Below are 242,927 nucleotides of genomic sequence, written 5' to 3' on the forward strand. Positions count from 1 at the left end.
CAGTTATGCCTAGGGTGGGTCAAGAGGGGCTTTGTCCAGTGGCATAGACAGTTCCAACCCTCCATACTTCCTCTGGTAAAGACCACATCCCAGGTGAGCTGCCCCTGGTATATATGCAATCATATGCCTATTATAAAAACCCATATTCATGTAATCATTTCCTAGTCTGTTTTCCCCAGGCTGGGTAACAAATGGCTCAAGTTAAGTCAAAAGAGAAAGAGTCGCTCCCTATTTCCGAGTCTGGTCCAAAGGCTTTCACCAGGGATTTAGTCTTGACTGGTTTACAGAGATGCTTTTCCTCCATTATCTGTGCATTTCCTTTCATCTTGGAGACCATAAGGAAAGATGAAAGATGGAGGGGGGAAGGGAGAGAAGCAGGAAGAGAGAAAGGGGAAGGAGGAGAGTGGGAAAGGGGAGGAGGAAGGGGAGGAGAGAAGAGGGAGGAAGGATGAGAAGAAAAGGGAGAGGAATGGGGGGAGTGGGAAAGGGGGGAAGAGGGGAAATGGGAGAATGGGAAGAATGAGAAAAAGGAGATGGAAAAAGGGAAGTAGAACGAAGGGAATAGGAAGAGAAAGGGAAGGAAGAGAGGGAAGAAGGAAGAGGAAAGGGAGAAGGAAAAACAGAAAGAAGGAAGAGAGAAGGGGGGAAAAGAGAGGAAATAAGTGAATGATAAGGAGTGAAGTGAAGGGGGAGAAGGGAAAGGAAAAAATGGGGAGGAGGGGAATGAGGAGAAGGAAGAAAAATGGAAAGGGGAAAAGAAGAGGTGGAGGAAGACAGAAGAAAAAGGAAGGGAAGGAGGGAAATGGGAAGAAGAGAAAGGAGACAGCCAGTGAGTAGGGGAAGAGAAAGGTAGGGGGAGGAAGAAAGGAAGAAAGAGGAGGGGATGAAGAGGGAAGTGAAAAGGGGGAGAGGGAAGAGGGTAATAGGAAGAAGGGAGAAGGGAAGTGGGAAAATGGGGAGAAGAGGAAGGAGAGGAAAGGATGGGAAGAGAGAAGAGGGGAGTGGAAATAAAGGGGGAAGAAGGGAATGGGTAGAAGGAGAAAAGGGAGGAAGATGGAAAGAAAGAGGAGAGTGCAAAGAGGAAGAGGAGGAAGAGAAAGGGAAGTAGGGAGAAAAGGAGGAGGAAGGAATGAAAGGAAAGGGGGAAGAGAAGGGAAATGGGGAAGAGGGGAGAAGAGGAGGAGGAAAGAAATGAAAAGAAAAGCGGAGTGCTTTCCCTCTTTAAATTATTTCTCATTTATCTTTGCGTATAGCTTGCTTTGTATATATTTGCTTGCATTGTCTCTTTCCTTAAATTGTAAGCTCCCTGAGGGCAGGAATTATCTTTTGCCTCTTTTTGTATCCCCAGGGGTTAGCACAGAGACTGGCACATAGTAGGCACTTAACAAACGTTGATCTATTGATTGATTGGGGGACGGGGAAGAAGAGGACAAGAATGGGAAGGAAAAAAGGGGAGTGGAAAGAGGGGAAGCAGAAGGGAATGGGGTAGGAGGAAAAGAGGAGGAAGTGGATGGAAAGGAGGGAAGAGGAGAGAGTAAAGGAGAGAAAGGTTATGAAAAGAAGAGGGGAAGAGAGAAGTGGGGGAAGAGGAGAAAAGGAAGGAGAGAAAGAGAATGGGAAGGAAGAAAAGGGGAGTGGAAATGAAGGGGAGAAAGAAGAAGAGGAACAAAGTAATGAGTAGAAGAAAGAAAGGAGGAAGTGGATGGAAAGGAGGGAAGAGGAGAGAGTAAAAGAGAGGAGGAGGGAGAGGAAGGGAATGGAAAGAAGAGAGAAGAGGAGGAAGGGAATGAAAAGAAGAGGGGAAGAGAAAGGGAAGGAGGGAAGTGGGGAAAGGAGAGAAGAAGAAGGAGAGAAAGAGAATGGGAAAGTGGAGTGGAAATGGAGGGAAGGAAGAAAGGAATGGGTAGGAGGAAAGGAGAGTGGAAAGGACTGAAGAGGAGCTGGAGGAAGGGAACGAAAAGAAGAGGGGGAGAGAAAAGGGGGGAGGAGAAAAAGGGAGCTGAACGAGGGTGGATGGAAGGAAGGGGAGGAGGAGGAGGAACACTAAAAATAGTCGGTGATTCATCCCTGGCCCATCGCCCTGCAGCGCAGTTACATAAAGCCGGGGCCGGGCCCCGCCGGGCCGCTCGGCCTCTCCGGCCGTAGGAACTGAAAGTATCTAGGTCAGGGTTGTCACACCTAACAGCGTCCCCCCAGAGCGGGCCGGCGGGCGGGCTTAGCTCGGCCCCTGAGCAGCGGCGGCGGGGTGGGGGCGGTGGCTGCTGCGAGGGGAGCCCCGGGGGGCGGCGGCAGGCACGCACCCTACCCCCTGGCTCCAGCTCTCGCTCTCGCTCACTCCGGGCCCATGGCCGTGGGGAGGCCGCGGCGGGGGCGCGGGCTGGGGCGCGGGCGGGCGCGGCGCTGACGGGCAGGCAGGCCCTGGGGCAGGCGGGCGGGCGGAGGCCGCGGTAGCTGCTGCGGGCTCCTGCTGAAGGGCTGCGGGGAGGAAGTGGAGGCCCCCGGGGGAAAGATGAGCGCCCAGCTGGAGGAGAAGGAGCAGCAGGAGAGGCTGAGGGAGGCCGCGGCCCTAGGGGACATCCACGAGGTGCAGAAACTGGTGGAGAGCGGGGTGGATGTGAACTCCCAGAATGAGGTCAACGGCTGGTAAGTGGCCGGGCCAGCAGTTTGGCCTCTCCGGCGCTGCCCCGACGCCAGCCCGGGGCCTTGCATGTGGGAGCCACGGCCCCCAAACCAGAACCGACCCCGCCGTACCCGAGATTGATGGAGTTTGGGATCGGGGGCCAACTCCAACATCCCTCCCCACATCTAAATCCTATAGCCCCTTCTTGTGGGGCAGCTTGGGGGATGTGGTCATGGCCCACCCCTCCTCCAATGAGGACACCTTTCGGCCGGACCTTTCCCACTATCTGTACAGCACTTAGCCCCGTCCGTGGCACGTAGTAGGAGCTTAACTAAATGCTCCTCCCCCATCCTCTCCCTCCCCGGCATATAGCTCCTCGTTCAGGGAGACTGCCTCATTTTTCCCTTTGTATCCCCAACCCCTAGCATATTGTCTTGAATTTGTTAAGTGCTTAATAAATATTTGTTGAATTTTGTAGCAGCCAATCCTACAGGCTCGTGGTGGAAGGAAAGAAGGGAGGAGGTGAGCAGCAGCCCTGGACCTGAAGAGTAGGCAGAGGTTTTCATTCTGAGTTAACTCTTCTCTTTCTCTTACTCTTCCTCTTCCTCTTCTCTTTCTCTTCCCCCTCTCCCCCCTCAATCCAGGTTTAAAGGGTCTAGGAAGTGATCTTACTTGTATGGTGGATCTCATCGCCACTTGGGGCTTGAATTCTTTTTCTGAAGTCACTCCAACAGCTACTAGACTCCCTGAAGATATGGGGCTACAATGAATTTGAAAGGAGTATGATTTCTCCTCCCCGCAAAGACAAGAGTAGTGGGTTTTATAATGAAGTTCTTTTATTAAATTATCCCATTGCAGCAGTATAATTTCCTCTTGCTAGCTGAGTGGTGGATTCTTCTCTTTCCTATCAAAATAGAGTTTTTAATAGTAAAATTGAAATTACAAATTATTATCCAGGAAGTTCATTAAGATCAGATTTAAAGCTGGAAGGGACTTTACCAAGTATCTAATCCAACTTTCTTCTTTTATGATGAGACCTAGAAAGATTAAATGATTCATCCAGTGTCACAAAAGTCTATTGGCAGAGCCAGATTGAACCCATGTCTTCTGGCTCCAAAATCTACTACACTCCCCTCTCTCTACTTCTTGACTCCCTTTGACCCAAATATATGGCATTTTTCTCATGTTAGATCAAAGATTGAGTTGAAAGGGGTCATCGAGTCATAAGCATACATCTAGAGCTAGAAGGTTTATTTCAGCCTTATTTTGCAAAGGAAGAGACAAGTCCAGAGAGGTTAAGTGATTTGCTTGAGGTGAAGTATTGAGGTGGCAGAGCCAACATCCAGGTCTTCTTCTACCTCCAAATTTTTCTGTACTGTGCTACTTCCCTAAATTCTTTGGGATTCAATGAATATTTGTTGATTATCTGTGCCTCCAAGGAAGCTATCATAGTGAAGTCATAAGTTTTGATAGAATTTATTTAGTTCATATCAGAATTGGAATTTCTTTTGCTAGCTTTGAACTAAACCAAGCTTGCAGATATTTTGAAGTAGAGAGCCTTTCTTATCAATCTCTCCACCTTTTTGATTCAGTGTTAAAAAGCATTGGACCATGGGGTTAGGATACCTAGTTCTGGTATTGATTTATTAAATAAATTACCATATTTTTCTGAGCCTCAGTTTCTTTATCTATAAAGTGAAGTCTAGATGATCTCCAAGTACTACAGATCCAGTGTGGCACAGTAGAAAAAATGCTGGATTTAGAGGCAGCCACTAACTAGGCATCTGATCTTGGGAAAGTCACTGAAACTCTTTGGACATCAGTATCCTTAGATATAAAATGAGGTTCTCGGACAAGATCAATCTGTCAAACATTTTTTAAGCACTTATCACATTGCAGGCTCTGGGGATACAAAGACAAAAATGAAACAGTCCCTGCCTTCTAGAAGCACTCATTCTATTAGGAGAAACTATGAACGAATATCAATAAAGACAAAATTTTGTGTAAGGTAATTGGTTGGGGAAGGGACACTGGCACTTGGGGGTGGGATTGGGAAAGGCCTAATGTAAGAGGTGTTGCTTCAGCTGAGCTTTGATCAAAGGAAGTTAGGAATTCTAAGAGGAGAGTGTGAGGAAGGAGGGCATTGCAGGAATGGAAGACAGCCTGTATAAAAACAGGAAGATGGGAGATGGAATATCATTCATGAGAAACAGCAAATAGGCCAGAAGAGTTTGAAATGATCTCTAAGGTTCCTAAATCGATGCTTCCATTAGGTGGAGACAAAAGACAGAGACAAAAGTGAAACAGTTCCTGCCCTTGAGGAACTTACAGTTTGCTAGGGGGACAAATGAACTAGGACACATATACAATGAACTACTAAGTCATTCAAAAGTAGTTTAAAGAAGGAAGTGTTTTATGCTCTCTATATTAGAAATAAGTCAGTTATGTGGCATGGCAAAAGAATATCTTCTATATGTGATTTCCAAGCAACTCTCCTCACCGTATACCTTTTTCTAGTACTTTTAAAATTTTTTTTGAATTGTAAATGTGAATGGGATGAGTTTACCCATAAAATGGAAGCAGGTAGAAGAATGGATTAGAAACCAGAATCCAACAATATGTTGTGTACAAGAGACACACATGAAACAGAAAGACACAATTAAACGAGAGAGGAAGAAATAAAAACAAATGAGATGGGGGGAAATACACAGCCATTAGCTCCTGTAATATGGAAACTGCTAAATCTTTTGTGATCCTGGCTATGGCTCTGATATTTGTTCTTTAAAATTAATTAATTACTTAACTGGCTCCATGATATTTGAATTGTTTCTTTCTGGCTGCTTAAAGTATTTTCTCTTTGACCTGGTAAGCTCTGTAATTTCACTATAATATTCCTGGGAGTTTTCATTTTGGAATCTCTTTTGGAAGGTGATCACTGAATTCTTTCAATTTCTATTTTGCCCTCTGGATCTAAGATATCAGGGCAATTCTCCTTGACAATTTATTTTTTTTAAATATTTAATTTTACTTTTCAGCATTCACTTTTAAAATATTTTGAGTTTTAAATTTTCTCCCCCTCTTTTCTTCCCCCTCCCCAAGATAGCATGCAATCTGATGTAGGCTGTACATGTACAATCATATTAAACATATTTCCACATTAGTCATGTTGTGAAGAAGAATTAGAACCAAAGGGGAAAACCATGAGAAATTTTTTAAAAAGAGGAAATAGTATCTTCGACCTGCATTCAGACTACATAGTTCTTTCTGTGGGTGTGGGTAGCATTTTCCATTATGAATCATTAGGAATTGTCTTAATTCATTGCATTGCTGGCAAGAGCTGAGTCTTTCAGTGTTGATCATTGCACAGTGTTGCTGTTACTGTGTACATTGTTTGCCTGGTTCTGCCCACTTCACTCAGTCCATGCAAGTCTTTCCAGATTTTTCTGTAGTCCATCTGCCCATCATTTTTTTAAAATTGATTTATTTATTTTTAGTTTACAACATTCAGTTTCACAAGCTTTTGCGTTCCAAATTTTCTCCCTCTCCCTCCTCTTCCTCCTTTCCCCCCAAGACGGCGTGCAATCCAAAATAGGTTCTACAAATACTTTCACATTAAACATATTTTCATATTAGTCATGTTGTAAAGAACAAACCACAAGAAAGAAATAAAACAAAAAAAAGAGCAAATAGTTTGCTTCAATCTGCATTCAGACTCCATAATTCTTTCTCTAGATGTGGATAGCTTTTTCCATCATGAGTCTTTTGGAGTTGTCTTAGAACCTTGCATTGCTAAGAAGAGCTAAGTCTATCAAAGTTGGTCACTGCCTAATGTTGTGTCTGTAATTGTATACAATGTTCTTCTGGTTCTGCTTACTTCACTCAGCATCAGTCCATGCAAGTCTTTCCAGGTTTTTCTGAAGTCCACCTCCTCATCTATGGAACAATAGTATTCCATTACATTTATATATCACAACTTCTTCAGCGATTCCCCAATTAATGGGCAGCCCCTCAATTTCCAATTCTTGGCTACCATAAAAAGAGCTGCTGCGAATATTTTTGTACATGTGGGTCCTTTTCCCATTTTTATGATCCCTTTCGGATGCAGACCTAAAAGTGGTATTGCTGGGTCAAAGGGTATGCACAGTTTGATAGCTCTTTGGGCATAGTTTCCAAATTGCTCTTCAGAATGATTGGATCAATTCACAACTCTACCAACAATGCATCAGTATTACAATTTTCCCACATCCTGTCCAACATTTATCATTTTCTTGTTAATGAGGCCTTTAATAAAGACACTGGCTATAAAAATTATTTCCCAACTTTCTGCTTACCTCCTAATCTTGGTTGCATTGGCTTTGTGCAAAACCTTTTAAATTTAATGTAATCAGAATTATCTATTTTGCATTTCATAATGTTCTCTTATCTCTTGTTTGGTTGTAAATTCTTCCCTTCTCCGTAGATCTGACAGGCAAACTATTCCTTGCTCTCCTAATTTGTTTATAGTATCACCCCTTATGTCTAAATCATGTACCCATTTTTACTTTATCTTGGTGTATGGTGTAAGTTGTTGGTCTATGCCTAGTTTCTGCCATACTATTTTCCAGTTTTCCCAGCAGTTTTTTGTTAAATTATGAGTTCTTAACCCAAAAGCTGGAGTCTTTGGGTTTATTAAAGAGTAAATTACTATAGTCATTGAGTACTGTGTACTATGTACCTAACCTATTCCACTGATTCACCACTCTTATTTCTTAGCCAGTACCAAGTAGGTTTGATGATTGCTACTTTATAATATGGTTTAGATTTGGAGTGGCTAGGCCACCTTCTCTTGCATTTCTTGCATTTCTTTTCATTAATTCCCTTGATATTCTGGACCTTTTGTTCTTCCAGATGAATTTTGTTATTATTTTTTCTAGTTCTATAAAATAATTTTTGGTAGTTTAATTGGTGTGGCACTAAATAAGTAAATTAATTTAGGTAGAGTTGTCATTTTCATTACATCAGTTTGGCCTACCCATGAGCAACTGATGTTTTTTCAATTATTCAGATCTGACTTTATCTGTGTGAAAAGTGTTTTGTAATTGTGTTCATATAGTTCCTGGGTCTGTCTTGGCAGGTGTCCTTGACAATTTCTTAAAATATGTCTAAGCTCTTTCTTTGATCATGGTTTTCAAGTTGTTCAATAATTCTTAAATTATCTCTCCTTGATCTGTTTTTCAGGTCAGTTGTTTTTTCTCATGAGATATTTTACATTTTCTTCTATTTTTTCGTTCTTTTGATTTTGTTTTATTGTTTCTTAATGTCTCATGGAATCATTAGCTTCCACTTCCCCAATTCTAATTTTTAAGGAATTATTTTCTTCGGTGAGATTTTGTAATTTTTTTTCCATTTGACCAATTCTGCTTTTTAAGGAGTTCTTTTCTTCAGTGGATTTTTGTGCCTCTTTTATCATTTGGCCCTTTCTATTTTTTAAGGTGTTATTTTCTTCAGTATTGTTTTATGCCTCTTTTACCAAGCTGTTCTCTTTTCATAAGTTTCTTACATCACTCTTATTTCTTTTCCCATTTTCCTTTTCTTCTTTTATTTCCTTCTTTAAGTCTTCCAGGAATTCTTGTTGGGCTTGGGTCCAATTAGCATTTTTCTTTGAGGCTTTTTAAAATATCTGTTTTTACGTTGTTCTCTTCTAAGATTATGTCTTGGTATTCCCTGCCATTTAGTAGCTTTTTATGGTCAAATCCCTTTTTGTTTTTGTTCATTTTTCTAGCCTATTTCTTGACTTTGAACTTTATGTTAAAGTTAGGTTCTGCTTACCTGCTCTCCTCAACTTCAGGCTTTTTTGTGCATATGTTTTCAGAGCTAGTCCTTGGGGTCTGCAGATTTTTGGTTCTGCCAAGGTGGTGTGATCTTGGGAGAAGTATGGTCACTATTCTTCTGATCTGAACTCTGGTCTTTACCTAGTAAGAATCCCAGGTCCCCTATAACCACAAGAACTAGCATTCCTTTTTGCTTTGAAACTGTGACCCGGACCCCTGCTCCCTTGTGACCAACCCCCAGTGCTCCTCTTCATCCTAACACTGTGCCCCAGAACTGCGTATGGACAATAGAGTTGTCAATAAATGTCAATATGTACCCAGTGCCAGTAAAGGATTCTCTATAATCTCTGACCAAAATTTGTCCAACTCCCTTACCATCTCTGGGCTGAGAGATCCCAAAGCTGCAATTGCAGTTGCTGGTTGTAGGCTCTGGACAGGCTTCCATGCCAGTGTTACAGACTTCTCCAACTGACCTCTAAGTTTTCTTATGCTGGAAAAATGTCTCATTCCAACCTTTTGTTGGGTCTGCCACTCCAAAATTTGATTTGAGGCGTTATTTTAAAGTTGTTTGGAGGGGAACATTGGGAGAGTTCAGCTGGGTGGCTGCCCCTAATCTGCCATCTTAGCTCCCTCTGGTACTTTTTATAAGCTTTTGAAAATTCTTTTGATTTAATTTGGCAAAGGGAAGTAGAGCAGAGGACATAATGTCCTTTTTCTTTTTCCCTTATAGGGGATTTTTTTTTCTTCACTTTTTGCATTTAAAACACACTGACTTTTGCTCAGTGTGGCTCAGAAAATCTGTTAAAGATGAAACAATGGTGACTGTCCTAAATTCCTCATTTTTACAAATTCACTGAACATTTATTGAACATATAAGTACAAATCATTACGAAAGATGAGAAATGAAAAGATATACATCCTGTTCCCCTCCAAGGAGTTTACAGCCTAGTAAGAAGAGAGGACAAAATGTGAAAGCAAATAAGGTAACATAATACAGTGTGAAAGCTTGAGAGAGGCACACAGTATTATTCACAGTATTATTAAAAGGAAAATTAGAATTGTGAAATTAAAGAAGGCTATGTGGAAGATTAGCATTCGAGCAAAGCCTTGAAGGATGGTAAAATTTTAATTCTAAGAGATACGTAAAAGGGAGATAGGGAACATTGGTCAAAGACACTGTTAGGAAGACTGGATTCCTTAACACTGAAGGTCTGTGAAGGTAAAGGGCAGTTGTATGAAACAACCAAAAAGGTGCATTGAAGGCAGATTGGAGAAGGAAGGCCTTTTGTACCATGATAAGAACTTTCCACCTGCCTAGGTAGGCAGTGTGAAGCTGTTAAAAGTTTTCAAATAGAAGCATGATTTGATGATTAAACTGTCAGCATTGTGTAGGATGAGTTGGAAGTTTTTGAAGTTAATTAGAAGCTATTGGAACAGTCCCCCAACAAGAGGTCATGAAAGCCTTTACTAGGTGGTAGTAGTGGCAGTGGACAGGAACAGTGGTAGACCTGACAGGCATTGTTAACAGATTGCATGTAGGGAGGGGGGGACAGAAGCTTGACCCAGGATTTCCATCTCGGGTAACTGGAATAGTGATTAACGGTGAACAGGAATAGTGAAATCAGACAGAGGAATAGGTTTGACATAGCACTGGAACTTCCATTTAAAAGTCCTGATCTAGAACTGAGAGGTTAGAAGAGAATGGCAGAGATTTGTTCCCCAGTAAACAGCAATAGTAGCAATAGTGAGCATAGTTTAGTGACTCTCCAGAGGTGATATTCTGACTGCGAATCTAGAGATTTGAAGAGTTAAGGTTTCGTAATTGATTCCTACCTCAGTTGTGACTTAGGCACAATATCTGACCCTTGGCTCTTAAGGAATAAGTGTAACGGCCTATGTGAGAGTTAAAAATGTTGCCTAGGTACAAGGAGTATTGAATTAGAGCAGCTCTGGGTCCTGTAACTGAGCTTTCAATAACGATCCATAGGTCTTTCCGTAGCATTGCTGCGTATGATGTGCCCTGCTAAGTGTGGCCAGCCTAACCTCACTTTGCGTTCAGATATTCTTTTCTCCTTGTTTTAACAAGTTGTTTTGCCTGGTAGTTTTTGTTGTTGTTCATCCTTTGTTTTCTTTTTTCTTTTCTTTTTTCCTGAATAGTATTTTATTTTTTTCCAATTACATGTAAATAGTTTTCAACATTCATTTTTGTAAAATTTCAAGTTCCAAATTTTTCTCTCTCCCCTTCCCCCTCCCCAAGACAGCAGGCAATCTGATATAGGTTATACATGTACAGTCATGTTAAACATATTTCCACATTAGTCTCGTTGTGAAAGAAGAATCAAAACAAACCACAAGAAAAAAAATAAAAAAAAGTGAAAACAGCATGCTTCTATCTACATTCAGACAGTTCTTTCTCTGGGTGTTATCCTTTGTTTTCAAAGAAGATCAGCAATGGCTTGACTTGTGTGTGAATTGGATTTACGTGAGGCAGAGTTGCACAAAATTCCTGGGTCCAGTGGCAGGACAAAAGTCAGGATGACTGGCCATGACCCAAAACACAGTGGATGAACTTGGCCATCTTTGATGTCTGACCAAGCTCTAAATGCTCCACAGTGCCTGCTTCAGCTGCCTTCATGGCTGTTGAAACAAATTGTTCTCATCTGCCCATTCCCCTGAGTGAAGTCTTCACATCCCCCTAACTCACTAATGGGCTTGAGGCCTTCCAGTTACCTTCAGTCTGGTTTGTCCTCTCTGCCAAGAAGGTTTTACCCAAGTGTGGCTGCTGCCCATGCTACAGCTCCTTGGAGCCACAGGTGCGAATTATGTGACAGGTGGACTCCAAAGGTAGATTGGCAGCCCTTGAAAAGGGCTCAGCACATCCTCAACCAGAGGTGCTAGTCCTCCCTGAACCCCTCACACAGATCAGGTGTACTAGCAGTAAATTGTCAGCTTCACCTTCGAGCTTGTGCAAACAGATGATTTACCCCCGCTGAATGAATACTTCCACATGGACCATATTTTTCTCATCATACTCCATTCATTAGAAGTGCTCACTTATCATTATAATTGCTCACTTTTCAAACCAATACTACCTATGTGCATGCCATCTACAGTCAATTTAACTGACTAGAATCAAGGACACATCACACCATCCTACTCACGTCTCCCTTGGGAGATACTAGAATTACTTTCTACCTCTGGCCACCAAGGTCAATAGATGAAGATTCTTCCTTTATTTTCCAGACATAACATTCATTCTGCCATGACACCCAGTGGCTTGTAATCCAAAGGCATTTGGATAAGATAATAAATGATACTGATAAAGTATAACTCTGCAGTTTCTGCAATAGAATAAGTAAATAAACCAATCCATAGGCAGCCAGTCAGCTTTCCTCCTTGGGAATTGTTCAGACTTTAGGTTTAAATTAACCTCTTCCTAGGAGCCAAATGGATTTTTTTCTATAAAACTTTCCTCTTAAAGTAGTGCCCTAATATCGTCTAAGGAATGGGGTCACTATTAGTTAGCCTAGCTATATCCACTCTTAGCTTTGCAGTCACTTATTTCAGTTCATTGATATAGTTAAGAAAGTGGACATTTCCCAGCTGCTTAAATAATTGCCTTTTTTTACCTATAGAATGCATTTTGCACTAGCCACTGGGGATTACTGTAGTTGTTGAGTCGTTTGAATCATGTCCAACCTTTCATGACCCCATGGACCCCTGTCCATAGAGTTTTCTTGGCAAATATACTGGAGTATTTTGCCATTTCCTTCATCAGTGGCAAAGAGAGATTAAGTGATTTGCCTAAGGTCGCATACCTAGGAAGTTTCTGATTCTGGATTTGAACTCAAATCATTCTAATTTTTTTTTTGAGGGGGGAAGGCAGGGCAGTTTGGGTTAAGTGACTTGCCCAAGGTCACACAGCTAGTATGTGTGTCAAGTGTCTGAGGTTGGGTTTGAACTCAGGTCCGCTTGACTCCAGGGCCTGTGCTTTACTCACAGCCACCTAGCTGCCCCTGAACCCAAATCTTTCTGATTCCAAACATGGCACTCTTATCTACTGAGCCAACTCAGCTGACAGATTATTCAGTTGATGTTAGTTATTCTTTCATTTCTTTTAGGCATGCTAATTACATTTCTCTCCAGTACTAAAACAATAGCTCTTCAGAGCATTAATAACTCCTTGATCTAAATAAGTTATTCAGAAATTATTTTTGTAGAAATGGGCAGGGTACATTGAAAGAATATGTGAAGGTTAGGGAAATATTTTATTTTCATTTAACTACAAAATTTTCTTAGAAATTGTAATATAATCTAGACACTGGCTTGTTATTTAGTGGATGATACATTGTATGTCTTTGGGGGAAAAATAATAGGTAAATGTGCAAGAAGTTGAATCTTTATTTTCCTGGGAGTTATTACTTCAGAAGAGCTATAATCTAATTGATATGGACACTGCCTCCAGCAATGCAAATCACAACTCTCCTATGCCTTCTCAAGAATACCTTCTATACCTTTACCGCTCTTGTCAATGTCCTTTTATAAATCTTCCACCCATTCTACCTGGAGCCTTCCTCTTGACATCCTTTGCAACATTTTTCTCGTGCAATATTTGGTTGGTAATGTGCTGCCCCTTTCTTATCCACGGTGCCCTCCATTGCCTCTTGGGAAACCCTCAATTTTAATTCTCCTAAGACAGGGATTCCATAACTTAAAATCATACAGCATTATTGTAAGAAAATTGATGTTAAAAAAGGTGGCCTTTTGTTTCAGGGAGAAACTGGAGGCCACTAAAGGCAGTGCACAACTTCCTAAAAGTCAGTCCAATCTCCTTTTTTTCAATTCTGGGCCCACCTCATTGTCCAGGCTCAAAGTATGTTCAGGTACTAGACGAAGGTTATCCTTCCGGCCACATATCATAGGCTGTATATAAACACTCCGTATCTACTGATACTTAGGTTGGACACTTTTTAGTGTTTAGAGGTCTCGTTCAGGAGGCCCTGCAGTGTTGAGTTTTGATGCCATCATACAATGTCCCTTATAAACATATCTAACACATATCCTCTGACAGTGGCAACCACTTTTGGTAAGCACACTTCTCCCTCTTTTGTGCCTTGTTTTGAGCCTGTGGTTAAAGTTAACTCTTTTAAAGTTAAAGTTAATTGTTGCTACCTCTTTTAAAGAATCGTGTATGAGGCTGACACATTCATAGAAAAAACCTTGTTGGAGGAGAGCTTTTAGGGTGGCAGTTTGCTGTACCAAACCAAATACTTGTTTATTCTCAACACAATGAGCACAGTTGCATCTTATATCTCTGTACCTTTCAGCCAATTTTGTGACTGTAAAATTGTGGTCAGCTATAGGAAATCATCTGTGAAAACCTATCTGTTTACTTCTCACGCATGCATCAGTGTCACCCTTGATGCAAATACAGGTTATTCTTACAACATTTTTGGTAGAAATGGGAAAGTAGGTGTATGATTCATAGTTTTTAATATTCTCTTGTGCACCTTTTTCTTCCCCTTTGATAACAAGTTTAAATTTTTTTTCAAGGCTTTGGCATCCTTTGCCCTTTCATATATGTTAAGAATTGCACCTTCAGTGCCTTCAAAGTTATCTTGCCTCCACCGCAGAGCTTCTCTGTGTGTTCTTGGTTTAGTACAGTTGTTCTTCTCTTTTTTCTAGTACCATTACTATGTCCTCATGCATTCCTCTACATTCTTCATCAGGCACTGTCATTTTATTTTTTTAAAATTTTTTAAAAATTTTTGGAGGGGGGGAAGGCAGGGCAATTGGGATTAAGTGACTTGCCCAAGGTCACACAGCTAGCGAATGTGTCGAGTGTCTGAGGCTGCATTTGAACTCAGGTCCTCCTGATTCCAGGGCTGGTACTCTACTCACTATGCCACCTAGCTGCCCCTCAGGGACTGTCATTTTAAAGCCCAAATGTGGTGATTGTCATTGACTGAGAAAAGGCAGTAATAAAAATCTTTATAGATCTTTTCAATTTTTCTTACATCTATAGTCCTTTTGGTTTTATTCTTAAATTCCCTGGTCATGATTTTGAACCAAGCGTTTTGTACAATTGTTCCCCATTCCTTCCTGCCCCTTGCTTCTCACTATTTTTGGAGGCTGTGTATCTCCTAATCTTCCATCCTTCTCCATAAGATTGAACAAATGAGTATATCCTAAAACTGGTGTTGTCATTGGCTAGCTAGTCCTTGGTTGGCAAAGAGAGCAAGTGTTGCCTGATAAGGCAGTTTATAGGGTCTTTTCATCTCTTTATTGTGACAGTTGACTTAAGATGTTTAAAATTCTTTAGAAAATGGTAATGATCTGTGTCAGCAATGTCTAGTCTCTTAGCCATTCCCCATTTTTCAGCTTTAATAGCTTATTTACGTAAGTCAGGTTGGAGTTGCCTCATATGTGCCTTATTTTTGTTTTTCTAGTTTGGTATTGATTTTGATCTTGGCTTTAATGAGTATTGTGGTCTGACTATACAAGTAGCTGATAAAACATATTGGTGACAAGTCATTTCCTGTCACAATATAATCAGATTCATTTTTTACAGTATTACTTAATTCACTTTATTCAACACCTTTCAATCATCTTATCTAAAAAAAATCATTGAACATAGGCATGAGGCTTCTGTACTGTCTAAAAGCCTTTGACTCTCCTTTTTTGCACCAGAACTATTATCCAACGTATTTTCACCATCTTCCCCTGTACCCACTTTTGCATCAAAGGCACTAGTTTTAAATATTATGTTGGATTTAATCTACAGGGTCTTATTGAGTTTTTAATAGAATTTCTTTCCTTCTTAATCCTTTGCAATGGATGTTGGCACATAAGCTGCATTTATTTTCATGGTGGTCTTGCAAATGAGCCTTGCAATAGGAGGTATCCATGAAATGATGTTTCTTGTTGCCTATAGACAAAATAAAATCAACTTCTTCATTTGCCTAAGTAAAACGTGTGAACCACTTTGTTTCCCTGCAACTTCCTTTGCCTTATGTTTTCATTTTTAGCAATAATGTAAAATTTGTGTGATTCAGTTCCTCTAACATATATCCATCATTGGTTAGTGCACAAGGATTTCACATTTATAATACCAACAAGTAAGTTAAACTTTATAGATGGTCTTAAAAAAAATACGATTTTAAATATCCTCCATCCCCTTTCTCACCACTCTGCTACAGTTGCTGTAGAAGGGGAGGGGGCCACATAAGACCGAAGGTTATTTCATATTTTTCTTTGTTTCATGGGATACTATGGTTAACCTCTTTGCACCTAGCTAGATGGATCCTCAGAAAGCAGATAAGATTTATTGGGAAGAGAGTATGATTACCATAAATGAATAAAACAATTAAGAAAGTTCTCACTTAAAGGGAAAAGAAAGAAATAAAAAGGGAAAGAGCTCTTTCATCCCGGTGTACTTTAAAACAGTTCTTTCATTGTAAAACTAATTTGAGTGGCAGAGCAAAACTAAGACTGCTAGAAGTTGATCTGGTAAAAATCATTGAGTGGCATTGATGCATCTGAAGTACTTTTTAGGGGTTGCAAAGGTTTAACCTAGTAAACAAAATTCAATTTTAAAATATGTTAAGTGGTTTGGTTAAAATTTTTTAACTATTTAAATTTAGATTTTTAGGTTCTTGGTGTTAGCAATCGTTTTCCCATAGTTAAATTTATTATGTAAACAGTTTGTGAAAAATAATTTTAAAATCTCAAATTCTTCCATCCTCTTTTAAATCACTGTTATTTCCACTATTTAGGACCTGTTTGCACTGGGCATGCAAACGAAATCATGGCCAGGTGGTCTCTTACCTGTTAAACTCAGGAGCTGACAAAGAGATTCTCACCACAAAAGGCGAAATGCCAGTACAATTGACGTCAAGAAAAGATATCAGGAAGATTATGGGAGGTAAGTCTGGACCAATGAGCAACTTCTGATTGCATCCAACTAACATTTATATCTCATGACCATGTTTTCTGTGCTGTTGGTTATATTAAATAATCATTCACAAACATTTATTAGTTGCTTACTGCATGCAGAGTAGTTTACTACATATTGGGGAGGGTGTAAAGTATGGATAAGACACGTTTTCTGTCCGTTTATGCCCTAGTAGAGGGGTAAGATGCAAATACAGATATTATCATATGCGACATTACATAATAAGAACATTAATGCAGAGTGTTATATAAGATCCAGGATGGCCAATTGTTACTAATGGGAGACGAAGGCAAAGCCTTTTTCATAGAAGAGGTAGTATTTGAATTAGAATTTAAGGGATGATTAGGAATTTAGCAAGAAACTGCAATAGACAGGGCATCATAAGCAAGAGAAAAAGTATGAGCAGAGACATGGCGGTTGGATTATGCACAACATGTTCAGGAAGCAGAGAGTAGTCCAGCTTGGCTGCATAGAGAGAAAAACAAGAGCAAAAGAGATAGGCGGTTCCAGATTGAGGAGGGCAAAGGAATGCCAGGCAAAGGGGAGCTATGGAGATTTTGTTTTTAAAGCAGTGTATGGTGGAGGGGACATGACTAGATTTATCTATAAGAAAAATCATTCTGCCAGTGTATGAATTATTTTACCTCAGAAAGGAGGTAGGAAGCACTGTTAGAAGGTTGTGGCAATAGTCTGTGCAGGTGGTAATGAGGACCTGTCTTGAAATGATTGCAATTGGAAAAAGAGAGGAATATGAGCACTGTTGCAGAGGTTAAATTGGCAGGACTTGACTGGATTTGAAGAGAAGGAAAAAAGAAAATTAAAAAGTAACTCAAGATTCTGAGCATGAGAGACAGGATAAATGGTGATATCTGTAGGTAGAAATAATGAAGTCAGAAGTTTAAGGGGAAAGATAATAAGCTTGGTTTTGGACATAATGAATTGGTGGGATTGGTGGGAATGGGCCTGGTGAGACCTTCAGGTAGAAGTGACCTAGAAGGAGGGCAGAGACAAAATGGCAGAGTAGCATGAAGCAATACTCTGAGCTTCCCCCAACAAAAAATAACTCCAGACAGATCTAGAAAATGCAATAGACTGAACCGTGATGGTGAAATCCAGAAAAAGTCACAGTCATTTGTCCAGCCCAGGTTGACATTGAGAAATAGAAAGGTCTGTGGACACTGGGGAGAGGGTCAAGCTAGGAACACACTGAGCCCAAAGCATTCTTGCCCAGTGTGATGCTGGGTAAAATTAAGAGTAGGTCCCAGACTCATAGTGTGACACTACCATATCCACAGCAGGCAGTACGCACAGGCCAGCCTCATTCCAGGTCACACATAAAAGGCAGACTGAGAAGGGACCTAGACCTGGGTGGTCCCTGGTAGGGAGGCCTGGGAGGTCCTGGGTGGTATACCAAGAAAGGAGCAAAGTTCAGAAGCAAGAAGGAGCAGTGTGGCTCAGACCCTAGATGCTGAATGGGGTCTCAGTTCCAACATCTCACCTAACCTGAAGAGGAATAACCAGAGCAAGACTGATTCCCAGACCAAAGGAGAGCCTGCTGTTTTGTCACCCTGAACCGGCAGAGTTTTCCAGCCGGCTGATAGGGGCCAAGTCTGAGAGCATTCTCTTTTTGCTCAGACTCAAACATCGGATAGGACCTTGCGGAGCTCAGACCAGAGGGGCAGCAATCAGACTATCCCAAGAAAGCCGGCAACAGGACCAGCCCAGACCTCCTCTCCAGAAGCATGGTAGAACCCAACCTTAATATTGAGTCTGACATCAGGATGTAGGTTGAAAGAATGAGCAAACAAAAAATCTTAGCACAAAGAGCTGTTGTGGTAGCAGGAGAACTCGAGACAGAAACGCAGAAGAAGAGAATGATTACAAAATATCTACAAGCAAAGCTTCAGAGGAAAACACAGCTTGGGTATAGACTCAGCTAGAGGAGATGAAACAAGAATTTTTAACATAATTTTTTAAAAGTTTTTTTATAAATGAAATAAGGGGCTTGAGGAAAAAAGTGAGAAAGAATTGAGAACTATGGAAGAAAGAATTAAAAAAGTAATTAGCAGCTTAAAACAAGCCATACAAAACCTTCCCCAAACAACAAAATCCCTGAAAATCCAAATGGACCAAATAGAAGCCAATGACCTGATGAGACAGCATACACGCGCGTACACACAGATGCACACAGACGCAGACACACAGACACTGACACATGCACATACACCATTGGGTACAGAAATACATTTAGCTCAACAGAGAAATAGGAAGGAAGGGAAGAGGGGGGAACTAGAAGGATGATAGATCAAAGTAGGGATTAGTTCTAAGTAAAACATTTTAAGAATGTATAAAAATATAGTTCTTTATGAGGTGGCAAAGAATGGGAATCTAAGGGGGTGGCGTAAATTAGGGAATGGGTGAAAGAAGGTATGATATATGAATATGAAGGAATATTATTGTGCTGAACTCTTATAAAGTGTAATGACCATACAGGATCCAAGAGGATTAATGATGAAACATGCTATCTACCTTCAGAAAGAGAGGTGAACTTTTTTTTTTGGACGGGTGGAACTTGCTTTGATTGACTATACATATGTGTAACGGGTCTTGTTTTTTTTGCGATCTTAGTTGGGGGAGGGGGGCAGAAAGATAGAGCTGTAGAATAACTTAGGATTACAAACACACAGGAATGAAGAAAAACGTAAAAAAAGTAAACATTAATGAATAATAGTAAAGGACTAAATAAAGATAAACTACTTACATTCAGATATGGGGAGATAATACATGTGTTCCCTCTTATCCCTATCATCAAAGATCATAGAGGGTCTTATTAGACAAGTCCTGGAAGTGGTTCTGTCATGTCTTGATGGTCTTAAGAGAAGAATGGAAAGAGAGAAGAAAAGGAGTCCACTAGGGAGTAAGGAAAAAATTATCTCACATAATCCGGGTGCTGAAGTAGACATCTGAATATACTAGATGGTGCAGGATTGCAGCTGGTAGTCAAAACCTCACTCTCCATCTGAGCTGGCCAAAGGAGGGAACAGTACACACACACACACACACACACACACACACACACACACACACGGTATGGGATACAGAAGTACATTTCACTTAACAGGGAAATAGAGAAAGGCGGGGGGGGGGGCACCTTAGAGGATTAAGGGAGGGATTAATCTTAAGCAAAGCAGGCTTTAAGGATGTAAAAATATATAGCTCCTTTTGAGGTGGCAAAGAATGAGACTCTGATGGGGTGCTCATATATTTGGGAATGGCTGAACAAATTATGGTATATAAATGTGATAGAATACTGTTGTACTATGTTGCTCATCCTTCGTTTCTGAAGAGGACCAGTGACATCCTGGAATGTTATCTTGACTTGCATGTGAATTGGATTTAAGTGAGGCAGAGTTGTGCAAAGTCTCACTTTTTCTTCCTGAGTCATTGAAGTCCAGAGGCAAGACAAACATCAAGATGACTGGAGATGGCCCAGGACGCAGTGGATGACCTTGGCATCTTCGATGTTTGACCAAGCTATACATCAAGTTAATACTATAAATACTGTTATAAGAAATGATGAAAAGGATAGATTCTGAGAAACCCGAGAAGCTTTACATGAGCTAACCCAGAGTGAAATCAGCAGAATCAGAAGAACAATTTATGTAGTAACAGCAACATTATAAAGACAGCTTTGAAAGACTTAAGACCTCTGAGTGATGGAATGACATAAGACCAGTGATGAAGCATACCACTTATCACCTGACAGAGAGGTGATGGATTCAAGATGAGAATGAGACATATTTTTGGATATGGCCAATGTGAGCATTTGTTTTGCTTGACTATTCACATTTGTTGACAAGGGGTTTGGTTTGGGTTTTTTCAATGGAGGAGGCAGGTGAGAAGGAGAAAAAATAGATTGTTAATTGATAAAAAATAATATTTAAAAGAAAACCAAAACATCAGAAAGAGGTCAAGAAGGAAGAGGACAGGAAAAGGGACATTGAATGTAGCAGTAAAGAGATGATTGGTGATTTGGGAGAGCACAATTTCAGTCAAGGATGATTGTATCAATTTACGGTTCTTCAAGGATGGGGGAGAAATGGGCATGTTTATAGGAAGGAAGGAAGGAGCCAGTGATATATGGAGAGGTTAAAATTAAGGAGAAAGAAGAGAGAAGGAGGGAACAAGAGGAGAATAAGATCTGGGGCACAAGTGGAGGGGTAGACATTGGCAAGGAGAAGGACCACCTTATCTTCTGTGGCCAGAACAAAGAGGAGAGAATGAGGAATAATGCTGAGGAGATTCGAAGTATGAAATTTGAGTGGAAAGGAGGTTCATGGTGGGTGGTCTTAACAGACTGTGAGATGAAGCCCTTTACTGAGAGGGAATTGGGAGGACCTGAGGAAGGGAATATTTGGACTGTCTGCTAAGGAAGAGTGAAGGGATTATCATGCAGAGAGGAGGGGCCAGTTGAGACTGGAAAACAAAGTTCTAGTGACTCCAGTCACTATCTTTGTATAACTTCCTTTGGCATAATTCCCTAGCATTGGAGAAGGAGCAGAGAGAGTGTAGGGGTAAGGAGTAATCATGGTGGAAGTACAGAATGGGAAGAGCAGCAATCAGATGGTGGGACAAGAACTCAAAGCTGGAGGACAATATACATTTAAATTTAACTAAAGGGTCAAGATTTTAAAGAGAGGAGAGTGAGGCTAGGGCAAGCAGGTCAGTAGTAGAGTTTAGATGTGACTGTGAAGACAGAGAATAGTCTTCTGCCTAGATGCCTTAGCTAAAATCATGGAAGAGAATGAGATTATCACATGTGAAAGAAGAGAAAAGGGTTGAAGACAGACCCTTGAGATGTACCTATGTTACAGGTCTGAAAAGAAGATGAACAAGTGGTGAAGAGTATAGAGAAGGAACAGTTTGATAGGGATAAGTTGAAAGAAAACCAAGTGCAATTTAGTAGAGGGTGGGCAGAGCCAAGATGGCATCTTGAAAACAGGGACTGGCTTAAGCTGTCCCCCAAACCCCTGTAAAAAATTACTCTAAACAAATTCTAGAGCTACAGAATCCATGAAATAATAGAGGGAAACAAGTCTCCAGCCCAAGACGGCCTGGATGGTCGTTGGAAAGGGGCTATCACACTGTGCTGGGAGCAGAGCACAGCCCAGTGTGGGCTGCACCAGGACAGACCAGGCGGAGCAGGCCTCAGGGCCCTGAATCACTGAGCTGTGGCAGTTACCATACTTCTCAACGCACAAATGCCAAAGACAACAGAGCAGGTCAGTAGGAAAACTTCTGGATCTGGATGAGAGAAGTACACAGTTCAGCCCCAGCACGAGGCGGCAGAGGTGGCACAGTAGCAGCAACAGGAAGCTCCAGGGGCTGCTTCCAGAGCTCCAGAGGCAGCTGCTTCCGGAGCCCATGGCCCACATGGTAGGAGGAATCAAGTGGCGAATCAGAGCAGGAGTACAGGGAGCGCTTTGCTGGCACAGAGGCAGGGTTCTCTTGCTTTGCCCTACTTGGAACTGGGTCGCAGTCCTGGTTGGCTGTTCTTGGGGGAGGAGGAACGCTGGTGTGACAGAGCTTGTGGCGACTAGAAGTAGCTCTGAAAACAGCAGCCCAAAACTCTCAAAGCTTGGGACAAAGCACTTTCCACTCTGAAAGCAGTCATACCCCAACCAAAAGCTCAAAAGTCAAGTAATTGGCTGGGAAAATGAGCAAGCAGCATAAAAAGACTTGGACTCAGACTATAGAATTTTTTTTTTGTGACAAAGAAGATCAAAACATACAGCCAGGAGAAATCAACAAAGTCAAAGATCCTACATGAAAAACCTCCAATAAAAAAATATAAATTGATGTCAGGCCATGGAAGAGCTCAAAAAGGATTTGGAAAATCAAGCAAGAGAAGTAGAGGAAAAATTGTGAGGAGAAATGAGAGTGATGCAAGAAAATCATGAAAAGCAAGTCAACGACTTGCTAAAGGAGACCCCAAAAAAATCCTGAAGAGAATAACACCTTAAAAAATAGACTAACCTAAATGGCAAAAGAGCTCCAAAAAGCCAATGAGGAGAAGAATGCCTTAAAAGGCAGAATTAGTCAAATGAAAAAGGAGGTCCAAAAGACCGCTGAAGAAAAAACTACCTTAAAAATTAGAATGGAGCAAGTGGAAGCTAGTGACTTTATGAATAATCAAGAAATTATAAGACAGAACTAAAAGAATGAAAAAAAGGAAGACAATGTGAAATATCTCTTTGGAAAACCACTGACCTGGAGAATAGATCCAGGAGAGATAATTTAAAAATTATTGGACTACATGAAAGCCAAAAATAGAGCCTAGACATCATCTTTCAAGAAATTATCGAGGAAAACTGCCTTGATATTCTAGCATCAGAAGGTAAAAAAGAAATTGAAAGAATCCACGGATAGCCTCCTGAAAAAGATCCCAAAAAGAAACCTAAGAATATTGTAGCCAAATTCCAGAGTTCCCAGGTCAAGGAGAAAATATTGCAAGCAGCCAGAAAGAAACTATTTGAGTATTGTGGAAACACAATCAGGATAACACAGGATCTAGCAGCTTCTACATTAAGGAATTGAAGGGCTTGGAATATGGTATTCCAGAGGTCAAAGGAGGTAGGATTAAAACCAAGAATCACCAACCCAGCAAAACTGAGTATGATGCTCCAAGGCAAAATATGGACTTCCAATAAAATAGAGAACTTTCAAGCTTTCTCAATGAAAAGACCAGAGCTGAATAGAAAATTTGACTTTCAAATACAAGGATCAAGAAAAACATGAAAAAGTAAACAGGAAAGAGAAATCATAGGGGATTTACTAAAGTTGAACCGTTTTGTTTACATTCCTACATGGAAAGATGATGTGTGTAATTCCTGAGACCTTTCTCAGTATTGGGGGTAGTTGAAGGGAATTTACATGTATATATAGACAGAAGGCACAGGGTGAGTTGAATATGAAGGGATGTTATCTAAAAAAAAATTAAAATTAAGGAGTAAGAGAGGAATATATTGGGGGAAGGAGAAAGGGAGAGATAGAATGGGGTAAATTAATCTCACATAAAAGTGGCAAGAAAAAGCAGTTATAATGGAAGGGAAGACAGGGCAGGTGAAAGGGAATTAGTGAATCTTGGTCTTATTGGATTTGACTTAATGAGGGAATAACACACTCAGTTGGGTATCTTACCCTATAGGAAAGTAAGGGGGAAGGGGATAAGGTGGGAGATGATAGAAGGGAGGGCAGATTGGGGGAGGAGGTAATCAAAAGCAAACACTTTTGAAAAGGGACAGGGTCAAGGGAGAAAACTGAATAAAGGGGGATAGGATAGGATGGAGGGAAATATAGTTAGTCTTTCACAACATGACTATTATGGAAGTGTTTTGCATAACGATATATATGTGGCCTATGTTGAATTGCTTGCCTTCTCAAAGGAGGATGGGTGGGGAGGGGAAAAGGGAGAGAATTTGGAACTCAAAGTTCTAAAAACAAATGCTCCAAAAAAAGTTGTTTTTACATGCAACTGGGAAATAAGATATACAGGCAATGGGATATAGAAATCTGTCTTGCCCTACAAGAAAGTAAGGGGAAAGAGGCAATCAGAATATATGCCATCTTGGGGTAGGGGAGAGTAGAAATGGGGAGAAAATTTGTAACTCAAAATCTTGCGGAAATCAATGTTGAAAACTAAAAATATTAAATAATAATAAAAAAATACTTAGACAACCAAGTGCAATTTCTCTGAAACCAAAGGGGAAGGAGAAGTGTATACAGTAGGAGGTAATGGTCAGTTGCATCAAAAGCTGTGGAAGTAATGGAGGATGAAGACTGAAGAAGAGTCATTGGATTTGGTGATTACATGTAGGGGATCTTGGAGAAAGCATTTTTGATACAGTGTGGAGGTGAAAAGCCATGGAAAGCAGTTAAGGAAAGAGTGGGTAAGAAGATAAAGAGACATTCATTGCAGATTACTTTTAAAGAGGTTTGGCAGTAAAGGGGAACTGAGAGATAAGATGGTAATTGAATGAAGTCAAAGGAAGGATTTTTTAGAATTGGGAAGACCTCAGTAAGTGTAATCAAATGAGGAGTCAGTGAAAAGAGAGAGAAATTGAAGATACATGAGAGAGGATGTGACTGCAGGAGATGGGAGGGAATGAATGGAGGAATGGATGATTAAATGAACGAAAAAACATTTATTAAGTGATTACTATGTGCCAAGCATTGTGCGAAGAGCTGGAGATACAAATAGGAAAAAAACAAGACAGACTCTGTAAAGACATCAGATTTAAGATGAATAGAAAGGTACAGAGTCCATAAGGGTTCGGCAGTGGAACAGATGACAAGACGTAGAGGTCCTTAGTGTACACCATCAGGTCAGATGATGTGCCCAGGGTCTAGAGAGCATAGTGGCAGGGTAGATGGTAAGGCCTGGTGGTCTTTCATCTCACTGGAGGGCTCATTGGTGACTTACAGCTCATTCAAGAAACAGTCATGTCCCTCTTCCCCCTTCAGCTGCCACATGGGCTCTGGACAGCTGTGGTTGGGGAGGAGGTAAAGGGAAAGTAGTGGGGCAGGGCATTCTCCCCTCCCCCATTGTGATTCTTCTTGACAGGCTGGCTTCCATGGGGTCTTGTTGGATCAGGATTCATTGGGGTACTAAGGGCTCAGGGGGCTTAGTTCTGCTGATGAGTAGAGATAATTTTTCTGTGACTAGTGGGAAGGACAAAAGTGTGAAAGATGATGCTAAGAAGTTTTGAGGAATATGAAACTAAGGATCTTGTGCCAGATGGGCTCAGTCTTCTCAGTGAAGTAGGAGGTTAGGTCATCTGTTGCAACTGTTGAGGAATGGTTTGGGGTAAGATTTCGGGAAAGAAAAGATTTGGAACAGACACTGTGGGGAATGAGTTGATAAGGGTAGGAGTAGGATTGTTAAGCCCCACTAAAATTCCAAATTCATAGTTTGATTTCATGATTCACATGCAGCAAACTCAATATGGGAGGAAAATTCTTCTAACATTAGTAATTAATCATTGACCAAAGTATTTATCATGTACCTATCTGTACTAGTTTCCTAACAGTTTTTCTCCTTTTCAGTGGAAGATGATGATGATGACCTTCCAGAGCTGAAGAAAGATTCAGAACTTCCCTTTGTTCCCAATTATTTGGCTAATCCACCCTTCCCTTTCACATATACCGCCACACCAGATGGTTCAGCTCAACTGCAAAATGGGAGATCCTCCACACCTCCTGCATCACCTCCGTCTGATCACTTGCTTCCTGTGGTGCCACCCCGGGATGAAACACCCCGACTAGGGTCCTTTTCACATGACCATACTTCCTTGGCACTAGTCCAGAATGGGGATATGTCTGTCCCCTCTGCCATATTTAGAAAACCAGAAAGCACAAAACCTGGTCCTGTTTGTCAACCACCTGTGAGTCACAATCGCTCCCTATTCTCTCCCGTCACACCCAAGCCACCAGTGTCTCTGGATCAACAGAATGGGACTTTTACAGGACCAACACCAGCATTCCAGCCATTTTTCTTCACCGGAGCTTTTCCATTTAATATGCAAGGTAACATTTTAGCAGACCTGCCCTTGGGACCAGGTAGATAGTACAGGCCCTGTGTTTCATCTACTCCTTTGTGAAGTACCAAGGTTGCTGCCGATGATAGTACAGATGTACTGTGAGCGTACTGCATAGCTATGAGAAAAAAACAAGTGGACAAGTATGAATAGCTGTCTTGGGTTTTCATAAAATTATTCCCCAGTTTGATGGAATGCAGAGGGAAAAGACCACAGTCACTAAGAAGAGCTCTTAAAAACCAAGGATCTATATTTGTAGTTCTGTGCTATTATTCTGAGATGAGATTTTATGTAGCAAAATTACCTTTTTTTTTCAGTGACTTATCATTTTGAGGTTTGACACATTCTTGTTGATAGTTTCTGCAAACTTCTGGCTTCAGAATTGCTTAAGCTTATCTTTTAACCGGCTAGGCCAGTAGCCTTTTACCTACCTTCTCTCCTTACTCTTCCTCCCACCCTTTTGTAATCCAGTTCTTAAACCTGTTTCTGAGCTTTCATTGACCAATGAGACTCTCCAGCAGTGAAATCATCCTTGTCCTTTCTAATATCTAAAACAAGAGCTCAAATTTATACAGTGATAGTTGATACTTTTTGATACTTTTCATTCAGCGCGATATATAGATTTGGCCATAGGAAAGCATGGAAACTCACCCAGGGTCCCCTAGCAGATCAGCTATTCAGTTCAATGAACTACAACAAACATTTAAGTACCTATCATGTCCCCAGCAGAGAGGAGGAAAAAAAAAAATGAAATCAGGCCCTTCCCTCTACGAGATTATATTCTAATGGAATTCTTTTCCCCACTATTCTGGAATTCCTGAGCACTAGGGCTTTATAAAAAGAAAATTTCAGAAAAGCAATTCACATATGTGCTGTATATGTATATATATGTGCAGAGGATAATTGTTTTCTGCTACTTTAATGATGAGCTGGTCAAAATTACTTCTATTAGGATCCATATTTTAGGGCATAAGTCATGACAAGTTCAAGCTAAGATTGGAAATCAGAAATTTGTTTTCTGTGGTCTGAGTTGTGACACTAAACTGTATAGCCTCAGGAGCAGAACTTTGATCTGGGGAAGATCTGAAATTAAATGGGATAGACCAAAAAGAGAATACTTCAGTGAGTTGGATTTCTTAAAGAAAGCGATTTATTTGCCTTTTTTAAAAATACCTTTTTTAGAGCTGGTACTAAAGGTGAGAATTCAGAATCCATCTCTTCGAGAAAATGACTTCATTGAGATCGAACTTGATCGACAAGAACTCACCTACCAGGAACTGCTCAGAGTGAGTTGCTGTGAACTGGGGGTTAATCCAGAACAAGTGGAGAAGATCAGAAAGTTACCAAATACTCTGTTAAGAAAGGTAAGAGCATGGGGCCAGGTATGAGCACTTGTTTTATGCCTTATTTATGTGGAAGTCTGAATGCTGCATTATCATATCCCAGTTTCTGGTGGGCTTTGTTTGAAACCTAGATAGAGGGATACAGGGTAGAGAATGAGCATAGCTGCATCCTTCTTAATTCTCTTCCATCTATCAAGCCTGGAGATAGAGTCTGTCATTCCTGAAGACATGAAAGAGAATGTTCTAAATTAGCTATTCACCTGAACCTGTCCTAATAGTCATTTGTTTTTAGCTAGTCAGAATGCCTTCAGTGCCCTCTTCTAATGTATCAAAGTTGAAATGTGTAAAGTATATTATATTAAGATCTGCATATCACCACCAGGACTTTTGTTTCTCTAGATGGGAGCTCAGAGAGAGCTGATCCACTCACTGTGGTGCAGTGGCTGGAGTAAGACTTGGAATCAGGAAGACCTGAGTTTGAATCTCATGTCAGACACTTAGTAGCTGTGTGACCCTGGACAAATTAAATTACTTCACCTCTCTAAGCTTCAGTTCTCTCCTCTGTAAAATGAGGCTGACAGGACTCCCATGAGGAGCAAATGATAAAACATGCAAAGCAGTTTGCAAACCTTAAAGCGTTCTATAGATACTGTTATTAATATACATCTATGTAACCCTGACTGCTCCCTCAATGGGCTTGTGTGCTTCCTTTAACCTTGACCACTGCCAGTGTTTCTGGGATTTAGCAAGTGCCGAGGTGTGGGTATAATGTAGGACATTGTACATGCATATGGAAACAAGGATCCTCCATTATTCATTGCTGCTAATTTTTGTTTTAGGACAAAGATGTTGCCCGGCTTCAAGATTTCCAAGAGCTGGAACTGGTTCTAATGATAAATGAAAATAACTTTCTATTCAGAAATGCTGCATCGACACTGACTGAAAGGCCTTGTTATAATAGGAGAGCTTCAAAACTGACTTACTAACAGCATCAGGGATCCTTACCACTGAGTATTGGGGTGGCACATGTCAGTTCCTGTCCAAGGACAAACCATTGATCTAAAAATCAAGGCTAATGCCCTAAAATTCTGCAGTTACCTGAAAGGGCCATGGGTACCCAGCATAGTGCATACTAACTCAGTTCTGCCCTATAGCTGTCAATGACAATTGCAGAGCAGATTAATGAACTTATTCTGACCAAGTAGAAACCCCCAACCCATAAGCAGTGGTGCTGCTCTTCTTTGTCTCTTGGTGCACAAACTCCTTGCTTAAAGCTTCGAATCCCTGAAAAGTTGCCCAGAGAGACAAAAGCTAAAGGTTTCTTTATAGAGTATGTTTTATCTGCAAAACGAAAGAGACCCCCGGAGAAAGGACAGAGGGTGGAGCCTGTTCTTAAACCAGACTCTCAAACACTACCTTGGTGAGAGGAAATGCTCTTTTCCTGGTGGTGAATGCACACAGATCCCATTTAGAATAAGCTAAATGGAGTGGGCAATAGCCTGAAAAATATATCTAAGGACAGTTTCAAAGCTTCAGGATGTTGGGGGCAAATACAGGTACCAGACAGATGAATTTATGTGACTTGCAGCTATAAGGTAATGTATTCATAAATGTTACTCAGGTTAAAGGTATTTAAGGCTACAGTAACATACCCTAGTTGTAAATATGCTGTCAACCAAAATAGCTTGCCTCCTGTTTTCCTTTGTAAAAAACCCATTCATGACTGCTTATCTGTTCACAGTATGAAAATCATTGCCTAGAAAATAGGTATATCTGCATTAACTTAGTGGTCACTAGAGGTCTCTCTAATGCTTCCTAAAAGAGTAACCAGATATTTTTACTCTTTGAAGCAGTTACTGTCATCAACATGCTTAATTTCATCATGTAAAAAGAGCCCAAATGCTGCAGTCCCAGGGTCTCCACCTTCATTTTCCATTAGAATTGAAAAGCAATTTTAAGGTTGTTCTGTTGCTATTTTGAAGGCTATTGTGAAAAACATAGCAGAAGAGGGGTTAGCATCTTTATTTTTATATCAAAGATACAGGTTATTTTAAAATTATTAGGATTTCTATGCAACTTGAAACTCCGTTGCTTTTGTAAGCAAATTATGTTGGGTCTTTGAGTTTTGTGTTTTTCTACTTAAAGCCAATTGTAAGCCTCACATGACTTTCTGGAATAAGTTAATTGAGAAAAACTGATTAAACTCTTGTGCATGCATGGCATAAGAATTTTTTTAATGGATTAATTCAAGGTTCTTTTTTTCTTCCAGTGTCTTTAGTGCTAAAGAAAAGTTACTGTCTTGTTTAAACTAACAGCTTAACTTCAGAAATAAGAATTAGCACACTTAAACAAGATGGTGGGGGACAGGAAGCCAGCTGTTGAGTGGCATCCCTGCTGTCTTAGGAAGCTTTTTTCCCCATAGTGCCTATAGTTTCCAAAGAAACTTAACTTCCTAACTGTGTTAACTTAATTTTATTGGAACACTACAATTTAGTGAGAATGTACAAAAGATGTCAGTGGAATAGAATGTTGTCCTGAGGTAATGGCCTCCTGCTGCTGCCTAAATGCTGAAGCTGGGTTGAGGTGTTTTTCAAGGCCAGCTTAATCCTGTGTCAATCTGTTTTGCAACTTAATTCTTGTTCTACCAAATTACTGATTGTGACTTACCCTTATACTAGGTGTTTGTATAGTAGAATGAAGGTTATTTATTACTTACCTACTTTCTCCTAAGTGGTTTAAGGTAGAGGCCTCCCTTGTGCTTCAGCCAACTGGAAAGTGAATTTGCTCAAAAGTACCAAACATTTTTTGTTTGCTTTGGAAAAAGATTTAATATTGTACTGATATGATGAAGGCCATGCCTCTATCAGAGGAAATAGGCCTAGTATGACCTCACCTTGAACCTACTTGGAATAAAACTCTTCCAGCCACATGTGGCAGTAGTTGGTGGCTGGATATGTCTCTCCAATGTAGCAACAGTTAGATACAACCTAGGGTAGGTCTCAGGCTTATTCTGTCTACAGTCAGCTCTGAAAATAAAGTGAAAACAAAGGGACTTGGAGACCTAAAGGTGAATTATTGGCCTGGTGTAGACTTGCCCTAAACTGAATCTCCTTCCTAAAACTATGTCTGGTCAGTTGGTTGAAACTCACATTTAGCATCTGAATTATAATGGAAAGTTGCTGGTAGGTGAGTTTAATGTCTTAATCTATGCATTCAGAGAAATATTTTTATATGCTTTGTGTAATTTATAACAAGGATTTTTTTTAGCTTTGTTAACTGTGAATCTCCCCCAACTGCATAATTAAAGCATGTGTTCACACCATGTATAAACATCTGAAGGTTTTTCTCTTCATGCATTGCTGACTATTTAAACATAACAAGTATTATTAAAATTAAATATTAACTGCCTGAAGTCTGGATTACTTCATTCCTGGTTTTTACTAAAACAGATGCAATACCACAACATCTGTAAACTAGGGGAAAGTCTCAGGGGAAAGAATCTTTGGAATAATAGACATTTTCTACTCCAGGACCTCCTGCTGCAGCCGCATTGTCATTGTCACCCAGAGATGGACGTTTTGTTTAGTGTCCTTTCCCCAGTCCAGAGGAGAATCCTTTATTTCCCCAGAGCAGTCAAGCATTTGAGATATAGGGGTCATTTCTGATTAACCAAATTTTGTGATAATCCCATTTAAATTACAGAACAGAGACTGACTTGAGCTGTCAGCTTCTGTCATGGCACCAATAAGAGCAGAGGCCTGCAAGGACAGGAAAGGAGGAGCAAGCTTATATCTTCAGGTCTTTGACTAGGAAAGATGCAGAATTTATTTTGTTTTAAGGAAGCTAGAGCCTCAAGAAGCAGGCCTCATTCCAAATTGGCCTAATAAATCAGAGTGCATCGCTGAGACCTTTTCTTAGCACCAACTAGAAGCAGAATAATTTGGGCATGTGTGTTCTCATAGTTGTTTTATCATAAGAATGGAAGACTGGCCCATGCCCATAAAGATCTGAAAAGAAGCAGCCTGCCAAAAGAAAAGTGATTAACCTTTTAACAAATGGTCCTGCAGCAGAGACTGACCCAGAGTATGTGGGAAAACTAGATCAAAGAAGGTATCTATATACCAGCTACAAACCCACTTAAGGCAAATTAAAGCAAACCCAGAAGCAAAGAAGTCATAACATACCGAGGAGAAAAGACATATGATATAGGGAGATGACTCCCTCCACCCACCCAACACTCCCACCCCCCAGAAAAAAAGCAGCTAAGCCTTAAATAACAAGAGAGATTTGTTTCATTTCACAAGCTTGGCACTTGAAACGAACTTTGCCCCAAAGAAGATAAACCTGTTTTCATTCCCCTGCTTAAAGATTTGGGATTTAATTTGCAGCTCTGACACCTTGTTTACTAGCCTGGGATTGTTAAGTTGTATAGACAGAGGTACCAGCACATCTGTGCCACACTTGGCTTCTAGAAATGAGAAGGAAAGATGTAGGCCTCACACACAGCCAGACAGAATCAACCAAACCTACTCTATTCTCTGGCCTTGTGGCGGGAGCATATCGACAAAGCCCCCACAACTCCCAGCCTCACTGAAAAGAGGTACCAGCTGGTCTTAAGAGGATGATGAGTGTAGGAATCCTTATGGCACTTTGACCCCAGAGTCAGAAGTTTTCCCAAGTCCTTATAGTCTAGGTTCCAGCAAGATAAAAGGATCCTTGTTCATTACCTTTTCTCAGAGTCTACACAGTATAGCAAAAGCAAATGCTTTTCCTCTGGCTAGTCATGTAAGGCAAAAGCTTCAGTGTCTGAATTTACCATTTGCAGCCAGGTAGAGGTATTTGCGCCTCTCTTGACCCCTTTATAGACAGACACACACACACACACATCAAATAAATAGCACCTGTGTACAGTGGCTACCATGTATCTTTTATTTCATCAGTGGTCCAGCCTTAATGGCTTCATGTCATTATTCCAAAGTGTAGGACTAGGTACCTGAGCATGGTTTGGGGCTCAATGTTCTTCTAAAAAATATTTATTTTTAAATAGTTTTGTATAGAAAATATGAGAAAAAAAGATTTTTTAGGGGTAGGTTTTAGGACCTGCAAGGGTATCGTTCTAGATTTTATTTTTATATGCTTTTGTATGAGAATAAAAAGTATGAGAATAAAAATTTGGGGCTGGGTTTTGGGGTATGCAAGAGTGTCATTCCAATACATGTTTATTTTGAAGGAGTAGTACTGTGAAAAGAGCACAGGATTGGGAATGAGGAGACCCATATTCTAATTCTGGCATTGCCAGTAAGAAGCTCTGTCATCGTGGGCAGGTCTTCCCTGGGCTCTGTTTCCAAGTGAAGTAACTTGCCACAGGTTATCCAGCTAGTGTTAGAATCTGGATCTTCCAGCTCCCAGTCTGGCATTTTCTACTGTACCAAACTGCCTCCCTTTAAAACAAGGGGACTGGATTAAATGAACTATCAAGTTCTCTTTTTGGTTGGTCTGCGGTTCTTTGCACAGTATTTTTAAAAAAGAAAAAAAAAAGGCCACTCTGTGTTGTTTGCCCTTGCAAAGGGAAGCCAGTGATGACCAGGATAAAATGTGGAGAGTCCGCCTAGGCAAGTCCAGCATCTTTGGCCATCCCATAGAAGATGCCTCTGGCCGTGATGAGGTTTGTTGGAGAATCAAACTCTGCTATTGTCCCTTTGTCCAAAACCAGGACCCTGTGCCAGAGAAGGGAAAAGTCAGATGCTTAACAATAGTCAAATCCTGCATAAATCCCATCGGGTCGAAAATAAAGTAACCTCCCCCCTTGCCCGCCTGCCTTTGGGGAGCTGACACCAGGCCACACTGGGCTGGAGAAAAGATAACATTTCCCTCCATAGAAAGCAAGGTGGAGAATGTACATCCTGTGCGCATGTGCGCGTTATAGATCCTTTTTCTTTCCCTGTAAATGGGGTGATTTCGGGGATAAAACACAAGGCCTGATTCATCTCTGCCCGCCTAGCAGCTGCAATCTTCCCTAATGAGTCCTCTCCCTGCCCGGCTCCGCTCTGAACAGTCACATGGTACCACAGGGGATGGGGAGAGGCTGCCCCGGTCGGTAGCTGCAAACCCCAGCCCTTCTGTGCTTTTAGACCTCATTCTCTCTAAAAGCGCACACACAAAGGCGGAGGGATTGCTAACGAAGCCCAAACAGTTTCTTCTTCTTCACCACGGGGAGGGAGCCCGGCTGCAGCAGGAGGCCAAGCCGACAACGTGCGCAGGGGAGGCCGCAGGGGTCGTCTCTATAACTAGACGGGGAGTTGTGGCTGTGATCCCGCAGGCAGCGGCAAAGTTCACCAAAACACCCACCCGGGCGATCCCTCCGCCCCCCTGTCTCCTGCTATTCTTCCCTGCCTGGCTGCTGCATTCTCTTATTCTCCCAGCTACCAGCGGGCTTTGTTCTGCCTCAGCCAGATGAATGACATCCTTGCTCACAATGAAGCTGCCTGGGGACAAAGAGCCAGGCAGGATTCAGGATGATTGCCAGTGTCCACCTGTGCCCTGAGCCCAGGCCAGAGGAAAAGCCAACTGGGGTGGGGGTGGATCCTGCGGTGGGAGAGCAGGGAGGGAAAGAAGAGAGAGGATCTGGAGTGTCTGGTCCTCCTTTTTTCCCCGGGGGGGGGGCCCTGCTCTGCTGCTCCCCGTCTCCTTGGGACAGAAGAATCCTGAGCTGTGGCTTTTGCTCCTTTCTTGGGGTGGGGAGGGGAAGGAGAATCTGAATATGGTTCCCCATTTCATCAGATGCACATCCCTATTATTTTAACTCTCTGGAAGGATGTGCTTCTCTGTAAAGGTGATCCCTGGTGATTGTCCACCACCACCAACCCTCATCTTGACCCATGGAGATACAAGTTCACTGGGCCCAAGTTAGAGAAATTAAAATGCTTTCAAATGGTATCTGAGAGGTGCTAAGGTACAGTGGGGAAAAGACTGGATCCTGAGTCTGAGGACCTGGCTAAGACCCTGATTTCCTATGTGACTTTGGATAAGTCACTTAAATCTCTTGGGGGCCTCAGTTTTCTCATCTGTAAAATGAGGTCAAATTAGAGGTCCTTTCCAGCTTAAAAAACTATGATCCTATGAGCCTCAACTGCTCTGGAAGTTGCCTCAAGGCTCACCCCACCACTCAACTTCCTCTAATGGCCACCCTTTATGTGCAGCCCTGGCTGGTCAAGGGAGGCCACATCCTTTGGGGTTCCTCTGCTGGACCAAAGAAAGTCACTGCCTGTGGAGAGTGAAGGATCATTGCTTCCTGTTCTATAGACAGTCTTCCTACAAGAACCCGTAGCTGGAAACTGGTGACAGTGAACATTCTTGCCTTCAAACCTTTGCTCACACTCTTCTCTCCTTGCCATAATGTAATGGAAAAGCATTAATTAATGTTTGCCGAAAGTTCTGGGACTACATATAGAAAAGAGAGACAGACCGTGTTCCTCAGGGAGCTCACACTCTAATTGGGTCAGACCATATATATAAAGGAGGGCTCAGTTTCATGGCAGATGGAAAAGCCAGGAGGTACCTAGAGTCTTCAAGTAGGGGCCACAAATGACTAGACCTCAAGGACTTCAGAGAGCAATGGCTGAGCAGTGGGTCCCCCACCATGCTTTCCTTCACTCCTGATTTTCAGGCCATTTCTTCCTACCACCTTCTCTCTCTCTCCCTCTCTCTCTCTCTCTCATTCTCTCTCTCTCTCTCTCCCTCTCTCCCTCTCTCCCTTCCTTTTCCCCCCTTCCCCATTGGTAACCTTCCTGTACCCCAAGTCTGGAGCCAAGAACCATGATCACATACTCTGCTATTGTTCTGGGATGGGGTGTATCAATATCGTCTCCTATGTGCTCACCAATTTTGTGACTTTCTGGACCAAAATGCCCCTCACTGGCCACCACTCCCTTTTGTGTTTTGTAAGCTTTTTGAGAGCAGGGATTGTCTTCATTTTTGTATTTGCATTTCCAGTACTTAACTCAGAACTTGGGACATAGTAATCAATCACTTAAATGCTTATTTATTCTTTCATTCATTGTTGGGAAAGGGGCAGTGGATCCAAGGGTTGGAGTAAGAGAGGGGCTGTGAGATATCTTGTGCAGAGGTGGGGATGAGGGAGAAGGGCAATATCCAGCAAAAAAAAAAAGTGTGTATATATATATACATATACATACATACAGTATTCACACATCCATACACACATAATAAACATATTATGCATATATACATATTTGTGTATATGTATGTGTGGCTCTGGACAGGTCACTTAACCTCTAAGTTTCCTTATCTGTGTTTAGCACACACACACATATAAACACATATATGTGTATGTGTGTGTGCTTGTGAGTGGGAGCATATGTAGGCTTCCCTTTCCCCCACCCCCACCCCCATTAACCATCTTCTCAAGGTTCAGCTGAAGTCCCACCCAGCCTTCCCAAGCAGCCCACAATGACTGCTGCTTCCTCTGAATTCCTATATCCCTTACTGTCTGCATTACTCATTGGGCACTTAGCATAATAAGTACATTATGGTGTAATTTATCTTTCCATGTATATGCCCTGTCTTTCCAAAGAACAGGAAAACTATCTATCTAAGGGCAGAGACTGCATTTTTGTATAGATTCTTTTTTTAAAAAAATTTATAGAATGAAACAAGCATTTCCATAATGCAAAGATGTTGGCACGTGAAACTGCAAGTCTACTACGCACAACTTGCTATCGCTTTCAAACTGTATAAATTCTTTCTGTTCTTTGCAGGTCTGTTACATAGGTGGTGTTCAATAAATGTATATATGGATATGATGATACCAAAGGAGACTTCCATTAAGAATCTACATCCCCCACCCTTACCCAATGTAATAGTGTCTTGTTTTATTCATTTACCCATATAATCCTCAATGTTACTGTGCCAAAGATGAGCCAATCTGAATCACAGAATCTAAAATATTGCCATGTGCCTCTCACCTGGTGTAGTCCATGATGGTGTTGAGCCTGTGGGCGATAGTCAACACCGTACAGTCCTCAAACTGGGTCCGGATGGTGGCCTGGATGAGGTCGTCCGTCTCCAGATCGATGGCGGCTGTGGCCTCGTCCAACACCAGGATCCGACTCTTCCGGAGCAGGGCCCTGGCTAGGCACACAAGCTGCCTCTGCCCCACACTGGGGAAAGACAGGGGGCCTCAGGATATACCCCAGCCCACTCTGGTCAAGCCCCTTCTCTACTTCCAATATCAATGGCAATAATCCACAGTCCTGACTCTTTGACCTTACTTTTCCAAGCGACAATATGTCTCATATCCGTTCCTGCTTGTTTCACTATTATCTTATGACTCATTTGGCTGGGGCCTGGGAACACCCAGTCAGTCAACAAACAGTTATTATGCATTTGTACCAGGCACTGTACTAAGTACTACAGATACAAAGAAACAAAAGGGGGAAAAAAGACCACAGTCATTATTTTCAAGGAGCATATATTCAAAAGGGGGAGATATCACGAAAAGAGCAACATGAAAGCTTGAGTCCCTGTGGCCAATACTGACCCTCAGAAAGTTTGTTCTTGGGACAAGTCAATCCTTTTCCCATTAGAATGTAAACTGCTTGTTGTGAACTGATCCAGCCATTCTGGAGAGCAATTTGGAACTATGCCCAAAGGACTATAAAAATGTGCATACCCTTTGACCCAGCAATACCACTTCTAGGGTTGTATCCCAAAGAGATCACATAAGTGGGAAAAGACCCATATGTACAAAAATATTTATAGCAGCTCTTTTTGTAGTAGCTAAGAATTGGAAATCAAAGGGATGCCCATCAATTGGGAAATGGCTGAACAAGTTGTGGTATATGAAGGTAATGGAATACTACTGTGCTATAAGAAATGGGGAAGATACGGACTTCATAACAACCTGGAAAAACCTACATGATATAATGCTGAGTGAGCGGAGCAGAGCCAGGAGAACATTATACACAACCACAGATATATGGATTCTGTGACGACTAACCCTGATAGACTTTGCTCTTCTCAGCAACACAAGGTGCAAAGACAACTCCAAAGGATTCAGGATGGAGAATGCTATCTACATCCAGAGAAAGAACTATGGAGTCTCAATGCAGATTGAGGCACACTTTATGCTTGCCTTTTTTTCCCCTTTTTTTCTCTTTTTGTTTTTGGGTTTAGTTTTTGTTTTTTGGTTTTTTTTTGGTGTTGTTTCCTCTTTCTCATGATTCATTCCATTGGTCATGGTTCTTCTTCACAACTTGACTAGTGTGTTATACATAGAAGATATATTGGATTCCATGCCACCTTGGGGAGGGCAGGGGGGGGGAAGAAAACTTGGAACTCAAAATTATGTAGAACCGAGTGTTGTAAACTAAAAATAAAAACTCTCAAAAAAACCCCAATAAAACAATAATTAAAAAAAAAGAATGTAAACTCCTTGAAGGCAGAGACTATTTGGCTTGGGTTGCATCCCCAGTACAATACCTAGTACATAATAATTGCTTAATAAATGTTTATTGACTAATTGATCAATACTCTGATAGACTTTCTTTTCTCTGATCAAAACCTACTTTCTGGTAAAGACTGAATGCTAGCCATTTACACCTTAGTCTAAATAAGAGGAGGTCACCTGCCTCAAGTATTTTCTTTAAGCCTTATCTCTCACTATGGATGAAGACTGGGTTCCCTCTTAAAGAAATCGCATATGTCACCAGACCTACAGAGGAAGGTATTTGAAGACTCAAGGAAGACTTGATGCCCCTGAAATCATAATATACAGGGAAATACAAGTGAAGTTTATCAGAGCTGTGGCCCTCTGTGTGTGAGAGTGTGTGTGTGTGTCTATACACACACGTGTGTGCCATGTTTAACAGCAGTAGGGGTAAGATCATGGAATTCTGGATCTGCCATTGGACTCCAGGGAGAGATAAAGGTAGATCTGGGCCTATGTCTGAAAACTAGGCCATGCTAACCTTCAACCTTGGCCTCTGAAGCCTGAGGATGAAAGAAGAATCTCTTTGGTCTCGGAGGCAGCTCTTTCCCCACCTGCCTAAGAATACATTTCTCTTCTGTCTCTCAACTTGGATGAGTCACTAGTACTTGTAAGAGAGCCAGGTCTCCTCTCTCTGCTGGCTGACCTCACCCCCGACTAATGAAGATTTTGGCTAGGGAGTGACAGATTGTGTACAGAATGGGGCTGATTTACGGGGTGGAAAGGTGGGGAAGCATTGGCATAGGGCTTAAGCTGAATTTGCAGTATGTAGAAACTCAGGCAAAGGAAATCTCGAAAAGATAGCAACCATCTCCTCTAATCTCCCCAGGAAACCCAGAGTAGGAGGATTATCCCAGGGTACTATTCCAACCTGCGTATAACAAGATAATAATTATAACTGCTACCATTTATAGAGTGCCTACTATGTGCCAGACACTGTGCTAATCACTTTTCAAATATCTCATCTAATCCTTAAAACAACCTGGAGAGCTAGGTTAGCATTTTACAATTTAGCAGAGGTTGTGACTTGCCCAAGGTCATGAGAAATATCCAGGGCTGTATCTGAATTCAGATCTTCCTGAGACTCCAGGCCCAGTGCTCTAACCATCGCACCATCCAGCTATCTGAACATCCATCTCAAAAAAATCTTCTCTTTCCTTTAAGTCTCCAGAGAAGAAGGTTCCCTCCGGGTCTACGCCCAGGCCGTCAGGAAGTTTTTTTTCTCTCATCTGACCCTTGCTTCAAAGGCATTTGAGCTCACACTCATAGATAGGCTCAGATGAAGAGGTAGAAGAGACTGAGTCACCCCCCTGATTGCACAGATGAGGAAACTGGGGCTTGGAAAAGTTAAATGACTCCACTAAATAGGGCAATAGGGAGTGCCCAGGGTCGACTCGATGGGGAGTGCCCAGAGGGATGAATGATAAAGCAGCCAAAAAAGCCAGGGGAATCCTCACCATCAGAGACTGGAGCTGGAGTTATCCCTAGGGGCCTGGGGCGGGCCACAGGCATACTAGTTAACACACCCCACGAAGTGTTTGTACAGGAGAAGTCTGGTTAAACTAAGTCTAAAAGGGCAGCCTGAAGGAAGGCGGTGTAGAGGGCTTGAGGCAGGTATCTCACCCCTTGTTTGGGAGGGGGGGCAGTACGTGGCAGGGAAGGGACTTTGGGGGGAATGATTATATGTACATAATCCTGGGGTCTTTTTCAGTACTAACTGGCTGTGTGGAGAGTCACTGCCTATCTGCCAACAAGCAGACGTGAGAAGAAGCTGAGACCTGGGGCCATGATCTCAACTGGCTATTGTGGAGAAGGATACAAGCATTAATTAAGCTTATCATTACCTGCCTACTAATATAAGCTGGACACAGCACAGTGTTTACAAATATTATCTTATTTGATCCTCGAAGAGAAGTAGGTGCTATTATTAGCTCTGTTTTACAGACATGGAAACTTTGACAGAGGTTAAACGGACTTGTCCAAGGTCACACAGTTAGGAAGGGTCTGAGGCTGGATATGAACTCAGGTCTTCCTGATTCTAAGCCTGGCACTCTATGTGCTGTGCCACCTAGCTGCCCTGCCTAGCACATAGTAAGCACCATATTAATAATATAGCTAATGTTTCTTTGGTGATTTTTGGTTTACAAACATATATATGTGTACATATATGCATAGATATGTGTGTGCATGTATATGTGTCTATGTATATATAGACACATACACATACATACATACACATCTGCACATACATATACATTTATATGTGTGTATATGTATATGTATGTATGTATGCATGCGCCTCCTTGGGCCTCTTAACAGCCCAGTGAGTAGTTAGGTAATGCAGGTACCATTTTATCTATTTTGTAAGAGGTAGCATCGGCAGAATGGAGAGAGAGCTGGTCTTAAGAAGCCCTGGGTTCAAGTCCTGCCTCTGATGTATACTGGCCATGCAACCTCAGGTTGAGCATTTAACCTCTCTGTGTCCCAGATACCTCTTAAGCATAAGTTGCAGAAGAGGTGCTGACCTGTACTAGCAAAGGGAGTTCCTTCCCTGGGAGTTCCTTATTCCAAAAGTATCACGGGTCTAATTCAATATCAAAAATGTCATTTTTCAGGTTTAAAAAAGGGGCTCTGAGAGGTTGTGAGTTGTACATGAGTTACCCTGCTGATAAGTAAGGGAAGCTGGATTTGAACCTGGACCTCTAATGGCTCCAAGTCTGCAGCTTTTTGTACTATGACTTTGAGAAGTCCTAAGTGGTTTTCTAACCCAGCCACAAACTTCTGTGCCAGACTTTGTTGCATAAAATAATAATTAATAGGAATAACTGATATTATGGGGACAGCTAGGTGGCACAGTTGATAGAGCACCAGACCTGGAGTCAGGAAGACCTAAGTCCAAATCTGTCCTCAGACACTTATTAGCTGTGTGACCTTAGGCAAATCACTTAATCCTGTCTGCCTCAGTTTCCCCATATGTAAAATGAGCCGGAGAAGGAAATGGCAAGTCATGCCAGTATCTTTGCCAAGAAAACCCCAAATGGGGCCATGGAGAGTCAGACATGACTAAAACAAATGAACAACCAAAAAATAACTGATCTGACATGCCCATGTTAACAAAGATAATGAGTGCTCAGGTAGGTATTCCTAATGACCAATCTGTACACTGTTCCCTTAGTATGCTCAAATAGCCAGACATTCCTGAAAGCCTTCAGGCGAGACCAATCCCTTGGGGTCAGGCCCTGGCCAAGGGGAAGTGTTCCCTCTGCTCTGACCTTATCTCCTTCTTACCTCACTAAGGAATTTCAGCTCAGACCCCAGTGAAAGTCAAACATACCCCCAGGCATTGCTCAAAACCCAGAACCATCAAGTTAAAAGGTCAACACTCAAAACAGCCTCGGACAGGCATGGTCCCTTCCCAGCCACAGTGGAATAGTTGGGCACAGGGAGGAGGACTCAAGTCATCTATATCTTATAGGGGTGAACAACGATCCCAGATTCAGCAAGCACTGGGGGAGGGGGGAGGGGGGAGGGGGAGGGGGAGGTTCTATTCTGGACCCTTGGTTCTAGGGTCCCCAGCTTTCTTACCTAAGGTTCTCTCCTCCCTCAGAGCATTCAAAATCAAGGCCCTCTGGCTGTGACTTCACAAACTTGTGCAGGTTGGAGAGTTCCAAGGCTTGCCACATTTCCTCATCAGAATACTTGTCAAAAGGATCCAGGTTCATTCTAAGGGTCCCTGAGAACAGCACTGGGTCCTAGGGAGACACAGGAACACCCGTGAGGAACAATAAAAGTCACTTTCAGGCTTGCAAAGAATTTAAAATACATTATTGTCAACTGATCATCACAACCAGTTGTTAGGTAGATGCTCTTATTATCATCATCCCTATTTTACAGATGCAGAAACGTTAAATGAATTATTGGATTATTCAGCATATTTGATTTATTAAGCTTATTATATTTAATTAAGCTTGTCATTATTTTTGGTCATTGTTCAGTAACTTCAGTCTCATCTGACTCTTCATGACCCCATCTGGGGTTCTCCTGGCAAAGATAATGGTTTGCCATTTCTCCAGCTCATTTTACAGATGAGGAAACTGAGGCAAACAGGATTAAGTGACTTGCCCAGGGTCACACAGCTCGGAAGTGTCTGAGGCTGGATTTGAACTTGGGAAGATGAATCTTCCTGACTCTAGACCTGGTGCTCTAACCACTGTGCCACCTAGCTCCCTACTATTTGTTATGATTACCTGCATTTTACAAATACTTTCTCATTTGATTCTTACAACAATCCCAAAGCTATTATTATCTCTGTTTCACAGATGAGGAAACTGAGACAGACAGTGACTTACCCAGGAACACACAGCTGATAAGTGACCAAGGCAAGATTTGAACTCAGATCTTTCTGAGTTCAGGTTTAATACTTTATTCATTATGCTATGCCTCCTCTATGAATCAGGTGGAGGTCTGGGGAGCCACTGAGCCCAAAACAGGGGCTGAAGAGAGAGTAAATGAGGTCAGAGTAATTCCATCCTCTGAGAATTGAAAAAGCAGCTAGCCCAATAGAAAATCTGCCCATGAATCCTGGCCCCCCATGCCCTGCACAGCTGCGATAAACCCCAACTCGAACATCCCTTGCCAATCACAAAGTCTTCTTGTTAACCAGGAACCATGAGCAGCCTAATCTGACTCCAAAATGTCCAGTCGGCAGAAAACAAATCCCAGGAAAGCCGGAGGGGAGAAAAAATGTTATGCAGATGTCTGATCTGCGAGACTGAGAGAGGCAGAGCCACTGGCAGGGAGACAAAGGGGAAGTAGAGAGACCCACAGGCCTCTTCCTGGGGAATGTGCTCCCCAGTTTTCTGAGCAGGACCCAGGGCCCTGTCTACTATCCAAATGCACAGCCCCTGTTGTTCCCCAGGCTTCTCCTTCTGCAATTTTCTACTGCTTCACCCCCTTCATAAGGAGCCACATGGCCTGCTCAATACACAGTAAAGTCTGGGAGTCAGAGCTCCCAGGCTAGAGGTGATATGGTCAGTCCCCTAGACTGTGGTCAGTTCCCTAGGCTTATATGGTACATATGGAAAGGACCCGGATTTGAATCCCAATTCTGCCACTTAGTAGTTGTGAGACCTTGGCTAAGTCATATAACTTCTGTTTCTTCATCTATAAAAGAAGGGGGTTGTACCAGATGGCCTCTAAGATCCCTCCTGTCTCTAAATCTATGATCATGTGTCGGCATCAGTTCCCCATGGCTGCTGAGAGGATAGTTTATCCAGTCCTGTGGCAGGTAAAAGACCATGATCCCAGCTATGAAGAATGTCTTGTACCTGGGGGATGATGGTTAGCATGGAGCGTAGGTCATGGAGGCCAATGGATGCAATGTTGACTCCATCGATGTGGATCTCTCCCTCAGCTGCCTCCAGGATACGAAACAGGCAAAGGGTCATGGATGACTTGCCAGCTCCAGTTCGGCCCACAATTCCAACCTGGGGCATAGTGGGAAGGAGACATGGAATGGTGTGAAGTAATGCTGTGCTGGGAAAAGGGTAGGGGAAGTGCTGTTGAAGCCTTGGAGCTCTGAACCCCTTGAGCTTTAGAGCACCAGAAGGGGAGAGAAAGAAGCAGGAACAGGGCAATGAGTCTACAAGCATCCCCTCTTTCAGAGCTGCAGCCATGGGGGATGTGTTATGTAATCCTTGTATACTCCCTGCATGTAACTCTGAATGGCCCAGGGGCCTCACCTACCTTTTCTCCACCCTTCACTAGCAGACTCAAATTCTTCAGCACCAGCTCCAAGCCTTCCCGATATCGCACTGAATAGTTCACAAACTCCACCTCTCCTTGACGGGGCCAGCCAGGGGGTGGGCGGCTGTCCTCGATCACCCAGGGAGCCTGTGGGGAGAGATGGAGAGAAGGAGAGACAGCAATGGATGTGGCAGGCACCTTCATCTGATCCTGGGCTCCCTCTACTCCTTTCTCCTTCCCCAGGGCATCAGCTGCTTTCTAGTATACTTGACTTTCCTCTTTCTCCTCTCCCTGCCCAGCCTGGATGCCTTAAAGTGAACCATTTTAATACAACTCGAATATGCTAGAATTTCTCATTTCCTCACCCTAGCACTGGATTTAACATACCTAAACATTCCACAACCCCGCTGAACAACACAGAAGCATTGCTAGGGGAAATTACAAAAATGTGCTGACTGAGCCTGATACAAATTCATGCTCTCCAATCTGAACTGGACCCTTAGTACTTCTTGGGAATCCATTTCTGCATATTTTATTAAGTCGCTGTCCCCATTCCCACCACAGCTGCTTCAAACCCTCCCGCATCTCCCTCCCAGATGACCTTACTTTCTGGAAGATACAAAGAACATCCAGTGCAGGCTGTTTGATATTTTAGATAGCTAGGTGGCACAGTGGATAAAGGACCTGGCCTGGAGTCAGGAAAACCTGAGTTCAAATCTAGCCTTGGGTACTTACTAGCTGTGTGACCCTGTGTCAGTCACTTAACCACTACCTCAGTTTCCTCAACCTTAAATGAGGCTAATAATAGCACCTACTTCTCAGGTTTGTTGTATAGATCAAATGAGATAATATTTAGAAAGAGCTTAGCACAGTGCCTGGCCTATGATAGGCCCTAATAAACACTAATTCCTTGCCTCCCTTATCCTTCCACCTGTCACCACACCCTTCTCACTACTCTTCTCTCTCAACAATTCTCCTCATCCTTGTCTCAGAGAACAAAGTGATTTCCTCAACCCCCGCCCATGCCAAGTCTAAGATCTCAACTGGGCTCTCATCACTTCTTCTCTGCTCTGAGACCTTAATCTATCCACTACCCCTCTCTCTTTGGGCAGCTGGGTGGCACACTGGATACAGCACAGGGCCTGAAGTCAGGAAGACAAACCTTTCTGAGTTCAAATCCAGCCTCAGATATTTACTAACTATGTGACCCTGGGCAAGTCACTTAACCCTGTTTGCCTCAGTTTCCTCATTTGTAAAATGAGCTGGAGAAGGAAATGGCAAGCCATGCCAGTATCTTTGCCTAGAAAACCCCAAATGGGGTCACAGAGAGTTGGACACGATTGAAAATGATTCAAAAACAAGACCCTTCTTTCATTTCTTTTCTATTTTAAAAAAAAATTCTGAACTTAAACACCAAATAAATTAGTTATTTCCAAATACATAGTAAGAGAGGAAAAGGAAATTCTACATGAAATTACAGGTCTGTTTTGCATAGCTTTCTTTTCTTTTTATGTATATAAGTTCAACCTGTAGCTGATTTCAAAGCTATCCTGCTTGTCTATGCTTCTTTTTGGCCTTCCTTCTATCCTCTTCCCTGAATTGTTTTTAAAAAAAATGCTTTGATGGTCCTCTTTTCTTTACTTATTGGATTTTTTTGCTACCTTATTCCTATCCCCTCTTCGCCCCACCTTGACCTCCCAACCTGTCATTGGGAAAAGAAAAGGAAAAACAAAGCCTTTGTAACAAACATGCATAGTCAAGGAAAACAAATTCCCACACTGGCTATGTTCAAAAAGGGTATATGTCTCATTCTACATCATGAGTCCATCACCTCTGTCAGTCAAGAGGTGGGTACCATGTGTCATCATCAGGCCTCTAGGATCACAGCTGCACATTGGATTATTTAGAGTTCTCAAGTCTTTCAAAGTTTCATTTCAACATTTACGGACTGTCTTCTGGGTGCAAGGCCCTAGGGAAAGAGGATACGAAGGCAAGTTCTCACCTCTGAGAAGCTTATATTCTACTGGAAGGCCAATAATAACACCAGTAAGTATATTCATGGCAATTCCAGAAATGAGAAAGTACTAAATGACTGGCGGATAGGGCAGAACCAGGAAAGACTTCATGTAGCAGGTGTTGCCTGAGATGAGCTTTGAGGGAAATTAGGGATTCTGAGATTCTAGCCTAGGTAAAGACACAGTTACAGAATGCCTAGTTCAGGGAATCATAGGTTGACTGGACTATGAAGAATTCGAAGGTCAATATCAAATAAGTCTGTAAAGGTAGGTGGGAGCCAGATGGTAATATAGGACTTCAGGTCCCAACTCATGAGATTGTATTTTATTCAGGATGCCAAATGAAGCCACTGATTTTTTGAGTGAAGGAATGACACGATCAGAAATGTCTTAGAAATACTAATTTAGTAGCTGCATAGAGGATGGATTGCTTTCTTAAGGGTCACCGATGGCTTCTTAATCACCAAAATCCAACACCCTCTTCTCAGGCTTCATTTTTATGGAATTCTCTACAGTATTCGGCACTATTGAATAACTACTCTTTCCTTTCTGAAACTTTACATCTTCGGCTCCCATGGCATAGTACTCTCCTGGTTCTCACCCTCCCTCTCTGATCTTTTTCTCCTTCACTGACTCCTCTTCCTGCCTCTTCATCTCGGTTATCTCTTTTTCTCTTTCCACCTTCTCTCCTTCAGGGATCTCTTTCATAGAATATGATAGTTAGAAAGGATGTCAGAGGTCATTATGTCCAACCTCACCTTTTAAAGGCATTTCTTCTGCTTCATCCCTGACAGGGAGTCACCCAGCCCCTTCCTATTTGAGTTCCTCCAGTGAGAGGGAGCTCAGTCCCTTAAACTTCTTCCATCACTGAACAGTTTCAATTATTAGAGAGCTCTTAGGTTGAACTGAACTTTGCTTCCCTATAATCTCCATCTTTGTGCCCTCCTAGCCACAAAGAACAAAATGTACTCCCTCTTTCTTCCACAGAAGTCCTTCAAATATTTGAATACAGCTTTCATTTTTCCAGAAGAGGTCAAACCAGAGTGGAGTACGACATTATTTGCTTCCTGGTATTGGAATACCATACTTCTATGAAGGTGTCCCTTAAAGGCATGGATTTTTTTTTTTGAGGGGGAAAGGCAGGGCAATTGGGGTTAAGTGACTTGCCCAAGGTCACAAAGCTAGTGTGTCAAGTGTCTGAGGCTGGATTTGAACTCAGGTCCTCCTGACTCCAAGGCCAGGTGTTCTACTCACTGTGCCACCTAGCTGTCCCAGTGTGGATTTTTTTTTAAGCAGCTACATTCACTCAATCACTCGCTTAGCATTCATTCATTAGATGAAAAGATCAGTAAAACTAAGTTGTTGTCCTCGGTACAACACTGTTACTGTCTCACATTGTTGGCTCATTACGAAACTACAATTCAACAAATATTTATATCATGTTTGCATAATACAAATTCACAGAGTTTACAGAGGCCTTCACTAAGCACAGAAGACATAAAGTTTAGATAATACAATGTCTCAGCCCCAGAGGAATTCAGTCTTTAGCAAATTAAGCTTGTGGTTAACAGAAACGACCAGATCTTTATCTTGTGAACCACAGGGCAAGTTATCTCTCCTCCTCTACTTGTGAGATTAATTTTTTTTTTTAACACAAAGGAAAGTCTTGACACAAAACTCTACGTTTTGTCTTACCAACTTCAATAGCTCTGAGTTTCTGCTTCTATGACCGTCACTGCTACCACCTTAATCTCCCAGATGCAAAACCTCCAAATAACCTGATTTTTCTCCCTACCTCTTTTTCCCATCCAAGCCTTCCTTCCTTCACCATGTCTATCCTCTTCATCCTCTCCTCTTCTTTCCTACTGCCTTCGGGCGATTTTCCCACCTCCATATCTATTTCCTCTCCTTATAACACCTTCTTCCATATACTTCTGTCTACTGAAATTTCATCCTTCAAAGTCCATCTGAAATGCTCCCTACTCAAGGATGCCTCCACTGATCACCCAGTCAGAAGTGAGCCTTCTCTCCTCTTAACTCCTAAAGGACTGCATCACTTATTTGGCACTTATTAGCTCGTTTGACTTTGTAGTATAATGCCTTACACTTGTCATATTGAGTATCGTCACTCAAAGGAGACCGTAAACTCCTTGAAGGGCAGGGACCATGTCTTATACACTGTCGTTTAACCCCGTGACATACAGCACAGAGTCTTAGACATAGTGATCTGAGATAGAGAAGTAGAAGACAGTCCAGAACTTAAATATTGACCCAGCTGCCTCAGAGCCCCTCCCTGCAACCTGATCAAACCCACCCCCATCCCCTTTCCTGACCCCAGACCAGCAGCATGCCCCCACCTCGGTCTTAGTCTCTGAGTACTCTCTAACTCTCTCTACAGCCACGATGTTGTTTTCCAGGTCCGATGCCATCCGAACCATCCAGTTAAGAGCCAATGTGACCTAAGGGAAGGAGGAAGCAGGGTGGAAGAACAGACTTTAAAAACACCCCAATCCCCTTCCCAGGTTTCTTCAAGTTCCCAATAATAACAAAGGCACCTGGAAGTAAACGTATATGTCTTCCTGTGTAAATCTAGGGACCAATGCACAACTCTAAATACAGGTGTGCTCTGATTTAAGCAAATAAACTCCTTGATCATCTGGATTGGGCATAGATCAATTAACCTGAAAATTTTACTTTTACCAAAGAATTCACAATAAGACTCCTCAAAAGAGAAAGCACACATCACTCATTTAAAATATCCACTTCATAAAAATCTCTTTTGCCTTCAATTTTTCAATGGCACATCTGTTATATAAAGCAATCCCTACCTGTACAATTACAGGCAGGCGTGTCCATCCACATATGTGCATTTTGGGTTCAAGTGCATATGTGGCCAGCACGTTTTTCTGTTCATGTGGGCAGGTTGGGACCCACGGCATGTGTGGCAGTATGTATGCATGGAAGGTATATAGTGGTCCTAGCCCTCTGGCTGTTCATGGCCCGCCCCCTCCCACCCCGACAGCTCCTTAGGACTGGAGAGAGCTCCCACCTGTAGTGCATAGGAAACAGAGAGGCCAACTAATCCTGGATTCAGGCTCTTTCTGCCGATCACAGCAAAAAGTGCAGCAAAAAGCACGACACAGTTACCCACAAACTCCACACGGATCCCCAGCCACCTAGGGAGGGATTCGTAAATAGGAAGGTCAAAGATCAAGATGGAGCTAGATTGTCAGTGATGGTCCAGGGATTCAGAAGTGATGGGGTTTAGTGGTAAGGAGCTCAGAGGGGATAGAGTATCAGAGGTAATAGGTCAGATCGAGAGTAGGAGTAAGGCAGGCTGAGAGTGCTTCTGACCGGTTAGAAACGATGTTGGGATAGCAGCTCTTCTGATTGGCATCCACCTTAGCATCGCTGATGGCCACAAAGTCATGACTACGTCTGTAGGCGCGGATGACAGAGGCGCCTGTCACAGTCTCCGAGAAGTGAGAATAGATGGGTGATCGGCTGACTGATTCCAGGCGCTTCAGTTGCCTCGAAGTGGCTGCATAGAACCGCTGACCGGGGTGGAGAAAGACATTAGAAGCAGAGGCAAAAGAGTACCCTTCTGTCCCCTCTGAATCATCACACTTCATCTCTCCCAATGCCCCACTCGGCCCTCTGGATGTACCCCACCCTCCTGGGGACCCCAGATTCACAGTCATTCTGGTAGTCATTTTTGAAAGGTTGAATGTCAATGTTGATAGCATCAGAGGGTCACTCCTTCCCCATCCTCTGGACATACATACCTCATCAGGCTTCTAATAAAACCTCAAAGCCCTCCTCCCTCCAGCCCCTGAGACACAGTCTTCCTTCTTTCCCAGTCTTCTGTGCCCTTATTCCTCTCACCCCAGTACCTCTTCTCCTTCCCCCCATCAGCCCTAGATACCTGCACAAATATGTACAGCCCAGCAAGGGGTAAGATAACCACAGCAAAAAGCGGAGTGCTAGACATGATGACCACAAGTGTGGACGTTGAATTGAAAAAGGTCCCAAGCAGCATGAGGATGGTGGGGGGGATGACCTCATCAATAACATAAATGTCCTTGGAGAATCGATTAAGGATGCGCCCTGAGGGGGTTGTGTCATAGAAGGACTGGGGTGAGTGCATCTTGTTGGTTAGTAGCTTGTTATGGAGGATCCGGGCAGCCTGGATGCCTCCCATGGCCAGTGTGAAAGATGACATCATCACAAAGAGACCTGGCAAGGAGATAGAGAAGGGGGCATCTGTCAGAACTGGGGTACCAAGAAGAAGGTTTAGATGGTCTGTCCCCTCCCTCCCAAGCAGAAATGTATCATTTCCTATCTTTGTTTCTCTAGTACCCAGGACAGGTTCAAGGAGATAGAGAAGGGGGCATCTATCAGAACTGGGGTACCAAGAAGAAGGTTTAGATGGTCTGTCCCCTCTCTCCCAAGCAGAAATGTATCATTTCCTATCTTTGTTTCTCTAGTACCCAGGACAGGTTATGTAAGCTGCTAAGACTCAGGGGTTAATCTTTTTCTGTGGACCCTGTTGGCAGTCTGGTGAAACCTTTGCCCCGCTTCTAAGAACAGTGATTTTTAAGTGCACAAAATAAACTATATTGGGTTACAAAGGAAGTCAATTATATGGAGATAAGTTATCAAAATATAGACTTAAAAAAATCTATAGACTATAGGTTAAGAAGCCCTGTACCAAGAAGACATTCATTGAATTAAAATTGGCTTTGAGACAGGGACGGATAGGATGGCTCCTCTGTCCCCCCCTTTGATACCTCCACTCTATGGTCAACAGCCCCAGTGAGTGATTCCCTCCCCTTCTGAGAAAGTACTGAAGACCCCTTTCTTTACCCTGCAATAGTCCCAAGGCCGCATACACGCCCAGGCGTAGGCTTGTGTTGCTCTGTGTGCCATTAATTACAGGCTCATTAGTCCAGTCACTGAGCCATATATTGGCCCCAATGGCAGCAGCACTTTGGCATGAGTATAGAAAGCAGACGGTCATAGAAGTGCAGAGCCCCACGGCTTTGGCATAGGCCCAGAACACACTTAGCTTCACCTGTAGAGGGAGGAAGGCCAATATCTGTCAATGTCCAGGGCCATCTGATCCAAAAAGACGGGATGTGGGCAATGGATTTAAGGACCTCCCAGGAGTTTGAATTTCCCCTTCCCACCCCCACCCCCACATGACACTGAGACTGGGGTCTCTTTCCCACCATTCTCCAATATCCCAGGACAACCTCGCCCAAGGCTCTGTATTGTTGGGACAACCCTTCCCACCTACAGCTTCTCCTCACTTTCAAAAGCCTACCACAGTGGTCCTCTCCCTGATCCAAACACCCTTCTTCCATCCTTCCCTTCCTCCCTCAGTGCCCTCTCACCGTGCCCATCTCTGCTGTCTCTGCCTGGATCAGCTCTCCACGTGTGTGCTCCACGGCCTTCTTCTCCACAGGCCCCAGGCGTTTCCTAGTGGAAGGTCGACCAGGACCCTCCCCTTCTGAGGAGATCACACTCAGCTCCCTAGGGACAACAATCTCTGAGTTGGGGTAGGAAGAGGGGCAACGGAACAGCCCTTGTCGGTCCCTAGAGGAGATATTTTGCCTTTCCCCACCTCAGCCCTAACTAAGTAAGCTGGGACTCCCTGAGGAGCTCAGAGGGATATAGAACCAGAGATGAGGCTGCTCTGCAGCATGAATCCTAGGGGAGCAGATGTCAGAGAACTTCCCAACATCCACATTCTCCTTCCACCCCCAGCTGGGGCACAGGGAGTCCCTCTTTGTGCAGAAACTTGGCCACTTGGTTTTGCTGTGCCCGGGGAGAGGGGCATTGGAGGTCAGAATCTGCTTGCTTTGGGGAATCAGGAAAGGAGCTCCTTTTCACTCACCTCATGAACTGTTTTCGGACCTCATTAGTAATTGGCTCATTATCTGTCAGGTCGGTGTGATTACTGAGCGTGTCCTCCATTATCAGCATCTCCTCATCTGCCAAGACTGCAGTGGGGAGGGAGGGACAAAGAAAGAGGAGAATGCTCAAACACCATGACTAACCTGACCTCAAAACACTACCTCTCCCAGCAAGAAGGAGAATAAAAGCTGGCGAGAGGAGGCTGGGGGAGGTGGAAAGGACTAGGCCAATAAAGAGAAAACTAGAATCAGGGGGCTAAAACTGTAGCAAGAGAAATTTAGGTTAGACAACAGGAAGGATGTTCAGATCATAGCTTTAGAACTAGAAGGAACCTGAGAGGTTAGCTAGTTCAGTGCCATCATTCTCCTCATGAGGAAACCGAGGCCCAGAGAGGTTAAGTGACTTGTCCTGAGCTGCTGGTGCCTTCCCCTCCAAGCCTACCTTCCACCCCCTCTGTGTTTATCTTGTATTTACTGATCTATGTATATGTTGATTCCCTCACTAGAACTTAAGCTCTTTGAGGGCAGGGCTGTTTTTGCCTTTGTTTTTTTTTTGGCACCCCCAGCACTTAGCATTGAGTCTTACACATAGTGAACACTTAATACATGCTCGATTACTTAAGGTCACACAGCTACCTGTGAACTCTTCTGACTCCAAGCCATTACTCTTATCCATCGCCAGGCTATCTTTAGGATAAGGCTGAGATAAAGAAGGCTGACACACTGGAATAGACAGGTATGTTTCCTCATAAATAGAAGGTTTCCTCTGAATGAGTGACTTTTATAGCAGAGTTGGGGGAGGGTGGGTAAGCTAAATGAGCTTTCTGGCAAGCAAGGAAGATACCCTTTTTCTATCTAAAAACTAAAAAAGTCACCCCCTTCTAGAGCTATCACCTCTCATGTAAGGAAGTTGAGCCTGATAACCCCTATATATGGAGATGGGGTGGGGCATGATAGAAGCAAGATAGATAAAGAGAGAAAGCTGGGAAGAAAAAGATCCTGAGTTTTCTTCCTAAAACTAAACTAACACCCTCATCTTTCTCCTTTTCGTAGCTGTCAATCTTCTTAAAAAGATGGCTTAGTGCATCTACTGCCCCCACCTTCTTCACTCCACACTTAGAGTGTCTTCATCCCCTTGTAATTTGGCTTCTGATTCCCTCTCCCTACTGGTGCTAGTACTCTTCTTCCCTCCCAAATGAGCTTGTATTTAATTACTTTGTATTTATTATCTTTATATTTGTTCTTTTTAGACTTTAATATGAATTTCTTGTTTCCTCCATTAAAATGCAAACTCCTTAAATGTAGGAATTATTTCACTCATAGTAGTTACATCCTCAGGGAGTACAATGTCTGGCATAGAGTAGGTGCTTAGTAAATTACATGTTGATAGATTAATTCTGTCCCCACTGACTCACTCTGAAACTACTGTCACCAAAGTCCTCTGAGACCTACTACTCAATAAGTAGAAACACAGAAGGAAGAGATTTAGAGCTGGGACTTTAGGAGAGATAAGATCCCCAAAGAACAGGGCATAATGAAGAATATAGGGCCAATGATAGAGCTTTGGGGGATGCATATGTTTAGTGGGATACGAGAAAGAGTAGTCAGAGAGGCTAGTCTACAGATATTGGTCCGTGAGTGCTGCATCAGCCCCTGTACACACGCACTGAACCCTTTCCAAAGGAACTCCATCACTGGTCCAAACCCCATTGTTTAGCACAGTACTTGGCGCATAGTAAATTTTAATAAATGCTTGTTGACTTACTGATTGACTAGTGAGGAACCTAAGGCTTAGACAGGTTAAGTGACTTGAATAAGATCACACAGCCAATGGATGGAGGAAGTACATTTTCTTCAGTCCTCATCCTCCTTCAGTTCTCAAAAGAATCTAACACTGTTGCCCACCTTCTCCTTCCTGGCTACCCCTCCTTCTTTGGCCTCTGTGACACTGGATCCATCAGACACTGAATGTATGTGTATTGAAAGGGAGAGAGAGGGAGAGAGAGAGAGAGACAGAGAGACAGAGAGAGAGAGAGACAGAGAGGCAGAGACAGAGACCCTCAGAGAGAGACACAGAGACACAGAGAGCGACAGAGAGAGACAGAGAGAAAGAGAGAGACAGAGAGAAAGAGATTGAGGGGAGGGCGGTGTCCAGAAGGAGGTTCTGTGTGTTTAGGGGTTGATATTATACTCAGTGATTCTCCACCAAATTCTCTACATCTTTTCAGATTCTTTCTCTTCTCCTAAATGTAGACATTCCTCAAGTCATTGGCTCTTTTCTCTTTTTTCTCTACACCCTCTCTCTTGAGGATCTCATCTACTCCCAAGGCTTCAACTCTTGCTTCTATGTGGATGACTCCAAAACATGTTTCTCTAATCCAAACCTCTATTTGGAGATTCAGACCCAAATTCCCAATTATCTCCCAGATTTCTGCCCTAGATGTCCCATGGCCAGTTCAAACTCAGCATGCCCAAAATGACACTTAATAAAATTTGTTGAGTTGAAGTGTTGAGATACCTGAAAGGTTGGAGAGTCACGGAGGGATGGAGGAGGAAGAGATAGCAGTGAGGAGCAAATGAGATAGGAGGGGAATTTGAAGACAAAGAACAGTGGTATATAGGCTGATACCAGTGGCACTGTCCTCTTCACGAAAGTTGTCTTCATCAGGAATATAGTTACGAAGAAATTCAGCAAAAGCGCCCTCCTTCTGGAGCAAGGCAGAGAAGGAGCCAGCTTCGGAAACCCGCCCATCACCCAAAACGATGATGAGGTCTGCCTGGGACAGGAAGTTCACACCATGCGTCACCAGGACCCTTGTCTGGAAGGAAGATGAGGCACTATAGGCTTTCTGCCACATTCACGTTATCATCATCATCATCATCATCATCATCATCATCATCATCATCAGTGGCGGTAGCAATAAACATGTAACTGGATAGATGTTGCAGATAATTTTAATTTTAGAAAAAGTGTCCTAATAATTAGGGTTGCCCGTAAGTGGAATAAGGCAGCTAGGTGGCTCAGTGGATAGAATGCTGGGCCTTGAGTCAGCAAGACTCATTTTCTCGAGTTCCAGTCCAGTCTCAGCACTTACTAGCTGTGTGACCCTAGGTGAGTCACTTAACCCTGTTTGCCTCTGTTATCTCATCTGCAAAATGAGTTAGAGAAGGAAATGGCAAACCACTCCAGCATCTTTACCAAGAAAACCCTAAAATGGGGTCATGAAGAGCCAGACACAACTGAAAGTGACTGAACAACAACAACGTAAGTGGAGTGGTCTGCATTGAGAGGTAATGGGTTCTCTACCACTAGAGGTCTTCGAGTGGTGGTCAGGTTGGAGTAGAGGCCCTTGAGGTCCTTTCTGACTTTAAGAGTCTATGATCTATGATCACACACACAGAGCACCTTGATGAATCTCTATAGGTGCCATATTGGGGCAAATGTGTGAGAAGAGGTAGGGAAACAGACGTTTCACCTGTACGCATCTGGGTTGTCAGGGGCCTTTATAGACAGAGTACTTAAAGGGACCCTCTTCAACTCTTGCCGCTTCATCCTCCGCCCCCAGCTCTTACCTTGCCTCCTAGGACCCCATCTGGCCCGATGACATGATCAAAGATGTGCTTGGCCACGTGGGAGTCCACAGCAGAGAGTGGGTCATCCAGGAGGAAGATGTCAGCATCACTGTAGACAGCTCGGGCCAGGCTGACTCGCTGCCGCTGACCCCCAGACAAGTTAATACCCTAGAAGAAAGATAATAATAACAGGAGTGAGTGCTCATGTAGCACTTTATAAGGTTTTCAAAGTGCTTTACAAATATCTCATTTGATCCTCACAAAGGGGGGTAGGAAGGTGAGGAAGGAATAAGCATTTACATGGTACCTACTATATGCCAGGCAGTATGCCAAGTACTTTTTATAATTATTATTTCACTTGACCCTCGCAAAAACCCTGGCATGTAGATAACATCATTATCCCTATATTACAGCCAAAGAAACTGAGGCAAACGGAGGTTAAGTGACTTGCCCAGGGTCATACAGCTAGTAAGTGTCTGAAGGCTGGATCTGAACTCAGATCTTCCTGACTCCAAGCCCAGAGCTCTACACTGTGCCACCAGCTGCCCCAAGATGGATAAAGAGGAAGGAGTTACTATCTGAATTTAAGAGGTGCTTGTCAAAGTGCTTCAAGAGGAATGTTGGGTGGAAGGAACCAAGGTCTTGAGAGTCGGGTCATTGGCCCAAAGTCACCTGGTCAGGTGTTTTTTCTGGGTCCCAACAGGTGGTTTCCCTTTATCGTACCCATCAGCTTAAGTGACATCCCCTGCATGAGGCCCTTCCTGATCCCCTAGAGGTGGAGAGTAGCACAATAGACAAAGCGCTGAGCCTGGAATCAGGAAGACTTTAGTTTAAATCCAGCCTCAGACACTTACTAGCTACGTGATCCTGGGCTAACCTCCTCCCCACCCACCCCCACCCCTGTCTGTCTCAGTTGCCTCTTCTGTAAAATGGTGATAAAAATATCATCTACTTCCAAAGTTGTTAAGAAGCTCAGATGAGATAATAGTTGTGCTTAGCACAGTGCCTGGCACATGACAGCTTCTTAACAAATTCCTGTTTCTTTCCTTCCTTTCTTCCCTCCCTTCCTTCCTTCTCCTTCTTTTCTTCCCTTCCTTCCTTCTTCTTCCTTCCTTCTTTTCTTCCCTTCCTTCCTTTTCTCCCTCCTTCCTTCTTTCCTTTTTTCCTTCCTTTCCTCCTCCCTTCACCTCTAGCTGAAAATTATTCCCTGCAAATAACTTTGTAATTTAGCTTATACAAGGTGTCCCAGAAGTCTTAGTGCATTTTAAGCTATTAAAACTAAAACTGCACTAAGACTTTGGGGACATCCTGAATCTACATATATATATACACATATACATATATCTGTATATGTATATATATATATACATATATATGTGCTCTCTCCTTATAGAATGTTACATTCTTTGACGGCAGAAACTGTTTCCTTTTTTCCTTTGAAGATCCAGACCTAAAGCCTGGCAACACAGTAGATACTTAATAAATGCTTGTTGATTATTTATTATTATTGTTATGATGATAATTACACAGTTATGACATTATTATTATATTAAATTGCTATTATTTAATAAGATATTATGCTGTTATTATAATAATAAATTGGCATTATTTAATATGATAATAATATTGGTGATATAATATTATCGTACATATCCGGCCACTGTCACTCCGTGTGTCTTTGGGCAGGTCACTTATACTCTCATCACTCCAGGGAATTCTCCAAGACTAGAAGTTTCAGAAGAGGTACCGACCTGCGCTGGTGGAGAGAGTTTCTTCTTCTGGGAGTTCCTGATGTCAGTAAAAATCACAGGTCTAGGCCCTATCTCTAACGTACTCACAACTGACATTTATAAAGCACTTTTGGTTTTCCAGAGTAAGTAGTTTACTCACTTCGGCTCATTTAATCCTCACAACAAACCCTCAAGGAGATGGATAATCTGTTTTATCCCCATGGGGTTTATGATGGGGAGACTGAGTCACAGAGAGGCCAAGCGATCTGCCCAAGGTCTTTAAGAAAGTGAGCAGGGAGTGGTGTGCCGGAGCCAGGTCACACCTGAGAGGATTGTTAGATTTTCACCTGGAGCATTTACACCTTGGATACCCGCAGATGTTACAAATCAAGGCTTAATTGATTGTTTTGTTGATTGTCTAAACTTAAGAAAGTGATGGAGAAAATGTTAATGATGCAAATTACATTTAAAAGTATGTCCTGCATACATCGCCCCACCCCACCCCCTTCCCCAGAGCCAGTTATTAAACATTTAGCAGCACACCCCTGGCAATCAGGTGTTCCGAGGGACAGGAAGCCAGGTTTCTCCTAATTCCAAATACACAGTTCTTTCCCCTTGATCACATGACTTCTCATTGTATATTTTTTGATGATCATGTAGGCTTAAAAAAAAAAAAAGCCAGGGTGGGAAAGTGAAAAGGGTGATGGACTTGGAGCCAAGGATTCTGGGTTTGAATGATGCAGTTGATGCTTGGAGTACAGCTGAGTGACTGACCCAGGGCAAGTCAGTTGGTATCTCTGATCCTCAGTTTCCTCTTCTGTAAAAGGAGCAGAAGTGGACTCGCTATGACTACCTCACAGGACCGTGGTGAGGACTGCCCTTTACAAGCTCCAAGGTACTCCAGAATGGTGATTTCACCATTAATTATTACTATTATCACTGAGGGCTCAGCACACGTGTTGGGGGAGGTTTGGGTCAAGATTCCTATCTCCGTAAGAGGTTGGGGTTGAGGTAAACAGCCAGGGATCAGGGAGAGATGTGCATGATAATAACGGGAAACATTCATATATGGTTTTATACACCCTATCTCATTCGGTCCTCAAAATAGCCCTATGAGACAGGAACCATTATTATCCCCATTTTACAGATTTAGAAACTGAGGCACAGAGCAAGCATGCAATTTGCCCAGGGCTGCTTAGCTGGCCCTAGCAAGATTTCAACAGTGGGCTTTCTTGATGATCTTTCCACTACACCATACTTCTGGAAGTAGAGGGAGGGGGCTGAGCGCATGTGTTGAGGAGGTAACAGAGTGTATCTGGATGGGTGGCATCATCCCCAGCCTCTGGGGAAGGGTCAAGAAACACGTCCCACCTTTTCCCCAATCTCAGTCTGATCTCCTCCAGGCAGCACATCCAGGTCAGAGAGAAGAGCACAGGCTTCAAGGATGCCTCGGTATCGCTTCTGGTCCATCGGCTGGCCAAAGAGGATGTTGTCCTGGAGCGTAGCATTCTGAATCCACGCCAGTTGGGGCACATAGGCCACGGAGCCCTGGCCACGGCATTCAGGGTCACCACAGGAACATGGGGCTCAGGAGAGAGGACTTGGGACAAGATGGAGCCACAGCCTACTCACCATCCTGCCCACCCTGAAGGCGTCAATTTACCTCCAAGCCTCTTTCCCCATCAAACCACGAGAACCCTACCTTCACCCCGACCCATCCCTCCCTCATCTCAGCCTCCAGTCAACCTGGGTCCATCTCACTGACCTTTACAGCCACTTTGCCTTCCAACTTCTCCATCTCCCCCAGCAAGGCAGATACAAGGGAGGTCTTCCCGCAGCCCACGGGCCCCACTACAGCCACCAGTGATCCTTTTGGCACTTGGATGTTCAGGCTAGTTGGGAGGAGGGAGAACCAGAAGCCCAGAGTGAGCTGGGATGTGCGTGAAGAGAAAAAACCCACTTCTCATTTCCAGCCTGCTCACCCTGGAAATCCAACACTTCCCCCTACTCCAGACACCCCAATGCAAGTTAGAAATCAAACTGTAACCAGGTCAACCTACCCTGAAACTAAACACCAAAGTTTCTGGAGCTAGAAGAATTGAGGATGAAAATACTGCCTAAGATGATCTGCCCCTCTGCCCCTGTTTGTCAGGAGGGTGGAGAAGGAGGCATCGAGATGGCTGGGAGGGCAGCTTTTACCTGTGCAGACTTGCGGGAAGGTCCTGGGCCCAGGTAAAGCTACCATTTTCTATGGTGATGGCATGGCCTGTAGTGATAAGGGTGTTTGCCATAATGAGAGAGGGTATGGACTGAGGGGAGGGGGAGGTGTGAGACTGTGGGAAAGGCAGGGAGCCCTGCAGGGATGATTAAGAGAGGGAAGGAATAAGGACTCCCAGAGGAGGGATAACATGGGGAAAAATGACAAAGAAGGCAGGTAGTGGGAGAGAATTAAGTGTGGACAAGATTTAGAGTGAGCACAGAATTCTAGGAGGGGATGAGAGGGGCTCAGAGAATGGGAGGGAGCCATGGGGGTAAGTGGAGGAGGGGATCAGGGAACCCTGGGAGGTGTAAAGGGCAACGAGGTACTGTGGAATGCTCAAGGCATTTTGTTCCTGTATGTGGGGGAGCGTGTGAGGAGTCCTGAGAGGATTAAGGATGGGCAAGGAATTATGGGAGTAATAGAATGCTAGGAAGGATTAATGTAGAGTCAGGGAATGGTAGGAAATGATGGGGGTGGAGGTCCACGGGAGTCTTGGAGGGAGAAGATTAAGGAAAGCACAAGAATAATAGGCAGGGATGTGGGTGGCCAGGGGACCCGTGTATGTGGAATTAGGGGGAAAGGAATGCTGGGATGCCATGGATTTCTCTGGGCATGTGATGGGGTGGAGGTAGGGGGCATCGAGGGAAAGATAGGAAGTAATGGAGAAGACAGGGAGTCCTGGGGGCATTGAGAGTGGGCCAGGAGTTAGAGGGAGAACAGAATCTTAAAGAGAGGTTAAGGAGATTCAAGGAGTAATGTGGAAGCAGAAAGCCAGCAAATGTGATGGGGGTGGGGAGCAGGGGTGAAGGGGAGAAGTGGGGGTTTGGAGGATAGTAGGGTAAAGAGAACAGGGAGGGAAGGAAGATGAAGGCAGGGAACCGGGTGGGCAAGAAGCCTCGGGAGCCCCAAAGCAGAAGGGAAAAGAGGAAGAGGAGGAGCTAATGGAGAAAAACAAGAAAATGGTGGATTAAGGGATTTTTCTGGAGAAAGGGGAAGCCTGGGGAGGAAAATGTGCCAAATGGAGAAAGAGAGGAGGGAGGTGAGCATGGAAAAGAATCTACAGACCTGGAGAAATGGTCTTTGTTTCCACACACTGGGGGTCCAGCTCTTCATGGTTCAAGAAATGCTGGATCCGTTTCAGAGACACACTGGTCTGAGGAGACGGAGAGTACTTTAAGGCTTCTGTCCAAGTCACTGTCCCCTCTGCCCCCTGCTCCAGCCAGGAAGGAAGCACAGAGAGCCTACACCTCTCTGCCGTGCCCTTATTCTCCTGGGTTTGGTCCACTGTGATTCCAGCTAGAACACCTTCCTCCCTGCACTCTGGGCCAGCCCGAGTACTCGGGCACCACTCCAGGTAACCCACTACAAGCAACCTTGGGAACCCCAGAGACTATTCCCTGACCCCCAAATAAAATCCCCATCCACTGACCCCGACTGACCTCCCTAGAGCCCCAGAGTCTGTTGTTACCTGTGCCAAGCTGCTGATGACCTGAGGCAAAGCATTAAGAGGAAACCTTAGAATATTGAACAGGGACAAAGACACAAAAGCCTTCTCTGCATCCAGGATGTTCTTCTCATCCACTGACACGTAGACTGCAAAGGTGGTCAGTGACACCTGGGAGATAGATTAACTTTCAGGTCCAAGAAGGAGGGCACAGGAAATTCCTGAAGAATACTCAACAACTTTAGTGGTTAAGGGGTGTGTGTGTGTGTGTGTGTGTGTGTGTGTGTGTGTGTGTAAGTGGAGGGGGAGGAGGGTCTGGGAAAATGGTGCATCTGGTCCAAATGTCTCTCCTCCCACCAGGGAAAGGAAAGCCCAAAGAAGGACAGGGAGGTGGGTGGAAAGCTAGGGGAAACATAAGTTCTGACTAGAAAGCAGATTTAGGCTCCATTTCCTGGAGGAGGTGGCTTTGAGATCAAATTTGGAAGAAGGGGAAGTGAGAACAAGCGTCGAGGTGTCTGGGGCATCATGAACATGAGGCAAATCTCCCGAGATGGTTTCATGTTTTGGAACTGGCATTCTCCAAAATGATTACTGTATAAAATGTGGTCCTTGGTTCCAGACTTATGGAAATATGCAATGTGAATTCGAATATTTCAATCACTTGGGGGAATTTTTTTTTCACCCCAACAGGTACCTAGATGTAGTCGGTGCTTGATAAACGCTTGGTGATTTCAGAGCTATAACTAAGGCTTTGCTCCAGGAGCTAACATGGAGGGGGCACACTGCCTCCTGATGGTAGGATTTCTCTGCAGAGCAGTTTCTATACTTTGCAGTCATTGTTGGGAGGGTGGTAAGGGAGGGAGGAAGAGTTAAGTTCCAGGAGAGGTTGAAGAGGCTTGGGCAAGGGTCAGAGGAGGTCCTAGTAGGAGGCAGACCACATTTCTTCCTGGCATGACTAGTCAGGCAGTCAATCAATAAAATATAGTGCATGCTACGTGCCAGGTACAGTGCTAAAGATATCAAGAAAGGCAAAAGGCAGTCTCTTCTCTCAAGGAACTCACAAGTCTAGTAGGGGAGATAAGCAAACAAATATGTAATAACATAGCAGATAAATAGGAAATCATTAACAGCAAAGACAGTTAAGAGGAATGGAGAGCAGCATCCTGTAGAAGATAGGATTTTAGTTGGGACTTGAAGGAAGCCAGGGAATCCAGGGGGCATGAGGAGGGAGAGCATTCCAGGCATGGGGGACAAAGAAAATTCCCAGAGCCAAGACCTGGAACTGTAAAGAGACCAGTGTCATTGGATCAAAGAGTGTGTAGGGGTGGGGAATATGTAAGGTATAAGAAGACTGGAAAGGTGGGAGAGGGAGCTATCCTGTGGAGGGCTTTGCACACCAGAGGGTTTTGTATTTCATCCTGGAGGTGACACGGAGCCACTGGAGTTTATTGAGTAGGGGGGGTGACATGGTTGGACCTACACATAACAACATTGTCTCTTCCAAGCCCTACCTACAACACACCATCCACACCTCTGCTAAACTGAGTTGGTCAAGATTCCCAGTTACAGCTAGGATGGAAATCACAGGATCCTGGTCAGAAGGGATCTCTGAGGACATCTAGTCAAACCTCTCATTTTACAGATGAGGAAATTGCAGCCCAGTGAGACTAAGTGATTTGCTCATGGTCGTGTCCAGGTGACGGAAGGAGAATTTGAACTCTGATCCTCTGAATCCAAGGTCAGTACCTTTTAAAGTGTATCTTGAATTGGACTGTTGTGCAAATCTGCCTGAACATGCTACATCTGGGGACATGTACTCAGAGCTGAATATCACTCAAGAGACAAGGCCAGGGAGAAAGGATCAGATAAAGACAGACAGAGCCAGGAAGAGCCGAACAAACAGAAAGAATTGGTTATGAGGCAGCTAGATGGTGCAATGGATAGAGCCCTGGGCTAGGAGTCAGGAAGACCTGAGTTCAAATTCAGCTTCAGACACCTATTAGCTGTGTGACCTTAGCCAAGTCACTTAACCTGTTTGCCTCAATTTCCTTCCAAACTGTATCTATCTACCAGAGGCTCAACAAGATGCTTCTAACTTCTGAGAGACTCCCCATCATGATCTCAAGGTTTGGGACAGCCACTTCCACCCCACCCCCTTATCCCACCCTCTCCCCCATCGTACCAGGAAGGGGGCACTGAACCAGGTGAAGGTGGACACTGCATTGAGGAAGGCTGCCTTGCGTAGCACCTGAAGCTCTCCTTGGCGGATTTTCTCTATCATCTGGGAAAAGCTGGGCTCCCAAGCGTACAGTTTTAGAACCTTGATTCCACTCAGAATCTCACTCATTAGCTTGATTCGGGAGTCCTTGTACCCCATCTGTTCCACCTGGATGTATTTTAGAGGGAGAGTCATACTCATTCATTCAGTTAATTCATTCAGCAAGCATTTACATAAACACCTGGTATGTACCAGTCACTGAGAGACAAAGCAAACTGTGAAAACAGTGCCTGCCCTCATGGAGCCCACATTCTGCAGAATGTACACAGATAAATAAATAGAAAACACACACAGTATTCTTCGGGGTGGGGAGGAAGGGATGCTTCTTCTCCTTCCATGATTATGGCTAACAAGAAGGAGCCATCTCAACCCACCCTACCCCATACCTGACTATCCCTTATTTGACTCTGAGACCTGAGAACTTTTTCTTCTGAAAGCAGAATTTTGATGAAGCAAGGGAAGGACTCAGAGTAGTTTCAACTAAGACTGAATGATACCACATTCCAGCTCTATGAGCCTCTTTCCCAAGTCAGGGACCAGTCGAAGATACTCTCCTATTCCCCCCCCCCCCCACCACACTATCCTGGGTCTGGGGTTTGGCACCCACCTGGAATGCCCGGGTCTTCATGGCAATGGCCCCATTAACAGGGATCAATAAAATCATCAGAGCAACACCGGCCATCACGGAGGGACCCAGGTGCTGAGGCAGAGAAGAAGACCGGTGAGAGACAGAAGCAGCAGTCTAAGAGGCACAAGGGAAGTGTCTAATGGATTCAAGACCAGAGGACTTCGGTTTAAGTCTGGGAGATCTGTCATTCATTACCTGTGTTATTCTGGCCCCCAATTTCCTCATCTATTAAACGAAGCGGTTCCCTAGCTGGCCTCCCGGGTCTCTTCCAGAACTAAAGCTATGACCATCTATGAATAATAATGAAAGCTTTATATAGCACCTACCATGTGCCAGACACTGTGCCTAGTGCTTTACAATTATTATCTCATTTGATTCTTATAACAACCTGGAAGATAGGTGCTGTTCTCATACTTATTTTGTTTTATTGTTGTTTGAGTCATTTTAGTTGTGTCTGACTCTTCATGACCTCCTTTGGGGTTTTCTTGGCAAAGACGCTGAAGTGGTTTGCCATTTCCTTCTCCAACTCATTTTACAGATGAGGAAACTGAGGCAAACATGGTTAAGGTTAGGAGACTTGCCCAGGGTCACACAGCTAGTAAGTGTCTGAGGTCGGATTTGAACTCAAGTCTTCTTGTTTCCAGGTCCAGCAGCACTCTATCACCACCTAGTTGCCCCCATATACATCCTAGCTATTATTATTTAAAACAGACAAAAAGAACCAAATAGAAACAGAAAGTCAGATAAGGCCGGACAGAGAGGACCAGGCAGAGCTAGACAAAGGGGATCAGGAAGAGGCAGATGTACAGAGAGACCCAGATAAAGACAGACAGACCAGAGAGGACAAGATAAAGAAAGACAAACAAAACATAATCAGAGAAGGCCAAGCAGTCAGGGAGGACCAGCAGATCCAAATAGACAGTGCCAGAGTGAGTCAGACAGGCAGCTTGACAGTAAGAAAGCTAAAGTGAAAGAAGGGGGGAGAGAGAGAGAGAAAGAGAGAGAGGGAGAGAGAGAGAGAGGGAGAGAGAGAGAGAGAGAGGGAGAGAGAGAGAGAGAGGGAGAGAGAGAAAGAGAGAGAGGGAGAGAGAGAGAGAGGGAGAGAGAGAGAGAGATGGTAAGAGAGAGAGAAATGGTAAGAGAGAGAGAGAGAGAGAGGGAGAGAGAGACAGACAGACAGACAGGGAAGGAGAGAGGGAGGGAGAGAGAAAGAGACAGAGAGAAAGAGAGAGATGGAGAGAGATGGAAGACAGAGAGAGATGGAGAGACAGAGAGAGAGACAGAGAAAGAGAGACAGAGAGAGACAGAGAAAGAGAGAGACAGAGAGATGGAGAGAGAGAGGGAGAGAGAGAGAGAGAGGCAGAAGAGATGGAGACAGAGAGAGGGGAATGCAAAAATGCACTTCTACACTAATTCCAGGGCCTCCTTCTTCAAGTCATGGACCAGCTGCTGAAGGATTCCCATTCCCCCTTCATCCTGACCATAACAATTCTATGATAGTTTCCCGGAAGGAGGGAAGAGGTCATGTAGTGAGATTGGGATGGGGGTGCAGAACTCTAGAGGTTCAGTAAGTTCAGGCTCACCCTAATCCTTCTACTTGCCCCCAGTGTCAGAGATTATGTTGGTTTCCTTCCTGTTACTGTAGTGAGTCACACCAGTGAGAAGGTCATTAAGAGAGGGTAGAGATTATGATAGCAGGCAAGTCTAATGGTATTGGGGGATTAGGACCTGGTGAGTCACCTGCCACAAGAAGTATATGGCCAAGATGATCTGCATGGGTGCTGACCACAGCATGTTGAGGAAGGTGACCAAGTCTGTGAATCGCTGGGCATCTACAGACATCAGGTTGACAATCTCCCCCACAGTAGAAGAACGCTTGGCTGAGTTGGTGATAACCAGTGCCTAGAAGCAGACAGAGCAGAGCAGAGGGAGGGGTGGGATTTGGGACTGGTGCTTGGAGATGGGAACTGGCCCCTGAATACACTGTAACTTAAGGGCTCCCAGGTCTGCTTAGCATCTATATCCAGGGGTTTGGTCATAACGGAGGATGAGGAGCCCTTCATCCTACCCAGCCCCTCCTCCCCCTCTTCCAGCTGACCTTCCGATAGATGATGCCAGTGATCCCTGCACGAAGCCGAATGCCAGTCACAAAGACATACTGGAAATGCTGGTGCAGGATCAGAGTCTGTACAACTGAGCACCCAAACATCAGCCCAGCCACCAAGAAACCCCACCAGGATGGGGCTGCAGGGTTTGAAATGAACTGGATTAATATACTGCAAAGAGATTGGGGAAGAATAGCATTAGGTAAGTGAGGGTTAACACTAGTGGTTGAGCTAGGGGAAAGCTTTCTCTTGAGCACACACCTAGAACTCAGTTCTCAATGAGCATCCATTTGTGCCTACTACATTGGGGCAGCTATGTGGCTCGGTGGATAGAGGGCTGGGCCTGGAGTCAGGACCTAAGTTCAAATCTGGCCTTAGACATTTAATAGCTGTGTGACCCTGGGCAAGTCACTTAACCCTGTTTCCTCATCTATAAAATGAGCTGGAGAAGGAAATGGCAAACCACTCTAGTATCTTTGCCAAGAAAACCCCAAATGGGGTCACGACGAGTCAGGCACAACAGAATACAACACCAAAACCAACTCATTTTACAGAGGAGAAAATTATGTCAGAAGTGATTTTCCCAAAGTCACACAGCATGTTGGGAGAGTCAGCACCCTGACTCTTCTGATTCAATGCTTTTCCCACTCTGTACCACTGTGTTGTCCTCTGACCTGGACTCAGCTCTATGTGTTAGTAGTTAAAGAAAGTCCCAGTAGATGGTGTAAGTTTTAAGTTTCCTCATTTTCCAGATGGGGAAACCGAGGATGAGTGGTGAAAAGGATTGTCCACATTTCCATAACTGATATAATACATGTCAGAGACAGGATTTGATATAGGTCTTTTCACCAAAACATGAAATCATTCCATTCATCCCCATTCATTCCTTTCCCATAGTAAAGACACCCAAAGGAACCCACAGTCTGAAGGAATAGAGTCAGACCTGAGCAGTTGGGGGTTGACAAAGGATAGCAAGTCTTGGATCAACTTGTAGAAAGAGCCGATGAGGAAGTAGGGTCCAAAAGTCATCAGCAAGGCCCGAAGAAAGGATGGCTCCCGTTTCTGGGGCTGGTCAGACAGCAGAACCTCACCTTCCCCTGCCTCTTCATCGGAGACCCTTCCCTTTGTATTGGTGATCTTTGTAAATGCCACATCTTTGGGCCTGGATGAGAAAGGAGCAGAGGGTGCAAAGACAATCAGAAAGTACATATGGAAGGGTTGAATAGGGTGTGGGATTGGATTCTTTTGGGGGGGGGGGTTCTTCATTGAGGTTGGAGGAGGAAAGTACTTGCTCTTCTCTCAAACCCAGATTCGGGGCAGTCCTGTTCAGAGGTGACCTCTCCTCAAGCAGAATGTGACTGTTAATTCTCCAATGTACAAGAATGAATTGGATTTGGGACCCCAGCTATAGATTGATCTGTCAGGGATAGAGATTCCATCTCCATTATACCCTCTCATACTTTGGCCTTATCTCTCCTATCCCCAAACTGGAAGGCCAAAATTCCCAGCAATTCCTAAACCACTCTGGGTCTGAGATGGGATGAGATGGAGAAAGTGGGGGGGAAGAATTAGCTACAGTCCCTTCCTACATGCCCAGCTGGTTCTGGGGAGGTTGCTACACCAGCCAGTAGCACAAATTCTAAATGATTTCTTAATCACCAGGGAAGATAAGAGGACCTGCTTTCAGCTCATTTGCTGAGGCCCCAAAGAGGCAGATTTGCAGCTGGAATGGGGGAAGTTGAAATGGGAGGGGGGGAGGTGTGGGGGGAACCAAAGCAGGAAGGGTGACCATTTGTTGGAAGTGGGGGGAGGGGTGCAGGCAGGGTGTGACGTTCAGAAGATTCGGAAACACAGGAGCTGGGATTCTGCTGACAATCTTGTATCTCAAACTAGGCCGACAGCCAATCAACAGAAGGCAGTTTTGAGTTGAAAAGGCTTCCAGCCCCAGGCCTAGATGAGGTTGGAGGGATAGAGGAGGAGGCAGAGAAGAAGAGTGTGAAATCTACAGCTGGATGGGAGCAGGGAGACAGGGAGTGTATGCCATTCTGGGGCTGAAAGGGTCAGAGGAAGGGGAGGTCTATGAACTCTTATCTATTTTGCCTGATGAGTTGGCCAGGGCAAACATCTGGGGCAGACTCCTGAATTCCTTGTTGCCCTTCTGATGGCCACGTTGGCCTAAACCAGTAATTCTTAATATGGAATCCACAGATACCCCCAACATACCCACCATGGATTCCATGGATAGATTTCTGGGGATCCATGAACTTGAATGGGGGAAAAAAATTACATTTTCATTTTTCACTAAACTCTAACTGAAATGCACTATTTCCTTCAGCTATTTAAAAACATGATCTGAGAAGAGATCCCTAGGCTTCACCAGACTGCTAAAGGGGTCCAGGAAACAACCTTGTCCACTCTCCTGTCTCCAGATCAAAGATTTAAAGACTGGAGCCAGGGAACCTTAGAGATTAACTTCTTCATTTTACAAACAAGGAAATTGAGGCCCAGAGATAGGACATAAAATATAGATGAGTGAAGAGAAGAAGTGGGGAGCCTTCCTGTTCTTGGGACTCACCTTCCTCTCTGAGGGAATACTTAGAGTCTAGCCTCCCTCCCTGACCTGAGGTCAAAGGAAGTGGCCGGTGAGGTCACCAGGACTCCAGGCTCAGAGGACTCAGGGGCAGGGACTATTGTTAGAGGAGTGGGGGGACCTTTTACTCAGGAGAGCTAACCAATGAATTCTATTTGAAATGACTACCAAGGGCAGGCTTAGGAAGGAATAGGCGTTTCAGAAATGCAATATGCCTCCTAAGGGGAGGGGTACCTAAGGAAGGAAGGGAAGGAGACTCTAGGATCAAGGAGCCAACTGACTTTCCTGAGGGTTGGCCCCCTCCTTTTTCCTATACTTAGCACTGCTTCACACAAAGCACTTAATAAATGCTTGCAACAAATGCTTGTTGACTATTGACTTCAACCCTTTAAGACGAAAGGGTTTCCTTACTGTTTGGCCTGTATTCTCTGCTTTTCCCACTCCTTGATCAGCCGAGCCACCACAATTCTTGAAGAGTCTTCCTCATTCAGAGACCACAGATCCTTCTCCTCCAGAGGCCGTCGGTACCCAAGGATGGCCATGCTAGAGAGAAGGGGAAAAGGAAGAGGGGGACACAATCACTCACAGGGAGAAGGAAACTAATGGAATTCTGCCCTTGGTCAGTCATAGCTCCCTAATACAGTATTTTAGGTTCCACTGGGCACAGGACTCTGGAGAAAAGGGTTTCATGGTGGACCTATTATTCAGGAACTTGTCATAGGGCCATTGAGGGGGACAGTCTAGTCTTCTAGCCCTCAATCCTTTCCTTGGTCCCTTATCTTACCCCACCTCCGTCCAACACAAGGAAATCTGGCCAACTTTCAATATGATTCAAGCTTTGGCTGCACTTCCCGGGGCCCAATATCCAGGTTAGACGACTTAGGTCATGGAAGGTGTGTTGGGTCAGGAGCTCAGGCTTCTTTTCTATGAACTAGAGACAATGAGCTACCAGTGTGAGGGTCAAAGGCATAATTACCACCTGATGATCTGACTCTGAGGCTCAGCCAAGGAAGATGACAAACCAGCCAGCTTATTGAAGGCCAATGCACCTTGCCAGGCTAATTACCCCTATACACCTGGCCTGGGGGCATGTCCTACCTCTAGCCAGATTCAGGGCTGGCAGCTAGCCCTGCAGATTGGGGCTGAAGGTTGGTGGTTAGCCCCAATAACAGACATGGTTCCCTGAGCTGGACTCTATCTTATATTTGGGGTAGGAGAAGTTTGGGAACAAATGAAACATATGGCTCCCAAGCCAAACAGACCAAATCAGTTCTTTGGGTTTCCAAACCCACCCTCAAAAGATCAATGTCAGGAGAAGTCAACTCACCTAGTGAACCACCAGAAGGTCAGACGAGAGAGGAAACCAGCATTGGCCTCTGGGCAAGGGTTCTGCCAGGGTTTGATCAGGCATTTTAGGGTTAGAGATGGAAGTCATGAGGAAGCAATCAGAGCAGTCTGGATTGTTCTTGCTCCTTTGTTCTCACAGAAGGAGCAACCAACACCACCAACTCCCATAGTCTCCACCCTTTGGGCCACTCAATGCCTAATACCCTCTCCCTTCCTTTATCCCCTACAACCCTCCACATACGCTCTGACCCACTGTGGGAGGCCTTCACCTGAGCTGAGGGAAGGACCATACTTGGGAAAATGACTTTCCCCAAACTCCACCTTTCCTCCCAATACTATCTCTCCCAATCACTTACATGGTCCACATTGACAGAAGGTGAAAAAAAAGGTGGCTTGTCTTTGAAGCAGGACAGGATGAGTGAGAAAAGGATAAGAGCAAAGTATATATAGAATGTAGTAAAACGGAACGTGTCTTTGACTTCATTCTGTGGAGGACAAGGAGTTAGGGAGAGGCAAGGTTATGAAGAGGAAGGAGATTGTCTATGGGTATGCTTGTGGCTGTTCTCACTGGAGCCCAGATGCAGACCCTGCCCTAAGCTTGCTTTCCCTTTCTAAAGATGGTATCTCCTGCTCTCCTTTCTCACCACTCCCCGAATATATGATGATGTTCAGTCACTTCAAGTCATTTCTGCCTCTTTGTGACTCCATTTGGGGTTTTCTCAGTAAAGAGACTAGAGCGGTTTGCCAGTTCCTTCTCCTGCTCATTTTGCAGATGAAGAAACTGAGGTAAACAGGGCAAAGTGACTTGCCCAGGATCCCATAACTAGTAAGTGTCTGAGGCCAGATTTGAACTCAGTCTTCCTGATTCCAAGCCTAGTGCTCTATCCACTACATCACCCAGCTGCCCATGTATGATGACAGGAGTCCCCAACCAAAGAGTCACTGGCATGTCACCAAGGGGTCACTCCCCCAGGAAACTTGGACTTGACCTAGCCCCTTACACACACACACACACACACACTACCTCTTTCAAGGTAGTGAGGATCTTGGAGCGAAAAGGGATGATGGCACAGACACAAGACAAAAACCAAAAGATGATCAGGATACCAGAGGATCGCACACCCCGTAGCCGTTCATATTGGATCAGCAGGGTGGCCAGGAGCTAAGGGGAGGAGAACACAGAGCAGAAACATGGATCTGTTGCATGTGACACTATAGATTAATCTCTGGCTACCAAAGGGCATCCTTATTACCCCCCCAATCCCATGACCCCCCCAGCTCTCTATTTGAGTTGAAGGGAGGATGGGAGGGAAGAACCTCTGGACTAAACAACCAACAAGCATGGATTAGGAAGCAACTAAGTGTCAGTGTGAGGCACTGGACATATACATATATATATATACATATATTCATTATGTATGTATTGTATATATGTATTATGCACATATATATGTGTATATGTATGCATGTCTATGTGTATGTGTACATGTGTGTATACACACGCATAGACACACAAATGAAAAAGTCCTGCCCTCAAGGAGCTTGCATTCTATAAGGGAAAACAATATGTAGATGGCTGTTGGTGTCACTATTTCTCTCTCCCCAGAGGTCCCCAAGTATACCCAGTATGAATGTTTCAAAGTCATGAGCACCTTGCCCCAGGCTGCCACTAGCAATGCCATTACCACCCTTCCAGGGGCACTAGATTTCCTCCACCTCCAAAACCAAACTGTCTCCCCTCTCTCAAGCCTCCAGAGTCCCATACTAACCATGGTGACCCCCGAGATGAGAGGAGTCACAAAGTAGATGGGGGCTGGGACGGAGCCCCTCACCAGGCCAGAGAAGGAGTAGAAGAGATCGGCCCATGTCACACACCACAGCAGGACGCCAATTGCCTATCAAGAGAGGAAGGCACTGTGGAGGGGGGCAGGGGCAGGGGTAGGGACAGGGGCAGGGAGCTGGAGAGATGGAAGGCTTCCATTGGGATTAAAGAGGCTGAGGAAAGGAAAGCCACCACCACATGCTCGGAGTTGTTGCTGACCCAGAGGAGAGTCCACTGAGAATCCACTGGTAGCAAGCAATCAAGTCTATACACAGCCTGAGAATTACAGGGTTGAGAAGACCCAGGCCTGGGGTGAAGCAATGAGGAACTTGGTTCCACTTCCCCATATAGGGAGTTTCCCAATTGGCTTAAAAGGCATCTTGCCAATTAGCATGGGCCAGGACAGGGACAGAGAAAGAGGAGTGTGGACCTTAAGAAACTGGCTTAGCTCCTAAGGAAATTAAGTCCTAGAATAGAATTCCTCTTCCACTCCAAGACAAAGGCAGCCAGACAATGGCTTTCCCCTACCCAAGGGCACCCTTGTCTAAATCACTGACCGTTTTGAGTCTACAGAGGCCAGAAAGGATGATGTAGCCTTGGTTTCGTCGCCGGAGGTATAACAGGTAACAGGGCAGGGCAGCCCAGAGGTAGATGCATGGGACCCAAGCCAGCAGAGAGTTCTGGAAGCAGGGGGTGAGGTCTGGATTGTCTGTGTGCAATGTCAGGTTTGGGTCCTGGAGAAAGAAGAAGAGAAGAAGAAAGGTTAGTTAGTCCACAAGATAGAAAGGAAAGATAGTTACACTTCTAAAAAAAAAAGAGAGAGAGAATTTTCATTTATTCATTCATTCCAAGAAGACCTGACTTCAAATCCTGACATTTACTGGTTGTATGACCCTGGGCAAGTTATTTAACTTATTTGTCATTGACAAAATGAGGGGTTGGATTTGATAGCTTCCAGGGTTTCCTTCTAGCTCTGAATCTGTAATCTCTAAACTGTGGCAATTATTAAGGGCCCATTACATTTAAGGAACTGGGAGGTGGATTTTTTTTTTTATTGCTTAGTTGTTTCAGTCTTGTCTATGACTCTCCATGACCCCATTTGGGGTTTTCTTCTCAAAGATACTGCAGTGGTTTGCCATTTTCTTCTCCAGCTCATTTTACAGAGGAGGAAACTGAGGCAAACAGGGTGAAGTGACTTGCTCAGGGTCACATGGCTGTTAAGTGTCTGAGACTGGATTTGAACGAGGGAAGATGAGTCTTCCTGCCTCCAAGCCTGGCGCTCTATCCACTGAGCCACCTAGCTGCCCCCCAAATGAAGTTATCCTTACCTCCAAGGAGTTTATATTAATAATAATAATGATAATGATGCTTAGTGTTTATATAGCACTTTAAGGTTTGCATGGCTGAAAAACAACTGGAAAAAAAATTCTTGCCCCAAATGCCCATCTCTCCCTAACACCATCCCTTTGTTTCACAGATCTTAAGGACACAGTTTTTTTGTAACATGTAACAAACATTATTTCTTTTGATCTTCACAACAATTCTTGGAAGTGGGTGCTATCATTATCCTCATGTGACAGATGAGGAAACTGAGGCAACAGAGGTTAAGTGACTTGCCTAGAGTCTCACAGTTAGCAAGTGTCTGAGGCAGGATCTGAACTCCAGTCTTTCCAACTTGAAGTCCAACATACAAATGCCTTATAATATCCTGTCAGAAGGGAACTTGGAAATCCTCCAGTCCAAACCCATTGTGCCTCAGTTTACTCATATGTAAAATGAGAAGCTTAGACTTCATGGCCTGTAAGGTCCTTTCCAACTTTACATCCTCGATCCTGAGATCTTTAAGGAAGAAGGAAAAGGAAATAAGCATTCAAGAGAAGACGGAAATTAGGGGAAAATCTATCTGGTCTGAAAGAGAAGAGCTCCGACAAAGGAGCTCTCCAACTTAGTCTTCACTCTGCTGCCCAAGCCTTCCTCCTACTGAAACCTTCTAATATGATCATGTCTCTACTCAAAATCAATTAACTCATGCTTCCCATCACCTACAAAATCAAAATAAATGTCTGTCCCTGGCATTCCAGGCCCTTCACAGTAAGGTTTCAACTTACTTTTCCATTGCTTCTTTTCACAGTCCAGGAAAACTGGACTCCTCTCTATGTCCTGTTCTCAAGCTGTTCTTTGAGAGCAGGGTCTGTGTCCATTTATCTTTGTATGCCTAAACTTTAGCAGAGTGCCTTATTAGTAGCATGCCCTGAATAAATATTTGTACAATAAATGAGCAGCAACATTCAAGTGATGATAGGCACAAAAGTCCTTGGCACCATCAAATGGTTCAAAATCAGAAACAGATATGGTTTTATTAATGCAAATGACCATAAAATGCATTCCCATCTGTCTTGCCCCTGGATCCTAATGACCATTGGACTTTGCCATTCTCCCTGCAAACATATATTCCCTTCCTCTTTAGACTGAGCACAAGAGACTCTCTTCCCTTTTCTATTTATGTTCCCAGCCCTTAGCAGAGTACCTGGCATACAGTAAGAGCTCAATAAATACTTTTCCATTCTTCATTCATTCATTCATGCCTGCCACATCTCTGAATTCCCTCTGGTACCTCAATCAATGACATACATGATGCACCTCACCCTGACCCCCACCCCCCAAGAGGCTTGAGCTGCTGGAGGGTGGAAGGGAAGATTTTCCAATGGAACGTCTACGTTCGAGTGAGTTGTTTGTTAATGTTCAATGAATGTGTGAGAGAATTGGAATGTGGTGAGTATACAAATGAGCATGTGAGTGGGAGTGAAAGCGGCCCTACTTCCTCTTCATCTACTCACACCCTAACTCTTTCTTAGCCGGTTTCTGCCTCCATCCCCTAGTCCTCATTGAAACTGCTTTCTCCACCTTCACTGACGATTTCCTAGTGGTCAAATCCAATGGCCTTTTCTCAGACCTCTCTCTCTGAGAGCTTTCTTTAGCATTTGGTTCCATGGACTGTTCCCTGCCCTGCCCCTCCTCACCCCCTTTCTGACATTCTCTCCTTTATTTTCAGGGTCCTCCTTTCTCTCTGTTATTCCTTTTGTCATCTTCAATGGTTCTACTTTCCCCTTTTGCCTCCCCTGCCAGAGGAAGGTTGGACTATAGTAGCCTGGGAGGTCCTTTCCCGCCCCAGCTCTATCACCCTATGATGCTATGACTCCCACATCCCTAGTTCTGACCTCCTGTCCCATATCTCTAGCTGCATGATGAATATTTCTATGCATCCAGTGAAAAGCGAATTTGGGCTTGGAATCACAGAGCTGGGTTCAAAACTTGGCTTTGCCTTGGACCTCAGTTTCCTTATTTGTAAAATTAAAGGGTTGATCTAGAACAGGGGTGGGGAACCAAGGCCACATGTGGCCTTCTAGGTCCTTGGGTGTGACCTTTTGACTGAGTCCAAGTTTTACAGAACAAATCCTTTTATTAAGGGGATTTGTTCTGTGAGGTTTAGATTCAATCAAAGGGCTGTACTTGAGGACCTAAGGGGCCACATATGGTCTCCAGGCTGAAGTTTCCCCACCCCTGATCTAGAAGATAATCTTTGAATTCCCTTCTTGCTCCAAATCTATGCGTCTGGTCACAAACTCAACCTGTTTATAACTAAATACATCACAGACAACTATTAAAGTTCTCACCTAAGCTTCCCTATGTCTGCCAATGACAGCATCCTTCTCCTAGTCTTCCAGGCTAGATACTTCAAAGTTATATTATCTCCTTCCTCTCCCAGGCCTCCAATTTAATCAGTTACTAATTCCTATTGATTTTTCCCTCTAATCCATTCCACCCAGAATAGCTGTCTAACTAGTCTCCTTGCCTCTTAGTCCTCTCTCACCCTCCTAGGCAATCTTGCACAGCGCCACTAAATTAATCTTCCTGAAATACCCAATTTCCACCTTTTCCGGTTCAAAAACCTTGGGAGACATTTTGGAACAAATCCTTAACCTGGCATACAAAGCTTTGCATTAGCTCCTTTGACAGAAGAAATAGTTTGAGTCTTTGTTTTTGTAGGAGATGCTTATTAAATGTTTGTCAATTGACTGATGGAGTCCACTGCCTCTGGGCTAAAATACAAAGTCTTCATTTGGCATTTAAAAGCCTTTTACAGTCTGCTTTCAGCCTCTCAGCTGATTTCCTGTCTCTGCCGCTTATATACTCTTTCCGCCCCGCTGGCTTCCTTGCGGTCCACAGTAGAATATCCACTTCCTGTCCCTGTGCCTTCAGCCTACAATGCACTACCTCCTCACCTTTATACCTTGCAATCTTGAGCTCCCTTCAAGGTGTCAATCAAGAGTAAGACCCTACAAGAAACTTCTCCTGGTCCTCTCTAGCTGTTACCAGTTCTCTCCTTCAAAGAACTTTGCATTTATTTTATAGCTATTTGATATTTATTGAACCATTGCCTTGTTGTTTTCCCCCTCTTCCAGTAGAATGTAAGCTTCCTGGGGGCAGGTTTCTGTATTTTCAGTTTTTAACACACTGTCTGGCACAAAGTAAGGCATATAATAGGGGCAGGTAGGTGGTGCAGTGGATAGAGCACTGGGCCCGGAGTCATGAAGACTCAAATTCAAATTGGGCCTCGACATTGTGTTACCCTGGGCAAGTCACTTAACCCAGTTTGCCTCAGTTTCCTCATCTGTAAAATGAGCTGGCAGAGTAAGTAGCAAACCACTCCAGTATCTTTGCCAAGAAAACCCCAAAAGAGGTTGTGAAGATTTGGACACAAATGAATTGACTGAACTACAACAACAAAAAGGCACTTAACAGATGCTTGTTGTCTTGAATTGTGTCTATAAGCACAAGTTATAATGAAAGAGTGTTGGATTTGGAGTGAGAGGACCTGGATAAGTGAGTGAGCTCTTACTCACCTACGTGACTTTAAGCAAGTCACTTGGGCCGCAGTTTCTTCAAACTACCATCCCCCTTTCCTCCCTCCTTTCACCACCAAGCTTCTCAGATGAGTAGTCAAACAGAAAAGAAAAGAAAAGGAGGAAGGCCAGAATGAATCCTAAAAGTTACATGCTGAATTTATTACTATATTTAAAAGAAAAATAAGTTGTATATAATAGAGACCCGCAGTTTCATGTACAATCTTCTTCTTCTATTATACTATGCATATACAAATGCTCATCTTGTTGAATGCTTGTGAAGTTCAGAGGTTGTTGGGTTTGGGGTTTGTTTTTAATTAGTTTCTTCCACAGCCTTAGCAACCACTGATTCCTAAACAATTTATAAATTAAGTTCCTACCTCCACCCTCTACAACTCTCTCTCTTCCCCGATGCCTTCTACCCACCACTTTCAAATTTTATTTAAAGCCTCATTTACACATGTCACCTCCCTGCTCAAAGCACATCCATAGCTTCCCATTGCCTATGGAGACCATTCAACAGAAACGACCTTTCCTCCTCATTTTGAGTCACTCAGCCATCTCCTTCTACACTTTGGTCTCAGATGAAGGGGCCCTTTTCCTTGCTAAGACCAACCTTTTCATAGGCACCTTTGATGCCATCCCTCTCACAGTTTCTCCAGTAAATTGCCAAATTGCCCCCACACTCTCTTCTCTCTTCTCTCTCTCTCTCTCTCTCTCTCTCTCTCTCTCTCTCTCTCTTCTCTCTCTGTCTCTCCTCCCCCCCCCCTAAATTTAATCTCTTCCTATATACCAGCTCTTTCCCTGCTGCCTACAAATATGACTCCCACATTCTTATTAAAAAAATCTTTACTTGATCCAACCATCTTCACTAGCTATTATTGTGTATTTCCCTTCCTTTTTATGGCTAAACTCCTTGAGAAAGCAGTCTACAATGATGTTTCTACTTTCTCTCCTTTCACTCTCTTCTAAATCTTCTGCAATCTGGCTCCAAACTCTGTCATTCAACTGAAACTACTGTTTCCAAAGTTACCAGAAATCTCTTAACTGCCAAACCTAATGGCCTTGTCTCAATCCTTGTTCTCTCTATGGTATTTGACACTCTTGATCATTTTACCAATACCTCTCCTCTCTTGGTTTTCATATAAATGCTGTCTCCTGGTTTTCCTCCTAGCTGTCTGACTGCTCCTTGGTTTTCTTTGCTGGTTCTTTAACTGCTAACTGTGAGTGCCCCACAAGGAACTGTCCTGGTCCCACTTCTCTCTTCTCTCTACACTATCTTACTTGGTGATTTCATCAGCTCGCATGAGTTTAGCTATCATCTCTATACAGATGAATCCCACATCTATAGATCTGTCCCTAGTCGCTCAGCTAAAGACACGCATCTCCAACTGCCCCTTGGACATCTTGAATTGGATGCCCCATAGAGATCTAAACTCAGCACATCCAGACTCATTTTTTTTTCCCCAAAGAATTTCCTCCCTTCCAGATTTCCTTGTCACCATTTTGAATGCCACCATTCTCATAATACCTGTAAGCAATTGTTTTCTGTTCTGGCCAGAAACTTTGACTAATATTTTGTGATGGGTAAATTAGGCCATCTTTTGATTCAATTATTACCTAGCCCTTAGACACTGAAAAGGTGGTGCCTGATCTAACCATTCTGGAGAGTAATTTGGAGCTATATCCAAAGGGCTATAAAACCATGAATAACCTTTGACCCTCCAATACCACTACTAGGTCTGTATCCCAAAGAGATGAAAGAAAAGGAAAAACAACCTATTTGTACAAAAATATTTATAATAGCTCTTTTTTTGTGGTGGCTAAGATTTGGAAATTGAGGAGATGCCCATCAATTGGGGAATGTTTGAACAAGTTGTGATATATGGTTGTAATGGAATATTATTGTACTATAAGAAATGATAAGCAGGATGATTTCAGAAAAACCTGGAACTGCAACATTGTGTAATGAACAACTATGAATGACTTAGCTATTTTCAGCAATATGATGGTCCAAAACAATCCCAAAGGACTCATGATGAAAAATGCTATCTTCTTCCAGAGAAAGAACTGATGGCATCTGAATACAGACCAAAGCAAACTATCTTTTATTTTCTTCCTTCCTTCCTTCCTTGCTTCCTTCCTTCCTTCCTTCCTTGCTTCCTTCCTTCCTTCCTTCCTTGCTTCCTTCCTTCCTTCCTTCCTTCCTTCCTTCCTTCCTTCCTTCCTTCCTTCTTTCCTTCCTCCCTCCCTCCCTCCCTCTCTCTCTCCCTTCCTTCCTTCCTTCCTTTGTTCGTTTGTTTCTTTCTTTCTTTCCTTCCTTTTCTTTCTCGTTCAAGTTTTATTCCACAAATATGACTAATATGGAATTGTTTTACATGATTACACACGTATAATCTAAATCAGATTGCTTACCATCTCAGGGAGGGGACAGGGGAGAGAGGGATAGAATTTGGAACTTAAAACTTAAAAAAAAGAATGTTAAAATTGTTTTTATATGTAATTGGGGGGGGGGAATAAAATATTATTTAAAAAAAAAAGCAAGGGCATTTCCTCAGACAAATTGAGGCTTGGGAAAGATCTTAATTTAGAAAGGCTATGGTCACCTCCTGCATCCTCGGCCATCTCCAGTCATCTTGAATTATGTCTTGCCATTGGACTTCCATCACTCTGGAGGAAAGAGCAAGGCTGACAGCTTTGCTAGAAAACTCATCATTTTTGGTCCCTCTCTCTTACCATACATATCACAACTTGGTCTTCACTCATACAGCTACAACTCTAGTTCAGACCATTATCCCTCCTTGCCTGAGCTACTACAATAGCCTTCATTTCTCTCCCTACTATAAAACGCCCCCTGCTTACCTACCAAGGTGTTTTTAATAAAGTATAGGTCTCGTGATGCCACTTTCCTGCTCTGTGAGTCCAGGGATTAACACAAAGTTAGTGTTTAATAGAGGCTGATTGGCTGGATGAGTGGCTTATAGAAGGGTGGCCAAACTCCTGAATTTGGCATTCAAGGCCCTGTGCAATCTGGACTCTTAGTGATCTCTCCAGCCGTATCTCCCACTCCTTCTTAATAACCGCACTTCCTTAGTGTTTCTGAAGCATGCCTTGTACATTCCAACTCTATCTTTTTGCTTAACCTCTTTTCCTGGATGCATTCTGCATGGTACAAGGGAGTTCAAGTTGGATTTAGACTCCTAGGACCTGGGTTCAAATCATTCCTCTACTTAGTTACTAAGTTAATTACTAATTAATTTCCTCAGCTGCTAAATGAAGGCGTTGGATTAGATGACCTGTGAGGTCCCTTTTATAATCTATCTATAAAGTATATAGCTATCTATAATCTATCTAGGATCTATAATCCCATCATACCCTTCTTCTTCCTGTATTTCTATGTTCTCCGAAGCCCAGGTGAAGAACTCCAGGAAGCATTCCTACCCTCCCCCCCACCCCCCCACCCCCCCACCCCCCCAGCCTACAATGATTGCTTGATCCTCCATGCACTTACTATTTATAGACCTCATCTGGCACTAAGGACATGCCAAGTTGTACTGTTACCCTGTTTCTTCAATAGGAATGTAAGCCCTGTGGAGGTAGGGTAGAACATCTCAGTTCTAACAAAATGCCCTGAGCACAGCAGATGTTCATCGAAGCCTAGGTGCTTCTGCTAATAACCCAGCCCCAGTCTGCTGCTGATAACAACCTGGCTCCAATCTACCTTTCCAGCTGTCCCCTGAAGACTGACAGACCTCCATTGTTCCCCCAAGAAGCCATGCCTAATCCTTTGCCAGTAATTCACTTCATTCCATTCCCCTCACCTGGAATGACTTCTTTGTTAATAACTAAGCTCTTTAAGGTTTACAAAATGTTTTACAAAATGCATCACAACAAGCCTGTGAAGGAGCTAGTTCCAGTATGATTAATCTCAGTATTCTCATGATACAGGTAAGAAACCCGGATTCAGAGAGTTTTCTCAGTCTCTGAGCTACTAAGGGTAGAAGCAGGACTCACAGGGCCGCTGATTTAGATCTGGAAGGGACCTGATTGATCTAGTCCAACCTGCTCATTTTGCGGACGGGGAAACTGATGCTCAGAGTTAGAAGGTTATGGATTTGAATCTAAGGCTTTTGAATCCAAATATATATGTACTTTCTAGTCAAGCCCCCTGCCTGCACCCAGGTTTCCTAACATTAAGCCCAGTTAGGCCCACACTCTTTCCCCTACTCAATGTCTCCTCTCCTTGATCTTTTTTTTCTTTTTTAAAAAATTTATTTATTTTTAGTTTTCACCATTCACTTCCATAAGATTTTGAGTTCCAAATTTTCTCCCCCTCTCTCTCCACAGCCCCACCCCAAGACAGCCTGCATTCTGTCCTTGATCTTTTCTTATCAACTCTTTTCATCCTTCGAGGCCTAATTCAAATTACAACTCAGCAGCTCTCAACAATCTCTCTCTCCCAGTCCTCCACACCCCCTCTCATCTGTACAACTTTGCCTCTTTTTATTGCTAATAATTTTTTTCTATGCCCTTGTCTTATCTCCCTATTAGACTATAAGCTCCTTGAGCGCAGGCACATTAACTTATTTATCTTTATCCCACTCAGAGCTCAGCACAGGCCTTGGGAATAATAGGTATTAAACAAATGGGGGCTAAATGTTGACTAAGTGAACATGGGAAAATGTGAAGCAGTGGGCACTGGAACACGTGAGAACAGGCATGAGAATGAGAGTGTACTGAGAGGGAGCCAACCTATGAACGTGTAGGATAACTCTTTGGTGTGAGACCAGTTATTAGAGCTTAGCAAGGTGGGATCTGGGTTCTAATTTTAATTACCCTGGCAACTTGCTGTGGAACCTTGAGCCCTTAGGATACTAACTTCACAGTCAGGAAGTCTTGGTTTCACCATCTATAAAATGGGAAAATCCCTTCAGCCTCTAGAACAGAAGTTTGGGGGTTTTAAATAGTATTTTATTTATTTTTTCCAATTACATGTAGAGACAATTTTAACATTTATTTTTAATAAAATTTTGAGTTCCAAATTTTCTCCCTTCTTCCCTTCTCTCCCCCTTCCCTAACACAGTATGCAATTTGATATAGGTTTTATATATATGTATATATATGCAATGGTGTAAAACATATTTCCATTTTAGTCATGTTGTGAGAGAAGAAACAGTTTGCAAAAAGAAAAAAACCATGAAAAAATAAAGTGAAAATAGTATGCTTTGATCTACATTTAGAGTCCATCAATTCTTTCTCTGGATGTGGATAGCATTTTCCATCATGAATCTTTTGGAATTGTCTTGGATCATTGTATTGTTGAGAAGAGCTAAGTCAATCCCAGCTGATCATTGCACAATGTCTGTTACTGTGTATAATGTAGAATAGAAGTTTTTAACCTTTCTTTTAATATGGACCTGGTCGGAAGTCTGGTGAAGCCTATGGACTCCTTAGCATTCTTTTTTTTTTTTTATAAGATTTTGAGTTCCAAATTTTTCTCCCCCTCTCTTTCCCCTTCCCCCTCCTCAAGGGTAAGCAATATGATAAAGGTTATACATGTGCAATCATGTAAACATATTATGGACTCCTCAGAATATTGCTTTTAAATAATTGAAGGAAACACTAAATTTCAGAGATTAGTGAGAAAAAGGATGTACTTCGCCCCTCCTTCATTCTCAGATCCCTAGAAATCTATCGATGGATCCCTTCTGAGGACCCCAGGTTAAAGAAGCCCTATCCTAAAATATTACAATGTCAGAAAAAGAGCAATCCAAGGCTGATTTGTTACAGGAATAACAGTTTGATTTAATTCAATTCGACAAGAATAAATGCCTACTCTGTTCTAGGCACTGAGACAAAGTCAAAATCAGTCCATGCGCTCAATCAGCTTAGAGTCTAGAGGGAGGGAAATACAATGAACACCAACCCTCAAATCCAAACTACATACGAAGTTAATGATGGGGGAGTCACTAGTAACTAGGTGGAGTTGGAAAAGGCCTCTCATTGGAGATGGGACTTCAGCTGAGCCTTGAAGGGGATTAGGGGTTCAGAGAGTCAGAGATGACAAAGAAGAGCATTCAAAAGTGGAGACAGGTGGAATGTTGTGTAAGGCAAAGAGGTCAAGGGCCTGACCCTGGAAGTTTGGCTAGAACCTGGAGAGGGCACATTTATTAATGTGCACAGTGAGGGCCAGAATGGTTAGGAAATAGAGAGTTGGCCTCAGAGTCAGGAAGACCTAAATTCAAATCCTGCCTCTCAGGCCTACCTGTAAGTCATTTTATCTGTCAGTGCCTCAGGAAATTCTCCAAGAATAAAAGTCATGGGTCAAATGCTAGTCTGTAATGGTAGAGTTAGTTTCCTCACTAGACATGACAAAAATTGTGCAAAGCAGCAGGCAGATGAATATGAAAGGAAACATTCCTGGCTTGTATGTTTTCTCTCCCCCGCCTGCTTGCTGAGTCACCCCCTGAACCTTGGACCAGTAGCAGATGCCTCGCCTGCTGAGGTATTCATCTATTGTCCAGTTCTCCCCTTTCCCCCATAGTCTAATCCTCTTCCACTTGGTCTTCTCTCTCTCCCACCCCTCCATCCCTGACCTCTTCCCACCTAACCTTCCTGCCCCTTCTGATTCACCCCTAGAGAAAGCAGAGTGATCAGGAACCCAGGTAAGAGTGACCAAGGATCTAGGTTCAAATTCTGCCCTGTGACCTTGGGCAATCAATTTAAAAAACTTAATCCCTCTTGATGACCAAGATGACTGTGAGGGTAGCTCGTGGTCCCTTCTGGTACTAAATCTATGATCTTAAATGAACAGACCAGAAAGAACTCTGGCTTTTTTTTCCCTGTCTTCCCACTCCCACATCATCCCTCTTGCATAGGCCCAAGATGGCACCTAACTATAGCAAAGTTAAGTATGAAAATAACAGCTAATTTTTTTTGGTAAAGCATCAAGAGGTTTGCAAAGCACTTTACACACATTATCTTATTTGATCCTTACGATAACCCTGTGAAGTAGGTACTATTATAACCATTCCCATGTACAGTTGGGAAAAACAGGAGTGAAGTGATTTGCTCAGGGTCACACAGTTAGTTGTGTCTGAGGGAGGATTCAAACTAAAGTCTTCCTGACCCCAAGGCTAGTTGTTGTCTGACTCTTTGTGACAAAGATTTCTTGGCAAATATACTGGAGTGGTTTGCCATTTTCTTCTCCAGTGGCTAACAGAGGTTAAGTGACTTGCCCAAGGTCACACAGGTAGAAAGTTCCTAAGGCTAGATTTAAACTCAGGTCTTCCTGACTCTAAGCCCAGCACTCTATCCACTTCACCACCTAGATACTCCCACATCAATGCCTCGGTGAGCCAAAGGGGAAGGAGGACTAAAACTGTCTCCCAGTCATCTTCACACCAAACCACAGATTACCCTAACCTTGGGGCAACCGTGGGTCACATCCACCTAGAGCATGAACTAACTGAATGACTAAGGAGCCCAGGGTCACTTCTTTGCCTGCACCGTAAGAATTGTCAGATATTAGGGCCATGACTGCTGTCTTCCATCCCGTCTCTGACCACAATTCCACTGAGAACCAGCTGCACTACCCCTCTCACACACAGTTTCCACAGCAACGGACAGCTCCTTCATAATACAATTAAACAGCTGGACGCGGTTGATAAGGCCCAAAGGTCTGGTCATTTAGAGCCTGTTAGCCAGAAAGACCTTTCCTTTGCACCAAGACTGAAATTTCTCCCACCCAAGGGACACGTCCCATGCAGTTCTCTGGGGGTCTACCTGAGCATTGCCAGTGACTTTCTCTAGTACTAGCACAACCCTCCTTCCCCATCTTGTACCTCAATCTACATTTAACTGGGAGAGGTAATTATAGCTTTATCCTTACCTGAGATTGGGGACTGAGTGACTTCTAGATAATCAGAAATTCATAGGATCTTAGGATTTAGGACTAGGAGGGACCTTTAGAGAACCTTTATCTCTCACTTTCGTTTTACAGATGAGGAAACAGGCCCAGAAAGAGAAAGTAGGATCATAGATTTAGAGCTGGAAAGTTGGGACCTTAAAGGTCATCTAATCTAAACCAATCATTTTACAGATGGGAAAACTGAGGCCCAGAAAGAGAAAGTAGGATCATAGATTTAGAACTGCAAAGGACCTTTGGAGGTCATCTAGTCCAAAGCTCCCAGTTTGCAGATGCAGAAACTGAAAGCCTGAGAGGTTAAGTGACTTACCCCATGTCACAGGACTACAAGGTGAGAGCTAAAATCTGAGTCTTTTGTCTCCAGATCCAACATTCTCTTAACCAGTGTCACATAGCTAGAAAGTAGTACAGCTGCGAAAAGAAGCCAGGTCCCCTGTCCTTCTAATCACAGAATTTCCCTGTGCAGAATCACAGTCATGGGGAATGGGGTGTGAAGCAGGAGGCAGGAGGCCAGCTTCTGCTCTTTCTTGGATCAGGAAGGGATTTCTCCTCTGGGCAGCCTCCAGACAGGGCCTCCTCAGCCATATTCCCATCAGAGCTCCTCTGGGGACTTTTCTACTGCCACCATCCAGAGGATAGGGAGGGAGGAAACAAGAATAGGGTGGGGATGGAGGGCTGTCTACACCAAAGCTGGAATTCCCTAGGATTGAAAAGTCTTTCCTTGCTTCAATTCTCTTGTACCAATCCACCTCTCCCATCCTCTGCCCAAAGTGTTGGATGATTCTTAAAGTTAAAATGAATCTAATGGAATAGAAACTATATGGAGATCAGAGATAAAATATCGTGGCACCCAACTAGTCTGTCAGCCTTCTGTGGACAGGGACCATGCCTTGTATTCAAATCAATTAAATAAGCATTTACTACGTGCCAGGTGCTATATACTTGGGAATACAAGTCCCTACTATGTGCCAGGTGCTTTATACACTTGGGAATACAAATCCCTACTATGTGCCAGGAGCTATACACTTGGGAATACAAAAACAAAAAAAAAAAAAAACAGAACAATCCCTGAACTCGAAAAACTTGCATTTTCCTGAGGTGGTATGTGGGAGTGGGGATAGTATGTATATACACAAATAAATAATATTAAGAACTAATACTGACATAGCACTTTACAATTTGCAATGAGTTTTACATATGTTATCTCATCTGAGCTTCACAACAGACCTGTGAGGGAGATGCTATTATTATTCCCCATTTTACAAATGAGGAAACTGAGGCTGTGATTTAGCCAATGTCACACAGCTAGGAAAGTGTCCAAGGCAAGATTTGAACCTGGGTCTTTCAGATTCCAACTCCAGAGCTCTCACCACCATACCATCTAGCTGACTCTCTGTATTAAAAAAAAAATAAATGCAAAGAAGGGGGCGGGGAGGAGTGTTTAAAGTGTTAAGTACTTCGGGAATCAAGAAAGACTTCTCATAGGAGGTGGCACCTGAGCTGAACCATGGCTCGCAAGAGATGATGACAGAGAGCATTCCAGGCTTAGAGAGAGGAGAATGTTAGGTATAGGGAACATCAAACAGGCCCTTTGGCTGGGAGGCAGGGAGGTGGGATGACAGGGTACACAGCAATGCACAATCAGCCTAGAAAGCTAGGTTGTGAAGTCAGATGAGTTTGTGTTTTAGCCTAGAGACACCAGAATCATCGAGGCTCTCTCTGTACTACATAACCTGCCCCTTGACTTCCTAACCATGTTCCACAAGCTCCCTATGTAGTTTGGAGCCAGGAACTTCTAGCATGTTGAAATTTTTTCATTCACTCTGCCTTGGCTGAGCCCTTTGTGAGATTCCCCTTTAATCTACAGGGAGAAAGATTGCAAACAGGGCTTTTTTTTTTGGAGTTGTTGTTGTTGGGGCCATTAAATACATGACAAGAGAGATTCTATGTGACAAGGAACAAGTCAGTACGGTGGGGTTTTCCAATCTCATCCAACAGTCACTAGAAGAGGTGGGAACACAAAACCTGAATATCCAGTTAGGATTTGAAATGCAAGCTGAGTTTCAGCAGGTTCCCTCCAGTCCCCACCCGTTTTCCCTTCTCCCTTCTCACAGAGATGGGAAATACACATCGCCCACAGAAGGGGTGCCCCTTTATGCCGTCTCCATGTTCTCTACTGCCCCTTCTATCTATCTCTTGCAGTTTGTCTTCTCAGTCCTGCCCTTATCAGATCCCCAACCCCAACCACATTCAGTTACCCTTTCCCTCAAGCTCTTTCCCAAAGCACATCAGGCCATCCTTTCAGGACAAGTGACCTAGACTCCTCAGAAAGGTGGCCATCCATCCTCATACTAAAGGCAGATTTCCCTAACTGGAAGGCAGGGAGCTGACATTGATTCCATTCAAAAATTCATTTCAACAAGCATTTTTAAAGTGCCTACTACATGCAAGATACTGCACTAGTTAGGCATTGGGGATACAAGGTCCAAAAAGAAACTTCTTATTATAAAGGAGTTTACATTCCAATAGAGGGAAATAGTATGTATCTAACTAACTAAATTCTGGGCAGCTAGGTGGTGCAGCGGATAGAGCACTGGGCTGGGAATTATGAGTTCAAATGTGACCTCAGACACTTACTAGCTGTGTGACCCTAGGCAAGTCACTTCATCCTTTTGGCCTCAGTTTCTTCGTCCATAAAATGAGGTGGAGAAGGAAATGGCAAACCACGCTAGTGTCTTTACCAAGAAAACCCCAAATGGGGTCATGAAGAATAGGACAAAACTGAACAACAAAGTAAATTCAATATATTTATAAAGATAAAGGATTTTTTTTGGATGGGAAGAAAAGTAACAATGAGAAAGATAGGCGAAGGCCACTTGTCGGAGATTGTGCTGAAACTCAATGGTTAAGGGGAGGCAGGGATTCCAAGAGACAGAGGTAGGGAGGGAGAGCATTCCAAATATGAGCACAGCCAATGCAAACATATGGTGAAGGAAGACGGAATTTTGTGTATAGAAACAGACCAGTTTGGCTGGGCTATAGGAGAGAGGGTGAGGGGAAGTAATCAGAAGCACTTGAAACACCAGACAGGGGTTTACATTTTTTTTTCCTAGAAGTAAGAGGGAGCCACTGAAGATTCTTGAAAAGAAGACACATGGTTTGACCTATGCTTTAGGAAAGTCAGTTTGGCAGCTCTGTGGCAGAGGGATTAGGGAGGGGAAAGATTCAAGGACAAAAGACCAATTAGAAGGCTATTACAATGTATCTCTATAATGTACCAGTTCTCTGACTCACTTCCTCCCTTGTGCCATCAAAAAAAAAAAAGGTGGAGGGAGAAAGGACGTAGAGTAAAACATTGAACCAAACCTCCTTAGACAGAAACCAGGGACCATTTACCATTTCCTTTGAACCCAGGGCACAAACCAAGTCAACAATCAACCAACAAGAATGTGTGGCCTGCTCATCGTGTACCATACGCCATATTGGTGATGGATATACAACGAAAGTGAGAAAACCTTTGCCCTTAAGGAGCTTCTACCTACAGGAGTGGAAGGGAGAAACAAACAGTTAGCAGGTAATTAAATATAGGATAGAGACTGGACTTAGGGATTCATTAGTATAGGGAATTTCCAGGTTAGGAAACTCCCACTATGAATGCAGGTTGGCACCTTCTCAGTAATTGTAGCCTTTTTTGTTGTTCGGTCGTTTCTGTCATGTCTGACTCCTTCTGATCACCATGTAGGGTTTTCTTGGCACAGATACTGGAGTGATTTGTCATTTCCTTCTCCAGCTCATTTTACAGATGAGGAAACTGAAGCAAACAGGGTTAAGTGACTTGCCCAGGGTCACACAGTCTGTGGCAGAGTAAAAACTTGAATCCTGTTCTTCCTGGCTTTAAGTCAAGTTCAAGGCATTGCCACAACTCCTCTTGTAAACATAGGACACAAACATAAAATAAATATGCTGTGATGGGGAAGGGGAGAAGGAACAGGCGAATGTGGAACAACAACAGGAGGAATGGAGAAGGGCTTCTTGAAGGAGATGGTACTGGGGTGGTACTTGAGCTGATCCCTTAAGGGAGCAGAAGATTCCAAGAAGTAGAAGGGAGGAGGGAGAGTATCCCAGGCAGGGAGTCATTGAGTCAATATTTATCAGGCACTCATTATATGCCAAGCACCTCGAGACAGAAAGGGAAGGTATGGAGCAGCAAATGATCCTGTTTGGCTGCAGCATGGAGTGTGTTAAGGGAGAAACATGTCAGCCTGGAAAGCAAGGCTGGAACCAGATAGTAAAGGGCTTTAATGCCAAGAGGAGGAGTTGTTTATCATCATCATTCTTGTTATTATTATTAACAATAATAGCTAGGAGTGTGGAAGTATGTTTTACAGGACTTCATACATATAAGTATTGTCTTTCTTGCCTTTCCAGTGGGTGAAGAAGGGAGCAGAGTGAAGGAGAGAATTTGGAACTGAAAATAGAAGCAAAATTGAAATCAAAAACCAAAAAACATAACACTTATTAATTGTATAGCACCTTAAGGTTTGCAAAGTGCTTTGCAAATATAATGTCATTTGATTCTCACAACAACCCTGGGTCTTAGATACTAATGCTATCTTCATTTTACAGATGAGGAAACTGAGGCACAGGAAGGTCAAGTGACTTGTCCTGGGTCATACTAGCACATATCAGAGATCAGATTTGAACTCACTCTAGGTCCAGCTCTCTATTCCACTGCCCCAGCTACTTTATAAAACCATAGAAGCCTCTTAAGCCCAAGGAGTGACTTGGATAGACCTGCGTTTAATTTCACGATGGGTGAAGGGCAGGTTAGTGAGAGGAGAGACTGAAAGCAGGGCCATTTATAGAAGAGGCTAGGGATTGATGAAGTCCTGAGGTAGGGTGGTTGTGAGGTGAGTGAAGAGGAGGGTGGAGATGCAAGAGATGCTGAGACAGATCTGATAAGATTCCCCACTCCAGTCTAAGACCCCTACTCTAGTCCATCTTCCACTCAACTGCCTAGAAGTCTGACCATGTCATACCCATGCATTCCCTCCCTCAATAAACTCCAATGGCTCCCTATTACTTCCAGGATCTAATAGCTTTGAAAGCCCTTCACAATCTGTGCCTTTCCTACCCTCCAATCCTCTTATGTTTTATGCTCTTCTACATTCCCTACCATCTAGTTTCATTGGTCTTTTTGCTGGTGTTCATGGGGGACCCTGCATTTACTGACTGTCCCCCTGTACCTGGAATGTTCTCCCTCCTCACCTCTGCTTCTGGGCTTCTTTCCAGACTCAGTACAAATTCCACCTTCAGTAGGAGGCCTTTCCTGGATTTCCTCCCCTAACTTCTCCAAGCGCCTTTTCCCTGAGATTACTTCCCATTTACATCATATATATCGTGCGTACACAATTTTTTGCATGCTGTCTCTTCCATTAAAATGAGGGAAGGGATCATATTTTTGCATTTTTTTATCCCCAGTACTTGGCACAGTGTTTGATACATAGTAAGTGCTTAATAAATGCTTGTTGACTAAGGAGGGAGGGGGAGGAATTCAGGTGAACTCCTGGGTTGTGAGCCTTCAGTGACTGCAAGGACAGTGGTACCTTTGGCCAAAACAGGAAAGTTAGGAAGACAGTGGGTTTAGGAGGAAAGATGATGAGTTGTGTTTTGGCCATGTTGAGTTTGAGGTGCCCATGAAATATCCACGTGGAGATGTCTAGCAGGCATTTGGTGATACGGGGTTGGCACTTGGGAGAAAGAAGAAGGAAGGCCAAATAGGCACGTTGTTGGTTGGGGATTCATCTGCATAGAGGTAACAGCTGGACCCATGAGAATTGATGAGATAATTAAGAATGAAAGTATATATAGGGAAGAGAACAAAGCCCATGACAGAACCCCGGAATATAGGGCAAGGGGTATGGATGGTGATACTGCAGAGGACACCCGGAAGATCTCTAGGACAGGTAAGAAGTGAATGAATTCTGGGGTGTGGGGTAGGACAGCATCGTTTGAACCAGGTTCACAGGTTCAAATGTCTAAGAGCAAGATATGTTTTCCTCCTGGCAGACTGTGCTGGAAGGGACAAGGTAAGGCAGGGCACAGGGCAAGGATTGAGCCTCTTTCCCATTGGCCTACCATGTCCAAGACTAGGATTCCTAGGGACAAAGAAGGTTTTAAATATTACTTTGTATTCCACTGGTATGCAATTCATTTTAAAGCCAAAGTATACAGAAACCAGAGCCCCCCACCTTCCTTGTCCCCATCATCAATGCACTCATTCATCCACCCATTTACTATAGTATCATAGACCAAGAGGAAGTTGGAAGGGACCTCAGAGGCCATCTAGTCAAATTCTAGCATTTTACAGATGAGGAAACTGAATTAAGTATTCTAACACAGGTCCTCTGATTCCAGAGACAGTCTTCTTTCCACTGTATCAGGCTGCTTCTCATGGTTATGTATTAAATACTTATTATAGGTAGGAGACACAATAGATAGAATGCCAGGACTGACATCAGGAACACCTGAGCTCCAATCCAGCCTCAGACACTTACTAGCTCTGTGACCCTGGCCAAATCACTTAACCCTGTTTGCCTCAGTTTCTCATCTGTCAAATGAGCTGAAGAAGGAAATGGCAAACCACTCCAGTATTTTCTCCAAGAAAACCCCAAATGGGGTCACAAAGAGTCGGACATGACTGAAACAATTGAACAACAGCTTACATAGTATACAATAGAAGACAAGGAACAGTATCGCTTCATAAAATTACAAGAAGGGATTGGAAAACGAGTCTACAGATAACTTGGCATGGGACTCAATTAAGCCAGATCGTCAAAAGATCATTTATAGATGAAATTAGAAGGGCGACAAATAGATGCAAGATGGAACAGGTTTGCTGAGGTTTCTGGCATTCTGCTTGAATTGGTAATGAGAGTGGAGTCACTTCCCCAAACTCTCTGCTGACCTTCAATCTCTCATCTCCCCCTACCTTTCAGACATCTGGAAGTAGATGTCCAGTAGACATCTCAAACTCTATATATCCATAACAGAACTTATTCTCTTTCCTCCTAAACCAGGCCTACACAACCTGCAGCCCGCCAAAGGGCTGCCGGAAATCCTTTGGTGTGCACACACACCATTCATGGGGCCACAGATTGTGCAGGCCTGTCCTAACCACCCCCCTTCCAACCTTCCCTATTACTGTAGGGGGCCATACCATCCTCCTAGACCATCAGGCTACCAACCTAGGAGTCATCCTGGATTCCTCACTCTCTTTTACCCCTCCCCCATATCCAAACTTGCCAAGGCCTCTTGATTTTATCTCCACAACATCTCTGGAGTGCCACCCTTTCCTCTGTTGCCACCACCACCCTGGCACAGGCCCTCATCACCTCACACCTAGAATAGTGCAATAACCTGCTGGTGGCTCTGCCTGCCTCAATGCTCTCCCTACTCTAATCCATCCTCTATCCAGCCACTAATATGACTTTCCTGAAGTGCAGCTCTGCTCATGCCATCCCCCTACTTAATCAACTCCAGTGGATACATAATTCATATTGCCCAGATCAGGGATGAGCATTCCATTGAGTTACTTCATCAATACTTCTATATTGGGTAGAAACCACAGATAGATGGTGAGCTGAGCCCAAAATTGAATAGCTGTGTGGAAGCACTCCAAATTCTCCCCATGCCCTCTTTAGGCTCTGTATTACAAAACAGTATTAGGATAGTCCTTTAGTCTGAAGTCCTTGTTCCAAACTGAATGAGAAACTCTTAACAGTCTTTCTTTAACTATAAGTGACCAAACAATGTCTCACACTTAGACTCCTTACATCATTCTTATAGAAAGTCTAATCAATTTATAATTAGAATGAACTGGAAGGGCTTAGCCCTCTCTGAAGTAATTAATGTAAGAGAAAGAAGAAGGATTAATCCTACTCATAGAAGCATCTCTTGATTTCATCTTTGACCAGGTGGACAGTGGTTAAGTAGAGACGAATGGTTAGAGGGGTTGAATGGTTTTAGGAAAATAATTGTCCAAGAGGTGTCAAAAATTGACTATCGCTAAGTGACTTTTGCTCTGTCTTATAAACCAATCTTTTTTTTTTTAAAGACTAGGTCTCACTATTTCATTCAGGCTAGAGATACAGTGACCACTTACAAAGCCAATCCCACTACAGATTGGCACCGAAGCTCTGACCTACTTTGTATCCAACATGGACCTGTTCCCCTCCTTAGATGGCCTAGTGACACCCCCTATTCCACAGTGGTTCGCCATATTGATGTTGCTTCTAATGTGGACCTCCAATGCCTTGTTGAAGTTCAGAACCCTTGAGCTGAGATCAATCAGCCACAGCACCACCCCCCACTCCAGTAGCCAGAATTACTGGTGTGTGCCCCCTCATCTGGCTCTAAAACATACTATTAACTGAACTTTCACCTAACCTCTCCTAGTAAGTTTTATCTTATTGTGGAATTTTATCTTTCTGTGGGAATACTAGACTTTGTAATTCCAAAATGGCTTGGGGGCAGTGGTAAAGATTTTCAAAAGCAGGATGGATTTTTGCTCTTTTATTTTTTCTCTCCCTCTAGGCAGAGGTACTTAGAATTAGAATATTTTGATTAAAAAATATTGTCTCTGGCAAGCCTGTGCCCAAAACAGAGAATACAGAATTGTTTCTTTCATGTTAGCAAGAAAGGGTTCTGGATAACACTTGGAGGTTCTTATCACCCCTTGCCTAGACCATTATGATGATGTTGGCCTTGTCACTGGCCTCCCTGCACGCAGTCACTTTCTTCTCTGATACAGCTGCCACACTGTTGCCAAATTGGTATTAGTAAAGCATGTGTCTGACTGTGTCATTCCCCTGCTCAAGAAGCTTCCCTAGTATCCTTAGGCTAAAATACTGATGGGGTTTAAAGCTAGACTATAAATTTAGTGCCAGTCTATTTTCCCTGGTTGATTATACATCACAGCCCCTTAGGCACTTGGTTCTGTAGCCAAAATGGCCTACCTGCTGTTGCTGTTACAGAACATTCCACCTCCTCTCATCATGCCCTTGCCTAGGCTGTGCCCCTTGCATGGAATGTTCTCCTTCCTTATCTCTGCCTCTTGTAACCCACTAGGCTTAACCCATCACCTCCTTCAAGAGGACTTTCTTGATTTCCCTCAATTGTTGGTGTTTACTCACCCCTCAGTACAGTCACTACATATTAATTTTGTCTATATTTTAGGCAGCTAGGTAGTGCAGCGCATAGAACTCTGGGCCTGGAGCTCTGGGCCATGAAGTCCTGACATTAGGTCCAGCCTCAGATAATCACTGGCTGTGTGACCCTGGGCAAGTCATTTAACCTCTGTCTGCCTCAGTTCATTCCCTCAGATACTTACTGGCTGTGTGACCCTGGGTAAATCACTTAACCTCTCTCTCAGTTTACTCCTCTATAAAATGGGGATCATAATAGGACCTACTTTGCAGAGATGTTATAAGGATAAAATAAAGCCATATTTTAAAGTGATATATAAATGGTATTGTTATTTATCATTATCATTATTTACATATTTTATCTCCCTAGTAAAATGTAAGGTCCTTGAAGGCTGTTAATGTTTCACATTTTTACTTCCAGGACCTAGCACCTTATGGGGGCTTCATAAATAATTGCTGATTGATCTGGTAAACTTCAGAGGGCTCTCAAGTTGCTCCCTGACCAAAATAACAACAACACAACCCACCCCTTCAACCACAGGAAAAGGAGCTTTCTAAACACCGGCATTCCTCTAGTAATGCTAAATGGCTATGAGTCATGGAACAACCAAAATTATAGCTGACCCCAAAGACAAAGGAGAGACACATGGAGAGACACGGGACTAAGCTGATGCATGTCACTGATGATGACATAAGCAATGGATCTGAGAGCTACCTCTTACTACGGAAATGTATGGCAGAGAAAGAAATTGAGCTGGTGACAATGTGTAACAAGATTGGCTCTTACTCATGTGGTGAGGCTCCAAATATGGTAGCCAAGGTTCATGTATGACGCGAAGGCTGTCTCCACTCACACCGTCTGTTGTCAGATCAGCAATAACAGATGACTATGCCAAGAGTTGCCCATACCCATGAAACCAAGAGGAATGCCTTGAATACACTTGGTGTCCTTCGTGGAGGTCAAGGGCACGAATTACACAGGATGAGAAGGCCTGGATAGGTTGTGATTAATACTGGCAGAGAGAATGGCCTCAGCATAAGTCATGGCTCCATTGTTGTTCTTTGGAGCATTTTGAAGGATTGCCTCAGCCAGGGGAAGTCTGGACTCTTTTGGTATCCAATCCCTGGCAGGCCTTGTCAGTAGGCAGGGGTTGTTTGATCCACCTCATTACACTCAGGTGGGGCAGCTCCTAAACCATCCTACTCAGTGGGCTTTGGATCTCTCCAAAACGGGCTTACAATTAAAGCCACTTATAGTAATATAAAGAAGTGCTCTAAATCACTTTTGAATAGAGAAATGCAAATGAAAACAACTCTGAGGTACCACCTCACACCTATCACATTGGATAATATGACAAAAAAGGAAAATGATAAACGTTGGAGAGAATGTGGGAAAATTGGGACACTAATGCACTGTTGGTGGAGTTGTAAACTGATCCAACCATTCTGAAGAGCAATTTGGAACTATGCCCAACCAAACTACGCATAACCTTTGATCCAGTAATATCACTACTAGGTATGTATCCCAAAGAGATCAAAAAAGGGGAAAGGATCTATATGTACAAAAATATTTATAGCAGCTCTTTTTGGGGTGGCAAAAATTGGAAATTGAGGGGATGCCCATCAATTGGGGAAAGAATGGCTGAACAAGTTTTGGTATATAAACATAATGGAATACTACTGAGCAATAAGAAATGATGAGCAAGCAGATTTCAGAAAAATCTGGAAAAAACTTGTATGAACTGATGCAAAATGAAATCAGCAGAACTAGAAAAACATTACATAGTAACAGCAAGATTGTGTGATGACTAACTATGAATGACTTAGCTCTTCTCAGTGATACAATGATCCAAGACAATTACAAAGAACTCATGATGGAGAATGCTATCCACATGCAGAGAAAGAACTGATGGGCTCTGAATGCAGACTGAAACATACTATTTCCACTTTAGTTTTTACATGGCTTTTTCCTTTTAGTCTGTTTCTTCTTTCACAACTGTGACTAATATGGAAATAAGTTTTACGTGATTACACATCTATAACCTATAACAAGTTGCTTACCATTTTAGGAAGTGGGGAGGGGAAGAAGGGAAGGAGAAAAATTGGGAACTCAAAGTTTTGTTAAAATGAATGCTAAAAATTATATTCATATATAATTGGAAAAATAAAATAATAATTTTTAAATAGGTTTACAGAAGGTACAAAATTTCTATCAATCAAGGAATTAGGAAAGAGGTCATTATTCTGTCTGGGCATCCCCACAGCCATGCAAAGGGGAACAGGCTATAGGAGAGACCTTCAAGCCTTGCTGTTGAACCATAGTAGATAGTACCACAAAATAAACACAGTGCAGCTCAGGAGACTGGGGTTCTGCTCCAAGAGCCATGATCTTATACTGAAGGCATTCCCTCTGCCAATATTAATCACAACCTATCCAGGCCCTCTCATCTTGTGTAAGTCTTGCCCTTGCCCTCCACAAAGGACACCCAGTGTATTCAAGGCATTCCTCTTGGTTTCATGGGTATGGGCCACTCTTGGGATAGCCATCTGTTATCGCTGATCTGACAACAGGCAGTGAGTGGAGACAGCCTTCTCATCATACATAAACCTTGGCTACCATATTTGATATGGTAGGCCCTTCAGCCATTCAGTCTCCTTCTCTTTGTCCTCATCTGTAACATCAGTGGGTCAGATTATGAAATTAAAGGTTTGTGTGATGTTCAAAGGGAAGAGGTCCTCAATAAGCAATATATTTTTCCATTGATCACTCACCTAAAGTGAGAGCTGTTGACCCATTTCTGAGGGCTGGACTCTTCCTTTCTCCTCCCTTCCCTCTGCCTTACTTTCCCAAGAAGTTTATTGATGGTAATAAAGATAAGTCTTTTCCTCCCCCCTTCCTGATCCTTATTCCAACTCTCCTCCCTTGTTGTCTTTCTTCTTCCTCCCCTCCTCTTCCTCCTTCCTTTCACATCTTTCCCCTTCCCACCTCCCTTCCCTTTTTTCTTCCCCTCAGAAGAGGCAGCTAGGTAGCACAGTGGATCAAGTGCTGAACCTGTAGTCAAGAAGACTTGAGTTCAAATTCAGCCTCAGACACTTGAGGGCTCTGTCACCCTGGGAAAGTCACTTAGCCTTCCTCTGTTTCAGTTTCCCCATCTGTAAAATGGGGATAATAATAACACCTACCTTCTGGGGTTATTGTGAGGATCCAATGAGATAATATTTGGAAAGTGCTTTGCAAACCTTAAAACTCTATATAAGTGCTACTTATCATTATTATGTTTAAATCTGTGTGAGCCAATGATGAACATCTAACCTCTAATCTTCCTCTCCTCTTTTCCCTGTCTTGTCCCTCCTCTTCTTTCTCCTCCCCACCTCTTCCTCTCATCCCTTCTCCCCTTCTTCTCTCCCTTCTTCTCTCCCTTCCTTCATCCCTTTTCTACTTTCCTCTCTCACTTCTCTTCTCCCTCCTCCATCCCTTCTTCCCCTTCCTCTCTCCCTTCTCTTCTTCCTCCTCCACTCTTTTCCCATTTTGTCTTCAACCACATACCATTTTAGTATTAGCCCAAAAAGGTCTTTTTTCCATCAGGAAGAGCAGGGGAGAGGCTCCTTGCAAGGAAATTTTGTTTCATTCATTCATTTTATTTGTATCTCCAGTCCCTATCACCTTCTTGGCACAAAGTAAGTGCTTGTTGATTGCTTGACTGACATTGGTGGTGACTGAGGAAATGATGAGTAATAAGAAGAAATATGATCTATATAGGGAATTTTTTTGGCTCCAGCTGTAGCCTGATCTACTCTAGATGCTGGGGGACATGAGGTAAAAGGGGAGCACCCCAACCGCTTTCCCATTATCTTAAATACCTGTACCTTAAATACCAGAGGCTAGAGAATAGCTACTGAGTTGCATGTTACTTTGCATTTCATTTGCATGGTACAATCATTTTCTGTCCTCATGCAAAAAAGTCTTATTTCCCAGGACCTCCTTCTGGTCCCTTTTCCTGGGGGATGAGGAAAGGGATGGGAATTCAATCAATAGATGTTTACTGAGCACCTTCCCTGGAAGTAGAAACAACTCCCTACTGTTGGAGACCCTAATACAGAGCTTTAGAGCACTGCAGTACAACAGAATAAACCCTAGGGGTGTGAAGGCATGGGATGTTGGCTCCAATCCTCCCTTTTCTGCTGTGTGACCAAGGCCAGTCACTTAACCTCTCTGGGTCTCTTTCTTTATCTGTAAAATGAATGGGCTCCAAGGTCCCTTCCAGCTCTAAAACTAGGATGATCCTCAGATACTAATAGATCATAGCGATACAGGGTGTCCCAAAAGTCTTAGTGCTATAATAGCTTAAAACTGAACTTAAGACTTTTGGCACACTCTGTATGTATAGATTAATATTTCCATGATTTTGTCATTGTGGGTATTCCTTCCACTAACACAAATTTAACACCTTTTTAGAATTCAATAGATGGTCTTGCTGGTCAGTTATGAGGTCTATCTATAGACCTATCTGAGGACTATCTACCCAGCCCTTCCAGCTGGGTATGAGATGCTAAAATAGTGTTCGAATGCCACAGTCTTCAACAATCCTGGGTCACTAGACAAATTATTCTGTAGCATTGGAAGAGGAAGACTTCAGCAGCCATATGGTGTTTTAAAGACCACGAAGTGCTTTCCTCATCCTATAAGGTAGGTGGCACAAGTACTATTATGTCTATTTTATGGATGAGTAAACTGAGGCTCAGGGGAGGTTAAATGACTTGCCGATGGTCACAAAACTATACACAGTGGGAATTCAATAAAGGGCTTGAGGTTGTCATTATGAGGCCAAGTTGGTCCTTGGCAATATATTTCTCCAGTTTTGACACCATTTACTTTTCCTTTTTTTTCAGACTCGCCCTGCAAAAAAAACACATCCATATTTAAGAGTTGTGTGATCAACCCTCACCCTTAGAAATTTATTCCCAAGGCCAGAAGCTCAACCTTGAGAAATGACAATAAACTATGCCATTAAACAATCCAAAGTTAATAAATCCCCAGAGTGTGGCTTACTCAGCTCTGCTCCAACCTCAGTAGACCTAACCTTGGGCACAGTTGGTCTTCAGTACCCTTATAGTCCTCCAGTTCCTCTTTGGCACCATACCAGATATATTACACACTTTCAGTTGCCTGCATAGATCTCCCAGACTTCCCCTAGAAGGGGAAGGAGAAGTTAGGGAGAAGAGGACTTCTTTCCTTACGGTAATGGAAGAAAATGGATTCATCTTATGGCTCATTCCTTTGGTACCCTTAGATGGGTCAAAAGACAATGGGTGAATAAGATAAAAGAGAGGCATCTGGATGGCAGGGTGGATAGAGCCCTGCCTCAGATACTTACTAGCTGTCTGACCCTGGGTAGGTCACTTATGCTCTCTCGGCCTCAGTTTCCACATCCATAAAATAGGGATAATAACAGTACCTACCTCTCAGGGTCACTGAGAGAATCAAATGAGATAAAATATGTACAGAATTTTGCAAACTTTAAAGTGCTATATAAATGCTAGCTGTTATTTTATTATTTACAAATCACCTCATGTACGAGATTAGGTATGAGTTGAACTAGATGGACTTTGAAGCACCTTCCAATTCGGAGACTTTGTGAATTCCTTCTATGTCCTATGATACCCCTTCAAGCACAAAAATGCAAGTTAAGATGTAGTCTACAAGAAAAGCTTCTTATAGTGAGAATTTCAGGCAACAGGACAGATTAGAAGGTGAGATTTTCAGCTGCGTGTGGGGTTCTGTCCATGGTCCTGACTCTGGGGAAAGTTTCAGGGGTCTGGGACCCCATAGTGGAACCTCTACATCAGGCCCTAGAAGGATTGTGGAAGTAATTGAGGAAGTTGACCTCACTGGGTCACTTTCTAGAAAAGAAAAGAGCCCTACCCTCCATCCTTTCCTCTTAATACTTACCCTCAACCCCCATAAGCCCACAGGTAGCTGACAAACTAGGTATGTGTCCATTATAAGCTTGCTCAAAGGCCCTAGGAATAAAGCCCTTGTTCTAGGCATCTTCTAGATCCTGTTCTTTTTAGTCCCGAGGCCACAAAACATGGAGGGTAAGATGGCTGGATCACTTTTAGGCCTGCCACTTCATTTTTAGGCCTTGAGGTGGATAGGCGAGTGTGACTTATGGCAGAATGGTAAGACCCCTGAAGCATTCTCGCCTATCTGGTCTTCCTCAGTCTATCCTTGTCTTCTTCCTTCCCACCTCAAATCTTTGGGTTAGTCTCTATCTAGGTTTTGAATCTTTTCCTGTGGGAAAGCTCAGGGCTAGTGGTGTCAAGACCAAAACTAGTGGGTTCTCAGCCAAGTTTGGAAAACATCTGCCCCTCCCCCCCCAAGTTAGTTGGTAAATCTCTTCTTCTCTTTCTAGGCCTCACTAAAAAGTAAGGAATGGTGTTGGGAGGTGCTTAGATCACCCTCAATGGTTAAACCACACTTTCTCCTACCTCCTAAGTCACCAAGCAAAAACAATATATAATGCTCAGCATTCAATTCACAAAGCAGGAGCTGTTATCAGGGAAATCTGCATGTGGGTACACAAAGGGCCAGTTGGTTCTGGGACTCCAGGAGGGGCTAAAAAAATATTTAAACACTGTAAAGAGAAGGTAACCTCCACTGAAGGCTCATTGCAACCTGGAGGTGACTTGAGTACTCAAAGGCAGCTTTGGCTACAGGTCCCACCAAATTGGAAAAAGTATCAGATAGGGGTCCTGTTGTTAAAAGATCAGCCTAATTAAATTCAAAGAGGCACATTTCCAGGCTGCCTGAAGGGTGATGGGTTTTTTTTTTTTTGCCATAGTAACTTTCCAAGACTATTTTAAGAGTTCTTAACCTTTTTGTGTGTGTCATGGGTGCCTGTTGCAGCCTGTAGACCTCTTCTCAGAATACTGTTTTAAATAAAACACATAAGATTATAAAGGGAACCAATTATATTGAAATGCAATAGACAAAATATTAAAAAAAAACAAGTGAATGGACCCCAGGTTAAGAACTCCTACCCTATTATATTGGAGGCAAGCTGTCATCTCTGTTAGCCACAAAATCCTAGGTTCTCAAAGTCTGGAAGCCTATCGAGGATAAAGAGGGTGGGCCCAGTTATGACAATTGATCTTAGAGTCCAGGGCCAGACAGAATTCCTGTCTTTCTTCAGTCAGTCAGCCCTCAGCATCCCCAGATATTTATTCCCTTCCCCAAGGACTTAGCTCCCTATCCAGAGGTACTTGTATTTTCTTTAGAGCCACCCGAGTGATGAGCAGAAATTTCCACCCACAACCACTCTGTTAGGTAGGTGCTATCACCATCCCCATGTCACAGCTCCGTTTCCTCATCTGTAAAACAGAGATAATGACACTTACACTCCCTAACTCATAGGGCTGTTGTGAAGAAAGGGTTAAAGAACTCTGGAAATATGACATAGGCTTCTTATGCCATAGTTCCCTAAACCTTTGTCCATGCATCTCCTGAGGATGAGGGAATGGGTGACAGGAAATTAATATTAATTAGCCCAACATGCCAACCTCTGGACCGTGGTGAGTGACTAGCCCAGCCCTGAGTGGGATCCATTCAAGACTGGGTGAATGGGTCACAAGTCACAGTGTCTCTGGTTACTGGAGTATTACACTTCAAGGATAGGATTTAAGAACAAAGAGAATACACTCCCTTACCAAGCTTTCATCTAGAGCAGAGGAAGCCATAGGGATCAGAGAAAAGCTGGTGCCAGGTCCACCCCACCCCATACACTAGCCAGGGTAAGCACCTGGCACCTGGCACTCTGCCAGCCCAAACACTGGGCACTCCCCCACCCCTCTTGAGCTCAGCTCTTGGTCTATCAGGAAAACACCTGGAAGGTCAACTGACTAACCCAGATCAGCTCCCCAGGAATATTACTACTGAACAGGAAAGCCTAACCCACTCCAAGAGACCTATTTGGGAAAGCAGAACAAGGAATTGGAGTAGGGATGGGACACAACAATCTTTTTTACTTTTTTGAATGGTTGTAATGATCACCAAGTGTCTCGGAGAAGCAAAAAGTTGCCTTTCTCAGGAGGAAAGAAAATCTGCTCCATCAGCATTAATCATCCTGGCTGCCTCCCTTCCACAGCTTACATCCAAGTCTTGGAAAACACTGGATTGGGCTGACTGTTGGTGCTCCTCCTAGCGAGCCCTGGAATGCCCTCTCTCCTTACCACTACTTCTGAGAATCCCCAGTGTCCTTCAAAGCTCAGATGCCACTTCCTCCTAGATGTCTTTCTTGATTGCCTCCAATAATTAGTACAACGTTTTCTCTTCAATTTATATTTAATTACCTGTGCACATGCTGTATCCTCCCAGTAGAGGATACTCCAGTAGAGTATAAGACCTAGTAGTTCTCCCCTTCCCCGGCCCACCTGGTCTTTGTATCCCCATACACAAATACAGAATTGGCCTTGGAGCCCTGGGTTCTAGTTCTGCCTCTGACACCAGCCTACGTGATTCTGGGCCAATCATTTTATCCTGAGTTGCTAGGCAACTTTCCAAGGCTACAAATTTCAGCCAATCTGAAGGTTCCCTATATCAGTGAAATCGCAGATCCAGCACCTATCTCCAACTCCAGAGCTTAAAAGGAGCTTAATGAAAGTGCGCTGGATTAAGCTGGCTTCTCCTTACATCTGTACTTAGTGAGGCTGGGGGTCTTCGCGGCAGCTGGTGAGTAAACCGGCGTCACATCCGAAAAGCCCTAGCGAAACAAGGCATCCAAGTGCTCTTTGTGGGATGGGATATGGGGAACTTTCTTCTTCCCAGATCCTAGAAGTCTCTGAAATTGGAGTTAAATCACGAAGCTCGTGTAGGAGCTGGGGGGAGGGTTCTCTTAAGGAAATCGCCTGTTATTGCTACTTTTCTTCTAGCTGAGTCTCCTCCCTCATAAAGAACTGGCGAAGTTCTCTCACGAGCTCCCAGCTTCCCCTTTTCCACGTGTCTCCTCATTGCACGCACACACACGCACACGCACACACACACAACCTCAACCTAAAACAAACCAAAACCAAAACAAAAAAACAGGAAAAAAAACCCCAGCAAACCTATGTGCCGAATGGGATGGAGACGCGCAAGGACAGAGTCTGGGGTACAGGCGGCGACGAGCCAGCATTCAGCGAGATCATCCCTGGCCCGAGCACCGGCTCTTTTCGGGGCGGGGCGGGGGGGGCGCTCACAATGACAGATGGACTCGATCCTGTCTGTCCCCTCAGGTAGGGCATTCAGGGTGTTCACACTGGGCTCTGTGCCAGGGAGAGCCCTTACCAACTCTCCTAACTGGACAGTGCATCATTCCTCCTCCCAGGTGATTCCCCTGTTGGAGGGCAACCTAGAAAGCAACAGCAATAGTCCCTTCCTTCCTGGTCCGGGGCTTCTTCCTTGCCTCCGCCTCTCCCTCTGTCCCAGGAAGGACTCCTGTCCCCCTCGGGGCCTCAAGGCCTTCCTGCTAGACGGTGGCCCTGCGCTTCCAGCGCCTTACCCAGAACTTGGAGCCGAGCTCCCCAGACCTGCACAGGGCATCCATGCGGCGGACGTAGCCGAGTCGAGCCAAGCAGAGTCTAGAGCACCCGCCGAGATAGTGGAGGGTGTGACTGCCGAAGAACCGCCCCAACCCTCCCTCACCCCTTTCACCCGCAGGAACGCCCCCACTCGTCCCTGGACCCCGCCCGTCCTCCCAGCGAGTTCTTCCCCCTTGCCTCTCCTCTGACTTCTTTCGAAAGCGGTCCCTGGGGAACTTGGCCTGGCACGCTAGGAGGAGGAGGAGGGGGAGGGGGAGGGGGAGCGTGACCCTGAAGTTTGGTTATATTTGCGTCAAGGGGCTCTCCCCTGTACCCCACCCTGAGAGTGACTTTCCCAGGGTAAGGAGAGTCCGGAAGAAGCGAGGGGGCCCTCAGATAGAGACCCTTTCCCTAAACAATAGGCACTTGTGGGTTAAAGTCTCCTTGTCCAATCCCTCACAAAATAGGACACCATCGCTCAAAAGTCCACCCGGCTAGCTAACTGGAGACAGATCAGAGGCTACATGAAGGGGAGGACTAAACCCTCTCTCACCCCCAAGAGAAAAAAGATAATGTCCCTAAATTCTAAATCCAAACCCATTTAATCTCTAGTGCCCAGGTCTTCACTGTCCTGAGTGATATATCCAGGTGGAACAGCAGCAGTCTGCCAGAGACTGCTGGTTGAGGCAAACTGAAGAAAGGAGAGTTTTGTGCCTGGTATCCAAACGATTGGTGCTGTCTCTTGAGTTGATGAAAGCCAAATGAATGCACCCCAAAATGTGTCTCCTGAGTTACTGACAAAAGCTGTCATCAGGGTCGGTACTGGACGGGCAGGGATGGGATGCGGGTTCTCACCACTAGTTGCTTTACCCAGCAGGCCCTCAAAGCAGGTCCCTACCATCTACTTCCAACGCTCTCTCTGTCTCCTTCTCTGTCTGTCTCTCCTTCCCCACTTCCTCCTCCTCCTCTCTCTCTCTCTCTCTCTCTCTCTCTCTCTCTCTCTCTCTCTCTTTCGCTCTCTCTCTCTCTCAGAATGGCCCAGAAGGAAGGAACAAAATTACAAGGTTAGACCTTGGGTGTCACTTTGTAACATGGACGGCCTCCTGCCTACTTCTGCCCCTGCCCCTTGTTCTTCATCCATCCCGAAGCCCGAGGGCTGGGAAAGTTATTCTTTCTTGCCCTTTCCCAGTTCTTTGGCTCTGGCACATGTTCTAAGGCAAAGGTATTTTTCTTTGGCTCCTTCCTGGACTCCTCCGCAATGGTGGGCGGGCATCAGCCACTGAGATAAAGCAAAAGCAGCCAAAAAGCTCTGGCTCACTCTCTCTTATTTTCTTTCATTTCTCCCTTCCTCCTGCCTTTCTCACACCAATGTAGCTCCCAGTTCACCAGAGTGCACTGGCTTAGCCCTTTGTTTGCCTTGACTACAAAGGACTAGGTCACAGGGGAACTATAGGCATAGAAACTAGATGGAGCCTGCCCTGAAGGATATGTTAGGGTAGGGTGGAGCCTGAGTAAAAATCACAGCCTTTTTTCTATCATCCCTTCCCCTATGGATGCCTGGGTCCTAAAGAATTCCCCGTTGGTCCAAACTTTCTCTAATCCAGGTTAGTCTCTTTGGAATTCTGACCAGTGCTTTTGGGAGAAATGGATTCCTGGGTCAGCCTCATTGTATTCCCACCCAAATTTCTGAGAACTTAAATCTACCCTCTTTCATTCTCTTCCATCAGTGGCACTTAGCTCCATACTTTAGGGTCAGGGGATTTAAAAAAAAGATAAAATTGAAAATCATCACCAGTTTTAAAAGCTCCCACCCCCATGGTTAGATCCTCTATCTTCTTCATTCCCCGTATTTAAAATGTGATCACACCAGTCTCAGCCTCTATAGAGGAACACTTTTCCTTTCTTCTCATCTTCCTTTCCTTGTTTTCACTTTCCTTCCCTTCCATCCCCCTCTCTCCCCTGCACTAGCCACAGTACATACCCTGGTCTGATTCACTAATGTCTCAGGTAATGATAATAGCTCACCTTCCTATAGGTAGTTCTTTAAATTGCACTTGCTAAGCCTTTTCTCATAATGACTGTTGAGATAAGGAACAGAGGTGTCACCCCTATTTTATAGAAGAAAATGTGTTGCTCAAAGAGGTTAATTGACTTGCCCAAGGTGACACAATTGGTAATGGTGGGAACCAGGATCCAAACTTAGAACTACCAATTCCAGGACCTGCACTCCTTCTGCCATAGGAGCTTGGAGATCAGTGGTTCAGAGATAAACGTATCATAGATTCTTTACTGATGAAGTTCAGACATAGAAATTTCCCCCATTCCCCACCCTCAGGTATTTCCGTGATCTTACTGGGTAAGATTCTTGCTGGGGGCAGAGGAGGGATAAGGCCAGAATCTCACTGGGAAGAAAGGCCCTTCACCTTCAGAGAAAATATAGGAAATTATGTCTAATACTCATCTCCTCTCAGGTTTTAATCTCCATCACCTTGCCACAGGATAATTGGACTTTGCTCTTGGAACCACTTGGTCCTAGATAGTATTGATGATAATAATATCTTTATTATTATTATTATCATAACATTGTCAATATTAGAAGGGAAGCAGTTGTATGAGAAAAAAATCTTTGTATCAGATTTTCCAAATAAGGCTTTGGTAGGCAAGATATATAGAAGGACATGTTAGGGTAGGGTGGAGCCCGAGCCTTTTTTCTGTCATCCCTTCCCCTATGACTTCCTGGGTCCTAAAGAATTGGCAGAACTGGCAGAAATATGTACTACCAAAATCCATTCTCCAATAGATAAATAAACAAAGATGTTATGGGGATAAAGATTATTCAGCTTACAATAAGAGAGACACAGGCAGAGCTCTGAGCCAATGGCATTTTATTAAAGGGTCCGTAGTCCCCTCTAATGAAGTGGGACCTCAGAGCTTCCTCACAATCTCAGATGCTCCTTCCAGGAATCATTTCTCGTTTCCCTCTTGGATCCACAGTCTTTCTGTGGATTGCTACAATCTAAACGCATGGAGGGCAGTCTTCCATGTGTGATGCAAAACCAGAGGGTGGCAGCCCCCTCACTGAGGCACAAAGGTGACATTAGTAAAGAGGGAAATGGGCACAACTTATACTGGTTATGTTCCATTTGATTAAACAATAACTCAGTGAATGTCTGAGGTGACTCTCACTGACCAAGAACCATGAGGGACAGGTCCCTTCTAGTAAAACATGCCCTATAAGATAACTACTAACAGCACATGAAAGAATGTTCCAAATAACTAAAACAATAAGAGAAAATGAAAATCAAAACAGCCCTGAGGTGTCATCTCATACTCAGCAAATTGGCAAAGATGACAAAAGATGAAATTAGTCAATACTGGAGGGATTGTGGAGCAATAGGCACAACTAATGCTTTGTTGGTAGAGATGTGAATAGTACAATCTTAAAAAACTTAGTATCGTACAAATAAAGTGACTAAGACGTCTATGTCCTTTTGTCTCAGAGATGCTACTGCTAGCCATGTACCCCTAGGAAGATCACTGATAAAAACAAAGTCCCTGCATATATCAAAATATTTATAGTAGCACTTTTTGTGTTAGCAAAGGATTGTATACAAAGTAGAAGGCCGTTAATTGGGGAATGGCTAAGCTCATTGTGGATCAAAATAAGAATAGCAAATAGTGCTTTGAGGTTTTGAGAAGCATTTTGTAAATATCATCTCCTTTGACCCTCGCAATATTATCATCCCCATTTCGCATTTGAGAAAATCAAGACAAACAGAAGTTACATGACTTGCCCAGGGTTACACAGTTAGTAAATATCTGAGGTCAGACTTGAACTCAGGACTTAATGATTCCAGGCTTGGTGCCCTATCCACTGCATCACGTGATTGAATGTCATGTTCTGTATGATGACTATGATAAATACAGAGAAGCATGGAAAGACATGAACTGATGCAAAATGAAGTAATCAGAGCCCAGAAAACAATATACACCATGACTAAACACTGTAATTGGTGGGAAAATAACAACAAAAGAGTGGAAAATTAATGTTGCAAAATTACAAAGAACAAGCATGGTTCAGAAGAAGAGATATGAAAAGACATCTTCCCCCTCCACTCCTTTGCAGAAGGGGAGGCCCACAGATGTCTATCATTGCATACATTTTCAGATTTTTCTCTTTCTTCTTTTTTGTTATTTTTTAAATTTTTTGTTATATGGGATGGTTCTCTAGGAAGGGGCATGGGAAGGGATGCAAAGGGAAATTTAGGCAAGGGAAATTTAGGCAACATGAAATCAAAAGATCAATAAAAAATTATGCTTTAAATAATAATGTAAGCCCCTTGAGGGCAGGTATCTACTTGCTTGCTTGTACTCATTTTTAAAATAACTTTAATTTTTTTAAAGTAACAAATATTTAAAAAAATGAATCTATTTCTTCTACTAACCCTCATTGAGCAAATACTTTTAAAAACCCTGAAAAACAAATCCCTCAATATGTAACTACATAGTCCAACAAAATAAATTACCACATTAGCCATGTCCAAAAATGTATGTTTTTCTCTGCATTTTAAATTCATCACTTCTTTGGGAGGAGGCAAATGGTGTGTTTTATCTTAATTCTTTTGGACTCATGGTTTCTCATTGTGTTGGTCACACTTCTAAGTCTTTCAGAGTTGTTTTTCTCTATAATGTTGTAGTCATGGTACAAATTGTTCTCTTAGTGCTGCTGACTTGGCTCTGCATCATTTTGTAGACATCTTCCTAATTTACTCTAGAGTTATTCATTTCATCATTTATTATGGTACAATAATATTCCATTACATTCATATACTACAATTTGTTTAGCCCTTCTCCAATAAGATACCCTTTCCCTTAGTTTTCAATTTAAGGCTGCCACAGAAAGAGCTACTATAGATATTTTTGTACTTATAGATTCTTTTCCTTTTTCTTTGATTCCTTTGGGGTATAGGCCAGTAGTGATATAGTTGGGTCAAAGGACTGCTTGCTTGAATATGCATCCCCTGCTCTTAGCACAGTGCCTGGTACATGACAATCCATCCATCTCTCTCTCTCTCTCTCTCTCTCTCTCTCTCTCTCTCTCTCTCTCTCTCTTTCTACCTCTCTACCCATCCATCTCTATCTCTATCTCTCTATCCATCCATCCTTCCAGCCATTGAAATTTACCTTCCTTTGGAGAAGAGAAGGAGAGGTAGAGGCTGAGCTGAGTTACCCAACTGGCTGGGTCCATGTAGAAAGAAAGAAAGGAAGGAAGGAAGAAAGAAAGGAAGGAAGGAAGGAAGGAAGGAAGGAAGGAAGGAAGGAAGGAAGGAAGGAAGGAAGGAATCTAGCCAGTAAGCCAGAAGCTCCCAAGTTAACTTGGGGTTTACTGGCTAGATTCCTGCCCCCCCCCCATTTCACTCTGAAGCTCATAGATTGGACCACAGTAGGTCCCTGCCCAAGCTCCACTTAAGGGCTATAATTTTGGCCCTCCTGGCCCAGAGTGAATGTCAATGGTAACTATTTCTCTTTTGATTAGCAACCCTGAGGGTCTTCCTCTCCCAGTTTGATTTTTTTCTCTTTTTACTCATTAAAGGGGCCATCCCTTGACTCACTTCTTAAAGAGGCCCATTCACTGAATGAGCTTTACCTCACTCAAAGTGAGAATCTGAAAAGGCCTTAACCTGAAAGGGCCAGGGTCTCCAAAAGCATCCTGGGCCATCTCTAGTCATCCTGATGAATACAGGCTATTGGACCCAGATGGCTTTGGAGGAGAAAGTGAGGCTGGTGACCTTGCACAGTCCTCCCTCACTCAAATCAAAGTCAACTGCAAGGCATGTCATCATTTTCCTGATGTCATGATCCTCTTCAAAAACAAAGGACAAATACACAATCCATCCATCCATTTACCTCTCTCTCTATCACAGCTCAGGCCTAGGACAAAGACCTCTGGATTCTGGTTTCAGCCATGTGACTTTGGTCTCACTACATATCTGTATGCTTCCATTTTTTTAACTGCACAGGGAAGGGCAGTGTGGCTCAGTGGCTAGAGAGCTGGCCTTAGAGTCTAGAGTAGCAGTATTCTGGTCCTGTCTCCAACATGCACTGGCTATATGGCCTAGGGTATATTGTCTAACCTGTCAGTGCTCTAGGTATGTCTCTAAAACTGAGTTTCAGAGAGAGAAGAAGCCAACCTGAGTAGGTAGAGAGAGATTGATTACTCACTTGGGAGTTCCCTACACTGATGAAATCACAGGACTAGTGCCTATCCTTACAATCAGGTATCATTTGTGAGCCTCATGTGCTTGATGGGTGTAAATGAGAGCATGCTGAAAGTTCTTCTGGATCCCAGGATGAGCTTGGACAACCACATCTTTAGAGCTTTTGTCAGAACCTATGCTGTCATCTCCTCTCACTCTTCCCCCCTTATAAAGGATAAGGAACAAATTTGGTACTTTCTCTTCTGTTGCAGTCCATGTAAAATAGACTGCATTGTAGGCTTCTTATCTGTACGTAGTCCTATAAGATGGAGTCATGGTCATCAAGGCCAGCCATGTTGGCATTGGGTGCTAGCTCTGGGATCCCGATTGTTTGTTTTTTCTGCTTGAAGAAGTTGGGTGCTTTGGGGCTCCTGAGAGTTGTAAATGGATCAACCCATCACTGGGTGAGACGTCTGATAGTCACTTTGGCTGCCTTTCATTGTTTAGATGGTAGGCTCAGCTGTTGGATCTAGAATCAATAGGGGATGGGTCCCAAGTGCAGAGAAATGAACTACACCTGTTCCATTTTCTGGTACTGAACCTTTTTCTCCAAGCTGGAGCAGGTAGAGACCAAATTACCTTATATTCAGTCCTTTTCCAATACTAATTAGAGCCCTTCCTGCAGTTCTCAGGAATAGGTGAAGGTAGACAGGCAGGCTGAGCGTGCACAATACCCAGGTAAGACCCAGGAAAACCCAGCAACAGACATTTTGAAAAAGCAGACAAACGAAGAAATAAGATAACACAGGGAAATATGCAGAATAATCATGATAACACCAAGGGAAAGGAAAAAGAAACAGAATAAGAGGAGAAACAGAGAAAGGGAAGTGTAACCAAGAAATATGAGGGAGATAGAGAGGAACCATGGAGAGATGGACAAAAGGAGAGAGGGGAGAAACATGGAAGATTAAAGGACAAGAGAAAAAAAGGAAACGTGAACGGGGAAGGAGATTGAGGGACAAAGTGGATGAGGAGACAAGGAGAAGGAAGGTGAATAATCCTTGATCTAGAGTTAGAGGGGATCCAGAGGCCATCTAGTCCAACCTCATTTTACAGATAAGGAAGCTGGGAAGTCACCAGGTAGGGGACATGATTTGTTCAAGGTCATACAATAATCACTCAATTAATCAACAAGCATGTAGTAAGCACCTATTATGTGCCAGGCACTAGGCTAAATTTTGGGCATACAAAGACAATATTGAAGTAGTTCCTGCCCTCAAGGCACTTACATTCTAGGGGGAGATAACATGTACATATATAATATATACCGAATCTTAATTTATAATATATGCCAAATGAATATAAGGTAGTTTGGGGAGGGAGTGCAGTAGCAATTAGGGGGATCAAGAAAGCCTTCATGTAGGAAGTAGGGCTTGAGCTGAATCTTGAAGGAACTAGCCATTCCAAGAGGTAAAGGAAAGAAGGGATAGCATCCCAGGAACAGGAAAGAGCCAATACAGAAACAAGGAAATGGGAGATAGAAGAATGTTAAATGCCAAACAGGAGTTTATCTTTGACATTAGAGGTAATTGTTGTCATCCTTCAGTTGGATCCAACTCTTCATGACCCCATTTGGAATTTTCTTGGCAAAGATACTAAAGTAGTTTGCTGTTTCCTTCTCCAACTCATTTTACTGATAAGGAAACTAAGGTGGACAAGGTTAAGTGACTTGCCCAGGGTCACACAGCTAGTAAGTGAGGCTAGATTTGAACTCAGGAAGATGAGTCTTCCTGACTGCAGGCCCGGCACTCTATCCACTTCAATACCTACCTGCCCCTTAGAGGTAATAGGGAGTCACTAGAAATTATAGAGTAGGGGAATGATTTGGTCAGAGCTGTGCTTTAGAGAATTTTCTTTGTTGGCCATGTAGAGAATAGATTGGAGTAGGAAGAGGCTTGAAGAAGGGAGACCAGTTTGGAGGCTATTGCAACAGTCTAGGTGAGGCATGATGAGGGGCCTGAACTAGGTTGGTGGTTGTGTGAGTGAAGAGGAGGAAGCCTATACAAGAGAAGTCATAGAGAGAAAAATGGCAAGATTTAGCAATTCAATGGATATAGAGTGAGTGAGAATGAGGAGCTGAGGATGGCACTGAGGTTGTGAGCCTGGATGCCTGGAAGGATAGTGGTACCATGGCCAGTAATAAGGAAATTCTGAAGAAGAGAAGGTTTAAGGGGAAAGGTAAGTTCTGTTATGGACACGTTGTGCTTGAGATGGCTCTGGGATAACCTGTTGGAGATGTCCAAAAGGCTATGAGGGGCTAGAGCTCAGGAGACAGACTAAGGCAAGATATATAGATCTGTGAGTCATCTACACTGAGATAATCATTGATCCCAGGATAGCTGATGAAGTTACCAAGTGAGAGAGAATCAGAAGAAAAGAGAAGGTCAGAGACAGAGAGCTGGTGTAAACCCATAGTTAGTGGATGTGACATGAATGATGAATTAGCAAAGGAGACTCAGACAAGTAGGAGAAACCAGCATTATGAAAACACTGAGGAGAGAGTATCCAGGAAGAGAAGGGTGGTCCCAAGTGTCAAACGCTGCAGAGAGGTCAAGAAGGAATGAGGACCAAGAAGAGGTCATTCGATTTGGCAATTAAGAGAACTTTGGTTTCATTCCACATTCAGCAAATTGGCAAAGATGACAAAAATTGGGAATAATCAATGTAGGAGGAATTGTGAAAAGACAGGCACACTAATGTGCTGTTGGTAGAACCATGAATTGGTCCATATGTTCTGAGAAGTAATTTGGAATTATGCTAAGAAAGTGATTAAAATATGCACTCCCTTTGACCCAGAGATTATACTGCTAGGCATGTTCTCCAAGTAGGTCAATGCCAAAAAGAAAGGTCACATAAACACCAAAATATTTAAGGTAGTACTTTCTTCAGTAGCAAAGAACTGGATGAGAGTCAGCATAGCACAGTAGATAGAGAATTGTCCTTGAAGTTGAAAAGATCTGGGTTTAAGCCCTGTAAACTCTGGGCAAGTAAAATAACCTCCCAGTGCTCTAAGTATCATCCCAGAAGGTGATAATCAAAATTGGTAGAGAAATTTTTTTCATGGGAGTTCCTTTCACTAATAGGTCTAATCCCTAAGTCAAGATCCAACAGACAAGGGAATGACTAAGCAAACTGTCATGAATATAATGGAATATTACACTCCATGGACTGATCAGCAGGGGGATGTTGTTAAATGACCTGGCTGTATGACATCCTTTTAACCTGTATTATTAACATTTTCTCTATTTCTTTTCTATATCTATGCAATAAGCAAAACAATAAATCGAGCCCCAATTTGTGGCACTGCCAATTTCCAAATTATAAGTGCTCACACTGAATTTAACAATTGGCTCAAGTGGTCTGGTTGGAGGTGACTCCAGCACACCCCTGCTTATGGGTGAGTGACTCACCTGGCCTATGGTTTCAGGCAGGCCCCAGCTATGCTTTATTTCACTTTCTATAATCCTGCCATTTTCTTACCAGCTGCCTTGCCAACCTTGTGTATGAGAGCCCCACCCCCCTATCCTTTCCAGTTCTATTCAAATCCATGCTGCCGTTGCTCCTGGAAAGGGTGTGTCAATCTAATCCTTTATAGGTTAGTCAGCCAGCCAATAAACATGTATTAAGTATCTACTCTCTACCAAGCACTGTGCTAAGCTCTGGGGATGCAAAGAAAGAAAAATGACAGTCCCTGCCCTTGAAGAATTCACAATATAATGGCAGAGACCACATGCAAACAAACTGTATACAGTATACAGAGGAAGTAATCAACAAAGATGCTAGAATTAAGAAGGATTGAAAAGGGCTTCCTGTAGAGTTGGGAATTTAGCTGGAACTTGAAAGAAACTAGAGGAGCCAAGAGGTGGAGGTGAGAAGGGAAGGCATTTCAAACATGGGGGATAGCCGGTGAAAATGCCCCAAATCAAGAGATGGAATATCTTGTGTGAACAGCAAAAAGTCCAGTGTCACTGGACCAGTTAACATTGTGGGGAGGTAAGGTATAAGAAGACAGCTAGGCGCCATAGAGCACAGAGCACTGGGCTGGGAATCAGGAAGACTTATGTTCAGGACCTCAAATAGGGCCTCAGACACTTACTAGTTGTTTTATCCCAGGCAAGTGACTTGACTCTGCTTCAGTTTCCTCATCTGTCCAGAGAAGGAAATGTCAAACCACTCCAGTATCTTTGCCAAACCCTAAAGGGGGTAACAAACAGTCAAACATGACTGAACTAAAAGATGTAAGAAGACTGGAAAGGTGGTGGGACTAGGTTGTGAAGGACTCTGAATGCCAAAAATACGGTTTTATATTTGATCTTGGAGGTGATAAGGAGTCAGTGGAGTTTACTGAGGAGGAAGGTGGCATGCTCAATACCTGTGCTTTAGGAAAATTGCTTTGGCAGCTCAGTGGAAGATGGACTGGGGTCAACAGAAACTTGTGACAGGCAGATCAACTATTGCAAAAGTCCAGGTTTGAGGAGATTCTAACTGCACCAGGGTGGTGGCAGTATCAGAGGAGAGAAGGGGATGCATGCAAGGGAAATTGAAGAGGTGAAACTGATGAGGTGAAAGTGACAAGTTTTGGCAACAGTTGGGATATGACAGGTGAGGGACAGTGCAGAGTCAAAGATGACACCTAGGTTGCAAGCGTTGGGGACCGGGAGAATGGTGGTACCCTTGAGAATAATAGGGATGTTTGGAAGTTCAGGTTTGGACATGTTAAATTTAAGATGTCTAATAGATAGCTGGAATAGATCGGCAAAGAGGTTAGGGCAGGATGAATCTATGGGAGCTAAGGAGGTCACTGAGTAAAATAATACAGAGGCAGAAGGGAAGAGGGTCCAGGACAAAACCCGGTGGGATATTCATGGTGTGACCTGGATGAAGGTCCAGCAAAGGAAACTCAGAAGGCGTAGTTAGATAGGCAGGAGAGCTGGAAGGGAGTAGTGTCTCAAAAACTGAGAGAGAAGAGAGTTTCAAGGAGAAGAGGGTGATTGTGTCAAAGACTGCAGAGATCAAAACCAACCCTGTATCGTTCCAGACCGAAATACCCCTCCCTTGTCAACATTTCCCAGACATGTGCTGTCTTCTCTTATTAGAATACAAGTTCCTTGTATGTAAGGAATGCCTACCCTGTTGTGTTTGGATCCCTAATATTTAGCAGAGGGCTTGGCACATAATAAGTGCTTGATGTTCATTTTTCATCTGGAGTTTGTTTGGCAGAGATAACTGGAGTGGTTTGCTATTCACTTCTCCAGTTTATTTTACAGATGAGGAAAAGAGGGTTAGGTGACTTGCCTAAGGTCACACAGCTACCAGGTGTCTGAGGCCAGATTCAAACTCAGGAAAATGAGTCTTCCTGACTCTGGGCCTGGCATTCTATCCAATTCACCACCTAGCTGCCCCCAATAAGTGCTTAGTAAATGCTTTTTAAAATTTATTCCTTTATTCATTCACTCATACATACATATTATCATGCTGTAAGAAACAACAAATATGATGAATTCAGAGAATCATGGGAATCATTGCAGAGTGGTGGAATCAGAATTAGGAAAACAATATAGTGGAGAGATACATATATACATATATGTATAATATTTCCATTCCAATTGTTTTAAATAGTGATAAATAGTTGAGATTAAATGCTGTAAAATTGCAATGACCAAGAAATGTGAGAAGGCTCTTCCCCAATTCTTTGTAGAAACTGTAGCCTGTGGGGATAAAATATTGCATATCATATCAGTTTTCTCTGATATGTTGGTTTTGCTGAAGTGTTTTTGACCCTCTTTTTTAATTCTTTGCTGTAAGGCATGGCTCTCTGGGATGGGGAAGGAGAAAGATACATTGGGAAGTTTAGATGACATTTTAAAAACTATTAATAAAAATGTATTTTACAGAAAAAAAATTTTAAACTTTCTCATTGGTAACTTTAGAGTGAGCGGATTTGGTTGAGTGATGAAGTCAGCAGTCATATTATATGAGGTTTTGAAAAGAGTGAGAGAAGAAGCAGGCACACTAAGTGTAGATGGCTTTTTCAAGGAGTTTGGCTAAGAAAGAGAAAAGATAGTATGAGTGGTAGGATCTAGCAAGGACTTTTTAAAGACGGGGAGACATGGGGCAACAGGGAAGGAACCAGAGGAGGCTGCTGTTGGGAGTCATTTAAGGATGGGGTTTGGCAGCGTTGATAAGACAAGGGAATAAGGAGTTCCAGTTTTTAAGAGGGTTTAGAGTTGAATTGGAGATTGAAAGGGAGTGGGGGTTAAAATGGAATGGAAGAGATGAGATCAAGGGTACGTGTAGAGAGAATGGCCTTAGAGAGAAGTGTAAACTGTTCATCATAGACTGTAGCAAAGGAGGAGATAGTTGGGGATGATGTTAAGTGATTATGAGATGTGGAATCAGGGTTGTGAAATGCGGGGAGAAGGATGCCAAATGGTCTCTTGTTTCTCTGTAAAGGATGAGGCAAGGCTCTCAGCTGAGAAAATGGGGTCTAGTGGGAAGATTGAAAAAAAAAGATTAGGAACAGAGGTCTTGGAGAGTGGGATAAAGAATCAATAAGGGGTAAATAAAAAGTTGCCTTGCTGCATTTGAGCCTTGAGGGCTCAATCGAGATTAGATAACATAAACTTGTAGTGGACCCAGTTAGTTTTGTAGAGTGACTTTTTTTTTTTAATGACTGTTCAAGCAGTGAGTAAGAGCAGAGGAGGCTGCTGTCAGGAGTCATTTAAGGTAGGGGTTTGGCAGTGTCAGTGTTGATAAAACAAGGGAATAAGGGGTTCCAGTTTTTAAGAGGGTTTAGAGTTGAATTGGTTCACTAAGAGAGTCAAGATTAGAAAGCAGAGAGACTGTAGTCAGAGCAGGGGTGATGAACCGGCAACATATTGAAAGGTAGAGAGATTGCAGGTCATGGCTAGGATAAGAACAAAGAATAGTTTTGATAGGAGGAAGGCACTGGGAAAGAGAGAATGGTTTGATGTTATGATTGAATTTAGGAAGAGGTGAGATTTGAACTTGGGTCCTCTATCTGAACAGCCAGGACTCTTTCCACCGTACCATGAGATCTCTCAAGAGGGAAAAGAAGAGGGAGGTAGGGAGAGATGAGACAGCTAGAAAGAGAAAGACATGAAGGAGAGAGAAGTGGAACAGAGAAGGAGAAGAAGGATGAGGGAAGTCTAGAAAGGGGAAGGGAGGTTGGAGAGTACAGAAGGGGGAGGAAAAGTGAGAAAATAAATGAGAGAGACCAAAAGAGACACAGAGACAGAGAGAATGGGAGCAAGGGAGAGAGAAAGAAATTTGAGGAGAGAGAAAGGGACTGGGACAGCAAATGGGGGAACTAGTTCAACAAACCTGATTAAAAATCAATTAAAAGGATTAAAGATTTTTAAAAAATCTAATCAGATTTTTTTGCTTGAATTCATCTAGCGTTGAGAAGCTTCTCCCCTGTGTTTCCAAGGACAGGGTGCAGATTGGATTCAGCCTACTACTCACTGGTCCTTCCCTGACACTGGCCTCCCCTCCCCTCCACTCCAAACACATTCACTTTGTTCTTCTAATTGCTCCTGTTTTCCTCTTCTCACTCCCCTCCACTCTTTTTCTCTCTTCCCTCCTCCCACCTTCAACACCTACAGCACCGGTAGATTAGATACCAAACCGAAATCCATCCCTCTAGGCCAACGCTAAGGTTCTTCTTTATCAAACCTTGATTATTCCTTTTGCATAATCAAGAAGAAAGATTACTAGAGACCTTCACTCCAAATCTTCATTTGCATCTTATTTTGTATTCATCGACATGCTAGACTCCTCAACCCCTAACTCTGAGTTTACAAAATAAAACAAATTAATTAGCAACCTCAGCTTCATCAGCATATCCAGAACATCTGGAATGAACAGGAAATGTCAAGAAGACTTCAAAGCAAGCCTTTTAGTTTACTTCCAGGAGGTACCCAGCTGCAGGATATTGCCTTTTAGTCCTGGCTGGAATGAGGCTCCACGACCTCTCCCTCCCTGCCTACACAATCTGGTGTCCCTCTCCAGGTCAGTGATCTAGGCCACTCCTCATCCACTTTTGAGGGGCGATCCTCAGTTGATCTCTGATGTTCCTGATTCCTATTTGCCACTGGGTACCCCTGAAATAAAGACCTTAGAGGCTACAGGGCCAAAGTGTTTACATGAGAAGCCGGCACTCCAGGCATGGAGTTGGTATGGGGTAAGGGATGTGGTGGTAGGGTGTGATGGTGGTGATGATGCCTCATACTGCCACCTGGTGACTCATAGACTTACTACATCCCTTTCTCTAGTCACACAAAAAGGGAACCAAGCATCACTGTTTCTGCCTCTGTAAAGTGATGTGACTTCCGGTATGTCCTTACATCTCTAAATCTATGCTGTTATTATAATAATAGCCTTTAAGACTCTCCTATCTTTCCTTTTCTAATTCTGTTAGTCTAGGAAAGGTACTGATAGAAAAAGTGGTGCTTCAGTCCAGTCTGGCAGTTCAGGTTTGAGACTGAAACAAAATGAGAAACTCATGGACCCATTAAACAGCTAACAAGAAAAGATTTACTTAGTTACAACAGAGAAAGAAATATTCAGCCAGGACATCATGCTGACTCAGAGACAACCCCCTTCATCTCTATCTAGAGATGGCCTGACCATCAATTATTCATCATGGGTCAGGGTCATTTGTAAAGGAGCTAAGAGGTAATAAATGTCTTACATGCATCTAAGATTCTAGGTTGCATGTCCTGGGATCTGAGTTGATACCAAGATTTACCCCGTACCCATTTAGCATTCCCTGGTCCACCAACCAGAAGCTCCCCCTTCTTTGGTGCTCTACCAAAGGGATGGTACCAAATCTTGACTCCTTTAGAGGCCTCTACTGAGGGCTTATCTTCTTATTCTAAAGCTTCTTTTTCTCACCTTCATCCAGGCACTCAGGATTGCCACCAAATCTGCTATCTTTTTTCCCAAGTGAATTGACAATCAGCATGGTTATGCACAGATAGTTTCAGTTCCCTATGTCAATAGAAAACAAGGCACCTCCCAGCAATTCTACCTCATGGTTCCTCAAGTCTTTTCTGAGAAGGAATCATCTGAACTCTCCAGAGTAAAGGAGACCTCACCACTGAAAGGGACCTGAGCTGTTTCCCAAGGGAGTCCTCTGAAGAGGCAGGGATTTTGAAGTTCATATAATTTGTGGAAGATGGAATAAAGAAGGGCCTGGGAGAGTCAACTGGTATTATTTAAAAACAATCCATCCTTATCAGGCAAGTCTTCCTAGAGTCTGGAATTACGAAACTGCTAGAATGGGGAGCCTTTTCCTTTCCTGAGGATAGTATAGGAGGTGAAAAACCAAGCAGATATGTTGGTAGGAGCCCAACTTCAGGCCTCTTTTGGGGAAAAGTGAGCGCCCTGATCAGAGGCAATAATTCAAGGGGATCACTAAGGAAGAAGGATATGTTCCACAAGAGCTTTAATGGCAGCTGCCACAATGGTAGTCTTGACAGGCATGGCAATGACATATCTTGAATAGGCATCAACTGCAGTAAGGGCAAACCTCTTGCCCTGAGATGGGAGAAGGGGGCCAATAAAATGAAGTTCCCAATCAGGGCCCATGCAGGAGAATGCCATATGGGTCTTTCAAGGAGGAGAGCTCTGGTAGGCTTAAGGATCATCAATGGGCAGAAGCAGCTTATTCAACCTTAGTTAGGAATCTATGTGATCCCTCACCCAACTCAAGATGGCATCACAGTCACCATGTCCAGATTGGCACTGGATCCACTCCCCAAAATCTGCTGTTTTCAGAAGGGAGTCAATCTGGTTCCTTAGTTCAGCAGGGAGAACATGATGTCTTTACTGAGCACTGACCTGTTCCACCAACAGCTACATAGTGGGGAAGCATCAGAAAAGATTTCTTGACTGGTCTTCACTCCAAACAAGAGAGCCTTTGATCAACCAGTCTTGTTCTGTCTAGTTCTCCAAAGACCATGGCCAGTAATCAGTGTAGATGAAGATCTTATCCTTCAAGCCTCTCTCATATCAGCTATGTGGCCTATAGCTCAGCCTACTGGACCCATTTGCCTGGGTGTCCCATTGGGACTCCTTTCCCCAAGATATCCTCTGTTACTGGATTAATGGCTTCTCTTTTAGCAGGTGGATCTGTCAGTGAACCCAGCAAAATGGCATTCCTCAGGAGCCACGTCCTAAGAGGTAGAGACCCATTAGGCTAGTGTGGAAGAGACAGAATGTTGAGGCTTAGACTGAGGCCTCAGTCTCTGGCAGAGTTGTAACCTGTTCATGAAGGTGTCACACTAACCCCCAAAGGACCTGGGTGAGTTAGATCTTAAATATACTGTTTCCATTTAACAATAGGGGCCTCCTGCATCCTACCCACCTTGTTAAAGGGCCAATCTTGTATTACTACACTCATAATAGGAAACTCTGGACAAAGGATGAGAGTATGACCATGAATAAGCCTTTTAATATCAACTAGAGTTTGTACCAGATAGGTAACTCTATTTCAAAAGTGGCTGCTTCAGGAGCTTGCGATTCTAGAAGTCTAGCAGTCCTTTGATCTGGTGCCCCTATCGCTTGCCCACGATCACTCAGTTTGCTCTTTATGGACAGAGATCTCTAAAAACAAAGGCCTCGTGGGGTGCTTTTTGTTGTCGGTCAGTCATTTTCAGTCATGTCTGACTCTGCGTGACCTCATTTGGGGTTTTCTTGGCAAAGATACTAGAGCGGTTTGCCATTTCCTTCTCTAGCTCATTTTACAGGTGAGGAAACTGAAGCCAATAGTAACTTGCCCAAGGTCACACAGCTAGTAAGTGTCTGAGGCTAGACTTGAACTCTGGAAGATGAGTTATCCTGACTGCAGGAAACCTTTCCTAGTGCCCGCATCTGCTAATGTCTGCCCTTTTCAAACTACCTTCGGTTATTCTCTCTCTCTCTCTCTCTCTCTGTCTCTGTCTCTCTCTCTCTCTCTCTCTCTCTCTCTCTCTCTCTATATATATATATATATATATATATAGAGTGTGTGTGTATATATATGTGTGTATATATATATATATATATATATATATATATATATACATATACATATATATGTGGTCTCCCCCACTAGAGTGGAAACTTCTTGAGGGCAGGGACTGCTTTTTATTTTGTTTGGGGTTTTTTGTATCATAGTGCCTGGCATACAGTAAGTGCTTAATAAATGCTTGTTCACTGATTGAATAAGGGCTCAGGGGAAGAGTCTCCTGGATGGCTTACTTCCAGAGTTGTAGCTTATTCTGGGACATACTTGGAAAAAGACTTGAGAGTAACTTGATATATGGAGGCTATCCAGAAATCCAGGTGGGAATTGTGGGTTCTTCAAAACCCTGAAGGGTATAATAAGCTTCTGGGCTTCCTTTTTTAGGTTGTAAAGAAGCAAATGTCAATGGCTGGTTCTAGATTGTGTCCAGAATCATCTGGGCTCTTCTTAGCCACTGTCTCTCCAAGAACTTGATGTTCAGCGTAAACACAGAATTTTCTTAATTTATTTATTTAATTTTTTAAAAGGCTGAACTAAAACACCAAATAAAAACAGTTCCATATAAATAATAGAACCAGAAAAAAAGGTGTGTGCATGAAACTGCAACTATTACATAGAGCCTGATTTTCCTTTGAAGTATATGATCAGTTTGACATATGATTTCAAAGCTGTCTCACTTGTCTCTGCTTCCTTCTGGCCTCCCTTCTGTTCTCTTCTGTGGCAATTTTAAAAACTGGCTTCAAGGACGCTCTTTTTATTTTTTTATTTTTGCAACTGTATCACTACCAGGTACCATCCTCCTCCTCAGTGGCAACACAAGGGAATTGTTATGGCAAAGTATTACAGCCTCCATCATCTCCATCAATAGAGAGGAAATATTTTTTACTTCCCAAGAGCCTCATTATTCTTTGGTATTAACTATGCAGAATATCTTGAGCAATTTTAAGGGTTTTCATTTGGCCCTGACCGTAATAACCAGCATAAATGTTGCCCATAGGTGCAGACGCCCCAAAGCACATAATGTCGATTCCCACAAAGCACTCAACCTGATTAGCCACTACAAGTGTGCCCCAGACGGGGAGTTTCCCACCTAGGCAAGGATGCTCTCTCCCTCCATGGCCTTAGAATCAGGAAGACCTGAGCTTGAATCCTGACTCAGATACTTGCTAGCTCTGTAAACCCTGGGCAAATCACTTAACCACTCTCAGTCTCAGGTTCCTTATGTGTAAAATTAGGGATAATAATAGTATCTATTCCCCAGTGCTGTTGAGGCTCAAATCAGATAATTTATATAAAGCCTTTTGCAAGTTTTAAGACACTAAATGCTGCTGTTGCTTGTTCTCCTCCTCCTCCTCCTCCTCCTCCTCCTCCTCCTCCTCCTCCTCCTCCTCCTCCTCCTCCTCCTCCTCCTCCTCCTCCTCCTTCTTCTTCTTCTTCTTCTTCTTCTTCTTCTTCTTCTTCTTCTTCTTCTTCTTCTTCTTCTTCTTCTTCTTCTTCTTCTCTCCTATTCCTATTATTATTGCCCGTCTTCTAAAACCCCTGGTGGAAATGGGGGTAGCTCTATGGACTCAATGGGGGCCTTCTACTATGACAGTAACCTGTATTCCAGGGTCTTATGGCCCCTTATGTGTCTGGCATCTCTACCCTCTCATTTCCAGTCCACTTCAACTTGGGAATATGGCCTCTGATGAACTTGTGGTCCTACAGCTAGGATGATCCAACCTCAGCGGTACTTTGGCCACCAGCCTTAGTCCCAAGGAAAACTAATTCCCAGGATCTGAATGTAGAGAGACTTGAGTAACTCAGTGTTTCCAACTGGGTTGGGAGCCCTAGTGGATGCCTTAAACCTAGGTGAAATAGAAAACTCCTTACTGATGTAATCACAGATGTAACCATACAGTTTTACTAGTTACTCCACCCCCTGCCCCCATAGCCTGGTGACTGATCACTTACTCACCAATGCCATATTTCAGGAGATATACTCAAAGCTCTCTCTGGGAAAGGGTGACCTCATTCTCCACCTTGGTAGTGGGTGCTATGCCTCCTCCCACCGTCTCTAGAGTAACTATTTACAATGAGAGCCATATTTGCCCAGACAGCCACTTTTGTCCAGTTTTCCCAATCAAATTCTACCAGTTGATCTGTCCACATCTGTCTGGTGGTGTGGTAGGGTAGACCCTTAGCCACATGTCATTTGGGTGGGGATCCTCCTAGGAGGTGGAACCTAATTGTCCTCATGAAGGCTGAGCATAGTGTGTGGCTGGCCAGAGGAGTGGTGTGGGGCACACAATACAGTCTGTCAAACTGATCTCCTTTATAAACTTCAGCCCCTCTCCTTGAAGACCCGCATGGGGAACCAGCTGCAATGGGAATTCATCTTTACGAGACTAGGGATCAGGGGTGGAGAACCTGTGGCCCTCTAGGTCCTCAAGAATAGCTCTTCGACTGAATCCAAATCCCCTTAGTAGAAGCAAAGCCTTTTGACTGAGCCCAAGTTTTACAGAACAGATCCTTCTATTAAGGGGATTTGTTCTGTGAAGTTTGGATTCAGTCAAAGGGCCACACTTGAGGACCTAGAGGGCCACATGTGGCCTTGAGGCCACAGGTCCCCGCCCCACCCCCAGCTCCTCATCTGAGCCATCTAAAAAAGGACAAAGTTCAGTTTGCATCTGAGGCCTCGAATTTATTTAAATGGCTTTTCCAAAGTAAGTCTCCTGAGAGCTCCCCAAGCCAATAGAATTCGGCTGCAGAGATCTCCACAATTAGCCCAGCCCTCAGAAGCTGTCATTCCAGTGACTCATCATTATTGTTGCTTGAACTCCTGAAACCTCCCCAGATTTTAGTGGTGAAAGTCTGCCTACTCTCCAGCCCCCAAATGGATCAAGTCATGTACCAGGGGCCATAAAAGGATAGACCTGAGGCTTTAGTACCACCAGGGAAAGTTCCCAGTTCTCGTTCTCTCCCCTTATGGCCTTGATCTCAGTGGCATTTAACCCATTTTCCAGCAAAACCCCTGGGTCAGAGACCATAATTCCTGCCTATGGTCTGTCACTTCCTACCTGTGGCTTGTCAGTTCCCACCCCCACCAGCATCAGTGCTTTCATTTGTGATGTTTCCAAGACCATTAGCTATCCTGCCATCATGTAACAGTCCTTCAAAACCAAGAGCTCTCTCTAGGTGATGAATGTGCTAGGCCGATCTACTTTAACATTCCTTATTTGGGTTATCCAGCTTCTCTAGGCCTGTTGACAAAAGCCAGGGAATGCTTGACCTGGTGTTATCTTTAAGTAAGTCTCCTTCAGTACCCACTGAGCTAATTAATAGGGAGAGAGAATCCTGGGCCTGGAGTCAGGAAGACCTGAATTCAAATCCAGCCTGAGACACTCAGGTTGTGTGACACTTAACCTCCCTCATCCCCAGTCTGCTCCACTTTAAAATGGGGATCACAGTAGCAGGCACCTCCCAGAGTTGTTGTACTCTTAGCACTATGTCTGGCACATAGTAGGTGTTTCACAAATGTTTCTTTCCTCCCTCCCTATTAATGGGGCCTTCTCTCTAGGACTTCCTAAATGCCACCAGAACGGCTCTTGCCACACATTTGGCCACCCTATCGCTCCGTCCCCCTCACTTGCAATGTCCTTCCCACACTTCAGCCACAATGTGTCATGATGCCATTTACTTCAGTCCTTCCTTCTACACCAAACTGTTGGAAGTTGCGCCTGGCTCTGGCTTGTCTGATTCTTATTCAAGACTGGAGTGAAATGACAGTTAACGGTTAGGTTTGCTTACCTATGCCTGGAAGGGAAACTAGACCAGGACATGTCAGTGACTCTGAGATATATGCAAACACTTCCCCCACCCCCATCACTATACAGAAACACATCTGGTCCAGAGGGCGAAGTGAGTTAACGTGCATGACTGCAGGACATTCACCAAGTCTGGGGGATCTGTGATGACTCTCGTCTAGCCTCTTTTATGCCTTTAGATGACTAGGAGGTCACATCAATGGCTTAACCCCCCACCAGCCCCCATCTCCCAGGGCCAATCAAGTCTCCAGTACAGTTTTTTTTTGCCTGTTTGAGAAAAGAAAACACCAGCAACAACAACAACAAAAAAAAAAACCCTAGCCTACCCCAGATGGCAGGAAATTTTTATGGTTATTGCTCCTACCATAGATGAGGGGAGGGAATGGAGATTTTAAGCAGGACTAAGAATTCCCATGAGTAAGTAGAGGGTGTACAGTAGCAGGTGGAAGGTGAGGCTGTTTGGGAAGAGGGTGAGGCCTGGGATTTGAGCCAGAGTAGGACAGAGGGTAGAGGCAGTTACTTGTCTCAGTGGATTAGACTCCTTGTGCCTGGAGTTAGGAAGACCTGAGTTCAAATCTGGCTTCAGACATTTACTAGCTGTGTGACCCCGGGCAAGTTACCCAGCCCCTGCTAGTTTTAATCCACTGGAGAAGAAAATGGCAAACCACTCTAGTATTTTTGCCAAGAAAACCCCATGGACAGGGTCCACGGGGTCACAAAGAATTGGACATGACTGAACGACTGAATGACAATGAGATTAGAGGGTAAGAAGGGTCAGACAAATGAAGAGAAAGGAGCAGGATAGGGTGGGGTGAGATTAAAGGTCAATGTTATGAATATGTACCAGGAGATGCCCACAAATGGAGTGAGATGGGAAGGGTAAGAAAGGGGGTTTTCTAGAGTCAGTTTTTCCCTGACACAGGGAACACCCTCTAGGAATGCACAGGGGTCTGGTTTTTAGATTTTCAGGGCTGCTTAGTTTCTCCTCTGGTTTGATTCTCTCTCCTTCCCTCCCTCTATTCCTTAATGGCAGAGTGATATCCAAAGCAGGTTTGTGTGTGTGTGTGTGTGTGTGTGTGTGTGTGTGTGTGTGTGTGTGCGCGCGCGCGCGAGCGCGCGAGCACGTGTATTCGTACCTACAAGTACATGCATGCCTGTATTCTTAATGGAACGCAGCTATGGGGGGAAGAGCATCATTTATTTTCATGTGTTTCTAAGATTATTGTGTATAGAGGTTTGCAGTTCCTACTAGCAGGCCATTTTCAAAACTGTCTTGGGATTTTTTTAAACTCACCATTAAAAGCTCTAACAACATGACACCGTCTTCCCTCATTTCTTTCCACACTCTCTCTCATGTTGGGTATCAGGGCATGGAGTTGGAGTCTCCTTCCATCCCTCTGTGAACAGTGTTAGGGCCCCACTCTCCTGGGATACCCACACTGTAAGAGTTTGTGTCTGTCAGTGCTGGTTAAGCTCTGCCATCAGCCCCAAACTGGCCTCAATCTTGGGAAATAAGGTTGATTTTTTTTTTTTGGTGAGGAAAGAATCCTTAAAGCCTGAGGGTAACTTTCCTTAGGGGCTTTTGAGCCCTTTCTCCCCCTAAAAATTAAATCCCTTTTCTCTAGTCCCATTACTTCTTCTGGGGGTAGGTAGGCATTGTGCAAATGCCAAAAAAAAAAATGAAATTTCCATCATTCTGAAGGGAATTCACTGTTAGACTCAATTCAGGGAGAAAAGCTAGTCCAAGGCCATCACTAGTGGAATCTGGGATTTGGAATGGGGGAGATGGAGAATCACAGTGGATTCCCCTCCGATCTCAGCATTTCTACCGAAGCTAACTCAAAGACTGCCCCAAATTAAAAGAAAATCCCTCTAGAGAGATGAACAGCCTGAGTGTTTGTATGGAGGGTGTCTCACCCCCACCCCTGACTTGATTAGGTGGGTTGACCTATGGACACGAACTTCAAAATTTTTAAGTACCATTTATGGACTGCTCCCCAAATCCTCAGGGCAGGGACAGGAAGATTTTTACTAAGTGCTGACCTTAAAACAGTTTCTTTAGATCTCCATACCCCAGAGCAGGGATTCTTAACGTTTTTATGTGTCAATGCCCTTTGGCCTTGTGGTGAAATCTGTGGACCCCTTCTCAGAATAATGTTCTTAAATGCAGAAAATAAAATATATAGGATTACAAAGGAAACTAGCTATATTAAAATATAGTGACCAACATATTATTTTTTTAAAATGGAGGGGCCCCCTGAAATCTCTCCATCAAGATCCCAGGTTAAGATCCTCTGCCATAGGTACTATTCTAGACAGGGAAGTGTGGGCTGGTGGGGGTGGGGAAGGGTAAGAAAGCATGGGGAAGGTGGCCCCATAAATATACTTTAGAGCTAGGACGAGGTATTTGTGTGACCTGGAAAATGTTTGAAAGTTGTGCCTCCTGTGTGTGACTAGACACTGAAGACTTGGAGCTTTTACTGTAGCATGCGTGCTTGGATTTATCTCAAAAGAAAATGCCTTTAGGCCACAGAAAATGGAATTTTCTAGCATTCAAAAATGTGTGCATTTATGAAGAGCAGTATTCAAATGCATTCCTCATTCCATTCCATCCCTCAGCCCCATGTTGTGCCCTCCTTTGCTGCCCACCTTGCCTATCCTTGGTCTCTGCCCTCACTGCAGGGTTTGCCCTTCAGTGGGGAAGGCAGTGTGTGCGGGCAGGCTCCTCAGGACACTGCAGCTAGTCTTTCCTTTAGATACTGACTGTATCACTTTTCGTTGTGTGTGTGTGTGTGGGGGTGCTCTTGCCCAGCTCAGATGAGGCCACCCTGTCTCCAAACTCGTTCAAAAGCAATCCATCCTCCAAGCCCCAAGTTCCAGTGCCTAGTCTCCCTGAGAGGGCCCACCCTACCTTTGTCTCCATTTCCCCCACCCCACACCCTCTAGCCTCCCACAGAGACAGAGCTGAGCAGGAAAAAGGATGCTGTCCTGGGAGTCACCTGAGGTCACAGCCCAGCCTCTGACACTTACTGGCTCTGTGACTACAGACAAGCTAGCTTCACTTTTCTGAGACTCAGTTTTCTTATCTGTAAAATGAAGGTAGCAACACCTACCTCACATGGTCTTTGCATAAATCTAATGAGATAATGCTTATAAAAAACACTTTTGCAAAACTTAATGAGTGCCACCAACATCACCCGCCAGTCTCAACACTCCCCTCCTCCCAGCCCCAGGACGGACGGACGAAGGGAATAACCATCCAGACAGACAACAAGATTATTTATCATCATCATCATCATTATTATTATTATGACTATTATTGTTAATATATTCAGAGCCATCATGATTTTCATTTCAAAACCCCTTCAAGAGTCACACTGGGTTTCCATCATTTGTACAGGTTTCACACTTATTTGTGGTATTTTTTTTATTCACTCTGACCCACAATTTCCATATTACCGCATCTCTCTCCTGCACTGCCCCCTCCGGGCTTGAGATGTAATAACAAGAAACCAGAGAATTCCAGAGAATTCTGGCTCACCACAGCCTTCCAGCTGAACAGACCCTGGCTGGAGCCAGAGGGAAGGGAGACCTTTTTCCCCCCTCACCTGGAATATATCTTCAGCTTTTTGGCCTCCAAAAAACCTCATTTCATGCAACAAACCATACAGACTATTTTGGCCCTTGCAAGGGAGAAGAGGGTGGGGGGGAGAGGGGGGAAGGGTCTTTGAATTGCTTAGAACCCATGACTCTTCCCTTTTCTGTCTTCCCCCCGGGGTCCTCTGAAGAGGGACTCCGGCACCCCCAAAAGATAAAACTAAGAAACTCCACAGTTGTAAAGTGCTGGTGTGCTAGGGATAGGCTGGGGTAGTAAGTAATAAGGAATCTGAGGGAAGACTGGGGGAGGGGAATGAGGGAGGTGGTAAAAGGGGGAGGACTGGGCTGACTTTAGGTCCAGTTCCCTGGCCTTGGTAGGTGGGGCCTTCTCTGATCTAGAGTAAAGCCCCCAACCCACAGGGGAGAAAACCCCCAACCCCTTTTCCCCTCGCCCTCCCATATCGTTCCAGGGAAAGGATACAGACAAACAGCTAAGAGAGTTCTACAAAAATATAAAAATTCTATCAACGGAACCAGGTGATGGAACCCTAGGGGCTCTGTACAGTTTTGCTTTTTTTTAAAAAAAAAAAGGAAAAAGGAAAAAAAAGAGATCCTATAAACCCACCCCTCCCCAGACACCCCAAGAAAACAAGCCCAACATTATCGCACACCCCAGAATGATACAAACCAGGTTTTTGCTTTAAGGATTAGCACTGTTTTTCTCCAAAAGAGTGACTAGAAAAGCTCGCCACAGCTTAGAAAATACACAATTTTACAAAGTGGCCAGGCCCTGAGTGCCCCCATCCCATCCCCCACCCCATCAGGTCTGGTCTGCTCTTGGGCTGACAAAAACCGGTCCTACAGTTTACCTAGCCCTGGAGTACAGAAACCTCAACCCTAGGGGGAGGGGACATACATGCCAATGGGATGAGGAAGGGGGGTGGCCAAGAGAACGGGAAGAATGGTGTCTAGGTAGGAGTCAGGGAAGGGATAAAAAGTAAGAGGAGATGATTAGGAGTAATAGGACAGGAATTAGGGGTGACTGTGGTAGGGAGCAGGTGTCTGGAAGGATGAGAAGCAGACCTGAGCTCCATGTGGATCAGATGACACTGCCTCCTTGCACCAGGTTTCAGACAGAAATATTGCATATTATAGCACCAGGAAGGTAACTCTTCCCTGTCCCTTATCTCCCCCTCTCCTCCACGATCCTTTCTGCCCATGGCTGCCTCCCTCCTCTTGGCTCTCCCTCCCATCTTTCTGACTCGCCTTTTCGGTTTTGGCCGTATACAAAGCAGCTCCCCTTGGCAGGCAGCACCAGACCATGTAAACACCTAGATGTTGCTCATTCATCACCCTCCTAGGGGGCCTTGCTAGGCTCTCCCGGTGCCCCCCCTCCCCTGCCCAAACTAGCAGATGGTCCACTCTGTGCTCACCCCAGGCCCACAGGCCCACACTGCTGCCTAGAAAGGATGCAGCTCAGCTTTAATCAACCCTAATTCCCTTGTTTCACTTGATCCCGGCCAATGCAAAGTGGTGATGGAGCAGTCGCTGGAGGTGCCGGCTCTAATGACACTATTGTCGAGGCTGGAGGCCGAGTGATTAGATAGAGTATTTGCCCCATGGAGAGCCCCCACAGTCCTCTGCTGCAGAAACCTTCCATAATGCTTCCCCAGGCTTTAGGGGAACAGCATCTTAGGTGATGGATTACAGAGAGCTCACCATAAACCACCGTAACCTACAAGAAACCTACCGCTCAAGGACAAGTCAAAATATCTGCTCTGGGGAAAATGAAAAAAAAAAAACAGTTCAAGTCCATACACCTCAGCTCCCATATCCTCTCCCTTCCTACCGTTCCCCCAAGAGTTCTGCCCAACCTCGTAAATTTGAAAAAAGCTGAAGAAATCACGATCATTAGCCAAAACTCTTTCGTTAACATCGTTTTGTAGCTTTCAATGGACTGCTGATGGCTGTCAGAAGAAACAAGAGTTAATCTAAAATGAAAGACATTCAAGGCAGAACCCACTGACTAAGAGATAACCACCAACCTTTGGGAAATTTGAACTGCTCCTCCCTCATCAACCTCTCCTGAGACTTCTTTCATTTTGAGAGGAAGTTCTTTCTTTACTCAGTGATGAGTTTGGTAGTGTACCTCACCTACACACACACATACACACACACACACACACCATTCACACTCTCCAAATACTTTAGGGTAACTACATCTGTTCCCCTGGGCATCTATCCCTCACTGACTGAACAAGTTCTGTTCCCCCCTTTTATTCTGAAATGTGATTAACTTTTATTTTGGAAAATCATTTTTATTATATATATATATATATGTGTATATATGTATATAAAAAAGGTTTCCATTGCATTTGTAAAATGACTTTTGTCCAAATGACTTTTTTTCCCTTCTGAAAACAATAACGTGGTTAAAGAGAAAAAAGATACATTAGTTTCCAAACCTCTCTTTCTGTCTCTCTCTCTCTCTCTCTCTCTCTCTCTCTCTCTCTCTCTGTGTGTGTCTCTCTCTCTCCCTCTCCCCTCTTGATTGTTCTTTCTCTTTGCCGAAGATGGGACACAGTTGGGGACTTAATGCACTCACGGTCACAGCTTGTGCTTTGTAAGAGGGGGGACTATAACTAGTCTGGTTATTCTAAGTTAAAATAGCCAAGAGATGGATGCCTTCTCAGAAATATTAGGAGACACATAAAGTAAGAGGAAAACAAAAATCTCTTAAGTCACAAAATGTCGTACATCCCGCAAATACTAGAGTCAATTAATTTAATAAAATAGAATATACATAGAGATTCTGCACAGACGTATTGCTTTCTCCCAATCACTCCTGGGCACCTGGAAGAACTTCCTGGCCCAACCCCTCACTCTGTCTGGTGCCCCTCAGCCACCACAATGACCCCAAAACTGCTGCATTTAAACTGTCTTTGGAAGTTGTATTTGCTTGTTTACCCAATGCCTGGTAGGATGATAGAAGTGATACCCTCCTTGGTTTATACTGAACTTTTTCAAGGATATAGCTCAGAAGGAGAGATTTGGCACCCAGTGGAGCCCAGTGAGGAAGGGGAAGGTGATTCAGGGTTCCAGATCTAACTGATCAGAGGAGAAACTAGAAAGTATCAGCAAGTCTTTCTTTGGGGAGGGCGAGGAGATGGCCATGCTGTCAGGGGCCAAAGGGTCCTTGGAGTCACTGGATGGAGCCCTGCGCCGGAGGCAGACACCTGGGTTGGGCAAGGGCCGGGAACCCTGGCTCTCAGGTGGTTCTATGGAGATACAAGGAGGGCTCAGTTTTTTCTTGGGCCAGCTTTTAGGGCCTATCCCTGGCCTGTTCAGCTCCTGGCCCCCAAGGCTCAAGGCACCAGGGCCTGGGCAGGCCTGGGAACAGCTGTCCAGAGAGCTGACTGCGATGGAGTGTCTCCTCTGTTCATCTGGCCACAAGGTGGGCCGGTGAGGACGGCCCTGGGTCTCTGCACTGTAACATTTCTTCAGATCCCTTAGATGTTCTCCCGCCTTTGGAGTTGGGGGATGTTGGGGCCTGGGGCTTGAGCCCCAGCTTGGTTGGGCATGTCGTTCCAGGCAGCTAATGTTCTCTGATGCCTCGTGGCCTGGCTGGCACCTGTCCTGGAGAAGATCCGTGCCCGGGCAGGGGGCTGGCGGCATGTGCTTGGATTTCTCGAATTGGTTCCGAGGACGTTGCTGTACTCTGATGCTGGAACGGCCCCAGCTGGGAGTGTCTTGGGGGGGCGCGGTAGGGGGTACGCTCACCTCAGTTACAACATCCTCCCTGCTGCCCAAACCCTGCATGTCCAGGGAATCAGTCCTTATTGCCGCCTGGTTTCGGGAGTGGGGGAAGAAGAGAGAAGGTACAAGGGGAGAAAATAGAGTCAGTCTATAAAACATACCTGAGAAGGAGAAGAAGGCAGGAGCAAGACCTTTATCTGGGCACCGTCTCTTCCACCCTAGTAAGGTTAGCCCTGACTTCTATCTTCTGGGTTCCCCTGCCACCCACAAACATTAGATCTAGCTTGGGCCCTTGAGAGTTCTAGAACTAGAATTATAAAACACCAAGAAAGAAGTTTCTGGAGGTTTCAAAAGCTTGTTCCTATTCCTTCTCTAGGTGGCGCAGTGGACAGAGTGATGAATTTGGAGCCTCGAACAAATTATGTTTTAGATGCTTACTAGCTATGTAACCTAGGCAGGTCACTTAACATCTCTCAGACTCAGTTTCCTTATCTGTAAAATGGGGATAATTATAGTACCTCTTTCACAAGGTTCAACTAAGATAATATAGGCAAAATGCTCTATAAACCTTAAAGCACTATTTAAATGTGAATTATTATTATTATATCTGCAGTAGGTGTAGGAACCACCTTATCATAAACCTTGGATGTTGTTACTATTATCATTATTATTATTATAGGATTCTGGTTCTAGAGCTGAAAGGGACTGTGGAGGTCATCTAGTCCAGCCCTGTAATAACCCCCTTGCTCCTCGCTGTAGAGAGAAAGTAACGGAGACCCGGAGAAGGGAAATGACTTATACAAGGACACACAAATTACAAACAGCCAAACTGAGATTTGAATTCAGGTCACAGAATGATCCTAGTACAGGAACACAGGAATATGACAGAAAGGGCCCAAGAGGTGACCTAGTTTAATCCCTCATCTTGCAGCGGGGAAAATTGAGGGCCAGGGGAAAATGAAGTGATTTGCCCAACGTCTCTGACTCTAAACCCAATATTCTTTCACTGTCTCCTCTGAGGCTCCTGGTTAAAGCAAAGGGGGCTTGTGCCTAGAGGAAGCTCTTCTCTCCTTCCCATTGTGTTCACTACTGTACACAAACGCAGACTCCTTGGTTACATGCATGAGATTTTTAAAAAAAAATAGGCCATCTAGTCCAGCCCCTTCATTTTACAGATAAGGAAACCGAGGCCTGAGGAAGTTTAGCGACTTGCCCAGGGTAACAATCACACTTTAAAAAGGACACAAGTGAAACATGTGGAGTGGGAGAAGTTTGGGTTCAAATCCTGCCTAAGGTACTTAGTACAAGCTGCTTCTCTCTCAGCCTCATCTGTAAAATGAGGGAGTTGGACTGATTGCTAAGGTCCCTCCCGACTGAGCTAGTTCGTCATTTCTAGACCAATCCCAGTAGAGAACCCAGGACCCTAATGCTTACACACACACCTCCTACCAAAACCTTTGCATTTCCCCACTTGACAAAGGGAGATGGAGTCTTCCCCTCACCTGTCGCCGAAGCTGCCTCTGTGCAGAAGGAGAGCACCCCGGTGGGGGAAGTTTGGGGATTATGCCCCAGTTGGAGGGGTCATGGGGCTGGAGCTGGTGGGACCCATCTTTGGGAAGCTGTAGGAGGGCTCTAGCATCTACTGGCTGGGAGTGGACGGAAGTAGTTGAGCCGGCTGTGGGGTTGTTATGAAGGGTAGAGGCATCAGTAATGTCTGCCCTGAAATCTACCTTCCTTGAATTTCCCACCCCCACCCCCACTAACATCTCCTCTCTGTCTCCATTTCTATTCTTGTAATCAAAGAGGTTCGTTCCTACTATTCTCCCGAACTGTGAAACCCTGCCCCGCTCCTGTCTACCAAACCATCATAACCTTTTTAAAATCCTGGCTATCATCCCTACTTCTCAGATTGTCCCTCCCAGCAAACTAGGAGTTCTGTGAGGGTAAATCTTTCTTTCCCAAAAGGTTTGGAAGCTTCCTGAGCCTGGAGACCACATGTATTCATTTTGTTCTACTCTCTTCCCAGGTGTCCAGCACAAGACTGAAATGTGAACCTCAGTTGATGTCTAGTTATTGCTTTAGCAAAGCCACAGTTGGCCATTCCATCCCTCAAGAGCTCCTACCTGACTGAGATTTGGGGAGCATCCAAGCCCTCTGCCCTAGGAAGCCCTGATAGGAGGCCCCATCTCGGAACATATAGCTGTCGTTGGGCAAGGAGTGGGTCCTGCTGACCCCTGACTTCCGGACAGTTAGCAGACTTGGTTGGAGGGCACAGGGTCCGGTGGCCAGAGCCTCTTCAGGGTGGGGAAGGGTCACAGTCTGAAAAAGAAAATGGGAGGGGAGGGAGGAAGAGGAGATGCATAGTTTTGGCCACTGAGGCACAACTGGGCAGCTGGAAACCAGATCCCCACCCCAGCAGGTAGGAAGGATGGGCATGCAGACTATCAGGGTTTGGGAAAAGGGAACAACAAGGAACACAGAGACAGAAAAGTGAGACAAATGAGCTTTCAAGGAGGAGGCAGGGTGGGGAGGAAACTTTGCCCCCAGGTTTATAGTTTATGTCATCAATACATTTTTATACATAGCACCAGATGGCAAAGGAGTGTGTGTGTGTGTGTGTGTTTGTGTGTGTGTGTGTGTGTGTGTGTGTGTGTGCGCGCGCGCTTGCTCTCACATGTGTATCAAAAGATGGTGGAGGCTATTTATTTTAAGGAGGCTCAGATATCCCTGTCAACGGATTATAAAAGAGGTCACCCAGCATCATAGGATGAGAACCTCAAGTGTTTTGCTTGGGGATAGGTCTTTCTAAATGATGTTGGACAGAGTTCCCCTTAAACATTCCTTGAGTCTCCCTCACTAGAGATGGAAGGATTTTAAATCACTTTCTTCCAAGGCTTAGCAGAAGGCCACATGAGGCCTTCCCTGCCTCAATTCCATCTCCTACCCCCACCTGCCATCTCTACTCCCAGGTTCTGGTAGAGGTACAACATGTGGGATAATTACAGGAAAATCAGTGCCTCCTAGGAACCAGAGGACATGGAGCCGTTGTAAAGATGTCTACTAGGACCTGAGTTCTTGACCTCACCCACCTGAGCTTCTTCCTTACCAATTTTGTAGTCCCAGGGTTATAGCTATAGGGAGCAGGTGGCAGGAGAGTTGGGGACAGGAGAAGAGGAGACCAGTGAGAGTCTAGGCCAGGTGAGGAAGAAGACAATTTAGTTTTAGTTCCAATGCTAGGTTAGTCATCAGCTTCAGAGGCCATACAGGATGGAAGCTGGCTCCCCAGGACCAAGAAACATAACTATGGTCTGTCTCCTTCCTCTACCATCATCAGTTCTGGGTTTTATTCTCCTCACTCCTAATTTAGCAACCTAAGAAGAATACAACTCAGGGCTTTGATTGAGAATGTCTGAGCCTGGGACAGGACTGTATTCTTAGCTCCCACTCCCCCAGCACTGGGCTCCACTGAAGCCAATAACCCACAGTCCCTTTGGGACCTCCAACCAGTGGCAACATTCCAAGTGGTTGTAGGCCCTGGCCTAGTGCATTTCTACTGGTGCAGCTGGGCTGCACTGGAAAAAGGAAGGTTTATTTGAGAACTAGCTTCATCTCACCTCCCTCCCCCAGCAAGTCCCAAGGGCCTGTTGAGGCCTCTTCTTTCTTTTGTGCCACAACCATGGGAAATCTGATTCGGGGGATGGGAAAGGGGTCTAGGTTCTGAGTCACACAGGGCTAGAGAGACAAGAGAGTTTGGAGGATTTATCAGCAACACAAAGAAGGGTCCTCAGAAATTAGGGCGGGAGGTGAGAGACATGGAGAGTTACAGAGAAGACAAAAATGGTCCCCTTCCAAAAGCGGGGAAAGAAATTATGTTGGTCACAGCAGAGGTGAAAGCACTGCCCCACTACACAGTGGTGAATGTCTAATGTTGATAAGGGTGGAGTGGAGGCATGGAAAAGGAGGAAAAGTGGGATGAGGGGGCACAGCTTGGGCAGGGCTCCAAATACAGGGGGCTGAATCTGAACCCCCAGGGCACAGGTCTAGGGTCTCCAGAACATACTGTCTCTTTCATCAGCTGCCTGGTTCTGCAGCCTGGCAAGGCCAATTCCAAAGAGGGGTGTGGATGGTACCCAGGTTAATACTTTGATGCCTATCCCCCCTCCCCTGTATTCCTTGTGGAAAAGGTCACACACATTCAACCTTTGTCTCTCTCTCTCTCTCTTTGGAGAAGAGCTGGTGAGAGATGTTAATTTGGCAAAAAAACAAGAATTGTAACTGAATTAATGTATCTGGGGTGAAAAGTGAGAACTGGAAACTTTGAGAGGAGGGGGATGGGATGGGGGGAATGGAGGGAGGAAAAGCCCCAGTGCCAGTATTCAGAGCCCTACACAGAGCTAAGGGAGAAAGTGAGCGGGTCTATGTATGTACATTTCTTTCCAGGGCATTAAGTAAAAGTGTGTGAGTGTCATCAGGCAAAGAATCATCCGTCAGAGCTAAGGAGCAGGACTGTTCAGACAGAATATCTGACGTCAGAGACAGATCCTCCATCTCAGCTAGAGGGATCTAAACAAGGAGAGAGATGATCAAGCATAAGAAACCAGGACAAAAAAAATGGAAGAAAAAAGAAAATCTTTTTTTCCTTTTTTTTTTTTTAACAAAACACACTGAAAAAAAAAAAAACAACAAAAACCTCCCTTCTCTCCCCCCGAACCTCCAATAAACTGACATCCCTTAGACTTTCCTGACCCAACACACACACACACACACACGCACACACACACACACACACACACACACACACACACACACAGAGCATCAGAGCATGAATTCGAAGGGTCACCACATATACAAAAGGACTGAGGGCAAACATCGACAGAACCTGAATAGCAAAGCACGGGGAAACCACATAAAAAAAGATCCCTGCAGATTCTTAGACCACCCCCTGCCACCCTGTGTCAAGGGGAGGGCTTTAGACACAGTCATGAAAGATGAAACCAAAAAAAGAGAGAGAGAAATAAAGAAAAGGAAAAGAAAGATGATTTTTCTCCCTTTTCTCTACAGACAGAGGCAGTGGTATGGGGGTGGGGGTGGGGCATGGAGAGGGAGATGAGGGGGGCAATACCACAGAGAGCCTGGCTATGTTCTTATTATTTCTTCTACATCTAAAAAGGCTTGGCAGGGTTTGTCAAGGCCTCAGCTTCTGATTCCTTCAAAACCACAGTCTGTCTCTGTCTTCTTCTGTAGCCGTCATCCATCTCCAGTCACCTCTTGGGATGACCTCCTTCTCTCTGAGAGCCACCAGAGGTATTGGGATGTGTGTCTACACACATAGGGGCTGACGGTAGTACACACTTCCCCTGCTGTTAGCCCCCTGGGTGTGTTACAACTATTGCCCATTCCCCCCCAAAGATCTGGTCTGTGCACATGATAGACTCACTCTCAACAGTGGCACTGAGGGAAGAGCATGAGATGTGGGTTCAGATGCCACCTTTGCTCCCCTTTGGGAATGCCACTTCCCTACCCTTTGGGAATGCCACTCTCTTCTCTGGCCTTCAGTTTCCTTTTCCATAAAATGAGGAATGGGAAACATGATGCGTTTACCCTTCCAGCTCTGAGCTCTAGGGATCTAAGTGTGGGAGACTAGGCTCCTATCAGCAGCCCCAGTTCAGGGGCTTTCTCTGACCCTTCCTTCCTCAGTTTCTCCTCCCTGGAGTCTTTCTTCCCCTACTGCCATCCTATTTCAGATATCTTTAAGGGTCCTGTCTTCCCAGGCTTCATGTTCCCACCCAGTGAAATAATCACAGATCGCACTAAAGTCCGGTCCTGATGCTCCCACAGGCTCCTTCCCTCTTCTGGAGTAAAACATTGACATCCTCATTCCCACTCTGATGATGTAACACTAAGAGAAAGGTGGGCAGATGAGCCCTGACTTCTTATCCTTCCCCATCCTAGAGGAGATTTGGGGTTCTGTGCTCTTGTAGGTTTAATTGGAGCAAGGACTGTACTAGGAAGCAAAGGGAAGCTGGAAAGGAAGAAAGGATAAGAAACAGAGGATGGGGAGCTTTAAAGCTAATTCCTTTGGTCTCTGAACTCCCAGAACCCCCCTAGACCCTGATCTGCCAAGTTTCCTGTCCTAATTTATAGAACTGATTCCTTTGCCGTAGGAAGAGAGATGGAGAGAGCTGTGAGAGTGTGAAAGAGAAGGTGAGATTAGGGAAGAAAAGGCCTAGTAAGGGGTGGATAGAAGGTAGCAAAGCAGAAAGGACAAGGGCTTGAAAATGAGGAATAATTATAGTGGAAGTCCCAGGGGCGGGGCATGATAGAGCTGTGATGGATAGGGAGGGGAATAGGAAAACATCCATTTCATGTTTCACATCTCGCATGTTCTTAGAGATCAGTGTCATGGCCTAATTCCTCCCTGCCCCCACTCCTCAACCAACTCCCCGAATCTCTTTTTAGGATAAATTCCGGCTTAAAATAATCAGATAAACGAAGTAGCTGTCATGCCCCAAACAAGAATACAATGAGAAGCCACTATCCTGGATGCCTGCAGGAGCCAGGACCTGGGGAGAAGCATCAGCCTCTCACTCTGGGTGGACACATACTGGCCTAATCCTGGTTCCAAGGCCAGTCATCCAGGGAAATCCCTCCCACACTTACAGGCCTGTCAGTCAGCACTGCCAAGAAAATCTCTTTGCCCCTTCCCCTTCCCCTCCCCATTCCACGAGTGTTTGACCAGACATCCCCTCCCCTCCATACTCCCTCTCTCTCCCTATTCTCTCTTCTTCTCCTCCTCAGTGATTTCCTCCCCCACAAAGGGCCCTAAAGACCCTTCCCCGACCTCTCTCTTTCAGCACAGGGATTTTTAACCTTTTTTGTGGGTCATAAAGACCTTTGGCAGTCTGGTGAAGCCCATGGACGCCTTATCACAATAATGTTTTATAAATAATTAAAAGAAATGATAAATGCCAATTAGAGGTTAGTTTAAAAAATATAATTTTTCCCCACCTAGGTTCATAGACACCCTGAAATCTATCCACGGACCCCTTTGGAGTCTGTGTGGACACCAGGTTAAAAATCCCTGTTATAGCATCTGCCTGAGCCTTTACCTACCTCTCTTATTCTAATGCCCACATCAGCCTCCCACCTCCATTGCCCCACTAACTCTCTCCCCTCTGTTTTTTTCAGCCTCCTGCTGTATTAGAATGGACCATGCCAGCTCAAGGAAACACCTGCCAGAATATCAATTATTTTTCTAACCTACACTGTAACCCTAGGTTTCCCTTCTTACTGGCCACCTTAATTAGTGGTGGACACAGTAACCCCCCTCCAATACTAGACTGGCAGGGCAGGGCACACAACACAGGGACAGTAACCTGAGGTTCGGAGTCGCCCTGGCCAGGGGCGGGAGGGAAGGTGTAGGGCCGGCCCAAAGAGCTGGACAGCTCATCCATCAATTTCAACTCCCCCTCCAGAGACCCCTGGATCAGCAGGGAGATGGTGTCAAACAGCTGTCTGTCCTGAGTGGTGCCGAGGAGAAGTTAGGGAAGGAAGAAGAAGAGGCAGGGGAGAGGGTCAGAGAGGAGAGGGAGAGCAGATAGAAGAGAGTGACATATGGAGAAAGGGCAAGAGAAGGAGAATGAGCAGGAGGTGGGGAAATGAGTGGGAAAAGATGAGTAGGAAAGAAGAGATGAGGAGCGATGAGGGAAATAGGAAGGAAACATAAGGAAGAGAGGATGAGAATAAAAAAGGGTTGCAGATGAGAAGATTAATGGAAAAAAGGATGTCAGAAGGAGTGGGATACAGAGAAGAGAGGGAAGAGAAAGAAGGAGGACAAAGGAGAGAGACAGAGGATGTGGAGAGAGGATGGGTAGAGAGAAAATAAGAATAAAAGGATGAGGGAGAGAGAAAATGAGGGAGAGAGAACAAAGGAGAGAGTGAGGATGAGGAAGAAAGGATGAAGGAGAGAGGATGAGAAAGGATGAAGGAGAGAGGGTGAGGGAGAGAAAGGATGAAGGAAGAGATGAAGGAGAGAGAGTGAGGGAGAGAAAGGGTGAAGAAGAAAGAAGGGATGGGAGAGAGAGGAAGACTTAGAATAGAGGGGATGAGAGAGAGTGAGTGTGGCATTAAAGGATAGAGACAGAGAATGAAGAAGGAGAGAGATCGAGAATGGTGGAAGCAGAAAAGGAAGTTAGGAAGAGGAAATAGGACAAGTTAAAGAAAGCATGGATTGAGAAGGATGGAAAAGAGAAAACAGGAAAAGAAGAAGAAAGGGGGTAGAAAGAAGATGAGGGGAAGGAGATGAGAGGGTACCAAAAAAGAGGAAGAAAACAAAGAAAGCTTTTCAGAAAGCTCAGTCCTGAATCAAGGAAGGAGAGGCCAGATCAGTACTGGGAAACAAATATGTTTGCTTGGAGGAAAAAATAAAAAGTGGACAGGGTGGTGGTGGTGGGGGGAGTTCTATTATCTCTGGCAAGGAGACTAACCCTCTGCTTCTATCAGAAAGCACCATCCCTGGTGAGGCGGAAGGAGACTGTCACCCCTGGCACTCCCCCGTAGCCCCCTGAACAGCAAAGACAGAGGTGCTGAGAGCAGCACCATTGCTATTCTAGGTCAGGGCCAGGCAGGCTGCCTGGTAAGCAGATCCCACAGTTACCTGGGGACCACCCAGGGCTGGGGGCAATGTTTTTACTGACACAGTTCCCCTTGAAGGAGACAGGAAGAGACATGAAGCTTTGCTGTTGGCAGCAGCCCTGATGAGGAACTGGAGTGCCTTTCCAACCTCCCTTCTTGCTCTGTTTCTGCCAACATCATCCCATGGGGCAATGCCCTTTCCAGCTCTTGTCTTCTCTAGGGAGGTAGGGGAGCCTACGTCTGGGGGGCTTGATCATTTGGGAGGAGAGTGAGGACCTGGTTTTAGGGGGCAGTGAATGAGTCTTCATATGGGGTCCTATGGCTGGCTTTCAGCCTGGGTCTGATGGTTTCCTAATCCTCCCATCCTCTGTCTGCTTCATAAAGTACCTCCCCGGGGGGGGGGTCTTCACTCCTCCCCCTCTTTCCAGTCCCCTCATTCCCCACTGGGGTCTCACCGTGGGGTGGGCCAAGGAGAGCTGAGAAGCCACTTTGACGTGCAAGGCCTGAGAGGCCCTGAGCTTTGGGCTGCCGGGCTGGCTGTCGGGCCCTCCCTCTCCCCGGGGCCAGGAGAAGGGGTCTCCTGGGATGGGAGGCTGGGGCGGGGCCAGGGTCTTCATCTCCATCTCCAGCTCAGCCTCCAGCTCGGCCTCTTCCTTGGCCTCCTTGTTGCTCTCTTCCAAGTGCTTCATCAGGACGGCGATGACCACATTGACCAGCACAAACTGAGCAGTCAGTACGAAGGACACGAAGTAGATGGGGGAGATGACAGTGTTGTAGCAGGTGGACTCCTGGTCACAGTCTCGGAGGGTGTCCTGAGTAGGGAAATGGAGGAGTCAGACAAGAACTGGGTTCTTAACCTGGAATTCACGGAAGTCCTTGAAACTTGTAAAAAATATTTTGAGATGGGTTTTGTTTTAATTGTCTTCTCAGTAGGTGGGAGAAAGGGAGAAGAAAGGGAGAGAATTAGGAAAATAAAATAAATTGAATTTTAAAAATATTTTGATAACTGCATTTCAATATCATTAATTTCTTTTATAATCCCATGTGTTTAAAAATATTATTCCAAGAAGAGGGCATAGACTTCACCAGACTACCCAAGGGGTCCCTGACACAGAAAAGGGTAAGAATTTTTGGGTTAGAGGGTATCTTGAAGGAGAAAAAGGAGTGTCCTAAGAAGAAAGAGAATTGAGAGGGTGTCCTGGTTTAGGAGTGAGTTATAGGATATCTTGGTAAAAGGGGGAGCTATAGAGTATCAAAAAAGAGGGAAGAGTTATAGGATGTCCAAGGGAGAAGGAGGAGGTATAAAGTATCTTAGGGATGAAGGAAGTTATAGAGTGATCTGGAGAAGAGAATATATATGTATATTGTACGCGTATATGTATATACAGTGTACTGGGGCAGAGGTAAGTTATAGAGTGTCCCAAGGAGAAAAATGAGTTAAGGGTGTCTAAGGGAAAAGCAGAAGATATAGGGTGTTCTGGCAATGGAGGTGAAAAAGTTATAAGAAAAAGTTATAGGGAATCTTAGGGAGAAAGGAGAGATATAAGGTTTCTTGAGGGGGCAGGAAAGTTATAGGGTATTATAGGGAGAAGGAGAATTAGTTTTGGAGTGTCTTGGGGAAAGGGAGGGTGTGTTTTGGGGATGGAAGAAGGGGCCTTTTAGGGAGAAAGCAGAGTTATAGGGTATACTGGTGAGAGGGGAAGCTATAGAGTGTCAGAAAGAAAGCTTTGTTGGTCCTGGAGGAAGTTATAGGATGATCTGAAGAGAAGAAAAATTTATAGAGTGTCCTGGGGATATGGGATGAATTATAAGGTGTCCTGCTCAAAAAGGGATCTATAAGATGTCAGAGGAAGATGGAAAAGTTATAGAATGTTCTGGGGAGAGAGGAGTTATTAGGTATCTTGAATATGGAAGAAGTTATAGTGTATCTTCTGGAGAAAGAGGAGTTTTGGGGTGTTCTAAGGATGAAAAACCTGCTATTTTGTCCCTCTAAACAAAGAAGTCTTCAAAAGTGAATTTCAGAGTGCTTTGATGGGGAGAACGCTACAAGATTTTACTTACTATCATTTCAACTTCCTAACAATACTTAGTTCAGGCTATTACAATGAAGTTTTGAGGATAGACCAACTCCAGGAAGAGCCAGGAACATTCGAGGCAGGGGAGAGGGGGAGGGTCCCACCTTCATGATGCCATTCCAGTTGTCACCGGTAGAGACTCGGAAAAGGGTCAAGAAGGCCATACCAAAGTTCCTGAAGGTGGCATGACGGCCTAGGCCCTCACAGGGGTGGGTTTCATCACACTCTAGGGGAGAGGATAAGAGAGAAAAGGGATTCCCCCAGTCAGCTACTTCTTCTGTCCCAGACCTTAGGACCCTCCAGCGCCCACACAGAGTTCCCTCACACACAACCTCAGCTCACCTAGGTCTCCAAAAAGCTCCACCCCCAGAGCTGCAAAGATGAAAAATAGTAGCATGAAGAGGAGCCCCAGGTTCCCCACCTGGAAAAGAAGAAAAGAAAAGGCAAAGATGCATATGGATATCCCAGTCCAGGTCCAAACTTTCCTCCTCCTTCTCCCTCCCCTCCACTCCCCCAAATCCTCTGTCCTTTTCTCCAGTTCATGAAAGAGGAAGAATTAGGCCCACCAAAGAAAGGGAGAGTCATTGAGGGCCCAGAAAACCCAAATGACTGCCCCATCCCAGCCCCCTCCAATACCTGGGGCAAGGCCTGCATCACTGTATCCAGCAGAGCCCGCATGCCTACCGCCATCTTCAGCAACTTCAGCACTGAGGAAACAAAAGGATGGGATGAGGGTGAACAGCCCCTTACCTTCCCCCTTTCCAAGGCCTCAAGGCCCCATTAGCCCTGGCCTAGACTGTTGCTGGGGAGGGGCAGGACTGATGGGGTTCCAGTGAAGCTGTTAGGCTGTGAAGGGGCCAGTAACAACTTCCCCACCCACCACAGAGAGAAGAAGGCAAGAAAGAGGTCTGAGGAACCCAGCAACCTTCTTACTCAGCAGAGATGGGCTGGCAAAGGTCAGATTGGATGCACTAAGAATGGGACAGTAGACTGGGAGCTGGCCAGGGTCCTAAGCAGCCCAGATCCCTTCCCTTCCAACCGGTTTCATATTGTACAGAAGAAAAATGGGTCCATTTGTTGGGCAGGTGGGCTCTATCCCAGAACGGATCTTATTTCCCAATCCATCTCCAAGGTACAAGCCTTCCAGCCCCCAGCTCTGTTGGTCTCCAAAGGCAGGATGGAGGAGCAATGTTAGAGTGCCTGGTGCGGCTGGGGTGAGCCTCTCCTGCAGACACTGACCACGGGCGATTCGAAGCACCCTCATAATGCGGATGATGGTGGGGTTGATGGGCAGTGATGCATTGACCTCGATCTCCTCCAGAGTGATCCCCATGATGGATAGCAGCACGATGGCCAGATCTAGTTGGTTCCACCTGGAAACCCGAAACGTGTCTCCCTGGGGGGATGGAGGGATTCTGGGGTAGGGGCCAAGGGAACCCAAAGGGTGGAAGAGCTGGGTTTGTTGGAATGGGGGAGTGGGCAGCATAAGAACATTTTCTTAGACTCTGAAGGCTAGAGCTGGAAAAGACTTTAAAGATATCCAGCATTTTGCAGAGAAGGAAGGAGATGAACTGACCTAAGGTCACAAAGAGCTAGTCAGTGGCAGATCCAAGCCTAGCATCCAGGTCTGTCAATCTCTGGTACTCAATAGTAGCTTTTTTTGCTGCATGCCTGCTATTAACTAGATTCTCCTTCCATCACACTATGGTGCAGGAATGTGCCCATAGAGAAATCCAGCCTTGTAGGACTTTCCTTCCCCATTCTGTTCAACCGCAGTTCTTGTGAATGCATACAATCATGGACTAAAAGCTCATAGGGATATTAGAGGGACATCTAGGTCAGGCCTCCCCCATTTCACAGAGGAGTGACTTGCTGAGTGAGGGTCATAGAGACAGGAAATTCCAAGGTGGGATTTGAAATCCAGACCTTCTGATTTCTCTTTCTGTAATACCAGGTTACCTTCTAATAATATCTAGTATTTATAATGGTTACAAAACACTTTATAAATATTACCTCAATTTATGCTCACAAAAACCTTGAGAGGTAGGTGCTATTACCATTCTCATTTTACAAATGAGGAAACTGAGGCAAATAGAGGTTAAGCGACATGCCCAGGCTCATAAGTGTCTGAGGCAAGATTTGAACTCAAGGTCTTTTTGCCTCTAGCTTTAGAGCTCTAGCCACTGCACCATCTAGCTTCTTAGATGAACCTGACTATGGTGGGGCCAGAGGAGGTTCTCCATCCCCCACACCAGGAGGGACTAGAACCCAGCTCTCTTGATCCCCAGTCTAATGTCCCTTCCATCCCATTAGGAGCCTTCTTGCCACCTCCTACCTCCCTTCTCTCTACCCTCACCTCCAACCCTCTGTTTTGGCATTGTGTCCTGAACCTCCTCACAACCCTTGGGCCACCTCCCCTTCCCACAACAGTGAGAGGAAGACAGTGGGAGGCTCCAGTATCCCCCAGATTTGCCCAAGTTGTCTAGAGAAAGTGAGTAATTGGGGATGACAAGAATTCTCTGGAGATTTTGACTGGGGTGGTGGGGGGCGGACAAAGGCACCTTGTAGTTCCACTCTCAATTACCTGTCCTGGAAGAATCGTCGGAAACCAAAGGCCACAAGTTTGAAAACAGACTCCAAGACAAAGATAACAGTGAAGATGTAGTTGCAGATCTTCAAAGCCTCATCCAGGATCTAGGGGGAACAGATGCAGGGGGCCTCATCACTGATGTCAGAGGGGCTAACAGTCTCCTTATCAGACCTCCCCAGACCCTGTGGCAGAGAGTTAGCTGGTCTAGGTGGTGGGGGGAGGGAAAGGGGATCAGTGAGTCCTCAGATGAGCACCGCTTTTACACCTACCAAATTGTGGTATGTTGGGTAATTGTGGATTAGAAGACGTAACACTGGAAGGGACCTTGGAGATCAACAAATCTAATTCCCTCCCTTTACAAATGGGTAAATTGAGGCCCAGAGAGGAGGAGGTACTTTTCAAGGGGCACACAGTTTCTAAGCAGTAGAGGTGGGATTTTAATCAAAATCTAAATCCCAAAATCTCTAAATCTAATAATGACAGTATTTATGTAGCTTTTTAGATATATGATTTCATTTGTTCCTTAAAACAAACCTATGTAGTAGGTGCTACTATTATTATCCCATTTTACAGATAGGAAAACTGAGGCATGTTAAATGACTTGCCTAGGGTCATATAGCTAATAAACATCTGAGGAACAATTTGATCTCAGGTCTTCCAGGCTCTAAGTCCAGCACTTTATCCACTGAGACACTGAAAAAGCCTGATGCTTTTTCTATTATAATGGAATCATGGCTTTGAATAGGACTCGGAAATCCCATCTGTCAAATATTTTGGAGGGGAATCCCTCACCCCCCACAATGGTACACTGATGTCTCCCCATATGGATAAACCATCCGACAGGGAGGAGGAGGTTCCTTCCATATGTGTGGGGCAGGGTGGGGGGTTGGGGATAGGCTGTGTGTGTGGGTGGGAGGGAGAGTTCTTACCTGAGGCTGCTGATAATGTTCCATGGCCATAGTAACTACGTTCAGACCAATAACGCCTGTGATGAAGAGATCCAAGTAGTGGCTGGTACACATGTGGTGGACAAGGAGCCGGAACCTTGAGTAGTCTGAATAGTAGGGTTTGCATTGTGCTTCTGGTGGGGGAGAAGCCAATGAGAGGGGCAGAGAGCAGAGAAACCATTAGTCTCCCCCGGCCCCATCCGTCTCCCTTGCCCTACCCAAGACAGGCTCCCAAACAGCCACCAGCCCCAATACCAGAGGTGATCATTCTACTTCTATCAGCATCCCCCATTCTTCCTACTCCCTCCCCAAAAGGACAAGCTGTTTTGGGGAGGGAGTTGGAGCTGGGAGAGGGTATCACAGGCATTTGCTCTCTCTAGTCTAAGCATTTCTACTGATACCTCTCCAGATAAGGTAGGGCATTGAACATGCACAGCTCCTAATCCAAATTAGAGAACAGGTGAGACAACCCCCTCCCCTTACATTTGGGGTCCAAAGAGCACTTATCCCTTAAGAAGAAAAAGACAGCTTTTTCCACCTTCCTTCACCTCTCTACTCTTTAAACAAAGCCAGATCCAAAAATTGGAAAAAAAAACCCAAGGGAATTAGATGAGGCTCAGTGGGGGTGGAGGAGTACTGCAAAAAGATTAAATGGAGCTAAGGCTTTGGAATTAAAACTAGAGCTCAGAATTTGTACATCTCGGTGACTGGATCTCAGGGAGGGGGACATCACCAGCCCCATACTCCCAAGCTCCTTCCCCTCTACACCCCCACACCCTGTGCCCATGTGTTTCCAGAGTGGAGGTGGAGGAAGACGGTTTGCTCTCATCCTAGAGACAAGCTCTTGGAATCCTGGATGTTTGAGGAGATAAACTAATTTGCTCACCTAATCTCTAATGAGGAAATGCCCAGCCTGAGACCATAAATTCAGGGCAGCATGATAATGCATATTGGAGTGGAAGAGGCTGTCTGAGATCTGTCAGAAGCATAATATTACTCTTGTAATTAGCAGATCAGCTAGTGATTAAAATCACTGCCCCAGGAGCACTCCTGTCCCCTAGAGGCACTAAGGACAAATCTAGGGAGCAAGATCCATCCTAGATAGAGACTGAGGGCTGGGGTGGCTCTCATGAGAGCAGAAAGAGTGACATTCCCCTCATTCTGGGGGACTGTTTTGGGGACTGATCAGGCTCCCTGGCAGCTCCATCAAACAGACACGGATCTCAGACAGTCCTTCTCCCCCACCCCAGGGAGGTCTAGGAGGACTTAAGCCCATCAGCACCATGGACTGCACCCCAGAATGGGGCTGGCTGGAAGTTCTGACCCTAAACCAGCTCACACTCAGGACTCCACCCTCATGCTGGTTATTTAACAGAGGGATAGACTGAAGCAGGAAAAGGAAAGGAGGGGGGACCCAGATGGGGATTGAAAAAGGGAGTCAGGACTTAAAATTCTCCATAGGAGAGGGGTGGGGCAAAAAACCCAGCAACAACAACAAAAAAGTTCAGTTTTCACATGGCCAATTCTCAGTTATCTAGACTAATGTGAAAAGGCAATGATGTAAATCATCTCTGCCTCCCCTTCCCCCCCAAACCAAAGCATCCTCAGATTTGTCTTTTCAATTTGGGGATGCATTATGATTTTTTGTTTTATTTTCAGGCACCGAAGGTTGATCTTCTAAGTCATGGTTGACTCAAGACAGTATCTCCCTGAGGAAAGATATGTCAATTTAGGGGGAGCAGGGAAGGGGGGGTAGGTTGATCTGGGCTGGGAACAACAAAGCCTTGGATCTTCCATTGGATGGATAACAGAGAGTTGACTGGAGACAAGCGAGGGCTCTTCCTTCCATTCCTGCAAGAGCAGGGAGGGAGCTGAGCTATGCAGCTCAAGAGGCGGGATCTCTCTGGCTCTACATTAATCTCCATAAAAGCTGAGAGCACCCGATCCCATTATGCTAAAATATGAATGGGGAATTAACCAAAATGTTTGAATACAATTAAGCTAGAAACACTGTCTTCTTATTAGCCCCATTATTAGCTGAGACAATGCAGAAGGGAACTGGAGGGAGGGAGGGCACCTTCCCCATCCCTGTATCCCAAACTGAATACTTATATAGGCTTAATTCGTGTGCAGTGTTGCTGGCCAAATTGAGAGGTCCCCACCTCTACCTCCGGTCTCGTTCTATCCCTCCGAGTGAGAGTTGCACTGGGACTCAGCCAGGGGCTCCTGACAGGCAAGTCCTCCAAGACTCCCCCCACACCCAAATAAGGCCAGGGAGGCAAGGTTAAGCAGGAGTAGGGGTGTCTGCCTAGAGCAGGGTTGATCACTAACCATCCCAAGCATTCATAAGGCAGCCTCCCCTGTCTCCCCCTCCCTGTCCCCCTCCTCAACCCTCCCCACCATAACATGGAGAAACATCTAGAAATCCTTCGTTGGTGTTTTAGGGTCACCAAAATCTAGAATGTCAGAGCTAGAAGAAACCTCAGAGATCATCTAATTCAATCCATTCGTTTTTTAGAGGAGGAAATAGGCCCAGGGAATTGAAGCGGCCTGTGCAAGGTTACATAGCTAGCTTAGGGGGCAGGGCTGAGGATAGAACCCATATCCCCCTGGATCCCAGTGGAATCATTCTCCCCCTTTAGCACACTCCCTCTCAACCCCTCCCTCCCTCTCCAAACCACTGACAGGTTGTGGGGTTTTATTTTATTATTATTTTTTTGGTTATTTTTAGACACAAACCCTCAGGGGCATCCACCGTGTGGAAGGGCAGCCCTGGTGATTCAACCCTGCTTAGCATTCTCTTGGCTACATGGGGCAGGGGGTGGCACATCCCCCACATGCCTGGCATGCAGATTAGTGTAAATGTAGATTACCTTGTCAGGGGGCCACAAATTAAGTTGCTTTGGAAGCTACTGTCTCAGCCACAACAGCCCAAGGAGATTGGGGGAGGAGGAAGGAGGGAGAGGTATGGGGAACTCTTACTTAAGTCATTGGGGAAATCCTTAGTTGATTGGGAGTTATCCTGGAGTCCATGCCTTTCTCCCTTGTACCCATGCCCCCTTCCAGCTGCATGAGTCATAACAGGCTTGGTAAATATCAGACAAATCCACAAGATGGGAAGTGGGGCACCCCCCACTCCTATCCCTCCTTACACAACCCACCCAAGGACTGGGTGGCTGAGAGGAAAACACAGGACCAAGGGCAACAGGCACAGTGGGTTAGTTGGGGTTATCGTTGAGTAGATATCAGGCAAAGACCAAGTGAAAGGGGATAACCAGGTGGAAAGTGGGGAGGTAGGGAGCCATATGATATGTGACACAGTCCCCCACATAGGATGGGTCACACATTGAGCTCCTTTGACCAGGTCTGGACTTTGAGATGGGGATGTGGTGGGAAGGAGGAGGGCACTTGATGGCTGTGGGGGTCAATGCCTACTACCAAGTTGGCTACAAACCAAACTCAGTCCTCATCTGTCTATAGCCAAACCTGCTTAGCAAAAGACTGGGGCCCTGGTCACTGTTGTTTCTTCTTTCCTTCCCCATCTGCTGATACCTAAGGAATTCAGTTCTCCAACCCACCCTTTATCCTAGAGAGTTACTGAACTGACACTTTCACTTTGGGGTCTAAGACTCCTTCCTACTGGGAGAAAACCTGGATATAAGTGGAAGAGGGGTCAGAAACATGTCAGAGAATAGAAAATTTGGACATCCACCAATCACACTAGACTGGACCCTCTGCTTGGATCATACATAATGCAGCTACTTGAATCACAGAAGACCAAAGGCCTTCAAAGGAAACAATGTAAGCAGGCAGGGGAACAGTGGGTATCTGAGATTATGTATGGGGTAGAAACAGGACCACTGAGAGCCCCTATTTTGGACTTAAATGACAGTATGCGTATGAGCTCATGTATTACTGTATGTGTGTGTGTGTGTGTGTGTGTGTGTGTGTGTGTGTGTGTGAGAGAGAGAGAGAGAGAGAGAGAGAGAGAGAAAGAGGGTTTATATCACTCTAGAGAGCATGGATAGAATTCCTCCTGCTCATGCCTTCCACTCTTTCCCTCAAGCACAGCATGATAGGGATCTGGGATCTTAACATTATCACATATGGACATCCAGGAGATCCAGACACAAAGCATAGCTGATGATTCCAGAGAGGCTTCCACTCAATATTGGACATGTCACTATCAGCACCGTAATTATGGGATGTACAACTCTGACCACGGTGAAGTGAAGGCAGATAAGGGGGTGTTACTGAGATACCACATGCAAAATGGACATTTGGGGTGTCCTACTTTGGGTTGATCAGTGAGCCCTAAAAGACAGACCCTTGACCTAATTCCTTGTGGTTCCACCACTGGGGCTATCATAGAGCCTTTCCCTGGCATGGGGCACTGACCCAACAGCCACATACCCATGAAGTGAGTCCTTTGTGAGTCCGTGCAGGGAGAAAAGCGTGCAGTGACACAGGAGAGCATGGCCAGGGTTAGGGGCTGGCACACAGCTGCTTGAAATCTCATGGGAGATGTCATGGGTGTATTGGAGATGAGGAGAGCAAGGGAAGCCATATCTCAAATGGTAGAGAGAGGACATTGTCTGGCCAGGGGTGCCCAAAGACAGTCTCCAACAAGTGGCCTAGATCTTCTCCCAAATCTTTGGCTTTTGGGGGGAAGAGGATCTTGGCTAACTCAGGTCTCGATCTAATTCCTGCTGTTTGTAGCCCTGATGTAGAGACTGCGTTTTCTTGACTATTAATGTGTCTGTTAAATTATTCATCGTTACATTTTAAAAACAAATCCTCTCTCCTCTCATAGTGCTCCCTCAGATCAAAGTCTCTTCTTCAGACAAAAGGAGACTAGAGAGATTTGCAGCTGTAATAATTGCCACTGTGCTGAAAAGCCAAGGGTGGTAGTGGAGGAGTTGGGAAGGAGAGGGGACAGGATAGCAAGAGATTCAGGGAGGTGGTCCAGCTTGTGGTTGGCTCTTGGACCATCATCTCCTGGTCTTTGCAGGGGTATAAGGCAGAGGTTGGGGATATGGCCTCACCTAGGTCCTCAGGCCCTGTCCAACTGAGCCTAAGCTCTGTCAGATAAGACCTAGGATTTCAAATGGTGCCTTTTTGGGCACATGGGGACCCTTCAACCCCCAACCCTCACCCCACAAGTATGAGATTGATGTGTCATGGAGAGGAAGCAAATGACATATTCATGTACAAATGAGAGAGGAACTGGGAAGTAGGCAGGGTCTGAGGTCAGTAATATCCCCCAGGCCATGCCCCTCGGACCAAGTACCCAATAGCGGCAGTACCTGGTGCTGCGCTGGTAGAGCTGCCGGGGGTTATTACATCATCCAGCATTAGATCTAAAAGAATGAAACGACATTGGTCACTCAATGGACCTGGCGGTGCTGGGCTGGGCACAGAACAGCAGTTCTCGCCCTGGAGATACTGACCACCCCAAACCCGAGTCTGGATATCTCTGACCCCAATTCCTATCTTTATTCTTCACTCCTGAGTCCAATCCTAACCTTATTCTTCATTCCAGCTTCTAACCTCAAATCTCACCTCTGATTTCAACTCCCACCATCAATCTTTAATAATGACCCCAGTTCTAAACCTCCCCCCTCCCCCCTGCCCCAGCTCCTAATCTCAAAACTCAGTCTTGACCTCAGCTCCTAACTTCAACCCTTGTGTGACTCTAACTCCTCTTTTTCATATTCACCCATGGCCCAAATTCTAACCTCAACCTTTACCTCTGATCACCCTAACTCCCAATTTCTAACTTTAAATCTTAACTCCTTGCCCCAGCTCCTAACCTCCATCTTCATACCTAATACCAATTCCTGACCTTAACCTTTTATCTCAGACCCCAGCTCCTAACCTCACCTCTGATTCGCTGATCTTTGCTCTTCACCCTGACCCCAATTATTAACTTTACCTCTGACCGCCCCCCCCCCACCAACTACTTAACTTCAAGCCTCACCCCTGACCTCAACTCCTACAAACCCATTCTTCACCCATAATATTAAACCACAAGTGAGCAGGAGCTCCCTGAACAGCAGAGAGCAGTGCCGTGACAACAGCTATATTTTCTGGGTCATCAGAGACACCCAAGGAGAAGCAGTGACTTCCAGGCTATCGGAACCACTGTGACAGGGATGGCAGCTCTGTCTGGCTATCAGAGGCATTCCAGAGCAAACAGCAGCTCTATGAGGCCTTCAGGAGGGGAGAGTAGAACAAGGCTCCTACATCTCAGTATAATGTGAAATTAGCTATTATGTCTGTGGATAGGTAAAGCTCACTGATCCCCAGCGCTGCAAGGCTGGCGTAGGGGCCACACATGTATCCTGAAAAAGAAATTAAATCTGAAGTTCATTGGCAGAGGGAAACAAGGAGGAGGGTGGAGGGGAGGTTCAAGTCAGAACATTGCCACTGGGGGACAGCACGTCAAGTCGGCCTCAGACGTCTCCACCGAGAACCCAGACTGAACATGCCCCAGCCAGCTGAGTAAGGATATGAGGAGGGGAAGGGAGAGGTGATGCACAGAGGCTATTTAGGGAACCTCATTTCCCATCTCTGTCCTGGTGCTAGGGCTGGTCAGAGGCTGGAGGACTTCATGTAATTTCTATAATTCGCTCAATAAATAGCACCTATCTTCACCTCCATCTTCCCAGCCCAACACTATTGTCCCTCACTCCTGGCTCCTCTGACACGGTGAGGAGAGACAGGAATGAAAAAGGAGAGGCAAAGAATCCCCTAACTCATCTTACAAAATTCACATTCCAACAAGTCACAGGGAAAACTCTGAGAAGTCCAAATTCCTTGTTAATTTGGGGGACAGAAAAAGAGGCATATACAAATTAGACAGCCACACAGGGCCAGAAAAATCTATCTGGAGAAAGAGAGAGAGAGAGAGAGAGAGAGAGAGAGAGAGAGAGAGAGAGAGAGAGAGAGAGAGAGAGAGAGAGAGAGAGAAGTAGGGAGAGAGAGAGAGAGAAGTAGGGAGAGAGAGAGAGAGAGAAGTAGGGAGAGAGAGAGAGAAACACACTAAGAGAGACAAAAACAGATGGGAAAGAAAGACAGAAAGACAAAAAGACAGATATCAACAGTGACAAAGAATCATGCACCAATGCAGGGGCATTCAGAGAAAGAGAGAATAACAAAGAAAAAAACAAGCAGAGACAGGGTTAAGTATTGCAGAGAGATACAAATGGAGAAATACTGAGACACACAGAGAGGTACACATTAAAAGAGGGGAAGAAACAGGAAGATGCATAGATATGAACAGGCTACTTTTACACATACTGAAAGAGACATCACCTAGAAAGACAGATTCATTGAGATAAAAGAGTAATAGAAGGAAAAAAAACCATACAAACAGGGATAGAAAGTCATGCAGACAGAAATGGAAAGACAAGGATACAGATGCCAAGAAGCAGAGATAAAGGCCTGTCTTTCTCTCCAGGTCATTTTCTCAGAGATGGAAGGAACCTCAGAGATCATTTTAGCGTGATCCCCTCATTTAGAAGACGAATCCCCTATAATCTGAAAGCCATTTCAGAGTAAAAGGGGCTGGGGAAAGGGTTTAGGGCTCAGAGATCATAAATGTTCAACCAGAATGGAGGAAGGGTAGGATGGGGGGGGATGTTATAAGAGACAATAGTGTGTATTTTGAGGGAGGGCCCTAAGGAGAGGGTTTCAAGGTAATGAGACAAAGAAGGCTGAGATGTGGGAGAGGAAATAAGACATAATAATCCCAGATCGATGGGCCATGGACTAAATGGAAAGTCGCTCTGACCTCTGACCCAAGTCTTCTCTGTGCCAAGGCCAAAACTTGAAAAGATAAAAAAAGAAATGGTCAAGAAGTCAGATAGTTTAGAAGGGAAGGGAGAGGAGGGAGGGTCAGGGTCTTTGTCTCATCCCATCAGTTCAGAGACTAACCAGAGATTCACTCTATAGAGTGAATATAGCACTCCTTATACACTTGGACAAACTGAGGCGAACTCAACCATTTACTAAATTCCACCCCTTTCATGTTATCCCGCCCTGGGGTAAGGTTAGGGCCCCCCACTGGCAGGTGTCAGGAAACCTCAGAGTGATGCATCTTACTCTACCCCAACAGCAGGGGTGAGGTGGGAGAGACAGTGAAGGTCTCACCTGGCATTGTTCAAAATGCTGTACTGGCCGGGGGTGGGGCAGGGCATAGGAACTAGATGCTGAAAACCATGCGGGCCCCGTTGGGGATATCATCCCCTCTGGCAGGGCCGAGCTAGTCTCCATCATGCAGACATGCTCGAGGTGAGAGGGAGAGAAGGTGGGAAGGAGGTGAGCCTCCTCCCCTCTGTCCCCCACTACCTGAGGTTACTAGGCCAAGGCCAGATTCAAGCAGGATTCAGAGAGATGTGGAAAGACTACCGACCAGCCATCTGCTTCTCCTTACTCCTTCTCTTTTTCTCCATCCGACGTAACCGCTTCTCTTCCCGGCGCCGGGCCTCCTCCTCTTCCTGGTGTTGCCGACACTTGTGGAAGTTCTCTACCACCACACCCACGAACATGTTTAGCACAAAGAAGGCCACGATGAGCAGGAAGGAGATGAAGTACAGCAACATCCAAGGGTTGTGGTTCATGATGGGCTGGGGCGCAAGGTGGGAGACAGGTTCACAGCAGAGATCTCAGGACTGAAAGAGCCTAGAGCTGGGGTGGGGAACCTATGGCCTTGGGGCCACATGTGGCCTTCTAGATCCTTAAGTGTGGCCTAGAGGCTCTAGAGGTAGACAGGGTGGGACATAAAAATTCCCTACAGGAGATGGTTCCCTCTACCCTCACCCTCAGATTCCTGGCTTGTAGTACCAGTGACTAAATCCCTTAAGACTAATTGCTTAATTTTGTTTTAAAATAGGACTAGGGCCTCATTTCTATTAGCTTCATTACCTTAGGCTCTGTTATTTTGGGTTCTTCCAACCCTACTGTCTGGTTTCACTAAGTCTGAAATTCAAAGGGACCCAGACCCATCATGGACAGACTTCAGAAAGCAAGGGACCATCTGGTCACCCTCCACCTACCTGCTGGTCAACACCCACAGCATCCAACCCATCATACATAATGTCCACCCAGCCATCCTTAGAGGCCAACACAAACAAGGACATGAGGGCCTAACGGAGGAAAGAAAGAGGGATGTCAGGAACACGGGATGCCTCCATAAGTCAACTTTTGCTAAAATCTTTCCATCTCACACCAAAACGTCCTCAGATGTTAGCAGCAGCTCCCTGACTATATAAATGCCATCAATTGTCAGCTTGTGGAAACACCCCAGAGCCTGGGAGGCCTCTCCATTCTGTAGACCAAGACTTGGAAGGCTAAAGGAACTGTCACTAAAATCTCTGTATATCTCCTGGCTTTAAGTAGGCATGGTCACGGGCACTAGAAGCCCATGAAATTTTCAAATCAGCAGGGAGAGAAGAGTCAAGTCAAATGGTATTTATTAAGCACTAACCATGTGGCATGTACAGTGCTAAGTGATGGAAATATACAGAAAGATTAAAAGCAAAAACAAAAACAAGAAAAACGTTTTCTGATCTCAAGGAATTTAGTCTCATTGGGGAGACAACATGGAGGAAGCAAAACAGGGGAATCTAAAGGGAGAAAAGCCAAGATCCTGGGACAATCCCATTGCTGACTGTTAGGTGGCACAGTGGATAGAGTGCTGGCTCTGGAGTCAGGAGGACCTGAGTTCAAGTCCGGCCTCAGGCACTTACTAGCTGGGCAACCCTGGGCAAGTCACTTAACCCTGTTTGCCTCAGTTTCCTCATCTGTAAAATGAGCTGGAGAAGGATGGCAAACCAGTCCAGTATCTTTGCCAAGAAAACCCCAAATGGACTCATGAAGAGTCAGACATGACTGAAAAATGACTGAACAACCTCCCTGAACTCCCCCCTCATGTTCTCATCTCTCCCACAGTGCTCACCTGACCCAGGTTGTCAAAGTTGTACTTGTGTCTGACCCACCGATAACTGGCTTCAGTGCAGTCTGACTTGTTGGTGATATTTCTCGTATCCTCACCCTGGCATATGAAAAACTTCCCTTTGAAGAGCTGCTCCCAAAGAATGAGATGCATACATATGGTGGGAAAGAGAGAGAGACAGACATAGAGGGGTGGGGGAGAGATTCAGAGAGACAGACACAGAGACAGAGACAGAGAGAGGAGAGAGAGAGGAAACAGAGAGACAGACAGACAGAGACAGAGAGAGAGGAAACAGAGATAGAGACAGACAGGGAGAGAGAACAGAGAGATGGGGGAGAGAGAGAGAGGAAAGAAAGAGAGAGAGAGAAGAGATAGAGGAGAGAGACAGAGAGAGAGAGATATGGAGGAGAGAGAGAAAGTGAAAGAGAAGAGAGAGGAGAGACAGAGACAGAGAGACAGAGATAGACAGAGAGAGGAAAGAGAGAAAAAGAGAGAAGAGAGAGAGAGAGAGAGGGAGAGAGAGAGAGAGAGAGAGAGAGAGAGAGAGAGAGAGAGAGAGGAGAGAGAGAGAGAAGAGAGAGAGAAAAAGTGAAAGAGAGGGAGGGAGAGAGAGAGAGGGAGAGAGGCTGTGAGCACCCAAAAAGGCACAAGATTTCCCTCTCCACATCCCTAGCTCAGCTCAGCTCCACAGATGGGACTGGTGTTGAAAGGTTCAGACCCATTATTAGGGAAGGAGAAGAAACCTCCTCCTCCTCGTGAAAGCTAGTGGAAGGTCTCTGGAGCGGCTGGAGCCTGAACCCAAGAAAGCACAGAGATGGTACTACCCTTTCCCCAACTCCTGCTCTGGACATCCACCCACCTCCCCACCTTCTGTCATAATCCTGACCTCCCTCTTGGGCTGCGGCCTCCCTGATATGATTCAGAGAAATTGGGAGTACAAGGATACTGGTGAAGGGCTGATCAAGGCACAAGTGGGAGAAAAGGGTGACTTGGGGAGGAGGAAACTGAATGAAGGCAAAGGGGTAATTAAGGGATGGATGTTTTAGAGGAGGGGTGATGGGGGAAGGAAGAAGGCAGTAACTGATAGGGATCATACTTAAAAAGGGAATTGTGAGAGGGAAATGAAAGGGGTGAATGGGGGCTCTCAGACCCTCTGCAATGGGGTCTCCATCCCTGTATGGAGAGTAAGGGCGCAAATGATGTCAGTTCTTTGCCAAATATCAGGAGATGGGGTGGGGGAGATGTCTGAGCACTGTGTGGCTTCCATGATGAGAAGATGAGTTCGAACGCCTGGATCCTGTGGCCAGAGCACTGACAGGAGACCAGGAAATAGCCAGCCTTAGAGAATGACCCTGGGGAAAGCTGGGAGGAGGGGGTGGTGCTGGCCAGGGTTCAGTCACCTGGGAGACTTCAGCTCCTGTATGAACAACCCCGGCCCCGTTGCCACCCAGATGGTCATGGCTAGGACAACCAGAGTCAGGGGCTCTGAATTCGTGGAGGGGGAGTGGGATTGGGAAGGCATTTCTTGAGGCTAATTTGCTTCGTTGCCATGAGCAGCTTCTATTATTTTTCTCCATGGCCCCTCCCATGCTCCCCCATCCGTGGCTCCCACCCACATCTGGTCTTGCTATTCCCTGTCGGGATCTCCCAATCCTGGGGCCAAAGCAAAGCAAAGTTCCCTTTCTGGGCTGGGGGCCAAGTTTCCCCAACACTCCCCCCCCAGCCCCATCCTCCACTTCCTGTCCCGTCTGAGGCCTGCGCCTGCTGCTAACTGGGCCCAGCTGTCTAGGCTCCTGATCCCCAGCCTGGCCTCCTACCCTTCCTACCCTCCTAGGTAGGAGTGTGATAGAAGGGAAGGGATGCTGGCCCTGGAGCTTGGGGAATGGTGATGCAAGGGGACACCTCTGAAATCCTAATTCTCTTTAGGTCCCTAGAATGTCCAAACTCCACACTTATCCCTCCCTCCTTCCCCCTCTTCCCCACCTCCCCCTCCCCACCCACCATAGGGGAAAAGAAGAAAAGAGGAGAGGCTGCCCTCTCGGTTCTGCTTTTTGTTGCTGTTGCTTAAAGGGGAGAGGACAGAAGAAGAGAATGGCAGTGGTGGGAGCCCCAGGACACCCCGATTAGTGACCTAGCTTCCTGAAGATTTTCCCATCTCCGTTTGATGGGTTCGTTTCTGCCCCTCGTAACCAGGTGCCCCCCCCATCCCTTCCATTCACAGTTTCGCACTCCACAAATTCCCTAGCCCTCCTAACCTGCACTCCCAAGATGCCGAAGATGATGAAGAAGGCACAGCAGATGACCACGATGTTTCCTATGGGCTTCAGGGAGGACATCAGGGTCTCTACCACCAGTTTTAGCCCTTGGGCCCGGCTGATGACCCTGAGGGGAATGAGGAAGTAGCAGTAATGATCAAGGAAAATCTCTAAGGCAACAAAGAGGATCCAGGCCTAGAAGGGGAGAAGGCTTGATCCCACTTCAGGATCCCTGTCCTCCTCCTCCTCTCCTTTGACATTCCTGAGAAACTCAGTTGCCCCCAATCCCTGAGGTAGGCCACTCTCTGGCACAGAGCAGCCAACTCCAAGCTGCCGCCCACCTACCCCTGCTCTGGGTGGTTCTATTTATCCTTCTAACACTCAAACGTGTTACCTGAAGTGTGTGAAGGGGAAGTAGAATCTTAGGTAGGCTTGTTCTCTTAGGGCCAAAATGTTACTGGATTGGGGGATGGGTAACTTTGGGGGGTAGTCACAGTCCCTTAGGGAAGGGTTAGGGAGAGAAGTCATACCTAAGGTGGGAATTGGGAGAGGGAGATTCAAAATTCTTACAAGAAGAGTGTTACCTTGTGGGCAGGTGGGTTCATCCTTTGAGGGAAGGCTCAGTTCCCTCATATAAACCACCTTAGGAGAAAGGTAGTCACACTTCCTGAGGGAAGGATGTTACTTTAGGGAAGGTAGTTTCATCTCTTGAGTAAAAGGTGTGTTACCTTGAGGGGAGGATAGTCATGCTTCCTGGGGGGAGGGCAGTCACACTTCCTGGGGGCGAGGGTAGTCACACTTCCTGGGGGGAGGGTGTTACCTGAGTGGTCGGAGTGTTCGGAGGAGCCGAAGCACCCTAAGCATGCCCAGAATCTTGGTACCACTGTCTGAGACCATGGAAACCAGGATGTCAATGACAGAGATGAGCACAAGCAGCCCGTCCAGTATATTCCAGCTGCTCCGAAGGTAAGCCTTCTCCCCAAAGCACCAGCCTAGGGCTACTACCTGTGAACCCAGTTACCCAACCATGGTCACCTATCAGTCTTTTGATGTCCTAGGCTACCCCTTTCCCAAATCTTTTCTACTGAACCCTTCTATCTTTCCCCAACTCTCTTCTATTCAACATAATCTGCTCTGTTCTTCATAACTCTCTTCTATTCAGCTTAAGCTTTTTCCTCCCCCAGTTTTCTTACTCAACCCAATCTGCCCTTCTCCTCTGTTTTCCCGAAATCCAATAGCCTGCTCCCTCCCTCAAAATCTCTTGTACTAACCCAATCTACCCCTACCTCAACTTTATTCTACTCACCTTAGTCTGTTCCCCCCAACTCTTCTCTAGACAATCTAATTTGTCCCTCCCCAACTCTATCCAAACAGTTTTTTCCTCATAACATTCCCTCCCACCATTCTTCCCTCCCCCCAACTATTTCAACTCAGGCTGCTCTCTCCTTCAAATCTGCCCCCATCAATCTCCCAAGCTCCAGCTCTCCCCTATCCAACCCAGCCTATCTTTCCTTCAACTCTTCCTGATGCAACCAGTCCACTACCTATCCCAAGTCTCTCCCCCAATCCAACTCAGCCTGCTCCCTTCCCCTTCCTTTTGTGCTACAACAGTAGGCTCACATGGTCCCTTTCTGCCCTACCGCTCTTTGCCCCATCCTACTGTACCCTGTTTCCCTGAGCCCCCACCCCAGTAATCCACCGGGTCCCAATTGTGTGCTATCTGCCCATCACCTTCACTGTCATCTCAGCCAGAAAGATTGCAGTGAAAATATAGTTGGAAAGCGTCAAGAAGATTCGCTCCTGAGAAAGAAAAGTTGAGAGAGAAATTTTTGATGGAGGGGAAGGGAAGGGAACAAGCACTTCTAGAGCTCAGAAATTCGCAAAGGCTACAACAAATCAGGCCTTGATTTATTGTTTTGTTGATCATCTAGATTTGTTTTTGGAGAACTGGTTGTCAAACTTTAAAAGCACATCCTCGATGATCCAGGGAGAAAATAAGTGAATGTTAGGGCCAAGATCAGAATGAAGAAATCTTGAGCCTCACTTTTAGGATCTTAAGTAACAGGGAAATAGAATGTTATTGCTGCTGGGGCCCTTGAAACAATTCTAGTCTAATCCACTCCTTCCAGAGACAGGGAGTGACTTGCTCAAGGTCACTCACACAGCTACATCTATAAAGGGGAAGCAAGCTCTAACTTCACTTGTGGCCCTTATTCCCTTCCACACACACACACACACACACACACGCACACACACACACACACACACACACACACACACACACGCACACATACCACACTCCACACAGCCTTTTCCAATCATCTTAACTTTATTCTTCCCTCTTAATTATTTTCTATGTATTATGTATGTAGCTTGTTTGTACACAGTTGTTTGCTCATTGTTTCTCCCACAAGATTAGAGCTGCCTTTCTTGGTATCTTCAGCACTTAACATAGTGCTCAGCATACAGTAGGTTCTTAATAAATGCTTATTGACTGACTGGCTGACAATTTATTTTCTTGATTCTGGCCCAAGCCCATCAAACGACAGGAGCTACAATCCTAGCTGAGACTGTTCACAGACGTCCTCACTATATAATTTTGGGGATGGGGGAAGGCAGAGAGTGCATAGAAAAGAAATACATACTTTCTTTTTGATATTTGTAAGGCAAGGATTGACTATATTAAGGAGCTGGAAGAAATGGAGACAGAGAGAAAGGAAAGGACAGAAGGAGATAAATGACCAGAGATGTGGTGTTAAGAGGGAAGAGAAAGGGAGGAAAGGGAGAGGGAGAAGTAAGTGGAGATGGCAGAGAGGCGAAAGGGAGGGAGGGGAGAGAAGTGGGAGGGAAAAGAGGAAAGGGAGAAGGAGGTCTTGGAGTGAAGGATAGAGAAATGAGTACATTGGAAAAGATGCAGGGATGAGAAAGGAGAGTGGTATCTCCAGAGTTCTGCCCTTTGGGATCCTGCCCCATGATGAACAATGGGTACAGAATGAGAATAGCGTGAGCTTCAGCCCAAGGAGAAAGAAACTTGAGAGTCTTTCTGTTCTCCGCACAGCGTGGTCCACTTGGCTCCACTTAGAGCAACCTTGACTTCTCTTCTTTGCACCATCACCTGGCCCCTCCCAGTGAAAAGAGAATGCCGTATTTGCAGAAGGAAGAGGTTGGGGTTGGGACATACTCCTGAGTCAACCCCTCCTTTCTAATCCCAGGGCCCTGACAAACTTCCCTGTCACTGACATTCCCAAGGCTCACCCTTACCCCTCTGGTTGGCAGCTTCCACCCTAATGGGAAGTAGAAGCTGGAGTGGTATCCAAAATCTAAACAATGGTGGGAGGAGGGGGCTGGTGGCCGCTCTGGCAATATCCAAACAAGACATACAAGATACTAAAAACAGAAACCAGAGAACTATCTCCCAGTTCTCCAGCCTCTCCCCACCTCCAACCCAGACAAAAGCTGAAGTTACCAGAAAGGAGGAATCACCTCCAAATTTGAGGCCCAGGGCTAATGAATGGAGCATTTTCAAATCTCTGGAAGGGAGTTGAAGAAAATTATTCCCTGAAAACCTGTGGACATAGGCATTGGGCCCTGGATGCAGAGCAGGGAGGAGGCTGATCCTCTCCAAGCCAGCCAAGGAGCGCCCCCAGGACACCAGACCATTGAGCAGAGGGAGCATCTTTGGAGCCCAGACCACTGTTCCTCTATCCTGCCAGGAAAGTCCAAGCAGAGTAGATTCTTCAACCACCACAAGGCTTAAAGTTCCTGGGCATCCCTCTTGACTGACCTCAAATCAGGGACACTTTAAGCCCGAGGGCAGGGCTAAGAAAAACCAAAATGAAATGAGAGGATATAGAAACTGAATAGTAACTAACTCATCTCCTTTCTCTCTCTGTCTCTGTCTGTCTCTCTGTCCGTCTGTCTGCCTCTCTCTCTCTCCCTCTCCCTCTCCCCCTTCTTCCCTCCCTCCCTCTCTCACTGTCTGTCTGTGTTTCTGTTTCCATGTGTTTGTCCCTCTAGATCTCTGTCTCTATATCTCTCCCTATTTCTGTGACTTTGTGTCTCTATGTCTCTGTGTCCCTGGTCTCTCTCAGTGTCTCTCTATTTCTGTCTCTATGTCTCTCTATCTCCCTCTCTCTGTGTCTGTCTCAGTCTCTCTGTCTCTCTCTCTGTCTCTCTCTCTGTCTCTCTTCCCCCCTCTGTCTCTGTCTCTATCTCTGTCTCTCTGCCCCCCCCCTCTCTCTCTCTCTCACACACACACACACACACACACACACACATCCAACCTTTGGCAAAGATGCTTACTTCTACCTCCTTGCTACGAGCACAGACTCTCTCACACAAACCCTGCCTCTCCCACTAAGATAGGGAGACAAGCATTCTCCCTTTTCAAGAATGGGATTGTTGTGAGGGTCAAATGAGATAACAAAGGTAAGTGCTTTGCCAGCCTCGAAGCACTACATTAATGCTGGCTATTGTACTGTTGATGATGGTTTATTCCCCGTGCTACTGAGGGGACCATGTGCAAAAGGCTGAGGTAGCCGTCTCCTTTAAGGGAAACACCACTAGTTGTGGGTACAACGACCAGATTTTCCAAATCCCAAGCTGAGTATGAATGGCCCAGCGTCATTTCTCTGCTGCCACAATAGTGTAGACTTTTAAGTTAGTTTGGAGACCTCGGAGGCTTTGGCACAAGAGAGGTCATGGTCAATTGCCACCACCAGGACGTGTGCCCAAGAAGTGTGTCTCCTATGTGAGTAGCAATAGTAACTTGAGCTAGAAGGCCTACATTTTTTCAAGTGTCCTCAAATATTCCTTCAACCTGTACTTCTCCATTTTCTTTAACTCCCAGTCTCTTGTGACTTGTGTGTATTTTTATTGTAACATTTGCTGACTCCATTAATTCAGTTACTACTTGCCAAAATATTAGAATTTCCAGGACATTTCAGATGGTTTATGAGGGCAATGGGACAGAATATTTGAAATGGGGACAATCCTGGGAAATCCAGGACACGGGATTGTTTCAGACATGCGGAATGGGGGCCAGGTGAGAGGGTGGGGATGGGGTACTCACGGCACTGTGGGGGTCAATTTTGGGGCGCTCCATGGCAATGGTGATACAGTTGAGAAAGATAATGACCAGGACAACATGGTCAAACATCTTGTGGGTGATGATTTTATGGCACATCAGTCGGAACCTGGCCCAGGATAGAGAAATACAGAGGAGAAAGAGACAGGGACAGAGACAAGGAGGAAGGGTATGTCACGGAAAAGTGAGAGAGACAAGGGCAGAGAGTGACCACGGGACAGAAAAAGACAAAGAGAGACACAGGGTTCACATCCAAACTTCCTTTTCCCATCCGAGGACTTCCTACTCCGGGGGTGATCAGCCCCCTTTGGTGGCCTCATCTCCCTAAGGCTAAGGGTGCCTTGATTGGGGTAGAAGGAGACTGCCCCACTCAAATCTGGGCCCTATCAAGATGACTAAATGAGTGTAGGTAAGGTGAAGGGTAAAGGTTCATGGAATTTAGAGTTGATAGGGACCTTGGAAGCAAGCCAGTTCAACTCTTTCATTTTACAAATGAGGAAACAGAGGCCCATAAGGTAAAGTCATTTGTTCAATGTCACACACTTAAGTATCAGAAGTGGGATTTGAACCCAAATCCTTTGACTTCAGAGCTGGTTCTTTTCCCACTGCACTGCCACAATGCCACCCCAGGAGATCAGGGTCCCCTCTTACTTAGACTGAGGAGGAAAGATGTAGGCAGACCAAGTATCTCTCTCCCTGCAGCAGGTGGGGAGCCAAGATCGGATCCATGCTCTTATCCGCTCACCTTTGCTCTGCAGAAAGAACAGTTTGTAAAAGGAAGAAGGGACCAAGGTCCAGACTTCCCTCCAGATTCTCCCAGTTTCTAATCCCTCATTGTCTCAGGCCTTCCCTTTTCTCATTTTTAGGATCAAAGATTAAGATCCAGTAGGCTGTCCAGTCCCACCTCCTTTATTTCATAGGTAAGGAAATGAGATTCAAAGTTAGATAGCTAGTAAGGGACAGTGTCATCTTTTCAACCCCCATCCTATCTTCTAAGAGCCCCTTTCCCTCCCACCCTTTCTTCCCCATCTTCTCAACTCCTCTCCTCAGCCCCCTCTCCCCATCTCCTTAGCCCCCTCTCCCTATCTTCTCAGCCCCCAATCTCCATCTCCTCAGCCCCCTCTCCCTATCTCCTCAGCCCCCTCTCCTCTATTTCTTCACTCCCTCTGCCCCATCTCTTCAGCCCCTTCCTCTTCCATCCCCTTAGCACTCTCACCCCCATCTCAACCCCTCTCCTATCCCCTCTCCTGCTGTCTTCACCTCTCATTTTCTCCCCATTGCCTCTCCACTCTCCTCCTTGGTCCCTCATTTCCATTATTCTCCCATATCCCTCTTTTGCTCCTCCCCCCCAATCTGTCTCAGTCACCGACTCCATTTTTGCTATTCTTTGGAGACATGTCAATTATCTAACCTCATTCCCAATAACATCTGTTTGTTTAAAGATACACCTGAGTAGAAGGAACATATCCTATACCCTTCAAATCTGTTCATGCTGAACTCCAAGTATCTCTGAGATCTGCCTCCAGCCTCTATCACATCCCTTTATCCTTACCCACCATACCCACAGCTTAATTGAACTGCAAGAGTTGAAGGAAGGAGTTTTCAGGCAGAGTGATGAATAAGATCTTACCCTGGAATTAGGGAACTTAATATGGGTGAGGGGGGAGGGGAGAAATCAGCACAGAAAGATGAATGATTGGTTTCTCCCAGGCACAGAGGGAGGGCTATGAAAGATTCATACACATATGCCCCCAAAACCATTCATATCCACCAACTACCTCAGAGCTAACAGGTCCAGGCACAAAATGAAGCCTGCTCCCTTATTTTCTGGGTCAGAGCAGGGGAAAGGGAGACAAAGGCACAATCATTGGAGAAACTTCCAGGTCAAAGGAACCAAAAGATGCCTAGATCCTACCCAAGAGATGACTACCATCTGGGATCCTAGGGGAGCTGAACTCCACTGAGTAATGATTGAAATAGAATGTTCTCTTTGGACCAAATGGTGGGGGTGGGAAGGACAGAAGAAGGGTGGAGGAGGAAGCGGAGGGATTGACCTCTAGGTAGAACAACCCTCTTCTTCATTTTATCTTCCACACCTAAGTGGCCCTCACCATATTGCCCTCATCATCAGCATCATCCCCTTCTAGCTGGGGCTCATCTAGCTGCACATTTCGGTCAGCATGACCTGATGCCGTCTTGCCATTGCAGTCTTGGTGCTCGGAGGCTGAGTTCTGGCTACTGGCTGTTCGATACGCTCCAGGTACTTGGAGAGTGTCCTGGAGGTCAAACGAGCCTTTGGCCTCTCTGTCCAGAGAACCTGCCCGGGGGTCGCTTCCCACCCGGCTGGCCTGGTCCTCATCTGAGGTTTCATCCTCCTCCATGCTCTCCCGCCCTTCCCCAGACAACAGCGACCGACGCTCCCCGCTTGGACTCCGTCGCTTCAGGCTGGGCGCCCGGCCAAGACTGTTCCAGCTGGACCGTCGGCTGTTCCAGCTGCTCGCTGCACTCCAAGGGCTGTGGGGGGAGCTTCGGACACTGGGCTAGGGAGGGGGCCAAGTGGGATGAGAGGTCAGCCAAGCTGCTCTCCCCTCTGGCCTCTCTATCACATCCCCAACCTCCTGCCTTCCACTGCACCATCACTTCCCACAGAAATGGAGAGGGACAAGGAAAGAGGATGGAGATGGGAGGAAGGAGGCAAAAGATGCCTCATCATCTGTTGAATTCCTATCCAGCCTCTTTAAAACCCAACTCAAATGCCATCTTCTCCATGAAGTCTTCCCGGATCTTTCCCCAGTCAGGAATGACTTTCCTCTCAGGCCTCACAGAACATTTGTTTTGCATCTCTCAAATACATTAGCCATGTAATTTGTGTGGGCTGTAAATCATGGGGTCAGCTTTTAGAACTGGAAGGAACCTTAGAATTTATTTAGTCCGGCCTCCTCATTTTACAGATGAAGAGATGGTGGCCTAGATAGTTGAAGTGATGCCCAGAGTCACATAGGTAATAAGTGTCGGAGGCAGGATTTTAGCTTGGGTCTTCTTGATTCCAAACCCACTGCCCAGTCCACTCAATCTGGGCCCTATCCATTCTGCTCAATCTGTGCATGTGTTATATCCAGACTGTAAATTTCACAAAGGCAGGGACCAGGTCTTTCCCAAATTTTCTGTCTCCCTCAATGCCTAGGGCTTTGCACACTATAAACACTTAATAGATGAATTGACAGGGGAAGGTAATTGATACTGTTGCAAAAATTAGAGGATTAGTAGCTGAACTCTATTGTCTTCACTGTGTGAAGTGTTCTGGGGATTGTCTAGGCAGCATCCTTCCTCTTAAAGCTGACTAAACAGAAGCCCCCCATTTGCTCCATTCCCAATCTTCTCTTTCCTCTTAATTGCCTCTTCCCCTAGATGTGTTGTTTATCCCATTAGAATGTAATTTTTTGAGGGCAGAACCAGTCTTGCTTTTATCTATCTAGCATAATGCTTGGCACACAGAAAGCTCTCAATAAATTTTCATTCATTCATTCATTCATGTATTCCTCCTCCTGCCCCTTCACATCAATCTCTACCAATCTCTTCCCATTTTCTCCACCAGGGCCCCAGCCTCCACCCCCTCCCCCGAAAACCTCTTCCACCCATTTCCTCCCTTTGGTCACCTACCATGGGCAGCGAACTTCAATGACACCCACCCCCATCTTCCTTCCAACATCACACTTCCAGCCCTCTGTCCCACCCCAAATACAGACATGGCCCTACCGGTGACTTCATCTCATGGGCCACATTGGGGTCGTTGGAGCCACTGCCACTGGGTCTTCGAGAAGCAGAGCCTGAAGCCTCCCCTAACCCAACACTCTTGGGCAAAGGCATGGGTGTGGCAGCAGTATGGATGATGAGGGGTGGCAGAAGACTCCTCCTTAGCTCTGGGTGCTCTCCCAGGGACATCACTAGAGAACAGAAATCCTAGTTACCTTTTAAGCCACCCGAAGGTTCATACATTTCCCTTTTACTCCCCAGCCCAGGAGCAAGGGCTACTCACAGGCTAAGTGCTTCTTCCTGTCCCCCTTCCCATCCAGGCTTGGTGAGAAGAAATCTGTCTCCGACTCAGATTTGGTGGCATCTCCCTAGGGAGAGGGAGAGGAGGGGAGAGTCAGGACTCTGGGGCTTTTCAACACCACAGGGAGCACCCGGGATTACACACATACACACCACAGGAACTATTGATCACAACATGAGCCATGCACCTGCATCTGTTCACACCAGGAGGCCCTGTTCTCACAAAGTCAGGCTCCCCTGGGGCCAGCCTGAGCTAGAATTGCATGGACTCCTCTGACCCCAATAAGCCACAAGTCAGTGGAAAATGTTTCTAACTCCGATGGCCACAAAGAGAACTGGATCATTTGGGAACTCAGCTCCCAGTGACCTCAGGTGGGTGAACTGGATTGTGCTGGAATGGGAGTGGGATTTGGTGGTTCACAAGCTGGAGCTCTGAAGTGGCAGATGGAGCCTCATTATTAACTGGCCACCTGGGCTTCTGCAGCCCTCCCCTCCAGGGCTCCCTATTCCCTCTGCCCAAGCAAAGCCTGGGTGAGATCCTTGAGGGAGACTCAGCCCCTACATAGCAGGTAGTCCCTGTCCCAAGCAGTTTCTTTTGTTCTGTTTCACTTCAGGACCCTACATTTCTGAGATCCGACCTGCTCCTGGCTTTCTCTCTGCCTTTCTTGCCACCTTTCTGTCTCAATCCCTCTTCTCATCTCTGGGATGGCCTTTTCTCCCTTCTTAACAGGTCAGTAGGTTTCCCAGTAATTGCACACTCGTCCTTAAGTTATTAAAAAAAATCTTGATTGCTACTTTTGATAAGGATATAAATATTGCTTAATTGGCATCTCAGGGGAACATTTTCATTAACTCAGTTTACATCCCTAACAAGGCCTTTAATTATCAAGTGGGAGCTCTGGGGTGCTGCTCCAGGAGGCAGAGCCTCCTGGGGATCCTGGTTTAATGTTCTCCCTCTCTCTCCTTAAGTCCCTAATTTCATTCCCTGCACCTTGAAGCCCCTAGGGACCACCATGTCTACAGTGGGGGGATAGGCCTAAGGGGAGACCAAAGAACAGGAACTTCTCTGTTCCCAATTTACTTCTCTGGATGCAAAAAGGAGTTGAATTAAAACTAAAATGAAACACTTAATACTCCTAGTGTTTGGGTAGTATTAAAACCGTGGGTATGGTTCTGGAAGAAGCTTCCCCACCTCTTCCAGTGGCCCTACCCCAACCTAAGCAGCTCATAGGAGGAACCCCATAGAGCCAAAAGCCTGGGAAAAGAATAAAGGGAGAAGGGGCCATGGGGCTGGGAGTCCTTTATCATCTAAGATCTGAATGGCTCAAAATTATCTCACACACGCACATATAAATATATATATCTATATATACTTGATTCTAAGTCACTTCCATCACAATCTGGTGAGGATGGGTGGGGGGCTTTTTCCCCCATCAAGGAGCCAGAGCCAAGAAGGATCCTAGCAAGGACAGCTTCCTCTTTGAGCTCATCAAGAGGGAAGGGACTTAAAATCAAAGTCAGCTTCACGACATCCACAGAAACCACCAAGGTAACCACAACCACCAACGCAGGCAAGAGTGAAGGACCAGAGGAACACCAAAACGGGAGGGATGGCAGTGGGAGGGAAGCACAAGGCTGGTAGAGGTCAGACAGAGGGGGAGAGGTCATGCCGAACGGGTACCTACCCCTAAGGAGTCGACAGGCAGCTGAATACAGCTTAACTGTCCACCTGCATCTTCCCGTTTGCTGATTTCCTACAGGGAGAGGGGGGAGGCAGGGTGGGCACTGGTCACAGTTGCACAGGATTTCAAATATCCGAATCGAGAATGGAGAGTAAGGAGGGAAAATCACCTCCGGCACAGTGAAAAACAAGAGACACTTGGGGGCATGGTTTAGACGGAAGTGCATGGTGGGGAAGAGCAAAACGGGGATCATCCTGGGGGTCAGGGTGAAAGCCCCCTCAGGTTCCTGGGTTAAGAGGAAAGTGAAGGAGTGAGAGGTAAAGCCATGAAGGTGAGGGGCAGGAACAGATGTAGAGACCACTGAGGCAAGGACAAAAAAGATAGGAAGATAGCAGTCAAAAGTAGAATTACAGGACATTAGATGTAGAAGGGACTTAAAGAAATTATTTCTTTGGTTAAAATCCCAGTATTACTGCTTGTCCTTTGGGTCTCAGCGTTCTCACGTGTAAAATGAGAATGCTGAAGTACGTAGCTTCCAAGGTTCCACTCAGCTCAAAATTGATGATCTGATCAAAGGGTGGGGAACCTGGGGCCTCAGGGCCACATTTGGCCCTCTAGGTCCTCAAGTGCTACCCTTTGACTGAATCCACACTTCACAGAGAGTCCTTGGGTGCAGTCTTTTGACCAAGTCCAGGTTTTACAGAACAAATCCTTTCATTAAGGGGATTTATTCTGTCAAGTTTGGATCTGGTCAAATGGCTACACTTGAGGACCTAGAGAGCCACATGTGGCCTTGAGGTTCCAGGTTCCCCACCCTTGATCTAGTCCAACCCTTTCATTTTACAGATAAGAAAAGAGGCCTCCCCAAATGAAATGAATTACCCAAGGTCACACCAATAGTGTCAGAGCCAGGACTAGGGCCCAGGTCTCCAGAGTCCTCAAAGGCAAGGGAGTTGGGAAAGGGGTGTGTGTGTGTGTGTGTGTGTGTAGTGGGGGAGTTTCGGCAGAAACCAGGCTAAGGGGCGGAAAGACAAAGAAGAGGCCCTCTTGTCTCATACCCTTGAACTAAGTTGTTTCAAACGAAGGGTCTCTAAAAGTGACCCCTTTGAGAGGGAATGTGACAATATGACACGGTAATAATATCCCTTTATAGCAAATAATAGTTTCATAACAGGCCTTGAGTCTGAGAATTTAATGGAGTAATACATAGTACTGGGATTCGGGTGCCTCTCACTGAGCAGCAAAGCACCATCGCAGAGAAATTTGTTCAGCCCAAGCTCACCCTGTACACTGAAGTTGGGAGACTACTAGAATACTTCCTTCCCTCTGCATCTGGGAAAGCTATTTCTAATTCAATCCACCAAAATGGCAGTTGGGAAGTAGGTTCTCAGATATCTGCTGCTAATGTGTGGCTTTTGGGTTTTTTTTAAATGGAAACGTGGGATCTAAAAACCATTTTCTTCTTTTTTTTTGGAAGCAGTTGGGGTTAAGTGACTTGCCCAGGCTCACATAGATAGTAAGTATCTAAGGCAAATTTGAACTCAGGTCCTCCTGATTCTGGTGCCAGTGCCCTATCCACTGCACCACCTAGCTGCCCCACCATTTCCTTTGGAAGGAGAATCAGAACTGAGATGAATGACATCCCAGCCTCAATGATGTTACCCTTTACTATTCACATGAAGAGCTGAAGGTATATAGATGCCCCTGCCCCTAAGAGAGACCTCTAGCCCCGAACCTCAGAGTTATGAAAAGGATGTGGGTAGGACTGGGACCTCAGAGGCCATCTAATTCAGGGGTTCTTAACCTGGGGGTATTTTGATAACCATATTTCCATATAATTGGTTTCCTTTGTAATTTATTTTATGCATATAAAATAATTGTGAGACGGGCCTCCACAGCCTTTCCCAGACTACCAAAGCAGTTGCTGACAAAAAAAAAATCAGTTAAGAACCCTTTGTTTTACAGAGGCCCAGGTAATAAGCATCAGAAGTAGGATCTGAACCCGGGTTTTTTCATATATATTTAGAACTCTTCCCATCATCACCCACTCCTCAACCTTACTCCCAACTTTGGGGAATGAATATTCTACTGTCCACGTATAAGTCAGGTCCCAAACACTCTATTGGGAAGGGCAGATTTGCTCTGAATTCTTCCCATCACCTGAACCTGCAGCCTGTGAATTTACTTAATCCATAGGAAGAGTAAATAGGGTGAATTCCAAGATTCCTCAGGAAGGGAAAACACCAGGAAGAGTCTTGGTGCAAAGTCTCTCTTCCAGGGGGGACAGTCTGGACATGACTGGCTAGGGAGAACCAAGATTTCCGAATTCTAAACTGTAGAATCTCGAAGATCACTGTTGCAGGATACCGTCTCCTTTTTTCCCCCCCAGACAGGAGGGTGACATTGGCAGAACCAGCACCAAGGCAGCCTCCTGGGCTTGATCGTTTAGATGGCTACTCCTCCTTCTCCCTCCATCGCGCCCCCCCTCCCGCCCCCGCGCCGGAGTAGGGCACAGATTGTAAACCCTCCCCCCCACTCCCACCCAACCACCATCGCCAAGATCTAGAATGGCCCACCATCCACCCAACAGGACTAGGGTCACCCCACCCTAGGGTATGAGGAGCCCCAGCCGGCTCTATCTGTCCTCTCGAAGACTCTGCTGCTGCTTAGCAACCAGGCGCCCAGCACAGCTGCACTCAAATTAACAAGGTGTTTGCTGAAAGGGACAATGGGGGTGGGGGAGCCCGGAGAGGCCTCTTCTGCGGGGGTGGCGGTGAGGGAGATGGACCTAGGAGTCAGTGACCCGCAAAGACCGGAGAGGGGTACATCTGGGTTGTAAACTTGGAAAGACGGATATTCAGAAGGCAGCACTTGAGAGAGGGAGGGAGATGGGAGAGAGAGCAGGCCAGTTTCCCATTTCCTCTTCATTAGGTGGGGAGGTTCTCAGGGGAAACCCTAGATCCCTGGTGTTTTCTGGATCTCCAGTTCAAAAGCCGGGAGGGGTCTGCCCTGGCCTCAGAGTGCGAATATGGAAGTGTCCCCCTCCCCTTTCTGGCCAACCCCCATGGCCTGGGTAGAAGCTCCAGGCATTCTGTGCTTCTAACAGCGAGCCTAAAGAGGGAGGAGGAATGGCGGCATGAATGCAATCCAAGTCAATTTTCTAAAAAGGTATATAGTGCCTACCAAATGCAAAGTTCGTGCACTGGGAGGGGGGGGGGATCGGAGGGTGGGCCGGCGGCGGCAAGGCCATTAACCCTTTCCTGCCTGAGAAGTCAAACAGTAAATCCCTCTCAATCTCCCTTCCACTAAGCAGTTATTTGCCACTCCAGGATCGAGAGCGCCATTACGAGGCTGCTAACTACCTAAAGAAGCTTTGGCTCACGGCCACTCTCCTCTTCTGGACGCCTTCCTTCCTCTCCTCCCCGCTCCCCCCCCCCCCCCCCCCGCCCCGCCTCCCCCAGCAGCCGTTCTTCTGGGCCAGAGAGATGGGGAAGATAAATGGATAACTACAGACTGAATACCCAAGGTGGGGAGGGAGGCCGGCGTGCGCTGGAGCGCAGGAGACGCAGCCTCCTCGCAGACCTCGGCCATGGTCAGGCCCAGTTTATCCCCTCTCTGTCCCCAATCCCCGCCTGCTGGGAATAGGCCTCCCCAAGGTTCTGGGAACCCAGAAGGAAAATAGATTCTCCCCCTTCACACACCCATCTCTACCATCCCCTCCCACCCCGCCGGGTATTTATAGCCAGGGCCGCAGCGGGAGTTTCCACCCCGGTCACCGGGAAAGAATTGGCCCGACAGCTTTTTGACGCCCAACCAGGAGGTTTTTCCAGGCGCCCAGCGGGACCCCGAAGAAGGAGCATCAGGGAGGAAGGGAGGAAGGGAAGGAAAACCGAGGCAGGAGAAATGAGGGCGGGGGCGTGGCCTTGCAGAGGAGGCCTTCAGAAAGACACTGGACCAGACCGCCAGGGCTCAGCTAAGGCTGGATCAATGGTAATCAATATTAATCGATGACGGGGCCTGTGACGGAGGCGGAGGCGTGATCTGGAAATAGACGACTCATTTCCATTTTAGAGGTCGCTAACTGAGCTCATTTCTCAGTGTGTCTGCATCACTCCAACCCCGAGGCCATAGTCTCTGAGGCACGGTTGGAGAAGAGGAAGAGGAGCGAAAGGTGGCTGATGAACGCCCTTTTTGTCCCAGTGATAGGTCGCACTCTCTAGATCAAGACGTTATGTTGTTTTATACACCTTCTCCCCGCAAGATTTCCCCAAAGAAAACAGGTCGTTCGGGGGAGGAAAACATGTAACCTAAACTGTCTGAGCTCAGAAAAAGGGACCCTGAGGAGTGGCCAAGGGCAATGATCTAAGACCCTGGGTGCACATTAGAGCTGGGTGGGCCCTGAGAAATCATCCATTTCCAACTCAACTTTTATTTTCTCATCCTGGGAAGTGACTAACTGGTTTGATAGGGAGGTGTCCAATTCTACTCCATCCTCTAACAACTGAAATGCCACACACCACCACCACCCCCCCAGCATGACTCAGGATAAGATGCTTCCAGGAACCCTCCAGTCCTCCCCCCACGCACCCTTCCTCAAAACCTTTTCCTAATCTCCCCGATCCCACTTTGTCCAAGAACTCAGAGTCCTCTGTTACTGGGGGTGGGGGTGGGGAAGGGGATACTTTGGTCTAGAAGAGAGTGCATTGCCTGGGGCTTGCTTGGGTCTGAAAGTGGGCAGGTAGGGGCTTTTGTACTTTATAGAGGGGTGACTTAGCACTAGCTGTGGAGCGAAGGGGGGTCATTAAGGGAGAGAGAGGTGACTTCTGTTTAGATGGGATAAGAGAATCAGGAAGAATGCCCATGGATTACACCCATCCGGAAGAGAACCTTAGAGTACGGAGTTATTTTGGTCTGGAAGCTGAGCCCAGTAGAACAGGGCTGCTGTATCGCTTCATTCTAAAAGGTGGTACTTCTAGTGAAGGATCAAGGATCATTTTGTTCTCAAGTGGACAGGGTGGCAGTGTCCAGGTGGGTTACCTCGGTCTGGAAGCCTTCAACCAGGATAGCCACGAGTAGATTGAAGAGGACATAGTTGCCAAAAGTCATCAGCGCAATGAAGTAGAGAGCTGCCCAGGAGGATGTAGAAGCCATGCCATTATAGAGGACCTTGTTCCAATCCTCTTGAGTTAGGATCTGTCGTGGGGATCAGAGGTTAGAAAATAAAAATGACAATAGCTAGCATTTATAGAGAGCTCTGAGGTTTTCTCTATACATAGGTGGTCTCGCTTGATCCTCACAACAACCCCAGCAGGTAGGTGCTATTACTGGCTCCATTTTACAGATGAGGAAGCTGAGACCTAGAGAAATTACTTGTCCTGAGTCACACAGCTAGTAAACATCTGCGCTTCTGGCTTCCAAGTCCAGTAACCTTTTGAGGCCTCTCTTCCTCATCCACCCTTGGGATCTTAGGATCAAGACCCACCCTCAAGGTCCCACTGACTCATTTACCTGGAAGACGGTGACAATGGCCCAAAGTAAGGAGTCAAAATTCTTTCGATCAGGCAGCGTGTCTCCGTCTCTCTCAGATGCAAACTTACAGCCGAAGAGATGCATGCCCAGGATGCTAAACATAAAAGATTGGAGGGAGGGTAAAGTATGCAGTTTCCTGCTCACCCTCCCCTTCCCCTACCGGGAAGGGGGGGGAACCTATTTTATTGTTTTGTCCTCTTCGGCTCAGGTCCTCTTTGGTTACACCAGGTACATCCTTAAAATCACTTTTTTCCAGTCCCAGAGAGCAGATTGCTCCAAAACTCTACCCCACAGATCTGGGATGGGGGGATAAAGTGGGGAAGCTCTGTTTGGCTCTGGGTTACTGCCCAGACAGCCGACCTAGACTATGGTCTAAGGAGAGGGGGAAGGCAATAGGAAGCTGGAGTTGTGCTTGTACCAGACCTTTCTGGACTTGCCCCAAAAATCCTTTGGGCATAGAACCAGGGGATAGAGGTGCTCATGGGTAGGCAAGCCCCCTTTCCAGAGCTCTCTAAGCTCTTAGGGGTTTCAAACTTGACCTGAGAGCAAACTACCCAGAGTGCTGTTGTTCAACCCTCAGCTTCAAGGCCTGAATGATGGGGAGAGAAAAAAAGTCAAGTAAGCAAGGAAGATGTGGAGAGGAAAAGAGTCTGTGACCTGGCAGATTGGTGGAGAATATCAGATGCTTGGAACACCCTCTGCGCCTCCTCCCCCTCCCCCCATGCAGCTTCCCAGCAGGAGTCCATATGCTGAACTCTACCACCCTCAGTTGGGCTGAGTCAAGTCAGGCATCCCTGCTCCCCAGCGACAGAATCCCTGGGCCAGCGACCATGCCAGATGTCGGCTGTGGCTGGCTTCTCTTCCATCCAGTTCTCCTTTAGGGGATGTGTAAAGCAAGGGAATAACTCGGCCAGCTCCCACAGGGAAAAGCTAATGCAAGGCCTCCCCCACCGTTCCCTTTTGATACCCAGTCCTGTCCCTGAGAATCTAGGATGCCTCATGTCCCCATTCTTCAACCCTCAGCTTAGAGCTAAGATTCTTAACCTGGGGAATGTGAGCTTTTGAAAATACATAGGGATAACTATTTCAATATAATTAGCTTCCTTTGTAATTCTAGGTATTTTATATATTTAAAAGCTTCACCAGATTGACAAAGGGACCCATGGTGCAAAAAAGGTGAAGAATTTCTCTGGTTTAGAAAGAACTGGAAAATACTCAAGGTCCAAGCCCTTTTTTTGAGGTGCTTCCAAAAGGTCAGTTACTTTGTAAAAAAAATACACTTAAGAACTCTGATGAATGCAATGGCCAACCACCATGAGTTCAGTGAAGAGATGATGAGGCACATTACCCAACTCCTGACAGAGAGGTGATAGGCTCAGCATGCAGAATGAGATACATTTTTAGACATGGCCTATGTGGGAATTTGTTTTGCTTGACTGTGCATATTTGTTACAAGTGTTTTGTTTTTATTTTTTCTCTCTCAGAGCATGGAGGAGGGTTGCTAGATAGAGAAAAATAAATGCTTGTTAATTGGAAAAACATTTTTTTGAAGGTCAGTTATATTACCTTGGCTTGGAACCCTGCACAGAAGGGTCAGGTCCTACCTGACCCCCTCCTCACCTGAAGATGAAGATGAAGAGCATAAGTAGCATGCAGAAGGTAGCCACATTGTCCATGGTCTTCATGAGGACCACCAACTGTCGCTGCAGAGCAGGCAGGAAACGGACCAGCTTCAACACCCTCATCAGCCGGAAGGTCCGAAGCACAGACAGACCTCCGCCTTGCTGGCCCACAATCTCCCACACGCTGCGTGAGAGGCAGGGAAGTTGGAACAAGAATGAGGAGATAAGGGGAGGTAGGCCCTGTTAGGCCCTGCTTAACAAACCTGGGTGGACCCTAAAGGAAACTTCCCTGTCGATGTGACTGGATCAGAACTATGGAGATGAACGGTCACCCCAATTTCTGTCCTACCCCTTCCATTTATCTTTAATCTGTCTTCCATTTTCTCCCATAGCCCCCATCTCCTGGGATGGGGATTGAAGTATTCTCTCCCTCTTTAATGGGAGGAGCTCCCTCTGATCCACAATGGGGAGAGGAGATTAATATCCACAGAGATAGAGGCACTGATACTCTCTACCTCACCTTGTGGCCTCCATACTGCTTCAGGAATGGTGCTATTCCGAATAACAGCCCTATGCCTGTGATTATTCCCATCCTTCTCCCAGACAGAGGCCCCAATACCACAGCCAACAAGACTCCTCCTGCCCCTCCTAACCCCCTACCCTCCTCCCCATCGAGCCTATGGAACAGCATCAGGTTATGAAATATTTGCTTTGTTCTCCTCTCATGAAATCTAAAGCCAACCAGAAAAAAGTAATAAAGCTGTCTCTCCTGGCCTCAAGCCTGGGCTGGGATAGAGCAATGATTTGGAAACCCCAAACTGAGTTCCTGGGAGCAGCCACAAGGGTTTTAAGCAATTTACAGAATGGGCTGCTCCCTCTCTCAAATACTTGTCTCCAAAGCCAGCTACTCCTACGTTTGCTTCCCCCCAACCCAAATGAGCAGGATAGGCAGAAGGGCTTGGAATGGAGAGGAGATGGCAGAAAGGGGCATGATGGAGCCAAGGAGCTGAGATGTATCCTAGGACATCCATTGCCTGGAACGCTACCCCACCTTCTAGCTCACCTGGCTTCCTTCAAGTTTCAGCTAATATCCCATCTTCTGCAAGAAGCCTTTCATGGTTCTCCTTAATCTTAGTGCCTTTCCTCTGAGATTACCCCTAGTTTATCCTGTCTCTGTCATTGGTACATGGTTTTTTACATTTTGTCTCTCCCCATTAAACTGTGAACTCTGAGAACAGGGGCTGTTTTTTGTCTTGGTTTGGTTTTTTGCCTTTCTTTGTATTTCTAGCACTTAGCACAGTACCTGGCACATAGTAGGTGCTTAATAAATGCTAGTTGATTGACATATAGGACTGCAGGTGGTAATTAAGAGAAACAGAGAAACATAGGACTTTCAAGTAAGTGGGAAAGCACAAGACAGAAGTGAAAAGGAAGCTATTATTGATGACTGCTGACGTGGCAGCCCTCTGACATTGCCTCCAGAAAAAGACTCTGACAAGACTTATGGGAGAAGAATATAAAATAGTCCCGGATGGAGTACTGATCATCTAATCCCAACCATGTCATTGTACAGATGGAAATGAAGTGACTTAGCCAAGGTCACAAAGCTAAGTAAAGTAGGGACTAGAAACCCATACTCCTGAAGTGTAATCTGTCTATTAAACCATCCACCGCCCATCTGGCTAACCTTTAGTGTGGGAGGGAAGGAGTACAGCTTGATGACAGCCTTCTTCCCAGCTAACTCCAAGCCCCCAGCTTCTTCCCAAGCCAATCTTTTTCCCTCCTCGAGACCTCTGGCCTCTGCTCAGGAGGCCCACTGGGAGAACGCAGGACTTACCTGATGACCACGATGACTCCATCGAAAATGTTGTAAGGGTTCTTTATGTAGCCAAAGGGGCCATACACCAGCAGCTTCAGGAGCATCTCCAAGGCGAAGAGGCTGGTGAAGACAATGTTGCTGATCTCCAGGGCATTGGTAAGTTCCTCAGGCTAAAGGTGGGGGAAGGGAGAAGATGGGGGGTAGGATCAGGGGCTTGTCACAGCATAGATTTAAGATTGTCATCTCCCTTTGCAGATGAGGAAACTGGGGCCCAGTGAAATGAAGTGACTTGCTAATAACAAGGCCCACGGAGGGTCTTTCAGAAGAGTTGAGTCTCCTCACCATATCTCCTCTGAGTTCCTTTCCAAACCTGCTCTGAGTCTTAACTCAGGGGTTATTAGGACACCTCCTGGTATAGTAGATAAAGAGATGGCTTCTGGGTCAGGAAGATCAGCGTTCAGATTCAGTCTCTGATATATACTGGCTGTGTGACCATGTTCATTAACCTTTCAGTGCCTAGACAACTCTTTAACATTACACACTGCAGAGCTGGGAGCTCCCGATTACAATAAAATCAGAGATCTGGTGTTCCACAACACCCCCCAACACACACACACACACACACACACACAATAATAAAAATAAAAAAGTAGTCAGGAAAACTTCATTGAAAAACTTTACAATTCCAAGGGCAGCTAGGTGGCGCAGTGGATAGAGCACCAGCCCTGGAGTCAGGAGCACCTGAGTTCAAATCTGACCTCAGACACTTACTAGCTGTGCAACCCTGGGCAAGTCACTTAATCCCTGATTGCCTCAAAAAAAAACCCCAAAACCAAACAACTTTACACTTCCTGGCTGCTGCCACATTTGCTATCTTTGGCTGTGATTAAAGTCAGCAAAATCAAGGAGGTAACTCCATTTCCAGAGTCTTGAGATTGGTAGGGATGGAGGAATATGATATCCTCCACAAGAGCTCTAGGAGCACCCTCACATGGATGAAGGGAACCATCTCAGAGATGGGTCAACTTATACTTGCCATCTTCCACTTCTATGCCTGCCCTCATCTCCATGCACCTGCTTCTGACCCCCTGAGGGCCAGACCCAGTTTTCGACCTTCCTCCATGTGGGTTCTTGTGCTAGAATGCTTTGGGCAGATCCTCATGTATTGTCCTATTCCCCCAGAGTTTTGGCTTTCCCTAGTGCTGCAGCATTAGTTCCATGGGCCTAGGCCAGAGCTATTTTGATGCTATTTAGAAGTCAAAGGATAAGCTCTGTGGACTTGCACTCAGCATCATGCCTCCCAGAGCATCCACGCTTGCGCAAACATCCGGACTCACACGTGATCTACAATTACTATGTGGATTTGGCAGAGTTTTCTTGGCTAACTGCAGACCACATTTTCCTCTTTCCAAACGCTCACACATAGAGAGTCACACATATACTTCCTTCCAGCAAAAAGAGGAAGAGGATGGTGTAGAGAGGCATAGGCCTAAGACTAAAAGTCTGGACACCTATGTCCTATTCTTTGCCCCTAAAACCTTATTGGGTGAACCTGAGTAAGTCACTTACACGTCCTCTCTATGCCTTAGTTGCCATATCTGTAAAAAAAAAAAAACAAAGATGAAACCCTGTCCTTCACATTCATGGGGAATGAGAATTTCCATCTCATTAGAAGAACTTGTGACCAACCCCATCTATCTGCCACCTAATAAATCAGTCGTTCTGTCTATATGGCCACCCCACTTAACCAGTAAACAACTAACAAACTTCCCAGTCACCTCATCTGACCAGTTAAATGCCTATCACCTCATAGTAATAACAGCTGATATCGATGCAGTGTTTTAAGGTTTGTAGAGTGCTTTAAGGTTTTCAATTCACCTCACATATATTATCTTTTTTGATCCCCTTGATAACTCTTTGAATTAGCTACTAAAGATATTATCACCCCTCTTTTGCAGATGGGGAAATTGAAGCTTAGAGACTAGGTAAAGCAACTTGTCCAGTCACAAAGACAGAAAACAGCAGAAGCAGGCTTCAAACTCAGGTGTTTTCTCAACTCTAAGACATCACGGAACCACTAAAAAGCCATTTCTCTAAATATCTCTCCTTTCTGACCAGTGACCCATGTGACTGGCCACTTTATCCAGCCAGAATCTCCACTGAGCCAACCACCACTGAAAATGTGCAGCCACCAAATCTGAATCAGGGGACAACTAGGTGCATAGTGGATAGAGCACTGGCCCTGGAGTCAGGAGGACCTGAGTTCAAATCTGCCCTCAGGTACTTACTAGCTGTGTGACCCTGGGCAAGTCACTTAATCTCAATTTCCTTAAAAAAAATAGCCATTCCATCCCTACTTCATAGAGGCCTGGATCTAGAGTCGGGAAGACCTGGTTTGAATTCTGCCCCTGCCATTAATTATGTCATTATGCATGGTCAACTTAATTCACTTCTCCTCATCTATAACATGGGGATACTTTTACATACATAGCTCCATGTACTATGGTCACTGACCTTATAGAATTATTGGGAGGACTAAAAGAAGTAATGTATGTAAATACTTTGCAAACCTTAGAGTCGCTCTATAAATGCCAGTTTTTGTTTATCTAATCAGGTGCCCATCTAAGCACTGTCCTGTAGATCAGGCCACCTGTCTCCCCAGATGCCCAATATGACCCTCTCCAAAATAGATAAAGCTCATGTCCAACTCTGGTCATGGCCAGATACAACAAAATGACTACCACCTATGTATCCGGCCTGTGGGGAGGCAGAAAGGGGTAGGACAATCCTAGGGTCCTTTATTCTGGGACTCTTCCAACCTCCTTCCTGAAAGGGTCTTCTACCCCACCCTGATTATAGCACTGGGGGGAAGGGCAGCTGGGAGTGATATTTCGGGAGCTCAGTTTATTTTGTTCCTTGATCATCAAAGACTTCTCAGAAAAACACACTTTCCTAGCTCTTAGACCAGAGTCTAACCTGTGTTCTTTGGAGTAAAGGAGGTGGGGTGAGGAGAAATTCTCCACAACCAAAGTCAGCCTGGAAGGTGGAAGCAGAACACCAGCTGCCTGGAGGAGGATCAGCTCTGTTCCAGGACTTGGAGATGGCTGAGGCACAGGGGTAGTTGTACCAGCCTTATCTTGGCTGCTTTCTATGCTCCACATAGTAGGGATGGGAGCAGCATTAACCTGACCTAGTTAAACAGTAAATTGGTCTCTTAGTTAGAGGAGGGTCAGGATAAGAGTGAGAATTTTTATGGCTTGTCAGAGCCATGGGACTGAAGGCTTTAGGGCAATACAAGGAAGGAAGGTATTATTGTATCACAAAGAAGATGCTGTTCTCTCCCCTTGCCTCAGGTGCTCAGACAAATCTCCAGCAAGGTGGTCTCCTGGCCTGCTCCACTTCTATCTCCTTTTAACCATCTTCTTGCAGCATAAATGCATGAACATACACATACATGCACACACACACATGCACACACGCACGCATACACGCACACATGTGCGCTCGCGCACACACACACACACCCCTCCTTCCACAAGAGGTTTTTCTACAGTTTCAGTTCCCTTCCTGAGGATGAATGTCTGTACTTATATACACATCAGAAAGTCATATCTTGGCAATATAATAACAGCACTCTTCCTGGCAGGACTCCTCCCAGAGGGCCATGATATTTTCCCAAGGAAACATATACTGTTCCCTCTTTTCCAGAGTGAGGAGATACCAGGTGGCCTCAAAGGATGGAGACATACCCAGTCAGGAGAACTGTAACTAGGGTGGGGACCAAGACTTTGTCTGAGGGTGGGAAGTTTTAGAGATAGCATCATCCAAGGGTGCCCCTTCTCCTTGATCCATCTGGCTTCTGCAGCAGTGGGCTCATCGCAACATTCAGTTCCTTTTCCTAGAGGCCAGCTTCCCCCTTTTGCCCACTTCACATCCTCAAGCAGTGGCCAGGCCTTTAATGGGGAGGAAAACCCGTGGTATCCCAGGTAGGTCCCTCAGATTATCCTCCCCCATCTTTGCCCCGGATACAGCGATTGCTAGTTAAGGTTCTGCTAGCCATCACTGTGAAGTTGGCCCTCTGTCTTAACTTGCAAAAAGGATTATAGGAGCATAGATTGAGAAGTAGAAGGGTCCTTAGAGGCTATTGAGAGTGATCCCCCATTTTACAGATGAGGGAACTGAGGCCATAGATAGAGGTTAAGTGAATGGCCCAGAATAGAGTTTGAACTCAGGTCTTCCTGACTCAAAGAGCAGCATTCTTTCCACTACAGGGACCTCTGTAATTTGGTGTTCAGGTTGTGAACCTATGACACACTGGATAGATTTGAAACAAGTCTCTTTTTTCCTTTCAGACTTGGTCTCCACTGGGGTACAAGTGAAGGAATCACCCTCCCTCTGAAGAGGCAGGGCTGTAAATATGAGCCTGGGAAAGTTCTGAAAAGGCATATCGAGGGCACAAAGCACAAAATATAGCAACCCAGCTGTCCTGGGAGAGGGAGAAGGGAGGTGTGTAGTGGCCATCACTCCCATGAAACTATCCTTTTCATTTTTCCAAAATTCTTCCTTCTGTCCACGTTTCTGACAACTAAGGACTTGGCAAGAAGGCGGGGCTCTTTCCCCTTGCCTCCAGGCAGGTTAGCACAGTTCTGGGCACAATCTTCCCTCAATGACCCTTTCCACTGTTATCAGGGCAATTGTTTCTGCCATTCAGATTTTGTCTGTTTCCAGATGCCAAGGGTCTAGATAGATGGAACTTGAAAATGATGGACATGGGGATGGTGTCTAGAAAAGGTGCCTAGTTCTCTTCTTTTCCTGGTCATGGGCAATGAGCACTTCAATTTCTCTCACCCCTATGTGCCTAAGTCTGGACATTTATGTGATAGAAATAGGCATGAAGGTAGGAAATAGACAAACTCCCTCCACGCCCACCCAGGACAAAAACAAACTCCTATTCAGATTATCCTTTAGGATAGAAATGGATATTGGACCAGTGATTTATTGGTATGGGAACTCCAGGGTGAGAGAACTCCCTTTGTCAATGCAGATTGCACCTTCTCTGCAGTATATAGTCTGAGAAAGCTGTCTGGGGGCCCTGGGAGGTTTAATCCCTTGCCTAAAGTCACACAGAAAGTATGTGCCAGAAGCAGGACTGGAATCCAGGCCTTGCTGATTTGGAGGCCTGTTTTCTATCTACCATGCAACCTCTCACTGTCCTTCGTGACCTACAATATGCTTTCTTCATAATAACCCTGTGAAGAAGATGCTGCAAGTATCACCACCCCCATTTGGCAGATGCCTAAGGGAAATGAAGTGGCTGGTGCAGAGTCAAATATCCAGTAAGTATCAGAGGCAGGATCCGAACCCATGTCTTCCTGGTTCCAAATCTGTGGCTCTTTCCACCAGAGAACGTATAGGAAGGGTACTACAGACTCAGACTTTTCATAGTGGTGATACCCACTTTGGCCTTTGCCATCATCAATGAATGAAGCAACAAGTGCCAGGCCTGGAGTCAGGAAGACTCATCTCCCTGAGTTCAAATCTGGCTTCAGACACTTACTAGCTGTATGACCCTGGGCAAGTCACTTTACCCTATTTGCCTCAGTTTCCTCATCTGTAAAATGAGCTAGGGAAGGAAGTGGCAAACTGCCCCAGTATCTCTGCCAAGAAACCCCCAAATGGGGTCACAAAGAGTCAGATACAAATGAAACTACTGAACAACAACCATCAACAAACATTTCGAGTGCCTACTTTGTACAAGCCGCTGGAGAAACAATGTCCTGTGAGACTTAGTCCTTACCCTCAAAGAGCTCACCAGTTAGTTATGGAGGCGGGACAAGTACATGCAAAGGATAAATAAATAATGCAAAGTAAATGCCAGATGAATGGCATAAATAATTCATTCTAGGCATTCAGAGGAGGAAAGAGACAGAAGGCAAAAAAGGAAGGAACACTTGAACTGTCCCTTGAGCAAGGGAAGAACTTAGATCAAAGGGAAGGGCATTCCTGGCACAGTGTAGGCAAGGGCAGGAAGAGAGCAAGTATATTAATTTGGCAGTCAAGTGGCACAGTAGATTGAGTATCTGAGTTAGAATTCTGCCTCAGACACTTAATAGCAGTATGATCCTGGGTAAATCACTCATCTTCCTCGACCTTAGTTTTTTTTATCTGTAAAATGGGGATGATAACACTTCCTCTCTTAGTTTTATTTTTCTCCTTGGTGAAAGGGGGATAGTAACAGCACCCATCTCACAGAGTTGCGAGTATCAAATGAGATTACATATATAAACAACTTTGTACTCCATAAAGCATGGTACAAATACTGGCCATTATTGGAAGAAAATATGCTGGGAGTTCAGAGGAGAAAGAAAACTCTGTGGTCTGGGCCAAGAGGACAGATGCAGGTATAATGAATGCCTGTGGTCTTTCCCAGGGGTTTCCCTGGAATCCCATATGATTCAGGGTATACTAACTCCCTTCTCTCTCACTAACCAAGGACTTCACTAGCTTCCTGGAGACTGGTGGCGAGAGAGGAACACAGGTGGAGAAAGAAAAATGTTGGGTTCTCAGCTCCAATAGAGTTTACAGATGAATAGATAATGTGTGGTACTTCCAGGAGCAAGGGAGTTATAAGGGATGATTTGGTTCTGGGTTAAAACGTCCTAGGTCTGGCAGGAGTAGTAGGTCAGAGTAGATAAGGCTTAATAGGTAAATTGGGGTCAGATTGTGAAGGGCCTTGAATGGCAGGTTTGGGAATTTGGAATTTATTCTTCAGGTGATGGGGAGTTATCAAAGATTTTTTTAATAAGAGAATGATATGACCCAATTGATGTTTGGGGGATAGCGAGCTAGAAGCGCTATGCAGAATAGATTAGCAATAGTCCAGGCATGAGGTGAGAAAGGTTTGGACTAGCATCAGGATAGTGGTGTGGCATGATGGGACCCAGATATCAGGAGTGTAGACTGGGCAATGGACGTTGGCATAGAGTACTATAAGTCTGCCCTCACTAAGTACCACTCTGCTTCTGTAACGTCCTCAAGTTCCATTCATTCTCCCTTGATCCCCAAATCATCCCCTACTCATCGTTCCCTACTCATGTGTAAACTCCGTTGGAGCTAAGACCCCAACATTCTTCTTTCTCTACCTATGTTCCCCTCTTCCCACCGATCTCCCAGCTACTAGGAAAATAACCCTTCAGTTAGTGGGGAGAAGAGAGTTGGTGTAGCCTGAACCAGGTAAGCCTTCTAGGGAGAAGCCATGGGCATTCATTATACCTGGGCATATTCTGAGTTCCTAGCTGAACAAGAATACTCACTCAGCTGATATCTAGCACATTAAAAGTAGTCCCCTCCTCCCACCTTTCTAATGTCATTGAAAGTCTGGGGACTGTAGCCCCTTGAGGGACTGTCCTCTCTCACCATCCCCCTATTCCCCCGCTTACCAACCTAGGGCCTGGACTAATCATCACCTTCTTCCCCCGGCTCCTCGTCCCCCTCCTGGGGGCCCTTCCCCTCTTAGAACAGCCAACCTCATTCACTTATAAATAGAAACTCTGTCCCGACATGTGTCTGGCAGTGACACTGATCATCTCTGAGAGATGAGGTTGAGTGGTCTGGGGCTACGTCGGCTTATCTGTCCAGCAGGCTGCCTGTCCATCTGTTTGCCTGTCTGCCACCTGTCTGCCTGCCCATCCATCTGGCTTCCACCTAAGGAACCCCTGCAGCTCTGGAGAAGTACAGGCCTGAGCTCTCCCATCCATGTTTCCCCTCCCCCAGCCATACTTGTCTCTGTTCCAACACCAGAGTTAGGCCCCTGCCCCAAGTAGCAGAGACAGAAATAGAATCAAGGTGAGGAAGGTGAAGTATTTGCTAGGCCCCAGCTCTGTTCTTTGCCTTTCACCAGGTTTCCTCTCATCCTAGCGCAGACACCAGACAAATGGGCTTAGAAAAGGGGGGTGGGGCAGAGACCATGAGAAAAGAAAAAATTCCTAGACCCCAAACATCATCACTCTTTCTTCATCACTTGTAGCCTCTGTTGGTGATAGCTGCTATTCATTTCTATAGCAGCAGTTACTCTGACAATCCTTTCCTCTCCATCTGCCCATACCCCTGTTCCTCCTATCCAATGCCCTAGGGGTCCAGTTACCCAAAGATCTGTATAGGCCCTGCCTTCTCAGGACATTGCCTTGTATTTATTGGGTACCTGCTCATTTACGTACATGTGGTTAGCCCCCAGCTAGAAGGTGAGCTCCCTGTGGCCAGAGACTGGACACTCAGCTCCTATGCTGCCCACTCACAACACTCCATCTCTGGACTCTCTACCTCTTTTCTGGCTGTCGCCTATGCCTGGAAGGCTTTCCTTTCTCATCTTCACTTCCTGGTTTCCTTCCAAACTCAAATCTACCTCCTACAAGAGGCCTTTCTCAGTTCTCCCTCCACCCCTCACCTAGTACCCTCCCTTCAAAATGCGTTCCATTTTCACTATTTCAACATCAATATATCTTTTATGTACAGTTATATGCAGGATGTCTTCCCTCATTGGAATATGAGCTTCGTGAAGGAGGGAATCATGTTTTTACCTTTATTTTGCTAGGGCCTGGCACATAACGAGCACTTAATAAATTCTTGTTGATTGACTAAATTGACAGTGTCACTGATTTCCAGAGATTCAAGGGGGAGGAGGAGGGGAGCCCGGGAGGGGAGGAATGCAAACAGGGCCAGATAAAGCAACCTAACAAGGGGAGGGAGTTTGGGTCATGGGGACAGAGAAGTGGATGGAAGGAATAGCAGCTCTTCAATAGCATGTCAAAGACCAGGGTGGATGGGCTGGGTACTTTATAACGATAGAGAATGAATGTGCGGACATAGACTAGGACAAAGGAATGAGAGATAAAAGAAAATTCTTGGGAATGGGCAGGGAGGGAAGAGGAGACCCAGGGGAACTGACTTCTTTTCCTGGGGCAAGATTGCATGGCACTCTATTACAGAAAGCATAGGATCAGAGGAATTATCTCCATAAAGAGGCTAATCCAGATCCCTCAATTGATCAACTGAGGCCTAGGAAGGTGATATGGCCTGTCCTTGGTCACACAGACAACAAGCACAGAGACAATTCTAACCCCAGTCCTCCAAAATGAAATTCAGTGCTCTTTCCTACTATACAAATCTGCTTAAACAACTGAAATACTCTACTTCCTCTCCCTCAATACTATTTTCTCTCCCTTTCTCCCTCTACCCCAAACTCACAGGATGAAAGATTTAGAGCAAGAAGGAACCTTAGGAACCATGTAGTCCAACCCATTTATTTTACAAATGGAGAAACTGAGACCCTAGAGGTGAAGTATCTTGCCCAAGATTACCTAGCTAGTGACAGAGTGACTCCAGACACGGTATTCTTTCTACCATTCTGTTGCCTCCCCAGGAGGTCAAGGTCCTTTCTTACTTAGATTTCAGACATCCATGAACAAAAAAGTCTGCAGACCACAGTTTAAAAACCAAATGTTCTCCAGTTTCTAGGCTTTGAATCTGTCTTCTCCCTGTTTTTCTTTGTCTTTCCTAGTACCTATTGCACATGTCCATTTTCTCTCTCTTTCTTTGGCGCTGTGTGTGTGTGTGTGTGTGTTCCCGCATTTGTCTGCCAGTATCTGTGTGCGTGTGTGTGCGCGTGCGTGTGTCTCAATGCATCTCTGTGTGAGGTTCTCGTTCATCTTTGCCTCTCCCTCTTCGGGTGTTTGTCAATCATTCCCTGCAGCCCCATTCCTGGGTCTCTCCCTGCGACCCCTTTTCACTTCCTTTCTCACCTTGTCTTAAGTAGGGCTGCTTAAGCTCCAGGGGCTGTTTATGCCGCAGTGACTATGATATTGTGGCTGCTGCTCTTAGGACCTGCCCAGAGATCCATCTGCCTTCCTTTGAGTTCTAAGCTTGAGGAGTCATGCAGCTGCTCCGCCTGGCCTGCTCAAGGGACTCCTTCCCACCTCTGCCCCTGCTTTCACTTCAGCAGCCAGGTGTTGGTACAATGTCAGGGCTCTAGCGAGAGGTCTGGCACTGCAGCCTCAGGAGAAACTCCCTTGTCATTCAGGATGGAAAGGAAGTCACTTAGGTCAGGCCACTGCCTCCATGACTGGTCCTTCCCACTCTTAATGAAATTGAGGGCGGGGAGGTGCTGTACTCAAACTCTGTCACTCCATTCCTCAGAGGGGCAGAAGTCCTTCTTTGTATCTACTTGAAATCTCCCCTCCTACTTGCAGTTTCCCTTATTCAATGTCATTTATGTTCATCTTAGTAGAGGAAAATGGTCATCACCAACGGGACCCAGTCCAAAGGACCTGTCCCCCGGGGCCCTTACCTCATTTGTTCATTCATTCACTCATTCCAAAACTATTTAGGCACCTATTATAACTAAACTAGCTTCTCACATCCCTGCACTGGCTTCTACATGACCCAGGAGTGCAGGGGACCAGGTCAGGAAGGTGGAAAGCCATAAGTTCTCCCCAAGGCCAGGGGAGGGGAATGTGGAGGAAAAACACAAAGGAAGAAAAGAAGGGGAAGCATTTGGGAGGCCCAGTGGCCCCTGCAGGAGTCTTCTGTCCTGCCCTCGAAGTCTCTCTACCTACAAGGAGGGAAAAGCAGGAAACACCCCCCTTCCCACCCCCAGGTAATGTAGGAGAACCTCTTCCTGGCACCTAAGGAGTGGGTGCCCACAGGGGTGATGACAACCTGGCAGAGTTCTGGATGTGTGTATTTTCACCCACGTGGGCACATGCACCCAGACACAACACACCCACCGGCCTCAGCACACTCTCTCTCCCACCCGCTGGCACAACCACTGAGCACAAGCCTCCGTTACCAGTCAGGCCTGATTCTGTGTTTGCCCTTCCCCCTTCCTTCTTCTACTTTTTGTACCTCTGCGCAATGACCGACGCCCCCACCCCATCCTCCCTCCCCATTCCAGCTCCCTAAAGGAGGGAGAAAGCATCTAGTTCCTCCAATCCCAAAGAGACCGAAGCCTTGAGAACTGAATAGGGAGTGAAGGGGGAGGGGAGAGTTTGGGGGGGGGGAGAAAGCAGGAAGGGAAGCTGGGCATTAAGACAGATAACTGGAGTTGGAAAGATACAGGAAGGAGTGGTGTGGGGGCATCAGTGTTTAGGGCAGAGGATCTCAACCTTTCTAGTGCCATGGACACTTTTGTCAGTCTGATGGAGCCTTCAGACCCCCTGCACAGAGGGATGCTTTTAAAAGCATAAAATAAGATTCATAGGATAACAAAGAGAACCAATTCTATTTAAATAAAGATGCAATCCCGCCCTCCTCCCCATCCAAGTTCTCGGAACCCCTGAAATCTACCCACGGACCCTAGATTAATAGACTCTGATTTAGGGGAAGACTACCCCCAAAAAGCCAGGAGGAATTTAGGAGAGGAATGGGAACCAAGCTGGAGGGTTGCCCTAAGGGGACAGGATGGAAGGGGTGCGAAAGAGACTGGCTCGGGAGGCATGGAGAGGATAGGGACAAAGAGGGAAGAGCACTGAGGAGCCGACCGGCTGCAGCGTGGGGTGCCAGACTTCTGTCCCCATTCATAATTGAATTGATAGCTTCCGTCTCTAACTAGGGCGGTGTTGATTTCGGGTCTGTGGCGCTGTCCCCTTTCCTTCCCGCGCCCAATCAAGGCTTGTCTCGATTATCCCGATCCGACATTCCCCCTCCCCCTTCCCTTTTCTCCGATGGGGCGCCCCTCGGTTCCCCCAGTCAACCCAGACCCAGCAGCAGCTGGATGAGAGCCCCAGGGTCAAGCAGAGGCTCATTCTGCTTTCCTGCCCTCCTGTCTCCTTCCTCCTCCTTTCCCCAGCTAGGCTCGCCAGCCCCGCCTGACCCCTCCCCCTCCCACCTTCCCTGCCGCCTGGCACCCGGGGACTGCGGGACTGCGGCTGGCTCGGGGTCTCGATTCTCCTTCCAAGCCGTCTGCGGTGTCTGCGTCACCACCAGCGAGGCGCCCGACGCCCGGGACACCGCCAACCCCCTCCCCAATCTCGGCCCCATGGTCCCTTCCTCTCTACTCTCTACCCCTACTCTTCTTACTATCTACCCTTCAATTCTTTGGACATCAAAATCACAGACAGCGACATGGACCCGGATCAACTTTGCATTTTCTGGGTCCCGCTCCCCAACCTCCACCTCACCAGGCCTACAGCTGCTCTGCAGATATAAAAGGGGGCCATGTAGCAAACCATCACCCGCAACCACCACCACTGCATCCAAACCCATAGGATGTGGAGCCTCAGCCAAGAAAGGTCAAACATAGGCCAACAAGGTCAAAATTAACTTAGTCTGTCATTGGCCATGGGCAAGGAAGGCAAGGGAACTGACAGTCCAGCTGCCTTGGGGCTAGAGTTCTGATACCATGCTAAACATATTACCAGAGCATCCTTCTCCCACCAAGGCCTCCAGGACACCAGGGAAGGGAAACTCTTCAGCAGAAATATTTATTAAATAAGCAAGCAAGTTAACTAGAAAGACTACTCATAAAGGGAAGCACCCTTCAGCAACCCTCACTCCCTTTCCAAACAATCAGCCAAGAAAGACGTTTGGGAAGGCCAATGAAAGCTTTGCTCATGTCCAACATTCCTGATTATGGGGATCCCTGAGAGGAGAAACCATATTTTTCTCCATGCCTATCCTGCCTCACTCCTACATTCCACACACACACACACACACACACACACACCCCACCCTTCTCTTCCCCCACCCCAAACAGGCTCTGAGACAGCTTTCAGAAAAAAGAGCCCTGCATAAATGAAAAGATCTCTAAAGGGGAGATACATTCTGAGTAAATGGAAAATCAATAAAAATTCAGGAATGAAACACCTCCTCCCTCACAGCAGAGAAATGGGGCATAACTAGGAAGAATATTGTATACATTTTCAATTCCATCCCTTACAGCCTCTCACGGCCAGGTGGTGAAGTGGATGGAACACTGGGCTTAGAGTTAGGAAGACCTGGGTTCAAATGCAGCCTAAGACACTTACTAGCTGTGGCAAGTCATTTCACCTCTGTCTGCTTAACTTCTGTCTGCTTCAGTTTTATCAGCTGTAAATGGAGATAGTGATAGCACCCACCTTGTAGGGTTATTGAGAGATATAAGGCTCTTAGCATATGGCCTGGCACATAGTAGGCACTTTGGCACATAGTAGGCACTTCACAAAAACTCATTCTCTCCTCTCCCCTTTCACCTGGGGTACTACAACAGCCTCCTAATTGGTCTTCCTGCTTCAAGTATTTCCCCTCTCCACTCCATTCTCTACAAAACTGCCAGATTTCTAAAGCAGAGGTTTGAACATGCCATTCTCTGATCTAGAAGCTTCACTGGCTCTAGGATAAGATACCAATACACACACACACACACACACACACACACACACACACACACACATAGTCTTTTAAATCTTCTTACAGTCTAGTTCTAACCTAGAATCCTGAGAAGCCTCTCACACCTCTGCATGGGTTCCTCCAAAATTCTGGAGGGTAAGGAAAAAGGTCAGAAAGAGGTGGCCATGAGTCCCTGACCACAGCCAGACAAGGTAGGGGAACATGGAGAAGGAGAGGAGCACAGAGGCTTATGGTATATCACTACTTTTTTGTGCTCTATGGGTCAGCCAACTGGGCTGACCTGCTGTTCTCCATATACCACATTTCAAGGCAATTGTCCTCCATGCCTGGAATGTGCTCTGACCTCACCTTCATCTCTCTAACTTCCTTCACATGAAGCCTTCCCTAATCCCCACCCCATCCCCAACTCCTAGTATACTCCTCCCTCATCTACCTTGCATTTCTCTGCTTTGTATGTCTTTGCATTTACTCTGCACATACATATATGTATACATACATGTACAGCTCATTATCTCTTCTATTAGAATATAAGCTTCTTGAGGGCAATGACTGTTTCATGTTTGCCTTTATATCCTCATTGCCTACGAAGGTACTTGCCACATCGTAGATGATCAATCAATGCTTGTTGATTAAAAGCCACACTCAAGTGCAATCTCCTCCAGGAAGCCTATTCTGATTCCTTCCAAGCGTTAGCACCCTCTCCCTGGGAAATTGCTTCATATATATTGTGTATATGTCATGTAATAGTGGATAGAGAGTTGGTCCTAGAATCAGGAAGATCTGGCTTCCAACTTTGCTTTTAATATGGACTGGCTGGGACAGCTAAGTGACATAGTAGATAGAGTGACACCCCTGGAGTCAAGAGGACCAGAGTTGAAATCTGGCCTCAGATACTAGCTGTGTGATGCTGGACAAGTTACTTAACTCCAATTGCCTCCCCCTGGCAAAAAAATACATACTGGCTGTGTGACTGTTAAGAGATCATGTCACTTAACCTCTTAATACCCCCAGGCAGTTCTCAAAGATTCTAAGTTGTGGAGCAGGTGACAACCAGCATTGGTAAAGGGATTTTTCTTCACTAGGAGTTCCATATACTAATGAAATCACAAATCTGCTCCCCCCCCCAAAAAAAACCCTTGTGTTTAATTATCTACATACTTACTGGTTCCCTCATAGGATATAATCACCTTGAGGGCTAGCACTGGGTATTTTTTTTTCTTTGTATCCTCAGCACCTAACATATGGTCTGGCACACAGCAGGAACTCAATAAATGCTTATCAAATTGCACTGAATGCAGTCTACAGTTGATGTTTTTGTTAAATTGCTTTTCTTTGTCACAAAAGAGTGTGTGGAAACAACTTTGACATAAAGACAAAAGGCATCACTATAACATGGGTTGTTTTTCAAGAGCCCCAAAGGACAAGATAACTCTGATTTAGAGAAGGCCATAGCAGAGGCTATTCCACCCTGCTTTAACCCCATATCTCATCCCCTAACAGCCACAAATGTGCCTGTGGACCTGGGAGTCAAAGCCCAGCCTGCAGCATCTACCTCAGACTTGCCAGACCTCTTCCTGTCCCTACAATACTCTGGTTCCTCAGCTAGGTAAGGTTTTGGGAATTCTATCAACAAAATGTCTACCACCCCCTCAATTAAATTCATTCTCTTTCTCTCTCTGCTTTTTCTGTCTGTCTCTCTTGTCCTTCTGTTTCTCCCTCCCCCCTCTCTCTCACTCTGTCTCTGTCTCTCTGTCTCTATCTCTTTGTCTTTGTCTGTCTATCTCCCCTCTCTCTCTCTATTCTCTCTCACACACCCCTATCTATTTAATTCTTCATTGATTCATTTATCTATTTATTAGAAAGTATTCATTGAGTGAATACCTTGAGCCTAGTACTTGTGTTTGATAGCTCAAATAGGGCTCCCATTCTCCCATAAAATGCTGTTCCTAACACTCCATACCTTCAACATTAAACCAATGTTTTGTTTTTGCCACAAAGTTTAAAAAGCCTTTCCAGGTGACAGCTCCGTCATGTTTTACCCTGCCATTAAGTTTTCCATTTCCTCTCTATTAATCCCTATTTTTCCTTTTCCTTAATTCCAGTTTAGAATCCAAAGACCCAGGCTCACATCCCGGCTGTACTATTTGCTATCTGTATGGTATAACCCTGGGCAAGCTAGTTTACTTTTCTGGCCTTGATTTCCCAATCTGTAAAATTAGGGGTTGGAAAAACTACTCAGAAATGCACCTCCCTCTTTTCCTCGGAGAGGTGAGGCATGATGGGTGCAGGACCCAACTCTGATCTTTGTGGCGCTTCGCTTACAGGAACACAGGCACGAAGCTGCTGAGAAAGGTCTGAAATTCAGATGATATTTCCACTGTACATTTTTAGTGCACAGACTTACAGCTGGGCCCTCATTGCGGCTCAGCAATCCCACTCTATTCTTATCAGCTCCCTAGTTCATTCCACACAGTGGCTATTTCAAACTTTTCCTCTCTCCTCAAGCCTCAGCTATACTCCCACCCACCACACTTACCGAAGATGACTTAGCCTCCTACTTCACGGAGAAGACTGAGGTCATCATCTAGAAGCTCCCTTGTCCCTCCCCCATTCCTCAGAACTTCTCATCACTGCTACCATACCCTTCTCCTTCCCTACAATCACTAAGGCCCCTTCCAGGGGCAGCTGGATAGAACATTGGGCTTGGGATCTCGAAGATTATTAATCTTCCTAAGTTCAAATTCCACCTCAGGCACTTACTAGCTATGTGACCCTGGGCAAGTTACTTAATTTCTCAATTATGCTAATTCCCCTGTCCATGTCCTTGAGCCCCCCTCCATATCCCCTCTTCCAGGCCTTGCCCCGTCAACCACCCCCACTCTTTCCTGTGTCTGCAATGTCTCCTTCTCCTCTCATTTAGTTTACAAACATGTTCAGGGAGTGTCAATAATAAATCAATATTAAAATAAATAAGCAAGGCTCTTCTTGAAATCAGCCCAGCTCTCTCCTTCCCTTCACCGCTAAACTCCATGAAAAAGTTGTATATAGGCCTCTACCACGGCTCCTCTCCCACCCATGCTCTTCCCTTTACAATCTGGTTTCCTTCCTTTTACTCTACTCTATTGCAACTGATTTCTCAGATACCATTACTGATTGCCTTATGGCCAAATCCATTGGCTTATCTCGAACCTTCATCTTCCTTGACCTCTCTGAAGCATTTCTCACTATTGTACTTTCTCTATGGTCTCTTCTACCTTAGCTTCTTATGACACCATGTTCTCCTGGTTCTCCTCCTACATCTCTAACCACCTCTTTTCTGTTTCCAATGAAACAGTCAACTGACCAATTAAGAAGCACCTACTAAGTGCCAGGCAGGAAGGGCAGTGTGGTATAGTGGATAGAGACCTGACCTTGCAGAAGGGAAGACCTGGGCTCAAGTATTTCTTCTGACACATACTGGCTATTTAAGTCACTTAATCTTTCTGTGTCTCAGTTCCCTCATCTGTAAAATGAAGGTGTTGGACTTCATGGCCACTAAGGCCCCTTCCAGGGGCACCTGGATAGAACACTGGGCTTGGAATCTCAAAGATTATTAATCTTCCTAAGTTCAACTCCCACCTCAGGCACATACTAGCTGTGTGACCCTGGACAAGTCACTTAACTCTGAGCTGGAGAAGGAATGGCAAACCACTCCAGTATCTTTGCCAAGAAAATCCCAAATGAAGAGTCAGATACGACTGAAAGGACTCCACAATAACAACAACAAAAGGTCTCTTCCAGCTCTAAGTTCATGATCTTATGAACCTCTGGCTGTGTGACCCTGGCCAAGTCACCTAACCTCTCAGTGCTCTAAGCAACTCTCTGAGGATCTAAGTGGCAAAAAAAAATGTCATCCTGCATTGGTAGAGAGAATTTACCCATCCAGGAATTCCAAATGTCAAAGAAACCATAGCATAAGTCTGTATCCCTATCCCCTATATGCCAGGAATTGTACTAGATGTGGGGAATACAAAGACAAAAGTGAAACAAATTTCTCCCCTCAAGGAGTTTATAATCTAGCCAGAGGTAATAATGTTTTTTGTTGTGGTTGGCTTGTTTCAGTTCTGTCTGACCTTCCATGACCCCATTTGGGGTTTTCTTTGGCAAAGATCCTGGAGGGGTTTGTCATTTCCTTCTCCAGATTATTTGACAGATGAGGAAAGTGAGGCAAACAACGTTAATTGACTTGCACAACAACAGCGACAAAACACACACACATTTCCTGCTGCCTTAAGGTGGGTGTCCCCTAATGTCGTGTCATTGACCTGGTCTTTTCTATACTATATATACTTTCACCCTCTCTAGTATGGTTACTAGCCTGGCACAGTTTCAACCATCATATCAGGTAGACGACTCACAGATCTATATATCTAATCTTGACCTTTCTCCCAAGCTCCAGACCCACATGTCCAACTGTCCATAGGATGCCTCATCATCCCTCAAATTTACCATCCTCTTTGAACAACAAATTTCCTTGAGGGCAGGATTTTCTCACTTTTGTATTTATATCATTAACTCCTAGCACAGAGTACAGTAGGCACTTAATAAACGATTGCAGATCGATTGAACCACGTCCAAAGACAAACTTCTTCCCTTTCCCCGAAAACCTCCACTTTCTGACTCTGCTGGCTCAGCCAGATTCCAATGTTATAGACCTTGGTGGTTATTATCAACACTCTCCACTCCCTTACTGCTTATATCTAATCAGCTACCACGTGCTGTAGATTCTACTTCCCTAATGTTTCTCACATACATTTCTTCTTCTCCAATTCCCACAGCCACCACATTAGTATAATTCCTCCTGACCACCCTTCCAACCAAACCATCCTTCATGTCCCAGAAAGACTTCCTTTTGCCTTATACGTAGATCTGACCAAACCCCTCAGTGGTGCCACCCACCTACCTTTCCATCCTTCTCTCATGCTACTCCGTAGCCTTAAGTATGCTTCAGCCAAACTCACTGTCCTAATTTCACAATCCATATTTTCCCACCTCCATCATAATCTGTGGAATAGTGGATAGAGTGCTAGACTTGGAATCAGGAAGATCTGAGTTTAAATCCTATTTCAGATACTTAGTAGCTATGAGACCCTGAGCAGTTCACCTAACTTCATTCAGTCTCCATCTCCTCATCTGTAAAATGAGGGAATCGGACTTGACTACTTCTAAGAGCCCTTCCAGCTCTACACCTATGAGCCTATGCACCTCAAATTCTCTCCCCTTCTTTCTACCTTCCATTCCGACCCTATTGAATTCCTGTACAATTTTTAAGCCTGACTCAAATGCTTCCTCTGGGAAACTTTAATGGCCATGAAGAAGTCCAGCCCCCTCATTTTACAGATGAGGGAACTGAGACACAGAAAGATTAAGTGACTTGTACAGCCAGGATGTATCAGAAGAAATACTTGAGCCCAGATCTTCCTCTTTACAAGGTCAGGTCTCTATTCGGTATACCACACTGCCCCTCCTGCCTGGCACTTATTAGGTGCTTCTTAATTGGTCAGTTGACTGAAGGAACCATCAGAGACAGAAAACAGGTGGTTAGAGATGCAGAAGGAGAACCAGGAGAATATGATATTATAAGAAGCTAAGGGAGAAGAGAACATGGAAAAAGGAGTACAAAAGTGAGAAATGCTTCCATTGGTAATAACCTTTCCCACCTTAGACTTTTCATTGCACTTTATCTGTGTCTCTCTAATGTGCTTATGTATTATATTGTATTGTATTGTGTATGTATCATATATATGCATATATATTATATATATATATACATATATATATGTATATATATATATTTGTGTACCTTAATGGCTCTCCATTACCTCCAGAAAAAATCTAAACTTCTCAACTTTTTGGCCCCAACCTACTCTTAAACCACCTCCCAATTCAAATTATACCCCACTTCCATGTACTCTGTATTCCAGCCAGCCAGGCCTAATTAATTGCTCCCTGAACTCGATATTCCATTTCTAGTCTCTAGGCATTCTTCACACAGGCTATTCTCTATATCTAAATAAGCCATCTCCAGCTGGGTGACCCTGGGCAAATCACTTACTCTCTATCTACCTCACTTTTCTCACCTGTTAAATGGGGATAATAGCAGCACCTACCTTCTAAGTAGGAGGTTATGAGGCTAAACTGAGATAATATTTGTAAAGTGCTTTGCAAGCTTTGAAACGCTCTCCTTCCTTCATGATGCCTTTCCTGATGCACTTTTTTTACTACCTAAATGACCTTGGGCAAGTCATTTCACATTCTTAGCTCTCATTTTCTTTATCAATAAAATGAGGAGGTTGGATTAGATGACCTCTGAAGCTCCCTTTTTAGGTCTATATCTGTGATCCAGTTATCTTTATTATATCTATATTATATCTGTCCCACTCCCCCAGTAGACTAGGACTGATTTGGGTTTCTTACCTCCCACAGAATAGACCTTTAATATTGTTAAATTAATTAATTAATTGCTATTTTTAATTAATAAATTATTTTTAAAAATTGAATTGAGTTGAGCTGAAACCTCCTGAGGTTCAGGGTGTCCAAGATTATTAAGTTAGTAAGTTTTGGTTTTTGGGGGGTTGGTTTTCTTTTGGGGTCTTTTCATCTCCTTTGTTTCTGGGAAAAATAAACTTCTACTGCCCATTAACCAATCAAAGTCATGGAGACAGAACCTGAATATGGGTCTCCTGACTCCAAGTCTTGTGCACTCCTCCACTACACCACATACTGCATCTCCCCTTGGCACTCTTCATAAAACAGTCATTCAGAAGTTAATAATGCTCGCTTACATTTATACAGAACTTTAATGTAGTTTCTCGATGCCTTTTACATATCATTTGATCTTCACCCCAGCCTTCTGAAATAGGCAGTTGAGATAGTGTTATCCCTACCTTACAGATAAAGAAACTTAGGCTCAGAAGTTACTTTACTTGCCCAAGATTGTACAACTAGAAAGAGAAGCCAGACCTCAGAGTAGGTAGCTGGCGCCATAGTGCGCAGAGGGTCAGGCCTGAAGTCAGGAAGACTCCTTTTCCGGAGTTCAAATCTGGCTGCAGACACTTCCTAGCTGTGTGACCCTGGGAAAGTCACTTAACCCTCTTTGCCTCAGTTTCCTCATCTGTAAAGTGAGCTGGAGAAGGAAATGGCAAACCACTCTAGTATCTGTGCCAAGAAAACCCCAAATGGGGTCACGAAGAGTCAGGCAAGACTGAAACAACTGAACAATAACAACAGGTCTTGACCAGGGGGTCTTAACTTTTCTTGTGTCATCAACACCCTGGGCAGTATGGTGAAACCTGTAGACCCCTTCTTAGAATCATGTTTTTAAGTGTATCAGATAAAATATATAGGACTACAAAAGAAACCAATCATAGTGGAAATAAAGATGTTATTTTTCTCCTATTTTAAGTTCATTTTAAGGATCCAGGCTAAGAACCCCTGGTCTAGAATCAAGACTTCCTGATCCCAGTTGTTACCGCTTCCACTCTATTGTGTGGGAAGGAGGTGAGAACAGGATAAATTAAGTCATTCAGGTGTGGGTAGAAAGAAGGCAGCCAACCCCCAACCTCCCTTCTCCCCCCACCCCCCACCCCAGAGAAGCCAGGGTACAGAGGAAAGGGGAAGGGAAAAGGAGGGGAAGAGGAGGGACCTTCCCATCTGTACCTGTTCATGATACTCGATGCCCATGCTGAGGGTATTGATAAGGATAGCTATCATTATCCCACGGCCAAAGTATTTACTGTCCACAATCTTCTGAAAAGTTTCACAGACTAGTGTCCAGAAGGCCATCAAGGGGCTGGGCTCACGGCCCTGGCCCTGGCTTGCCCCCCAGTGGGGGTCCCGGTGGTCACCATGCTGGGTATCCTGTGTGAACTCATAGATGCCCTCACTATCTGAGTCAAGCAGCTCTGGGTCCACCAACTCAGCTTCTCCCGCCTGTGTTGGAGTACAGTAGGGACAGTTATCTGGGCCAGAGGCCCCACTATCTGCCTTCCCACAGGGGCTGGAAATCCTGCAGGAGCCTTGACAGGAACCTAGAACACAGGAGGTCAGAAATCAGAGAGCTGTCCCTTGGACCAGGAGCCCAGCCTTTGTAACCATATTAATAAAAAGAGAAGTAAAAGAAACCCAGAAATAGACAACTATTAAGAGGCACAGATGATATCAAGTCTTCAGGAATCTTAAAAGATTAGAGCTGGATGGGGCACTTCAGATCCTACCATTCAATTCTCTCAGTTGCAGAAGGGGAAAACGAGGCTGACTTGGCCAGAGTCACACAGCTCTTTTGTGGCAGAGTCAGGTCTCCTGACTCCTAGTCTAATGTTCTTTCCAATACACCATGCATCATCAACTTCTCAACTCCTCCCATCCTCATGACTTATTAGAATATGAAAATCAGGTGAAAAAACTTTTTTAACAGAATTGGACAATGGCAAGGGCCATCTATGGTTGGAGCTATGGAATGCTGGCTATAGCATTTTGTTTATGAAGAGTATCTCTGCCTTATTTGTTTAGTTTAGAGCGAGGATGACTCTCCACTGCACCATCCATGTTTGTTGGTTTGTTTGGCATTTGTTTGTTTTTGCTGAAGCCTGGGTCACCGTTAAGCTCTTCTTAGGAAGGCTGCTCTTGGTTCCACCTTTGCCAGCAGATGAAAACCCTCCATTGCTGTCTCAACCCCATCATAGCTGATGCCTGAATATCTTTCTCTTGGACACAAAAATACTTTTCTCTTGGAGACAAAAGGGAAGGAAGGGAAGGAGGGAGGGAGGGGGGAAGGAAAGAGAAAGGAAGTAGAAAGAAAGGAAAGAAGGAGGGAGGGAGGGAGAGAGGAAGGAAACAAGGAAGGAAGGGAGGGAGGAAGGAAGGAAGGAGGAAGGAAAGAAAGAGAAAAGAAGGAAGGAAGGAGAAAGGGAGGAAGGAGGGAGAAAGGAAGGAAGGAAGGAAGGAAAGAAGGAAGGAAGGAGAAAGGAAAGAAGGAGGGAGGAAGGAAGGAGGGAGAAAGGAAGGAGAAAGGAAAGAAGAGAGGAAGAGAGGAAGGAAAGAAGGAAAGAAGGAAGGAAGGAAGGAAGGGAGGAAGGAAGGAAGGAAAAAGGAAGGAAGAAAGGAAGGAAGGAAGGAAGGAGGAAGGAAGTAAAGAGAAAAGAAGGAAGGAAGGAAGGAGAAAGGAAGGAAGGAAGGAAGGAAGGAAGGAAGGAAGGAGAAAGGAAGGAAGGAAGAAGGAAAGGAAGGAAAGGAGAGAGGGAGGAAGGAAGGAAGGAGAAAAGAAGGAAGGGAGGGAGAGAGGGAGGAGAGAAGGAAAGAAGGAAGAAAGGGAGGGAGGGAGGAAGGGAGGAAACAAGCATTTATTTAACACTATGTGCCAGGCACTGTGCCTGGTGCTTTACAAATATGATCTCATTTGATTCTCACAACAACCCCGGGAAGTAGGTGCTGTTATTATCCACATTTGAGAGTTGAGAAAACTGAAGCAAATATAGAATAAATAACTTGACCAGGATCATACAGCTAGTAAACGTATTTGAACTCAGATCTTCCTGATTCTAGGACCTGTGTCTACCCACTATACCACCCAGCTTCCTGCTAAAGATAAACAACAGACTGGTCCTGTTTATAATTACATCCCCTGAATTACCCTGGATTACTCAAGTCTAAGCATGCAGTTTCTTTTAGGAGGTGAGTATTTCCAGGGCACCCAGGTCAGAAGCTCCTCAGCCTTGATGCCTGACAACATTTACATATCTCATTATCAGAGCGATTAATGGAAATGGTCAGCTCTATGCCAGGTTTTTGCCAAATGGACGTTGAACTGCTGGCCATGTCGCTAAGAGTTAGGCGAGTAGAAGGGGCCATCTAGCACAAAACACCTTCTCCAGTAAGCTTCCCTGGTTACTACTTTGCTTTCCCTTAGCTTTCTTAAGATGCAGCTTTAGAGCTGGTAGAGACCTTTAGCAACTGCCTCATTTACAGATGAGGAAAATGGAGGCCCGGAGAGGAGAGTTCACTTGACTGAGATCCCAGCAATGTTGGGATTCCAACGAAGGGCCTCTTCCCACTAAACCATGGTCAATTTGTGTGACTGCTATTAATTCACCCCTGTATATATGGTATCTTGCTTTATAAGTTTTAAGTTTATCTCTTCTGTGTATGCTCTTCTTCCCCTATCTCCCTCTCTGAGGCAGGGGGGAATGGTGTTTCCTCCATCATCCTGAGTAATCCCAAAAGGTAGGGACAAAGCTTCTTCCATTGGTCAGACTAGGCACCCCGCTTTCTCTATCTCCACCATTAGAACCCAGCACCAAAGGCTATTTCAAAGACATACCCAAACCCCAGTCAGCCCCCACATCCAAAATGCTCACCTGTGCTTTGTGTCTCCAGTAGCTTGTGCATGGAACTATAAGGTCCGGGTGGGATGTTGAGGTTAGTGAGAGTGGGGGGCCCAGAGGCAGGGGCTGCCTCCACCAGCGCCTTTTCCTTTAGCACCTTGGGTGGGGATCTGGAGTGCATGGTGGGGTATACCTTTCCTCCACCCACATTCCTACCCGGACCCTCGGGAGAGGACCTAGGAGAGGATGCTTGGCAACGCAGCGGCTCTAGGTGGCAGTCAGCATGGTAGAAGCTATGTACAGATTCAGAACCCCCAGGAGAACCCCCAGGATGGGCACTGGTGGGGGGTGGGGGCAGCATGAGCCGACGTGTCTCATTGGCATCGCCATCACCGATCTCTGGGTTGGCATGTGGAGCTCTCAGGGTCCCGTTGCCCAAGTGGTAATGGTGATGATGATGGTGATGGTGGTGAACCAGGTGATGAATGGATGGGCGATGGCGGCGGGAACGGGGGCAGCTCCCACTTGCGGCAGGCTGGGTCTCAGAAACTCCTCTGCCACCAGGACTGGCTAGGAGGCCAGCTCGAGCCCCTACCACCCTGGAGACCTGGGCCAGTCTCCGGGCAGCTTTCCGGAGAACGTATACCAGGTACTTGAGCAGCTCCTCATAGCAGCTGCCCGGTTCAGAGAAACTTGCCAACGTGCTGGCATTGGACAGGAATCGAACCCGCTGCTCCTTCATTAGCTGACTCTCTCTCTGCTTAGTCTCTGAGAACTGCGTGGCAATCACCACCAGGCACAGATTGATCATGAAGAAGGAGCCCACCTGATGGGAGAGAGGTTTCAGGGGAGAATAGAAATCATAGTATCAGGACTTAGAGCTAAAAGGGGCATAGGGAGGGAATAAGCATTTATACAGAGCCTACTGTGTGCCAGGCACTATACTAAGTGCTTGGTGTTTCTTTTTAAACAAATATTATTTCATTTGCTCCTCACAACAACCTTGTGAAATAGGGGCTATTAGTATCCCCCATTTTTATAATTAAAGAAACTGAGGGAGACAAATGTTAAGTGATTAGTCCAGGATCACAGAATTAGCTGAGGCCAGATTTGAACTCATATCTTCTTGATTCCAGGCCCAGCTCTTCATCAACTGTGCTGTCATAGAAGACCATGTAGTCCAATCCAGATGAAGAAACTGAGATTAAGAATTAAGTGTCTGGCCCAAGGCCACACACATAGTAGAGCTAGGATTTAAACCCTCTCACTCTGAATCCAATGTTCTTTTTACCACATCAAAGAGAATAAAAAGGGAAGAGGGAAGAAACAGAAGGGATGAGTTATGGGAAGGGGGAAAGCATGAATTCAGTGACCCTCCCAGGGCTAGGCTGGAGAGGAGGAAATATGGTGGAGCCACATAGAATCATACAACCACAGCATTTCCAAGTTGGGTGGGATCCTAGAGATCAGCTATGGAATAAGACACATGGCATTCCCCTGGATGATGGGGAGAGGCCTGAGGGACAGGATAGCTAGTGGGGATGAAGAAGGGTAACTAAAAATGCCAGAATCCCATCTTCTTTTTCCTTCCTAGCCCAGCCTGCGACTGCCCACCACAGGTCCCATGAGTCCTACTCCAAGATCTGCCATGTCTCACCTGAGCCATCACCAGCCCCACCCCACCAATACATAAGTTTTCCTATCCCGTATCCCTCCCTTCCATGCCTCAGTTTCACCAGAAGTCTGGGATGGCCACAACTGGGAAAACTACTTAGAATGAAGGACATGAATATTCATGATGACAAAGCAGATTTTTCTCCCTAGAGTCTGTCCTGATAATTATGATAATTAGCCTCATTAATGTATTTCAGGGCACTGTTTTGAGAGAGTTGTCATGGGTAGGTGTGGGAGAATAGAAACTGGCTCCCCCACCTGTCTGCCCAACCTCCCTCACCTAGACCCTCTCCCCTGCCAATCTTCAACCTCAAACAATCCCAAAATTATGGAATAGTGTGAAACATTTCTTCTCTTTCATTGTGACCTCTCATCCCAGAATGAAGACAACAACTGAAATGGCCCCAGGGGTGAGATGTCTCTGGCCAGGCTGGGCAACTCTTCTGTATACTTGACAGAGATGAGGGAAAGAGGGATTATCCTCTAGGGTGTCTCCTCCTCACTCAGGGTCTCAGTATCTGTCCCTGGCTCTATTCTATCTGTCTATGTTTGTCACACTAGTGCTCTCCTCTCTGTCTCAGTTTTTTTTTTCTGGGATTTGTCTGGGATGTTGAGAATGGTATCTATTTTTCTGCCTTTTTCTGTGTTTATCTGTCCTTTGTCTTTCTCTAGAGAAAGAGTTCTTGATCTGGAGTCCACACACCCTCTCCTTGACCCTGCTAAGGTGTTCATGGACAGATTTTAGAGAGTACCTCAACTTGGATGGGGAAAAAATACAACTTTATTTTCACTGACATCTGACTGAAGTTTAACATTTCCTCCAATTATGAATGTAAGCAACAAAATATTATACTGCAGTATATAGGCTTCATTAGACTTCCAATGGGGACCACAATCCAAAAAAAGTTTAGAACCTCTACACTAGAGCTTGTCTTAAGAGCTAGAGGATGGGAGGCTTCGGAGGAAGTGACCCTTCCCTTCTAGGAAAGACTGTTAGGTATCCTGCCCAACCCCATCTTTTCCCCATCTCCCAAGGACTACCCAACCTCAGGACCCATGCTTTCCCACCCCAACAAGAGGAGCCACTCACAATGATGAGAAGAATGAAGTAGATGAAGTTGTAGAAGGAATGAGCATCCATCACAAAGTACATGATGTCTACCCAGCCCTCGAGCGTGATGACCTGGGGAAGATGAAGAGGCCTCGAGTCATCTCTTGGGAGCTTATGCTATGTGAGGAGGGGAGCATGGGGAGAAAGACCCACTGAGATGAGTGTGGTCCACACACAGTCTGGAGTCATCTTTTTAAGAGTCTATGCCCACAACCCTAAGACGAACCCTCCGAGCTAGGATCTGGGTCCTAGGGCCTGAATTCAGGGGGCATCTTATTGATCTGAGGTTCTGATATCCAGGTCCCCAGGCTACCCATTTACACACACACACACACACACACACACACACACACACACACACACACCTGGAAGATGGCGATCCAGGCATAGCCGATATTGTCGAAGTTGATGGCTCCCTTGAAGGGGTTGTGCTCCCCAGCAGAGCAGTTGGTGTAATATTGGTTCCAATTGACACAGGTAGTATTACTAGAGCTGTTGTAGGCATCATAGTCAAGAACACAAGGAGGGCCACCACCCCCTTCTCCTCGAAGCGTGGGGACACTTCGACAGGAACGCATTCCATTCTCCCGGGGCTGGGAGCAGATGAAAGGGCTCTCGTCCTCGTTCTCAGTCTGATAGTAGCGTTCTAGGTCCACACTCAGAGGGCTGTGGGGTGGGGAGGGAGTCAGGGATGAGGCTAGGGGAGTGGGGAAGGGTGTCAGAGGTAAAACCCAAGGTGGGAGCACAGGAGAGTAAGATGTAGGGGAAGGAGAGGACAGGGATGGAAGGGCAAGTGAACAGGGGATGAGAAGGTGGAGGGCAAGGAGCAGGAAGGCAGGGAAATGGAGTATGGGGCTGTGGGACATTAGGAATAAGGGGCAGGAAAATGGGCATGGGCTGGTTGACAGGGAGCACAGCAGCAAGTACAGGGGACAATACCCTAGAGTTGGTGTGTGAAGGGCTATCCTAGGGAATAGGGTGAAAATATAAAGAAAAATTTGGGGTTCTGGAAGCTAGGAGGGACAGGGAGTCAGGATGTATAGGAAGATGACTTAACCCCCCAATCCCCAGGAGTCTCCCCCTACCATCTCCCAGGTACCCTAACCATCCCTATACTCACATGCTGAAATTCTCTGGAAGGAAGCATCGGTTTCGAAGGAGCCCAGCCCAGAGCTGAACCCCCACAATGCCAAAGATGAAGAAGACGAAGAAACAGAGAAGGAGGACGTTGCCCAACATGGGCAAGGTGTCTAGCAGCAAAGTGACCAGGATTCGCATACCTAGAGGGTGGGCAGAGGCTGCACTGTGGGGGCAGAAAGTAGGGAGGCAGCAGGAAGTCTCCAGAATTGGTGCAGTAGGTTAGGCATCCAGAGACAGAATTTAATCAAGGCCTTTCTAGGCCAGCCAAATCCAGCCTGCCTTGGGCTGAGGAAACTCTGAAGGGAAAAGGGTTGGGGGCCCATTGCCTTTTCTTTTGGGGTGAGGAAGGGAACAAATACTTATTGTCTACTGTGTGCCAAATACTGTGCTACATGCTTTACAAATATTATCTCACCAGATCCTCACAACAACTCTGCAACGAATGTACTATTATTATCCCTGTTTTGTAGCTGAGGAAACTGAGGTAGACAATAGTTAAGTGACTTCTCCAGGGTCACACATGTAGTAAGTGTCTGAGGCTGGATTTGAACTTGGGTCTGCTTGATTCCAGGCCTAGCCTCTATCTACCTAGCTAGAACACCTAGCTAGAACACCTAGCTAGAACATAGCATCTAACTAGAACACCTAGCTAGAATGCCTAGCTAGAACCTAACTAGAACCACCTAACTAGAACAATAGCCAAATGATTCAAGATTACTTTTCACCTGGGCCTCTCTTTAGACCCTAAAATTCCTTCCCTCCCCTCTAAGTCTTCCTCACTTGCCAGGGTACAAACCCCACCCATTCCTCTTCTCCCCTTCACTGTGAGAATTGTCTGGCCATTCCAAATGTCTCTGAGCTGGATCAGTAGGGAAGCAGAGGCAGAAAGCAAGGTAGGATGGAGGCTTGCTGGACCACCACTGTCTCCATAACTGCCTAAACCAAACCTGCTCCAGGATCTCCTCTCCCTTTCCTTCCAGGTTTCAGCCCTTCACTCCCAGGATACACCCCTTCTCCCCTTTAGGTTAGATTTAGGTTAGAGTCCTGATCCTGTAATCAGGATGAATCAATGGAGACATAAACCTGACATTCACAGAAATTGATCTAAGATTGACATTTCCTCTGCTATCCCTCCTCCCCTAAATCATTGATTTTTCATCTCTCTGACTCTCACCTATCCCATTAAAGGAAGGCTTTCCTCTCTTCCTCTTGCAGGTTTATGACTTAATCAGACTGCTTTTGTATATGGTCTGAATCTGCCCTGACCCTTTCCTAAGTGCCTTCCTTACTGCCCAGACCTCTTTTCGAAGAGTTGGGCCTCCTGTGTTTCCCTCTCCACAAACAATTAACAGAATTGGTCTATTCATGTGACTGCAGCCAGCCTCCCCTGCACAACGTCTACCATGCCCCCTCCCTGGCCCAGGCTTCTTCATTGCCTCCCCCCCTCCCAAATCCACCACACAGCAGCGGAGATCAATTCTTCAGGGTTTGCATTAAGGGAATTACACTGGTGGTTAGACAGAGGTCAGTAAATCAGCCATCCATCACTTAAGGTGGGGGTGAAAGTGGGGGATGCTACACCCCAGAGGCCTGGAGCTACTGTTAACACCAAAACAGCAGAACACCTGGAGACATGTTTAACATTTGACTCCCCCGAGGCACTTAACATTGAAAAACCCAGAGAAACTGGCACTTGCGGGAGCGAACACACACACACACACACACACACACACACACACACACACACACACACACACGCAGTGTCACATGCAGCTGTCATCACCCAGACACACACCAGGACTCTGACACAGCCACCCAGAAGCACAGCCAACCATCCCCGTCCCACCCCCTGCCTCCTCCCCCACACAGCATGGCAAGGTCCATCTACCTACTTGTTCACCTTTACAGGGGCCCAAGACCAGGACACGGGGGACTATTTTGGGAGATGGAGAAATTCAAGAAGGAAGGCAGTGAGTTGAGGCTGCCAAGGCTGCTCTGGCCTCACACTCCAAAGCTTTCCCATCTCTGGTTTAATTTAGATAATGGGTCTAGTGAATGTTCCAAATGGGGTGAGAGAGGAGGAAGGAGGCCACAGGCAAAGGGGACTACCACTAGGGAACTAAAGGAAAGTCACAGGCAAGGGGTGGGGGTGGGGTTCAAGAGCAACACAGATTGGGAACTGCCACTATAGCTTTGAACTGTATCCCCTTCCAAGCTAATGAGGCATGAAGAGGGAAAAAGGGGAAAAGGACAAGAGTGCATCTTCTTGAGTTTGACCCAAAAATCTAGAGGAGAGGTATTGCCTTAAACCTTAATGAAATAAAAAATGGTCTGATAGAGATTTCCACGTGTTCTCTATACTCCCATCCCCATCCTTCCACTTCCATTCTCTCTCTCTCTCTCTCTCTCTCCTCCCCCCAAGAGATCAATTGTCAGAGCCCTAGAGGCAGATTTCAAGTTTCATTACAGCCTTACTGAATCCCTTTGATTTGCCCCCAACAGACACACATATACACACCGTAGGTCCAGTCTCCCCTCCCCCCATCTTCTGGAATAAGAGGGCAGGTACTTTTGGGGGAGGGGGCTTATTTCATCTCCTGCCCACTTGCCCCAGGGAGAGGATCACTCACTGGGGACTCGATTAATTGCTCGAAGAGGCCGTAATACTCTGACAGTCCGAACAGCAGAGAAACTGACATTCTGAAGGTCCAGGGAGTATTCAAGCATCCTGTAGGAGAAAACCCAATATTCAGGGGACATCAAGAGATCAGAATCCTCAAGTCCACTGGAAGTTCAGACAAGGGAAAGGTTAGAATCATAGAATGACAAAGCTAGGCACAGGGGGATATAGAGACTTGTCCAATGCAGCACAGTGGTAGTGGATCTGGGACCAAAATCATCTTCTCCTACCTCTTAAAGCAGTGCTTTTCCCACTACACAAGTAGCTAGAAACAATGCAAGTCTCATTCTATTCCCTTCCCCCCCCCCCTCCGCTCCCCCTTTCGGCAACGGACCAGGGGAGGTAATTTCTCTCTTTGGATGAGATGACAACTATAGTCTCATCCCAAATTAATATTCGTGATTTGTTAGGGACAGAACAGTCCCAAAGCTGAGGATCCATGTAGTTATAAGAGAAAGGATCTGTGATTTCACTGGTGTAGGGAAGTTCCATCACGTAGGTTGACACCTTCCCTGCAATTTATAGTCTTACAGAGTTTCATAGAACACTAAGAGGTTAAGTGACTTTGTCCAGTGTCGCACAGGCAGGATACGTCAGTCAGGACTTGAACCCAAATCTTCCTGGCTAGGAGGACAGCTCCCCATCTACTAAGCCACACTGCTCCTTTTTGTAGGATAAACATATACTGAGAGAAACTTAGACCCCTGGGGCAGGAATGTGATTGCTTGATGACACCCCCAGTGCCCAAGCTCTGCCTGTCCAAGCAGGTATGAGGTGGTGCTTCCATACCACTCTCAGAGAGGATGGAAAATCACTAAGTCAAGCTGAAGAAACAAGGGGGAGGAAGAGACAAGGGATGTAGTTCACACCAAACTCTAGGCCTGTGGAGAGTATCAGGAAACAGGAGGAGCTACTCCATCGATTAGCCTTGAACCTGGGAACCAGAAGAACAACGAGTTTTTAGAACTCCTGACACTCACCCAGCAATGACGATGAAAAAGTCCAGCCGGTTCCAGGTGTCTCCCAAGTAACACTTCTTCCCAAAGATGCCCAAGGCAACCATCTTCACCACCATCTCCACAGCGAAGAAGGCGAAGATGAAGTCGTCAAAGGCCTGAGAGTGGGAGGGGGCTGGGGTCAACTCTGAATGGGGAAGGGGTAGAACTGAGGAGAGGCCACGGGGAGGGAGGGGGGAGAAGGCCTGCTTCCGGAGGGTGTGATGGCGCTGCAGCCTCGGGGGCCTCTGGTGCACCCAGAGCAGAAGTTTGGAACCTAAGAGCTGACCTCCCCAATGCCTCCGCCACCGCTGACCCCCTCCCCGCCACTAACACACCTGCAAGATCCGGCAGCGCTGGGAATCGCAGGCGATGTCCTCGCACGGCTGAAACATGCCCAGCGTCACGCAGTTCAGCAGGATAACCAGCATGCTGACCCGTTCGAACCAGGTTCGGGTAGCCGTCAAGGTTGCAACGGGCCATGGGGTATTCACTCCCCCACTCCCTCTCTCTGTGCTACTACCCACCCATCCATCTACTCCTGCCCATATGTGTGAAGGAAAAAAATCTAAAGATGCGGTGGCTGCCCAGCAGAAAGATGTGGGACAGGAAAAGACAGACCTACTACGGAGAAAACCCGGTGTGGTTAGACAGATGGTCTGAGAAATGGGCCAGGGGAGACCTTCTCACTGAACGCTCCAGATTCTAGATTCAGCCCAGTCCCACCTCGGCCCTTCTGGCCTTGTGGAGCCATTCCGAGGAGTGGGGAGTCTCAGGGTTACAGGCCCAGACAGACTCCTGCCCACAGGCACGGGCAGAGAACAGACCACACACATATGCACAGTCACACACTCCATCATACTCTCCTGTGCCCTGCCTGACATAAAGCCCAGCGTGGGCTCGGCAGACTGTCACTGGGGGAAGGCTCTTGGGGGGGTGGGGAATAGCTGGGAGTCTTTCCCACGTCGCTGAGCCCTCGTCTTTGCCATCCAGGCTAGCTTGAGCGAGGGGCTGTCCTATGAAGCAGGAGGAGGCGTCTGGAACCACCTCTGCAGGGCTCAGTAATACTACCCCCAGAAACCCAGAAAGCAATGTGATTCGGACCCCAAACCTCAGCGACCCTTCTTTACCATGTTTTAAAGGTGAAATGTCTCTGTCCTTGGAGGATAGAGAAGAGGCCGGGGTGGGGGATATAGAGAGTAGAGGTTGGGAGGAGTAAAGCGGGACGAAATGGACCTGCAGGGAGGCGGGGTCGGAGATGTCTCCCCACCGCTTTGCGGGGCTGCGCAAAGTGCGCCCTTTGAGGACTGGAACCGGTTTCCCGACTGCGAAGCTGTGCATAACAATCGGTGGTGGAGGAGGCAACAGCATCTGGCTATGCGGTTCCGCTGGGCGGACCACCCCTCCTAGCTTAGTCCTAGCGTTCGATAATATTTCACTGTCCTCCCTACCTTAAACTCGGGGTCCAGCTCATATTCAGGCCCTCTGCCTATCCCGGTCTCTGCAGGTCCTCGTCCCTCTCTTCCAGCCTCCGATACCCAAACCTCTGGCACCTGCAATGCCCCTTCCCATCTGTGCCCTAACAAGAATGATTTGCCAATAGTTAAGTGTCAGAAGATGAGGGGTTGGGCGCCGGGAGGGGGGGGGACAGGCAGTGAGGAAAAGACGGGAAAGAGTGCTCTGTTTCCATGGAACCATTTCTTTGAGTAAAGCCGAAGCTGGTGGATCTCTCCCCAGAGCAGGGGTCAGCCAGAGTTCATGGGGCGGGGGAGGGGGTGCTAAGGCGCGGGGTGCGGGGTGAGCTGCCAGGCTTCCTAGAAGCTCTGGGCTCCCGACTTCCCTTCGCCCCCACGCCTGTTCAACCTCTCCCCGGAGTCTTCTGGGAAGGAGGTCAGAGCCCAGAAGAACTATCACGCCCTTCTTTCCCTGGGACTGTCCCCTCTTCTGCCCTACACAGGAGGTGGTCCTCCCCCGTGGCTTTCCCCAGGAGAGTGAGGGTGGAAGCAGAATTCAGAGTGAAAGCTTCTAAGCTAGGAAAGAGGGTGTGGGAGTGCCTTGGGAAGCCCAACCAGGGTTTACCTGAATGAGAGTGGGTGGGTGGCTCTGTTTGGAAGAGAAGCCGGATGGAGCAGATAACACACACACAGCTTGGCAGGATGACTCCCATAGCACTTTGCTCATGCTTCTCTTACAACATTGGCCATACTCTGCCTGTAGTATAATTATATGTGTTCCTGTCTCATTTTCCCTACTAGATTTTAAACTGCTAGAGGGCAGGGATCCTGTCTTATTCTTCCCCACTCCCATCCCCACCTGCCTAGTGCAGAATAAGTTAGAATAAGTACCCATGATTTGCTGAATGAATAAATTCCTCCTTCACACACCCACTGGAGACCAGAAGTGGTCTCCTATCTCAAGGTTTCCCCCCTCCTCCTTACATTGGTGATGAGGAAATAATTGTGTTTCCCAGGCTGGAATGGGGGTGGGATGGATGGGAAGTAAGACCATCAAAAGAGTTTCTTCCAACCAACCCCCCGAAACTGATAGGCAGGTAGGAGAGTGCTTCCAGACCCAGGTAATTGGATAGCTTACTTGTCTCCAGCTTGAGGCAGGAGAGTCTCACCTTTTAGGAAACAACCAGAAACAATGTGGGGCACCAGACTCTTAAAGAAGAGAGTGATTATGGGAAGCAGACTATCTACCTCTCACCCACTCCAACCTAGTGTATGACTGGGGAGGGATGATAGGGAAGGAGCTTAATGAGATCCATGAATCTATATCAATGATCTCTTAGGTTCCTTAGAGCTCTAAATCTAAAATCATATGAGTGCTAACACACACACACACACACACACACACACACACACACAACACATTTTCATGACCAAAGGTGTAAACATTTATAGGGGAGGTTTGAGTAGAAGCAAGGACAGTGCTGTTCCTCCTCTGTGGAGCTCCCCTTTCCCTCCCCCCCAAAAAAACCTCTGAGGCAGGGGCTTGATATCTTGACTAGAGGTAACACCCCCCCTTCGCTCAATCATACAAAGAACATAGATCATTAGAGCTCCAAGGGACCTCACCCAGCCTCTTCATTTGAAAGACAAGGAAAATGAGGCCAAAGAAATGAAATGACATATTCAAGATCATTCAACCATGGAAACATCTTCTAAATTGCCTCTAGAGGTCTGACCGGAAGACAGCTTCAGAAAGCTTCTCTCCCCTTCTCTGTTTCTTCCTCCCCCACCAGAGTAGCCCCAAATTCAATGAAGTAAGCAGAAGAGAAACTGAGGCACCAGGAAATTGGAGATGGAATATTCTGGGTTGTCTCCAGGTCAGTATAACCACTGACTGGACTGAGCCCAGCAGTGCTGGACTCTCAATTGGGTGTCTTTCTTTCCCCCATCCCAGGGTGGGGCTCATTTCCATGGGAACAGAGCTCCATGTCACTGTGTGATGTTCCTTTTGTTGCCATAGCAATAGTAGGATGTGTCACTAGGTTGCTGTTGATTTGTTGCCATGGTAATTGAGGTGACCCCCTTCCCCTAAGGCTGCTCTCCCACTCTCTAGTGGGGAAGGGAAAGTAGGAAGAAGAGGGGAAACATAGGTTACCAGGTGGGGAGGGGGGAGAAACCATGTGATATATCCTATGGCAACCAAGGGAACAGGGGACACTGGTTGCCATAGTGACTGGGAGAGACCTGTGCAGTCATGTGGCCACTGTTGCTATGGTGACTCTCCCGGCTGGAGTGGCTCTGAAAGGAGGGGGGAAGGGAAACTGGAGGAGCTCTCTCCCTCACACCATAGGGCTAGCCGCACCCCCCCCCCACAATCTAGAGGAAGAAAGCAGAGGCAGGAGGAACACCTTGTTTCCATCCTCCTTTCCTGGGAGAGCCTTCTCACAGGGTACTCCAACTCATCATACATAGCCTTACCTTGCCCAGCCACTAGGGGAGAAGAGGGGGACACAAGAGGGAGAGAGCCCCCAGGGTTCTGGCAACTTCAATAATTACATGGGCACGAAAGTTCCCCAATGTCACTAAGAGCAAGGAACGACCACATTGGAAAGCTTTGGACTTTAGGGCAGGCAGGAAGGGAGTCATCACCCGGCTAAGGTTGGAGCAGTCCATGGCCTTAGCAGAGCCCCTTGGTCAGATGCCAATGCCTTCCCCCCACCACAAACATATACACTGCTTGTGTCTTTCTACCCTTTCCATTGTGTGGGTGTGTGGGGAGAGAGATTTCTAGCCGAACTGAAAAAAAAATCGCCAAGAAAGACAGCTAGCTCCACCCAGAGACATAGATACAGAGACACAAGAGGAGAGAGAGAGAGACAGCAGGCCTACTGGAATCTTCGGAAGGAAAAGGGGGCCAGAAATCTTATTCAAGCATCTATGACTGTATACTCGTGCATGTACATGTGTGTGTGTGAGAGAGAGCGTTTATGCCTGTATGTGTGCAAGCATATCTGTGCGTGTGTGTGTGCGCGCGCGCGTGTGTGTTTCTGTGTGAGTGCCTGTGTGTGAGCGGTTGTGTCTGTCGCCATCCTGGCTGAGGCCAGCAGGGTGGGGTGAAGAGCTGGAGCCTGAGCAGCTGGAGGGGTGTGGGGAGGGGGGAATCCTAGGACTGGCTCCAACTGGGGCCACGAGTAAGAGTAGCTGGGGAGTCCCCAACTGTGGAAGGCGGGGGAGACAGGGTGTCTCTAATGCAAGAAGTTTGTATGGTATATTTGAGGTAGGAGACCTATTCTACCCCTCCTCCTCTATGGACTCCATCCCAAGCTTCTCAGACCCTTCAAGCCTTTCCCCATCACCCCAAGTCTTTTTTTTCACACTCTATCCCCTGGAGAGTCCATGGACCTGAAACTGAGAGATGGTAATTAGGAGATAAGACAGAAAGTGCTCAACTCCCCAGTTTCTTTTGGGGGGATCAGGACAGAGATTAGGGGTATATGACATCCTGTAAAGCCTCAGTCTTCACATTCTGGTCCCTGGTGAGAAGGAGACAGGTAAGGTAGGAAATCAAAGACCCTCTAAGGGGAAAAAAATCCATAGGTCTCCTGCCCTCCCCCTTCGACCAGACACACACTCAGACACGCACAATGACGCACAGTCACACACTCACACTCACTTCTGGAAGTCATTAGGGCTCCTGCCGCTCAGGCCTCCTCCTCCTGGCAGGCTCCCCACTCCCCCCTCCAGTCCTGCTCTCCCACTCCCCCTCCCTGGATCCCAAATGCCAGCCTATGATTTCTAAATGAGAAAAAGCTGTGCTGGGCTCTGAGCTTGGAGGAACTCCTACACAAACTTCCAGATGTGACATAACAGCCAGGAGAGGGAATGCTCAGGATCTCCTTTGGTTGGGGGGGGGGGGAGAGTCAGGAAGGAGGAACACAAGGAGGGAAAACACACCCAACCGAAAAGTACACATTAGCGAAGAGAAAACAGGCACCTATGCCTAGAGGGGCAGGGATTCAAAAGGAATAGGGAAGAAATGCCTTCTGACACCCCCCCCACACACACACACATATAATGCCAGGCCCCATCCCTCATACCCTTCCTTATTGCCTTTCCTCACCCCACCCCCTACATCCCAGATGGGGCCTTGGGCAGGTTTCTTCTCCAGGAAACAAGGCCTCTTTGGGGGGTTGCCCTTGGTGGGTGGAGGGAGTGGTAAAGAGTGACATCCAGAGAAGGGGTCTGGCTCCCTCCTTAGCCTGAAGTGGGGGAAGTAAAGAGTGGGGGGGGGTGGGGTAGAAGACATAAATGAGTGCTATAGGGCTGAATGAGATTCTGTACATGTAGAGTGAGAAGGAGGAAAGAAATATTGAGGATGGGTATTCAATTCAGAGGTTCTGGCAAATGCAAAGTGCACATTTTCCTCAAACCTTAAGCTGGGGATATGCTGCAAGTGTGTGTGTGTGTGTGTGTGTGTGTGTGTGTGTGTGTGTGTGTGTGAAGGAGAGAGGGGGAATCCAGGCAGCATTGTTCCTAACTTCCCTTTACCTCCCAGGCCTGACTAACCCACTAGCCACCATTTTCCCAAGAGATGCCCCTTTCCCAGCCCTCCAGAAACAGACTTGGGACCAGGCAGAACTCCAAATCTCTCTGAAACAGTCTCCTCCTCTCACCAATCATTCTGACCTCTCCCCCAAACCCTACACCAAAGATACCCAATGTGGAGATTGGTAAACTATGGCATTCCTCCCCCCCTACCCCCACGGATCCTGTGCGCAAACACACAATAAAAGTATTGTGGGGACAAAAGGAAAATGGGCAAATAGAAACAACTCTCCCCCTCAACAAAAACCCCTAAGACCTCAATTTATGGGGTAAGTTGGAAGGGGTGGAAAAAGTATCCTTTGTTCTCTCTATTCCCCTATAGCAAAGATGAAGGAAGCTGCTACCTTTTCCTATTCATGGTTTATGAGGGCTGGCTCCTTTAGCTCAAGATCTGTTTCCCTGGAGTGTGTGTGTGTGGAGGGGGGATTTGGGAAGAACTGTGATTACATTTACCTCCCTTCTTTAATCTATTAGAAGGGAAGAAACATAGGGCAGGGGTGGGTTAGACCCTAGCATTGTGTACATTCTAAAGCACAGACCTTAGAATACCCAAATCTAAACAGTCATCTAAATCTCACAGTGTATCACTCCACACAATAACCCCCCCCCCCATTTCTCTCATTCTGGGGTTTGGAAAGTGGAAAGAAGATACAACCCAGGAGGTACTCATGACTGCGGAGCGGACTAGGTGAGGTGCCTGTGGGTTCATGTGGCTTAGGGGGATGTTAGTGCCATCTGAGTTTAAGGGGGGAAAGCCTACTGGGGGGTAGGGAGACCAGGAACCCAGGTTCCCAGTTCTGCGTAGAAAAGAAAGGGAAGAGCTGGGAGAGCAGGATTCTGGGAGCCGTGGGAGCTTAACTGCAGAGAGGTGAAGGGTGGTCTGAGCACACATTCCTCCCCTCCCTTCTCTCACAGCTCCAGGGACTGGGAATAGGTAACAGGAATCTGAAAAGGGGGAAAGACCGAATTAGGTTACCCCAGATTCCAAGGTCCCAAAGATGCCCCTGGGGCATGAACAAAGACAGGAGAGAAGCAGTCAAGACACCTCCTATCTCAACGAGTCTCTCTCCCTCCCCTCCAAAGAAAACCCAACGACAACATCAACCACCACTACCACCACCAGCACCAGCACCACTACCACCAAAACAGGTCCCGTTCCAGGGAAGCGCTTTGTGCCTGAATCTGACTAGAAGGCAGCCAAGGAGGGAGAAGGGGGGAGGGGGGTGGGGTGAGGGGGAGGGGGGAACAGGAACAGGGTTTCTCTCGGGAAGCCAATCTAATTATTGGGAGAGGGAGGGGACCCCCCAACTCTGGAGATTAAATTGAAGGGGGGGTGATGATGATTCTTTTCTACTTTGGGTGGGGGCTTCCTAAGCAAATCAGCCGAGCCAGACATGGAGAAGGGCCAACCTGAATCTCTTCTGAGGAGGGGAGGGGGAGAGACGGAAAACCACACTCATGCCCTTACTCTCTACAACCCTCATTTTTAGGGGGTTGGTCATATTCTCCCTTACTGAAGCTTTCATTGAAAGAAAGCAGTCGGGGTGGGGGGTGGGGTGGGTAGGGCTCTGACTAGCTCGATCCTTCTCTGTACAGAGCTGTTCCCGCAACTGTCTACCTCACCCCCCCCCCCACCTCAAACACACACCCTCCCGTTGGAGATCCAATTCAAACTCCTCACATTTAAGCATCCCCACACCCTGAAATAAGGAAAAGAGGGCGGATAACTTCGGGGAGCTCAGATTTGATCTCCAAATCGGCTCAGTTCCCGCCAGGGGCTCAGCGCTAGCTTTGGGGGCACAACTGCCCCCCTCCCCACCCCGCACATCTTGTTCTCATTCTCAGCCCCTGACATCAGCCGCCGCCGGAATCTCCTTGTTGTGCCTCCAGCCCGCTGCGGGGGAGTGAGGGGTGGGGGTAGATGGGGGGAACTTAGAAACCCCCCTCCATACAGCTCCTGTTTGGTCAGGAAAACCTCAGCATCAGGGTCGAAGTGGGGAGGACGGACCCCAGGTCCTGTAGCAAACTTTGAAGTGGGGGAGATGGCAAGAAAGGAAGAGGAGATTACAGCTCCCCTCCCCCCATTCTCTGCTTCTCTGCTTTCTCTTCCCCCCCACCCCTTTCAACTTAGGAAAGCAAATCCAGCCCCTATCGGCCAGGGAAATCAATAGCTTCTGCATCTCTCCACATCTGGAGGGCAATGATCCTCCTCACCCCTCCCCACATCTGGAGAGCCTCCAGCTGCGGAACGGTCGGCGCACGTTCCTCACTCTCCCCCTCCCCCTGCCCAAGTCTCCCCCTCCCTAGCAGTCCAGCTCCGATTTTCACCCCTCTAGAAGGGTTGAGATGGTGGTGGCTGCCTCTCCTCTGGTGTCCTGGCCTTACCTGACTCTCCCCTCCCCCCTTATTCTATCAGTCCTCCCTTCACCGATTCTCTCTTCCCTCTAATCTCACCTGTCTTCCCTTCACCTGTGATTCATCCTCTCCCCCCCCTCCAAACTGTTCCCCTCCCTGCTTGCTCACCTGTCCCACCCACCCACCATTTCCCCGCTGCGGTCCCCCGAAGGATATGGGTTACAGACCAGACGAAGGCACCAGCTCCTGGGGCGACTCTCCTGGCTCAGGTAGAAGAAAACCACTGGGGCGAGCGCAGGATAGGGCAATCCCTCCGGCTCCGAGTCCGTACTGCCTGGGTCTTTGTCTCCTGGCCCTGGTCCTGGCCCCGGCCCCGGTCCCGGTCCCGGTCCGGGTCCCGACAGGCCCCCTGCTCCTGACAGGTCGTTGAGCCGCACCAAGGTCTTGGGCTGCCCGAACTCTTCGGCATTGGCTCCATCTTCCTCTTCGTCCATCCTCCCGCCAGCCTGAGCCCCAGGTCTGGAGCGGGGCAAGGGGTACCCCCTGCAGGGGGGTCCTCACAGAACCGGAGGACCCCTGGGAGGACGCATCCGGGGGGCTCTAGGACGGAGGCTGTGCCCCCGGGCTGGCCAGTTCAGCCCAATTCCCGCCGCCCCCAGGGGCATGCTGCCCGCCGGGGGCCCTGAATCCGCTGTCGCGCTCCTGGCCCGCGGCGGGCCCCTCCTGGCCGGGTCCCCGCTTCCCCTGGGCCTCGGCTTGCCACCCCCCCCGTCCCCCCGCCGACTCCTCCTCACTTTGTTCAGGCTTCTTTGCTTCACGTCCAGGTGCTGGGCGCCCGACTCAGCGACCACCTCACTGCAGCATTAGGGAGCGTGGAAGAGCAGGGGAAGACTGGCTTAGGGCTGGGGGCCACGGCGGGGGGTGCCCCCTCTTCCCTAGAGCAACGAGGGCAGAGTCTAAGCAGTCAGCATCGCCCCGGCGGGTTGCCAGTTGTGGTGTCGGTGGGGGAAAGGGAAGGAGAACTCTCCTGGGGTGGGGGGGAGGTTTGGAGGGGGGAGCGAAGAGAGGTTCCTTTCTCCTCCCCCCACAAGCTTAGCAGTCCGGGTGGGGCGGAGAGATAGTAGGGGGCCGTCCTGGGCAGGGCCGGGGGCGGAGATGCGGCTGCTGCAGCTTTCGCTGCTGCTGCTGCTGCCGCTGCTGCCGCTGCCTTTGCTGTTGCCGTTGCCGGCGCCACTGCCTCCCTCCTCGGACCAGAGCCTGGAGCTAAAGCTTTGAGCCCAGCGCACAGCACAGCTGGATCCCTCACTCCAACTTCAAGCCCCGGGCCCCGCCCCTCCGGAGCCAGCCTCTCAGCCAATCCAGGCCTGCCGCCGGCCTCACGCCGCCCTCTTATTGGATGGAAGCTGAGGCAGGCGGGCAGGAGGCGGGGAGGGGGGGGGGTGGGAAAGAACCACAGCTGGAATCCGGTTCCAGCCCGGACGCCTGGGACCGCCCTTTTTTCCCTCCCGCCCCCCCTCCGGCCCCTCTGGAATGTGAGAAGCCAATCATAGTGCCACAGTGGTCGAACCCCTTTTCCTATTGGCTCCTGGGGTCTCGAGGACTCCCTTGTAGGGAGCCCCTAGGGAATTAGAGGGCTTGCCCCTGGGGTCTGCTGCCCCTTTGATCTTGGACCCTTAGGGGATTCTGTGGCTCCGAGTCCCTGGCTTCCCGGTCCCCCAAATTGAGATGGACTAGAGAAAAAACTGCAGCCTAAGAAATGAGGGAGGGAGACTGAGGAGTTAGATCAATCCAAGGGACCCGGAGGTGGGGGTGGAAGGCGGAGCTCTGGGATTCCGAAGGGGAGGCCCATGAGTAGGGCAATGGGGCCCAACGCGAAAACCTGGATCTTTTTTAAAGTGGCAACCCCAAGACCTGGTTACCCCGAACTGGAGGATGGAGAGGCAAGACAGTTAGGTGGGGCCTAATGCTGGAGGAAGGGCTGGGGGTGGGGCCTGGATTGATCAAGGGGCTAAGGCAGTCCCCAGGTTTTAGGGCGGGGTTTGCAATTGGATAGGGGTGTGCGGTTTGGGGTGCTGCGGGGGGCCAGAGAAAGGAAAAACAGCCTGGCCAGGACCTGTGAGGTGGGCGTTGCCTCTTCCTTCTTCCTGGGGCAAGACCCAGCCGCTCATTATCGGCTTCTGACCATGACACTGTGTCCCCTCCTCTAATCTCACGCTTTTAAACTGACCTAGGAAGAAGCAGCTACAGAGCCGTCTATTCTATCACGTCCCTGAGCTCCCTTAGTACCACCGCGCCGACCACACAGGGTGACAGGACTTCTTGTCTCGGTCGGTGAAGGGTCTTACTTTACAAAGCGGACGCTTTTTTTGTTGTTGTTTGCCTGGAGTCGGGGAACTAACCCTGGTCTGATCTGAAGGACTTCAGCACCCGGGAGATAAAGACAGAGGCCTTCTTGGACCCCTGGAGAGTACGAAGATGGTATGCGACCCCTGAAACAGGGGATTTCAGGGTGTTTGCTATTGGTGAACGTACGTGGAGCTAGGAGAAAACTAGAGATAACTGGGGCCAGGCTAGCTTCTGTAACTAAGGAATTATCCTTCCACCACAGCGTGGGGGGGGGGGGCTCACTCCCCGCAAAGCTTCGCACAGTGCCTCAGTTTCTCCCTCGATAGAATGGTGACAGTTCGAAAGAAGGAAATGGGAAAGAGGAGCCGGAGGAGTGTGTCACTATTGGACAGTTCTTAGTTCCCTTGAGAGAAGCCCGGAAAAAATAGGACCGGGGGTAACAAAATGGAGCTGGGTCTTCCCAACCGGGAGTCCGAATGCCTCCCGCTCCATCTCAGCCACGCGCTCAGACGAGGTCTCCTCTTTAATCAACCCTGCACCCAGAATCGGCGGCCGGCGGCAGCTGGTATCCTAGTCCCAGCACCCTGGACAGGGGGCGGGGCAAGTAAAAGCCCCCTTCTTTGGCGACTTCGATTTCTTACTTCCTCCTCTCTCCCGGCCTTCTTACCTAGTTGCTCCCCCTACAACCCATTCGATTCTAGCCCCCTCCCGCAGGAAGCTGTCGGGACTACGGAGGGAAATGCGTTACGATTGCAGCGTGTTGGGAATTAAGGGTTAGACACTGGGAAGCACTTCCTGAACGTCACGGGGAAGGAAAGGTACCGGAGAGGAGTCGGGTCACCTCCTCCCGAGCCACGCCTGGGAAAGGGGCATTGTACGGAGGCAGAGGAATGGAGCGCATGACCTCAGGCATCCCCTGGGACTCTATTTTCCGCGCTGTAAGGAGCAGCGCCACCCACACAGAGAGAAGGACAGACCCCTCATCCCTCCCTTGGTCAGGGTCGCGCCCAGGAGAAGGTTTCTGCTCCCGCAAAGGGTGGGGTTGGGGGGGGCAGGGAGCTGAGCTGAGGGCAGGGCGTCTGCGCCGTCGGCTCCCCAGTTGCCCTTCCGCAGAAATCGAGCTCTACAGAAGTATGCAAACGAGGACAGACTCATTTAAACTTAATGCTAATGAGCAGATCCCCAGTCTCTCCCTCTCCCAGGCAGAGAGCGAGCAGCTGCTCAGCTTTCCAAGGGCCCGAGAGTCTTAAACTCAACCCGGTGCTGGGGGTGGGCGGAGGAAGTCATCCTTTATGGGGATGATTATTTCTGATTTAGGAGACGAGGCTGACACCTTTCCTTTTAGAGCGGCGGAGCCCGGGGGAGGGTAACTTCGGTCGCTAGCTTCCTCCCCTCCCACCCCCCCCCCGCCCCTTTCCTTCCTTTCTCCATCCATCCCTTTTTCGGTCTCTCTTTGCCTCCCTCCTTCCGTCCTGCAGCGGTCGTCTCTCTCGCCCTGAGCCCCGATTCTCAGCAGCTACCTCGGGTAGGTAGGCCCACCTTTGGGGGCACCGGGTAGGGTGGGTGGGGAACACGATGAGGAGAAAAGGGGAGATCCCGTACAGACGCGACCTAGGCCATGCAAGGCGCCTTGGCCTGGAGGAAACTTAGCTATTACTCGCCCCCACCTAAATCATTCTATTCACCCTCCTAGCCCATCCCTTCCTCACCCCCCACCCCGCCCCTTCCCGCCTTACTAACCCTTCCTCGAGTCCCCAGGTGCCGAGTCCTGTGCCAAGCTCAGGAAGATAAAGAGAATGACAGAATAGGAGAGTTCTAAGATCATCTGGTGTGACCCCTAATTTAACAAAAAGAGAGTAAGTCCTAGAGTCTTAAGACATACATAGAACATTAGCGCTGGAAGGAACCTCAAAGATCTTAGCTTAATCCCTCCTTTTATAGATGAGGAAACTGAGCCCCAGAAAGGCTCTGATTTGCTCAAGGACACACAGTGAGGAGAGACACTTTCTAACCTCTAATGGAAAACTCAGATAGGAATCTTTGCCTTCTTTTAAGGAGTTCCAAGTCCAAGAGAGGCAGAATTTTCTGGGAATTTCTAATCACCACCCATCCTCTTCTTCCTCCCCATCATTATCATGACTATCCGTGTTGTAAGCATAGCTCACTACTAATAAATATCCCTAACAAAAATCTGGAAGGAAAAAGCCTGGTTCGTAAACTCCAGTTGGACATCTTACTTGCTTCCCCAGCCTTCAGTCTGTGGAACCATCTTGTCCCCCTTCTCTCTTGCTCCAGGGGACTCCCTCCAAAATACATTCCTTCAATATCCATAATTATTGATCAGTGTGAAGGGCATTATCTCCTGACACTTGGCCTTCTCATACTCACCCCCAGGAAATGACAAGCCTTAGATTTCCCTGTAGACTCAGCTCTGACTAGAAGTACAGTTAGAGTGGTATTTCACGGGCAGGTGGGCAGACATGAATTGGGGGGTGGAGCCAGAGCTGGAGGAGGCAGCTCCCCCAAATGTGTGAATTGATGGAACTGAAGGAACCCTCTGCTTAAATATCTCTCCTACTTGAACCTGAATTGCCACATTAGACATCCATGAGCAATGCTCATTTCCAGTGTCCCCTTCTCTGACCCCTCTTACACAGCACAATCAGATTAATTTTCCAAATGCCTCTAATCATGTCACGGCTTCACTCAAAAACCTCCAATAGCTTCCCATTTTCTACTGAATATATTCCAGATTCTTTGGCCTCCACAGACTGGCTCCATCCTACCTTTCCAGACTTACTTCCTCCATATGCCTCTCACTACACTATGCTCCAGCCTAGTCCAAACCAGACCACTCATTCTCTATCCCCCAGGCAATTCTATGCTTCCTCACCTCCCTACCTTTGCTTAAATTGTCCCCTATACCTTGAATATCCTTCATATCTCTTCCTGTAGAAATCTTGTAGAAATCCTCCAGAAAGTGCAAAGTTGATAGCATTTCACATGAGAGCAGTTTGTGCCCAAGAAGAGAAATACAAAGAAGAGGCATTGAAAGGGAAAAGACATTTAGAAGTAGGGGCTGAATTATATCTGATTCCCTGAGGCTTTAGGAGAGAAGAAACAGCTTTCCCCAAACTCTGCTTATCCCCAAGGTCTGTGCCCTGGGGGACTCAGAGGGCATTCACTAGAGGTATGCCAAGCAGAACTCCATATGTACTAGAGATATGTACTAGATATATACTTTCACTGTTTCTACTGTCTACTCTGCCCATTTCCCTGCTGGAGACCTCCTTTCAGCCTTCCTTCTGCATTTCCTGGCAACATAGTGTAGGCTCTGGCCAGAAAAGGGATAGCTGACCATGCTGGCCAGAACCCTAATCCCCTCCAGATGGGCTCAGTGGTCATCACCATGGGCCCAGATGTCCAGGCAGAACAATGACATCCCCCCCAACCCCAGTGACCATCTGTGTTAGTCTTCACCTATACTCTCTCCAGGGATGACCCAGTCTTCTCTTTGCCCTCTCACCCCATCTCTTCTCTATCCCTCCTTTTACCTTAACTCAGCTAACACTCCTTCTCTATCAGTTTTGATTCCCCCACTCTCTTTCCTTTTTTTCCTAACATCAACACAGACTCTCTGAAGTTCAAAGTAAATTGGAAAGAGGTTTGACAGGGCAATCAGATAAATGGGAGAGGCTGACCATAGATCAATCCAACAGAGAACCTAGGCTGCAGCTGCCCCCACCCAGTTACTCAATGACTTTCTTTCCTCCAGAACTCCCTCCTACTGACTCCTATCTGGAGATCCCTGGTGTTCTGCACCTGGCTCCCCAACCCCTGTCCCCTCTTGCTATCCCTTCCTGTGCTGTTTACAGGGAATACTCACCTTCTGAGCACACTTCTATGTCTAAAGTCCTATGATTCTCCCTTCTCTGGTCTGGTGGGGGAGGGGAGAGGAGAGGCAAAGAAAGGAGATTAGAGGATAGAGGAGAGGAAAAAGGAGGGAAGAGGAGAAAGGAGGGGAAGGGGGGGGGAAAGATCACACAATGTTTAGAAATCCTAAGAATCATAGAACTTTGAGATAGAGATTCTAGAGATAATTTCATCAAAGCTCCTTGTTTTACAGAGAAAGAAAGTGAAGTTCAGAGAGCTGATGCGATACTCAGCAAGTTTGTGTGGTACAACTTGCTGTTCAAAACCAGGTCTTAGACCTCAAAGGAAATGTTTTTCCCACTGTGCTGCATTGATAAGCCATTTCTTGGTCTCTGTGTTCCTTCCCGATGGGTCACTTATCACCTATTCCTAATTCCTAGGAAGGGATTCAGCAGGGTACCTAGGGGATCCTAGAGAATCAGGGGGACCCTAGCACCTAGCCCAACCCCTTCATTTGATAAAGAAAATGAGGGACACTCAGAATAGTAAAGTGACTTTTCCTAGGTTACACTAGGATTTGTAGTCTTCTGACTACAAGTCAATTAGGACTCTGCTTTTCACCATGATGTGGAGGCTGGCATAGAGCATCAGGAGTGTGAGTGAGGAGGGTAGGGGGCAGGGGAAAGGAAAGACCTGCTCAGTACTAGAAAGCAGGTAAGGACCACAGACTAAAAGAATTATGAATTCACACTGAAGCAGGAGGCTAGACACCAGAAGAGGACTTCTTGAATGTGAAAATATTAGATCAGATCAGAGGGGGGTCTGAGAATGAAAAGATGGGCCTGAGGTAGGTGAAGGCAAGTGGGATAAGCTATATCTCAGGTTGGCCAAGTCAGGGCTGAAGAAAAGCTTTTGGGGAAAGGAACACGTTGGTTGCTGAGCTCATTAAGATTCCTCCTTTCCAGCAGCTTGAAAGGATTTGGACACTTCCCATAATGCACCAAGCCATATGCAAATGAGGTTGTCATTCAGTTTTTTAAAAATAAAGGGTTCTATAAGGATATCTTATTCTTCCCCTCTCTCCAATTCATCCAACTACAAAGAAATGGGAGGTTAGGCACAGATTACCTTCCTAAACCCTTCACTGAAGGCTTATGAGCCCTTTCCTTGAATAAGAGCCAAGCCCTCCTTCCCTCTCTACTCTGAGGGCCCTTTTCCTCACCCCCATCCAGTTCCTAAGACAATGGTCACTGAAGCCTTGGGTCAGAAAAAAAAGAGAAGTATGTTAAGAAGGGAACTCCACCTTCTCAGGTCCCCAAGAGTACAGAATGAAGGGGGAAGGGGACTTGCTGGAAGGATAACAGATGGAGTTCCCCAGGGTCATACATCCCTTTGTCCTTATCCTTTTCTTCATATTCTAGGCCAGGTGTTCTTTTCCCCCTCCCCGCAAATCCCCCACCCCAGCCACCCTGAGTTCAAAGCCAAGACTCCACTCATGAGAGAGGATGAAAAGGAGAGAGGTTCTGCTCCAATGGGGAGATGATTAAGGATATTCGCACTCAAGTGTCTCCCCTCTACTCCCAGTCAGCTCTAATGTGAAATCAAAACAGAACAAGCCTCTTTTCCATTCTTCTTTTCCCAGCCCAAGGCTCCAACAACCTTATGGTAGTAGTGGTGGTGGTGGTGGTGATGGTGGTGGTAGGGAGAAGGCTGAAAGGGAGAAAAACTTTTTCCATTAACCCCTCCCCTACCTGGGCTCCTTGGTTGGAGGATTACACAGCTTTGGAGCTGAAAGGCACCTATCTAGTCCAACCCCTTTGTTTTACAGATGAGCAAAGGGAAACTAAGAGAAGTTAGGGGACTTATCCAAGGTCACACAGGTAGTAAGTGGTGGAATGAAGGTATGAACACAAATCTTCTGACATCAAAATCAGTGTTTCATGCACTGTGCCATGGTGCCCAGGCTCTATCTTCCTTTTAGAGTTTCCAGAGTATAAAGTCCAGGATCTGGGACACCTGAGTCCTCACCCTGGTCTATTGATCTTGTCATCCTCCCTGGGCTGGGCTGGGCTTTGTCCAACCAGCCTCTGTTGCCCCCAACTTGTAGTTATGGTGGGTGTTGAGGAGCATCAGACAGGAATGGAAGAAGCTCTAGTCTTGTTATACTTGGCTTTAGAGGTCAGAGCTAAGGGCACTGCGTGGGAATTATTTGGAGGGCAGAGATCTCTGCTTGATAGAAGGAAAAACCTCCTAGTAATCAGAGCTGACGCCAAATGAAATGGGCTATCTCAGGAGCTTAGGGAATTCCATATCACTGGAAGGCTTGGATAGACTAGGCCCCTTCTACTTCTAAATCCTATGACCTCTAGGGTCCCTTTTGACCTTGATATTCTTCGACTTGATGAAAGGATATATGGATAACTAAAGGAGGTAGATCCTAGGAGGAAGAGGAAGCAGTAGGGTAAGTAAATGAGTGAGTGTGTGGAGTGTAAACTCAAGTGATTCACCCCCATGGGTTGGGATGGTGGGTCGATGGGCTTGGAATCTCCCTACACTCTCAGGGGCAGGGACTAGGAATCTAAATTACCCCTCTTACTCTTCCTCTTCCCACAAGAACAATTTCCCAAGTTGCCCCCAAGGTCACTGCAGAAAACTGTTGGGGCCCAGGGGTTTATTCCATCAATCCATGGGGTCACCTTAGGGTCAGCAGGGTAGGGGGGGATTAGGAGGGAGAATCACCCATGGACCCTGTGAGGTCACCATGGGTTAATAGATGATGCAGGGCTCCTGTTGAGTCAGTGCCCCACTTTTGACTGCCCCCTCCTTCTGGGTTTGTCTATAGACTGGATGCTCAAAGACCCCTCCTAGAGTCCCAAGGGCCCACGATCAGAGATCAGTCAGTCATAGGAGCAACAGTTTTCGAAGTTCAGCAGGATCTGTGACAGGCAAGGAATAAGCCTGATTTTCACATATGTAAGCTGTGGCTTGGCTCTCTACCTTTTGAAGCCTGGTCAGGAATGGTAACTGTCGGGCAAGGAAGCTGGTAGGCTCTCCATCATAGAGGATTAGCACCTGGGACAGAGGAAAAGCAAGGGATGGGGGAGAGATTCTGGAGTAAGTCAGTGGGACCTGATGTAAGGAGGGACAGAGCTCAGAAGCAACAGGGAGATGCTGGCTAAGGGGAGTGGGTCCCAGCTTATCCATGTTTCAGCCTCTTTCTCCTTCTCACCCCAACACAAGATCAGAGGTATTCCAAGCTAGAAAAGGACCTTAGAGATAACCTAGTCTGATGATCTCAATGGAAAAATGAGGAAACTGAGGCTCAGAATGGGGCAGGGATTCCCCACAGAGGAGCCATTGTTAATTCAGTGAGCAACAACTCATTCATTCACCAGTAATCTCAGGTTTATTTCTTATTTCTCCACTACTAGGTTTGATAGGGAGAAGCAGCAAGTCTGATGGATAGAGAGCTGATCCTGGACTTGGGGAAGAGCTGGGTTCACGTCCAGCCTCAGACACACATTTGCTTTGTAACCCAGGGCAAATCATTTACCTAACCTTTCTGAATCCCAGGCCATTCTCTAACACTCTAAATTGTAGAAAAGCTGCTGAACTGCATAGATAAAGGGAGTTTCTTCATGACGTATTCCCTATGGTGGACCAACCATCAAAAAAGCTTTATGGAACCAAAAAATGATGTTTCCTATGGCTAGGCTGGTAGCGTTTAGTGGAAAATGGGGTTGAAAGGAGAATATCAGGCTTACTTTGTTGGGCACATAGATGGAGTGGACACAGTCAATCAAAGCCTTGGTGTCTTGACTCTGGGGGCTCCCGCAGATGACAATCTGTTGAGAGTATGCAGTGAATTACCTGGTGATCTTGAAGGCCCAAGAACCCATTTGAAATTCTTACACTCCTACTACTCCCTTCTCTCTGGCTGTGGTTCTCTTCCCCTCCCCTTCCCACCGAGGGTCAGGCCTCAAGAGAGAATTCCCAGGTTCCTTAAAGCAAAGGGAGGAAAGCCAAGAATGAGGACAGTCTGGACCAGCTGCTTTGATTATAAACTAATGCAATCCTTAGTAATTAGGGCAGAGCCACAATGCTGCTGGCTGTCGCAGCCATGGCTAAGAGCGCACACACAGATACACGCAGACATACCCATACCCTAAACTCACAAATAAATGAGGCACAGGCACAACTACAGACATGCTCGTATGCACACAGACACACATACTTGTAGACATTCACAGATGCAGATACGAAAACACACACAGGCACATAGGTACACGTACCTAAATAACATACATACATGTGCAAATACATAAGCAGTGATGCGCCGATGCAGGCAAAGGCATACATGAAAGTCTCAGAGACCGGAGAGGGGTCCAGGCTTGTCTCTTGGGCATGGCCCTCCCTACCCGCCTGACTCCTTCCCTCCTGGGCTTCCTGGACTCAGAGGCTCCCAAAGGAAGCTCCTCTGACCTTGACCCCCAGATCTCCTTACTTTCAGTATCCCACTCCCACCAATACCTGCTTCATTGTCTGCTGCTGGATGCTCAGAGCCCGGACCATCTCTGGCAGTGCCACAGGGACCCTCCTAAGCCGATCAGAGAAGGCAGTCAGCAGTTTGACACACTTGTCCATCCAGTCCCTCCGACCAGTGTAACCATGAAGCCGCAGTAGGTTGTGGGCAGACACCGAGTTAGCACTGGGCTCAGAGCCATCCTGATCTGGGAGAGTGGAAAGGAAGAAGAAAGAGCTTGTCACGGAGCCTTGGAAAGGGACCTGGAACTGGTCCCTCCCTAGTAGTGCCATTTGCAGGGAGCCTGGGAGCAAAGGCATTGGGAGGGGAAAAGAAGGAAGCTAGGATAGGGGTATGTATGTAAGGTATGGGTTTCTGACCTCTTCCAAAGGTGTATACCTTAATCTGGAATCCAGCTCCAGGTATGGAATCACAAGGAAAATATGCCCACCTTCTTATAGGACCGTCTGTGTATATGTGTGTGTATTATATGTATATGTATATATATTCCCACCTTATAGGAGATACACACACATACACATAGATGACATGTATGTGTGTGTGTGTATGCATAAGGCAGCTAGGTGACTTGGTGGATAGAGCATCAGGCCTGGTGTCAGGATGTCTTGAGCTCAAATGCAGCCTCAGATACTTACTAGCTGTGTGATCCTGGGGAATTCACCTAACCTGTTTGCCTTAATCTACTGAGGAAGGAAATGGCAAACCATTCCAGTATCTTTGCCAAGAAACCCCCATGGACAGTAATGGTGTGATAAGGCTCACAGAGTCACAAAAGTTGGACCTGACTATGACTGAACAACAATCACAAAAAATTATATATAGATTTATTCCTACCCTCTTACAGGACAACACACACACACACACACACACACACACACACACACACACACACGACCTCTCTCCTGTTTCTGATATTCTTATGTGTGCCTTTGCTTGCGTTAGCACATGATTGCTTGTATATTTGCACATGTATGTTATTTAGTTATGTGTACCTACATGCCTGTGTGTGCATTTGTATGCTTTTGTATCTGTATCTGTGTATGTCTATAAGCTTGTGTGTCTGTGTGCATATATGGATGTCTGTAGTTGTGCCTGTGCCCCATCTGTTTGTGAGTTTAGGATATGGGTATGTCTGTGTGTATCTGTGTGTGTGCTCTTAGCCATGGCTGTGACAGACAACAGCACTGTGGCTCTGCCCTAATTACCAAGGTTTGCATTAATTTATTTTATATATATACATATATATACACATATACACACTTACATATCCATATATATATAGAGATCTCCACACGCATGTATACAGACACATATATATGCATGCATATATACATATATAACCTATATATAGATCTATATATACCTATGTATCTATATCTATCATGTGTACACACACATACATACACACACACACACACATACACACACACACATATCTCTCTCCTATAAGAAGGTGGGATAGGAATAGGGACTAAGCCTGTGTCTTATTGGTATAGGGAACTCTGGGGTGGGGAAACTCCCTGTACATATGTAGGCTGGTGCATTCTCTGCAATTTAAGAGTCTGTTATGTGACAGGGGCTGCCCAGGATCCCCAAGCCAGGCTGGGTCAGAAGTGGGGTCTTTCTGACCTTAGGATCAGATCTCCCATCCATCCCACTGCACTGCCTTTGGTAGCTGTAATAACATATGGATGGAATGACCAACGTGTGTTAAGGGCTTGGAAGTTTCTGAAACCCCATACAAACATTAACCTATTCAGTATTGCTAACAACCCTCTGGGGCAAGAACTACTGACATAACTATGAATTATCTCCATTTTATGGCTGAGGTTTGGTGGGATTAAGTGATTCCCCAGTCACCAGAGGTGGGATTCCAATCCAGATCTCTCCTGATCTGGATCTCTCCAAGCCCAAAGCTCTATTATATGGCATAGCCTTTCCAGGGGAAATCCTCCCAGCGCACTCCTGGTTGGCTTTCCCTGCACTTCCCCCTTTACTGACCATCTTTGAGCCTAAGAGGGAGGTTGCCCCCCAGTTCGGCCTCGCTGCAGAAATAGCCGCCTCCTTGGCTGTCCCAGAAGAGTCTATCCTGCATTTCCTGTAACCTCAGTGCCCATTCCAGCCATGCAGATTCCCTGGAGGCTTCATACAAGTCCAACAAGCCCCGGATCACAAAGGCGTAGTCTTCTAGAAAGCCCCAGAACTGTGAGGAACTAAGGGGACAAGAGAGAAAATGAGAGATGGACAAGGGAGATGGGAAGGAGGGGAGGCAACAATCAATGGCAGAGGTTCTTGACTTTGTGTCATGGACTCTTTTAATAGTCTGGTAAAGTCTACAGATTTTTCTCAGAATAATATTTTTTAAAATAATTCATAATGAAAGGAAATGCTAAATTTTAGAGACTGGTGAAAATAAAGATGTAATCTTTTTTCCCACCCAAGATCATTAACCCCCTGAAGTCTCTCCATGGACTCCTTTTGTGGACCCTGGATTAAAAACTTCTGCTCTAGGAAGAGCATGCCCCAATTACTAAAGAGGAGCTATACACCATTCTGTCTTGCTTGGGGCAGTGGAGAAGATAATTAACGTGTTCTTCCTTTCCCAATATGTCCAACTCTATTTCCACCCTCTAAAGACAGACCAGATGAAAGTAGAATTCCTCCAAATCCCTCCAGGTTCTTAGAGTCTTCCCCACATTCCTGGTACTGCCTATCTGAGCTCCTCCTCTACCCCAAACTTTGCCCCCGCCCATCACTCCGTGGAGGACCCAAGCCCTGCTACTGCCTTTCTCTGTTTGGACCCTTACCTCTGCTCTACAGTTCCCCCAACAGCTGCATAGCACCCCCGAACAAGTCGCCCACTACTGACATCAAATAGGTGCCGTTTCAAAAACTTGGCCCCATCAATGGCCTGGCTGATCAGTTCTTCTTTGCCCAGGACAGCCCCTGCTACTGCAAAGCCAGATACCATCAATCCTGAAAGGAGAAAAAGGGAAGGAAGGAAGAAGTGAGGGAGAGAGGTTTTGTGTGTGTGTGTGTATGTGTGTAGGAATCATAAGGATCACAGATTTAGAACTGGAAAGAACCTCAAAAGTCATCTTATCTAATGCCTTCATTTTATCAATAAGGAAACTGAGATACAGAGGTGACAGGGGCAAATAGCACAGCTGGAAATCAAACCCAGGTGCTAATACTTCCAAACCCAACATTCTTTCTACTCTGCCACACTTCCTATAGTCATCCCTTCTACCTCACAACTTTGCCCATCACAGTTTCAATATATTAAGGCTCGGCATAAGAAATTAAGTGGGAATTTGGGGGGAGTTTTGCGGAAGCCAAAGACTACATGCGAAGGCCAGGAGACAACACAGAGCCTATGACCAAATATTTAACCCGAATTTTACAATAAACACCCCATAAAAGAAAATGAAAAAATCCAGACTTCTTCTCTGATATGAAGGGAGGGCCAAAAAAAAATTTATGCACATTTTCCAGATTGTGGGGGCACCATGCCCCTAACCCCGTGATGTGGAAGAGATAACTGTAATTGTTTATATAGTTCTTCTTTCTGGGTCTCTGTGTCCCTACCTGCAGAATGAGGGGGTTGGACTAGGAGGTGTTCTCTCTAGGTCTCTTTTAGCTCTGACATTCTATGAGTCTATGATTTATGCCCTGCTCATAAACATCATCAGCCCATTTCTAATCTCCTCATTCTATTCATTCCTTCCTGCCCTGGAAGGAAGCAACAGGGATTCAGCCATTCTCTCTGCTATTGGTGTATGGTATTGGTAAAGTGATCAAAAGCTATCCCCATGCCAAACAGCCAGCATTCTGGGAGTCTGCTCCTCCCCACCCCCACCCCACCCAATCTCAGAGACACCAGGGCTTCCCCTACCATTCCAGGCAGCAAGCATCTTGATGTCCAATCGGGGGCGAGATCGACGTTTTCGGATCTGTATGAGCTTCTCACGCCCAGTATCTAGCAGCGTCCGCACAGTCTCTGCTTCCAGGCCAAACCGAGCAGCAGTGAGATCCATCGAGTACCTCACTGTCAACACATTCTGGCCCTGCAGCTCTCCATGAGGGTCCTAAGGGATACACTTGTCAGGCCTGGGGTAGTCTCACCCTGACTAAGACTCTAGGCCTATCAACATGTCTTGGCATTTAGGGCTCTTGGATCCTGTCTGGTGCCCACAGGTTTGGCCCTCTCCCTGGGCTTCATCTCCCTCCCCTTCAGGTAGAGAATCTCTATCCTCTACACCATGGAAGCGACCAAACTATGAATGAGGCGGGGGCATCTCATCACAGGGGAGAAAAGGACCCTGTTGCCCCAACCCATATCATGCTCATGTTCACTTGGACTCTAGGCCTATGCACTTTGGCATTTAGAGATCTCCCTGAGGGGCCTAGAGATAAAGCATGGCCATAGTGCGGTCATCCTCCACCCTTAGACTTCTAAGTCTCCTTCACCTATGGCCCTTTCAATTGCATCCTTCACCATTCCCTTGCCTGTGTCCCCTATTGCCCACCTCATCTGCACCCTCCATGGAGGGTCTTCTTACCTGTGCCCACCATGACCTCATTTTATGTATGTCCCCCTAGTCCTTCCACTTGTTTCTCCATGAACTCATTTGCCTGTGCCCCTCTGGAGTCCTCTTACTTATGCCCCCATGACTTTCTTTTACCTGTGTTCTCATGGTCACATTTACTCCAGGGATTCTCTAATCATGGCCTTTTTATCCATGTCCACTCATGGTTTCCCTCAGTGGCACCCTCTCCTGGCCTCTCTCATGGGTCTTCCATTATAGCCATCCCTTACTGATGTCATCTATAATCTTCTAGCCTGTAGCTCCCTAAGCTGTGCCCACATTGGGCATGAATGGCTTCATTTATATGTTTACACACACACACACACACACACACACACACACACACACACACACACACACGCCCCCTGGGGCCTTCACCTGGGTACTTCCTATGTTGCCTGTTTCAGTAACTCCGTAATGCTTCATGAAGAGTTGACCAAGAGTCAGTGGCTCAGTAGCACCTTCCACGGGCTCTGGAAGTAAGGCTTTGATCTCATTCACTGTCCACAGGTAATAGGCTCCCTCCTTGGGCTTCACTTCCCCCTCAGGCACAGAATCTGCATCCTCTGCACTGTAGAAGCCTCCAGACTATGGGGAGATGGATAGTGTGGGGTCTCATCACAACTCCGTGTCTTAGAGAACAGGGCAGAAGAGGCTTCCTTTGCCCCAACCTGTACCCTCCTCCCACATCCACTCACCAGATGGCTCAAGCTCTGGCTCACATACTGTAGGATGCCTTTGGCAACATCGGAAAATAATTCATCTCCAGAGATCTACAGAGGTGGGGATGGAGGGGTGGGGAGAGGGAGGTGTTGATTTCTTGAGGAAAGCAGGGAGCATTCACACAGATCAAAAGGAGGAGATTGTGGCTTTGGTGGCCCTTCAGAGAGATCTACTGGGTACTGTTCACGAGATGGAAAATTAGGGTGACCTGGATGGCCTTGGGAAATGGGGGAGGGCCACTGAGCTATCCAAAAGATTCAAACTTTGCCTCAACATCTAGAGTATAAGGCAGGTAAGTCACGGGTCACCTGGAAGTCTTTGGGCATAATCAAGGTCAGAAATGACCTCAATATCCATGGGAATAGGATGTCAGGGGTTACCTGGAAGGCCTGTGTGTAGGCTACTGCCAGCTGGGCCTGGTCATAGAGCATTTTCTCAAAGTGAGGGATGTGCCACTGACGGTCAGTGGAATAGCGATGAAAACCCTAACCCCAAGAAAGGTGTTAGGGTTCAAAACATGACCAAGCCCACCTGATCCGCTCAGCCCTGCCCAATCTGCTTCTCCTCACCTGTCCCACATGGTCCCGGATGCCTCCATTTGCCATCATCTTCAGTGAGTGCATGGCCATTTGCTGGGCTCGAAAACCATCAGAGGTCATTCGATGAGTGGCCCAATAAGAGAACAGGAAGCTTAAGATCACTGCAGGGAGAAGGGGCTCAGAGATGAGAGGCTGGGTTCGGCCAAGAAGAAGCTCAAGATCCCTTATGGTTGGAGGGCCCACTGGGAGGTAGGATGGGCCCAGCAGTAGGCCACTGAACATCTTGGGGAGAACAGGAGATGGGTAACTATCAAATGGAAGGGGGAGGGGACAGGAACCACTGACCAGGTGTGGGGAATTTGGGGGCCTCTGCAAAACCGCCATGCTCTTCATCATAGACCTCCTCCAGCTGTTGGAAACACCGCTGGCTGACTGCTACGGCAGAGGGGGGTAGTTCTCGGTCGCCCACAGTGATCTCAGACCTGGCCAACAGGGAAGCTGTGACCCGTTGACTGTTTTCTAATAGTGTTGCCTTGTTTTGTTTCCACTGTTTAGGAAGGAATCCAGGGAATTGTTATGTAGAGTGTAGGAGACTCTCCCCACAAACCTCCCCTTTTTTCTATGTCCAGCCTTTTCCCTCTCCTCCCTCTCAAAATCCCTCTTGTACCATCCTATCCATCTCTCCTTGCCTTCCCTATGTGCACTCATCCAACCCATCCAATCATACTCTTTATTCTATTCTATCACAGCCCTCCCCTGCCTGCGACCCTCTATCCTACATGTATCATGTGTCTACCTGATCACGGATCCTCAGGAGGACAGTTCGGAAACCAACGCGTGTTAGTCCATCCTCGGGGGGGAAATATGTCCCCCCAACAAATGGTTGGAGGTCAGGGGTCAGCCACACATTCATGGGCCAGCCTCCACCACTGCTGGTGGCCTGGGGAAGTGGATGAGCAGAGAATTAGAAGGTAGCCTTCAGCAGCCTCCTGGCCTCTGTCTCTCTGGCCTCTCAAGAGACCCTCTCATAGACCTCTCACCTGCACGAAGGTCATGTACACTTTGTCCACATCAGGACGCTCTTCTCGATCTACCTTCACACTCACAAAGTCCTCGCTGAGTATCTGTCCGATCTCCTTATTCCGAAACGATTCCTCTTCCATCACATGACACCAGTGACAAGTTGAATAGCCAACTAGATCCATGACCAGACAGTATATGTATGTGTGGCAGTGGTCATTAAGGGCTGTCCAGAAGGGGACTGACCAGATCCCCCCTATACAGTTGTAATAGGGAGATCAGTGAGGACTGACCAGAGAGGATAATCAGTAAGGGCTAGCCACTTTGGACCACATTCAATCCAATTCAGTGTTTATCAAGCACTTGCTATGTGCCAGACTCTGCTAGGTGCTAGAGATACAAAGACAAAAATGAAACGGTCTATGCCTTCAAGTGTCTTCCACTCTACTGGGGATTGGGAAAATAGTGGAATGGTCAGAAATGTAAAGGCAATGTAAAGGGCCACTGAGGATTGGCCAGAGGGGATCAATGGAAGCCATGAGGAGCCAAGGTGGAGGAATTGATGAGCGTTGGCCAGGGTTGGCGGGCAGCAAGGGCTTAGATGAGAATGATCTAAGAGAATCAATCATGGGCTGTCAGGTGGGAGAGTCAAGCATAGTCTGCATTGCCAGCTAACCACAGTCCCACTGGACAGGATAGAAGGTTGATGTCCTCCCAGTTGGCTGGCTCAAACCAATGACTCATCAGGGCAACTTATCCTAAGGGACATCTTGGTATAGTCATCACCCTCCACTCTAGAGTCTAGAGTTGACCATTTCCCAGTCAGGTCTAAAGGGAAGGATGGGGAAGGATATTACCTGAAAGAAAAATTGGTTTGTTTTCATCCTTGGCTTTATCAAAAGCTTCTTGTCCCCATGGGAACCTAGAAACAAAATGGAGAAATGGGGACAATGAATCTTAGGCCTCAGGTAGAGGAGGTGTCATTGAACAGTTCATGGTGGGGTGGGAATGGCTGAGTTGTGCTAAAGTGTAGAAAGGATAGACAATGTCAGGGAACAGGAGATGGGCCAGCTTTCTCCTACCCTCTGTGAAGTTGGGAGTAACGGGACGAGCAATGAGGGAGAAGGGTATATGTGCTGGTGGGGAGGGGTGCAGAAGGGGAGTCTCTCACCAGTCCATTGGATGAAAGATAGAGAGGAGGCTCAAAGTGAGCCCTTCACCCATACATGGGGTAGGATGAGGGGCATTGTAGGGACTTGAGGGGAGGAAGTGACAGGAGTTCTCACCAGTCCACAGGGTTGTAGGCATGTTGTAATAGGTAAGGTGACTTCTCATGGATCAGACGGTTGGGCACCTGAAGCTGGGTCTGGGTATGGCTTTGTCGTTGATCCTTTGCTCCAGTGGCCATAGCACTAGGACCACTTACTGATGTGCCCCTGACCAAAGTATCCATCAGTGAGCAAAGAGTGAAAGAGTATATGCTGAGGGGGTTCAAGGAAGGAACAACCAACAAAGGCTAGGAAATGCCCCACAGTATACTCTTAAACCCCTCTTCACATTCAGTTCCCCCTTTCTTCCCCACTGAGCTCCCTAGCTAGCCCCGTTCTTCTACCACAAAACAGACCCACCTTTCTGGACCTGTCAGTAAGCCTTGGTTTTTAGAAGCCCCCTTGTGTTTTTGAAGGGGTGAAGAAAGGTGACTCATGGGGGTTCCCTTTTCTAGGCTAGGCTCCCTACAGCTTCACCCCAGATGGTACATAGAGATGGTGACTTGTGAGACAAGAGTTGTCACAATGGGTAGAACTCAGGGATTCTGTTCCCTCCCCCTCCCAGAGGGAAATCCTCCCCCATATTGCACTGGGGCTTTTGACTAGAGACCCATGTTTCTCCTCAGGAACACTCAGAACACAACAGAATACTTGGGACAAGCAGTCCCTAATCATCATGATACAAGTGGCTATGGAGTCACAAGACCAGGGTTCACATCCTGCTTCTGATGCTTACTACCTGTTTGTTTATGAATGCCTTTGGTGTTCTTAATTTCCTCATCTATAAAGTGAGGGGCTTGGACCAGATGGGAGGACTCTGAGGCCCCTTCTAGCTCAAGATCTATGAACCTATGATTGTCTAAGGCAGGAGAGTCAGTGCTGGGAGGAACATCCCAATGTTTACATTTCCCTCCCAATCCCCCAGCCCACCCAAGAGAAGAGGGATAGACTACTATAGATAATGGAAGAGGATGAGTAGCTTGGAGACAGATCACAGACCATAGATTTTGAGATGGAGTGGGCCTCAGAAACTGGGAATGATTAATAGAAAGGGGAGTTTGATGGTGGTGATGGGGGGTACCCTGGACGCAAGGAGAAAAGATTAAGCTAAGAGAAGTCTGGATATGGGGACAGGTTAAAAGAAAGAAGCTATCTTAAAGGAGCCCCATTAATAGTTCTAGGGGAACTAAAAAAAGAGCTCTAGATTTGAAGTCATAAAAGATGGGGGTTTATCCTTCTGATTCCACTATTTACTATCCAAATGACCTTGGATAAGTCACTTCCTTTCTCTGGCTCAGCCTCAGTTTTTTCAGATGTAAAAAGGGTTTGGACTACAGGCATGCCTCCAAGATATTGTGGGTTCAGTTCCAGACCACCACAATAAAGTGGATATCACAATAAAATGAGTCACATAAATTTTTTGGTTTCCCAGTGCACATAAAAGTTATGTTTACACAATACTATAGTCTATGAATGCAATAGTATTACATCTAAAAAATTGTGCATACCTTAATTAAAAATATTTTATTGCCAAAAATGCTGTCATCTGACCTTCAGCAAGTTGTAATCTTTTTAAGCTGCTGGAGGTCTTGCCTTTATGTTGATGGCTGCTGACTGATCAGGGTGGTGGTTGCTGAAGGTTGGGGTGGCTGTGGCAACTTCTTAAAATAAGACAATGAAGTCTGTCAATCCACTGACTCTTCCTTTCACTTAAACTCTTAGAGGCCACTGTAGGGTTATTAACTGACCTAATTTTAATATTGTTGTGTCTCAGAGAATCGGGAGGACAGAGGAGAAAAAGAGTAGGTGGAGTTGTCAGAACACACACATTTATTAAGTTTGCTGTCTTATATGGGTGTGGTTTGTGGGGCTCCCCAAATGATCACAATAGTAACATCAAAGATCACTGATCACAGATCATCATAATAAATATAATAATAATGAAAAGTTCGAAATATTGTGAGAATTACCAAAATGTGACACAAAGACAGAATGTGAGCACATGCTCTCGGGAAAATGGTGCAGACAGACTTGATCAACGCTGGGTTGCCACAAATCTTCAATTCGTAAAAAAAAAACCCAAAACCACACACACACACAATTATCTTCAAACCGCAATAAAGCTAAGTGCAATAAAACAAGGTATGCCTGTAGATGATTCTGAAGGTCCCTTCCAACTATAAATCCTGTGACAATTTTTTAAGGACCCGAGAAGAGGGAGCCCAGATACTTCTAGCTGGCGTCCCAAGGGGTCTCAGATCAGATCATAACCTCTAAATGCTCACGTGATTATGGACCTGCATGGCTGGGAGTTCGGGATGGAGTGGGGAGGATGAGCATGAAAAGAGGTGGGAGGGGAGATGGATCTTGGTGGGAAACAATACACCAGACAGTTGGGGGCGGAAAGGACCCAGACGGGAAGAAATTTAACCTGGAGCCGTCCCGGAGCCAGAGGGTGCGGGCCATGAGAAGCGGTTTCCCCTCCCCTGAAGTAACCCTGAGTATACCTGCAGGTTCCTGCGGCGAAGTCCAGCCCTGGCCCCTCCAGGATGCAGCGGCCCAGGAGGCTACGGGCGCCACGAAGCATGGCTGCCCTAGGTTAGGGAAAAGGGTACCCGGTCCAGCGGGGATCCGGGTCAGCTGGCTGGGCCTCGGACAAGGAGGCGGAGCCAAGGAAGAAGACCGGGCTGGCTGCGGCTCAGCCCCAACCCCTACAGCCAGACAGCCCTCCTGGACCCTGCCTCTCCAGTGCCCCAGGGCTGCGCATCCCATGGGCAGAACTTCCAACTTCCAAGATCTGACCCAGTAGCTGAGGCTGGGGTCTACGCCGTCGCCAACCGTTACCAATCATTCATCTCCCCCCACCTGGGGACTAAAGACCCAGCTTCAGGCCCCGGCTGGGTCATCCGCCTGGGTTCCCAGACCAAGGGGGGCGAGATTGCTTGGGTGAGCGTCCATCCCTGGTGTCCGCGCTCCCTCCGGTGGCCAAGTGTGGGACTACGGGCGGGCTGGGAGGGACTGAAGAAGGAAGGAGGAGAAGGATATGAACTGGATGGAAAAGATCCCAGGGAATCACAGGGATCATCTGAAGAACCTGAAGCCCAGAAAAGTTAGGTGACTCGCCCAAGATTATGTGACTAGTAAGTATCAGAGCCAGGATTCGAACCCAACAAGTCAAGTGATTACTTCACTGACCCTCACTGGGAGTCACCAGATCACAGCTGTGGTTGGACCAGCCTAACCAGATGCCAAAGGGTCAGGTCATAGGGAAATAGTAGGATTCTAGGATTTCTAGCTGGGAAGTATTTACATGGGAGTAAACTGAGCCTTAGATGGGGAAAACAAGAGGCTGAAGAAAGACAACCCTGAGAGAAGAGAGGTCAAGTGGCCCCTTGCTTTTTTCATACCTCTGCCTGAATGCCCAGCCCCTTCTCCTCCACCTATCCAAATCACAGAATCTGGAAGTTGGAAGTGACCTCAGAGGCCATATAGTTCAATAAAAATCCTAATCTAGAATTCTATCTACGATGTCCTCTAAAAGAGGCTTGAAGTTCCCCACAGAGGAATTATTTAATTTCTGAAGTGGTCAGTTTCAATTTACAGGGATGGAGACTAAGCCCCTGATTTCCCTGTTCCAAGGAACTTCTACCAGTGTAGTCTGGCACCTTATCAGGGGCACATAGCCATTTTGGGAGGGACATTCCAATATCTTTATTGCCTACACCTGTGCCCCACCCAAAGGAAGAAGAATAGACTAATATAGATGAATGGAGGAAGAAGAGTATCCTGGAGATATATCATAGGACCCCAGATTTAGAGAGAGACATGAATCTATAATAGTTCTAATTGTTAAGAATTTTTTCCTTACACTGAGCCCAAATCTGCCTCTCTGCAGTTCCTCCTCCCACACTGTTTCTAAGAAATAATCTAATTCTCTTCCACAAGCCCAAGCCAGCCCTTCAGCTACTGGAAGATAGTTAGGATGTTGCCAATAAGACTTTTCTTCTCTGGGCTAAAGAACCCCAGCTCTTTCTACCAATCTTCATATGGCATGGTCTCAAAATAACTTCTCCAGCCTATTAACCCCTCTTTGGATGCTCTCCAGATAGTTAAAGTCCTTCCTAAAATATGACACCCCAAACTGTGAACTCAATACTTAGATGTGGTCCGATTAGGGCAAAGTAGAGTGGGACCTAAAATTGAACATAATCCTTAGACAGGGAAAGGTAGCACCTTCCTAATGCATATGATTCCTAACAAAATAGCCTAAGATGGTATTGTTGGTTTTTTTTTTACTATCATATCATACTTCAGACTCACGCTAAGCTAAAAGTCCCAAATCTTTTCCAATTACATTTTTTTAACCAACAAAAATTGATTTTCTCTCCCTTCCATGCCCTCCCACCAAAGGGGGAAAAACAAAATCCTTGTAGCAAATTCCCATATTGGCTACTTCCAAAAGATACGTCTTGTTTTGCACTCTGAGTATGCCACCTCTCTGTCAGGAGATGAGGTAGCAAGCTTTATCTTCTGGTCCTCTGGAGTCATGTGATCGGTCATTTCATCAATCAGGCTTTTTCTTTCAAAGTTGCTTGTTTTTACAGTGTTGTTGTAATTGTATAAACCCTTCTCCCTCTGAATCAGTTCATACTTTTTTCAGATATCTAGACTCACCAATACCATCTTGCACTTGTGAAGTTCATTTAAAACACATATACACAATGCGTGTAAGACTTGACATTCATTTCATCACGGAATAGTGGTTAGAGTCCTGGACTGGGAGTCTGGATTTAAATCCAGCCTCTGGCATTGACAAGCTATGTGACAATGAGCAAATGACTGAATTTCTCTGAGCCTCAGTTTCCTCATCTGTGAGAATGGCGCACATGTCCAGCTGTATTGGGAGTGCCCCAGTCCAACAGATCTGGGCCTGATGATTTCTGCTGCAGCCTCTGCAAACTTTAAAACACTATCAGCTACTACCATGATAAGATAGCAATAACTCTATAGATGCATTAGATGCCACCTTCTTTAGCTAAAGCTCATCATCTTAATGTCACCTTCTCTTTGTATGCTGACTCTTTCCACATGAGAGCTAGCATTCCCAACTTTGTATTATCTACAAATTTCATATAAGCGTGCTTTCTAAGGCATTCATTGAAATCTGTGATAAAAGGGCATGGGGCCAAAGAGAGATCCCTGGGGCACTCAGCTAGAAACCTGCCTCTAAGTCCTTTAATGGCTGTTCTTTGGGTCTGATCTCCCTGCCCTTTAAGGCCAAGCTCAGGTGTCACTATCCTTCATGAAACCTTTCTCATTTGTGCAGCCCCTTAGTGCCCTTTCCTGGTACCATGGAAAGAACACTGGCTCTGGAGCCATGGGGCCTGAGTTCAAATCCTCTCTGATGTTGGATGAGATGATTTTTGACATTTCAGTTCTGGATCTATGAACTCCTAAAGTATTTACCACACTTGGTACTTTGCTGGCTTGTGTGGCTAAAGGGTGCACACTACTCATGCTGCTAGGTGGATGGGCCATTGAGTTAATTCATCAGGACACACATCTTATACAGCCCTGCAGCTGGATGGCAGGCTGGGTCAAGATTTAAATAAGAGTGGGTTGGATCATGTGTGGAAAATTGCACTATGCAAATTACCCCAGGCTATTCAATGCTATGAGGAAACATTGCTAGTGATGCCATGTGGCTGTGAAGCTTAGAATACGGCTATGACGGCCAAAGAATCCAAAGTGTGGGTGGAACAAAGGACAATGAGTATAGCTAGGCTGTGACAGATACCCAACAAGGACTGCACAGTGACAAGTGGTGCACAAGAGACCAAACTGGAGAAGGAGGCAGGCAACCTTATAGACCACTCTACCTGGCTGACTTGCTGTTATTTCTCACACACAAAATTTTGTCACCTAGCGTCATATCTTTGGGCAAGCTGGGCCCCATGCCTGGAATGCTCTCTCTGATCATCTTCCTCTCTTAGGATCCTCTGCTTCCTTCAAGGCCCAGCTTATGCCACCTCCTATGCAAGGCCCATTCTTAATTCTTCCCCTCCCCCATCAAAAGACATACATGTATACATACATACATGTGTGTATGTATATATAGATATACATTGCAATTACTTATTTGTGTATACTTTGCTCCTCCTCAAATTATACATGTGATGTATAGATATTATAATTACTTATCTCTGTATGCCTCATTCCCTGCTAAATTACATATATATGTATATGCAGATATATTGTAATCACTTATCTGTGGACACTTTATTCCCCCCTAAATTACATACATATCTATATACGCAAATATAATAATTAATCTGTGTACACCTTGTTTCCCCCAAATGACATGTATATGTATATATAGATATATTGTAGTTACTTATCTATGGCTTATTCCCCCTTCAAATTACATATATATCTATAGCCATTTAGATATATTGTAATTAATCTGTGTGTACTTCCCCCCAGTAACATATATGTATATGTAAATAACTGTAAGTACTTATCTGTGTATACGTTGTTACCCCCAAATTACATATAGCTATATTGTAATTACGTATCTCTGTATATGTTGTTCTCCCCAATTGAGAACAGGGAATGTTTCAAGTGTTTTTTTCCTTTGTATTATTCCCAGCAGCTAACAGAGTATCTGCCTGGCACAGAGCAGTCACTTAATAAATACTT

General features: G+C 45.9%; 4 protein-coding genes across 12 annotated transcripts; 1 reads left to right on the plus strand and 3 right to left on the minus strand.

Moving 5' to 3' along the window:
* Positions 1–2,216: 2,216 nt before the first annotated feature.
* Positions 2,217–30,735, plus strand: ANKRD40 (ankyrin repeat domain 40). Its single transcript, XM_036756086.1, has 5 exons — positions 2,217–2,643; positions 16,206–16,354; positions 25,490–25,969; positions 27,163–27,344; positions 28,163–30,735. The coding sequence occupies exons 1-5, from the start codon at positions 2,510–2,512 to the stop codon at positions 28,307–28,309; spliced, it is 1,092 nt and encodes a 363-aa protein (XP_036611981.1). The 5' UTR covers positions 2,217–2,509; the 3' UTR covers positions 28,310–30,735.
* A 1,531-nt stretch (positions 30,736–32,266) lies between these two features.
* Positions 32,267–102,925, minus strand: ABCC3 (ATP binding cassette subfamily C member 3). The gene is made up of 31 exons (XM_036757058.1): positions 102,859–102,925; positions 71,843–72,019; positions 71,233–71,358; positions 70,488–70,625; positions 69,820–69,948; positions 69,444–69,505; positions 68,528–68,659; positions 66,470–66,688; positions 65,520–65,697; positions 65,162–65,323; positions 63,401–63,493; positions 62,698–62,901; positions 60,540–60,686; positions 60,137–60,224; positions 59,011–59,077; positions 58,577–58,703; positions 58,183–58,359; positions 55,082–55,249; positions 54,138–54,327; positions 51,490–51,595; positions 50,987–51,125; positions 50,457–50,664; positions 49,516–49,826; positions 48,945–49,144; positions 48,640–48,766; positions 47,948–48,049; positions 43,576–43,722; positions 43,158–43,316; positions 41,416–41,582; positions 36,308–36,502; positions 32,267–33,040 (listed from the first exon to the last, which is right to left on the minus strand). Exons 1-31 carry the CDS (start codon positions 102,901–102,903, stop codon positions 32,932–32,934), a joined length of 4,599 nt encoding a protein of 1,532 aa, XP_036612953.1. The 5' UTR covers positions 102,904–102,925; the 3' UTR covers positions 32,267–32,931.
* A 27,556-nt stretch (positions 102,926–130,481) lies between these two features.
* On the minus strand, positions 130,482–217,821 carry CACNA1G (calcium voltage-gated channel subunit alpha1 G). 9 transcript variants are annotated; one of them, XM_036754042.1, is made up of 38 exons: positions 217,544–217,821; positions 209,252–209,363; positions 208,899–209,032; positions 207,869–207,966; positions 205,219–205,378; positions 204,464–204,764; positions 204,078–204,170; positions 201,347–202,139; positions 198,651–199,021; positions 177,591–177,742; positions 175,752–175,937; positions 174,111–174,225; positions 173,640–173,795; positions 168,606–168,674; positions 166,904–166,988; positions 166,624–166,811; positions 164,979–165,407; positions 163,519–163,619; positions 162,853–162,976; positions 159,513–159,581; positions 158,602–158,786; positions 157,782–157,908; positions 155,530–155,655; positions 154,628–154,717; positions 154,006–154,198; positions 150,875–150,928; positions 145,551–145,702; positions 144,616–144,725; positions 143,271–143,404; positions 142,668–142,738; positions 142,374–142,452; positions 142,136–142,257; positions 140,412–140,768; positions 138,699–138,842; positions 135,751–135,885; positions 133,446–133,641; positions 132,825–132,997; positions 130,482–131,412 (listed from the first exon to the last, which is right to left on the minus strand). In XM_036754042.1, the coding sequence occupies exons 1-38, from the start codon at positions 217,819–217,821 to the stop codon at positions 130,657–130,659; spliced, it is 7,218 nt and encodes a 2,405-aa protein (XP_036609937.1). In that variant the 3' UTR covers positions 130,482–130,656. The 9 variants fall into 9 exon arrangements, with proteins under 9 accessions (XP_036609937.1, XP_036609940.1, XP_036609936.1 ...); XM_036754045.1 differs by lacking the exon at positions 135,751–135,885 and having other exon boundaries at positions 138,693–138,842; XM_036754041.1 differs by lacking the exon at positions 150,875–150,928 and having other exon boundaries at positions 153,985–154,198.
* Positions 217,822–226,447: 8,626 nt separating this feature from the next.
* SPATA20 (spermatogenesis associated 20) lies at positions 226,448–236,665 on the minus strand. Its single transcript, XM_036756841.1, has 16 exons — positions 236,589–236,665; positions 236,247–236,396; positions 235,818–235,882; positions 234,981–235,135; positions 234,737–234,880; positions 234,286–234,487; positions 233,971–234,101; positions 233,782–233,886; positions 233,377–233,451; positions 233,057–233,266; positions 231,985–232,177; positions 230,897–231,065; positions 230,091–230,302; positions 228,077–228,276; positions 227,311–227,391; positions 226,448–226,618 (listed from the first exon to the last, which is right to left on the minus strand). Exons 1-16 carry the CDS (start codon positions 236,663–236,665, stop codon positions 226,448–226,450), a joined length of 2,340 nt encoding a protein of 779 aa, XP_036612736.1.
* Between the last annotated feature and the right edge of the window lie 6,262 nt (positions 236,666–242,927).

This window comes from Trichosurus vulpecula, chromosome 4 (genome assembly GCF_011100635.1).
Source record: "Trichosurus vulpecula isolate mTriVul1 chromosome 4, mTriVul1.pri, whole genome shotgun sequence".
NCBI lineage: Eukaryota > Metazoa > Chordata > Mammalia > Diprotodontia > Phalangeridae > Trichosurus > Trichosurus vulpecula.

Bases quoted from the DNA above. Each gene is read 5' to 3' on its own strand.
- CACNA1G (XM_036754042.1), bottom strand. From the start codon at position 217,821: ATGGACGAAGAGGAAGATGGAGCCAATGCCGAAGAGTTCGGGCAGCCC. The intron at 145,703-150,874 runs GTACTGCCGCTA...CTCCCCCACCAG, and splicing joins CTCTACCAGCGCAGCACCAG to AAGCACAATGCAAACCCTAC. The intron at 143,405-144,615 runs GTAATTGAGAGT...TCGGGTTTCCAG, and splicing joins CGACGATTCTTCCAGGACAG to GTGGAACCAACTAGATCTGG.
- ABCC3 (XM_036757058.1), bottom strand. From the start codon at position 102,903: ATGGATGCCCTGTGCAGGTCTGGGGAGCTCGGCTCCAAGTTCTGG. The intron at 68,660-69,443 runs GTGAGTTGACTT...CCTTCTCTCTAG, and splicing joins ACCTTCTGGTGGTTCACTAG to CATGGCCATCCTTGGGTACC. The intron at 65,324-65,519 runs GTCAGCTGGAAG...GTCTGCTTCTAG, and splicing joins CTGGCATCATCTATCGGAAG to GCACTGGTTATCACCAACTC.
- ANKRD40 (XM_036756086.1), top strand. From the start codon at position 2,510: ATGAGCGCCCAGCTGGAGGAGAAGGAGCAGCAGGAGAGGCTGAGGGAG. The intron at 2,644-16,205 runs GTAAGTGGCCGG...TCCACTATTTAG, and splicing joins CAGAATGAGGTCAACGGCTG to GACCTGTTTGCACTGGGCAT. The intron at 27,345-28,162 runs GTAAGAGCATGG...TTTTTGTTTTAG, and splicing joins CAAATACTCTGTTAAGAAAG to GACAAAGATGTTGCCCGGCT.
- SPATA20 (XM_036756841.1), bottom strand. From the start codon at position 236,665: ATGAGTCACCTTTCTTCACCCCTTCAAAAACACAAGGGGGCTTCTAAA. The intron at 233,452-233,781 runs GTAACCCCTGAC...CCACCTCTGTAG, and splicing joins CCTACACACAGGCCTTCCAG to ATCTCTGGAGATGAATTATT. The intron at 233,267-233,376 runs GTGAGTGGATGT...ATCTCCCCATAG, and splicing joins GCCAGAGCTTGAGCCATCTG to TCTGGAGGCTTCTACAGTGC.